The 288358-nt window shown below is 34.4% G+C and overlaps 3 protein-coding genes and 2 long non-coding RNA genes across 9 annotated transcripts; 4 read left to right on the plus strand and 1 right to left on the minus strand.

The window, feature by feature from the left end:
• The first annotated feature begins 24642 nt into the window (after positions 1-24642).
• On the plus strand, positions 24643-115996 carry pug (pug C-1-tetrahydrofolate synthase, cytoplasmic). 5 transcript variants are annotated; one of them, XM_069839690.1, is made up of 21 exons: positions 24643-24710; positions 31541-31616; positions 32654-32852; positions 36125-36261; positions 41641-41733; positions 42434-42575; positions 47798-47909; positions 51156-51381; positions 68814-68987; positions 74315-74451; positions 75608-75822; positions 80144-80261; positions 82827-83044; positions 95044-95254; positions 102539-102687; positions 103546-103649; positions 103763-103921; positions 105944-106070; positions 106181-106333; positions 108170-108236; positions 113184-115993. In XM_069839690.1, the coding sequence occupies exons 2-21, from the start codon at positions 31555-31557 to the stop codon at positions 113258-113260; spliced, it is 2880 nt and encodes a 959-aa protein (XP_069695791.1). In that variant the 5' UTR covers positions 24643-24710; positions 31541-31554; the 3' UTR covers positions 113261-115993. The 5 variants fall into 5 exon arrangements, with proteins under 5 accessions (XP_069695791.1, XP_069695794.1, XP_069695790.1 ...); XM_069839689.1 differs by lacking the exon at positions 24643-24710 and adding an exon at positions 24799-24939; XM_069839693.1 differs by lacking the exon at positions 32654-32852 and having other exon boundaries at positions 24661-24710; positions 113184-115996.
• A 9493-nt stretch (positions 115997-125489) lies between these two features.
• Positions 125490-135648, plus strand: RpL17 (ribosomal protein L17). Its single transcript, XM_069839694.1, has 5 exons — positions 125490-125633; positions 125867-125954; positions 126229-126363; positions 133653-133848; positions 135437-135648. The coding sequence occupies exons 2-5, from the start codon at positions 125874-125876 to the stop codon at positions 135580-135582; spliced, it is 558 nt and encodes a 185-aa protein (XP_069695795.1). The 5' UTR covers positions 125490-125633; positions 125867-125873; the 3' UTR covers positions 135583-135648.
• An 11233-nt stretch (positions 135649-146881) lies between these two features.
• Positions 146882-162461, plus strand: LOC138709152 (uncharacterized). Its single transcript, XM_069839695.1, has 3 exons — positions 146882-148066; positions 158553-158669; positions 160941-162461. Exons 1-3 carry the CDS (start codon positions 148047-148049, stop codon positions 161176-161178), a joined length of 375 nt encoding a protein of 124 aa, XP_069695796.1. The 5' UTR covers positions 146882-148046; the 3' UTR covers positions 161179-162461.
• LOC138709154 (uncharacterized) lies at positions 153763-199557 on the minus strand. Its single transcript, XR_011334850.1, has 3 exons — positions 199191-199557; positions 194964-195018; positions 153763-155816 (listed from the first exon to the last, which is right to left on the minus strand). It is a non-coding gene; the product is annotated as an uncharacterized lncRNA (long non-coding RNA).
• LOC138709153 (uncharacterized) lies at positions 192945-223739 on the plus strand. The gene is made up of 5 exons (XR_011334849.1): positions 192945-193301; positions 195698-195886; positions 201305-201449; positions 207409-207586; positions 219403-223739. It is a non-coding gene; the product is annotated as an uncharacterized lncRNA (long non-coding RNA).
• Positions 223740-288358: the final 64619 nt, after the last annotated feature.

Below are 288358 nucleotides of genomic sequence, written 5' to 3' on the forward strand. Positions count from 1 at the left end.
AACTCTTCATTTTTTGAGTTCCGACACACTTTCTGTATTTCTTAAACAAGACTGTTAGCAAAAAAAATAATGATTTATAAATTCACTCATATCTGAAATGAACAGGAATGAACACGTATCATAGTCTATAGTTTTCAAGAAGAAAAGGCTGATACATCCGCAACACTCTGTATATATAGCAGAATTCTGATACACCACAAACCACAAGTAAAACTATAAAAATGTAGTTTATACAGGGACATCATTTTGTTTTTACTAACATTTTTAATATTAACCTGGCTATACCTTTCTATTAACGATTGAAACAGGAAACTCCGTTTGCTACCCCTTCCACGACTGGAGTTCGATGATACTGGCGTAAAATACAAATCACTTTACTGGATATAGGAGGGAAGAAAAGTAGTTCATATATGTAAACTAGGAAATATCGCAATTTTGAGTTTGATAATTTTCATTAGGTTTTTGTTTAATCAAAATACAGTACTGTATTAACACTTAGTGTTTTACACACGAATTGAGCTATCCATTCGACGTATTAATTATTGTTGTTATTATTATTATATTGTACTGTTACAGCACATTAGCGTACAATATAGAGAATGAAGTTAAATTGAAAAATAATCATAATATGGATATTTAAACACATTTTTGAAAATGGTGCCCGTTTATTTCGATACAGGCTTCAGTTCTTTTGTGCATATTATCGCACTATAAACTATTGTACCTAATTCCAATTACCAGTTTCGTCCTTCGTACGAGTAACTCATGTTGAAATAATTCTGTGTCTGCTCTATAAAAGAGTACCTTACGTACTGGAAATTTAGTCTTCACTTCTGCCCGATCCGAAAAGATAAAATTACTCAGAAATGCTATCTACTGTCCGTTCAAGTGGTTTTGTCGTAGAAAGGGAGGGGGAAATCATGTGACAGTTAATTACTTAACGAGGCCCTTTTATTTAAGTTATTTTAAACACTTGTATAATATTACGTAGACGTCCAATTCCGAACAGAAATTAATGTTTTCAGAAAAGAGCTAAGATAGCCCAGCTACTAGACTTAACAGAGGAGCGAACAGAAGCAGGTGGGGGAAACCGGGATGCGACGTAGGCAAACGGACGACAGTACCTGTACGAAAATATGATTCAATATTGAAAGCTCTTTCGTCACTGGAAAACGCGAACATATTTCTGGAACGTACTATACTCACTCAGTACTGCTTACGCGCCCTCGGCTCTGTGTCGTGAACGGTTGGAAGTTTACTAGTAGAAGGGGTGGGAGTGAAGTACATTCCAAAGCTCAGGTACAATAAAAATTGAAGTAAAAATAAAATGATGTCCCTGTATAATATTTAACATCTAGAAGAATTGTCAATGACTTTGTCATCATTAACCTAAAAATTGCCAAAGACTGCAACCATTTTATTTTCATTTTTGTCTTGCTTTTATCGCCAATACGCACTTAGTTTATAATACATAAACAATGAACGTTTGATACAACCGCGAACATAATTTCATTGACACACTATGTTACTAGTATAACATTAATTTACATTGAAAATCGACATTAACACAAACACGTGCTTGTGTATCATAAGCTTCCGCTTGACAGTTAATTACAGTGTTGTCGATCCATGGTCCGGCTTTGTATATGGATGGCTCTGGCATTGAATAAAATCTTGAATTTATTAATAAAAGCTGTAATTCTATTGTGCACAAACTTGTCTATAACTTTTGAAAATACCGATAATAATGCAATCGAATATGATATCTGTTTTCACGGAACTCAATTCGAATTGAATACGATCCGATCCTTCGAACATTACTTGAATGCTCGAAAATCCGATCCCACTTTTTAGGTGTATCGACCTTGAGACCCAGATCGAATTGAGTCCAGTTTTCATGAAGATTTCAATACAGTAATAGTAATATGCGTTACAAGAGCGGTATGTTGAAGTTTTCATGTTCGAGGAAAAGTTTGAAAAAGCGAAACGTAGTTGAGCTTTTTTAATTTCCGAGAATTGAAAGAAAACATTATTTTGTGCGAAGATCGTTTATTACATACCTGAAAGAGGAATTTCTAATTAGTTGCAATGAAGTCTCCATCTTGGTTTCTGTTCAATTACGGCAAATTTGCAAAACAAAAATATATATCTTCAACATTGTTGCTTTAAAATGTTTTCTGTGTTTACTATACTCCAGCAGGCCGTGATATACGTCTGTCTTTTTTTTTCCCCAGTCTATAAATGCGAACTTAAAACAAACTATAAGGTTATGTAATGATTTATTTTTCATTTTAATATTTTAACAATATTATTTATATAAGTTAACATATTGCAGTAATAACATCGGCATCTGGAATCGTGTTGATTTTTTCACGGCTTCCTTAATGTTACTTGCATCACGAGTGCAGTAACTTTAGTGGAGTTGTAGAGTTTACTTAATTTTTGCAAATATTTAAAAACAATCATTAACAGTGCAATTTAGGTGAAATTGCAGTGGTAAGTTTCCAATTTATAATTATTACTATATTGAACGTCTCTAAAAATAATATGTTAAAAGCCTAAAGCAGTAAAATCAATATGTCACTTAAGCGGTAAAAAGAGGGAAATTGTTATGTGTGTTAGGTTGGGAATACTGAATGTGGAATTTTACACTTTCCGCGGATTGGTTTTGTTGTCACTGCCATCGTGATCTAGACCAGGCCGTAATGCAGGATGTGTGACGTCACTCGATGGGGCGGGCTTTTCTATTTGAGTATACGGAGCTGAGTGAAATATATTACTTTAATGCGTGTCGGTGCTCAATTTTATTTAGTGTAATGTGTGTATAAGATACGTTCACTTCTTACTGCATAATATGTTGCAGAAATAATTACAAAACTGTGTTATTTTAATGTGAACGGAGTTTTACATGTTAACATAACCTGTTTGCATCAACATTTTAAGTTTGGAATGGAAGCTATTTTGAGATTTAATAAAGAAGAATTATTTATATTGTGATTTTAATTTAGCACATCTATCTTCCTTACTTGTAGGTAGAAAATTTACCACAGTCCCTCCTATGAAATAAGTGTAGGTACGTACGGTTGTGTGTTACTTCATCTGGTAGGTTAGATAAATAGAATTCAATACGACCCAGTATAGTAGGGAACAAATAAATAACACAATTAAATTGTTATTCAATGCAATGTGTGCATAAGTTCCGGCTAGTTCCATTTATTTGTTGCATAATGTGGCAGGAATAATTATAAAACTGTGTTATTTTTATGTGAAGAGAATTCACCATGTTAACATAACCTATTTGCGCCAAAATTTTAAGTTGAGAATGAAAGCTATTTTGAGATTTAATAAGGAAGAATATATTTAGGATAAACTTCAGAACACGGTTATGTTCCTTATAGGTAGAAAATTCACCACAGTCCCTCCTATGAAATGTACATACGGTTATATTACTTAACTATGGTTAAACGAGCGCTGAGGTATAATTCCGGTAACTTCTGAACTGAAAACAGTTGAATTTATTTTTTGTGGAGATGCATTTCATCCTCTAAGCAAGGCATAATAAAAGCCTGAACTAATCGAACTAATTAGTATATGCAAGGTGTATGAATACGAAGGGAACTACCTCAGCGCTAGTATAGCCCTGGTAACATATTAAACTAATCAGACTGGAGTACCGTATGAAACAAATAAATACAATTGAAGTGTAGACAAATTGCATTTACAAGTTATACGTAGCGTTATGCTTAATTATGAAGCATAATTGCGAATATAGAAATAAGGCAAGTACTGATAGAGTAAACATAACCTATATTGTCAACACATCAAAATATGCGTGCGATGCAACTGAAAATTGTTGAAACGTGCTTAAATGAATGTGCAAGAATTTCGTAATGAAGCGAGCGTGCTTTATTTCAATTAATTACAATACTAGATACTGTAACAGTAATGAAAACTATAAGGTAAGTATAATTTTTCATAATATACTATATGTATCTCGCTTTTAGTTCAAATTGTTTACATTATCAAACGTCGTATTATTTATAATGTAGATTATTCACACATAAGAAGGGCGCAATAATTTAAATTTAATAAAACAAATACGGTAAACTAACAATAATGGATTAGACAAGAGTAACATCAGTAACGCTGCACTTAGGCCTAGTCAATGTTTCGCTTTCACGTGTATATTATTACACATATTTACTGTTTATAACACCAAAAGTTCACTTAACCACATAAGGGCGCAATATTTAATCGAAATAAAGGCAGGTATTACACATACGAACTTTGCCTGCAAAAACGTAATTTTCACACCAAAAATAATATTATACCTTACGTTGCATGTGAATTGTGTCTCAAGTGTCTCACAATCACTGTTTAAAATTTTACTGACGCGATTACACTGCATTTCAGAGAAATATATGTTATTTTTCATGTACTGCAACTAATTGATATGGTTGAAAGACCGCCCTTCGCGATCAGCCGTTAAGCGAGTCACGTGGTCTGCCTTACGTCTGTATTAGATCACGATGGCAGTGGTTTTGTGCGGAAACCAAGCAAATACGCACGATCTCGCACAAATATATTTAAATCGATCTGAATACTCCATGAAAACGTAGTTGTGACCAGTGGCGGCTCGTGGGTATTGAATTAAGGGGGGCTGCATACAAAAATAAACCAAGCAACTTACTTTATTTAAAGATTAGTTCCATGCGCCTTATCTTGTAAGTTGTGTTTAAATGAGACAGGCTCATGTTAGTAGATTTACTGGCATTTAAAAGAATCCTGCGGGACAAAATTCCGGCACACCGGCGACGCTGATATAATCCCTGCAGTTGCGAGTATCGTTAAATAAACCATAATTTAATTTTTTATATGCAGATTTGAACCTTAGAAATATCTAACTGGCGATATTGTAGTTGGTTGTATAACACACGTACATGATACATCAATAAATGAAAAAAATAACTGAGCCAGAAATTGAATTCAGGATATTCAAGAGTACGCACCAGGGCGCTTGCCTCATTTATTGTGATGTTGTTAGATGTTTCAGATTCCATTATGGTTTGAAAACATTCTAGCAATGGCTCCTTCTTCTCATGAACAACATTTACTGTTCTTATTTTAAATCCATCTTGTTGCCCCAGCTGATGGAATTGTCTTTGAAACACATTAATCTAATACAGATGGAGAGAAGAAAGCAGGGATACTGGATAAATTATCAAAAAATATGCGAAGCTTTGTATTTTGTTCAGCGGCTCTTTCCATTATGAGATTCAACTGATGGGCACTTAATTTCACATTTCTTCTGAATTGTTAAGATACTGAACTGAATAGATGGTAAATATTGTACAGAATTAAACATTGTTGCACTTGTTATACTCACAACATTGAAGAAAATGTATTTAAAACTGCGCGCTACTGACAAACTGCTGCAAATTCTGCAGCAGCGCCTGGAAACTCTGTATTCATGGCAAGGGGCAGCAGGGAGGAGGGGTAAAACTAACGCGCAAAGCATCCGAGCACTGCCATCGTGATCTAATACAGGCCGTAAGGCAGACCACGTGACTCGCTTAACAGCTGATCGCGAAGGGCGGACTTTCAACTATATCAATTAGTTGCAGTACAAGAAAAATAACATATATTTCTCTGAAATGCAGTGTAATCGCGTCAGTAAAATTTTAAACAGTGATTTTGAGACTCTTAAGACACAATTCACTTGCAACGTAAGGTACAATATTATTTTTGGTGTGAAAATTACGTTGTTGCAGGCAAAATTCGTATGTGTAATACCTGTCTTTATTTCGATTAAATATTGCGCCCTTATGTGGTTAAGTGAATTTTTGGTCTTATAAACAGTAGGCTAAATATGTGTAATAATATATACGTGAAAGTGAAACATTGACTGGCATGTAAAGTAAGTTGTGATTAGGCCTAAGTGCAGCGTTACCGATGTTACTCTTGTCTAATCCATTATTGTTAGTTTACCGTACTTGTCTTATTAAATTTAAATTATTGCGTCCTTTTTATTTGTGAATAACCTACATTATACGAGTAAATAATACGACGTTTGATAATATACACAATTTGAACTAAAAAGAGATACATATAGTATATTACGAAAAATTATACCCTATAGTTTTCATTACTGTTACAGTATCTAGCGGATTTCGCCGATTTTGGAATAGACACCAACGCACTTAGGTTAGGTTAGGTTAGTTTAGGCTTTTATTATCCCGTCAAGATGAAGGGGAAAGCGATTGAGTGTGATTTTTTGTTTTCTATGTTGGCAATTCAAGTACGTCGGTGTCTATTCCAAAATCGGCGGAATCGGCTCAACGCTCGTTTCACCTAAGTTTGGAATGGAAGCTATTTTGAGATTTAATAAAGAACAATTATTTATATTGTGATTTTAATTTAGCACATCCACCTTCCTTACTTGTAGGTACAAAATTTACCACAGTCCCTCCTATGAAATCAGTGTATGTATAGTTGTGTGTTAATCTGGTAGGTTAGATAAATACAATTCATTACAACCTAGTATAGTAGGGAACAAATAAATAATACAATTAAATTTTATTCAATGTAATATGTGCATAAGTTCCATTTATGTGTTGCATAATGTGGCAGGAATAATAAATAAAACTGTGTTATTTTTATGTTAACATAACTTACCTGCGTCAACATTTTTAGGCTTAAGTTGAGAACGAAAACTGTTTTGAGATTTAATAAAGAATATATTTTTAGGATAAACTTCAGAACACGGTTACCGTCCTTACTTGTAGCCTAGATCATATATAAAACAGATCAGACAAGCTTATATTAAATGTGGACGCAACTGGAAAATAACGGACGCTATGCGTCGCTAGTGCCGAGAAATGAGCTTGCAATAACCAACACTAGATGGCAGAGTACCTGAAAAGTACATAGAGTAATACGAATGTGGGATGACTTTTTTACGTCATGCCACTTCCAAATTTCTTTCTCATTGTAATGTGAGGTTATGTTACTCTGATGTGTCGCTAAATTATAGTATACAGAAGCTTGTTTTACCCAAATTCATCAACACACATAGATGACATTTTGGTACATGGCTGATATAATGTTGTTTGCGTTCAATATATAATCTGTCATCATTTGATGTACGATATCTAATTGTTTTTAATTTTCAGTATACAATACCTCACTAGCAACAATTAACACAAAATACTAAAAAGAGCAGATTTGTCTGCGTTTGTTGAATGCACATCATCATGCTCACGAAAAGGCACTAATTTATTTTGTGTGCACAAGATTACAATTTTTTAATATGAAGGAAAAGCAGGTATTCCTCTTCTCAAATTTATCCGATAGGGGAAGAATTACAACTCCCTCCCCCCCAAACATGTTTCCTCTTTGCTAGGCCTACATGTTTTCATTTTACAGGTGTATTATATGATGCGATATGGAAGCAGATAAATAATTACTGTACGTTTCTCGTTCACATTAAATTCAACGTGTTCATAACGTAGGCCTGATATATTGCTTCATGTAGGCTACACAGCTGGCAGTGTTCGTTTTACGAATAAGCGGTCGTACTAATAATTTTCTTTTCATCTGAACTATTGCTAGAATATGCGTTTGTGTTTTTATTTGCTCTGTATGTTGTTAAATAACTACTGAACATCGTCTTTGGTTACCAAATTGTTCTAGTATTCGTTTTATATCAGTCTTACGGTATTGAATTATGTCCATAACGTGGGCGAGATGATATCAGGCTGGAAAATTCGCTCTGAATGCATTCTTTTTTACACAATTTTCTAATTTTCAGCAGAATTACGATACCCTGTGCGGTTTCTCTGCCAATGCAGAGTTAATTGCAATATACGGTAATTCTGTTATTTTCCTGACACTTTTATATCCGTTCTCATAAACGTACTGATTTAGATTCTTTACCCTGCTGTAGGTATTTTGCTCTCTACAAATCATCGTTAGTCAAATGAAATAGTCTATAATAGTTGTTTGTAACGAATTAGTAGACAACCTCAATCCCTCCTGATCGCCTCCCTTACGAATTTCTTTCTCACTTTAATCAAATTTCATTTATACTGGTCCTTAAATTACATAAACAAGTGCTGAGGTAGTTACGGTGCTTTCTGAAGTGAAAATCGTTCAATTTATAAGGGTGAAATCAAAAATATTTTTTGTAGCCTTTCCTTGCCCTTAATTGAAAATTTGAGTAACTTCATATTACGACAATATTTCTTCCTTCTTCTGCAGTTAACATAATCGCAGATAGACATTTCTAAATGAAGTTTGTTACACAGAAACCTCAGAGACAATATTGACACTTGAAGTTCTTTATATATATATATATATATATATATATATATATATATATATATATATATATATATATATATATATAGTTCATCTATAAGAGTTAAACTAGCGCTGCACCATGCCATGCACCTCACCCCTTGTTTTCTCCATTGAAATATATCGGTGCCGGGTAGAATTCCCGGGTAGCTCAGTTGGTAGAGCGTTGGTATGTTAAACCAAAGGTCCCAGGCTCGATGCCCGGCCCCGGAACAATTTTTCCCTAGAAATTATTCAAATCAACTTTGCAGGGAGTTATACATGAAAATCTTGATTAGCGCTGAGGTAGTTTCCTTCATACTCAGCTTCTTCACTTTGCATACATGAGTCTGTAACAGGTTAGGTTTGGTCAGTGCTGTCATGGTAATTTTTTTCTTGGCCATGCACCCCACCTCTTGTTTTCTCCCTTGAAATTTATTTTACTCTCCTCTCTCTATCTCTCCAATTGTAATTTAATTATTTTTTTTAATATTAAAGAAGAAGTAAAATTGTTTTGCTTTACAATTTAATTGTACAAGTTTGATTTAAAGAATACACCATGTAGCACCACCATTGATGCACACTTGTCTCGATGAATCCTGGAGTATATATTTGCAGCACTTCTCGTTTTTCAATCATTATTTTATATAATTCTGGATTCCAGTGCTGAAAAGAGGTGGATAATTTTTTGTTTATGAACATCAAACAAAATACCGGTAGGTACAGTAGGAACAGCAAGAGATGATCTAAGATCTGTATAGATCTCCATTTACAAAACTTAGGCACCCATATGCCGTATGGCTCCTTACAGACAAAATTTTCATTTCCCCATACGATTAATTAAAAAAAAATTGTAGGTTCCATACGATATATGGCCTCGTGTGGCCTCCATGACAGCACTGGGGTCAGTTAGTTTAGGCACTTTTACACATTGCATATACAATCAACTGCATCTCCACAAAAAAAATCCTTATAAATTGAAGGGTTTTCACTTCAGAAATCACAGGAACCGCTTCAGTGCTACTTTCACCCAGGTAGTAGTTAGCAGTTAATCATTTGAAAGCTCTTGTTATATTATGAAATAGCATCACACAATGCTACCAAAATAAATGTTCCCAGTATTAAAATTACAGAGTGTAAATTTCGCTTAGGACAGTTTTTGCTCTGGAAAATTAAAGGAAACAAACAGTATATCAAACCAGCAGCTGAGACACAAAGCACCTGAAATTCGAAAGTGGTTAAAAATTTTTATATTTCGTTCTTTCTTATTTACCAGCAACAGAAGTACCGGTATCAGATTTTTTGCAGAGCTAATATCAGAGGACCCTCCTATTAGAGAATATTTTGAATATTATTATATTCTGGAAAACTACATTGGCACATCAACCTCCCCTCCCCCCGCCTGAATTCTGAGCTGAAGCATGAAAATTTCAAAATGTACAAACTACAGATGCGGCAGAATGTTACCACAGTGGTCTTCAGCAAGAATTTTGCAAGACATATCCAAATATCTTCATGGTCATTATATGTATTAAAGTAAAACATATACTACATGTGAAGTACCTACTAAAAATGAGAGAAATAGAAATGGGAAGGACAATAAAAAAAAAGTGGAATGGACAAACAATAAGAAACTATTCACCTTGAATCAGTATGAACAATAGGACACTTTTTTTTTGGTGCCAGTGGCATAGAATATGAAATTAAGTTGCATCAATAAGTTTTTCGAGTTTAGCATTACTTTAAGTATTTATTGTCCCCCTGTTGGAAAGATGGAATTACTTTGTTTGAAACTTGATGAAATTTTATTGTACCTCAACTCAATTTATTAAGGTACAATATAATTCAAAATAATAACTGTAGGCCATTTTAAAATAAATCTGTTAGATGTACATTATTTCTTAATTTATTAGGACAATAAAGGTATTTTTACAAGCGATAGATTGAATCATTTTTATGTTAATAATTTAATGTAGGATGATTATTTTGGGAATTGTTATGCTCTAAATTGAGAGGATATTTTAATACTTTTTAAAAATATAAATTTGGAATATGTTTCCAGTTAGTACAGAGTAATTCAGAGAGACAGAGGTCTCAAGCATATTTATTGACACATGCCAGAATTATTAAATATGAAAAAAAAAGAGTTCTTGCACTAACATACTGTTTATAAAGTAACCAAATCTTAAGAAATACAATATATGTACTGGCATTCTATATAAAGGCATAGGAGTGAATATAAATCTGTTTTAAGGAATTCCTATTTAATATTCCTGCTATAGGAACATGACAAAATAAATACAACGCAGCATGGAAGCTAATTCAACTCTTATCGAGTATTGTTGATGAGATGTGTTATGAAGGTAGACCGAATCATTCAATATAAATGTATAAATAGGACGAATAATAATAGATTAATTTCAATGTATTTAGTATCAAAACTGAAAGTGGTAACTAGTCTATGAATGATGTCTTAACAAGTATAAATAAAATGGACTCTTGACAAGAGACACACATTTGGCTTCAGTAATAACTAGGACTTCAAGGAATTTATGGTAGCTCACCTGTCAGGCAAAACTCTGAATAGTCAGCATTGTCAAACTATAGAAGCGCGATTAAAAAGTATTTTTTCCCCACCCATTACATATGATTGCTTTTTTCAAGTCCTGGTAATAACATTATTAAATTAATTATCCCACATATTTGGGTGGTGCCTTTCTTTGTTTCTGACATAATTTATGAGAGTTTCTCTTTTACACTTCAATAGAGAAATACAACTTTCAGTGGACAATGAACGTGTAACTCTAATGGAACTCTAAGAACCACAGCATTAATGTTTTCTTCTTCACTTTCTTGCCCTTTAGTTTTTGTTGCAGATAACATCATGCTATTGGATAATTATACATGCACCTTTCTAATAAAATTGGCATATATTTCACTGGTCTCAGAAGTAAAATTAAATGTATAATAGCTTCTCGGTGAAAAATATTTACTGAAAATTATTGTAGGATTTGAATAGAAATGCCACTTCTCAGGCAAGATTATTCGTGGATGACTGTATGATATATAGAAAAAATTAGTGATAAATCTTATATCACCACCTTGCAAAACTAGCTTGACGGTATTGAAAACTGAACTACAACAAATAAAATTAAAATCAATGTGAGCAAAAGTAAATCAATATGTATCCTTCTGTAAAATACAAAATTAAATTCGTCTCACATACCAATTAAATGTATCACCAGTGCCACAAGTAAACACTTAGATACTGTATATATTTTAGTAACAAACTGGTTGAAATAAGTCACTAATATTACAAGGATAGCCTGGAAAGCACTACATTTCTTTATGCGTATTCTTAAGAAAGCTAACCGAAAGTCAAAAGAATTAATGTACAGTTTCCCTGGAAAAGGATGAGGCGATTGAATATTCCCAAGTCTCAGATGTAAGACACTGCGCATGATCGGAGACCAGAGCACTGATACACAAGATAACGAATATTGAGTTACTTAAATGCAGGCTATTTGGTTTGTTACTACCATCGTTCTGAAATTCACTTCAAATACTGCAAAACATATGATAATATTACGTAAATAAAATATAAATATATACGTAAATCGTGTAGTAAAATCGACAATGGACCTTCATGACTAGATCGACACTCCACACAGAAAGGAAAGCTTTCGTGTCGTTTCAATAGCTCAGACGCTAAGACTTCTGCCTGTTGTGTAGAAAAGAGCGAGTTCGATTCTTAGTCTACGTCAACGATTTGTTTTTTGTCTAAATATTGTTGAAATAGTTAAGTAACGTTAAAATAGAATTTTACAAAGTCCTGAAATTAAAACTGATCACAGACTATACAAAATTACAAGTTATAATATTATAAACGTTAATCTAGTGAATGCATTTACATACACACACATATACAACGTAAATGCATATATGTATTAAAAACTAACAATTAAAATGAAATTTAAAAATATTCCTAAGCCACACAGACAAACTTTTACAAAGGTTTAGAGTCCTAGGCTATGTCATTTGCTGAGTAATTATTACAATATTTTATTAGTAGCTTTCCCATATGTGTAAGAAATGTACTCGCACAAAACACTTTTTGTTAAAAGTGTGGCTTTGGATTATTTCACTCTCACCTCTTCAGTTGATTTTAACTATTTCATCTACGTGTTTCCAATAGTGTTTAATTTAATGTGCATTCAATTTTATTCATGTTATGATTGAATGAAAAAGCAATGTTGCAGTTATTGACTAATTACATATATTAATACTAATTATTAAATGCAACTGTTAAGTAACCAATTGCAGTATCTTTTGCAAAATCTTTAATGTTTAAGTTGTCAATAATATTTCTGTACCATATACTATAAGACGTTAAAAGAATTTGCAATCCTCTACTTTATAATCACTTGTTTTAATGAAAAAAATATATTCTTTCTTAGAATATCTACAAGTTTAACTTTAATAATATTCCGAATAGCTTTAATTGCATTATCTGAATGTTGTACTTTTCTATTCAAATGTATTCTATTTCCCTCTTTCATTATTTTTGATAAATTACACTGTACTTCTTGTAGTATTTAAGAATATGAGGATCATTACATTTCAGCTCATTACATAGAGATTCTTCTTTTTAATACACTAGATTTTTAAGTCCCTGCGTTATCTACATTTTTTACTTTTGAATTTTTTCACAACATTCAGTGGAGAACATCCACTGAAGTGATTCTGAAATTAAATGAAAGATACAATACATTTACCCTTAATACCAGTAGTACCAGTATCATATACGTTTTTCCAAGATTCATATTGTAGACATAAATGTAAATAATCACTAGATACTTGAAATTGCTCAGTGACATTGGAAACACTTAGGATTTGTTTATCACTTTCAGAAAAGCCATTGATTATAGATTCTGTCGAATACAAATTCAGTCTAATTCTGTGTACAAAACTTTTATCAATGGCTGTGCTATTCCAGCTTGTATGCTGGTAGGAAAATTACGCTACAACTAAGGTTGTCAGTTTCGAGGAGTGAATTTAATTTACTTTTACGGAAAAGTTCCGAGAGATAATCTATGTTTATGTCACTACAGAGTAGCCACATATGCCCACCGACGTCCTCGAAATCGATACGAATTGTGGAATCAAGTTGTTGACACCTGGGAAGATCTCGCCGAGAATCAGAACCTGTTCCACAATCTCGTGACATCCATGCCGGATTGACTTAGAGCTGTAATAGAAGCTGATGGCATGTGGACAAGATTTTAACTTAACAGGTCTCGTTTTGTTTCTTATGTTTATTGTTTCAGGAAGAATACTTTTAACTTCCAAGTAAGATTTTTTTTGACGAGGTTCAGCCCACTTGTAAGACCCAGAATTTGGACATAAATTATTCCATATTTTTCGACAAATTAGACAGTCGAGGAACTGTGAAGAAATTAATTACACCTCAATAAAAAAAAGTTTTACCCGGGATCGAACACGTGACGTTTCGGTTATATAGTAGAACCGACAGAATGTAGATGCCATAGCAGGCATTTGCCATTCGGTACAGTGAAGCAATGATATTTTGTGACTCGGGCTATGTTGTGAAATCGTGGCCTTAAATCGCTATCTTCTTCGTGATTCTTATTCTGGTCCTTGTCCTTGTTGTGGTCCTTGTAACAATTCTTGTTATATGTGTCATGGTATTTATTGTTACGTCGATATCGAGTGAACCGCGCTGTAGAACTTTAACTTCCGACGACCAAGAGTCGTCTCATTCCTTTTAAGGGTAACTGTACATAACCCATGTTCAGTCCACTGCTGTAGAGTAGTGGTAGGCACATCTGACCGTGAAATGAGTGGGCCCGGGTTCAAATCCTGATTGGGACAAGTTACCTGGTTGAGCTTTTTTCCGAGGTTTTCCCCAATTGTAAGGCGAATGTCATGTAATCTATGGCGAATCCTCAACCTCATCTCGCCAAATATCATTTCACTATCACCAATCCCATCGAGGCTAAATAACCTAGTAGTTGATACAACATCGTTAAATAATCAATTTAAAAAAGACGTCAGATAAGCAGAGGAAGTTACAAAAGCTTGTGGTGGCGAAGAATTTAAAGTTTCCGTGATGTTCAAGAAAGGAAAGTACTACAAATCACATGATATTACACAGGAGATATCACCACATATGGTTGTAAATAACCAAGGACATTTTAAATCTGAACGTGTATTTTAGTGTAATCAAGTATTGCTTTGTATAATAAGAACTGTAGGCACTGTGTATAAATCTCGATATGCATCTGAAAAAAATAGTAATCAACTTGGCAGAAATGTTCGTGTGTCACAATATAATTCGTAATATTTTATTTGTTAATGGCACTGTTATTTTTATTAAAGTACGTCAGCAGTTACATGTACTACACAAGTGTCTTAATTCTTTGGAAAACAACTATTTATGTCATTTGGCACAATAATATGAACATTTTCCATTTTGGTAATAAATTAAGTGGCAAGAAAATGTTCATATGACGCACCAAATAATATTTCATATTTTTTACATTATTAATTATTCCTTTTCATTAAGATTTTCTGTTTATATTTTGGAATGCTTACGTTAAAAGACAGTGATGTCTCTTTCATAAACTCTTAAGTATTTAATTAAATATTCTGTCCTCAGGTTGCGGATAGAGGAGACGGCCTCCAGATATGGAGGGTAGCTGCGAATATATTGAATAAGCAATCGTGGACAGCCGATAAGGGGTGGTCCTCCAGCTTGGGGGTTGGGCGAAGGGCTAACAACCCATCACCGTAAAAAACAGCTTGTTACGTATCCCTATAATAAGCCTCGGAATAGGACTGATTCTCTGGCACGACCACAGCAAAGGAATAAGGATTTGAGATTTGGCACTTGGAACGTAACTAGTCTTTATAGAACAGGAGGGGTAACATTAGTAGCAAAAGAACTAGCTAGATATAGAATAGACTTCGTAGGAGTACAAGAGGTTAGGTTAGATGGGAATGGCATATCACAAATAGGAGATTACTTGTTGTATTATGGGGAAGGAAACAATAATCACCAATTAGGAACAGGATTCTTTGTTCATAAAAGAATAAAATCAGCAGTAAAAAAGGTCGAATTTATCAGTGACAGGTTATCATATTTAGTACTTAAGGGTAGATGGTGCGACATCATAGTTATAAATGCTCACGCCCCTACAGAAGAGAAAGACGACCATATAAAGAATAGCTTCTATGAGGAATTGGAACATACTTTTGATCAGTTCCCTAGATATCACATGAAAATTTTATTGGGGGATTTCAATGCTAAAGTAGGACGGGAGGATATTTTTAGACCAACTATTGGAAAAGAGAGCCTACACGCAATTAGTAGTGACAATGGAGTTAGATTAGTCAACTTTGCCACATCGAAAAATTTAATTGTCAAAAGTACAACATTCCCCCATAAGGATATACATAAATATACTTGGACTTCTCCAGATGGATTGACACACAACCAAATAGATCACATCTTGATAGATAAACGGAGACATACTAGTATAGTAGATATTCGAACTTTCAGGGGTGCAGACTGTAATTCTGACCATTATTTGGTGATTGGAGAATTAAGAGAAAGATTATCAGTAGCCAAGCGAGTAGAGCAACAAGTTAATATTACTAAATTCAATATTTTGAAATTAAAGGACGAGGAAGCTAAGCAAAATTATCAGGTCGAAATTTCGAATAGGTTTGCCACTTTAGAAAGTTCCGACGAAGTTGAGAAAGAATTAGATGTTAATAGCGTGTGGGAAAATATCAGAGATAGTATCAAAATTGCAGCTGAGCAGAGCATAGGTTATTATGAAACTAAGAAAAAGAAACCGTGGTTTGATGAAGATTGTTGCATGGTAGTAGAAAGAAGGAAACAGGCAAAATTGAAATTCTTACAGGATCCAGTTGAGGAGAAGAGAGATAATTATTTCAATGAAAGACGGGAAGCAAGTCGTACACTTAGGAATAAAAAGAGAGGTTACTTGAAGGAAAAACTGAATGAGGTAGAAACAAATAGTAAGAATAAAAACATTCGAGATTTATATAAGGGTATAAAGGAATTTAAGAACGGATATCAGCCAAGGGTAAACGTGATCAAGGATGAGAATGGTGACTTGCTTGCAGACTCTCCATCAATCCTAAACAGATGGAAAAACTATTTTGCGCAACTACTAAATGTACATAGGCCAAATAGAAATGATCGGGACGAAATTGAAATACTAACTGCTGAGCCATTTATACCCGAACCCACGCTTTCAGAAGTCGAAATTGAGATAGAAAATCTGAAAAAGTACAAGTCTCCAGGTATCGATCAAATTCCAGCAGAATTAATACAAGAGGGTGGGAGTGCATTATATAGCGAAATTTATAAACTTGTACTTGCTATTTGGGAAAAGGAAATTGTACCAGAACAATGGAAGGAGTCCATAATTGTACCTATTTTTAAAAAGGAGGACAAAACCAACTGTGGTAACTTTCGGGGAATATCACTTTTGTTGACGTCGTACAAAATTTTGTCCAATATTCTTTTGAGAAGATTAACTCCGTACGTAGATGAAATTATTGGGGATCATCAGTGCGGTTTTCGGCGTAATAGATCGACTATTGATCAGATTTTTTGTATTCGACAGATAATGGAGAAAAAATGGGAGTATAAGGGTACAGTACATCAGTTATTCATAGATTTCAAAAAGGCTTATGACTCGGTTAAGAGGGAAGTATTATATGATATTCTTATTGAATTTGGTATTCCCAAGAAACTAGTTCGATTAATTAAAATGTGTCTCAGTGAAACATACAGCAGAGTCCGTATAGGTCAGTTTCTATCTGATGCTTTTCCAATTCACTGCGGGCTAAAGCAGGGAGATGCACTATCACCTTTACTTTTTAACTTTGCTCTAGAATATGCCATTAGGAAAGTTCAGGATAACAGGCAGGGTTTGGAATTGAACGGGTTACATCAGCTTCTTGTCTATGCGGATGACGTGAATATGTTAGGAGAAAATACACAAACGATTAGGGAAAACACGGAAATTTTACTTGAAGCAAGTAGAGCGATCGGTTTGGAAGTAAATGCCGAAAAGACAAAGTATATGATTATGTCTCGTGACCAGAATATTGTACGAAATGGAAATATAAAAATTGGAGATTTATCCTTCGAAGAGGTGGAAAAATTCAAATATCTTGGAGCAACAGTAACAAATATAAATGACACTCGGGAGGAAATTAAACGCAGAATAAATATGGGAAATGCGTGTTATTATTCGGTTGAGAAGCTCTTATCATCCAGTCTGCTGTCCAAAAATCTGAAAGTTAGAATTTATAAAACAGTTATATTACCGGTTCTTCTGTATGGTTGTGAAACTTGGACTCTCACTCTGAGAGAGGAACATAGGTTCAGGGTGTTTGAGAATAAGGTGCTAAGGAAAATATTTGGGGCTAAGCGGGATGAAGTTACAGGAGAATGGAGAAAGTTACACAACACAGAACTGCACGCATTGTATTCTTCACCTGACATAATTAGGAACATTAAATCCAGACGTTTGAGATGGGCAGGGCATGTAGCACGTATGGGCGAATCCAGAAATGCATATAGAGTGTTAGTTGGGAGACCGGAGGGAAAAAGACCTTTAGGGAGGCCGAGACGTAGATGGGAGGATAATATTAAAATGGATTTGAGGGAGGTGGGGTATGATGATAGAGACTGGATTAATCTTGCACAGGATAGGGACCGCTGGCGGGCTTATGTGAGGGCGGCAATGAACCTTCGGGTTCCTTAAAAGCCATTTGTAAGTAAGTAAGTAATTCTGTGACGATCATAGTTACTTCGAAAATGTTATGTGTGTCACTATGGAATGACCCATCAGTATTGATAGTATTGTTACAAATTACAAAACCTGAAACTGTTAGATTGGGATCAGGAGTAGTGACAAAAAAATGTAATGTTGTAGGCCTACATCAACATGACTATTTTAATCCAGTGTCTAATAAGGTGTGAAGGCCTTTTGAGGTAAACAGTATTGAAAATGTGAGGGAAGGGGTATTCCTTGGTAATGGATTAGGCCTGTATATTTTATAATATTATTAACTATATATTGTTAAAGTACCTAGTAAATATCGTAATATGTATATTATATAATACTGTAAACGAGACATCACAGGATGCAAACTAGATTATTCTTGTGTTTGTATAATTATACGAACATGTATGAAATAAACAAGACTACTACTGCTTAGGTTAGGATAATATTATTTATATATTGTAATCAGGCTATGTGCACAAATTTTCCAATATACTACTATCATAACTAAATAGGTAATGTTAACATTAATTTTCATACGCTTTTGTGGTACAAGTTAAAATAATTCAAAGTAAAGTATAACAAAACTCCGACAACATTATAATCATGAACGTCAAATTCTCTTATTTTATTTATTTTTCAGTGTTTAGTCCCTTATTTCCCATTGTTCTTTGGATTTATCATTAATAAAATATGAATTAACTGATAAATTATGTTATACACTCAGTTGATAATATAAATAATATTCACGACAAATATATAAAAACAGAAGAGATAACGAATCATATTATTGCCGCCCGATACGGTACCATTACAACATGGTCTACATATTCTGTTTACCGGTACATTGGCTTTGCCTGGAAGACTGGCAGAGATTCTGAATTATATTCAATACAAAGGCGTACTTTATCTTATCTCTTCGCTTCGCCCATGTGACAACTATAAATAGCTGCCTCGTTCTGAACTTGCCAAGTTGCCAAGGTCATATACGCCAATAATATTTATCCATGGTCATCAGTTGTCGACAGTACATACCGAGATTATCTCGTAAGCAAGAAATAATCGATTTAGAGTTCGTGTCTCGTGATGGTGTTGGTCATTGTGCCATCTGTTGACGATTATTGAATTACATCAAGCCGGCCTCGACTGCAAACCCTAAAGCCTATATAAAAGAGCTATCTGTTAGTATATATGATCTAGGCTTGTAGGTAGAAAATTTACCAGTCCCTCCTATGAAATGTACATATGTTATATTACTTAGTAGCGCTGAGGTAAAGTTTTGGTAATTTCTGAACTGAAAACAGTTGAATTTATGTTTTGTGGAGATGCATTTGATCCTATAAGCAAGACATATTAAAATCCTTAACGAACCGAACTAATTTGTATATGCAAGATGTATGAATACGAAGGGAACTACCTCAGCGCTAGAGTAGCCCAGACTTAAAATGTTGATGCAACCAGGTTATGTTAACATATAAAACTCCGTTCACATTAAAATAACACAGTTTTGTAATTATTTCTGCAACACATTATGCAATAAGAAGTGAACGGGTCTTATACACACATTACACTAAATAAAATTGAGCGCCGACACGCTATAAAGTAATATATTTCACTCAGCTCCGTATACTCAAATAGAAAAGCCCGACTCATCGAGTGACGTCACACAACCTGCATTACGGCCTGGTCTAGATCACGATGGCAGTGATCCGAGACGAGACTGGCAGCTCCAGGGGAGGAAGTGGCTTCACCTGATAGTCCTTGTCTCTGGTTTCGCTCTGGCAGCACCAGGGGAGGAAGTGACTTTACTAACGATTGCGTGCCATGTCATTGAGAGCGAATTTTTTTTTAATTCGAGCCGCTAAATAGAGACTGTATAATAAATGTTTTTCACAACATAAAACGAGACAAGAGCCACAAATGTCTAGGGGTACTGCAGCTCCGCAGCCCCTCTTCGAAAGCCGCCCCTGGTTGTGACACTTTCTTTGTGCAGTATTTCAGATTGCAAATTTCTTTACACAAATGAGAAACATAATTTCTCAAAATAAACTTGCACTTCAGAATGTCCAATGATTTTAGTTTAAAATTGATATATGACACAATGCTTAAAATTTATTTTTGAAAAATTCAAGTACTGTACTTGGGTCACTTGGCATGGAATGGCCCTGAGGTTGTGAGATGTTGAAAAGTCAAAATTTTACAATATTACAATTTTTTGGCGAGATGAAGTGAAGTGAGGCCGAGAATTCGCCATAGATTACCTGGCATTTGCCTTTTTTTTCCTTTATTGTGCTAAAACAGCATGTTCCATTGCATACAATATTTGCAATACTACATGCTATGTTTATGTTACATATTTCATAGTTCATAGTTGATATTCATATAGCAGTACATTATTGCAATACACAGAGTCGGTTAAAATAGATATTACAATCCAAAAATTAAAATAAATAAAAATTATCTACTCTACACAATATATGATCAACTAGCAATTATAAATCTTATGCTTAAGTACATTACAAATCCACGATTAATTAATACATTACAAATACACATTACACATCCACAATTAAATTATCTATGTACTATATAGAATCAATCCGCTCGCCAGTTACAAAGCTTATGCCTAAATGCATTATCAGAAAAATTTTGTACAAGTGTTGCAATATTACATACTATGTTTATATCATTAATCGAATTTGATATATGTAGAATAGTTCATAGTTATCTAGCAATACACTATTGTAATATACAGAGTCAATTTTAAATTATACCTTACAAATTCAAAATTTAACATATGTATTACAAATCCACAATTTAAATTGTACCTTACAATTTCACAATTTAAAATATTATACTTTACAAATCCACCAATTTAAAATATGCATTACAAATCCACAATTTAATTTATACATTACAAATCCACAAATTTAAAATATGTATTACAAATCCACAATTTAAATTGTACTTTACAATTTCACAATTTAAAATATTATACATTACAAATTCACAATTAAATTGTACCCTACAAATTCATAATTTAAAATATTATACATTACAAATCCAAAATTAAAAAATATATATATATATTTGCATTACAATCCACAATTTAAATTGTACCTTACAAATTCACAATTTAAAATATACATTACAAATCCACAATTCAAATTGCACCTTACAAATTCACGATTAAAATATTATACATTACAAATCCACAAATTTAAATAAAATTTTCTACTCTATACAATGGATGATAAGCTAGCTTATGCTTAAATATATTACAAGAAAACGTTGTACAAGTGTTTTAATATATTTATATGCTATTTTTACGTTACATACATGTTCACAGTATTTAACAATACACTATTGCAATAGACGGAGTCATATTTGAATTGTACTTCACAGATCCACAATTTAAAATCTTATAATTGTATGCTTATTTGGATTCATGTTTACAAAGTGTTGTACTTAATACTTATTTGTGTTCATGTTTATAATGTGTTAAAGTCTATTGATTGTATGAATGTTTTGAATTGTTTGTAGTGTTTCAAAATGAGTTGATCTTGAGTAACTGGCCAATTTCCATGATTCATTACTATTTGTTGTCTGAAGATGTCCCTCTGCTGCTGAAGTTTTCTACACCTGGATATTAGATGATCCACAGTTTGGGCCTCTTGAAGACAGGAGCATGTGGCATCATTTATTATTCTAAATCTTTGGAGATAGGATTTTAGTATGCCGTGTCCAGTTACCATAGCTGCAATTGAAGGCGTCATTATTATCCTATTCTGTCTTAATCTCTGTCGAACCGATGGAAAGAAGGTCCTGTAGACAGCCCCTTTGGTCGCACTAGTCCATTCTTCCTGCCATTTTGCTAATCCTTCTTCTTTGATCTTTCCAATAATAGCAGTTTTGGGTTTTTTAGTGTATATTAATTCTCTATATTCTTCTGCAGCTGCTTTCTTGGCTAGCTTGTCTGCCGTCTCGTTCCCAGGAATTCCCATATGGGCTTTAATCCATCCAAAATGAATTTGCCAATGGAGATCCTGGAGTCTCTTAACTTGGTTTCTGATTAGTTCTATTATATAGCTATGGTTGCGGCTGTTCCTGAGTAGAGCTATAGTGATTTGGCTATCTGTGAAAACTGCCACTGTTCTTTCCTCTGGTAAGATGTTTAGTCTATTAAGTTCTTCTATAGCTTTTAAGATGGCCATCTGTTCCGCCTGATTATTTGAACAGTCATTGTGAAGTCTGTTCTTCATGGTGTGAATTAATGTGCCCTGTTTGTAAAATGCGGCTGCTGCTCCCACTTTCTCTTGAATTTTGCTTCCATCTGTGTATATTTCCACAGCATATGTGAAAGAATTCTTCACTTCACCTATTGTTATCCTGTCAGCTGGATGTGGCCAGTATATTACTTGAAGTGGCCTATCGTAATCTTCAGGGTCTTCATTGCTTTCGTGCGTTGCTTGATAGATTTTCACAGATTCTGCTATGCTTATACCTATAGGTCTAACTCCGGCAACGACACAAGATGCTTCAAAGGACAGTCACAGTCTAATAGATACAGTCACGCAACTCATACGTATAAAATATGCCAACATTTGACAGCTGGCGCGACAGTAGTCCTCTAGCGGCAGGCAAGTTAAAAGTGTGCACACGACATATGATAACACATCAGGAAACGGGTTTTGCGTAATTTATTTTATATGTTTATGCTATACAATAAGTGTATATGGTTCTAATTAATTCTACTTTAGAATCCTGGAAGAATTTCACACGCAGTTAATCTACAAGTTTCAGAAGCTGGGAATAAACGTAATTCTTTCTGCTCCTTACAACTAAATCATGGCCCTGATCGCGTATCATGGTTTGAAATAATATAATTGTTCGTGCGTGGTCGGTTAATTCAATTCATTCCTAAATATATTTATGAATCATTGGAACTTTGTATTTCCTGTCAGAAGAGTAAAAATTAGTATCTTCAAAATTGTAGGGCATATCTCGTAGGGTACATCGCGAGGTGAACGCCTCTCCCTATTTCCTGAGAAATTATCGATTTTGCATACCGCAAATTGGGGTAAACTCGGCCGCTGAGGTAAACTTGAAAATAAAGAAAAGGGGAGGATTTAAATATTAATATGAAGTTCATTATTTTTCAATTTCTTAAGAACCGGTATTTTCTTTATTATTTTGAGTCACAAATAGTGCTGATATTATGGTTTAAATTTTTATGGTAATTTTACCGATTTTTACATATCATTTCTAGTTTTCACACATAATGCCTAATTTTAACTTATCCTACCTATATAATACGTAATTTACATGCACTTACTGTTAATATGACGTAGGTGAGAACAAATAAATGAACACACAATTTTGTTGAAAAAATTGTAACTTCAATTAACTCAGAAAATGTAGACCTAATTCTATTTTCAGAGCAGAAGTGGTGTAAGTCAAAAATGGGTAATGAGAGGTTAAAGTAAACATTCTGTAAAATAGAGCGCAAAGTGGCAGTTAATATTGAATGTATTTAAACTATTAATTGTCAGTGAATAGCACGAAGGATATATTAATTGCTACTTTGCGCTGTATTTTACAGAATTTTTACTTTAAACCTCATTACGTGATTTTTACTTACATCACTTCTGCACTGAACGGCTCAAATAATCACTGGGAATGTAAAATCAACACCAATAACAGTCATGAAAATTATTACAGAAAAGATTGCTTTTTATATTAAATTTAAAAAGGCTCTTTTATTTCTTGAGAACTTAATAAGTCTGGCACATGAAACTACACCAACACATCAGAAATTTATCGACACAGTCTGGATTTATTCAAGAAGTGAATATTTTGCAAAAGGATTACTATACTCCATGAATTCTTGCAAAATTATCACCATGATACCTACTTGAATGCTATATAACATTCTTGAAAAATATAAAGAAAAAACACGAATACAAAAATTATGAAATTACTTGCATTAAAAACTGTAGATATATTATCCAAAATCGGAATGGTTACACATTTACACATATGATGTCTGCAAAAAAATAATATACTGTAACAGGTATTTACTTTGTTTTTATTTAAACTGTCCTTCCTGACATACAAATAGGTAATAAATGTTTTATAGAACACAATACGTAGGCTACCTACAACGTGGATTATTGGTTATGACTGAGTTATGATTTTCTCTTGGTCTTTAGGGAATCTGAAGAACGACAAATTCGGAGATTTAAACTTGTTGTTACTGCAATTTTCGTCATTGCACACATTGCCTTTATTCCGACGCATGATTAAAACGTTATTATAACATCTCGCATCCCTTTAAAGCACGTGCTGGCTGTATCAACTCTTTGACCAGTGCCTTGCCTGCCGCTTGGCGCTAGTGTCGCGAATGTTGGCAAAAAGTGTTGAAGTTGCGCGACTGTAAGTATTAGACTGTGGGACAGTGTTCTATGAGCTTTGGCTATTTTGCCTTATGGTTGGGGAAAACTTCGGAAAAAAACCAACCAGGTAATCAGTCCAAACAGGGATCTAAGCGAAGAAATTATTGAAAGTTTATTTAATATTGTGTAAAGTTTCGATAGTATGACAATATTATTAATATTGTATGTTTGCGATAATTTTGAGGAAAATCCGATAATTTTTATACTAAAATTCCATAATTTTGTGTTTGGACGTTGGTGAGACTGATTTGTATGTGTTGATATTTGTATGGTTGACCTTCAGAAGTGAATACTGCGTAAGTGTTGTGGCATTTATGTTCACTTGTAATGGAATATTGTATATTGAAGTGCATAATGTCGCATAGTTTTAAGATCATATTCGTTACTCTTTATCTTCGTTTAATTTTTTTTTTATCAAAACTCACATCATGAGACAATAGATGAGGTTAGGTTAAGGTTAGAGTATTTTTCTCACAGGTGGGCATCATATTATAGCGATCGTTGGTTGCTTCAAATTTTGTTTTATTACACAATGTTTTCTAGGTGTTAACTGCTACCTGTTCAGGAGAGTGAATTTCTTTCATCGGCAGTTTAAAAAAAATCTAACGCATTTAACCAAATTAAAAATCCTGGTCCACACCTGTGGAGTAACGGTTAGCGCGTCTGGCCGTGAAACCAGGTGACCCGGGTTCGAATCCCGGTTGGGGCAAGTTACTTGGTTGAGGTTTTTTCCGGGGTTTTCCCTCAAACCAATATGACCAAATGCTGGGTAACTTTCGGTGCTGGACCCCGGACTCATTTCATCGGCATTATCACTTTCATTTCATTCAGACGCTAAATAACCTGAGATGTTGATACAGCGTCGTAAAATAACCTACTAAAAATCCGGTTCAGAGAGTAACTGGAATAACAGCCATTAAATTCCAAGAATTCAGAAAAATAGCATAACCTGTAAGGTCTTTGTCCAAACTACGTAGATTATTTCCTTGGGCATTACATTTTTAAGGGCGATAATAGTACTTATAATTGCTTCATTCGGAAGAGAAGTAAAGTTGAGCGTCATGTTGTAGATTAACACCATGTAAAAAAAAAAATTGAAAGAACAGATCGTAGAAGCTGTTGTGTGTCGTGTTATGCTAAATGGATGAGTGTCGAATGCACATTAGTGCACATTTCATTATGGTGGGCTTGGGAGTGAGACACCAGAGCGGAGGGTAGACAGCAAACAGAAAGCAGCTGCTGTGCAGCTAGACTAGGGAAAACGTCCCCTCCTGGCGATATATTCTTTCAGATTTAACCAAAAAAATAATTTTTGGACCGTATAAAAATTTCAACTGGGGAAATAGCCTGCAATGTTCCCTTATGGGTGGTGTAAGTACACATGGATTTCTGTCACTCTCTACCTGTGATCCATCCATCCATCTCACTAGGTACTTACATCCAGTAAAGGTGCATCTACAGTATACAGTTCAACTTTTCTTTCAACTTTTACGCATTCAAGCATTGCATGCAAGTGTGAAAGAAACTCATTCAGTTGTGCATGCCTTTAGCTACCCATCGCCATTTGATATCTTGTGCCGTTGTGCGTTATTTCGTTCAACAGTAACATGTAGCGAGGACCTGATTGGTTTAGGCTACCGTGAATAAACTAAAAATTGTTTTTATTGGTGATGGTGGACTTTTAAGCTGAAAATAGTGGCAAGTGCAATTAGCTTTAATGAAGGTTATCGCAAACACGAGTGCCTGTGGAATGTTTCACCACAATAATTTTGAGAATCAAGTAAGCGTAAATATTGGATTGATTATAATATTTATTAATTAATATTATATACTTAGTGAAGATGACGTTCAACACGGCACACCATGTAGACACAAAATCCGCATGCATCTTAATTATATATTCGTTTTCAACTTGATTCTTTTAATATTCTCCCCAGATTGCATATGTAAATGCTTGGAAAATGTTTACTGTGTATCCTTGCTGTTACATTAGTCACAATCACATGCATTAATCACTGTAAAGGTGCATCTACATGGTTCAGTTTTCCACGTGTGTAAACATGCTGTCTGGGGGGAATATTGAAAGAATCAAGTTGAAAACGAATGTTCAATTAGGATGCATGCAGATTTTGTGTCTACATGGTGCTCCGTGTTGAATGTCAGCTTTACTACGTATATATATATATATATATATATATATATATATATATATATATATATATATATAAAATATCAATCCGATACTTAGACCTACTTGATTTTCAAAATTGTGGTTGAATAGGCATTCCTATTTGCGATAATCTTCAATGAAGGTAATCATACTTGTCGCCATCTTCAGGTGAAGAAGTCCGCCATCATCAATCAAAATAATTTTAAATTTATTCACAGCCACCTAAAACAATCAGCTGCTCATTACATGGTACTGTTGAACGAAAAATGCACAAAATACCCACCAGCTACAGTTGCTACATGCGCTATCATTTTTAGTGGAAAAGGGCATTCACAATTGAATGTGTTTTGTTCACTATTGCATGCATTGCTTGAATGTTTTAAATTGAAAGAAAAGTTGAACCGTGTAGATGGACCTTCAACTTTTCTTTTAATTTCGATATTCTTTCCAGATTGCATGCGTATGTGGATGGAAAATTGAATGATGTAGATGCAGCTTAAGGGTGGTTGCTAATAGTAAAAAGAAGTCGCGTTATGGCCTCCCACTTTTCTAAATCAGGAATTTCAAACGTCGAAGTAAATTATTTTAAGGTCCCTTTGGAATATTCAATTCTTCTTTCATGCTGTGGTCTCCATCTCCTGCATTTTGTGGCCCTACGTTTTATTCAATTTCAGATTTTATGCGTTCGAATAAATATTTAGTAATATTTCAAATATATTTTCTTAAGTAGGCCTAGAAGTAATACAAATGTTCATAATTAAAAATGCTTTGTGAAAATATTTTCGTATTGGAGTCAGGGCAGTACATTCATTCATACACAGTTTTCTACCTGAGAACAGGTCCTTCACTGCAAATCCAGCATTCTCCAATCTTCCCTCTTTTTTTCCTTCCTCTTAGCCTCCATGTATGATACGTTATAGGCTAATGTCTGTCATCTGATTTCTGCTGCCCCGAACGTTTTCCCCATTCAGCATTCCTTCCAGTGCATTCTTCATTAGGCAGATTCTTCTTAGTCAGTGACTCAACCAATTTTTTTTTCTTTTTTTCATAGTTTCGGCGTTATGATTTCTTCATCCACTCTTTCTAGCACAGCTTCATTTCTTATTTTGTCTGTCCATTTTATATGCTCCGTTCTTCATATCGACATTTCAAATGTTTCCAATCGCTTCTCTTCATGCTTCCTAAAGTCCATGTTTCTGCCCCATACAATGCCACTTTCCACACTAAGCACTTCACTAATCTCTTCCTCAGTTCTTTTTCCAGAGGTTCACAGAAGATGCTCCTCTTCTTGTTAAAAGCTTCCTTAACCATTACTATCCTTTTGATATCCTGGTAGCAACTCATGTTACTACTTACAGTACGCCTCAAATATTTGAAGCTGTCCACTTTTTCTACTGCCTCATTTCGAATTCGTATGTTTACATTCTTTATTTTTCTTCCGATAACCATGGTATTTGTCTTGTTAGTGTTTATCTTCATCCCATTGTGCTCACAGCTGTCATTTAGCTCCAGTAGCCATAGTATCATCTCCTCTTCTGGTAACTACGCCCTATCAGCAGCAAATCTTATACATTTTATTCTTCTTCCTCCTACCAGGGTGTGAATTAAGATTTCTGATGAGTCGGGGATAGAATCCTAGAAAGTGAATACCATACATAAAATTATTATTATCCTCATTCGATACAGCTCAATGCTTGGTCGTACTGAGTTGCTTGTCTTGCATCTTGATCATCATCATCATCATTCATCACGAATTAGACCTGTGTAGACCTGTTTCGGCCCCATCTAGCAGTCTTCTAACCGTCGATGTCCTCTGGGTTGATATTGCATCGTAATTTTGGGGATTCTTGAATAGTCCATTCGTTTTACATGGTGTAGCCAATTTAGTTTGTATCTGTTTATTTTTTCTTCTACTGACTCTACTTCTAATTGTTCCAATATTTCTTCATTCCTTTTTCGATCTAAAAGAGTATATCATGCTGTCCATCTGAGAAATTTTATTTCTGTTGCTTTGATTCTGCTCAAATCTCTTTTCCTTAATGTCAAAATTTCACTTCCATATAAAAGGGAGGGTAATGCTAGAGTATTATATATTTTTATTTTTGTGGATTTTTGTACTAATTTAGCTTTTAATGTATTATTTATTATTCCTAAAATTTGTGTAAATTTGGTGATTTTCTTGTTCACATCTTTTTCATTTTGATAAGATATTTCACAACCCAGATAATTGAAATTTTGTACTTGTTCTAGGCATTGGTTATTGTGTATTATCTTACTTCTGATTGGATTTTGTCCCAAAAATGCCATTACGTTTGATTTTTGTGCTGAAATCTCCATCCCAAAACCTGATAATATTTTATTTAATGTATATAGTCCTCTTTGTAAGTTATCCTCTGAATTGGAAATTATAACTTGATCATCTGCAAAGAGCAGGGTATTTAATGTTAAGGTACTGGTTATTATGATTCCTGATGTAGCCTATAGATTTGGTTCCATTTGGAAATGATTTCATTCATGTAAATATTAAATAGTGTTGGAGATAATGCGCAACCTTGTCTAACTCCATTATTAACATATTTTTTTTCAGATATACGATTATTTATTTTGACACTTATTTTATTGTCAGTGTAGATTTCTATTATGTTTTGAAATAGCAGGTTTGGTATATTTTTTTCTTGTAAAATGTCAAATAAAAGGTCTCTTTGAACCTTGTCAAAAGCTTTCTCAAAATCGATAAATGCTATGTGGGTTTCTAAATTAAATTTTCTTCTTTTTCCTAATAGTAATTTGATACTGAATAATGGATCTATACATGATCTTCCTTTTCTAAAGCCATTTTGGCATTCTAGAAGGAAGGTTTCAGCATGTTTTTTTTAATTTTTCATTTAAAATTCTGCTAAATATCTTATAACATGTGTTGAGAACACTGATCCCTCTATAATTCTCAACATTCTGTTTATCACCTTTTTTATATAAGGGAATAATTATACTATTTTTCCATTCTTCCGGTAAAGTGGCGGTTCGATATATTCTATTTAGGAATCTTAATAGTTTTTCTTGAAATAGATCTCCTGCATATTTATACAATTCTGAATTTAGGTTGTCTTTGCCAGGTGATTTACTATTTTTCGTCTTCTTTAATGCTTCTTGTAGTTCTTCAGATGTAATGCATTGTTCCTCTGCGTTTTTTGTGTCCCAGAATTTTGACTCAAGAGTAGGGTTGTTTCATAGGTTTTTGTAAAAATCTAAAAATGTTTTTATTTTGGGACAGGTGTTTATCTTGGCCGATTCTTTTATTTCTTTGTTCGTATATTTTAGAATTTTATAAGTGTTGGGTTTTGTTTTATAGATGTCTGCTTCTAAAAAAGATATAGGCCTAAACTCTTTCCAAGATTGTCTGTGATGTTTTCTAATTTCTCTGTTAGCTATCGCCCTCTTATGCTTATAATCTATTTCATCATTTACGGATTTTGTTTGGAGGTATTTTCTATAAGCTTTGTTTTTGTTCTTAATGATCTCCTTAATTTCTTCATTCCATGATCTTAATTTCTTTTTTTTTTTTTGTGTGAAAGCTTTATATTTTCCAATGCTCTCCGTGGCTGCTTGCGATATTAGCTATAGTTTTAATATTTTACCGTTCTTTGTGAATGTCTTCATCTTCAGGTGTTTCTAATATATTGTTCAAGTCTTTTTTGATAAAGCTAGCGTACACTGCCATCCTGGATTAATCTTATTTTGTAACACATTAATTCTTCTTTGGGCGAATTTATTTTTTTTTAGATGTAGCCAACTTGGTATATATCTCACTTTTGCTAAAACTAGGTGATGATCGGATCCAATGTCACTTCCTCTGAAGACCTTGACATCTAAAAACAATTCCGATAATTTTTTATTTGCGATAAAATAGTCTATGATAGATTTTGAGTCGCGTGCTGAACCTCGGAAAAAACCGAACTAGATAACTGTTTTAAGTAAAACCATAAATCTGTGCTAAACATAAATAACCATCTGAGTCATGATTTTTATATTCTGTCAAATCTGAACATTGTCTATTTTCATAGGTATATCATTAATTATAATATAAGTCTATTTTCATAGGTATATCATTAATTATAATATAAGTGAAAAAGTAATAAAATCGTCTGTTTCACATTTTCAATATACATTAAAAAGAAACTTAAGTATATTGCTTTCTCTTCGCTTAACCTATCATAGTTGTAGAGTGTTGGCTGAGGGGATAGTTTAAATTTGAAGTAAAGACAGGAAATCTTTTGTCATTTTATGTAAATAACCTTCCTGTAGAATGGCTGCTGCAGACGAAGAGGGAGCAAATTTGGCTCCACACATACTTTAATTTTCTTATAGGCCTAATTTGAGTTTAGGCATAGTACTGTTGTAAGTGGTTTCTTACAAGACTAATTGTTATGACTTTGGTTAATAGAGATCAAGAAAGCAATTTTTATTTTATTTTTAGAGGAAACATATATTCCTTTTCTACTGTTCAGAAGCGAAGAAGATAGGATCTCTTTAGCAACTTATTTGTCACAATGGACCTTGAGGCAGTTGTTTTTACTTTATACTGTAGTACCGTAAGAGTTTCCCCCTTCTTTATTTCCCCTCTTATGTTTCTCCCACTCTATGGCTATAGAACAAAGTGTACTCTGTAAATTAACTTCAGTTGGAGTGATAGCTTGTCTGGGTACAGACTTTCTTGCTCTGCTTTATAGGATAAAACAGCAACATGAGTTCATCAGGAGACATACAAGAAACTGGAAAGATTCTGTCTGGGACAGAAGTTGCAAAGTATGTATAAATGTAATTATTTAAGGTTTTATATAGCCTAAAACTGATTAAATTATTTTATGATTATTACTATTTAAAGTATTTAAAGTTTATAAATGCGACACTTATGGGAGAAAGGTAGTCTATACATTTCTATGTTCTATTTTAAATTTAGTTTACATAGCCTATATAATAGACACACAAACAGCATCTTCGAATTAAATTTTCACAACTTGCTCGACAGCAAATTTATTTTATGAAGCTAGCTTCTTTGAATAAAGCTGGGTGGAGTTATATTATAATTTGTCAAGATATAATTTGCTTACATGCTAATACATGAAATTTAAAAGATTATTTTCTTGTGACTCGAAAAAGAGCAGAATTGTATAGTTATTATGAATATAGATAAACCAGCTTATTTGAGACTTTTTAGATCGGATCGAAATTTAGTTTAATTTATCAACACATGCTCTGGAGTATTTCAGTATCAGTATAGAAGATTTGTAGTAAAACATTTAACTGAGTAAATCATGTTCTGTGATGTGTTAAAATTGTGTTAAATTGTTTGTGGAGTATGGTGTACTACGTACAGTAAATATTACATAATACTTGCGTTGTCTTGAAGATAATTTTATTAATATTAATGAATAAGATTCCATTAGATATGCCACTGATAATAGTGGCTTATTTTGAGATAAACCGAATCTGAAAATCAGGACTGTAGGCTATAGGCCTATATAGTTTCAAGAAAATAATGGATTTCTTTGTATAGTAGTTGATTCATACATTGTTGTAATTCAGCATGGAATGCGATACAGTACAAATCCTACCTATGACTTTCTATTTAATGTGAAAAAACATTTCTTGGCATAATTTAATTAATCATTGATGAGCTCTTAACTGAAACCATATTTGTACTATGAGATTTAGTTACCTCTCTCAGTATTTATTTTCTACTAAATATTTTGTGTTATTAATATTAGGTGATATAGAGTAACATGAAAAAAATTATTAGTAGTTACTAAATGTATATTTATAGTTCATAAATATTTTTACAGTGAAATGCGCAGTGTTTTAACTGAAGAGGTAAAGAAAATGTGTGAAGAACTTCCTGGCTTTAAACCAGGTCTGGCCATTGTACAGGTTGGAGGACGAGAAGACTCAAATGTTTACATTCGTATGAAAATTAAAGCTGCCAGTCAGATTGGAATAGAAGCTACTCATATAAAATTACCAAGGACAATCACTGAAGCAGAGGTAATACTTGGCTTCCTACATCTATTGTGCAACAAGTCTGGAAAAACATGACAGTTTTTTATTTTGTTGAAATACGTAATATTTCACTTTTTCGTAAAATGCGTATATTGCAGTGTAATCCCTGCCATGGCTGAGTGATCAAATCTTCAGCCTGTCAAACGGGTGGTTCGATTTCCAGTTAGGCTTGGAATTTTTCATTGAAAAATGCATAATGACACTTGTGGCGGACAAGGTCGCAGTTGGGGTTTTTCTCGGGGTTCTCCCATTTCCCCATATTCTGTCAACATCTCTCCATTCTGTCATCATTCCATAGTAGCCTATTCCCTAAATGCCAGCTGGGGATGCATGGAGGATGCTGGCCTAGGAACATGTGCTGTTGCCTGTTCAAAACTTGGATATGAGGTATGTGTGGGGTTGTCTGCTACGAACCTGGGTATGCAGCAAACCTTAGTATGGTCAGCCAGTGTGGGTTGGGAATGCACCTAGCTTGAGGGTCAGCACATTAGATCTAATAAGGTCGCAGTGCTGGGTTGTAGTGCTGTCCTCCCTTAAATTTAATTCAAGCCCATTTAGTAAAGCAGTGGACTGTAAACTGAAAGACCCTGGCTTTGCGCCCGGGTGATGACTGAGTTTTTCTCGTTATAACTTCTAGGCGAGGGTAAAAAGACGATTGGAATTCGGCCTGGCCAAAAAGCAAATGAGCTTTATCTCTATGACCCCATATGCCATACAGCATCATAGGATACTTATACTTTTTTATAATGTATCAACTTTAAGCTAGTGTGGCTACAGCACTTTTTTATGTGAAACAGTATTATGAGACTAAACGAAAATAATATAAAGGGTGTTAAAAAAGTATCCAGTATTTTAGGAGGTGATAGTATGCATCAAAACAAGAAAATAATGTCTAATAAACATGGGTCCTACAACACATATTTTCTGATTTCTGAACACTTGTTCGTAGGAGGTGCTAAATGTGATGTCCATTCATGACAATGCATTTCTCTGCCCTGCAATTCAGCAGACTACCAGATAATCATACTGTAATTGACACCCCTTGCATGGAATAATGATATGTCGCAAGGAATACTGAAAACAAAAGTCTAGTTGTGGATATGAGTGGAGTTCAGCAGAGATGGTGTTGTGAATTTTCGTAATCAGCATGTGTGGGCTAATGAAAATCCCCATGCATTTAAAGAAACAAGGCATAAGCACCGATTTTCAATCAACTCATGGGCAGCCGTTCTTGGTGATAGATTGATAGGGCCATACATGCTACCACAGAGATTAACTGGGGATCGTTATCAGGACTTTCTTATTAAAGTATTAAAACAAATTTCAAAGAGTGTGTGATTTCTTATGCCGAAGGGCAGAGGAATGCATTGCCATGAATGGACGTCACATTGAGCACCTCCTATGAATAAGTTTCAGATCTCAGAACGTATGTGTTGTAGGACCCATGTTTATTAGACATTATTTTCTTGTTTTGATGCATACTAGCACCTCCTAAAATATTGGATACTTTTTTCTTAATACTCTGTATAACTGCAAATTCTTAACCTGAAAGGGAAAGTCGAAGATATGGCACATTCCAGCTGTAGTTTTTAAAAGAAAGTGTAGTATTCTTCATTTTTCATGCATATTATCACTGTAATACTGTGTACTGTACATATCATACATTTTCTTTTGGTGTAGCTTTCTTTAATTTGAGTTGTGGCAACTTCTAATGAACGGATTGACAAATTGATTTTTCTCGTAAATTTTACTTCTTTTTGTTTAATCATTCACAACTTAGGAATTTCTCACAATCTCTACTTCTTTTAACTTATTCTTCCATTTTGAAATACTCTTTGTCAACAATTTCACTAAGAAAATAAAGCTTCAAACAGAAAAGAAACACACTATAATTATTTATAAAATTCTAATTTTCTTTATTTAGGGTTAGGTACAAGAAAGTTATCCCTATTACAGGCCATGGAAGCACACAGGTAGCAGGAGGTTAGAATACCCACCTTTGCAGACAATTGACATTATTGGTAGTAGAGATGTCAATCCTGCATGCTTGCTGTCTTTATCCGTGAAGAAAACTCCTGGTACTCGTGTTAGTGGCTGAGTCGACTCAGGTTCATAGTGAAGCTAAAATGATTGAATAAATTGGAAAATTGTATTGAGAATTGAATCCACAATCTTTGACCCTGTAGCATAGCACGATAACTACTGTACCCCACATGCCCCTCCTTTTAAAGGATGTACTTGAGTGAAATTTGAAATATTTTTAAAGCAACTATGGAACTCTTTTTACATTTCAAAATATACGTCAGTCTCTAGTTCGATATGAAGTGTCATCATAAGATATTGTTGTTTCCATCTCTTGTGTCCAGGTACACATATTGTTATAAAACCTCTTTAATGAAACATTTCTTATATTTTTATTGACTGTTATGTAAGGATGGAAAACTTGAACGAATTTCAAATCTTGGCATGGAGCTTCCATACAAATTGGTGTATAAATGTATGCCAAAAAACATATGTGGCAGATAGCAATAATTTTTTAAAACTAAAATTATCGATACCTGGTCCCGGAACAATTTTTCCCTCGAAATTATTCAAATCAACTTTATAGGGAGTTATACCTGAAAGCTTGATTTGTGTAAAATCATCGTAGTCTGTCATCTCCTTCTATAGATGAGAAGAATAAATCTCAATGGAGAATTTCTTTAAGAAACCAAACTATTAATTCCAGTAATTCTCTTTAATCTTTCCAAGGCTGCTGCTCTTCGTAAAACAAAATGAACCATTTTGGATATGTTTTCATTTTGCTTCAAACACGTCTTCAACTACAGGTTTTTAACTTCGATTTCTATTAGTCTACATAGTCTACGTTCCCTTACTTCCACTGATATGCAACAGTGATATGCCACTCTTGCAATTGTTTTCAGAGATCTATAATTTTACGATCATTTCTGTTTCACCAACTGTCATAAATCTGAAAAATGTCTCAGAAAGTTATAAATTCGATAAACAGGTTCCAGTTTAAGAAAATATTAACTTGTTGAAATTATGCTTTTTCATAATATAGGCTATTTAAAGATACTCTTGTAATATATACATGAAAGTCGTGAGTTCCGTTCTTTATCTGAAACTGGAGTATGAAAATAGTTCGGAAATATTACAGACAGATTCCTCCTTGAAGAAGATTTGAATACAGAAGTCGTCAATGAAATCTCATTAATTTCTTTCTTTCTTTCTTTTTTTTTTTGTATGTGTTGCAGCTTCTAATGAAATTAAAGAAATTAAATGGAGATCCAAACATTCATGGAATAATAGTACAGATGCCATTAGATACAGATAATCCCATAGACTCACACCTCATCACAGACTCTGTCTCTCCGGAAAAAGATGTTGATGGGTAAGAAGTTGATTTTTAAGAAAGATAGTTAATATATTATTTTACTTCCATAATATTATCATAGTTAATATATTAATTTACTTCCATAATATTATCTTATATACTTTGTTTATGATGTATAATGTTACCTTATAACTTCTGTAATTCATAAAACTAATACGTAGTGCATTTGCATGGACTTATTTTTAAAACTTAACAGTAAACAGACAGTGAGACTCCCATGTCTTGAAGTTAGGAGGACACCAAACCGTCATCCTTGCTTGTACAGTGATTATTATGCTGGTTATTAAATTAGAAGTTCCCAAGTAAAACTAGGCCAAAGGTCTTGGTGAAATCGTTATTGTGGTTTCTTTCAGTAGGGGAGTAAAACTAATGGTTTTGTGTAGTATATTTACATCATCTGAAGAACCTATCCCTCATAGAGGGCCCCTGGCAAAATCTGTCGGCCATTTCTCACTCAAGCTGAATAACCATTGGAGTTGTAATCATTGTTAAATAAAACACTACTACTATTACGACTCCGCTGAAGGCAACATACATCACATTAAAGAAAACCATGGTCTCAATGGGATCCGAACCCAAGGTAGTAGTGTCCACATAATATTAAAGCTGCATATTTTAGCAGTTGCGACTGCAATTGAATCATTTGTTTCAGAAACAGCACTTCTCCCTCCAGTAACATTTTTCAGGAAATTGAAAAAACGTTCTGTAAGGCATATTTTATTGTTCACACTTGTGGTATTTTTTTCATTTGATCATTTACTAAATACAAACATCCTGACATCTTGCTTATTTGAATGAGTTCAATACCCACAACTACAGAATTTGTTTAATTTGGAGGAGATGTGCTGTTTCTGAAACAAACAGTAGGAATAACAAGAACAACAAGTAGATTCTCAATGTTAATAAACTTAAATTAATATAGAAATGCTAATATAAGTTAGAGAACATGTTTTAAACCCATTCATTCAAACTTCACAGCATAACCTGCCTAATAATCACAACTTAAAATGCAGAAAATGTTACTTGCAAAGAAAAAGAAGTTCACTAAGTTTCTGTCAAACAGTACATTTTTAATTATGTCAATAATAAATTCATGATGGCATCAAAGCATACACACAACATTACTCTTCCTTAGTATGTTTTCTTGCATCACCATGATTAGTCATCAGTTGATGTCGTTGGCCAAGTGTATAGTTCATTATAAAAATCATGATATTCTTCTGTTGGAATGTATGGTTCCAATTTCTTAATGTCTGATAATAGCCATGTGGATAAGCAGGAACACTGGGCAGCATAGGAAGCACACTTCTAGAAAGGAACAACTTGAAAGTATGAACAGTCAGTCCATCAATAAAGTTCCTTCCTGAGATATGATCCACTTCATATTGGAACTCCATAAAGTCATTCACATGAAACGTTACTTTCTGATCTCTTTTCACTCCTCTTCCCATGGACTCAATGGACAGAACAGACTTCTTGAAATAGGTCTTCCACCAATGGTTAAAGTCCAAAATGCCTGCAGTTTGTATCATTTGAACAGAGAATCTGTTGTTCTTATTTGATGCAACTATTAACTCTATGTATTCTTTTATTGAATAGATTTTGTCTGATATGCGAATCTTCCTCTTTATAACACCAAAATCTCGATCACAGGGCATGAAGGAATGCCCACGAATCAGAAAATAATGGTATATTTTTTTTTAATCTGCCAGTAGTAACAAGAGTTTGGAGAAATCGAACAACTGTGTTATTCCTATTCTGACCTGGGCAGCTATCAGAGAAGATGTGTAGGTACTTTGTTGTGTTTGGTAACTCGTTGCTTATGTAACCTAAGATAAATGAACAGACTTCATCTGGACCTTTTTTAACCAGTCCCTCGTGATATATGTACAATTTTGCTGTATTATCCCTCAAGTTATGTATATTAAATACATTAACATTAAGTTGCCTGAGATAGAATGCTTCCTGCACAGGTATCTCTGGCAGATGCAAATTCTGCTTATAATCTATACATATTGAAGAAGTTTCATTGTCTTCTTTGCAGAGATTAGAACAGTATTCCATTTTTTTGGTGAACTTGTTGGCTCTTCTTTTATGGACAATAAACTCTGCTCCTGCTACACGTTTGGCGTTATCATTCAGCGATGGACTTTTCATCCTTACCGATAGTTGTTCGCATATACAGTAGGTATCCATTTGTGGCTTCCCAAATGATAGACTGAATCGCTCCTTAAAAATTTTGCGGTATAACCAGTAGGATACCTGTTGGTCAGGATACTTCTCCATAAAGGAGGCATGCATTAATGTGATATTAATTTAACCTCTCGCTCATATATTCTATTTCTCTTGATGAGTAGTGAGATTTTTTGGTTGGATATGAGCGTATGTGATCTTCCACTAATATACACACTTCCCCAGAAGTTTCATTTCCAGAAGTGTTTTTACTCCTCAAATCCTTTGGAGATCTTCTAAGCAGTAACAAAGATGTTAGACGACACGAATGCGACCCTTTGTCACACCATGCAAGTTTAGAAATGCTTTGGCACACACTTGTTGTCGTCCAGAACTATATGTCACATAATACTTGAAATTACGCGAACGTGGCTTCTTTGGTTCATCTCCCTGCGGACGTCTCCTTTTAACTTGCACTACTTCCACTAATGCTTGTAAATACGAATCCTGTTCGTCTTTAGTTTCTTTGGCATAAAAGTTTGTAAATATTTCTTCTCGATCCCCCTCCAATAATCTTCCAAAGCACTTCAATTTACACCTGAAGGAAAGAGAGATTATGTTATGTGACGAAAAGTATAACAGGAGTAAATATGGATTCAACATAATATGAATCATGTTACATTGCAACGTATGATTTTCATACCAACAGCAACGCTATTGAACAGGTAAACATTAATACTGTGGCATACTCACTTGCAATCATTTCCAATTTTCTTCTTTGTGACCACCTTAGAAGCATAGTTGATATGTTTTAACCCCTTTACTCTTCCTCTTTTCACATGTCCTCGTTTGTATTCAACACTTCTAAATCCTCTCTTTCGTTTTTTCATTACGGACAAAACAGCTCCCTCATCACTACTAGACGCCATGTTGGAATAGTACTATTGGAGGAAACTAGCAGTTCTCCTTGTGGAGAACAGAAACAGCACCTCTCCAGGATAAGTGTTGTTACTGCACAAAACGGAAACTTTCGATTAAGTTTGCAAGCAGCAGTTATGTGATGGAAGTGTTGTTTCTGCACAAAACTGTAGCATTTCAGTCGGTAATTGCGATTGTGCTAACAACTCATATACCGTCAAACAGTGGAGAAGTGTTGTTTCTGAAACAAACGATTCAATATTAAACTACCTATAAAAGGTAAAGGTATCCCCGTAACATGCCATGAAGGCACTTAGGGGGCATGGAGGTAGAGCCCCATGCTTTCCATGACCTCGGCACTAGAATGAGGTGGTGTGGTTGGCACCACGCTCTGACCGCCTTTTACCCCCGGGAAGGACCCGGTACTCAATTTTATAGAAGGCTGAGTGAACCTCGGGGCCATTCTGAAAGTTTGGCAACGAGAAAAAATCCTGTCACCACCTGGGATCGAACCCCGGACCTTCCAGTCCGTAGCCAGCTGCTCTACCAACTGAGCTACCCGGCCACCAATTAAACTACCTATATTGCAAGTATGTCAAAGATTTTGCCTATTTGCATTCTGTCATCATATGTATCACTTTTTCCTGTTTATCATTAAATACCATTAAGAATATATAGATTATAAACTACATATTATCTAATACAATGTGTTTGATAGATTGAACATTGTCTTAGAATATTACATTGCGACGAGAGTGGCCAGACTGCTTAACACCTGCTGTTTGATTGCCCCATTTTCGGAAGAGCCACCTACCATTACAATCACATATTATCTTATGTTCTGGGCAATTTGAGTAACTCCTGTGCTTTATGTTCCATAAGAAATGCTATTCAAGAGAATTTCGGAAATTTATATCACACATTTATAATTCACTGTAAATAGCTAGTTTACTAATTTCTGCCACAGACAAGTAACAGAAGTTGTAGTTAGTGTAATTAGTAGGATATATGAATGTGTAAATGATAATGTAGTATCTCTGCATGTGTGTGCGTGCTTGTTTTTTTATTATTATTATGTCTTGTGTGTGTATTTTATGTAATATATCTGTGTTTTATATCTAGTGTATATATTTGTATGTAATATATCTATTTTATATCATCATATCTACGTATTTGTATGTAATATAAGCTTTTATCATGTATGTCTTTAATGTATGTCTGTTTTCATGTCATATGCATGTATTGTATGTACTATGTCTGTTTTTATGTTATATGTAGGTATTTTATGTAAGAATGTATGCATTCTTTTTCTCTATGTTCTGCATATGTATTGTGTATAATATAACATGTGTTATGTCTTAGGTACGGTATGTATTTCTATGTAATGTATATATTTTAGGGAGAAAGGAACTAGCCACCCTATCCCATTGTCTCCTAGCCTAGTTGTCTCAAAAGTGGTGCCATATTGGTATCACTTGAGAGGTTCAGATCTGTCTTCAGACAGTTGACTAAACAACAGCAATATCTATTTTATATCATATCTGTGTATAATATATCTATGTTTTTTATGTAATGTTTTTCTTTAATGTAGCCTATTATATTTCATTTTATGTCACATGTATGTATTGTATGTAATATATCTGTGTTTTTATGTCCTGCATATGCATTTTATGTAATGCGTCTGTTTTATTAAGTATGTATTTCTACGTAAGTTTTATGTATTTGATTTCTACATAAGTTTTATGTATTTGATCTAATATATATGTTTTAACTACAATCCTAATATACCTAACAGTCAGGGTTCATTGCTTGTGGCGCTTAAACCTGTTTTATATTCTGCCACACAGTTAGCCTACATTTTAAAAACAAGTTGCTACTAATTTCCTAATGCTTTTTAATAATGATCACTCTGAAAGTATACTCATTTTGTTTATGGCTAGCCATCTTTCTTTTCATTTCATACTTTGTTTCGAAATATTTGATAAGTAAGACGTGAAACTCTATCAGGACCTAGAAACTTTAAGATAAAATAATGTTCTGTAAGATTATGACGTTTGCTTGACCTCTGTATGTCAATGGATTTTGATCTCCTCGTGACCTTGGTATTGAATAACAACTTTTATCTTGTTACGTCAAAAGGGTGTGATAGCTGTCTTTATCTTGTTGATATTTTTGCTTCAGAAAGAAACCATGATAATAGACATTTATAATGCTCACTTTTTGTTAGGATGAATTTTAATTTTTATATGTTCCTTTTCCAAAATAAAAAAAAATCCATATTTACAGGTTAAACACAATTAATGAAGGGAGAGTAGCAGTTGGAGATCTATCTGGATTTCTGCCGTGTACACCAAATGGTGTCATAGAGCTTATAAAAAGGTAAAACTGAATTTTATTATATGGCTCCTGGTGCTAAAAATTTTAATTGCCTCATTATTTAGAAATGGATGATCATACTATAGAGCTTTGTATATCTGCTTATACTCTTCACATCTGTACAACACTTAAAAATCATTTCATTTGCATCTCAGGAAGCATGTTCTATTTTTCTCACAGCTTCAAATTAATGGTTCCTTAAGTTTGACAACTCTATATTATAGACAACTCAGCTTATAGCTGCTGATCTGTACATTACTGTTTTGTGACGAACTTTATAAACTTCGTAATTTTGTTAGGAAAGATATGTGTTGTAAAAAGATATCCTAACAATGATGGAAATGAAATTAAAATTATTGGAGTACTGTATTAAAACTCCCAGCAGATGACTGAGAAACTGAACAGCTAATACTGTATTTCTGTTTTAGAAGTAATAATTCTAAATGAGACAGCTAATACTGTATTTCTATTTTAGAAGTAATAGTTCTGGTTTATTATCCTGAAATCCACATGAGCCTTAAGTTTTCAAAAATATATTTGGTATTCTTTTATAATAAATAATAGCATTATCTTGAATATTTTATAATTTCTTTATGTTGTGCCTAAAATCTAAATGCTCTATGCTCTACTAATTGTAATAGATTGCTGAAAATTAATTTACATAATTCATTTACTACAACATGGGTAATTCTTCCTCTTCCAGAAGTGGAGTTCCAATTGCAGGAAGCCAAGCAGTTGTCCTTGGAAGGAGTAAGATAGTTGGAACTCCTTGTTCAGAATTGCTGAAATGGCATCATGCAACTGTAACTGTTTGTCATTCAAAAACCAAAAATCTAGATAAAGAGGTATACACGACATTGTAATGTGCAATGATAAAATAAGCAAATTGTGTTATATAGAAATATGGTCATTAGCATGGTCTAGGAATTAGTTCGAGCAGCACTTGTGCTCTGAGGCTGTGCTAAGGTTTGGGCTCAATGTCTGATTGGATTTTCTCCTACTATAAGACGGCTTTTAGGTAATTCTATACCGAATTCTCGGACTTATCTTGCCAAAATACAGTCTCGCTGTCACTAATTCCATCAAAAACTGCACAGTTGATACATAATTTTTGTATAGTCAATTAAATAAATTATAGAAATATGTAAGTGTGGGATATAATAATATGTTTTTTTTTTCTGTCCCGAAAGTGTATTGCTTGTTTCATCCTGGAGTCATGTCACTTAGTCTTGTTTTTGGTCTTTTTTATAGGATGGGCTGATAATATACTATAGTCTATTGTAATATCAGGGTTATTGTTACATTGGGAGTCTGCGATTTATCACATAGGATAAAAAGTGCAAGCAGAGTGACATTTAACCTAGAGGATAATACTAGGAGATAACATGTAAAGGAACTAAATATAATAAATCACACATTTATGTACTTACTTAGTGCAAAAGCAGATTTAATACAGTGTAGTATTACTGCATACATCTATTTTTGAAAGAAATCTGAAATTTTTCTTTGCTTTTTGCTCTGTAAGATGCTTCTTCAGTTGCTTTCCTCTCTTGCATTTTTCACACCCTTATAAGCCATTGTTTTTTTCTGGCATTATTCTGGAAAACAATCCCGTTTTGTTGGCATTAAAGATGTGTTCAGGGCTATACTTTTCGAGGACGATTTTCATTTGACTTTCGGGCCACGAATCAGCTTCACTAGTGGGAGCAGACTTCTCTTCCCCGGCCACCACTTTGTAGACAATGCTATGCCTGTTCTTGAAGTTCTGTAGCCAGTCATTGCTAGCTTTGAAGTTTGATTTGCCGAGTAGACTGGAGAAATGAAGGCCTTTTTGGCAGATCATAAGACCGCTTATAGGAACACTTTGAGCCCTCATTTCATTAAACCATTTTATTGTAGCACTGTCCACATCAACTGAAACTGAAAAAAATGAAAGGCTTAAAAACATGCCCACATTAGGCAACTTTTGAATCATCATCATCATCATCATAGCCGAATATCTCTGTGACTATAGACAAAATTGGTTGGAGCATATCAATTGAATGCATTGTTCCGGTATATCAAAATAGATGCTATGGTAGGCCTATTACTTGACAGGCAGATGATGATGATGATGACTGTAGAAAAAGATGTTACAAATTCTTGTAAATGATTATATTTGAAAGTATTCACACTATCCCTTTATCATCGAACATATATAGAGTAGTCCACACCTGTGGAGTAACAGTTAGCGTGTCTGGCCGCAAAACCAGATGGTCTGGGTTCGAATCACATTAGGGGCAAGTTACTTGGTTGAGGTTTTTCCGGGGTTTTCCCTCAACCCAATTTGACTAAATGGTGGGTAACTTTTAGTGCTGGACCTCAGACTCATTTCACTGGCATTAACACCTTCATCTCGTTCAGACGATAAATAACCTAAGATGTTGATACAGCATTGTAAAATAACTTATATAGAGTAACATTATAGATCACTTTGTGAAATCTGTACTGTCTAAACATTTCTCTTCAGTTATATTAGATTACTTTTAATTAATATTTCTTTAATTTACAATACTATAATTGCTGTAATATAATGAGGTCAGTTGCAAATGAAACACATGAGAAATATGTGAAATCGCAATAGATTTTCTGTAGTTGTCAGAAAAAGTGATACAAAAGGAGATGCACACATGTAGAAGCATTATAACTTTTTTTTTGAACTTATGGTTCGTGTATGTACAAATATTACATAGAGATTGTAGTGGTTGATAATGGACTGGCTAGACTTGTGTCCCAGGACACTGCAAACACTCCAAAAGTCGTTCAAGTACCTGGCTATGTGACAGCACTAATCAGAACCTCCTCTTGAATATGATTCACAATTAATACAGGAGTTTTCTGGATATGATTTTAAACTGTGCCGACCCAAATATTCCTTTCAAAGACACTGTAGTACTTCACATTTTTTACACTCAAATTTTGAATTTATTTACAGATTAAAAAGAAAGTTTCAAACCAACAAATAAATATTATGTGTAGTTATGAATTGCTCTCTCTCTGTTGTCTGAGATACTGAGACATAATTAAGTGTGTCTCGTTTGTTCTGGTGCTTGTTTAGAAGCTAGCAGATCATTATTTGTTTCTGGCTACATCTATATTCAGGATAATGCAACTACAGAGATAAAATAGTTTACACAACCACTTTTTTTAGTTTTGTATTTGTGGGAGATTGAAAAGATTTAAGTTTACTTATAATCTACTTATCTCCTTTGTTTAATAAATTGTTCTGCTGTTCCCTCGAAGTTCGAATTTTTAAATTGAAGTACAATTGTTAATTTTTTTTAGCAAATTTAAATGAACGCCAAATTTCTTATATAGCATTTACATGTAAGAAATTGTTGTGATAGAGAAAGTAGGCTAACTGCATACCTTACGGTACCTAGCTGCTTGGCTTACGGGTTGTTGTTATGGCAACCAAGGTTAACCTTGGAAGTAGCCAATCATCATTTGGACCCCCTGCTTTCTTTTCTCAAGCTTGTGGGAATATTGCCACATTATTGAGTATATCACTGACTGACTGACCAGCTCCTAGCAGCAAGTTGGCAATGTTGCCATGACAGCAGAGCCGTAAGTCACGTCTATTATAAACATTTTTTATACCTTTGTTATAACTGGTACAGCAATGGAAGAAAAGTTAGTCAGCTTGCAGTATTTTTCTGTAAAAATAGGATTATGTACATTTCGTGGCAAAACGAATGAGCTTCCGACAAGTTCCACATATACAATACTGCGCATGCTTGTCTCATCAAAGTCGTAGTTCACTACGTGACACATAATTGAAAGGTTCAGAGCCATAGGGGCCAAGTGCCATTTATTAAAAACGGAGAAAGCAAGGGTTAAAGTTAGGTGAATATCACAGTTTAATTAAGATTGACATATCATTTAGTTTTAATGTGTATACTTTATATTACTTGCTACATGTTTCCATTGAATTATGGTAATAACTTCATTTTTACCCTTGTTTTCTACGGTTTTATTCATTCATTCATTTATTATATTCCATAGATCTTACATGAGCAATGAAGCTTTAAGATGTGGAACAAGTCAAAATTTTACAATATTACAATTACAATTTTTATAAAATTTTTACAGTATTTTACAATTTTTACAGTTTTACAATTTAGTAATTTTCTACAATGATGAGGTGAGGTCTGAGGATTCGCCAAAAGATTACCCGGCATTTGCCTTTAGGTTGGGCAAAACCTCGGAAAAGCCCAACCAGGTAAATGGCGCTTGGCCCACTATGGTTCTGAACCCTTCAATTAAACCATTTAAATTTGCTGCATTTTTGTCTAAGAGTCTGAACTATGTTATAAAATCAAATGGAGCAATGATTTTAGATACATAGTATTTTCCTGTAAAAATAGGATTATGTACATTTCGTGGCAAAACGAATGAGCTTCTGACAATTTGTACGTTCCACATATACAATACTACGCATGCTTGTCTCATCAAAGTCGTAGTTCACTACATGACACATAATTGAAGGGTTCAGAGCCATAGAGGCCAAGCGCCATTTATTAAAAACTGAGAAAGCAAGGTTTAAAGTTAGGTGAATATCATAGTTTAATTAAGATTGACATATCATGTAGTTTTAATGTGTATACTTTATATTACTTGCTATATGGTTCCATTGAATTATGGTAATAACTTCATTTTAACCCTTGTTTTCTACGGTTTTAGTAAATGGCGCTTGTCCCGCTATGGTTCTAAACCCTTCAATTAAACATTTAAATTTGCTGCATTTTTGTTTAAGAGTCTGAAATATGTTATAAAATCAAATGGAGGATTGATTTTAGATACATCAGTGCCTCTGAAGAGTGAAATAATAATAAAATTGATAAGTACAAAATCACTCGAAGCGAATGTGAACAGGAAACCCATGTATTATGCTGATTTGTTACTATCAGTTTCGGTGGCATAAATCATTACGGCACAGTTCTGCAAAGCAAATGAATAGTACTAGTTCAAGGTTCGAGTCTCCAACAATCTCCATTTTTTAAATTACAAATTTCCCATCGTATGTCTCACAAAGCTAGATTTATGTCGCAACATCTTTTACATAAATATGCTCGAACTCTAGTAAATAACAAACCCCACCCATCTGTAAATAAAAGTCTATCTCATCATTACTCTTGAAGTTAGCAACTGACAGACAACTCCGTCAATAAGTAATTTCTCTGGTTCATTAGGTTATTTTGCATTGAAGGCAACCAGAGTAATTTATTGGAGCTTTGTAAAAATATTATTGTTCCAGCGATTTTTACAAAACAGGCATAACGAAATTTCTTAACAAAATAATGTCATGTAACATTTAAAATAAATTGGTTAAAAAAAAACCAATAATAATAATAATAATTTTACTCTACCAGGAGGCGAACTTTCAACCTATGGAACAGAACGCAGACAGACATGTTACCACTATGTCACATGCACTCAGAAGGTTGACTATATTATAGACGGACGACTTTCAATAAACAAACATACAGTAACAGCAATACCTTCAAGTGCAGTTCATTTACATGTGTGAACCATGTGGTAGAACTTTACATTCTTAATGACCAAGAATCAGCCCATTCTTTTTGCCATGAAATGTACATATAATTTTTGTTAAAACTAGATAGTTGTGAATTTTATGTCTGTGTTCATGTATATGTAATCTTCCAAAATGTTTGATATTCATATTGGCAAATTTTCTGTTGTGTGAAACTGCATTCTCTTAAATTCCTTAGCTGGTATGTGACTATATGTATAGGCATGAAGGGAAGAAACAATACAAAGAGAAATAATATATCTAATTAGTGCTGATAATATTGTTTCAATTTTATTTTTAAGTCTTATAAAGGCATCAATTTAATTCATAAATAATGTAATGAAGTTTATAGGGTATACAGTACTGAAAATTGTATGACTACAAGAGACTAATAGATTATATGCATTGCATCTCTGTGCTGGAGGTATTTGTTATCTATGCATCCACATTCGTATCACATGTTTTGTTATAACTTAGCAATATATATTTTTACAGGCAGCTAAAGCAGACATCCTGGTTGTTGCTATTGGCCGGGCTGAAATGGTAAAAAGTAGCTGGATAAAGCCAGGCGCTGTTGTAATTGACTGTGGAATAAATGCAATTCCAGGTATGTAAAAAAATTTAACACAAGGGGAAACCATTGGTAGTTTTCTCAGTGTGTTTGGCCAAACACCTGCATAGAATTGGAATATATCAGTCCCCAACTGCCCATTGTGCAACTCAAACCAAGAAATGGATTCAGAACACCTCAGAATCTGTGCTTCAGTGGCTGACCATGAAATATCTTTGAAAAATATTGGAGTGCAAGAGGTCAAATTACTTTATTGTCAAACACCTGGCATTAGAAACAACAACAGTTTTCTTAGTGTAAATAAGTTTCATATAAAATTTCTAAGTAAAGTTTGTTACTTTATGACTGGATTTGAATAATCTAAAAAAATAAAAAAAAAATAAATAAAAAAAACCTGTAAAATAGTTTCATTCCAAATTTGAACACCAGACTCAAGCATTGTTTTGCAGTCAAAACAGAGAACAGTTGCAGTATTAGTTGTTAACCTACTAGATTAATTTTAATCTGGGTAAAGCTATTAGGGCTTTATATTTATGTGTGTACTAGCATCATGCATTATAGGTGCTATGTTCGGTTCAAGTTTGTAGAATATGAAGAAGTTCGATATTCACTGATGTGTTCACTCTGCAGAAGGAGGCCTGTCTCGTGTTTGTTCCACCTTGTTATAAAAATATTCGCTATTCTTCACTCATGTTTTAATTACTGAAGAATTTTAACACATATCTTGCGATTAGCTCTTCATATGAAATAAGACGAAGTTTTTAATATCTTTATTGCCTCTCTCATGTTCGAACATTGCAGAACACTAGTGTGCACTATGTTGCAGTTTTCTTCTTACAGTTATAATCTTATTGAATTTGGTATTCCCAAGAAACTAGTTCGATTAATTTTAATGTGTCTCAGTGAAACATACAGCAGAGTCCATATAGGCCAGTTTCTGTCTAATGCTTTTCCAATTCACTGTGGGCTAAAGTAAGGAGATGGACTATCACATTTACTTTTTAATTTTGCTCTAGAATATGCCATTAGCAAGGTCCAGGAAAACAGAGAGGTTTGCAATTGAACGAGTTACATCAGCTGCTTGTGTATGCAGATGACGCCAATATGTTAGGAGAAAATCCAGGAATGATTGAGGAAAACACGGGAATTTTACTTGAATCGAATAAAGAGATAGGTTTGAAAGTAAATCTCAAAAAGCAGAATATATGATTATGTCTCGTGACCAGAACGTAGTATGAAATGGAAATATAAAAATTGGAAATGTATCCTTTGAAGAGGTGGAAAAATTCAAATATCTTGGAGCAACAGTAACAAATATAAATGGCACACGAGAGGAAATTAAATGCAGAATAAATGTGGGAAATGCTTGCTATTATTCAGTTGAGAATGTTTTATCATCCATTCTACTTCAAAAAATTTTAAGTTAGAATTTATAAAACATTTATATTACTATGATGTATCGAAGTGCATATGATATTTTCATGCAGGAAAGGGGAACAGAGAGGTAGAACTTAAACTGAGGAGGATTTAATCCGGCATTGGAATTTGAATCTGGTGTGGCTTAGTGGATAAAGCGTCAGCATGTAGAGCTGAAAACCCGGGTTCGAATCCCGGTTCGGAGAGAATTTTTGTCTGTCTATCCATTCTTCACCATTTATATTACCGGTTGTTCTGTCTAGTTGTGAAACTAGGACTCTCACTTTGAGAGAGGAACAGAGGCTAATAGTGTTTGAGAATAAGGTGTGTAGGAAAATATTTGGGGCTAAGATGGATGAAGTTACAGGAGAATGGAGAAGTTACACAATGCAAAACTGCACGCACTGTATTCTTCACCTGACATAATTAGGAACATTAAATCCAGACGTTTGAGATGAATAGGGCATTTAGCACATATGAACGAATCTAGAAATGCATATAGTGTGTCAGTTAGAAGCCAAGAGGAAAAAGACCTTTGGGGAGGCTGAGACGTAGATGGGAGTATAATATTAAAATGGATTTGAGGGAAGTGGGATATGATAGTAGGAACTGGATTAATCTTGCTCAGGATAGGGATTGTAGTGGGCTTATGTGAGGGTGGCAATGAACGTCTCGGTTCTCTAAAAGCAATTTGTAATTAAGTAAGTAAAGTGCAAAAGTTAACATAATAAAGGTACCATAAAGTTATTCTGTGATTAGAAGTGTTAGAAGAGTGTATTGAACAATGAATAATAACAAAGAAATTTTAAATCCAATTGTAAAAAATAACGCATTAAACATAAATTTTTGTTATCAGTCTCATGATCAGAATTTATAAATCAATACATCTTGATTACACAACTTTTAATACTGTATCACTTCGGAATATGTATGATAAGAACTTTCTTGTGTTCAATTTTAACATACCTTGTTAACATGTTTCGACCTATTTTGGGTCATCTTCAGAACTGGTCGTTGTTGGTCTTGGTGCCTCTTGTTTCCTGTGAGGGTGCGTTTGTAGTGTAGAGTCAAAGAGTGTATGTACACATAAAATTACAACCTCATTCAAGAAATTAAATTACAACATCGCATACAGAACAAATAACATTCTACAAAAACATCTCAACACACAAACAACACAAACAAACAAATATAACCACACAGGCGTATACAAACTCAAATGTAATACCTGCAACAACTTCTACACAGGACAGACAGGCAGATCATTTCAAACACGTTACAAAGAACACATCACAGCCATAACAAAATTACAAAACACCTCCACATATGCAGAACACATCACAAATGCCAACCACACCTACAGGGACATAAACACAGACATGGAAATACTGCACATCCAACCAAAAAGCCAGAAACTCAACACACTAGAACAATATGAAATATACAGACACACGAAAACACACCCCAATGATATTCTCAACACACAACTCAATTTCAAAACACACACACTCTTTGACTCTACACTACGAACGCACCCTCACAGGAAACAGAACAAGAGGCGCCAAGACCAACAATGACCAGTTCTGAAGATGACCCAAAATAGGTCGAAACATGTTAACAAGGTATGTTAAAATTTAACACAAGAAAGTTCTTATCATACATATTCCGAAGTTATAAATCAATTTAATATTTCTTGTAAAGCAAAAAATGTCACTGTTAGTGTATGACACTTGTTACAGAAGTGAGTACTTGGCCTAGTCTTTGAAAGTAAATGGTGCTGACATTTATTTTCATCAAAATCAAAGAATTTGTGTTGTTACTTTCATGAAACTTCCTTTCCTCTATTTTCCGTCTTGGTTTTCACAGATGCTACCAAAAAGTCTGGTCAGCGACTGGTTGGAGATGTTGCTTTTGAAGAGGCAAAGCATGTTTCTTCATACATAACCCCAGTGCCTGGTGGTGTGGGTCCAATGACTGTGGCTATGTTAATGAAGAATACAGTTCAGTCAGCTCAGAGGGCAGCTGCTAGAATCAAGAATGTTATGTGGAACTTGAGAACACTACCTCTTTCACCAGCAACACCAGTACCCAGGTATGTAACTTATTATATTGGAAATCATTTGAGGGTAAACTTGTCGCATCAGTTTTGCTAGATTGAGTCTAAGTTTTTAAATAATGAATAACTCATTGGAAAAAAAAATATGTGGTATAAGCTATTCATAAATCATATGAAAATTATATGAACTTATGCAAAACTGAATTAAACTTGTAAAAAAAATAATATATGGAATAACTATCATCATTGTTTTCAGTACATTTACAAAAATAATCACAGTGATTGCATTCGAAAGGTCGTTTGTATAATTTTCCTTTATGTGCTTCATCAGGACAGTCACATTGAAGGCTCCAGCAGTATTCTATCATCATATGTTTGTCCCATCAGACTTGATACCTTTCCTCCATCACCTTTATATCCTAATAGAACTCATCCTCTTGTTTCTCACTAAAATCATCAAGATTTTCTGAAAATCTGTGCAAATAGCTATGGAAATAGTATACCTTTATGCTCACAGTAGCACCAAAATTTTTAAATTCTGAGAACATGTTTTGTACCAGTTTTTCATAATTGAAGGGTATAGGGAAAGAACGAACTTTGTTAATTTTAGCAAATTGTTCGGGAGAGCAGTTTAAAATCTCTCTTTAGCATATTCTTTCTTTGTATGCCCAATCTAAAATCTGTCACAGTATTAAATCATTGACATTATCACAGTGTTTCATTCGTAGGATTAAACTACATGGAATTCTACACAACACAATGTGCATAACTTATTTTTGTAGAAAAGTGGACAAAGCTCGTTCTTTCCTTGTACACTTCTGTTGTGTGCTTTATGGTTACACAAGAAGTTCTTGACAGCCATGACTAAGCTGCGTCAGGCAAAAGCTTCAACATAGGTCATGAAATTTGTGAAATTTGAATCATTGATAAGTTAACGAATTTCAGGGCCATCAAAGATTCCTGTTTTTAGTTTTTCAGTACTCAATGCAGGGAAGAATCTATAAATGAATTTGAAACATTCGCCATCTTTGTTCAGGGTACTAACAGATCGCTTTTTCGGTCCCAGCTTTATATGAAGTCGACTAATGACCTTCGGTTATTGTGATTATGTCACTTTTCCAATGATCTTGTTTCGTCCTACCATCCCTCAAGCAGATGAAACAGGGCTACTTCATGTATTCATATCGCTGACCAAGTAAGTTCACCATCTTTAAATCAACATATATAAACCATTGGTGCTCATGATAACCATTTTGGTATTTTCATATTTCTTCTATAAGTTTTGTTGAGTGACCACTAAACCAGTGACCAATGAAACACATTGCAAACTTCTGGTGGAACTGACTATAAAAACCTGCTAGTCTTCTGGTCAATATTCCAGTACTCCCATTTGGAGGAGAAGTCCAAAGGTGTTTTATGTATACACAATTCCAGAATTTTAACTGAAATAAGGTAGGAGTTGTTCCTCTCTTGTGTGATAAGCTGTTACTTTAACTTCTGATTTTGGATCGTGCTTTTCTTTTCACATCAATTCTAAGAGTTCAGATGTTTGCTTTGGGAGACGCAGGTTTCATATCATATCATTGAGCTATTCTTAGGTGAACTGCTGGATTGTTGAAGTACTTCTTTCATATTTACTTCTACTGCTAACACCTGTGTTAACACTTCAAGTCCTGCATATTTTCAACATTGGACGCAGGAAAGTCAGGGAGTGTAGTGAACACTGGTGTGGAAACTTGTTGGTTTTTCTTTGTTTCTATCTCGTTCTCAACATTACTGTGCACATTACTGTAAATTAGACGCACTGTCAGTGACAAGGTTAGATAGAGTTTGATGAGGAGACATATTAGTGTAAATTAGATACATTGTCAGTGATAAGGTTAGATTGGTTTGACGAGGAGATATATTAGTGTCAAGATAAATAAATGAAAAGTCCTTCGCACAAAATAACACATTATCCCATGAATATAATATTTTCATTTTCTAAATTTGCTTTCGTCGATTTCAGCAATATTCCCTGAGTAAAAATATATTATTTTCTCCTTCATTTTGCTGTGATAATGCGCTATGATATCTTCGAAAACGTATATTTTCTTTTAGTGCATTCAAAAAGCCGCCATTGTGCTCTGTAAATCTTGTACTTGACTACTGCAGTGAATTTTTAAATGTAGTCACTTTTATTAATGTCGTACTGAATTTTGTCCAATATTCTTTTGGGAAGATTAACTCCATATGTAGATGATATACTTAGGGATCATCAATTTGTTTTCAGGCGTAATAGATTGACTGTTGATCAGATTTTTTTGTATTCGACAGATACTGGAGAAAAAATAGGAGTATAAGTGCACAGTACATAACTTATTCATATATTTCAAAAAGGCATAAGACTAGGTTAAGAGAGAAGTTTCATATATTATTCTTATTGAATTTGGTATTCTCAAGAAACTAGTTCGATTTATTAACATGTGTCTCAGTGAAACATATAGCAGAGTCAGTAAGGACAGTTTCTGTCTAACACTTTCCAAGTTCATTGCGGGCTAGAACAAGGAGATGTGCTATCACCATTACCTTTTAACTTTAATCTAGTATATGCCACTAGGAAAGTCCCCGAAAACGGAAAGGGTTTGGAATTGAATGGGTTACATCAACTGCATTTTTATGCGGTTCACATCAATATGTTAGGAGAAAATCCACAAACTATTAGGCAAAACATGGCAATTTTACTTGAAGCAAGTAATGAGATAGGTTTGAGAGTAAATCCCGAAAAGCAAAGTATATGATTATGTCTCATGACCAGAACATAGTATGAAATGTCAGCCTCGGTAGTGTAGTCGATATAGCGCTGGCCTTCTGTGCTCGAGGTTGCGGGTTCAATCCCGACCCAGGTCGATGGCATTTAAATATGTTTAAATGCGACAGGTTCATGTCAGTAGATTTACTGGCATGTAAAAGAACTTCTGCGGGACAAAATTCCGGCACACTGGTGATGCTGATACAACTTCTGCAGTTACTCTTTCACTGTAAGCATTCTCCATTCTTCTCTATTTTCTGCCTTCCTCATCATCTTCACTTACGATCCATATACCTTAATGTTACCTGTCACCTGATATCTTCTTCTGCCCCGGACTTTTCTCTTGTTCACCATTCCTTCCAGTGCATCCTACATTATGCAGTTTCTTCTTAGCCAATGACGCAACCAATTTCTTTTCCTTTTCCTAATCAGTTACAGCATTATTCTTTCTTCACCCACTCTTTCCAGCACACTTTCATTTCATATTCTATCTGTCCATTTCACATGCTCTGTTCTTCTCTATATCCACATTTCAAATTTTAATATATATGCCAATAATTGTATTATCATTTGGTAAACAGATCATTTTGTCATGTAATTTCATGGTTGCTACATCATCTATCTCTTTCTGCAAACAATCAGATACTATAATGAACGGAGAACATCTACTACAGTTTCAAGCATTAACCAAAATCCAAGGAGATATATCAACCCAACTAATGAAGTACTATTGAGATGCTAGATGGAAAATGGAAGAAATCCAAAATCCAGAACATTAGCAAACAACAACGTCATCTATCTCTGTTAGAAGGTTCATGTTGTTGATTAATGCTAACGATTTGGTTGTTTCTGTTCTTAGCTTTAGTGCTTGGGTTCTCTACTTTTTTAAGTTTTTGTGAATGTTGAATATGGGCTACTGCTGGTGTGATATACCCCTAAGACAAAAAAAAAAAAAAAAAAGAGCAGACTCCTGAAGCTGAAATATGGAAAAGTTTATTTTGGCATGATGCTTGGTTCACATGAGGAAACCTACTGCAGTTTTATACACCAATGTGTATTGGATTGTAGAGCATGAAATACAGGTGAAGTTACTTATGTTGTCTTAACTCAAAGATAGAATGAAAAGCTGAATATTCGTAGTATGTTGCTTGTTCACATCTCGTGCAATCTATCATAATATTGATTTTTTTTTTTATTTTCTTTTAGTGCGTGCAAATTAATCCGAACAACGTAATTACTTATGCAAAAACACTCAAACGGGATAAAAAAAGGATATAAGACATACCTCAGTAATCTATGTGGCCTCCCTTGTTCCTAATAACAGCTCTGAGATGATTTGACATGGATTCCACTAATTTCCCACAAATATTCTTCATTTCTTCATCGCGAAATCATACACCATTGAGGGCAGAAATCATCTTCTCTTTTGTAGAACAATCCATTTTTTGCATTCTTCTTTTGCAAATTGACCACAAGTTCTCAATGGGATTGATGTCGGGTGAGTTGCCTGGCCAGGGGAGTACCTGAATATTCTTCTTGTTGAAGAATTCTGTAGTTTTTCGAGACATATGGCATGGTGCCATGTCTTGTTGGAACACACCTCTGCTATCCAGAAATGATTTTTGCAGCTGGGGTACGATTCTGGTTTCCAATAAGTGAATATATTTGTCAGAATTCATCATTCCCTTGATAGGTATTAATGCTCCAGGCCCTTCATATGTAAAACAACCCCAAAACATTACTTTAGGGGGGTATTTGGGTGCTTGTTGGAGATGAGCTGCTGTTACTTTTTTGGATCCTTTCCGTACGTAAGAAACACGGTGACCGTGGATCTCGAAATGAGACTCATCGGAAAAAAGTACATTCTTTCAGTCATTCACTGTCCAGTGTTGATGTAATTTTGCCCACATTAAGCGTTTTTTGCACATAACAGGTATTAGCAGTTGCTTCTTAATAGGCTTACGAGCCCTTCGTCCAGCTTCCAAAAGCCTACACTGCACTGTTGTGACGTGAATATTCGCCCCAGTGGTAGCCATTAACTCGCAGGTTAAGTCGACACAGTTAGTCTAGGATTTAATTTACTTTTCCTGACAATTAAACGATCATCTGCACGTGAAGTCTTCCTTTTCCGACCACAGTTTCCTTTTTTCTGGGGTGTGATGGATCCAGTCTCCCTGTATCGTTTTATGATCGAATTAATAGTAGTCAAACTGATGTGACATTCTGCAGCAATTTGCCTCTGTGTCATAGAAGAGTGCTCTGCTAATGTTATAATTTTAGACCGTTTTCGTGGAGTTGTATCCATTTGTGAAGACGACAGAATGTACACTGGATTGCAGTATTAAGTCTTCAACATAACTGAAATGCTTATAAGTACAAAACGACAGGCAAAATGTCACATATTATAAAAAAAAAATAATAACGACAGACCTTCAACAATGGAATTACACGTACTACAGATGTCAATTAAAGCGATATGAGCAACTGTGAGGCCAACAATGACAGAAAATGTAAAAATATGTCGTGTTCGGATTAATTTGCATGCTACTGTAACTCATATGTAGGGGCTATACAAGAACACATACATATATTGTGCAATGTAATTTAAAAAGTCATGAAATTACAGTCTATGGAAGCAAACAATATCTCAAGAATTTATTAAAGAAAGAAAGCAAAATAAGAAGAAATAGTAAGATAACATAAAATTTTGGGCAGAAAGAAGAAAAAGTTTGAAACCATGAAATAAATAAATCAACTGAGAATTAAAAATAAATAATCTTCCCAAAAACGTATTTTTAAACAATTCTTAAAACACCTGCAATTTAGTAAAATTCTATATTCTAAAGGAAGTTGGTTAAAAGTTATTAAATGCTTCATTCCTTTCGTTCCATAAGTTACTGAGCTATGCTGAGAAAAAAAAATATATTTTTTTTATCTTGTTAAATGAGTGTGTATATCTTTATTAAACTGAAATATAATAATACTATGTATTAAATTATTAATAACTTTGTACATGAAAATAGCAGCACCTAATTTTATAATTGATTCAGCTGGTAGAACGAAAGAAAGTTGATATAGATATATAACTGGAGTCAAATAATGAAAACCCAATAAATTTCTTAAAGCTCTATTTTCAATAATTTGTAAAGGTCTCAAAGCAGTTTTCTTATTATGTCCCCAAATAAATGACATATACATTAAATGAGAATGAATAAAAGCATAATATATATTCAAGAGACAAGATATAGACAAAGATCTCTTAAGCCTTTTCAAATACCAGACATTGGAGCAATTTTGTTACAGAGAGCCAAAATGTGTTTATCCCATGTTAAATGTTTATCAACAATCAAACCTAAAAATTTAACTGATGCAGCTTTTTATATGATAGAATCATTAAACTTTAATTCTTTTGCAATAATATAATATAAAGGTTTAGTGAAAATAGTATACACAGTTTTTTTCAAATTCAAAGAAAGCCTATTTGCGCTTAACCAGTTTCCAAGAGTATAATAATGTCTGCCTCAAACTTTTCAAAAGTTCTTAAATGGAGTCAGTAATATAAAATACATTTTAACCTAATAAATTGCTTTAATTCTGAGTGCTGTGTTCATGTCGAATGCCTTGTCTTCATAGCTCTAAAAATATATAAGATAGACATTAACTTTTTCAAATTCATTTTGTTATGTGTGTTACAATTTGTTACATATGTGCACGCACAATCTGGTATATGCAAGAGAGTGAGTGGGACAGTGTCTACTCACAAAGTTATTTTACTGGGACAGCCGCCTGTACTCAGAAAGTTATTTTATTTATAGTCTGGCATGATGGCTGAACATACACATAGGGACAGGACAGACATTCACTGTTCACTTTCGTCAGCAACACAGGATTTTCGGCTACTGCAGCAGCTCAAAAGACTAGGAATCCCTGAGTCTATAGGCAGACAGTGGCTGAAGTTATTCTGGACAGGAATGGGCATTGTCGACACCCAGGGTCTGGGCGGTAGCATGTATCTACTGCAAAGAGAATGCAGCTGTAACTGCAGAGCAGAATGCGATCCTTTCTGACCTACACCTGAAATTAGGGCAGCTTTACATTTTTACATTTTTCTGGATCTTCTTGCATGGCCCTAAGGCACCTAAAAGATGCAAGATACTCTTAGAATTAGTGGCTACTTTGAAAGAATACATTAGTGACGATCACATGATATTTTGCCTGGCATTTGCAGAAGTAAATGTTGACTGCAACTGAAATAAAGGAATATTTTCGGATGAGGTCGCGTTTTCGATTACAAAACCAGGATCGTTAATAGTCTACTGCCCATCTGGAACCCAATTCATTTCAAGATACGTAGCTCTGTGGTGGCGCAGTAGTCGCATATCAGTATCATGCCAGGGATGGATGTCACATGATTGTCTGGGTGTGTTGTGGTGAGTAGAGAGCTGATTGGATGATGCTTAGTGTGAATAAATACTTGAACATATCATGGTTCCCTCTGTGTGGATGAGGTATCCTCAAAGAAGCATTTAATTCCAACAGGATAATCATCAGGGTTGTGAAGTTCATGCACTATAGGGTAGTATTACTGTATATTTAACTGTACCCCCCATACACGTCTGGATATGATAAACTGTATTTTGGTAGCCGTGGCATACATTAAGATTGAGAAAGCTTGGTTTACAATGTTACGAAGTTTAAATCTTCCAGTCTTTATCTAATATTACCTGTGCATTTCGAACTGACAGATCAAGGTAACGTACAAAAGTACAAGCCACACACGAATCATTGAACTGAAAGCTGTGAACTGAAGCACTGGTAATTCCGGCTGTCCCAGCTGACTTTAGTTGAGGAGAATGGTTCAGGATTGGGGTAAGCACACGAAGCAAATGCAGTCTATTGTTTGACCTTGAGCAGCCAGTTCGAAATGCACAGATAATAATACTAAAGGAGGTAAGTAGTCACCTACTGAACCGCGTGTTGAGGGTATTAAGGTACGGTTACACGTCGCTATTTTTGCAGCGCTGCAGTACAATAAACTGCACAACTCTCGTACTATGACGTGTGAACAATGGTGTAATCCGAAAAGTAGCGGCTGCCGAACCTGCTGCCCACTACTTTTTCATGCTGCGCGCAGCTTAAAAGTAGTGACGTGTGAACAGGGTTCTCAGGATTGCAGTCGCAGCATTTTTGATATCAGTTTTGTTGAAACTTTTGCTGCGGTTGCGACCAGTGTTGCCACCCAAATGTGCTAATGATACTTTTATTATTTGGATATATTTTAATGTTAGATGTGATGAAAATAAATTATTTGTAACAATTATTAAATGCACAACACAGTCTGAGCATATTTGCTGACGATATAATTCATTTTTTTTTAATTTTCCGTAGCATAGTTTCAAACAGGAGGGTTGCCAACATTGATTACGTGAATATGCTGTTGGTTATCATTTAAGTATATAGCGTTTTTAAAAGCTTTATAGTAAAAATAATGCCAATTTCTGAATACTAGTTAGGACAGAAAAGCAAATAATAGATAAGTAAGCTTTCGCTTGAGTTTCTTAATAATGCGAACATAACCACAAAATGTATATTGAGAAGTCAACACGGAGATGGAAACCTGCAGCATGACTGTGGCTGCAAAAGTAGTGCCTTGTGTGTGAACAGACTCGCAACCTCCAGTTGCAACTTTTGCTGCACTCAGGTTGCGCAGCACGAAAAGTAGCGTGCAGTGTGCTACTTTTGGCTTACGTGTGAACACGACACGCAACTTCTGCAGCTGCAGTACAAAAGTTGTGCAGCAAAAGTAGTGACGTGTGACCGTACCTTTACATATTCAAGTTACTATTACAGCAGTTATCAAGAGACGCTGCGCTTAAATTTGTTTTGTCTTTTTTAAAGGCTTCTGTGATTGCGCATAATATGACTTGCTTCCCACACCATGGCTAAGTATCTAGAAACATCTGATATCACTGATATCGAATGTGTATGAGAGCATGGTTAAGTATATACGAAGTAGCAGTACTACTCTGTAGCGCTTGAACTTCACAATCCTGATAATCATCCTGTTCACACATGTGCAAGGATTTGAAACTGGTTACTCCAAAAGCAGCAGGAGGTTAATGTGATAGACTAGCCTCCTTGGTCTTCAAATTTGAATGCTTTGGAAAATATGTGGATGGAAGTCGGGCGAGATATGAAATCACATTGGCCTTTGGAAGAACCACGGACAAAAGATGCCCTATATACATTAGATGTTTGATTTTATATATGCCCTGAAGAAAGAGGATACAGTGTTTAAACACCAATATTGAGTTTTTGTGTGTATGTGTATGTCTGTGTAAGTGTGTGCGTGTGTGTGTGTGTGTGTGTGTGTGTGCATGCGTGTGCGCGTGCGCGATAAAATTTCGTTATTCACATTAAAATATTGAACGAAGAGCAGATATAGACCATTCAAAGAAAGAAAAAAAAAAAACAAAAATAAGGTGGATGCTTGGAACTTTTGATATTACGATTACTATCTATATATACATAGAAACCTCATATACAGCAATTATTGAAAAACATAGCACTCAGTGGGACATGAACAAGGTCTGAATGTTCAACAAACTAGAATCAAGATTGTGTATTTGAATGTGTGTGTCAGTGCAGTGTTACACGAAGTTCTTGAAGTATCTGGAGACTGCTCACTTTTTTTTTTTTTTTTTTTTTTTGTCTTAGGTTATGCATTTTATAGGTGCAAGAGAGGGTAGTGAATCTTTGAGCCAGTACTTTGATGTTTTGTTTTTTTATTGATACCATAGTATACTGGATAACTAGGTCATCTGCATACATTAACGTCTTTACCCCATTACTTTATTAATTGTTGTTGTGATGTCATTCTTCGTAAATATTGAAAGGTATGCTACTAAGAATGATACCCTATGGCACTTTTGTTTGAAGTTGTTTATATTTTGCTAGATGCACTCTGATTGACTTTATAATATCGATTTGCAGCATGTTTTTCAGTACACCATAATTTATTTTCAGAAAAAAAAATTCCTTCTATACAGAGTCGAAAGCACTCTCGAAATCAACAGATATTGCAGTCATTGTATCTCCCTTGTTCAGTCCATTTCCTTGCATAGTTTTGTAACCTCTTCATTTGTGGAATGGTTTTGTCAGAAGCCTGCTCTTTATGGTGAAATTGGTCTCATTTTACGAGGAAACTAGATTACAGCTGTTCAACCTATATTTAATTTTCCAATTGTTTACTTAATATACAAGCAATAGTCACACACACCTTCCAGTACAGTTCTCAGAAGCAACTAACTGCTGGGATGTTTTGTAGAACTGGCTTCCCACATTGCGGTCGGAAGAGTAGGAAGTCGGCCGGTGGCAGAATGATGTAAAGTTTCCTCGTAAAATGAGAGCCCTATTTTGTGATTCTGTGTTGTTTGTTACAGACCTACTTGAGAATTATTTCTAGTGAAATTCAATACTACATTAGAAATAAAAAAACTTTTGACATGCTTTGTTATATGCAAGGGAAATTCCACAAAAGCATATAGCATATATTTTTCTTCAGTGATCTTAGTTCAGACTACTGCCAGTCACTTAACAAGTAATATGCTTAGAATCTGATGATGTGTAAATCACAAATACCTCTTAATGCTCCATCACTTTTAAATACTAATTTTTGCAGGTAGAAAAATAATATTAGAAGTGATTATTACAATATACAAATAGCTGTCTTATGTGATTTTGTTTAAAAATTAACAACATATAAGCTACATTTAAACAGTACAATAAATTTATAGATTGAGTATATCACAATATGAAAATACCTTTCGTAGGCAATCCAGAAACCAAAAGCATACCTTCAGATTCGGATACATACTAAATTATTTCATGTGTACCCATCTTTTGAATGATAGTTCTAGAAAACAAACTATAATTGGCAGGAGCAGATATTTATGGGGATTAATTTTATCATTTGTGTTTTTTAATATTGTGTCTGCAGAGATTGTTGGAGATTGATTTGTATTCTTAGCTGAGATTAAGGGAAATTTTGGAAAATACAATTGTTTTGGTATTGGAGTATTAACTCAGTATGAATATAACTTTCCAAATAATTAACATTAAAGGTTTGTTGGATTCTGGTAAAGGTGCGGTATGGCCAATAGACAATATTTGTTGGATTGAGACTGTATTTAACACACATTCATTAAAAACGAAAAAAACTTTCAGCCCTCAAATTAACACATTCAAATTATAGTGAAATGTTGAATTTTCCGTCTTTTGAGTTCACTAATTTAATCAGAACACCTGGAATACTATGTAATGTAGCCTACTTGTATATATAACAAATTCAAGTGAAAAAAAAAAACCTCAGAATATGAATTCGCTATAAAATGACGCAATAGTACTAATTCGCGAATGTGTTTATATTTTGCTATTAAAATTATATTTCGCGATTTGTCGCATTCACGTATTATTAATCGGAATCACTTAATTCGTAAAGATTAGTGAAAATCTATTGTATATCTATTATGTTGTGATTTTTGTGATCTCCATAAATACCTGGCCCTATAATTATTGGATATCATTCACAGCATTCGCAGAATGCATAAAATGTATAACGAGAAAGTATGTGCCACCTTTGAGATGCTAATTTTTACTTTTTATTAGCAATAGTTGGTTCATCAAAGTGTCAAAATACAGAAATCTAGAAAAATTATAGATCATTTGATCAATTTAGAAAAGATCATTAATATACCATGGCTCCCCTGACATTGTAATTTACATAGAAATAAAATAACGGAGACCTGGCAAAATAGAGCTACAACAATAATACAGAAAAGAAGCCAGGCATATTCTTTTCATTCCATAAAATGAATCATCCATAACAAATTTCATTTAATCCAGAAAAAGAAAGAGGACAAAATTAAAGGCAAAACATGGGAAATAATATTAAGAAATCCTGAAGAAATTCTACAAGTACCACGAAAATCTGCTGTTGCTTTGTTTAGTTTGATGACAGGCCATGACTGTTCACCAAGCCATCTACAGAGAATAAGAGTATTCTGTAGGTACACTTTCCTGTAGCGAATGCAACACCATTGAGGAAATGAATGTGAAGTATCTTGAAAGATGTGCAACTGTAGAGAAAAAAGATATCTTGGTGCAAAATATTGGAGTGCAACAAGACTAATGGCTTAGCTTTGTTATTAAACATTTAGGCATTGGACACACACATACTTTGTCATTATATGAAGAATAACAAAAATGTGATGCTACAAAAATCGATTTTGAAATTTTCAGGAAATACTGGTTTTCAGATCTTTGGCACTGAAAGAGTGATATCTGTCTGTCTATGGTGAGTGATTTCTCCTAAACACTGGACGGACTTTGTTCATATTTAATATCTGCAAGTCAGTTTATTTCGGAATGATTCACATGAAATCAGTAAAAAATTAAAGGGGCTTTAATTGAAATAATCGATTAGGAGAAAAAAATATAGCCTATATTTTTTTCAAATCAGAAACGCACAATAATGCTCCTTAAGGCAAAGCATACAATTTTAGTGTTTTGTATTAGTAGAATAAACTGACAAAAAAAGTTTTGCTAAAGGAACGTAATTGCTGTGTATAAAATAATTTCTACTTTTCGTTATGAATTACAAATTACTTTCAAATTCTTCAGTCTGTTACAAAATAAGGTGACAGTTCCTTATTGTTAAGAAGATCGTTACTCTTGGCTTGTAAAAGCATTTGTTATGCATAGGTGAACCACTGAAGCAAGATTTTAAAGTTTGGGATGGAAAGGAAAGTTTTTCTTCAGAGTGTCATATTAAGCAACTAAGATATTTTCAGTATATAGGCCTACATCAGTTTTAAATGCCAACTGAATAATACTAAAAATTATTACAGTCTGTGTATCTTTTGTACATTTGTGAAATCTAATTACACAGATTTACTTTTATAATACAGTTTATAAATTAAGTGAAATGTCTAACTTTTGGGATTATAAAGACTGCCTTTCTGTTTGCAATTGGTGTATTATAAACGATTTAATTTATGTCTTGAATTATACCATTCTTCAAGAAAATAATATGAATAATACTGTGTGATAAAATGAACTGAAATGTCACATAATGTGTAATGAGAAAGCAAGTGTCAGTTTTCATAATGCCCATCTCTTACTCCTATTGCAAGGATCATTTTTTTAATACATGATTTGTCTCTTCCTTTACATTTTTACTACTGAATATTCTTATACCATATATTTACTTATTTTGCAGGCATCAATTACTAGTTTGATAAAACATTCAGGATCTAATATTGCAACTTTGTCTTAAAAATATGAGAATTTATACTCGGAAATCGTTTTTGGATCCCTGCTTCAATAGAGAAGTTAAAATTGTTTTCACTATTTTTTAATGTAATGTATTTCACTATTAAAATTATTATTTGAAAGATTCATTGTTTGTAAATAATAATTTTAAGCTACAATTTCTATTGAAGTCTATGCTCTAAATCAGTGGTCCATCAGCACAGTGCACCCACAGTCTAGCATCTCTTACCCACAAGCATGCTAGTGCATCCGTGACTGGTGGCGGGTGGCGGGTATTCCAGTGGTGGGGTTTCGTTCATGCCAGAAATTACCGTATTGGTCCGAATATAAGCCGCACTTTTTATTCAAATTTCAAACTCGAAAAGTTGGGGTGCGGCTTATTTGCGCGGCCGATAAATTTAAACTTGAAATGTGGTGCATGTTGCTACCGGTAATTTTATCATTTTGAAATGGAGCAACAATGCCACGCGCTCGTGTTTGAAATTGTCAGCAGTCGTGTGGTATATGACGCAACAATGTACCAGTCTTCATATTACAGTGATCGTACTCTTTTGTATGATAGGACAGATTAAAACAGTTTGTACATAGCTACGGGTTCAGCCATGAGCGGAAACGTAGAAAGAAAAGCTTTAACAAGCTTGTGGATGAGTCTAATGTGCGGCGCTGGATCGCCTCGGAGGATAAACTGAAAAATGCCAATACAACCAGAAAATCTTTCAGAGGACCCAAGGCTGGGAAATACCCTGAACTAGAACGTAGGGTCCTTTCCTTTGTACAAGACAAAAGGAAAGAAGGGATGCCTATCTCTCGACAAGTAATCAGGTAAAATCGTTGGAAATAGCGAAGACCCTAAACATTCCACAGACAGAATTCCATGGGAGTATAGGTTGGTGCAGCAGGTTTATGCGTAGAAGTGGCCCTGTTCTCCGACGAAGCACTTCATTAGCACAGAGACTGCCAGAGGATTTTACTGAGAAACTCGTCAACTTCCAGAGGCACGTCATTGAATTGCGTCAGCGCCACTCTTACCCATTACACCAGATCGGCAATGCCGACGAGATGCCCATATTTTGGGACATGCCAAGCAATATGACAGTTGACAATAAAGGGGCGAAAAGCATATCATTGAGAACAACTGGAAATGAAAAACAAAGAATCACTGTGATGCTGGCGGTTACGGCAGATGGAGGAAAACTGCCTCCTTACGTTATTCTGAAGCGTAAAACTATGCCCAAGGAGAATTTACCTAAGGGATTAGTGATTTGTTGCCAAGAGAAAGGATGGATGACAACCGAACTAATGGTGGACTAGCTAGCTACGGTTTGGAATCGCAGACAAGGTGCGCTGCTCTGTAAGAGGGCTATGTTAGTATTGGATGCCTTTAAAGGTCACCTCACACCCGAAGTAAAGAAGAAAATTACTGCATTGAAGACAGACCTAGTCGTCATACCTGGAAGTATGACATCAAAATTGCAGGTGCTTGATGTCGTCGTGAACAAGCCTTTTAAAGACCATATCCGAAAACAGTATTCGGATTGGCTTCTAGAAGGGGGGTCATGCATTCACTCCATCTGGGAAGATCAAGAAGCCATCTGTCAGCCTTATGTGTGAGTGGATTCTCTCTTCATGGCACACGATATCACCAGATTCAATCATCAAAGACTTCAAGAAATGCTGCGTGTCTAATGCTCTGGATGGCAGTGAGGACGACGTACTTTGGGCGGAGAGTGATGAACAAAGTGACAGTGATGAAACAAATACCGGTACCGGTAGTAGTGAAGTCAGCAGTGACATTGGAGAAGACGGTGATTAGTTGTACCGGTATTTTTGGTGATTTACCCACGTAATACCGTAATTGAAGAAAAAGTGTTTAAATAGTGTAAACAGTTTTGTAACTGGATAATGTGACAGGTAAATTTCACTGCACTCAATTTTCCTTTTTTTCTCATTTTGCACTTCCCCCCCCCCCCCTAAAATTAAGGATGCGGCTTATACTCGGGTGCGGCTTACACTTGGGCCAATACGGTACGTCAACAATAATAGTTTAATGAAGCACATAATGTTCACGTATGCATTCAAATAAGCATATTTTATATAATAATTAATAAATACTCAGCATGTTCGTTTATAAACTCAATAACCTAAAAATATAAGTCTCTTCTGAAATTATTGAGGAGTCCAGTGAAAGAAGTGGACAAGCCACAAATCCTGATATGTAGAATATCTCATTATTTCACTGGAATTTTCACCTTTCATCTGAGCCCAAGACTAAATAATATGAATGATTAGAACCGGAGATAGGTAGATCCGAGGAATTGGTACAAACGGTTTTTGGAAAATTGCGTAATTTAATATCTGTCGAAATTAGATTTCTAGATAAAAATGTACATGGATCAATTTATTTTAGAGTTAAAAGTGCTCGAAATATTAAAAAAAAATTGGAGATAAGTAATATGAAATCTTGATAGGCTTGAAATTGAATGTCTCTTGTGCTAGGGCAGGAAAATGAAACAAGACAGCTTCAGTCCACATAATAATATTAATAATAATGACAATAATACCAGTAAAAAATATAAAAACTATTGTGATATTCTTTTAATTTTTCTGAATTTCAAAGTATGTCATACTAGTGTTTAATCAGCATAAATGTTACTTTTGTAATAGAACTATTTTTATCAAATTTCAAAACTCATGATTAACTCGAAAACTTTAAGCAATTGAAACATTTCGAAAACAAATTTGAAATCACTGCTATGATTTCTATGAGAATCCACAGTTCTAACAGACAAAAGTTTAGTCACTCTACATAAGGAAGTCTACCAGGCGAAAATACTCCTTTGTTTAACTCGCCGTAATACAGAAACCAGTAAAGATTTTGAATAGCAACTACTTTCAAAACTAATTTTAACACTTTTTTAAACATTTCTCTCGTGTTGACCCCCCCTCCCCTCTAAAGTGAAAAATAAAAAAGTTTGCCACTTACCAACTTCTGAGGGTGTCAATGTTTATTTTGAACAGATCACTTCGAAGTTGATACTTTTTTTCTAGCTTTCCAAAAAAAAAAAAAGTTTTGATTTCGAAATTTTTTCTATGCTTTTCTTAGGCATTTGTCTAAAAATTACAGTGTGATTGATTGACTATCATAGGAACTACGACATGATAATGTTTAACGGTGCTGCAAATGGCATCCTCGTCTACAGCTACTGACATTCTCCACTGATCTTCTGCATCAGCTACGGCAGCTTTCTCCCTCTCCCTTCTGCACCACGGAGCATTTTCTGATATACAATACACTCCTTACCCAATAGCCATTTCAGAGAGTACTGACAACCACTGCTGTAAATAGTACATACAATATATGCTGATATGCAACATTGGTAAATTTTTTTCCTTTGTAATAGCACTTTCTTAACTTAATTAAGCATACAAATTGATTCTTTTTATGGATTATTTCATGTAGACATTGTGTTTTTTTTTAATTTGGTTATTTAATGACGCTGTATTAACTACGAGGTTATTTAACGTCGATGGAATTGGTGATAGCAAAATTATATTTGGCCATAGATTACCTGACATTTGCCTTACAGTTGGGAAAACCTCGGAAAAAATCCAACCAGGTAATCAACCCCAGCGGGAATCGAAGCTGCACCCAAGGGCAACTCTGAATCGGCAGGCAAACGTGCCTTAGCCGACTGAGCTACGCCAGTGGCTTATGTTGCATTTAATAAGGGCTGTTACTAATGTGACTTGAAATATGTGTCAAAACTAAGTGAATTTCATTTTGAGGATAAATTGATAATTTATAAATATTTATATAAACATAAGAAATTTGGAGGGAACGTGTTTAAACTAAGAAAGGTATATGTGCGTGTGTGTGCATGTGTGTTTTTTTTTGCTCAACAATTAAGTTATCTTTCTTGTTTTACAATATTTCAACGTAAGATCCACAGAAGTCTCGACAGATTTGCGATTTGTCAAGTGTTCTATGTCCATATTCTCTTCCTTTACACATAATAAGCATTTAGGAGAAGTCAATAAACCGCTTTGGTGAAGGTGTTTAGTGAGGTAGTCATGACTAGTAACCAATCTGAACATGGCCACAGCAGATTTTCGACATAGATGAGGAATTAATTTTAAATCTTTTAATAAATTTTTTCCATCTTGAATTTTGGTGTTTCAGTACTGAATTGTAATGGTTTGAGTTAATTCTCCTTTTTATAATCCTACTAAGACTAAGAAAGGAAAAATTTGTATGTTATTCCTTTGTCAATACACATCATGTAAACTTGCTGCTTCCTGTATAACCGTAATGTATATATAATTCAAATGTGAGTGTGTTTTTCAGTGATATACAAATTGCCGGGAGTCAAGAACCGAAAGATATAAATCAACTGGCAGAAGAAATTGGCTTGTATCCCATTGAAGTGTTCCAGTATGGCCATAAGAAAGCCAAGATTGATCTTTCTGTATTAAAACGACTTGAACATCAGAAGTCTGGAAAATACATAGTAGTTGCAGGGTATGTACTGTGAATTTATATACAGACTTGTTTGTTTCTATGTACAAAATATGTTACTAACGTTAGATCATGTCATTTGCTCATTGATAGTAAAAAGCAAAAGTCAGGGGTATTCAGCTTTGAAGAGAAAAACAGTTATGGCTATTTTTTTATTAAGAATGGGTCTTGTATTATATATTTTCACTGCTGCAAAAGATTTGATTAATGTGTATGGATAATTGGACAGTATATTCCTTTGTTTGGTTAATATTTCTTAAAACAAGGATGTCTAACCTATTTTTAATTTTTGTTTTAAGGAAATGATCAATTTGACAATTTCAAAATATCTGTTTGAAGGGAAGATCATCAGGTAAAGAGACAGCAATTTACAATTTGGTGCTGTTATAACTAGTTGTTACTATTAATTCTGCAGTGCTTGGGAAAAGTGACATAAGTCAGTTTTCACAAACCTTTTTTGATAATTTATTGACAACTTACATTAGTTTATGTCGATTTGATTTTTTTCTCTATGAATTATTGTAATGGGAGGAATACCTATGTATTTTTTTCCAGGCGAACAGATGTTCCGTAAGTTGTCAATAAATTATCAAAAAAGGTGGAAACTGACTTGTGTCACTTTTCCCGAGCACTACAGAATTGGACATTCTATATTTATTAATATGAAAGTATTAAATTTTTAGACCGAGAATGACTCGCTGAGACCGTAACAGGCCTCGGGCCTTATACTTGTTTGAATGATGATGATGATGATGATGATGATGATGATGATGATGATGATGATGATGATGATGATGATGATGATGATGATGATGATGATGACGACGACGACGACGACGACGACGACGACGACGACGACGACGATGGTGATGGAAAGAAAAAAAACTAACAATTGTCATACTTGCTTTGTGTTCCTTCTATAACTTTTTATTGTACTTAGGAAAGATATTGTTTTTCAGAATGATTCATTAAAAGTGGTATGATATTCAATACCGATGTTATATTGGGACGATTGTTTAAGACTTTGACCTTCAATAATCTGCTTGTATGATGATGAACCAAAACACAACAAGGGACTTTCTTTGATGTAACTTTTTTTTACAATGTCTGGCAGTAAAAGAACCACAGCTTTGTCCTGCTGCTTGAGTGAATGATACAAGAAATTAAATACCCCACCATTGGATTAAAACAACAAATTAAAATTTGAATAGGGTGGTCAATTAAAACAGACTGCTTTTGCTGAATAGACCTTTTATATTGGCTCAAACGAAGTTTAGTATGATGAAATCAGCATTCTAAATTGAAACAAGTTATGACTTATAATGGAAACTCAGAACCTTACTTCTTTGTCAATTTTCTCAATACAAACAGGAAAATTATATACAGTATTAATCATGTTAAACAGGGCTGTCTGCTGTTCTACAGCTTCTCAGAGTGTATGACAACTGATTATGGCACTTAAAGAAGGTCCATTGTTTTATTATTTTTTTCTTCCAGTTCTATAATTTTGGTTGTAGGATAGTATAGATTCACTGTTACTTCTTTTTAGAGGAATATACTTTCATTCCATTGTGATGTAACAATTCTTTTCATCAACTTCATTTTGAGCGTTAGTAATTGAGTCATCTACTTTTCATATTGTCCATGCTTCACTATTGCAAGTCAAAACTGGTCAATATTTTATATTCATCTTACATAATTGCTGTAAAATCTATATATGATGAATAGAATTTTAATTACATTTTTTTTCTGTTCTAAATTTAAGCTCTTTATTTAAAATTAGTGAATTAAATTTTCTTGTTACAATTTCTGTCAGTCTTTGAAGAAACCTTGATACAAATGTAGAAGAATTGAAAATGATTGAAGGTAATTATGTAATTGAATTTGCAGTACATTTATATAACATTATTTATTTTTGTCTCTTGTTCCATATGTTTCCTGCTTAGGAATGTTAGAGGTAATGTTTGATTTCAAGGTATTTTTGTACATTTTGCAATCATACGATTAAATTTGCATGCAGAGTTTATTGAAATATATTGTGTATGCTTCGTTCATATTATTTCTAGAAGTTTGAACACAAGACAAAAATTCCACATTTTTAGGCCAAAACTGATAATGTTAGTTGCAATGAAATATATTAAGGCAATGTTAGTATTTACGTTTTTACAATCCGTGTAGGGGAAGTGGCACATTTTCTCAAAATTGTATTTGAACTTGAACTAATTAGAAGGATTCATATTTCACATTAACTTTGACTGCATTTTCCTAAATGGCAAATTACGTTACGTTTTTAAAGTTTGGTGATTATATGTTGATTAACTAATCAATTTGAATTACACCCAATAATGCAATTGCTAGTAAAATTATGATTACCAGTTGTTCTAAACTTCCAAAGCTCTGTTGGAATGCAAGATAAATAGGATAACATCCAAAGTCAGAACTACTGGAACAACTGTATTTACAAATTACAACTAGCAGAGATTAATTTTGAGGTGGTTGAGGAAGACCAATGAAGTTTACCTTCATTCAGAGATAGAATTCTTCTACATGCTATGAACCTCATCTTTCTTTCTCCTGTGAAGAAAGCCATATTATAGTTTTAAAACCCTGTAAAACTCCATCGCTATTGCACATTTCTGATGATAAACATGGTAACCACTGTGCTATTGTTCCTGCAAGTTATGTTTTTTGGCAGCTGTAAAAGAGATGTGTGTGGAGGAGAGGTCATTCCTAGTAGTAACAACTGCCACCCCTATTATGAATCAGATAAAATACATTTGCTTTGTGTGACTGAAAAGTTAGTTATATCTACTATTGTCTTATGTGAAAATTAAGCAGTGTCTGTTAGCAATACGAGATTCACCAAGAAGTAAGTATAGGAAAATTTTTTAGTCTGTTGTGCCTATTTTGATGAAGAGGGAAAAACAAATGCGCAACTATAAATATTAATAAGGTGAATGATATAGTCTAAAGTTTCTCAAACATGAAGGTGGTCAGAGTTTTGAGTAGTTTCATTTGCAGCCTATATGGCAAACTGATTTACAGGATTATTCTGTAATCTTCAGTAGTTCCTCTATGAATTGTACCGGTAATTAACGGTTTAATATCCATGTCTTAATGTTACTTTTTTTTTGTTAGAAAACTAAGATGTAGATTGTTTCTCAGCATTACACACATACTGGCACATATATTATGTAGAGCCTTCAAATAGACATTTATCTTTGAGTGTGCATGCGTGGTGGCTGGAAGGACACTATTTATCAGCAGATTCGGATATTCATAGCCCCTTAAGTCAAATGCGTATATTGCTCATGCAGATTATCATAACCTCCTGTGTCTTTGAGATGGATGTTGGAAATGCTGTTGTTATGCTGCCACACAGCTGTCACACCTTTTAAGAAATTTTGCATTAACATGCATTATTTCTTTTGAAATTGCTGCAGTTTCCTTCCTTACATTGTCTTTAATTTTTTCCAATATATATATATATATATATATATATATATATATATATATATATATATATATATATATATATATATATATTTTTTTTATTTTAGTAGGTTATTTTACGATGCTTTATCAACAACTTAGGTTATTTAGCGTCTGAATGAGATGAAGGTGATAATGCTGGTGAAATGAGTCCGGAGTCCAACACTGAAAGTTACCCAGTATGTGCTCATATTGAGTTCAGGGAAAACCCCGGAAAAAACCTCAACCAGGTAACTTGCCCCAACCGGGAATCGAACTTGGGCCACCTGGTTTTACAGCTAGACGTGCTAACTGTTACTCCACAGGTGTGGACCTATATATATGTAAGGGTTATTAACTTATTCCTCTACATTTTATTTTTTTTTAGTTTTTAAGTTCCCCCATATCCATTGTAAGATCTCGAAATTAATGTATCTAACAAAAAGTAGCCATGTACTACTATATTTGTTCAGGAATAATTGTAGCCATGTGATAATGTGAGTAGAGTAAATTTCTGCAATGGCTCTGTTGATCTACATTTAATTTTTTGCACACAGGAAGCATGGTTTTATTTACATGATCATGTGGCATCACAGAACAACAGGCACTGAAGTGCAAAAAAACCTGATCTTGTACACAAAATGCCATTGCATGACCAAAAAATTGGTATATGGTGCACAGTGAATGCTTACAGAATTATAGGAGAAAGTTTTTTTTTTTTAATACTGTGAATGTGCAGAGGTTATGGATAACATAGTACACAATTCCTGGAAGAATTATTTGACATTGACTGTACACAGGTATTTTTTCAACAAGACTCTACTAGAGCGCATTCAGCTGGTCTCTCATTAGTATTAATTGTGGAAGTTTTTTTAAGATAGGGTCATCAGTAAGGGAAAATGGCGAGTGCAATTCCCAGATCTCAATGTATGCAATTTCTATTTACGAGGGAACTTAAAAAGTATAGTTATCAGAATAATCCACATATGTTGGAAGAATTGGAAGATAATATAAGAAGGAAATGGCAGCAATTACAGAAGAAGAAGTAATGTGTGTTAATACAAATTCTTTTAAAAGGCGTGAGAGATGTGTGGTAATATAAGAACATAATTTCCAAGACTTTTTATCATAAATGCAGGTGGTTATGGTAATCTGCATGAGCAATCTATGTGCTTGACTCTGCTGGCAAACGCGTGCTTCCAGCCACACACTCACAGTTGTACGTCTATTTCAAGGCTCTGTATTATACATACATGGACAAAACACAATGTGTAACAGAATCGTATGATGGAGCTTCTGGTAAAAGCTGCTTGTCACAATCTGTTAGTATACCTAATCAATCAGTTAGCCTCTGAAAGATGAACAGACAGACATGCAGACAGAAAGACCGTCATTAATGGTCACTTCTCTCACTGAAGGAAATGCGAATATGCTTAAAATAAGTACTTAACGATGTTATTGCAACAGTTAGTACAACTACTTAAGAAGCTTTAGGTATGAAACAGATAGCTATAGGGGAGGCAGAAAGAACTAGGGAACCCAGCTACCAAGGTAACTTGCACGAACGATATTGAACACTGCTGATGTGCAGTGTGTATATTTTTACTATATGCATGTAACTTCATCTTATATATAGACAGGATGATGATGGCATTGTTTCATTACATTTTAGTTCAGAAAGAAATATGCTGTAGTATAAAGTAGGTAGTAAATCCATAATGATTGTGTTAATTAAAATAATCACACAATTTGGATTGGGATATTTCATTTCACTTACTGGCAGTAACATATGTTTGTTACGTGGGATAGTTTTAATTAATTTTAGCAAATTATTAATTGGAGATTCGTATTGTTTGTAGAATTACACCCACACCACTTGGAGAAGGTAAAAGCACAACAACAATTGGTCTTGTGCAAGCTCTCAGTGCACACAAGAATAAAAATTCTTTTGCATGTGTGCGACAGCCTTCTCAAGGACCAACATTCGGAATCAAAGGTAGTTATCTTAAGATGCTTTATGTAAGGATTTTGAACACAACTGGAGAAATTAAGTTTTTATAGAATTAATTTTTTACTTTTTAAATAAATTTTGTTATATATTAAATCATAATATTACAAATAAAAGTGTAATAAAAGTATTTAGTTAATTCTAATTATCATTCTCAAAATTCATTAGTGTGTTATAAATTGAGTTTTGTTTATTTCAGTTATTTTTAACGAAAACACGTTAAGTTTTAGTGTACTATGAAATGTAACATATTCTATATATATTTGTAAATATAGCCAACGGCTGGTGGTGCAGTAATTGAAAAAATAATTAATACAAATAAATTTCATATCATATTGTAAACTATAACAAACACGTTTATTTTTTTTCTCCTTTGGATATTGAAGTTCTATCAAGAAATATAGATTTTCTAATTTAGTTTAAGAGGTAGGAAGGGTGGAGGACTACAGTGATTGATTTATATGCTGTGATTTTCAATCTCTGTTATGTGTTCTTTTATCTTAATTCATGAAGAGCTTAGCTTCTGTAGTAAAAAGTTACTTTGCTGTTAATTGGAACTTTTGTGTTTTCCCTTAGTTCTAAAATAGCTTCCAAAGATTTGAGCACCTGGTAAGGCTTCACATTCATATAATAACTGCCTAATATTATATATCTTGATTACACAACTTTTAACACTATATCACTTCGGAATATGTATTATATACATATATAAACATGTTAGCCAGGTACGCTAGAATTTAACACGAGAAAGACATATAATACATATGCCTAATATTGTTGTTTTCCTTTAATCGTCTAAAACAGAAGTGAACCAACCTTTACTAAACTTCTACAGATGACCAAAGTATAAAAGTTATCAGATTAACAAACTTTCTGCTTTATTTGAGAGAATCTCAAACTTTGTTTTTTAATGGGGACCTTTGTTCAGTACTTGCATTATTCAGTATTTTTCCAGTCATGGTTTTAAAGTACCAGTAACTCCTAAAATAATTGTATATACTGTAGCTAAATGTTGTGTTTTGATCATAAAATGATGGCAAGAGATTGAAGGTCAAGTTGTGGAGACTGGTGGTAGTCGTTTTTATTTTTAACTTTATTATTCTTCATTGTGAAAAGTAGCAAATCATTTATGATTTTTGTCTAGGTGGTGCAGCTGGTGGTGGTTATTCACAAGTGATTCCAATGGAGGAATTCAATCTTCATTTGACTGGAGATATTCATGCTGTCACAGCAGCTAATAATCTCCTGGCAGCTCAACTTGATGCTAGAATATTTCATGAAAATACTCAAAAAGATGAATCTCTTTATGATAGATTAGTGCCTGTTGTGAAAGGAAATAGGTGTTTCTCAAAAATTCAGGTGAAGATAGCAAGTACATAATATAGAAAAAATAATAATCTTTAAAAATGTTTCAATTTCATTATATATTTTCAGCTCAAATAATTGATAATTTTGAAGTCTATGCAAATAGTCAGGAGGGTATGTTTTACTGCTGTTTAAAAAGACTTGGCAGTTAATAATTTTTTCTGTCTCGTTATAATTTTGTTTGTGAACATCAAATGGCTTGTTACTTTTTCCATAAAAATGTTTCTTTCTAAATACAAAATTTGATGTGTCTGAGCTTCTTGTCCAAAAGCCCCTCATTCACTTTTAATTACACCTTGCATAAATGCTCTTTGAAGCAAAATATCTTGTTGAACAAACACAATAGAAAAGGAAAGGTAGTCCTGTAACGAATCCCTTAGCAGCATTAAGAACTTACTCTTGCATATTCATCACATGAACAATATACGCTTCTTTTAAATCTCTCAAATGGAATGCTTGTTGCTGTTGTTCTGGACTGAAATTTCATTGTATTATGCCTGGAGTAGTTTGAAACTTGCATCTCTCAGAATTTTACTTCTTTAATGATTTGCTGAAAATGTTTGGAAGAAAGCTAAATCGTAAATGAAGAAGCACACATTCTTAATTGTTTTTGAGCCGTATAAGAGCACCAAATTGAGTTAGTATGCTAACAATAAATTAACATTGTATAAGGACACTCTTGCTTTGTGATGCATTCTACACCTACTTGAGAACCTGCCATTATGAATACTTCATCATAGGTTTGGCATCCACTCTCTAAAAACACTGAAACTACCTATTAACAACACTACAAAACTTTTATCTTTAAGGATCTCAAAGAATCTACAATTTCTCCTGAATAGTATAAGCAGCACCATAGCGAAATACGATGTTCACCTGTATGGGACCTGTCCAATGTTTCATCTACGAATTTACAAGTAGAAAGTTCTTTTCGAATTTTTTCATTTGCACCTGAAAACATAAAATTTAAAAGTACAAAAGCAACTGGCTCTACCATGTTTCAAGAATAGATAATACAAGGCTATCTCTTATCCTAATAAAGTGCAAGTCACATGTATACACGTTCTTCTATGGAAATTTGTAAAAGAAACTTACAATGCTCATGCCATTCACTATCATCTCCAAATAAAAGTTATTTGCTTTTTTATATATAAGAAAGAGAAGAGAATGGAATTTTAATTTCAATACATAGATTACTAAACCATTGCTTTTATTCATACTAAACGACAAGAACACTCGAGAGGAAACAAAGCAAAAATCATTTGTTGTCTTTGGAATGCAATCTCAACCTAACAAGAGTCTAAATTTCAGACTGCTTGCTTACTGTTGCCAGCACAAATCAAATAGATTTACTGAACAGCTATTAAGTTATTTAGATTAAATGTATAACGAATTCACTGTGTTAACATTTTAAATTATAGTGTTACAATACTTAATTGACTAGTTTCGATTTATTTCCATCTTCTCAATCCTAGTGAGGTACAGCTCTATCTTCTGATTTTTTGTTATGGTGGGGATGTGTTCATGATTATATCGAAAAGGATGGGTGTTCTGAAATTCATATGTGTTGTGGGTGTGTTCCCTGATCACATATATAACAAAGTGGCCATCCCCATGCTAAAAACGGTAACATGTGAAAGAGAACAACCACCAGGATTGCCACTGTAACGACCGCTAGATGGAAGTACGGTTACTTCATGCAATTCAAATGAGAGTTCTAATGTGACTTCTTTGGCAGTTGCTAGATGGCAGCATAGTGAAATTGATAGAAGTTGTCTTCAAAGTCCATAAGGATGATCTATCTGTTATATGTGATCTGGGGTGTTTTTTTGTGTATCTATAAATTTCGTATTGTTCTAGAGTATCGAGTTTCTGATTTTTTTATTGAATGTGCAGTATTTTCATGTCATTGTCTATGTTGCTGTAGTTATGGTTGGAGCTTGTGATGTGTTCTGATTAAGTTGAATTGATGTGTGGTTTGGTTATGGCTGTGATGTGTTTCCTGTAACGTATTTGAAAAGATCTTCCAGTCTGTCCAATGTAGAAATCATTACAACTATTGCATGACATGCAAATCTAGTCTTTCAGGTGAAGCTCCCTGTAAAGCAGATTTGAATAATTTCAGGGGAAAAATTGTTCCAGGGTCGGGTATCGATCCCGGGACCTCTGGTTGAACATACCAGCGCTCTTACCAACTGAGCTACCCGGGAACTCCACCCGACACGTCTCAACTTTTCCCTTTTATATCCACACAACTCGCGTGGGCTGACAAAACGCCAGAGACCCACATCAAGTGCACACAATCTCTGTGTGACTTGGAATTGTGGTTTCTGTTAACGTACACAGTGCAGTGACGTATATATTATGCAAATCTAGTCTTTCAGGTGAAGCTCCCTGTAAGGCAGATTTGAATAATTTCAGGGGAAAAATTGTTCCGGGGCTGGGTATCGATCCCGGGACCTCTGGTTGAACGTACCAGCGCTCTTACCAACTGAGCTACCCGGGAACTCCACCCAACACCGTCTCAACTTTTCCCTTTTATATCCACACAACTCACGTGGGCTGACAAAACGCCAGAGACCCACATCGAGTGCACACAATCTCTGTGTGACTTAATTGTGGTTTCTGTTAACGTACACAGTGACGTATATATTATGCAAATCTAGTTTTTCAGGTAAAGCTCCCTGTAAAGCAGATTTGAATAATTTCAGGGGAAAAATTGTTCCGTGGCCGGGTATCAATCCAAGTCACACAGAGATTGTGTGCACTCGATGTGGGTCTCTGGCGTTTCGTCAGCCCATGCGTGTTGTGTGGATATAAAAGCGAAAAGTTGAGATGGTGTCGGGTGGAGTTCCCGGGTAGCTCAGTTGGTAAGAGCGCTGGTACGTTCAACCAGAGGTCCCAGGATCGATATCCGGCCCCGGAACAATTTTTCCCCTGAAATTATTGCATGACAGTTTGTATACACCTGTTAGGTTGTATTTGTTTGTGTGCCTTGTCTGTGCGTTAGGTGTTTTTGTAGGGTGTTCTGTATGCAATATTATATTTTAATTTCTTGAAAGATTGTGAAATCTTGTATGTGTTTTTATTTTCATATGTTAGTGTGAAGTATTTATTGTGTTTGTGTTGTGTTCCTTTGTTTGTGTTTTAGTCTTTTTTATGATGATGTCTGTTATATTGGGGTTGTATCCATTTTCCTGTGCTTTGTATTTGATAGTGTGTATGTCTTTCTTATAATCTTGTTGGCTCATAGCAGTGTTGATTAGTCTGTGTACCATGGATGGAAATGCTGCGTGCTTGTGTTGTGTGAGGTGATTAGAGGTGTTGTGTATGTGTATTACCATGGTAGTGGGTTTCCTGTATATTTTGAACTTATGTTTGTTTTTGTTATTGTGATATCTAAGAAATTTATGAATTTGTTGTTTTCTGTTTATAGTGTGTAGTGTAGTTTTGGGTGTATTGTTTGTGTCTGTGTAGGTTTTCAATCTATCTTTTGTTTCCTTAATATTAGTATGTCGTCTAAATATCTGAGCGAGTAAATGATGATGTCTGCGTGTTTATTGTTATTCTTTAAGATGACACTATGATTTTATGTAACTTTGCCTAGTACTAACGTCACATCCTATTTAGCCGTGGCTAACGAGAAAGACAGGCTACAGCACGACGTCACATTCTTAGTCATAACATGACCAACATTGAACAAGTTTATATATAAATTCAAGTTTAACATGAGTTTAATATAGCAATTCCTTTGTTTTTTTTAGAACTTTGAATATGTATTTATATTAGGCCATTGTCAAGATGGCCATGACTGGACCGTGATAATCACGTGACTCCGATTCGTGCCGAAACCTGTCTTTCTCATTAGCCACACTATTTAGCAAGCAGACGTGAAAGTAAGAACTGGCATTTGACAGGCTCAGCCACTGAAGTGAACACTACTCAGTCACGGAAAAGCTATAAGAACGAGATTTTGAACTTATAAGCAACACTGTCTTTCCATTTTTATCCCACGTGTAATATATTTTATCCTTCTATAGTCTGTGCATCAGACACTCCTTCAGCATTACCACTGGTATACACAGGACAGAAATTTATCATAACTTACCATGTTTTATGTGTATACAAAAATGTTGCCATCTTAATCATATTATGTTTTCGGAAGTTAGAAGTAACAAATTTTATGAATGAAGGTTTAGTTTTGATGGAATAAGTGATAATAATACACAATACAAGTTCAGTGCGTATTTGAGGCAAGTTTCCATACATGAAGTGGTCTGAACTGAAATATATGGAATTTTTTATTGTATTGCAGTTAAGAAGATTAGAGAAACTTGGTATAAATAAGACTGATCCTGATTCTCTTACTGCTGAAGAACGGAGAGCTTTTGCAAGACTGAATGTTGATGTTAGTACTATTAGCTGGAAGCGTGGTGAGTTTGTGTGAAGACCATTCTTTTATTACATATGGCCAAAGTGTAATGAAAATAATAGTATTCAACATGCTTTAAGAATAAAAAGAATTTCTAGAATAATATTAGACTATATAAGGAGAAAGATAATAGACGAAAAATAAAAATCATTGGAAAAACAACTCAAGACTGAAACAGGATTCATGATTAGCGACGATGCAGTTTTTTTTTTATCTATTTCGTTTCGTTAACTGTAACTGCCAATTTTCTTTTTCCTTTTTCATAGTACGAAGTATAAATAGTAAGTATTGTATTGCTGCAAAAGATTATCATTGTTGGCATATTTAGCAACAAATTTACTTGTGACGCTCCCAGAGTGTATAAATATTATTTTTTTGTTTGTTGATACAGTTCAATGTATCTAATTTCAATTGTCTGTAAAAAGTTGGTAGTTCAAAATATAATGAAACATCAGGCACCAATTGAAGCAAAAACTTAGATTTTCAGATTTCGTAATGTTTTAAATTCCCACCAAAGGATGGAGTAGTGGTTACATTGTGAGCATTTTTGTCAGTCATGGTATTGCCACAAGAAAAGGTGCGTGTGGTGCTTTTGTTTGCTGAGTTAAGATAGATTGTTAAGGTGCAGTGAAAATTTAGGCAAGTGTTCAACAGAGGGATAACAACTATTAAAAGGATCAAGAAATGGCAGGATACATTTTTAGCAACTGAAAGTGTTATAAAGAAACATGGTGGGAGTTGGAAAATACTGGAGGTGATGTTCAATTACCCATCATAATGGATGGGAAAAAGTTGACGATTAACTGAAGTGATTGCTACTGTGTTACTTATTATGTATCATTCTGGTTTCATCATAAATAATTTGCAATAGAGTTGGAAAAGAAATTACTAGTACAAAGGAAGTGGTGGTGACAGTGGTGGTAGCGGTGACGATGGTGGTGGTGGCGGTGGTTGTTCGCACGAGAAATAAAGTGGCTGGAGAAAATCCCTATGTTGTCTGGCCAATGAGTGTACCTAATGCAAGTTATAAATTCAGTTTGGATTCACTAGGATTTGAGCCTGGATTCCCTGGCTAATAAGCGCAGCACTCTCATGCTGGGCTACCATTACAGTTTATTTTTAAATAAGAGTACTATTGTATATAATATGCATTGATTCTCTGCTTGTTACTACATAAATTATTTGAGAATTTTATCATTGTATAATATACAGTAACATTATTCAGTACGTGAATTTTCAGACTTCTTAAGTGATTATATTCATCTTTGTTGTTTAGTCAACTATCTGAAGACTGGTTTGAACCCCACATGTAACACCAATAAGGCATCGCTCATGAGGCAACTAAGTCAGGAGATAATGGGGTAGGATGGCGAGATTCTTTTCCCCTCCATTTCATACTCGCTGACTAGTTACATACTATACTAACCAGACTTCAGATATATACAAGCAATTGTTCTTTCTCTGACACATATCGTAAAGTGAGATGTACTGCCTGATAATAGATGTACCATCAGAAAAAAGTTTTATAAGTCCCAGGCAGTGCGCATGATAGATATACAGTGAAACAAAACTAATTTTATTACCTCAACTAGTCCTTCTCTTATGAACCAGACCACTCGTCTGATAATGTGCACTGCCTTCTTTCTGGGACTTACAAAGTATCTGTGTGACATAACTTTTTTTTAAGACTGTACATATCAGGTAGAACCTCAATTCACTGTAATTCATCTTTAGCACATGAAATAAAATGTGTTGAAAAGTGAAACCTCTACAAGAATATGCTGATTAGCAGATGGTAAAGAGAAATAAATATTACCTTCACATCAATGGTGCAGACTAGAAATTTAAAATTATTTGGATATAATTATTGTAAGTGAAAATTGTTTTAGAGACATTGAAAGTAACATTTTTAAATCTAAATTTATATGAATCTTGAATATACAAAAAGACATCACATTATGATTGTCATTAAAGAAATATCACTAAGATTATAGAACACCAAGTAAAATGAACCAGAGTCATTGGTGTAGCTCAGACGGCGCTTGCCTGCCAATCCAGAGTTGCTCTCGAGCATGTATTCGATTCTCGCTTGGGCTGATTACCTTACCTGGTTGAGTCTTTTCCTACATTTTCCCCAACTGTAAGGCAAGTGTCTGGTAATCCTCGGCCTCATTTCGCCAAATACCGTCTTGCTATCACCAATCCCATCGACGTTGAATAACCTAGTAGTTGATACAGCATCATTAAATAACCAAGTAAATAAAAAATTAACCAGACATATTGAAAGAATGTAGACAGGTTTCTGAAGTATTTTTATAAAGACTGACCTGAAGGAAAACTTGATAAGAGAAGACACAAAAAAAATCTATAGCCAGACCAGTTTCAAATTAGTGAAAACTGAACAGGCCATTGAATTCAAAGTCATGAACTCAGTGATGATGGTATTAAAATTTGTAAGCTATCTTTCACAAGATAATAGGTTTCAATACTGTTCATTGCATTGAAGTATTTCCATACAATAAATATATCTATTTTAATACTTTCTTTGATTTTACTCTGTTAACAGTTGTTGATACAAATGACAGATTCCTGAGAAAAATTACTATTGGTCAGTCGCCTACTGAGAAAGGTTATACCAGAGAGAGTGGATTCATAATGTCAGTAGCAAGTGAAATCATGGCAATTCTTGCTCTATCAAAAGATATGGAAGATATGAAGCAACGACTTGGTAAAATTGTTGTGGCTCAAGACAAAGAAGGCAGGCCTGTAACTGCAGATGATTTGGTAAGTTTGTCTTTTATAATTTTTTTCACAGTTTCTTAATCTCAATGTATAACTCAATTTGTGACCTTCAATCATTATTTAAAGACACTGTATTAACTACATTGTTACCTAGTGTTGTGGAATTGATGATAGTGAGGTTATACTTTGTAAGGTGAGTCTGGGAATTTGCCAAAATATTCTCAAACATTTGACTTAAAGTTGGGTAAATATTGAAAAAAATCTGACCTAATAATCAGATGAAACATTTTTTAAAGCTCCGGAATAACTTTGTTTATATACTGGTGTGTGCGTGCGTGCGCGTTCGTGCGCGTGCGCATGCGTGTTGATTTTTTTTATACCGTGTGATTCAGGTGTTGATGACAGCTATAGGGCTTCCTTGTGTTTATTATACTTTCCTTTTGGGAAATTTTTCTGTTAGAATTACATGGAATTATTCTTGGCAACCTAAAATTATCCATAGTGCACTCCATCCCCACGGATTAAACATAAAAATTGGGGACAAATTTGCATAAATTTACGGTTTAATTTCCTTTAAAAGTTGTTGTTGTTCAAATGCCTAGACATTTGGCAACAAAGTCATTAGTCCTCTTGCACTCCAGTTCCCTTTAAAAGTTCAGGCACTGAAGCACAATTTCATAGGTATTTATGTATGGCTATTCAATTCAGGATATTTGAGAAGGATATTTGATGCTGTTTTTTCTTTCTTCTCACATTACCTACACATTAGATCATCACTGATGTACATATTGTCTAAGGCATCCTGCCAAGGCCTCGCATTATGGAATGTTTGATGGTTCGAGTCCTCATGGAGGAGAAATTTTCTCATGAAATTTCGACCAGTGTATGGGATCGGTGCCTACCCAGCATCATGATATACTTAGGGAGCTACGATAGGTAGCAAAATCCCATTATGAAAGCCAGCTGTAACAGCTGGGGGAATCATTGTGCTAACCACATGATATCTCCATTATTTATCATCATTATCATTATTACAAATTGTGTATGATTGCACACTAAAAAAAACCTTGGTTGATAGAAATGATAATAAATTGGAGAGAAGTGACGAATGATGATAGGAATTAAATATTCCGAAAGATTTGCCTAAACACTGCCTTTATCCACTACAAAAAGTTGCATTTTGACTTGCTCGGACTTCAGTGAGGATCCTAAATGTATGAAGCTGATACATATTGATACTTGTCTGGTGTAGTATCAATAATTGAAGACTTCCCCAGAAAAAGGATGTAACATCAAAATCTTGAAATATGAGTCATTCCACGTCAAATCGCACAGCAATAAAACACGACCATTTTCAGAAATGGTCGAATTTTTTTTTCATGAATTTCAGACATCAAATAAGGAGACCCGTATTGTTTTATTTTCACAACTATTAATTATTTGTGCAGTTATGACTATCTGAAATTACGCAAATTATGCGCGCATTATTACATAAACTCACTTGGAACTCTGTGTCTACAAATATTTGAGATTTGCGGTTTGGCGCATTTTAAAGACTAAATACAACACTTTTTATTACTTTAGGCCTATCACATATAAATTTAAAATTTGGCCTATTTGTTTAATCATTTCTTTTTCAAAGCAAACTTACTATATTAAATAGCCAAGTTAAAACTCTGAAAAAATTATAGATTTGTTCCTTGATGTATTATCTGCAAACTACTGCATTTAAATGTTAATTGTTATGTTTTATTTAACGACGCTCGCAACTGCAGAGGTTATATCAGCGTCGCCGGATGTGCTGGAATTTTGTCCCACAGGAGTTCTTTTACATGCCAGTAAATCTACTGACATGAGCCTGTCGCATTTAAGCACACTTAAATGCCATCGACCTGGCCCGGGATCGAACCCGCAACCTTGGGCATAGAAGGCCAGCGCTATACCAACTTGCCAACCAGGTCGACTGCATTTAAAAATGTGGGATCTGCATACATATATTTGTAACAATTTATTTTCCGGAGGCATGCACGCGCTCACGATTCCTAGCTAATGAACTACTTGCAGCCATAGGCTAGAAGGCTGCCCGTGGAAAGTTTTACGAAATCCCCCGTTGCATATAATAACTGATCTCGCCACACTACAAAAGAACATCAAATGATTAATACCTTAAGAAACAGTAAATATCTAAAGTTATTTTATTATTGTCAGCACAGCTAAGAGGGAGAGCCCTTCACAATGCTGTATGTTTATATTGTAATACAGCCAAGTGTTTAACGATAGCAAGGCTGGATAAGGCAATAAACTTTATGGCGGTAAACAGATGGCAGGAGACAAAATATAGAAGAGAAAAATAATCAGTCAGGGTTTGAATTTCACTGAGTGAAGTGACTTCTATACAACATGATGAAGGTAAAGATCACGTAATATATAACAAGTGTTTAAATCCATTTGACCTTCCTAATCACACTTTTAAAAAGAAAAGAACACTAAGTCGCGATTTATTGATAAAGCTCAATTTAAAGGAGTCTTTGAATATGCGAATATGTGATTTGTTCCGTAAAAAATCTATCAACTTCCGGATAAGTCAGGTGAAATTATATGTGAAGCCGGTAGTTCTTGTGATATTAATAAACATTAATCAAATGGAACTGCGGACAGAGAAAGTGATTATCCCAGTTCTTATTCTAGCAGTTCTATAGATACAGCGCTAGAAATCACCAATATTGAGAAATTAAACAAGAGTTTGATGCCAATAGAATCCCCTATCAAGAAAAGAAAGTTACAACAAAAACGATACCTCCGTGAAAAGTTTCAAAAAGTAAAAGGCTCCCTAGCAAGTAAAGTTTTTCATGTAGAAGATGCATTGTCATCCCTTCAAAAGTCAGACATATTCTATTTTTGACAGAATGCAAAGAAAATGTACAACCTGAAAATAACATAGTTATTGCAGGCTTTTCTGAAAATTATCCATTTTTAATACAAGGTTCAGTACAAGGTGTGCATTGGAACAAATGCCAAGACACAATACATCCTTTCATAGTATATTTCAAAGGAAATACAGAAATTAGTCACAAAAGTATTGTTGTCATCTCAGAAAGCATGAAACATGACACTGATTCCTTTCACTTTTTTCAATCCGAAGCAATCAATTTCTTAAAGCAAGAATTTAACGATATGAAAATAATCATTTACTTTTCCGATAGATCAAGTTAACAATACAAAAACAAAAAGAATTTTAAAAATAATTGCTTAGGCCTACATGAAGACGATTATGGAATTAGTGCTGAATGACACTTCTTTGCAACGTTGCATGGTAAAGGTCCATATGGTGGCATTGGAGGAACTGTTAAAAGACTTGCCACGAGAGCAGCCTATACAAGATCCTATAACACCAAAAAAAAAAAAAAACTGTTTGATTGGTCACAAAAAAACATTTCTAAATTGTCATTTATATTTTGTGCATTGAATAAGCACAAAAACCACACTGAAAATTTGCAGGCCAGATACCACAATCTAAAACAATAACTGGTAGTCTACATTAAAATTACATTCTTTCATTCCGTTGTCAAAAACTGAAGATTTAGTAAAACAATTTTCTTTGAAGAAAGAAGGTAGGCGAATGAAAATTTAAAGTGTAGTGTGAATGAAAACAAACATTTAAAAAGCATAATGTACAAATATTTGAAGATATCATAACAAGTAAATTAGCAGTGTTTCCTCGAGTGATTTAATCCGTATTGGGTGTAATCTTGCAACATTCAGTCGATCATCCAGCGCCGATAAACCTCCCAGTGCTCTTCAACGCTTCCCATCCACTGCTGCTGCACCGACTGCTACACATTGTGTCGTAAGTAATTAAATTTCCATTAAACTATTGGAGATCCCATTGTGATTTTTTCTGGAATTATTAAGAATACTTCAGTGCACCTAGTAGGTTTTTTAATACGGCTATTTCACATTGATATCTAACTTTTAAAAATTGAATCATAAAAAATATTTGTAATAATTATATTAAAATTAGTTAGTAAATATTTAACAAAAGACAGTACTTTAACCTTTTAAACGCATTTTTTTTTTCAAAAAATTCTTATTATCAATATCCTCGGAAATATGACGCTTTAAATGTTGCATTGTGCGACATTTTTAACGAAATTTAACATGTAATATTTTAAAAACATGTGGACTTAGGAGGAAATAAAAATACACTTGTTGGTTTATTAGACCCATAGAGTTGGTAAAAAAAATATAAACGCAATCAGAAATATGAAGGTCAAAATTTGTATAATTTTGTGCAATTTGTCGTGGAATGACTCATATGTGACATAGGTAGAAAAAGTAATTTTGAAGCAAATTGTTGGCTGAATAAAAGTTTATCCTTGTTTAATCAGATGGTTGTGATAGTAAATATAGACCTAGTCCACCGCTGTGGAGTAATGGAGTAATGGCCATGAAATGAGCTGGCCTGGTTTCAGATCCTGTTCGGGACAAGTTACTTGGTTGGGGTTTTTTCTTAGGTTTTTCCTCAACCACTCGAAGCAGAATTGCTAGGTAACTTTTGGTGTTGGACCTTGGACTCATTTTGCCTTCATTTCCATTAATCATCTCAGTAGTTTACAGGTCGACCAAGACCCAGGAGAACACGGCGGACATGGTTCCAGGATCTGCCTATAGGCAGCATCTGTCTGCAGGAGCTGCACATATCCAGTGAAGCTGCAGAGGCTTTAATAAGCGGACTGTAGGTGACTGGGGAAATGTAGCTCCCTTGGATAGATGGCGCCTTGGTGAGTCGTGGAATCGATGGTGACATGTTCTTCTGGTTGAGGATGCAGCAGATTCAGGCATATGAATTGCGAACAGGTGCCATTGATCTGAGGATGCCACAGAATAACATTACAGACAGGCGGAGGATCAGATCTCCAGTCAGAACTGGATGCTGTAGCTGAATCAATATGATGACATTGTGCAGTGAATTATACACTTAAAAGAAGCGATCCTAAGGACTTCAACAATCATTCCAACATAAGAAGATTGCACAATAAGTCTAAGGCTACGGTTCTTGCCTGCGGGCCCTCCTTCAAAAAGAACAAAAAAAGAATAGACCTAATGAAATATGTCCCTGAAATAATCTTCCTTTCTTTTGAAACATGAATTTCAGTTTTCTTGGTTATGTTGGTTACATCCTCATTCTGGGGAGGTGTTCAATTATATATACTGGGTTCAGAAAGTTCCCGGAATTTTACTACCATTTTTCGTATTAATATATAACAAGGGATATTATACATTTGTTTTGTTGGTAACATTCATGATGTCATTTCCTTAAAGTTTGTTGATAATGGCGATTGTTGGTTTTGAGTTGTAAGCAATTGTTTATCATAGTGTTTTGTTTGTTCGTCGCATTTTGTAATTATGTCCACAGAGCAACGTACAAACATCAAGTTCTGTGTTTTGTTACACAAAACTCCTGCAGAGACATTAAAATTGTTGGAAGAAGCATATGGCGAAGCAGCAATGAAAAAAACTCAAGTGTATGCCTGGCATAAACGCTTTGCTGATGGCTGCGACAGCATGAAAGATGATGTATGCAGCGGCCGACCAACAACTGCAACAAATGTAGCAATCGCTCAGCGTGTGCATAATGTTGTGAGGGACAACCGACGTAAAACCATAAAAGAGATAGCAGCAGAGGTCGGAATATCAGTCGGAAGTGTACACAATGTTCTTCACAAGCATCTCAACATGCATTACGTGTCTCAGAAGTTAGTTCCGAAAATGTTGTCAGCAGAACAGAAAGAAACAAGAATGACTCTTGCTGGGCACATGATCAGTATGGCTGATGAAGATGGTGATTTCTTAAACAACATTATTGCTGGTGATGAAACTTGGTGCTACTTGTACGACCCAGTCCCTAAACGACAGTCATCTGAGTGGAAATCGAAAACATCTCCTCGGAAGCAAAAATTTCCTAGGGACACTTCCAAAGGCAAAGTTATGTTGGAAGTTTTCTTCGACTCTCAGGGTCTCATCCACCATGAGTTCATTCCAGAAGGTCGTACTGTAACGAAAGAATTGTACGTAGAAATCCTCCGTCGCCTCCGGAATGCAGTGAGAAGGAAACGTCCAGAAAAGTGGGTAGAAAACAACTGGTTCCTTATGCATGACAATGCACCTGCTCATCGCGCAATTATTGTAAAGAATTTTCTTGCCAGGCACAATATAACTGCTTTGGATCACCCACCATACTCTCCTGATCTCTCACCACCTGATTACTTTCTGTTTCCCCGTCTGAAAAGTCATCTGAAAGGACGGAGATTCAATGCTGAAGAGGTTATTGCGACGAGAGCACTAAGACGGGTTTCATAAAATGGCTTCCAGGAACTCTACACGCGTTGGCAAAAGTGTGTTGTTGCGGAAGGCAACTATTTTGAAGGGAATGCTGTAAAAATAGTGTTTAAGGTACGTTGTTTCTATGATACTAGCAAATTCTGGGAACTTTTTGAACCTAGTATGTAAGATGACTGCTGCACATGTACTTAGGCAGTTATAATCTGATGCTATTTGGTGTTGGAAGTTTGTTAAGAATGCCAAACATCTTTACACATGCTGTGTATGGTGATCTGGTGTGTTCGTTGACTGTGTTTATAATGGAAGTTCTGTTGCTGTTACTTGATAGAGAATAGTATTGACAGTTTCCAAACTGCAGAATTCTGAATTCAAGAGTATTTACTAGTGTCAACAACAAAGTGCGTAAGACTAATATTGTTCCCAGCAGTCATAGTGTGTCTGTAAGTGCATATGAACAAACTGTGGATGAAGTAGAATACATTCTTCAGTTGATAGAACATGATCTTATTACAAGCACATGGAGAATTTGTACATGTATCGGTATTCTGCATGTAAGAGTGTGACAAAAACAGTGAGCAAGGCTTATATCTGTTTCATATAGAGCTACTGCTACACCTTAAACCAGGAGGTTAAGCTAGTTCATTGGAATTTTGTAGATGAGTAAATGCTAATTGCTGAGTAATTCCATTAAAGCTATCTTCGCTCCTGATGGTATCAACAACACCTATAACTTGCATCAGTGATTTGACAAAAATCCATATGCCACTATATGAGCAAATTTCCAACATCAGCTGTCTGTAAACATGTGATGCAGTATGATCGACAATAACTATATTGGACCTACCGTGTTACAAAATCGTCTTACACAGTCCATTTAAGTACAATTTCTGTAAAACGAACTTCCACTATTATTGGAGAGGTTTTCTTGGCTGCAAAGAATTGTATGTTTTTTAAGCATGACATAACTCCGGCACATTATAACATTAGGTGACACAATACTGTATCTAAATCGCACTTTTCTTGAATGATGGATCTGTTGTGGTAGTCCCGTTCATTGGCCACCAAGGTTTCCAGACCTCACTCCCTTAAATTTTGGTCTATGGAAGTGGATGTTTGCAAATACATTAGACAATGTGATCAGTCACATTATTGACAGTGCTGATCTCAGAAGAACAACATGTACTATGGTGTTTAACTCGCAATTTTCTTTAACCGAAAATACGTGGCAAAAATTTGGGTGCATGGATTTGTATGGGAAACTGTTTATTTGTGGGCTAAGCATTCATTTAAAGATACATTATGTAAAATATTCATATAAATTTTTAACATGACGACTGGCATTCTCCATCACAGAGACAATCCCTTCTGTTACATGAATCTGCAAATCCAACCCCGACTTACTTTCAGATCTGAACAGCTAATGCCCTGCCTCTTTGCTAGTTCCTGTGCTTTAAAATATAGCATCTCGTGTGAGATACTGAAGCCATTGTTATGTATTGGTAACTCTTGTCACATAGCAAAGAAGCTTGTCTTCCATTTCAGGAAACTTTTCGTCACCTTGCATGTTTTTGTGGTTTATTTGTTTTCCTAGCCCATCTTTCTGTTTATGCCAATAGTGAACAATAAATTCCGTCATATTAAATTCACGACTAGCAGCTCTATTGCCATGTTCTTCTATATATTGTATAACTTACATGTTTTTCCATAACTCATCCAAATATCAAACGAATTACAGAAAATCACTCCATATGAAAGCAAGTGCTATCACTAGACTGACAAAACTAGCAGTGTTAACAATCAATGCAAAATTGAAGGCCATCATACACAGAAAACTAAGCTAAGCTACGCAAGCTAAGGAAAAAAGTAACTTTCCATTTATAGCAATTCCTCTCACTCCTGCTGCATCACACGGAAATTCAAACATAATTTACTATGATCACATTTATGTGAGTGTTAGAAATTAATTATATTTGCAGTTTTTTTCCTGCTGTAATTTCACAGTGAGAAAATAGAGTGTGAATAAATAAAAGGGTGAGTTATATGCGAGTAAATGTGGTTATTTCCACTAGAGTTGCAAACTGCGTTGAGGTCGGCAGTGGAATTTTTGTTTAGTTACTATGAAGTGTCAGTATTTGTGTTTTGTCAATTAATAAATGGAGACTTAAAGTAAATAAGTGCTATTTTCAAACATTCGAGGAAAACAAGTTGCAAGTAAGTTGAAGCTATAAGTATATTCACGTCCTAGAATCTATGAACACCTAATAAAACGATAAAGGAACTAGTCTGGACTTACATACTTATTTATGTTATAGTTCCAGGTACATAAATTGTTATTTCAGTAAAAACACAATTTTTGGATAAATGGCACTTAAGACTCTTATTTACTAAAAGTCTTCAAATATTAAGAATAATGCACTTATCGTTCTTTAAAGCCTTTAACTATGAACTGTCAGTGTCCAGCGCTGTGATGTCGTGGTCTAAGGCATCCTGCCTAGGACTCACGTTACAGAATGTGCACTGGTTCGAGTCCTCATGGGGAAGAAATTTTCTCATGAAATTTCGACCAGTGTATGGGACTGGTGTCCACCCAGCATTGTGATGCACTTGGGGAGCTATGATAGGTAGTGAAATCCAGTTACGCAAATCAGCTGTAATGGCTGGGGGGCTCATCGTGCTAACCACACAATATCTCCATTCTGATTGGATGATCGTCGACCTCTGCTTCAGCATGTGGCCATGAGGCCAGCAGCCGGCTGGTCGGTCTTGGCCCTTCATGGGCTGTAGCGCCACACAGATTATTATTATTATTATTATTATTATTATTATTATTATTATTATTATGAACTGTCAGTTATTTGTGTTTTGTCAGTAAATACAAATGTTATCGCTTGCTTTTTAATACCTGTAACTGTGAACTATAATAATAATAATAATAATAATAATGATAATGAAAAAGCTAGCGAAAACAAATCTTGATGGGAAATTTTAAATAATAAAAATTTAATTCCTAATCCTCCAAGAAGAACAGCAGTGGCTATCTGCAGACTAGCAACTGGACGTAACTGTTTGGCAGTGCATCTCTTCAGAATTAGAATTTATACATCACCAAAATATGTTCTCTGCAGAGAAGAAGGTTCACTATTATAAATCTGTAACAGTAAGGGGAGTAGATTTATTGTGAACATGGATTGTCTAGAAAAAATCACTTCTGATTTGTATATGGATTATACTGGTAAGTTTGAATAATAATGAAGTGCTACGAAACTCATTGTTAGTTGTGCAGAAGTACTTAACCCATTAGTGCATAGTGTCTGAAAAATCGGACACAAAAGAATTTTGTTGTACAGGTTACACTGTTCGAGCTAATTTGTTTAAAATATGCTATATTACTTCCTCAATGTTGTAGCTATATTGATTTTAGCAGTTTCTGCTTTTCAGCTTGAATTTTCAGTGTAAGATAACAGACATTGTTATGATAGCAACCAAGTAGTATGATGTTGTGCGCAAGGGTTAACTAAATTTATAAATTAATGTATTTTATAACAATGTAATTTTTTGATACTAGGCTTATATTATTGTTAATGCTTCCATTATTCAACCAGCACATAAAAATCTCCATTCTTGTTAAAAGGTTTGTTGTTAACGAATTGTAAATGTTAACGTCCGAAAAAACGGACGCTATGCTCTGGATACAGTTACAATGGAAATTGTAATACGAATGCTGCTATGATATTTTCGTTACTCTTTTTTAACCTAAATGTGAACGAGATATTGAAATAATTGAAAATAAAGATAAAATTGCATAAGAGGGACTCTTTTATTATGTTATCACACCAGACGATGGTTGGAAACATAGGCCTACAGACAGCCAACATATCTTATGAACACGAAACCAATCTCAATCACCTTGGTAGAAAAATGCTTATTAGTGCTTGTGAATTACAGACTGCTTGCAAGGACAGTGATGGTGTTTCTGCAATATGAGGCACGTCCAGAAAGTAAGTTTCCCTGCGGCCGCTTAGAGATAAAAACAATTTCTTTCACTGAAGGATTTATTGGAACAGACAAAGCAACTTTTGAGCCATTTTTCAACATATTTCCTGCTGGAATTCAGACATTTGTCATACCGTGGGATCAACTTTTATATGCCTGTGTCGTAGAAGCTTGTCGCCTGGGATCGGAACCAGGGTGTGACAGCTGCCAGCATCTCTCTCCTCCCAGACGCTGTCAAAATACTGACAGGACAGAGTTTGTTGAGATGTAAGAAAGATGGTAATCGCTCAACCTCTTACGGCTCTGTGCATAACAACTCTTCTGCCGGGAGGTGTTTCAACATCCACCCTACAGTCCAGATCTCGCTCCCTGATCAATAAGGTTGGAATTTCCGAGCATGGAAGATATAAAGTGTCTTTTTGATAACTACTTTACATCTGTGAAGTTGTTTATGCATCTCGTTGAAAAAAGGGATTGCGCTACGGGATCGGAACCAGTGTGTGACAGTCGCCTGCACCACTCTCCTCTCTGACGCTGTGAAAATAATGATCAGACAGGAATTTGTTGAGGTGTAAGAAAGATGGTAATCGCTCAACCTCTTACAGCTCAGTGCATAACAGCTCTTCTGCTGGGAGGTGTTTCAACATTCACCCTACAGCCCAGATCTCGCTCCCTAATCAATGCCGTTGGAATTTCCGAGCATGGAGGATATAAAGTACCTTTTTGATAACTATTTTACATCTGTGAAATTGTTTATGCATCTCGCTGAAAAAGGGGATTTTCGCTACGGGAACTGACAGGAAAATAGAACGGAAAACTGTCCTCCGAGAATTCAAGGAAAAAATGTGACAGATTCACATGACTTCAGAACCTGTCATAACGGCCTTATTGTTCGAAGGAATGATAACAACGTTGTTACAGCAGCCACTAACTTTGAAAACATGTCTATATCTACTATATCTAGATGATGAAGTGAAAAATAATTTAAAGTTTCCATTTCTCAGCCTATACTATTTTCTTCGAACAACAAAGGAATGGAAGGAGTATATAAGATCGATCGGTATGTGACTTCATACAGATCCAGAATGGTCAGAAGAAATGATGCTAGCCAATATTCGCATACATCTCGGACGACAGTGTAGTAAATGCGTAGTTACTCTACAGGAAACAAAATACTGCAATTTCGACTTTTTTTTTTTTTTTTTGGAATTAGCACTGCTAATGACGTACGGACAAACAACATAACAAGGAAAAAGACGAATATTAAGGATGTGTGGTTATGTGGATTGAACCGCTGGTTCAAATAGAAGATTTAGTAAGTGCAAGGACAAACCCAAATTTATATGTTGCAAATGTAAAATATGTCTTCACTGTAAATGTTTCACAGAATATCACAGCCAGTAGTAAATATATGACAATTGTTACCTAAAGTAAAATAAATACGTGACAATAAGTGATTTTGAGTGATTAGAGGGATCTTATTATTATAAAATACCTAAAATAAGAAACAGTAATGTAACTGATGAGTGTGCATAGCGTCCGATTTTTCGGACGGCCTGTATTTCTCAAACAAGAAAAAAATAAAACGTTTTATTGCTTAATACGTGTTCAACTGATGCTAAACAGCAAATTTTTACGAAAAAAATTCTTTTAAATACAAAATCCAACTTTCTGCACTAATGGGTTAATATGAAATACGATTTCAGGGTGCAACAGGAGCCATGTCCATTCTCCTGAAGGATGCTATCCAGCCAACACTTATGCAGACTCTTGAAGGAACTCCAGTCTTAGTCCATGCTGGTCCATTTGCTAATATTGCACATGGTTGCTCTTCAATTGTAGCAGATGATATTGCCCTCAAACTTGTTGGACCAGATGGATATGTTGTAACTGAAGCAGGTTTTGGTTCTGACATAGGTATGGTTATGTGAACAACTGAATATTTTGTAGAGGAAGAAAATTACTTTTTCAGCTAAAAGTTGTTGTTGTTTTCTAATGCCAGGCGTTTGACAATAAAGTCATTTGACCTCTTGCACTCCAATATTTTTCAAAGATATTATCATGACTAGCCACTGAAGCACAGATTTTGAGGTGTTCCGAATCCATTTCTTGGTTTGAGTTGCACAATGGGCAGTTAGGGGACTGATATATTCCAATTCTATGCAGGTGTTTGGCCAAACAATCATGGCCTGTTGCCAATCTAAATGCAGCTACAGACGATTTTCGTGGTAAATCGGGAATTAACTGTGGATTTTGATGCAGAGAGTTCCATTTTTTTCCTTGGGATTGAGTTATCAAATTTTGTTTGTTGAAGTCTTAAGTATGTAGATTTAATAAATATCTTCAAAGAGTAATAAGTAGATTTAGTAACAGGTCTGTAAGTAGCTAAAAGTAATAACAATGCTACCTGTTATTTCATAAAGGACGATGATATAACCTAAAATTGCAGTAATGTATGTTCATTTGAATGTTTTAAATTATGGATTATTATTCATAATGATTTTTCACCTATGGATAGATTTGATATTCCCAATTGTAAAAGTTATAGCTTTGTCAACAGTTATCGTAATTTTAACTACCAGTACTCTCTTAGCAATGAAATCAATAATTGAAGACCAAGGTGGAAGATCTCTAGGAGAAGGTTGGGATGGTTGATGTTGCGAAGTTTGGCCCAATTGTAGATACTCTTTAAGTCGCAAGTCAACTCAACATTAAATATACTTCTACTGTATATTTATTCTTCAAGAAGATTAGAGCAGAAAATGTATTCTTACACTAGTATACTGATTGCAAGACAATAAGTGTTAGATTGTAATTCAGGAAACATTGGGATATTTGGGTGATGCACATAACCAATTTTGTAACAGACATTATAGGAAACATGATTTCTAAGCCCTCTTCTTGAAATTGGTTCCCAAATCTTTTCATCTCACTTGATTCCAAAAACAATGCATGTCAAGGGTCATAATTTTTCCCAATTACATATTTTTAATAACTTAATTATTTTACATAATTTCACTTTGTTGCCAATTACTTGATTACATACTTCAAAAGATGAAGGCAATATTGTGTCTAATGACCTGCAGGTATGACAACACATCGTCGTCTTCTTTATAAGTTTGATATTTTCCAACCACCCTGCCTATGCGTGCTTCTATGAACACTACTTTTTTTTTTTTTTTGTGGGTGAATGGCCTCTCTCTGCCCTGTCAATTTTAATGTCGATTTTTGCGACTTCTTCCTGAAGGTGGCTGAGGAAAGTGAAGGATATGAGGGATGGGGAAAGGGTGAAAAATGCAATGAACACTGGTTTTAAACTTCCCTCTCAATATCTGAATTAACTTTTTTATCTACAACATTCAACATTGCTTCTTCAAATACATTGTTTCTATGTATCCGATCCAAATATGAAGCCTGGACCAAACAGAATTTAAGTTACCGAATAGTCTGAGCACAAATTTATTATGAGACCGAATTGTCCGGGAACAAATTTGTTTTGGGACCGAGTTAGTTGTGGGATGGATTTTTGGGGACGAATTGTTCGGATCCCATTACTATATCTTGCATTAATCACAGTTTCCAGCCTCTCAGGCATGCTCCTAATTAATGCTTCAATCTCTTCCTGATGAATCAGATTCCATTCTTCTTGGATGGCTTCCCTCAGAATCTGTATAATAATAATGCTAGTGAACCCTTATTCTCAGCTTGTCAAACAGATGCTCAATGGGATTCAAATCTGGACTTCGAAGAGGCCATACCATGATATGAATTCGCGAAATTTTAGTTTCTAGCTCGAATTTATTCGAAATTCAGATTATATTGCACACATCACACCTCATGTGGGCATGCGTTGTTATTAGTCTAGCACCAATTAATTGAGCAAAAGGTGCCATGTGCTGCAAAGGTCCCTGCTCCAAGAAGAGTAACTAGTTCCACCCTTCTTGCCATTATGCTTATACTCATTGACAGTATTACAGAACTGCCTGAAAAGCGGCCCTGAACAAATATGTGGAGGAGGAACACTGTCCAGCTATGATATTTTGTCACATAATGCAGTCGAGCTACACGATTTTGTTGGGTGAGTTCTGGACAGGTCTTCTGCAGACAAGATTGGTTTCTTGCAACCTCCTTCATATAGTTGTCTTGTTGATGTTAGCCCCTCGAACATGGTGGGGTCAATTTGGACCTTCAATTGAAGGGGTCAGTAGAAAAAGGGACCTATCCCTCTTTTAAGAAGTTTTGAGATATTGAGAGCTTACTTAAGTTACGTGGTACCCGAAAAAAAATATATGACAGTTTTTACCACAAATTGAAGTAGCTTTCTGCAAATAAAGAGAAAATTTCATTGAAAACTTAATTAATTATTCTTTAATAATAAGAAGAAAATGTGTCACATCTGAGTATAATCGCATATGCACATCAATGTTCTCAACATAATCATCTGGTGAGCTTCCTGATTTGAAATTAAGATAAAATTCTTGTTACACAACAGGTATAAATATCATTAATGTCATAACATGATTATATTTTGCGGTCATAATAGGTTTGCCTTGAGGGTACTTCACTGTCAGAGTCGTTTGTAATTTTGCAGGTTTCTCTTTTTCCTTTTTGAAAACTAAGTTTCGTATACATCCACATCACATTATGAATATTTTACATAAACTTTATGTCCCCCTTAAAATCTGAAACCTAGTGCTTTTCTGAAATTAATACAAAATACCAGATTGTGATCTGTTTTTTTTACACAGCTTACTCGTAAGTGGAGATAAATTTACAAAGTCTTTAGACTGTATTTCTACAACACAAAATGGGTTTTGTTTTCTAGCCTTAAGTTCTGCCCACTGGTGTGGTGTGTCGATGTACTGAGTCTTTCTTTTTACACCATTCTGTTTTGCAACAGTTCACATCCAATCGCAGTTTGGCTGGTACACACTTTCCATTTTTAGAGATATATATATATATATATATATATATATATATATATATATATATATATATATATATATTCTTTTCCACTACTCTTTGCCCTCTTTCTAATGTTCTCTTTTCATGTGTCTGGACATTTTTTCTTTTCTTCGGTGTTTTTATCACAGACTCTGTATTTTCATCACCTCACCTCAATATACTCAACAGCCATCTTGATTTTCCATAATGATATAAAACATTCTTTCCTATTGGCCAGTTGGCAAAGGAGCTAACCAATAAGATTAAAAGGATAGCTATCTTTTTCAACTGAACCTGTTGCTGAAGCTGAAGTTTCTAAATATTGAACGACTTTATACTTCAGAATAGGTCTGTCCTACACTGAAATAACATACTGAATTAATAGAATAATAGTTGAACTTTGACCTTATGCAAGTAACTCTATTTCATAAAAAATGAAGGATAGGTTCCTTTTTCTACTGACCCCTTCAATTGTAGTGGTGAGCGTTGCAGAGAATTTAAAGCCACAGGAACTGATGATCATCCCTACAGATGTTGCTCTTCTCAGGCCTGGTGCTGGTCTCCTTGAATAGAATCCAGTTTCCATGTGTGTACCTTTATGCATTTATGGAAATAGTGGAAGCAATAGCTTCCAACATTCCTATAACGTAATTGTGCTTTCAACTTCCATCAATACAACAGCTCATGCAGCATCTTCAGGACGTAAACAGCATATTTACTATTGAAAAGTAATTTTAAAATTGAAAGAAATGTCTCGGAAATCAATTTCATTGAAAGAAAAACACCACCAAGTGGTTGAAGAGTGGAGGAACAGGGCTATAAACTTTACTGCATAACACTTTTTGGGCCAACTGTGGTATCATGTAATGGAAATGGCAGAAACATTGCCATAAACCACTCTCTAATGCACTATCCACTCATAAATCATAGCCAACAACCTTCTACATAAAAAAATCATCATCATCATCATCCTTGCATGTATTGGGCCTAGTGGCCCGTTATGGTCTCTTGCCAATGCCCAAGGATCTCTTGCCCACAGGATGGTAATTTAAAATTTGGCGTGGAATTCTAGAATGAGGATTCTGATGACATGTGATCTCCAGTTTTGTCTATATTTGCAGGTATTCCGTAATGGTTCAATCTGCAGTTTTTTCATAATGTCAAAATTTTTAATGTGATCCATTCTCGTGTATCCCGCTGTACGATGCATAAATCTCATTTCTGCCGCCGTTAATCTTTGTGAATCAATATTCTGAATCGTCCAAGCTTCACTACCAAAACAGAGTATAGGTCTGGCCAATGTTTTATTCTGGGGCGCATGTGTTTTTGTACTAAGGTTGATTTGAATATCTGATTAATTATCCCCATTGCTCTGTTGAATTTAATAATTTTCTCATTCAAATCCTTTTCTTCTTCATATGAAATTTGGTAACCGAGATAACTAAAATTTTTGACTTGTTCAATGATCTTATTATTGATGCATATTTTGCTATGGACCGGTTCCTTTCCTAAAAAAGCCATCACTTTAGATTTGTCAGTTGAAATTTCTATATTGAAACTTTCTGCCATTTGATTAAAAAAATAAAGTAACATAAAGTTGCTGAACCTTGGTTAAATGAGCAGTTAAATAGATATCATTTTTAATCTTTTATTTTGTTTCGTTTTTTGCTCTGGTCAATGTATGCAGTATATTAAGCCTATATTAATGTCAAGTTATATGTTGCTATGTTGTGTTATATGTTTACATTATATTTGTGTTATGTTGTATTATTACTTGAAATTACAAACTAGATTATACAGGATACTTATGACTGCCATAGCACAGGATCAGGCTTGTTGGCGGCGACAGGTCGAACATCAACCGGTAAACTTCATATTGCGAGAATATGTTATCACTCACTCATCTAAATTCAGCTGAATTCTTCTTATTTCATGCCCAGTATTAACTTGGAGTTCTTCTGACTCGTGCAGATTCGTGCAAAAAACTCTGTCTTTCCTGTGGTAAAACTGTTCGTGTTCAGAAATGTTTTTTGTCCAACACAACCTGTGGTTTCAAATTTCATCACTATTCTTTGTACAGCAGAGTCAGTATAGATCAGTTTCTATCAGATGCGTTTCCAATTCACTGTGGGCTAAAGCAAGGAGATGCACTATCACCTTTACTTTTTAACTTCACTCTGGAGTATGCCATTAGGAAAGTCCAGGATAACAGAGGGGGTTTGGAATTGATTGAGTTACATCAGCTGCTTGTCTTCGCGGATGATGTGAATATGTTAGGAGAAAATCCACAAACGATTAGGGAAAATACGGGAATTTGACTTGAAGCAATAAAGAGATAGGTTTGGAAGTAAATCCCGAAAAGACAAAGTATATGATTATGTCTCGTGACCAGAATATTGTACGAAATGGAAATATAAAAATTGGAAATTTATCCTTTCAAGAGGTGGAAAAATTCAAATACCTGGGAGCAACAGTAACAAATACAAATGATATTCGGGAGGAAATTAAACACAGAATAAATATGGGAAATGCCTGTTATTAATTGGTTGAGAAGCTTTTATCATCCAGTCTGCTGTCAAAAAATCTGAAAGTTAGAATTTATAAAACAGTTATATTACTGGTTTTTCTGTATGGTTGTGAAACTTGGATTCTCACTTTGAGAGAGGAACATAGGTTAAGGGTGTTTGAGAATAAGGTGCTTAGGAAAATATTTGGGGCTAAGAGGGATGAAGTTACAGGAGAATGGAGAAAGTTACACAACACAGAACTGCACGCATTGTATTCTTCACCTGACATAATTAGGAATATTAAATCCAGACGTTTGGGATGGGCAGGGCATGTAGCATGTATGGGCGAATCCAGAAATGCATATAGAGTGTTAGTTGGGAGACCGGACGGGAAAAAGACGTTTGGGAAGGTCGAGACGTAGATGGGAGGATAATATTAAAATGGATTTGAGGAAGGTGGGATACGATGGTAGAGACTGGATTAATCTTGCTCAGGATAGGGACCAATGGCGGGCTTATGTGAGGGCAGCAGTGAACCTCCGGGTTCCTTAAATGCCAGTAAGTAAGTATTCTTTGTATAGCACTTCTTGAAGTATTGCATTGGGATAAGTTTCAATAAACTCTCTTCGAGCAGAACGAACAAAACTGTTTTTAAAGTAACTTTACAAAAGAAATAAAACATAAACAGTTTTAATGGAATAAGGACAAAGTGTTTCACACGAATCCACACACATTAGAGGAACTCCAGGCTAGTACTGAGCTTGAAATAAGAAGAATTTCAGTTGATGAACTTAAATGAGTGAGTGACAATATGTTTTCACAATATCAAGCTTGTATGTGAGTTGAAGTACGACACTTTGAACATTACTGTAAGATAAGTTTCATAACCCATTTCTGCTTCCGCCATTGTAGGCAACATTTACCGGTTGATGCTCGGCCTGTCGCCTGGGAACCAGATCCCATGCTATAGCAGCCATAGACATGGTGCAAACGATATAAACTGTTAAAAAATACTAGTGATAGAGCATAAATTACTGAACAAAAAGGTTTAATACAACTTTTCTGTAACTTTTGTGATCTTCTTAGGAAAAAATGTTATCTGTAATTCTAATGTTTTTGAAAATGATAGTAGAACGTCATTATTTACTTAGGTTCGCCATGTACATTGCAACTGTGGTGATATCCGTGTTTACAAATCAGAGTACTCTGTTGTCTCTCTATTGTGGCGTTAGCGTATGTTGGATGAAAGGTCAGTGGAAATTATGTTCAATTTACTTGAACAGTAAATATTAGACTACTATTAATCCTAAAAACATGATATTTTAGGAATTAAGAACAAAATTTCACTACACATCATGTTTAGTAGACCAAGATGTACAGTCTGTATAATTTAATTTTGACTGTTTATATCGGTTACACCCTGTATATTAAGGACTCTGCATCTAAAGAAAGTGATCATTTTTCATTTATTTTATATTTATAAGTTTATAGCATTTCCTTGTTAGATAATAACTGAAGCTGATTAAATATAAATAAACTACGAACTAATTATTGTCTTTAACAGACATGCTACTTCAGAGTGATTCAATTGCACTAATTTTACACTTTTACTATTCCACCTTCTAAAATTCAGTCATCCAGTGACTAGTCACTGGTCAGTAAGACAAGTACATGTGATTATTCCAGGAATCTAGATATGCACGTGGTATTTTCCCTTGCCTGATTACTTATTTTGTTAATATGTTTTCAGGAATGGAGAAGTTCTTCAACATTAAGTGTAGGTATTCAGGAGCAATACCCAATGCTGTAGTACTAGTAACATCAGTGAGAGCTCTGAAGATGCATGGAGGAGGACCCACTGTAACTCCAGGCATACCTCTGAAGAAAGAATATGTGGAGGTAATCATAATATAAGGCTTTTATAACAGTCTGCATGTGTGTCTAATTGTGGTTGCTGTACACTTACAAGTAGAGATACAATATTAATAATACACCACCACCACCACCACCACCACTGACCTAAACGTTACTTTGGCGCAGAGACTGCAACATGTATTTAAGTCTGCTTAAATGTGACATGCTCATGTCAATAGATTTACTGGCATGTAAAAGAACTCCAGAACAAAAATTCTGGCACATCGGCAATGCTGATATAACCTTGGCAGTTGTGAGCATTGTTAAATAAACTATAATTTAAAATTTTAATATGTGCATTTGTTTTGTCTGTAATATTTTCCGGGCTGATCACGTAACATCTTTCCTCGAAATGTTGTCCTGGCTCCATCTATAAAATCGTAGAAAAATTCATTGTCTTTTCCTCCTCTTTCTATATTGCATTTCTCCACTCCTATCTATCTTGCGTCCTGTTTTCAAAATTTATCCACCCACCATAATGTAGACACACGATCACAGCACTCCTCACTCAGTATTATCCATTCCCTCACACCGACCATCCTCATACTCATTTTCTTTCACAGCGGCTGTTTCTCGACTCTGGAATTCTCTACCGAGTAATGTCAGAGACTGTCAGACATCAAACGAATTTAAGAATAGACTGAGAAAGTGTTTTTGAGATAATTCTTGTTAACAATAATAGTTGTTTCGATTTTCTGAATTTTTAATGGTTGTGTATATTACAGGATAAATATGTAATTTACCTCATTATTATTATTATTATTATTATTATTATTATTATTATTATTATTATTATTATTATTATTATTATTATTATGCTGTATGCATGTATCTTTGCATTAGGAAAATCTTGAATTGCTTGGAAAAGGAATACCAAACCTGCAGAAACACATCAGCAATGGCACAAAATTTGGAGTTCCAGTGGTGGTTGCTATCAATACATTCTCGTAAGTAAATTTTAATTCTGTTGTGAGGAATCTCGAAAATATGTGTATTGATGGTTGCTACTATCTTGAATTTTTGTGGTGTTGTAATTGTAGTTATGGTGAAATTCTTTCAGTACTGACACACAAGCTGAATGGGAGCTGCTGAAAAAAGCCAGCTTAGAGAGTGGAGCATTCAGAGCTGTTGTTTGCCATCATTGGGCAAAGGGTGGGGCTGGAGCCACAGAACTAGCTGATGCCGTTATTGAAGCGTGTAACCAGCCTTCACAATTCCGGTGAGTTGTTATGTGAAACATAATTTAGAAGCATTTGAAGTATCAGAGCTTAATTTATTTATGAGTTCCTACTTAATTATATTAGTGAAAGGTACGGAACTAACACTGATTAAAAGGTTAAAAAAATTAGAACCAATTCAGAAATAGGGGATATTGTTGAAATGCTGGAAAAATTTTAAACATAGAAACAGACTTCTTAGTGCTGTAAAAACTGGCTCAGTCAATACAAAATTTCCACAGGAAGAATGAATTCATATTTATGCTGATGGATTGCTACTCAATGAAGAATCTTAATGCAAAAGCAGGAATTTATAGTAAAATTCTCATCTTACATCAGTCTAGAACCAAACAATACATTTTGAAGGAGAACTAATGGCCATAAACACGTCAGTGAAACAACTTTTTACTCGTATAGTCTCAATGAGGCTGTATTATTATGTGATTCAAAAGCAGCAATCAAAGCAGTAGTGAAACCTTTACAGCAAAGCTGGAGAATAAATTAAATAATTCAATCTGTAAAGCGCCTTCAAAATTTTGGAAAAACAATTTTCTTCCAAAGGATTTCTTCACTTTATGGGATAACTGACTATGAGCATGCTGACTTTTCTACCAAAAATGGTATTAATATTTTGCAAACTACCAGGTCTGCAGTGTCATTTGAAGCAGCAAAATTATAAATCTAAAGAACAATGAAAGCAAAATTAGAACACTTCAAAATCGAAAGCTATAGAAACAGTGGAATGAAATTTTGAAGAATAACTAATCTCAGATTTCCCCAGAACAGCGTCAATGGCCTTATTCTGGCTCCACACAGGACATTAATGTTTGGCATTATCCCCTATTTCTCAGCTAGAAAAGTACTGATGGGATGCATGACAGCAAATGGAAGTGATCCAAAGCCCAGGTAAAGTGTATCCTATGTAAAGAATGCAGAATATTTTTCCAGGCTAAAAGGATGAGGTTCATTTTTCCACAAATCCTCTAAATGAACTCAGGGACCAAATGCATTTATAACAAAGAGAATACCAAGAAATGTCCCTACATATTGGAATTTTTCATCTCATCTGGTCCACACTGTGAAAGAGCATCACACCTCATTTATTGGATTCTGTCAACATATATTGGATGAAAGTTTTGAACATTTAGCTATTCTGTGCTGCTCTCAAAAGATTCAGGAGACCAGAAGGGAAATATTAAACCTCAGGAATTAGGGTGAATTAATCTGGAGTGAGACTAGGCATATCATGATGTTGAAGACTATCATCCTGCTAAACAACATTGTAATGGTGAAGTTTCCACAGTGTTAAGGATGCAATTTACACCCCTGCTGGATCCCTAAAAGTATGAAGTATACAAAACAAATTTTCCTCTCTTTATTTGAAAAACTAAAAGAAACCCTCAAGGACGTATTTGACATTGTCAGATTAAAGAATGAACTAGCTGTACTGTACTCATTCGAAGACTTCATTAACAAACATTCACTTCAGCTTCCCTAGTTCACTGAAGAGTAGGCAACTAGATACAGCATTGCCTGTGATGTATAAACTAGAATTACTCATTGTTACCGTCCCAATCACAACAGCAATCTGTAGAAAGATTGTTCTCTGGTATTGATGAGGAGTTCCACATTTCATAATTATAATTGTAAAAACTTAGAAACATTGATACTCATTATAGAATAAACTAATGACATTTGTTTTGTTTTGGTTCAAGTTTCGATAATTTTATATTTTCTAAGTTTAATTTGTTAATCTATTTTTTCTCAATTTTATGTTTATTCTCAATTATTTAATTTATCTTTCTTATGCCTGAGGTTGCTAAGTGATATTTTCGTCCCCTTTCCTGTCTCTATCTTCTTTCATCTGAGTGTACTTCAGATGTTCCTAATATTTCTCTCGTTTCTGCTTTTAAATCTTCTTTCCTGTCTTAAGATTCCACATTTCATTCTGAAAATTGTTTTACACCTGTTTTTTTTAAGTTCTGTTTTCTTTTTAAATGAAAATATTATGTTCTTGCCTTTAGATTTTTGTATGATCTTGATTTTCCTTTGGAAAACAAGATAAGGAAAATAGCACAAGAAATGTATGGTGCTGCTGACATCGACCTTCCTGCAGATGTACAGAACATGCTTGAAAATTATAATAAGCAGGTATGCGATTATATCGACTAAAACCTCATAATATGAAATTGTGTGTCCATATGTACATTAATAATGAAAAATGTATGGCAGGCTTTATTGTTTAATAACATTTTTTGCAGGGCTACAGCAGATTGCCAGTATGCATGGCAAAGACATCCCTCTCTCTCAGTGGAGATCCCACAATAAAGGGAGCACCAACTGGTTATACATTACCCATTAAAGATGTGACCGTTTCAGTAGGAGCTGGTTTCGTGGTTCCTATAGTTGGAGAGGTAAGCTTGAAATTATTAGTGTTTTGGATATTCATCTCTTCACATTTCACTTTCAAGAATTGTAGTTGGAATGAGGGATGCAGTTGTGCCGGAGTATGCCAGGACTCCACCCCAGTACTTTTTTCTGCAACCTGGGAGCACCCTGCTTCTTAATTTTTACTTTTTAAAATAATAATTGCCTTACTTGTGTCTTACTCAACTTTATATTTTATAAGTCTGGATTAGTGGTATGTATAATAGCAGCAGCATTACTAATAACTAGAACCAGGGATGCAGAACTGACAGAGAGAGGGGTGGAAGCATGTGAAAACCATTGGTTCCCCTTCCACAGTCGACAAGCGTTGAATGACATACCCGTATTCTGTCAACAACCATGTTGCAGATTATAATAAACTGGTGCTCACGACCAAAATGACGAAAGTATTTCTGACCACAATAATTATAACACTAAACTTAACCAACAAATTCAGATTACATGCATTACGTATCTAATGGTATGTAAACGAATACAGTACATTTAAATATAAGAAAAAAGATCTGGAAATACTTAAAGGCACAGTTTCTTATTTAAATTCAATTAGTTAAATTGAACTGATGATCTAAATGATATTCTTGTTGTAGTCTTCAGATTAGAGGAACTTTAGTCATGAATGAAAATACCTTCTTTCAAAACATATTACTATAAACAGGCAGATTAAATACCTTATCCCTTTATTGATATTTAGGCCTGTAGGCCTATAATACGATTGTATGTAAAAATTAAAGCATTGAAAAGATTTTTAAAAGTATAAAAGTGCATAATTTCTAGTTTAAGTGAAATTTATTATGTTGATCTCATAATAAGAGCTAATTTTTGTGAATATAAAGAAAAATCATGCCTATAATTAGGTTTAATTACAACGTGCGCCAGATCTCTGCATTCTTTTTTTGTTCACTAGTTTCGTTGTATTAGGCTATACTGCCTGAGGAGGAATATTAGATTGCATCTGTCAATTTAGAGCAATCGTCGCTCTTATTGAAATTCATTTTCAATAGTGTTTGTTCACATACGTATGTAGAACCAAACACAGAATTCATACGTGCTTTGTGATTATTTTGAATACAGAAGTATTCATTTTCCCATTGCTTAAAAACTGGTATTGAATTTCACTACTGGCCAGTGAATGCAAGGCCGCTCTACCTTATCATGTGAATGACCTGTGGTATTGAGGGAAGGGATAAATGACTGACACTCAGTTTTGCATCTCTGAACTAGACTAATAATAATACAATATTTACCTGCACATTTAAGCCTACATTTATTATTACAATACCCCACCCTCTCTTTCGAACCTTAAGCCTACTTACAGTTACAATATCCTGTCCTTTTCCTACAACCTCTTTCTCAAACAACTTTCCTCAGTCAGCCTAAATTCTGGAAATTTTTGCTGGTCAATTTGTTTTCTTTGGTGCATTGAAGTGTCTGTGACTGTGATTCTGATTACAATAAAATTATTGTTAAAGTGTTAATCAGAAAGCTCTTGTTCTAATGGTATGTCATTGAGTGTAAGTTCATATTTAAATCATCTTGAAAATATGAATATTACTTTAAGATTTAGGTAAACCAAATTCTTTCCTAAATGTATTGAAGAATTTTGGAATAACACCATGGGCCCCGATAAAAAGACCAATCATGTCTATGTGTTTAAGACGGTATTTTTCTTTAAAGTACTCAATGGTACATAATTCATTCGCCTTGCTCATCAGTGCAACTTGTAACTCATAATTCTCTGTGATGTGAAATTTGAAAGTGATGGTTAAAATAAATAATTTGTAACTTCTTTTTTTTTTTTATAGATAGCTATGTTGCCAGGTCTCGGGACAAGACCCAGCATTTATGACATGGATATTGATGCAGACACAGGTGAAATTCATGGTCTCTTTTAATGCAGCAGAATGAAACATACTTGCATAGCTTCAAACTGAACATTCCAATAGTACTGTCAGAATTATCTCCATTTAAAACGATTTCGATTGTTTGAAATTGTGTGAGTAGGTAAATGGAGAACTAGAAGTTTAGTGACTTTGTTCATTTAGCACAAAATTTAGTTTAGGATTCAGCATTCCAATTAAGTTTTATTCCATAGAAGAGATCACTGTTGTTAATGTTGGATAAACGTTTAGGAAAGAAGCTGTTACTGGTCGGTTTTAACTAGATGTTCTTTGGATTATGGATTTGGAAATATTTGAGACACTTGATCATATAATATGGTAACTGACAAAAAGCAGTTTGTTGGGAAATGGCATATGAAGTTTTCGAAAAATCGTGTAGGAGCCATACCAAATAAGTGTGGTCAATATACAGCTGTAATACCATTTTATGAATATGTATTTTAATATACTATATATAGGGTGACCAGATTCACATAAATAAAAAAGAGGGCATAAAGCTTCAAAAAGGAGGACATTGTTCGAAAAAAAGAGGACAAAAAATATGTATACTTAGATTTAGGCTTAGGCCTACATTATACTTTAAATTATGTCAGTATCTATTTATTACAAAATATTTGCAGTACAGATTTAGGCTTATATCGTACTTAAAAATATGTTAACATCTATTTTATTACAAAATAATTATGAAAAAACTTAATAATAATGATTTTACAGTTAGCTACATATGAGAGCCAAGGCAACTATAATATTATTAAAGAGGACAAAAAATATCTACAGTATTTAGATTCACATTAGCTTAAATGTGCAGGTAAATATTGTATTATTATTAGTCTAGTAACAAGAAAGAGCAAAAGAGTTATGATCGTTGGAAAAGAGTATATTCCGTCGATGCTGCTGCCACCTACTTGGCAAATTACTTGAAAAAGGCGTCAAATCAGATAATTTCAAAATATCAGGCATACAAGTTACGAAAGGTAGGACATGTCTTAATTTTTTTTAAATCTGCCAAACAAAGTTCTAAAAAGAAGGACATGTCCGGACAAAAGAGGACGTCTGGTCATCCTAACTATATAGAAATACAGTAATTGCTGTGAATACTTCTTTCCTCAAAGCAGTATCATTAGATATAAAGAGGTCTGCATGCAGATACTATATTTTACTTGTATACTACTTGGTTATAAAATTGCATGGTAAGTTATTGTTACTGTGCAATGTACTCCAGTAAACGAAAGTTAAGTTTTGTTTATTACCAACTTAAATAAGTACAACATTTATACGAGGGGGCAGGGGGAGGGAAGTCAAAATTACTGAGAGTGTTGTTTTTCGGTACTTGTCTTTTTTTGCTTATCATCTGCATCAGGTTACGGTTTCAGTCTTTTATAGTACTTGTGATGCATTTCTGGAATGTAATATATCTTGCAATTTCTCTTTGTTTAAAAAAAATGGGCGTGGACTATTGTGTAAGGCTTCGGGGCCCTAATAGAGCAAACAGTTTTAAATAGATACCATAGTATAATATCTGACGACCTTATTTATGTATAGAAAATATTTTGCCTTCATCACAATATGATTTTCTGTGAATAAAAACTCTAGAGTTCTTCACATCCAATTTTAATCTCATAGAAGAACTTACAATTCTACTGGGTTGGCTGAAATATGTACTTCACAGAACCTATGTTGAGAAAATGTTGTGTCTCCATTTGATATACAAAGAAAGGATTCTTGGATTAACACTTCTTCAGAATCTCACTACTATCATTTAGAGTGCTGGATATGGTGTGTTACATACTACTCCACATACCTAAAATCTCATATCAGAAAGCTGCATAGTATGGTCAGCAATAGAAAAGATATGTTGCACTTGTATTCTATTAGTTAACATCATCCTTAGCTTCAAACCAACAACTGTCCAGCTTTTATTTTACCTGTCACAATTGTCTGAAATGATGGGTTGTTCACACTTTGTAGAACAAGTCATGTAACATTAACATTAGCCTTACTTTTATTAATTAGATTTATATCATTTGGATGAATTTATAATACGCAACGTATATTTTCCCATCTTGTTCCACAAGGAACTCGACCAATTTTAATACCATGCAAAATAAAGTGCTTTAAAATGTAACTATTTCATCAGATCCCTTCCAGCTGTACTTTGATCTTAATATTAGAAGTACCCTTTGTTTGCAGAATAATCATGGATACTTGGATTAAACTATAACAAAAGTATTTTTTTTTATGTAAAAAAGGCTGGGTCATAAGACAATTTGGTGGTTGGTGAAACTTGCTGTAAATCAAAAGTAAAAGCATCAGAGTATTCTCGTGTTGGGTGCTTCTTGTATAGATTGTTGTCCTTCTGTAACCCACAAATGATTGAAGTGCAGAGTTGTTCATAGTTCCTCTAATTTCTCTTCATCTCTTTCTATTTTTGCTTGTGTTATTCGTACATTTAGAACATCATATTCCATGCATGTGTCTGGTTTAGGATTCTTAAAACCAATATAGAAGTATTTACAGGATATTCTTCTCATTTTTTTTTTCATGGAAACTGGGTTTTCTTTAAGCTCAGAGCAATAATCCACATATTGTGAGTAAATTGGCTTTATTCCATGTAGTATTAAAAGAGATTATATTAAAATACCTAAGGCATATTCAGGTCATTGTATAAAAAGATGCTTGGATTAGTAACATGGTAACTTAAGGAGTTACCTTGTTTTACATCCAAAGTACACACATTTAAAAAAAAAAAAAAAAAAAAAAGGGATTGCAGATTGTAGCCTTAGTATTGCCCTTCATGATTTGTATATCATGATCTTCAAACACTTCTTAAATCATTACACATTATTCTGAACAGCTTCTTTCTAGTCTCCATCTTGAGTATATACCTAGTTCTTCATGAAACAAAAGATAGCCAACTTTTCCTATTTTGAAACAAGATTCTGCCCCTCTCCTCAAAGAACAGTAAAGAGTTTTTCGTTGATAATAGAATGTACTAGTAGCAGTAACTAATTTTTGTCAAAATTGTCAGTTACCATGTTATATAACCGAACACCTCATTTTCTACAGTAAAATTGCGTGTACTACACATTCTTAATGTATTATACACTCTGCTTTTCAAAAGTTTTGCAGTATCAGAGTCATTATTGCCACCCAAACTCATAAAGCTTTCGGTTGGCTAATAAATACTTGTAAGATAGAGAACTTTTTTATTGTTATAAACAACCCGTTAGTGCCATATTATAATTCTTTTGTAAGTCATTTTGACACAACCATGTATCTGATGGATTGTAGAATTAAATGTAGTAGTAATAATAATAATAATAATAATAATAATAATAATAATAATAATAATAACAACTAGTTATCATACATCACATGCATTGTGTTTTTGTCTGCATGAAAATTGCGCAGGAGATGTATTGGAATTTCTCTCTTCCTATATTCTTGATCATTCAACTCGAGAATATTCCTCAGGGAATTTATAGAGCTCTTTGCTGTCTTGATACTCTTAATGCACTGTATTAAATCTTAGTTTGTGATGCTGGTGGTAGTGATGATGACGATGATGATGATGAAGATAATTAATGGAGCACTTAGTGGAATGCTAGAAAGAAAATGGGAAACAGGAGTGCTCTATAAAAGTCTGTTTCATCTTTGTTCACGTCAAATTCTATTTCGACTCATTGGGATTTTAATCTTGATCCCTGATATAGAAAACTGACACTCTAGTAATTTGGCTAACAATGCATCTATGTACTATAATATGAATAAATTTAAATTAAATGCAGTAACTGAAGTATCATTACACAGTTTATATGCTGACTGAATACATTAAGTAACATAACTATCTCAGCAATATGAGAGAAATTCAGCTAACAGATTGTTTTATTGAAATACAAAATAAATTATCATATATGCATTGTGGAACATTATATTCTATATTTTATTGATGTTATTTGTTTAAAATTAGATTTATATTTTTATATGTTGTCGGTTTGTAAAATAAATCCAAATATGTAACTGATCACACATTTAATAAATATAAGCTTTTACTTCATTGTGTATGAATAGATACTATATTGTTTTTCACTATGTGTTAGGGCATGTATTGAGTTGTCCTAAAAAGAACAACTAAACTGTGACATTGATCCTCTGGTTTATTGGTTATTGTTGTATTTGCTGACATTGATTATCTGTCTGTCTATATTGCTGGACATTTTCAGCTGAGCATTTTCAAATCAAAATATAAACCCATTCATTTATAGTTTGATTTTATCAACTGACAACCTTCTTTACACCTTTGGGTTCCATTATTTCCTTAGCATTATATCTCCCACATATGAACCGGTACATGATCAAATTTGTCTTCCAATTCAATAATTTACAAGAAGACTTGCCAAAAATTGTCAAAGATTGTTTCAGATTCTTTCATAGTGCTAAAGACTTGACAAGATTTCAAAACATGTGCCTCAAGTTCATTGTAATGTATTTAGGCCTACCTACAACCAATATAAGTATGTAAATCCTTTGGAGAATAACTAGGCTAAACAAAATAATGTTTATATTAACTGTATGGTACCTTAAAATGAAGAATATTACAATTGTGTGTTGTTTTAAAACAAAATATTTACGATTAAGTTAATATTCGCCTAGATTATACACGGTGATTCGAAATTTCCATTATAAACTCGTAGGGCTTATAGAGGAGACTGAGTAGACAACATTTTGAATAGGAACATGCTACAAGTAAAACAAATTGAAATCAAGTGTTTAAATCTTTTGCTTTGACATAGATTTGAATGCTATTCCTTCTCTGAACAGGCCTATTCCAGAAGAGCAATTCATGTGCAGAGGTTCTGAATTGAGATAGTATTCCTGTTCCCTCTGAGGCCTGAGCCTAGCCCATTACCTGTTCCAGTGTTTGCAGACATAGCAGTTCCATCTACATGGAAGGACTTTCAAAAGATATGCGAGAAAATTCTCAATAGAGGATGAACCTAAGAGGAAACTCACAACCAGAGGAAGAAGAGGAGAATGAAGCGAAGTGCTTATTTACACACCTTACAAAACAGCAATACATTAAAAATATTCCAGAATCTATCACAAGATCACAAAGAATGCTGACTTTTGAGAATGTTGATAGTGATAGTAAAGTAGAGAGGGATCTTCGAAACCAAAATGAAGATCCCACAGGTAAAACAGAATGTGTGATATGCAGTCAGTGGCTGATTCAAAACTCCTTAGGGAAGGGGGAGCTAACTTTTTTTTCTACTATTGTTGCCACTTGCTAGTCCTGGCCACTGATAGAATGAGTCCATTAGTACTTTACAAGGCATGTATGCTCACCCTATCATATGATTTGGTGACATACATGTGTAAGAAATAAAAATGTTTGGTTTAATTTCATGAAAGTAAAAAACTTCGTAAACTTAAATATAACTGCTTTTATATCGGTTCAAGGGTGGGGGGCTAAAGCCCCTCTTAGCACCTCCCTGAATCCGCCTATGTATGCATTGAAACATTGTAGGAGGGCTGGGTTGTGGTGACTATGGAAACGAAAAATGCACAGACAGCGAAAATATTTATTTTAGCTGTGACCATTGTGTTTGCAGTTATCATATTTCTTTCTCAGTCATTCGGAGACCTGAAGGAGTTTGGACTCCATGATGGCATATGTCATCCTGTCTATATTATTCTTTCTTTGTCCTAGCACCTTCTGTTTTTTTGTAGTTTAATGTTTTGTTCTTAATTTTATAATTAAAAGAGCTGATAAGTAATCTACCACATGAGTTTCATAATCTGAAACTCTAATGCGAACATAACCATAAAATGTATTAAAGAATCAACACGGAAACGGAAAGCTGCAGCTGCAAAAGTAGCGTCTTATATGTGTGAACAGACTCACAACCTCTAGTCGCAACTTTTGCAGCGCTCGGGTTGCACAGCATGAAAAGCAATATGCAGCACTCTACTTTTGGAAGTTTGCCAACCTTCAAGTTTCTGTTCCCGTTCCGAGCCTTTGGCAAGCTTCTTGTTAATTGTGAACGCTTACCTTTAAATGCATGTATTTTAACAATCTTTCTGTTTCCATTCCTGGTTTATTGTGGACCAGCCTTGGCAGCTTTTACATCCGTTCATGTGAAAATGACACACAACTTTTTCAGCTGCATCAACTTCTCCCTCTGATCGCCCTGTGAATACACCTTCTTATGCATCAGTTCTTAAGTCTGCCCCTAAGTTTAATAATAACAATAACAACACTTCTTCAATATTCCAAATCATTTCTGAACAGTTATCAGAGTTAATTACATCAGCTGTACAAAACATAAATTCACTAATACCTATTATAACGACTAATATTAGCACTTCGATTTCTAATATATGGAAAAACAATACCAACTCACCTTAATCTACTAACCTGGAATGCTAATGGCTTAACTAATCAAAGAAACGAGTTTATTCATTTACTGCAGATTCATCAAATTGACATAGCAGCAATCACTGAAACTCACTTCATTCTAAATAAAAAGTTAAAGATACCAGGTTATTATTTTTTTTTTCGTTCCATAATATTCTTACATTTGCTTTAAAGCATAGAATAAAGAACATGTCCAATTCTTACGTTTAACAATAAAATGCAATACATATAAAATGCAAATATGAAATATGTACAGAATTAATACCTTAATAACAATAATATTTTATACAATGTAATATGTTTACCATTTAATAGTATTATAATATTTACACAGTACTGTGAAATGTCAAGAATTCATCTACAGAATAGAAAGTGTGAGATATTAAGTAATTTTTTAGTTTTACCTTAAATAATGTAGGGTTTTGGCTATGATTCTTAATGTCTTCAGGAAGACTATTGAACATTTTTATCGCCATGTAACGTACTCCCCTTTGAAAGCATGATAAATTTGATGATGGTGTATGAAAATCATTCCTTCTGCGGGTATTTATACTATGTATGGATGAGTTAGTTGGAAAATTTTCTTTATTACATAAGAGGAAATTTATTGTAGAGTATATTATGTATTGATTTGTTAAAGTTAGAATCTCTAATTTTTTAAAAAATAATCTACATGATTCTCTAGCCTTTGCTCCAACTATTATTCTTATGGCTCTTTTTTGTAATAAGAATATATTTTTACTATCTACAGAATTTCCCCAAAATATTATTCCGTAGGACATAATGGAATGAAAATAGGCAAAATATATTTAAGATACTGCTGTTTAGAAATTTTGTAACGACCTAATTGCGAAGCATGCTGAGCTAAGTTTGGGGGTTATTTCTTTGATATGAGTTTTCCAATTTATTGTATTATTAATATGCAAACCAAGAAATTTGGTTGTTGATGCTTCTAGTAGAGGTATATTGTTGATAGTTGTGTCCAATGTTTCAGAGATTAAATTTGAAGTGGCTTTAAATTGAATTATGTTAGTTTTATTAATGTTTAATGCTAGTTTATTGGTTGTAAACCAGTCATAAATTTTAAGCAGAATTGTTTCTGTTTTATATTTGAATGTGGTAAAGTTCTTGTCCGTAATTATGATACTTGTGTCATCTGCAAATAGTATAGGATAACCTATTCCTTTTATTATGGGGCCAAGGTCATTTATAAAAATTAGAAAAAGAAGAGGCCCTAATATAGATCCTTGTGGGACCCCTGTATGAACATTTCCCATGTTGAAGTAGATTTAAAGGAGTTATTAAATGCGTTGATTTCCACTTTTTGTTTTCTGTTTAGGAGATATGACTCAAACCACTAATATGCTATGCCTTTAATACCATAGTATTCTAATTTTTGTAGTAGAATTTTATGGTTAATACAATCAAAAGCTTTGGAGAGATCACAGAATATTCCTCCTACTTGTAATTTTTTATTAATAGCTTCCAGAATTTTATCAGTTAAATTAAACGTCACTTGCTCAGTTGATTTATTCTTTCTGAATCCAAATTGTTCCGGAATGAGAATGTTACAGAACAGATAGACTAACATAATTATGATGCTGGTTTTGGAGGAGTAACTATATTTGTACGAACACATATTCAGCGAGTTATCCCATTCAAAGTTCACAGTTCATAGAAGCAATTGCCATACAATGTTCTTTAAAAAATGACACACTCACTATATACATGCATATAAACTCCAAACAAACTCTTTAATGGCAGAGAATTTATACTTGTTTTTTTTTTAAAATGGGACATGACAGGAGCGTTGTGATCGGAAAAACAACTGAATGTCACATAGCGTGGTAGGCCTGTTGCTATGGTAACAACGGTTGAGTTGCCAAACTTACCGTTCTCACGTGGCAAGTGCTTAATAGCTGCTTTGACGACATTTATTGTGCACACAATATTAGCATTGGTACATTTCGTGTTTGATTCTCTGTCGATTTTTGTATTGTTTTCTTACCTTCGCGTCAATTGTCAATGAATGTTTTAACGTCAACCATCTTCACGACAATTGCTAGCTTCCATCAGCTGGCAGGGTGGTAGTTCATATTGGCAACATGGCATTGTAGTTCCAAGCTCGGCCGCTTAACTTTCATGTCATCAAAAAAACAAGTATAGCTTATATTTACAGTCGTCGAATCCAATTATTATTTTGGGAGATCTCAATGCAAAAAACTCTGCTTGGGATTGCCGTACTACAAACCCAGCTGGAAAAATGTTACATTCTTTGTTTACTACAAATCAATTGTCTATAAATGCTTCTACTGTCCCTATGTATTATGCATATAATCCCAACATACTACCTGATATAGCTACTTGACGTTGCAGTACACACTGATCACCCTTTCAAAACTATTTCCTTTCGTTCTAGCTGAATTAGATTCTGATCATTGTCCTATTATATTCTCTACTTCTTCTGATATTAATGTTGAAACATTCACACCTCCACTTAATTACAGAGCCACCAATTGGCCCTTATTTCAGGCTTTTGTTGCAGCACATACACCTCCACCTCTAGATAAAGTTACTCCTAAAGTATTTGACAATTATTATACTCCAATTTTACAGAGAACCTTATTTTACCTGAGATAGGTATGTTAGGGTTATAAATACATAATAATAATAATAATAATAATAATAATAATAATTATATGATATTGATTAATGAAGTCTCCTATTGAATTAATCTTAAGTTTCAATTATGAAATTAATACAATTTTACAAATCTATAAATTCAGCAAATCTCTACAAAGTTTTATAATTTATATACATGAATGACTGAAATGCAATGAGATGAAATTAAACACTAAAATACAATCTTATATTTCAATTAACAAGTTTCATGAAATGTATACTATATTATAACCTAAGCAAATAACTAATTCTAATATTCACTAGAATGTGGTTTAAATTTCTGTGGGTTGAAATCTCTGAAGACGTTACACAGTTTTCCATTAAACAATGTTGTTACAAGCAGTTTCTAAATTTTATACAACACATTTATCGTGAATCTATTTTAGATTATTATCCTAATTTATTTTTATCAACTGTTAATTTAAATATTTATAGCAAAATATATAAAAAAAATATAGAAAAAATAATAATAATAATAATTCAATGGATATATATAAATTTTATCATGTGTTCAGATTACAACTTTTGTGAACGTAATTTACATATCTTATAAAATCTTGATAACAGCATTTATTTCGGAATACTTGTATTGGTGGGGAGTACTTGGTATCGCATCTGCATGGATATATATATATATATATATATATATATTATATATTCATCCATGTTCCTGCTTTGTAGAGTCCGATCAAGTGAAGTGGCTCTATACCAGCAATGTCTAACACCACATCTGTTGATATTGTGCGGTATGCTCTGCAGATTCGTAGAGCATAATCTCTTTGAATCTTTAAGAGTCTATTCTGGGCATATTTCTTATGCAGAACTTCCTGGAATACCTGTACATAATAACGAATTAATGGCTCTACTGCTCCTCGGTATATTATTTTGAGAATGTCGGAATTAAGCCCCCACGTGGGCCTGGTGGCAGTAGACAAACCTCGAAGAAGCTTGCTTGCTTTTGTTGCCATATACTCGAGATGCAGTCTAAATGTCAGCTTTTTGTCAAGGATAACTCCTAGGTAGTTCATTGTGTCAACGAATGGAATATTTTCTCCTTCCATTATGAGTGGAGATGCGGGTGCTACCTTATGTCTTCTAGTGGTTAGCATTGCTTTACTCTTAATTGGATTAAATTTCAGTTTGTTTTCTGCTCCCCATTTGGAGATTGTTTTTAAGGCAGTGTTTGCTGAGGTTATAAGACTGTTTATGCATTTAGATTTGACAAGCAGTAGGGCATCATCAATTTGACAATTAAGTAAATAATTTTTCTAATTGTTTAAATAGCGCATTGCATATCTCAACTCCCTCATCTTGCCTATACACCAAAAATTCTCATTAAATCTACCTTCAGAAATATTGGAATTTATTAAAGAAAAACAATGGTTAAGAAGGAAGTGGCACTCTTATCACTTTCATTGTGACCATCAAGCATTAAATCAACTGACAAGAGAAATTAAGTTCCTCTTGGATCAAGAATGTCTTAAGTCACATTCTTATTTGCAAAACCTTGATTCACGTGATCACTCTTTATGGAGGACAACTAAACGAATATATGTACTCCTATTCCGCCATTAAAACACAATTCTGAAACACTCCCAGACCCCTTTAACAAATGCGAAAGGATAGCTGACCACTTTGAGCTCACTTTCAAACCATCTTCTAATAAAAAGTTAATTTTTTAAAGATATCTGATTAAAAGGGCGAATGAATTAATCATAGAGGAACCACTTCCTATTGAATTCATATCCCCTCTAGAGGTTATAGGCATAATTAAGTCTCTTAAGATAGAAAATCTCCAGGTTATGATGGAATTACACCTCTCTGCTTAAGACACTACCAAAGGGATCAATAACTTTTCTTACTTCAATTTATAATGCTCTTTTAGGATGCTCGCATTTTCCTCTACAATGGAAACAATCCAAACATCCTGCCCAAGTGGATTCCTACTGCCCTATCAGTCTTCCCTCTGTTCTAAGTAAGATCTTTGAAAAGTTAATTGCTGAGAGGTCCTCAAATAGTCACAATCCAGTTCAATTTGGATTTCAACCAGGTCAATCTATAATCCATTATCAATTGCTTAGAATTTTATTACAGAAATTATATATAAAGGTTTCGAAGACAAGAAACGTCACTTCTAGTTTTTCTTGATTACAGTAAAGCTTTTGATTCTGTATGGCATTATGGCCTCATTTACAAACTATTGAAACTTGGCTTTCCCTCTTATCTAATTAAAATCATAACCAATTTCCTAAACAACAGACAATTCAGCGTTCGTCTTGATAAACCCTGTCCACTTCTCGAAATATAACTAATGATGTTCCCCCAAGGATCACCACTCTCCCTCCTTATTTTCACATTATATATCAACGATTTTCCCAATTTTACAGATACTTCTATAGCACTGTTTGCAGATGATGCTGCTCCAATTTCTCAACATGAAAATGCTTTCATCCTTGGTCAACAAATTCAAACTGCTCTTAATGTAATAGATAAATGGTCACAACAGTGGAAACTAGCTCTTAATTCTTTAAAGTGTTATGTGAAAATGTTTACATTGCGAAAATATCCCGATGATCCACAGCTTTCGTTAAACAGTACTGTTCTACCTTACCTCTCTCATAATGAACCATAAAATATCTAGGTATACGCTTCGATACTAAACTACTTTGGAAAAACAATATTGAACAAACATTACAAAAAGCCAAACAGCATTACGGTCGAGTACGATTCCTCATTAACAGAAGATCAACTGTACAGACAGACAAAAATTCTGCTGTTCAAGATATTAATCAAACGTATGATCAGATATGGCTACCCAATTTGGGGAGGTACAGCACATTTTCAACTAAATAAATTGTAAATTTTTTAAAACAAATTTTTAAGATCAGCTGTTAATGCACCTTGGTACGTAAGAAACAATCAGTTACACAATGATCTTCAGGTTCATCCAATAACAGAACACATTAAAAAACTTTCCCATGATTTTTCTTCAGTTTACCCTTTGCTCCTCCTACTGAAATCTTGGCCAAGACTTAACTTCTCCTTTTCGCATCTGTAACAATACCAGCACACACATTCATCATCAATTTTGCAAATTCATAATGAAACAGTTAATTTTGAACGGCTCATTCTTTTACACTTTTTGCTTCAAAATGTTCAATATTTTAGCAAAGTGTTCATAATTATGTAATCATTATTTAAGGTTTGTGTACACCGACAAAACGCAAAAAATGATGAAAAATTAGAATTTTCCCCTTTAATTTGATATAAGAATTTTCGATTTATGCCTTATGGTTTTTTCAGATAAATCCCATTTTCCAAAATTCTGCGACATGAGCCACGGTCACTTCTACAAAGATCACTCCAAAAGTAATGCACAACATTTTTTAAAATGTATTTTTTATTCTAAAGCTTTACAATTTATGGAGGTCATAGATACATCCTTCCCCCTTGTATTCAAATTTAATTTAAGTCGTTCCTGTGTGTGGCGCCATGATGGCACTTCAAGTTGGCTGCTGTACGTGACATTCGTCAGAAGTAACGTGCTGTTATCGAGTTCCTGTGCTGTGAGAAGAAGACAGTGGGAAACATTCACAAGAGGTTTAAAAAAGGTGTATGGAGATGCAGCTGTCGATCATAGTACAGTTAGTCGGTGGGCAAGCAGATTATCTTGTGAAAGAGGCCACGCCAATATTTGGGACACTCCTTGCAGAGGAAGACCCTGCACTGCACGAAGACCTGACAACATGCAGCGCTTTAACAACATGGCTGTGGCGGACAAACGCGTAAGAGTGAAAGAATTGTCACTCCAAGTTGGAATAGAAGAAGCAATTGTGTGCAGAATATTGAGACAGTTGGGGTTATAAAAGGTTTGTGCCAGGTGGGTTCCGAGGATATTAACAGAAGCCCACAAAGAAACCAGAAAAACAGTGTGCAGAGAAATTTTGGACCAATATGAGAATGGTGGAGATGAATTTCTTACAAGAATTGTGACAGGAGATGAAACATGGCTCCACGATTTTGGTCGGAGATAAAGAGACAGACAATGGAGTGGCATCATGCAAATTCACAGAAGAAAAGAAATTCAAAACTGCGCCTTTGACAGGAAATGTTATGGCTACTATTGTTTTTCGATTCAGAAGGACTCTTGCTTGTGGACATTTATGCCACACAGAACCACCATTAATTCTGATGCATATGTGACAACTCTCAAGAAACTTCAAGCTCGACTAAGTTGGTCATGTTCGACCACATTGGGAGAAGCAGAATGTTCTGCTATTGCACGACAACGCATGGCAACATGTCAGTCACAAGACCACAGATTAGATCAGAAAACTTGGATGGACAACACTGAAACATCAGCTTTACAGTCCTGATCTGACACCATGTAATTACCATCTCTTTGGTAAACTAAAGGAACGAGGTTTGAAGATGATGACTCCCTCGTGCATGCTACTGAAGAGTGGCTCAGACGTGTTGGTCCAAACTTTTATCATGCAGGTATACAGGCCCTCATTCCAAGGTGGCGTAAGGCAGTTGAAAGGTGCGGGGATTATGTGGATTATGTGGAAATGCGATACCCCGCTTTTTGTTCCTGAAGGATGTATCTACATCTATAGCAAAGCTGTAAGATAAAAATGTAATTTTTAAATAAATATTGTGGATTACTTTTGGAGTGATCCTCGTAGCTGTCAGTCCCCTCGTCCAGCATTGCTTGTAAAATAAACTTCTTTCTAGTCCCAAAATAGATGCATAGATATCAGGGCATGATCATTAGATTGAAAACACGTTTTTACATAATGAAGTAATTTATAATCGTTTGCTGTTAGTTATAAAGCTGTAAATTTGTGTCAGTGATGTAGGTCATTTTAATAAGAGTCCAAAAGTAGAAATTAAAATTCTGAGGAGGATGGGCATAAACCCTGGGACAAACACCATCGCAGGATTTGTTGCATCAATGGAAAATAAAAACAAAAATGCCAAAAAAACATTCAACACCTGAAGTTAAAACAAGGATGAGGTATTTGAGAGGCAGAAAGAAGCTGAAACTGGACCGAAATTAAGTTGCTTAAGGAGTGACTGCTATTGCACGATGGAGTCTTCTAGGCTCTGAAAGTTTGTGGCTCATTTCCTGCAAATAGTAATTTTAGAATATTTAATTCTTTTAAACATGATATCTCAGCCAAATATGGTGATACCAAGAAGATATTGGTGTCATTTTTAAAGCTTGAAATGTCCCCTAGTGCCTGACAATGAGTAAAATAACATTAATATAGTTAATAATTATCTATGGATTTTTTACTTGATTTATGGGTTATTTACAAGAAGTCGTCGCTGAACGATTCACGTTATTTCCAGGTTAGTTGAATCAACTCATCTAGTGAACGATATAAATCTTTAAAATACCAGGTGTCTCTCTCCCTTCTCCTCTTGTTACTTGTGAGCCATCCCAAACCCCGACCTCAACCACTAAGAGCGCCGGTCCTTATATACTCGTCAGTCAAGGCCTTCTGACAAATAAAAGCAATTGACAATAGATATCTCAGTCGTGACAACCTCATAAAATATCCTATCAATTGAATAATCGATCTTGCTACGTACAACATAATTATATTATATTATTACCCATTTCAGCGAGTACTGACGACCACTGCAAAATACGATAATTTGGTCCAGGAAGCATTGTCTTTTGGCACAAGGATGATTTATGTAAAATGTTTCTAAATTATTAGTCTTTTAAATACCGGTACATTCTTTAATAAATCACTGAAAAACAAATGTGAATATAGGAAGTGGAGTGAGTACGAAATTTTTATTTTTTGACGCATCATTTTTACGTAAATAACGATAAATAAAAAGGGATTATTAGCAAGTACATACACTGCGTTTGTCAAATGCGCATCACCATGCTTTCGAAAAGGCACTTTTCAGTGCCCGACACCCCGCTTTTTTTTTCGTCATGTGCTACACGTCGGATCATCATCTGGGCTTGCAGCCCCGATACCCCGCTTTTTGCATCATGTGCTACACGTCGGATCATCATCGGGGCTTGCAGCCCCGATACCCCGCTTTTTGCATCATGTGCTACACGTCGGATCATCATCGGGGCTTGCAGCCCCGATACCCCGCTTTTTGAATCATGTGCTACACGTCAGATCATCATCGGGGCTTGCAGCCCCAATACCCCGCTTGCTACGTGCAACACAATTATATTATATTATTACCCATTTCAGCGAGTACTGACGACCACTGCAAAATACGACAATTTGGTCCAGGGAGCATTCTCTTTTGGCACAAGGATGATTTATGTAACATGTTTCTAAATTATTAGTCTTTTAAATACCGGTACATTCTTTAATAAATCACTGAAAAACAAATGTGAATACATAGGATGTGGAGTGAGTACGAAATTATTATTATTTTTTACTTTTTGGCGCATCATTTTTACGTAAATAACGACAAATAAAAACTAACATGCCACATAACATTATTTTAAGAAATACAGGAAACAAGCATGAACAATATTCACCATTCTTAATGATCGGGGGATAGAAAAAAAAGTATGGAATAGAAATTACGTACAAATGTGCGTGTAATAAACAATAAGCAAACCATCTTCGATTAATAATTCCAAAACAACGTGAATATAGCGTGGATTGTGTAGGAAAATAATTTCTTATATGTTGCTTCCAATGTGCATCATTGTTAACTTATGAAAACAAATGAAAATTATCATGGCATATAAACACTATTTGAAGAAAGATAGGAGATATTAAGTAATATTCATCGTTCTTAATTATCTTTGGATGGAAAATAACAAAGAAATATGTATAAAATAGAAATTACATACAGGTGAGCATATAAAAAACAGTAAGTAGAATCATTTATTTGATTAATAAGGTTAAATTACTCCAGGTTTAGTGTAAGAGTGGCCTATATATCTGACGATGCCTCCCAGCAAATTACTTAATTTAAAAACAAAAAAATCGTGTTAGAAGATTGAATTTGTGTATTTTCTCTGAAACTTTCCAAATATTTGTAGGCAGTCTTTTACATTAGATTGCCGAAAATTGGTTTATAGCGCAACATTAGCATTAGCATCCATCTTGAAAATGTTGTGTAACAATAGACAATGGAATCGTTCACAGAAGTGAAGTATAAATGATGTGAATCGTTCAGTGCATCCATCTTGTTGTGTAACAATAGAAGTGAACTATAAACGATGTTAATCGTTCAGCGACGACTTCTTGGAAATAACCGATTTATGCAACATCAAAAGTATTAGTATAAGTTACATATATGGTAATATTTAATTAATGTAAATGAAAATAAAAAATAGCTATATGTCAGGCATTAAAGAATAGTTTTAGCTATAAAACAGTGAAGAAACTGTGGCTCTATCTTAAAAACTGCATGAGCTATCATGTTTCAAGTTGTATGTCAAAATTATGAACAAAATAATTTTTATAAACAATTTAGACATAATATCAAGGGATCTGTTGACTTTATCCTCTTTCTGGTACCATTTGCAATTGTATAAAAATTTTACAGAGCAAAAATGCAAAACAACATTTTTTGTATGTAAAGGTGTACCTTAAAATCTTTCAGTGCAATGCCTACATTACCATTATGCAGGATACAGGACAGGAGTCTCTCTCTCTGGGCTTTATTCTCTGAATTACTGTTCATTCAAACATAAGCTGTAAGCCTTTTAGAGCAGGAATCTGGAAAGCGTAACAAAGTGGAAAAGAAAAAAAAATTTGCAGCTGCAGTAGAAAAGCTGTGCAGCAAAAGTACCGATGTGTGACCATACCTTAAAATGGACTTGATTTTTCAATAATCTAAAGCATATGAATCAGAATTTGGACTTAAAAGATTCATGATCAGTGAAGTTGAAACCTAAAGACATGGATGAATACAAATTCATCCATGCTAAAAAAGATTCATGATCAACAAGGCTATGTTGCCTCCATTCGTTATCAGCATTTTGTCGTGGCTAGCGAGAAAGTAGCGACGCATTTTGTAATCTGACGTCATGTAAGTAGGTGTGAAAATAATTTGATGTCATTTTTTTTATTGTGTATTTTTTTAAATCTAGGGTAATTTAGGGTAAAATTTTGATAATGTTAGGGTAATTTCATTCGTGCTCCGTGGTGACACTGTTGTGAACAGTAGTACCACAGTCTAATACATATTTTAGACTGTGGTAGTACCAACCAAATAGTTAAATTAGGAACTTCCTTCCGGTTGGTGGTGTTCATATGAGAGGTAATGTAACATGTGATTGGAATTAAATCTAAATTCATCTGTGTAGTGTGCAAATATTTTCCGATTTCATTTGGAAATATTAAAACCCAATAAAATATGTTGAAATAATTACACATATTTTATGTTTAGTAGCATTATTTTTTTAATTATATTGGAAGAAGTGGGTGCTTATTGCTTCAGCTTGTCTATGTTTTCAAACTAAGGTTGTAACGCGTGTAATTACTTTTATTTAGGTTGAAGATGGGGCGATATTCCCGTGAACCCGATAATGCGACGAAATCTTGCAAGGCTCGTGGCTCTAACCTACGAGTACATTTTAAGGTAATTATTTTTTTACAACTATCTACATGGAGAACGATTGGGTAATCCAACGACTGTTACTTAACCTCAGCAAATTAAAATTGTCTATGTAACTATGGTAATTATCTGGGTGTAAGTACTGTACTGCTTTTGGTTTTTTATGAGGATAGAATTTTTTTTCTCTCTTCCTCTAATTTGAACCTTGTGTTTCCAAGCAGTAGTGTTCTGAAATTGTATGAAAGTTTCGTAGCCCTATTAGTTTAACACGTGTATTTTGTTTGAAACTTGTTTCTAGAATACAAGAGAAACGGCTATGACTTTACGCAGAATGGCTCTTAGACGAGCTGTGAGGTATCTGAAGAACGTTATTGAGCATAAGGAATGTGTTCCATTTCGACGATTCAATGGTGGTGTTGGAAGATGTGCACAGGTACCTATACATTTTATATTGTTTATCACCTTTCGAATTTGTCAGTAGGTCACTGAGCACTAATCTTTCATTAGTTGGAATGCTGCTGTAGTTCATAATCAATATGTAATAAAATCAATTACCGTAATCTTGTAATGTTATTTTTTTTATAGTTTCCGAGAAATCAGCTGTGATGGGTAGCCCTACTACCTACGTTAGTCGAAATATAGGCCTAATGTCCGAAATTGCACATGCGGACATTCTGATTCTAATTTTGGCTGAATTCCCATGGATTGTAGTGAACATGATATTTTTAGTTATTTTGTGAGTCACATTGATATTTAATATTTCCTTTTATCATTTAATGCGTTCTTAGCAGGAAGAATAGAATTTTTTTTTCTATCTCCCTCACCCTTCGTGTGAAGAAGTTCCATTGTCAGTGACAAAGTTAGGTAGTTTGAAGAGTAGGTTAGTAACAAGTGTTCATGTAAAAATGACACAATTGAATGTCAGGCCTATTATCCCGCAGATGTAACAATAATAAAGGAAAGTATTCAAATAAAACGATTGCAAAATCTCCTCTCCCTATTTTCTATTTTAACCAGTAAGAACTTGGTACTGGTATGTACAGTATTCGAATGTTTTTTTCCAACTGCTTGTGTGGGTTTGTTTGTCCTAATCCTACCACCTCCGATGGGAAGTTGGATTACCGCACTTTTAAGTTCGGAGATATTTAAATATTCAGCATACCCGTGCCCCGCACTTTTAAGTGCGCCCACTATGAAATATGTTATGAGATGGCAGCATAAGACAAAGATTTGATATAGGGACGTCTATTTTTCTTTTTACCATGAATATTAGATGAACTGGAGTGTTGAATGGTTAAGAATTCTCATTGATAATACAGTTGATTTTCTCGGTAAAAGTTGTAAATTGAAACATGCGCGTGAGGCGCAGGAGTACCAGTTTCTTGACAATTTAAATGCAGATGTAGACCTATTATTACTGCCACCCAATTTAAAGTGTTGAAATGAAATAGAAATATTGGTAATTTCATAGAAGACTGGACTTGGTTGAATATAGTACGTATTACCAACTTTTTTTATTTCAGAGTTAAATGTTGGTGATCTTTTAGTGACTTTTACATGTTAGTTCTAGGTTTTTTATACTAGGTGTCGCCGTGATTTTCTTTTAATTTGATTGGTTATAGTTGTCATTTGTTATAGAATTTTCGTTAATTTTTAATGGATAATGACGTTATCAGTTGTTCTTGGTTGTTTGACGTGAGTGGTGTTATGTTGTGTCTGATGGCTACGGCTATTGAAAGTTTGTCATTTTATGATTTTCTTTCGATTTGTTTGGTTATAGTTGTAATTTATTCTAGAATTTTCATTAATTTTGAATGGATAATGATGTTGTCAGTTGTTCCTGGTTGTTTGACGTGAGTGATGTTACATTGTAGATTTGTCTGCATTTGTCGAATGCGCATCATCATGCTTACGAAAAGGCACTTTTCAGTGCCAATGATTTATTTTGTGTGCACAAGGTTGGAACTTTGAAGTAAGAGGGAAAGGAAGGAATCCGTGTTCTGAAATTATTTATTAAATTTTGTGTCGATTTTGGTTTAGTTCTTTCGCTGGTGATTAAGGATTGTGTTGAATGTTGAGGAGAAAACTGTTTTTTCTGTGTACTGAATTTTCTGTAGATGTTATGGTGTAATAAGTGTTCGAAGAGAATTTCATTTAGTGTAAAGACGTGGTTTATTTATGCACAGTTGACTGTACGACGAAGTGTTGGTTTAGATCTGCATGGTTTAAGGTTAGATTGCCTTAAAGCCTGTGTCATTTATACTGGAAGTGAAGTGGTTGTCGATGAAGACGTCAATGAGAATTGAATTTTATTTGATAAGGTGATAAATTATTATGTTTTTTTTTTTGTGTTTTTTGGGGGTAAAGTGCGGACGAAAACTACCAGAAAAGTACTACTAACTACGAAGTTCGAATGCCACGAAACGCCAAAAAAAAATCAAAGGCGAAAAATTAAATATATTTTCATTTTTTGGAGGGCTTGTTCTTCTTTAAAAATACGAATATATATTTGATTTTTCATCTTTGATTTTGCGATGTTTGGTGACATTTGGACTTCATAGTGGCAGAAAGTTTTTGGTAGTTTTCGTCAGCCATGTTGGATTTTGCCCGTCTTCTAGGAAATTACCGAAATATTGTGTGTGACGTAGGATGTAATAATTAAGAGGACAATTCCATTCGTAACGGAATCACCTATTTGACAAAATGATCTACATGTTTAGAAATAGTGCAGGTGCAGATGATAAGTATAGTGGAGGTGGAAATACAGAAATGTTATGTTGCTCACGTGGCTACTTTTAGAATGGGAATATACGAGATTTTATTTTTCTGACATCTAGAAACATAACGGAATCACCCATATGTCAACTGGGCATGCGGGAATGGAAAAGAATATCCAGATTTCTGTGAAACGTGGAAAAACACACACAACTGTTATACAGTTTAGAATAGTGTACTTAAGACTGATTCTATTAGTGGAAGTTTTGAATATTTGCATCATCACCTATAAGAACTATGCTAAGAATCCTCAATGTAATGGAATCACCTGGGGCCGTATTCATAGACATTCTTAGCACGGGTTTCCGGTGGATGATTAGCGTTTTTCGTATTCATAAACCAGTGTTAGCGATAGGATATGATTTGAATTCTGTACAAGTAACCAGTCGAAAGCCGGGGCTAGCTTAGTATGCTCGTAGCGCGTGCTGTGAAATGTCTATGAATAGCACCCCTGATGTCTAATGGCATTAAATCATCAGTATTACAAATATTAATTACAATTTACTATATATTCATGAACTATGAGACAAAAATATACCAGAAAAACAAAATGTATCATAATGTTGAAATTGCAAAACTTAAACGCTTATAAATTGTACATCATTATTGGAACAGAACAGCTTCACAATTTATTATAATAGGCAGTCCATTAATCTATTGACCATCTACAATACTGAACACACAATGGATACGTTGTCAGCAGCTTGAATGTGAGGTTGTTCTGCAAGGGTTGTAATGTGATTGATATCCTCCCAACGACGGTCTTCCTCATGGGAAATATATAGGTTTCTGCTTTTTCATTATAATGATGGAGATCGAGAATTTCGTATTCTGTTCCAGATGATGTAGTTATTTGTGCAATATATAATTTTATTGACTTTTTTCCCACAGTATTTTACCAGCATAAATGGGCCCATAGCAAGTTTCCACTGAAAATTCTAATTGAGAATGTGACCACATTCTGTACTGCTACCAGTTTTGTAGAATCAACAAGCTCATCAACAAATGGATGTTCTTTTAGTTTGTAAACAATGACACTGGCAGTTGGATGACTCCATTGCACATTATTCTCCTTGGACCTGTTAATTTCTATGGTAGCAGATGGCAGAAATCTGGTATTAATTTTTGTATACTTGGCAGCGCAATATTGAAAAAAAGACTCATCATCAGTTACATATACAACACATGATAAAATTGCCAACCATGCTTCTTTTTGATCTCACCACCGATGCCCTCCACAGCACCTTTGCTTTGACTACTGGCAAAAAAAATTCCACCCTAGATATTTGAGAACAAATTCTTCATAAAAAATATTTTGAAACAAATATTGTTATTTAAAACAGCTCTTTGTACTATCAGAAAAGAATTTCAGACTTGTTGCATCATCTTGCAGTAGATATAGCTCTTGAAACAACAATTTAAGGAAATCATTCACTGAACGTTTGTCATGTGTCAGCTCTTCAGACACCAAGACAAAGAAAGAGAAGTTGCAGCAGCTTATACACATGCTGTAAAGATGGTCACTTGGTTGTGATTCCAATGAGCAGTCTATATTTCCTGCTGGTTCACAACTCTGAGACTTTTCATGTTTTAGTGTTTATCATATAGCTTGCAAAAATAAATTATGGAACTTTACTACTCATCAGATAGTGCTAGGTCCCAAAATCATTGTAATGATGATTGCTAATAGAGCTATATGTATTATTTTGCATCAGTATGACTTGCTACTAATACGATGATCCCGTTACGACAAGGTGATTCCATTACCAAGCTTTATTGCTAAGCTGCCATTAAAATGTCTGTTTTAAATTGACAGTAGTGTTTAGTTAGAAAACTTAGTTTTGTAGACAAATTTGGAGATTTACATTTGCAAAAACGGAACCTATACAATAAAAAAAGTAACGGAATCGCCCATACAATCACATGGTTTTTTAAGTGCATCTGTTTCTGATATCTATTACTTTACATGGATATTGATGCAATGGGTTTATTTCTCATACTCTATGGATACTTATGCTATAGTCAAGACCGATATTCTTACACAAATAATGGAGTTATTTGATCTACAAGATGAAAATACTGGCAGTACATATTACACTGACACCCATCTTCATGAACTTTGGGCTCCAATATAACAATCAATAAAGGAATTTGAGCTCTGCAGAGAGATTTATTTTTTTAGAGTGTAGGTTGACATTTTCATGGAATTGTCCCAGTCTCTTAAGGGAGGTGTCTGTCTGAATGCACATTATATTTAATTGAGGCTGGATCTGAAAGAACAGAACAGTGGTAGGGGAGCTTATCCCATTCTCACAGCTTCTTCTCGCACAGCATCAGCAGCTCTCTGTCTACTGTGTGCTGTCTCTCTACCCCCTGCTCTGGGGCTCACTCCCTAGCTCTAACTCTGCTACAACAAACCTAAGCCCGCCAAAATTCGATGTACATTTTACACTCATGTGGTCAAAATTCACGTATTAACTAGCTCACTTCTGCCAAAATTAGGTGTGCATTTGACTGCCTTCACATGGTAACAATTACACCAATAACACATTTAAAATGACCGTACTTCGCATAACACAACATTTACCTGTGACAGTAACACTGTTGGACGTCCACACTGTCGCATTCCTCTTATGTTAAACATAAGTAGATTAATTTTTCCTTCTTTGTCATGTGCTTTTGTAGCCATGTGGTCTAAAGCTTTACTTGTTACCAGTAGCATGTGTTCGGGAGGCAACTTCGACAGATTGAATCCCACTGTAAGTGTAGAAATAAAAGAGATAGAGGAGAGAAGAATGGAGACACAGAATGTAATTCTATTTTTGCTTTCTAGATGGTATTTTCAGTTCTACTTTTATCTGCTAGGTGTCCCTAAACACCTGTTTCCATGCTTTTCTGCTAGTGTGCCTGGTGAACTAGTGAAGTAGATAGTGGGCGGAACTTCTCTGTTCTGTTTTCAGATTTTCGCTTCATTGATCACAAAGCCCACAGTTTTTGAGCTAATGATCGGAAATTTGATATGGTTATTTAAAGTGAATGTATTTTGGACCTTGTTTACTATATGGTAGCTTTACAATAAGTCCAGTTCTTTCTAAATCGGCCTAACCTATTGCAGAAGATATGGAACATTTTTTCATGATGTGTTAGAAATATGGAGCTAAAATTTTGTACATATTTGTTCTGTGTTATATCTAAGGCCTATATTACACTATCAAATTTCTGTGTCACAGAATATGAGAACATTTTTGATCAAATATATATGATCAAATGTCTGATTTTGGGTATATTACACTATATCAAAGCTTTTATCACATCTTTCATCACAGTTCTAACAACCAATCCATGACAGTTCTATGCATGTTGCAACTGTAAGTGCAGTAATGGTTATTGCATTAATACTGGAGAAGAAATAAAAGAAAAAACATATTTGGGTTAGAGATTGGGCAGGGAGAAGAGATACAAAAGGAATCCTTCAAATTCTATTGAGAGAACTTAAGTGTGAAGATGTAAAATCCTATACTCAGTATTTAAGATTGGATGACGTAACATTTCATGTAACTCATAATGTGATGTTAAAAGTCGTGTGGTTTCACAGACCGTATATGATATGATATATATGATATATGATATGATATATAATCTATGATTTATTGTCATTAAGCACAGCATCCCAAGTGGCTGATGGCCCTTCACATTTCTGTTATACAGACCATATGTACTTAATGTCCGCCATTTTCTTTCTTTTTAGTCAAAGATTTTATCAAAGGTATGATGATGACCATAACTTTTATCACAGAACTATGTCACAACTAGATGTGATCAAAGATGCTATATTACACTGTAAAATATTTTATCAAACTTCTGTGACACAGAAATTTGATAGTGTAATATAGGCCTAACAAATTCCTGTGGATAGAATTCTAAAATATCAATTTTTTAATATCGATTTTAAAATATGTATTATGTTCACCCCTGTAACAGTATGTCTGGTTGTGGGACCTGGTTCAAATCCTGGTTGGGTTTTTTTCCGAAATTTTCCCCTTCAACCACTTTCAGCAAAGTGGCGCAATGATCGTTTATTGGTTCTCATCATATATACAGGAGATTTGAGAATAATTCTTGGCAGGATCAGATTTTCATGTAAAATTTCTATCTCGGGACTAGGAGAGATGGCAATGCACAACTTCTAATCACTAAATTGTGTACCAGTATGCCTGGGTTAAATCCCAAATCTCTCCACAGTGCATGTGAACAGAAGGTATATGTTGATAGTGATTTGTCCGTTGGATGGGGACGTTAAGCCTGGCGGCCCCCTTGGTGATATTCAACAGGAGTAGGCTATGTGGTGACACTGGTTTGCCCTTCTCCCTTCCTCGCCTTCATCCTCACCCATTCCCTACAATTCACTTACACATACACTCACCCTAGTACAAGACATAACTCTTCACAGATACTACACATGTACAGTGTGGCCTGCCAAAGTGGTGTGCAATTTGAAAAATGGGTTACAGTGCTGCCATCTATCAGCAGTATGCGGAATTTTTTAAAATTATTATTATTATTATTATTATTATTATATTTTTTCCTTTTGCCCTATTCTTTTCACTGCTATATTCCCTTAAGACAAGATCCATCTTCAGGGAAGGCAAAGGGAAAGGAAACCTGTTTATTGGATTGAAACAGTTTGATTTTACCCTTTTTATTTTTCTTGTTATGAGCTGGCATGTAGGTTCAAATCATACAATGTTTTAAGTCATTGTAAAGCATTTATATTTTGTTCTTTTCTGTGATTATTAAAAATTGTGTTTTATTAATATTTAGTGTTATCATTTCTTATTGATTTTAAGAATGTCATATAATTTCAATATTATTTTTTGTTCTATGTAAATATGTTACTTCACTGAAGTACTATTTCTGGCTCAAATCCGTAAATTTTATTTCTATTAGGCCAAGCAATGGAAAACAACTCAAGGCCGCTGGCCTAAGAAATCAGCTGAATTCTTGCTACAGCTATTGAAGAATGCAGAATCAAATGCAGATTATAAAGGTTTGGATGTTGATCGTTTGGTAATTGATCACATTCAAGTAAACAGAGCACCATGCCTGAGGAGGAGGACTTACAGAGCCCATGGAAGAATTAACCGTAAGTAGTTTAAGATAATATAAATACATTGTATACTTCTATTTTTAAGCAACACAAACATACAAGCCTCATGGTCTAGTGGTCAGAGCTATAGTTCATGAAGTCCCGGGTTCGATCCCCGGTTAGAGCACAGGAATTTTTCCTTAAAGGGGATTATTCCTGTGTTCGTCCATTGTCTGGAATTTAGGTTAAGTTTAGATTTAAGACCTCTCCTGGCACCACATTATCATAATCATCCTAACACATCATCGGGGTAATGTAACTCCGCCTTCCAGGCACCCCAACCTCAGAAGTGGGTTACAACTAAGCCACGGGCAGGAGAGAAGACCAGAAATGTCGAAAAGACAACCTGGTGGCATTCGATTAAAAAAAATATATGTAATTATGGAGTGATCCTCATTTCACCCACAAAACATTCAACATTGCTATCAGTAATAACTCATTTGTATCATACTTATAATACAAATAGTTGTATTGTTGAGTAGTGTACTTCATCCTGAGATATACATTTTGTGTCATGTTAGTGCAACAAACATATTGGGTTACTGATAATCATTTCTTGAGTATGATCATACCAAGAGTGTGATACATGATGGAATAATGTACATATATGGTATAAGAGTGTCCAACCTTTTTTTGACTGTGGTCACTACTGTCTGTACGATTAAATTTATAAATTGAACAAATTACAGCATATGTAATGTCAATTTTATTATAAGAACGAAGAAAAAAGAGAGAAGACCAAAATTGATAAGGACAAAAGGAATAATAATTATTAGAATATTGAGTCGACCTGGTTGGCAAGTTGGTATAGCGCTGGCCTTCTATGCCCAAGGTTGCAGGTTCGATCCCGGGCCAGGTCGATGGCATTTAAGTGTGCTTAAATGCGACAGGCTCATGTCAGTAGATTTACTGGCATGTAAAAGAACTCCTGCGGGACAAAATTCCGACACATCCGGCGACGCTGATATAACCTCTGCAGTTGCGAGCATCGTTAAATAAAACATAACATTTAACATTAGAATATTGAGGGAAAGGGGATTAGAAAATGGGCCATGAGAGAATAGAGAAGAATGAAGACTGGGTGTAGAATCCTGAAATTGGGTACAGGAAAATGTCTTAGGATGTTTGCATTTTACTGATTCTGTTCTTGCATTTTATTGATTCATTTCAAGAAATAGATCAGTTTCAGACTGAAAATAAAATTGTATATGATTAATCAATATAACTTATCGAAACATTAAACATGAATTGTGAAATTCCAGAAATATATTTGTTTTTTCATATCTGAAAGCATTAGAAACTATCTTCTTTTCCATGATAGAAATAAGGGGAAAAAGGGTGATGTAGGCTGTCCATGCAGTGTTTCCTGGACGTAGACTGAACAGCATGTAACCCCTCCATTCCAAAGGGTACATAATAGAAATGTGCAAAACTGAATATTTGTAGAACAAGTAGTATGTTGTCACTCTATTTGGCCATCTGTGAAATTTACTAGAGATTTTACATCAGTATATTAACTAAATTCATGTTTAATGCATGTGTTGTTAAATAATATGATATTCAGTATGATAATATGTTGTTATAGCTTACATGAGCTCCCCATGTCACATTGAAGTTGTCCTGACTGAGAAGGAAGAAGTGGTTGCCAAAGCTACTGAGGAGGAACCTACGAAGAAGAAGGTGTCAAAGAAGAAATTGGCTCGTCAGAAGGAAAAGATGATGAGAGATTAGAAATAACACTGAAAAATGTTGAAGACCTGAACTTCAAAGAAATTTCAATAAATCTATTGTATAAAACTTTTTGATTTTAATTTCTTTATAATATGTAAAAATAGCCTATGTCTGATTGAGGTTATGGTTGATACATCTATTTTATCAGGCAGTACACCTCTCACTTGATGATTGTGTCAGAGGAAGAACAAGTGTTTGTATACATCTGAAGTCTGACTAGTGTAATATATTACTAGTCAGTGATGTATGCAATGGAGGGGAAAGGAACTGACCACCCTATCCCATTATCTTCTGGCTTTGGACAGTTGACTAAACAACAACGATGTGTAAAATAACACTAATCATATTTGCTCTCACTATAGTACAGGCAGAATCAATAGGCAGGTTTTTGGTTTGGTATGGAAACAACTCACTCCACACTTTCTCTAGCGGTTTATGACCTGAACAAAGAGACCTTCCTGTCGTTTTGTTTGAATATTAGTTATTGACAAGTGCTCGTCTGTGTTACAACTGTGCTGCAGTTTGTTCGTAAATACAATATATCTCATAATAAACAGTATTTTTAAACAGCTACTAATCATCTAGAGTACTGTAATCGCCATCATGTCTCAGTTGGGCCCTGATATCAGAAACCGTACTAAAGGTTTTATTTATCAACTTCTCTGTTTCTTGCAAGAACTGTGAGGGCAGACAGTCACTGTCAAAGGCCTGTGGCGGTTTTTTTACAATCGGTCCAGAGAATTTGTGCAGAAGGGGGAGGAATAGCAAAAAAATCGATGATCATATGGAGCCATCTTTTTTGTATCCAAATAAGACAGTAGAATACAAGAAGCTTGTTACTGATAAAGATGATTTCCATCATATATCGCATTTCCTTAACTGTACACTTGTGCTGATATAAATAATAATTTATAAAATGTGTGTAGCAGCTAAAATTACAAATTTTGTAATTTACATTGGTAATTTTACATATATTTATTTAAAGAATACACGGACAGATGTAGATAATATGGAATTTTACACATAAATTAGTAATATATATTTTTTTCAGATATTATAACATTTTATTTTATACGAGAGATATTAAGTTGTTTATTTAAGACATTAACAATGGAAAATTGTTTCATTATCTAGATTGTTGAAGATTATTACTAAGTTAATTTAATTTTTTTAGAAATTGTTCACGGAATAAGGTAAATTTCTTAATTGGTATACTAATTATATCTTTGTCAAATGGAATATTATATTGCAGTCTACTACATATTCTTAACTGCTAAAATTTAGGAGCTCCAGTGTCAGTTATAATTGGGTAAATACATTACGTTTGGAAATAAAATATTATTAGGATCATAAGATGAAATATTATTTAATAATTTGTCAATAATACTTTAACTTGTGTAGATATAACTGTGACTGGCGACTATTTTATCGACTTTTTTTTTTCATTGAATATATGCTATTTCAACATTTTTTGTATTGAATGATTGATGGACTTCAATAATACAGATGCATAAACAAGATTGAATGAAACTCACTGCATAGAATCAGAATAGTGCTGAGTGCCCAATTTATAAAACGATTTTTTTTGTGCCATACTTATTGTGTTATTTATTTTATTAAGCTAAGCCATTCTGAGCGGGCTAGCGGCTTGGTAGAGGGTTGGCCTTGCATTCGGGAGGTCTGGTGTTCGATCCTAGGGGCCGACAATCCTAACTGAGATTTTTCATGGTTTCTTCAGTTATTTCCAAGCATATGCTGGGATTGTCTTGAGAGTCCGGCCATGGACAGCGATCCTTCGCTTAATCCTTTCATGTGTGAATGAATGCTGTGTACTGTCTTAAATGTTTGTGTTGTATCGGAGGTGGCCCTGGCATTGAGCTGATCCCTCATCCAGGGAGGCCCTCCATGTCCTTGTGTGGTCAAAAAAGTATGTATGTGATCCAATAGATTAATTCCTCCTCCGACAAGTCGTGGTCCTGTAAGGCCCGTGTGGCATGGGTCGTATAAATGAACCTAAAAGGGAGAGGTTAAACCAAGGTAAAGAAAGAAAGCTAAGCTATTCGTAAGTGTGCTTTCATTACGAAACTCGTTAATGTTATAATAATATACATATTCCACAAACAGTAAGCATGCATTAATTTTTTGTACTTTAATTTTTAATTTTATCGTGATTTATAAAGTTAGTAAGTATAGTGCATAAACCATTATTTAGTGTTTACTATTTCAACACAATATTCTGAAAATACATAAATACAAAATATTTGTGTAATGCTGAATATTTTATTTATATTAGGTTTACATTACACTTTATTACATTTGTGAAATGGCTTAACTTTCGATATATTGTAATGATAATATTGAGTAAAGAACGTAGGTCCTATTTGTAATTACTACAAATTAGGTTATTATTTTATTTATTTCCTAAGTTTTCCTGTAGTAAAAAACGTATGAATGCATTCGAATGGAGGAGAAAGTTATTTTGGACAGGACCATACACCAAGTAGGTTCTGAGGTGTGTAGGAGTCGGGGTAGAGAAATAGGGGTTTGCCAAACCCACCGATTTCTTCTGCTCCTAGTATAGTGAAATATGAGGAGCTGTACTTCGACAGGTAGTTATGTTCTTTATTTTTTATTTCACATTGAGTGATATTTATGTGCACATCTCAAATATTTATATACACTAAACTGTAGAATTTGCTATGGTAGTTTGAACTGTGCTAGTACGGTTACGACCAAATTGAACTAAGTACACAATGTTGCCATCATAAGTACATGACGTAGGTCTGTGACATTGTTAGAAGAAGAAATTCTCTCTCTACCTCCTCTGTTCTGAACTTCACTGAGAGATAGCACCACTGTTAGCGACAAGATGTATTTGCATAAATATTGAAAGTAGATTACATGGATTAGATGAGGGGCTACAACAGGAACAGTTTTGCTGTGGCGCATGTGCTGACTTCTCATGCAGTGGCAGCGTGATCCTTACTTGATTTATTTATTGTGTACAGTACATTCCAGATCAAATCAAGATGATTCCTTCTTGCTCTAGTTACACATCTTGCATATACGAAGGTTAGGTTCAGTTAGTTTAAGTTTTTATTAACCAAGTCTGCTCATGTGCAGACAGCCAAGATGATCCTGTCGGTCATGGCCCTTATGATAGTTTTTGTTTAGTAATATTGATAAACAATATTATGAAAGCAGTGAATAATTTCATGGCTGCTAAAAGATTTCATCGTAAAAGACTAAGTATTTTCTTTAGACCACAAATAAAACGGCAACGCCGTCATAATCAAGTACTTAATGCTTTGGCGAACATTAACCAGAAATTTACTTTCCTTGATTTGAATGATACTTCCTGAAACACACCTCCCCCCTCCACCCTTATTTCGTTGTGATAACCTATTTTAAGGGAATGAACAGGTGAAATATTCAAATTATGCATTTGTGATGCTAATGGACTGAAATTTTTACCACAGAGTGCTGATATGTATTTAAAACATCCCTATAAATTTCATCAATGTATCTTAATTAGTTTTGAAGAAATTAATTATTTACCAATTAATACTAATTAATATTTAAAAAATGCTGCATGATGAACGCTTAACATTATGAATTTAAAAAAAAAATATAGAACAGTTCCTCTAACAATAATAAAACATCTATCACATGATTTTTAGTTAGCACTTCTTAGTTTCTGAGAAAAAAATTCAAAACTGGGTGAGTGCCAATTTAAAGAAAAAAATTAATTTCATGCATCTTAATCAATTTATATCTTGGCAAATAATAAATATTTAAAAAATCCATGTGACAGTCTTTTTCCTTTAGGTAATGTGGGCTTGTGGTAAAAATTTCATCACAATTGGTTAAGAAATTCATCATATGGAGCAATTTGAACATGTTAAAATGTAATAAAATTTAAAAGGGAGAAAATCAAGTTTTAAAGTACAACACTATGTTTGAGTACTTACACGTTATGGAAATTGCTTAAAACCCTCCTGCTTGATATGTTGACCCCTCCTGCTGCTTTTTCCTACTTTCAGTGACACTTTTTGACAAACTTAGCTTCTTCCTGCTTGTTTTGAAGTTCTCACTGGTTAAAGTAGCCGCTTGCTGCAGTCGACACTTGTCTCTCCTATTGCCAATTTTGTATGCTGCAGGAGATAATTTTACTGTTGACACTAAATCTCTCATGGAAATGTTTGCTGTACAACCCATGTTAAATTCAGTCACAGCAGAAGTAACAGCCACTTCAAGTTTTTTTTTTTGATACAAAAATTTCTTTTGGGCACTTCCGCCATATCACACTATGAACACTTTCATTCACATTTTGAGTTTTTCCTGCAGTGCACTTGCTAAGAAGTTCATCACTAGCTAGTCTACAGTACACTGGCATGATTTTAGCCACAACATCAGGTCGCAACACTGTCTTCATGGTTTTCAAGTCATGCTTCGGAACAGCTTCTTGCTTCGCAATGGCCCGGTTGAAGAAGCACCATGACTTTTCACCACTAGGGCATCTTGAATGCAGGGGCTTGTCATCCGTGGACATTGCATGGTCAAGTGTTGCATAGATGGCTTTCTTCATCTTGTTTACATCGGGGATATTATCAATAATGGCCTTTCTGTAGTAATTTTGCAGTCGAGGTATCATTTCTGCAGTCAGACTTCCCTTTTTTTTTTTGCCTCCGATTGAGGAATCTGTCCCTCTCCATTCCCTAACAATATTCTGTAGACCTTTACCTACTCTCTTAGCAACGTGGTTCACACATTCTTCTTTTCTAATGTCAATGCCTTCACCATAAACTTGAAGCTGCTGAAGGTGATGGTGTGTTTTTGCATCCCCGTCAGACAATAAGGTTGTGTACCTCATATTACACAACCTAATGGACCGGGTCCAGAGAATTTTTGCAGCTTTCATCTCCATGGCATTTGAAGATCCATCAAAATTTTTCTCACAAACACCAGCATCTTTGTGACTTTGATACCACTGTTTATATTCGTCACTTGCAACATCCATTTTTTTTTCTGTCTTTTCACAAGTACTGCAATATTTTGACATTATTTCAAAATCTAACACTAGCCCTGTTAAAATATCTATGACTAAACCTAAACCATACTTTGATGTATGTCCACGCTTCATTCATGTGCCATCGTATGACACACCAATATTTATAACATCACTATCACTAATAGAACTGTCCACTTCCATGTGAGCTCGTCTAACTGCAGAGTGAGCATTTCTCAACACATGTTGTCTAACAAGTTTTTCTTCCGTCAGTTTTATCAGGTGCGAGTTGAAGGATGGTGAGCTCAAACCTGCCATACCCATAGCCATACAATGTTGTTCCATAGCAGAGTGTCCTTTTTCCATGGTAACAAAGGCGTTGACCATTCTCCTATTTACATCGAAGGGAGGTCGAGTTGACTCAGTGTTACCTACCTTAGGGCTTGTATACATTTCATTCAACACTGTGTTGCAATTATAACACTTCACTATCACTTTAAATGCAAAGCCTGATGGTTCAGTAAGCTCAGCTTTTGCACTATCCATTCCACATTCACCACATTTTACTCCTTTATACAGTTCACTCCACAAATTTACATGCACTAATGTGTAGTCTTCACTACACTGGGGGACACTTATATTTGAATTCTCCTGCAAGTTGCCATATTTTATCAACTTTATCTCACTAGCACTTTGTTTATTATTTGGTTCTTTTGACACTTGATCTTCATTATCACCAACTAGGCCTAACACATTTTCTTGTTGCACACATTCCACAATAGTTTTGGCATTCTTTCACCTTATATTTGCTAAATTTTTAGCCCTATTAGCATATTTTGATAGTTTCTTGCACTTATTATGAATGTCACTTAGTCTATTCATGTTTAGAAAACTAAAACTATGCCTAAAATGCTAAATGTGAGTTATACACGTGGTCTTGAATGTTATTGTGACGATTCCTAACCTAATGCACGTATACTAACTTATTCACACTAATATATACAACTAATTGAATACAAAATTAGTGTAAAACTTTAATAACATCCTAAATAACACGAAATCAGCAAAACAAGTATGAATATTCACGTACAAACGCACAAACTCGAGAAGAAACGATCCACAAACAATATTTTGCCGTTCACAGTTTCAAAACAAAGTATTTGGAGGGCTGACAGGCAAGCTGATAGTGTATTCAGGAGTGACAACAAACTTAATTTCACTAGATACACACCAGAAAAAAAACTAGCCCGCTTTATTCAAATTACAAAGCTCAACATAAACTTTAGAGCTGACAGCTCGTTTAAAGGGCAACGAAGCACGTGCAAGCAGACATTTAAACGTCATGTGACACGGTTTAAAGGGCTCCGAAATAAAAAATGAGGCCATATTATGAAAGTAGAAGGTTTAAATAAAATTATGAACATAAAAACAAAAATTTGTATTTTTTTCCACATTTTTCACCTGTTCGTTCCCTTAAGATCTGCATTTTCTTTTGGTGCATTCAAAATACTGCCATTGTTCTGCATAAACCTTGCACTTGACTAATGGAGTGAATTATTTAAGAATGTAGTCACGAATTTTACTACCACCATTTCGATTGTCTTTTGTTTGATGGCTCGGTATGGCCCGATGACTAGTGGCCGGTGAGCAATGTAGACTACCAATGTTGGTCTACTATGCGTATTATCCAGTTCCTTTGTGTGTATTCATTTCGAAACTAACTAGGCCCAACAACTAGTTAAAACAAGTTTATTTAAACAAAACACGTCGATTTAGCTATTGAAGGGAAAGTTTAAAACCAATAATTACATATTTGATTTCACTACTGACCACCACTTCGAAATTTCAGAAGATACCATCTACCTTGTGATATTTCATTTTAAAGGTGGGATAAGTCCTCATCTACCCACTGTAGGGCAAAAAATTGTAAGATAAAGCTACAAATAATTTTTCAGTAATATTGCAATAGCCTACTGGGGTGTTTTCTTGAGACAATCAGAGTTTGTAAGTTTGATTTATATTGTAGAATTTGATTGTTCTCATCTATTATTCTCATCATTCAGTGGCAACTGGAATTATTGTTAGAATAAAACTACAAATATTTTGAGTATTACAACCACTGCCTGCTGGATCGCATCTTATGGCTTTGTAAATGCTTGCTCATTCCTCTTTCTTAGGATTGAATTTCACGTGGAGCATTGCCCAGTTTAGACGCTAGAGCGCAGCAAATAACTGCTGTTGGTTTGGCTATGCAAAGTGTGTAGAGTGAATTATAATTTTTAATTTGAAATCTTAGAAGTAATTACAGTGTATGTAAGTAATCATTTATTAATTACGTGGTTTTTTTTCTTTAAAATGTATTGCAAGTAAGAAATATTCGAGTTAAAATATGTTTAATTTAATGTTGTTTTCTAAACAAGATTTTTTTGTAGGACATATAAAACTTGGTTTCCTAAACATAATAATAATTATAATATATTTACAATGATATAAGTGTTTTCTATTAAAATCTTAAGCTAATTTCTTGTCTTTTAAGTATAACTTATTTGTCGTCCATGATATTACAGCAATAAGAAGTGGATAGGATCAGAATACAATATCTCGTAAAACATATTGAATTGTAACTTAATATTTCCAAAAGTATGGGTAAATTATCTGTTTGCAGTATTTTACTCAGCATTTCTTTCTAGGATGGTGGGATTTTTTTGCATGAGCTCAAAATTTATCACACTTCGAATGGGTCTTTTTATATATGGGGAAGTTACTCTCTGGCAATACAGAACTTAATAAAACAGTAGGCCTAGTATCCGTATAACATTTCCATAGATTTGAAGAAACTGCTATTTTACAAGCAGGAAGTTACAGTAGGATTTTTCAAAGGATCCCCAGTCGGTCTCTTTTGATGCTAGAAGAACTTAGCCGCACGGTCTACCCCGGTTGTTAAGGGATGCATGCGGAAATTTGTAGGTGTGCAGTTGTCACATTTTACATTGACTTCGCCACATGGGTATGATACAATCGTATATTTATTTCTATGCAACAAATTGTACTTTCATTCAATCAATCCCGAATTAAAGAATGGATAATTTTGAGTTAAGGCTGATTCACAATAAACTGAGAATGGAAATAATGTTAAAATAAATGTATTTAAATGTGATCATTTACAATAGTTAATTGTGAATGTTCACATTTAAATACATTTATTTTAACATTATTTGCGTTCTCGGTTCCGTTCCTGGTTTATAGTGAACCAGCCTTTACTGTGTGTATAAAGATCCGTTACAGAAGCATTGTATGGTCAACTTCAAATTAATATATATTCATACTTTTATCAATAATAATAATAATAATAATAAAGTAACATCGAAAGATGTTAATTTGTATTTCGTGTCTAAATCCTCAGTGAAACCTAAAGTGGTATGTAATAAAATACGACAGCATTTTGCTTCTTTTACCTCTGTTCATCGTCACTCTCTCCTAAATGAATCACAACTCTCTTTTGGTTACCGTCCCTGTCGTGTTTCATGTAATTCTCTTACATGTTGAATACAGGAGGACCAATTATGGGGACCGATTGTTGCAATACCATCACGCAGAAGTTAACACACTAGACTCAAGTCGGGGTAATATTGTTTTTCCTAACATGGTGCCAGATCATTTCCAAATGATTTAGAATGCAGTGGTATGGAAGAAGTCGTAACACTTTGTGCCCATATGAGGCTGCGAGCTCCACTGCATATTTATTACTAATATTGGCTGATTTGATTTCCTGCAATATAACTGACTTGATGGGTATGGGATTGGGCACAGTAATATTAGACTATTGTGCCTCATAAAGTTAATATGTCTTTAATATTGCTGTTCATCTGTCATTGGTATCGTGGAGTTATAAAAAAACCAAGTAATTTACAATATACTCCACAAAACAATTGTAATAATAATAATAATAATAATAATAAAATTACAGAAGAATTTCAAACAGCGAATAAAAACACTTGTGAATAATTGTTCGAACATGTTAAGAAAGACTGCAGTTAGTGTTAGCATTCAGGGAAGAATAATGGCAACATATATGTTTGCCTCAGAAACCGGAAACAGCGATTACCCCCATAATCTGAGTGGACAGAAAAGGTTGGGGGACTGTCTTGCTTCAAAAAGCAACTGCTCAGCGTGCGATAGCCTCTGTCTTTAACTGGTGATGGATAAAACAATCCTACTATAACACCATATTCTTATTTCGAACTGTTATTTCCAATAAACACTTAGCTCGGTTACAGGAAGCATATATTTCTTCGTAAATATGTTTAAACTTGTTGAAATATTTTTATTACATTAATTGATTTCAGTAATTATTGTAATAAATGCCTAAAGCAAGCATAGGCCTACTTGTATAATTGTATTTATATGCTGCAAACCCGTTAAGCCAAAAAATCTTGGAATTGTTTATTTTTTCGTATTTTATTTATCTAGGAAGCTTTACATTTCAGATGAGCCATGATTTAAGTTTGTATCTGATTCCTAAGTATGGTTTTTTTTTTCGGTTTAAATGGACAGCGACATTTAAAGTGGGCGTGTCTCCTGTTCATCTGGCATACTACCAAAGTCTACTATATACAGTCACGAAGCTTGAGTTTTGAGGGGGCTAGAAACAATAGACTGTGACGGTACTATTTTGCATTGCCTGTAATGAGGCGATATTAGCGATCCTAATGGTGAGCAACTGTCTAATGTTTGCAGATGTACTACGTATTGACCTTCGCGACTGTATATACTAGACTGTGATACTACTATGTTAGTTTCAAATTTTGCGCCTTATATGCGAAATTTTTTCATTGTAGAGAATTTATATATATATATATATATATATATATATATATATATATATATATATATATTGGCACACCTGGTATAGCGTCCTGTGCTTTGTTTCGTAGCAACGGCTTTGTTTATAGTGCTTGCAGAGCCTTCTTTAGTTACAAGCCGGGGCCATACGTCGGCAACACTGTAATAAACTGTCACCCGGAGGCTGACCGCACAGAACACGTGTTTGTGCTAATGCCGATTTCCAATGTAAATTAATGTTACAATATAAGTGTGTGTCGATGGAATTATGTTTGCGGTCGTACCAAACGTTAATTGTTGATGTATTATAAACTAAATGCGTGTTGGTGATAAAAAAACAAGACAATAAATGAAAATAAAATGGTTGCAGTCTTTGGGAATTTTTACGGTTATGGATGACAAAGTAATTGACTATTCTATTAAATATGAAATATTGTATAACCACATTTTTATATTCTTATTTGTGGTTTGTGTGTATCAGAATTCTAGTCGAATTGTTGGGTCTCGCCTGCTATATCAATAAAGTTACGCCGTTGGTTTTCAAAGTCATTGTAAACAGCTGTTTTGTGATCCCATAAATGTTGCAGTGGTCAATGTTACTTATGTCCCGCCCACTATAGAGACATAGGCCAATTTTACACATATTTAGTATAACTTGTTGCTTCTTTGACAGGTTAGGTTTGGTTAGTTTAGGTTTTTGTTATAGCCTACCTTGCATATACGATTATAGCGCAACATTGGCAGTGATAAAAGTGAAATATTCGTTCAGAGGGCGTTGGATACTCTACATTCACCCACTTGGTATTTACAGGATTTAAAGTCCACTGAGTTTACGCTAATTGATACATACATGTACTTAATAGATAATGTTGCGTTTTGTTACGTATTATGTTGAAGAGATGTGTTTTCATTTTTTCATAGATTGTTTCACTTGGCTTAACTGTATTTACATCCTCATACTTTTATTATAATAGGAATCTCAATAGTTTCTTCTGTTTACATTTTATTTTAGGCCTATTTGCATAATTCACATTCTTAGCTTGTTTTCTGTAGTTATATTTATTTAAAATTATATTTTTAAAAGTTTGTAACAAATAATTTAGGATAACAGTATTGTTATGGTGACTGGCCAGGTTCAAACTAAAACTGGCTTCCTGGACATCTGAAATATTTATAGAAAAGCACGACATAATCACATGAAATTAAAATGCATATGATATCCTACACCTTTCATGTCAGAGGTGAAACAACATTAAGCGGCAAAACATTGTCAATTTACTAGCCACATGATGGTTAATTGATTGGAATAGGGTATTGCGAAAGTATGTCATTATTTTATTTATTTTTGGTACAAGTAACATTTCTTTAAGTATTTATTTATTTTCCCTTGTACCATCAATAAAAAAACAAGTGTTTTTATTTTTTTTAATTATAAGTGTAGTTGCTACGACACATAGGCACACAGCACTTTCTAGGCATCTGAAATATTTGTAGAAAAACACGATAGATAATCGCATAAGATAATATTAAAATATATCCTGAACCTTTCACAGATGAAACACCATTAAGTCGCAAAACATTGTCAATTTGCTAGCCACAAATTTGTTAACTGAATGGAACTTAAGAATACTGCGTAGGAACTTACGTCTTTATTGCATTATTGATTTTATTATTTTCGGTGCAAGGAATATCTTTTTTATTTATTTATTTACCTTCGTACTATCAATAAAAACATGTTTTTTTTTGTAATTATTTTAAGTGGCAGCCTTTATATGTAAGTAGCCTACTTACGCCGTATTCTGAAGTATAGCTAATTGATTGCAATAAAACACTATTTTCGAACCCGTAATAATTTACATCACTACTCTGAATCTTGATCTTACCTTTGTGCATGAAGTAATATTGAAAAAATACGCGTTACGTATAACGAAAGCAATGAGCAAACACAATATCACTCTAAAATCTCCCGCCTCCACTCTGCGTTGCCAAACCTACCCATGCCCCGGCTTATAACTAAAGAAGGCTCTGGTGCTTGTGAATACACGTGCTGTGCTGTACAGAGTTCTATTCTCGATTGTGTTACGATACAGTTGAGTTGCATTATATATGTGCATTTTGTGATATTTTCTTACAATATGGGTTAAAGAAGTAGTTTGAAAGTATTTAAGAAGAGAAGAAATGTTGGTAAACGTAAGAACACTGTTAGTAATGTGAATTCTAATCTACAAACCCAAGGTATATGGATTTACTATAAGGTAGAGCCACTCGGCAATTTCCGCTAGCAGACGAACTCGTGACGTCACTTCGGAAGCTCGTTAGCCACGGGATGCATTAAGGTTGACGCTCACTGGCACGAACCGACCGGAACGGAAATCTACAGCCGTCCGTCTTCCGCGGAAGCTCTGACGCTCACTGCTCGGAATATTCCGGTACAGTCGACAGGCAGTCTGGTTTAAACATGGAGTGGGATAGTAGTTCCGAAGATTATTTTATTTTACCGAGTCTTTAGCTGATGAGGAAGAAAAAAAAGAAAAGAAACAAGAAAATATGGGTCCATAACTAGAGCCCGGATTTTATGTAATGTGAAAATGAGAACTATGTAGACTACATAAATATGGAGCTAAAAATGACGAAGTATGTAGATAAATATGTAATAAATAAAAAAACTTTGGTAATTTAAAATCTAAGCTTTATTAGATGTATTTTTGCACATTAATAAAACATTACAGATGCACATGTGATTGAACCTCATTGTTTGGAGGTGCAATTAATAATTAAATATTTTTACATATTTTCTGCGGTTATTGATCGTCTCGTCAACGGCAACCCATACGTAGGAATCATCAAGTCCATCTCTAATCGTTTCCATTGTGTCAGTGTAGCAGGAGTTCAAATATTTTTTCCGGAGTGTTGATTCATGCGAAATATTGAAGTTGCAGTATTTGCATAGGAATGCTTGGAACTTTGGAACTCCTAGTTTATACCACTGTATATGTTTGCAGCAACCATTGCCATGCACAAATTTTTATTAAATTCACTTGTAGAAGACGAATGTTTCAGCACCACTCGTGTAAGAAGAACTTTTTCTTTTCGACGGAGCACGTTTTTTATTTCTCACATGAAGTCTAATTTTTAAATGCTATTCTAATTGTGACTTCATGGAGCACCCAATGCGTTTGTCACACACTTAGGACTGCACGATTTTACCATTTTAGTAAAGGAATCGTCAATTGAAATCCAGTCTTTTAACTTGGATGCGAATGGCAGTAGGCTTGCTACTTGTATTACCTGATGTCAAAATAAGTTTCTTAAAAAAAAACAGAAAAAACTATTGTTTTCTTTTAGAGCAACTGATTGGGGGTGTTTGTGCGAAACGGTCATACCCACAGGGTAATTTTCATTCTTTCCTTCACTACTACCATTCGCATTGGTATTTGTACCTACTTTACCGTTACTTCTCAAGGGATATAGCCTACAAACTATTAGCATTGCAAAGAGATGTCCATTTTTTGACAGAATACGTTATTATTTTCAATTATCAAATTATATTTATGCACTAGAGACGAAGGGCTAAGCTTTATAAACAATTTTAAAAAATAACTTAAGCACTACGTAGAGAGAAAATTAGTGAAAAAATGTATATATTCTTTCAAAATATACAATATCCTTCAAAATATTTAAATATATATAATATATGCCAAAATATTTGTTATGCACCAAAATATGTAAAAACATTTAAAACTTCGGAATAATGATCCCTTTCGCTAATCTTCGATGCTGCTTACCCATTAGAGTTCTACGAAATGTTTATTTGGCCATTATTCAGTCTACCATTCAATATGGTATAATTGTTTGGGGTGGAAGTACAAACATTAATCTTAGTTCGTTAAATTTACTACAAAAACGAATAATTAAAATTTGTTTGAAGAAACGTTTCGATTATCCAACTAAATTAATTTATTCTGAATTTAATGTATTTAACATTGAACAAATTTATAAGTATACGCTGTTAAAATTTTGTCATAAAAATCTTAATAAGTTTGTATTACAGACACACAATTATGACACAAGACGAAATATTAATTCAACATTAATAGAAACTAAATTTCTCACATCTGCTGGTCTAAAGCATAGCATTAATTTTGGCCCTCGGTTGTACAATGCTGTAATTTAAATTTTAGTTCCTATTTTATTTTACTTATTTATTTTTATTATTTTTTTTCTATATTTCTCTTATATTAATATTGTATTATATAATTTCTGTAACTGTAATTTTTATTTTATTTCCTATTTTATTTTATTTTATATTCTCTTATAGGCCTATTAATATTATATCTGAACTGCGACCGAGCACGAGCGCTGCTCATTCGGTCTCAAATTTTGTTAATACTACTGTATCTCCTTTTTTATATTGATTGTATTATTTTATTTCTATTTGTCTTGTTTGTTTGTAATTATATTCTTTATTCTGTATATTTAAATTTAAATTTAATACGATTCGCGGATTTTTAGCTTTCCTTATAGCTACATATGTAGGAACGGAATATGTAATTACTAGGGAACGGAATTTGGAGCAGTAAAAGCTAGTATTGGCATCTACACAGCCATTTGTTTACAACCCTTTATACCAAGTCCTCCCCTCCATGACATACTCGCAGATCTCTGCACGTCAACAACAGGTGAACGGGACAGTTGTCGCATAAGAACCTCAACATGCAGGTTTGCAGTTCAGAATAGTGAAGTGCAGGTACAATGCCGAAAGTGAAACCAGATCGAGTATCGAGTATCAAAATTCAGGAAACAGTTCCCTAAATTGTCGCTTCCCCCATGTCCAATTCTTAAGAAATGGGAGTCATGGTTAGAAGCTTGCAATTATTACGCACATCACCTCCAATCCGTGAAGAAAGTGGTCCAGTCTTTCGATCCCGATGACGCGGCTGCGATTCAAATACGCCAGGAACTGCTAAATGATAGAACAATCGAAAATGAAGTCATTGCCAAATTTTTTATATTTACCGAATGCCATTATTCGATTAGAGGAGTCAGGAGTAGAACTAGTTGAGCAAATAAATATTATGAGTACTATTGTAAATAAACTGAATACAGTAGAAGGTGAAGTAGGAAAACGTGTTGGTGAAAAAATGAACAGAGTTTTGATTAAAAATGGTGGGTACAGTATTCTTAGTCGGATTCCAGATGTACTAACAAATACGTGTCCCAATGATGTGAGTCAACATGTGAATTTAATTGACGTATCTTGTTTCAAGTACTCTCCCATTGTCTTTGCAGATGTTAAAAAATTCCCTTCCTTGCAACAGAGCAAAGTTGTATTTTGAAAATTTGAAAATATTTACAATTTATTATAACAAGGCACAGCAGGAATAATTGTTTCATCAACAAAACATAGCATTAAATGAAAATGTCATTTCGTTTGCTTCTACATTTTGTTCAAGATTTAATGATAGGCCTACTGTATTAGGCTATGTTGTAAACATTGTAGTATATTGAATATATTGTAAATACTGTAATATACGTTGTATACATATTATTATATTTCATGATATTGTAAGTAAAGGTTTTAATTTAACACGCTCCTGACAGAAAAAAATACATATTCAGAGGCGAATTCCGTGCAGAAGACAACTGTCTATCAGGCATCAATGTTTCCACTGACACGCGAGGATGCAGAGATTAATATTTAATTATGTATATGTGTAATGTTTTTTATTGGTGTCTTATGCGTTGCCAAGAAAAACACATGTAGACCTAGTTCAAAATGAAATGCAGATTATGTATATAGGCCACTATAATGTCATTAAACTATAACAATTGTTTATTCTGAAATACGTTTACAGCACGTTGCTTGTAAGTTTGTATGAAGTGAACTGTACTCGTCCATGCCCTGTGACGCAGCTCGCTTGACGGTCACTGAGCTATGAATATCTATACTACGTTTCACCATTCTTTATAATACTCCAAATCCCTTTCCCTGGTAATTACATACAATCCGGGCTCTAGTCATAACAATATAAAAAAGTGTTTTGATTAATTTAACCATCTTTGCCCACATTTGTGTAAAGATCGAGTAATGGTTTTTTTTAGTACTTTCGTATGAGCGAAGAAAAATGTTTAAAACTTCATCTGTTATTAGCACCTGAAATAATGAAGGGAAACATCACATTTCGAAGGCCAATCAGCACAGAAGCACGATTAGCACTGTTAAAATTAACTTTTCATCACCCATTTTAAGAATAATCTGTCTGGAGAACGCACCAGCACATGTTGAGTGGGAAAGTACTGAGAACAGCCAACACACTTTTCTCCGAAGACCAGCGAAGACATACGAATGCTGACGATCGTCATCGGAAATTCCGCTAGGGTCGTGTCGCGAGAACCCTGTCCGTCAGGACCTGCAGCCGGTTGCTTCCGTTCGGACAAGTGAGCGTTTGCCGTTTAAAATACATGCATACGTCTCTCACAGAATATTTCCGGTTCGTTCCGTTCCGGTCGGTTCGTGCCAGTGAGCGTCAACCTTTATGGCCTCCTAGCACTGAAGTATTTGTAACAAGTTATCGCACAAAATTCTTTTAAACGACAATTTGTTTTTTGTTTAACTTTTATTTGTGAGGAAAAATGTACCACTCACAAAAGGAAACTATATTAAGCGTGTCTTATCCCTATGTGTTACAAGTAATTTCATCTTCTAAACTGGAGAAGAGTTTGTACGAAATAATATTTTTGTATCAGAAAATATAGTTACCCTTCATAAGAAATGTTCGTTATTAAATAGAACAATTACATAGTGAATGCTAATAATTTCCTAACATAATAACAATGACAGAAAACATAACACATTAATAAATATTATTAGAACATGCAGAAATAATAAAGCCATGGGTAGGCCTAATTATTTCTGATAGTAGGCCTATGTATTTTAATTAATATAGGCATATAATTTTTCCATATATATTACTATATCATTAGTCCTATATTTTCAAATACTCGTTATAATACACATTAAGCTGATTATTAACATAACTCACTTAAAGCTATAAACTATATTAAATGTTACAAACATATTATGCTTGACATCTTTGGACCTAGATTGGCTCTAGAGCCCTTTCAGCCTCATTTAAAATTACCATGACTCCACGGGGTGAAGTCGGTTGGAGAATAAAGCTAGCCACCTCATGTCATTCATTGACTATGAATATGTGAAGTTGTGAACACTTTATTATGTTTGAAAATAGGCTGCATATTTTCAAACACAATAATCATTAAGTAGGTATTTATATCACATACCTTTTTCCTCCTCCCTGAAGATTGGAATGAATTCTTCTCTCTTGTCAGCGCCTAGCAGAAGCTTGCCATTTACGTGCCTTCTTTCTTTGTAGTTCCGCTGCTCTTGCAGTCTTTGCTGCCGTATTCAGTGAACGAATGCGGATAAATGTCCTTGTTCTTGTATATATTTTAATTATTAATGGATGTACATGTGGAAACTTCTGTGCGAGAATGTTACACATGCCCTTAATGACGTTGCAGCAGTTTAATTTATCACCATGCACTCCTACAAACACTACTTCAAACTGTTTCACTGTGCATAGCCATTCATCTGATGGTTTGAGCAGACCTCCTCGAGACAGTTTTTCAATCCAGCCCTGATGTACCGGCAATGCATCTGGTGTAACACTAATTAATTGGCCTGTAGGATCCCCTAATGATCTATCTACTTCACGACAGCGAAAAGCAATATAGCCAGCCAAATATCGTAGACCTTCGCTGGAAAATTCAGAAACATTTTGTATGACTCTTGCTTCAGGAAGGTTTTCAACAGTAATTTCTGAAATTTCAGAATCATTTTCTATCATTGCCAATGCCTCTGTCATGTCTGGTAGAAGTCCTGCAAAAAGGTTAGAAGTAAGATAATCAATTGTATCTGCTTCTAGTTCAACAGCTGAGGAATTGAACGAAATGTCTGAAATGTTGCAACTCATTATAAGCAGCCTCAAACGGTTTTTAAATTCTACTGGAAGGGGATGGTCGTAAGTGCATCCCAATGCTCTTATTTGAGAGAAAAGATTTTCAAGGCAGTCTTGGTTCAGTCTAGCAGTTAAGATGTAGCTTAGCCCATACAATTTTCTGAGGTCAGAAAAACAACCTAATAAAGATCTAATGGACATTATAAAACCTTTGTGAAAAGGAAGCAGTGAAGTGTTCTTGCCAACTCTCATTTTTTCACACATGGTATGAAATGTCCTTAGGATATTCTCTTGGTCTTTAAAATGTATGCCAAAACCACTTGCAATGGAAATTTGTTCACTGTCCGGAATCCTAGAATTGAAAATATCAAAAACATCATTAACAAGTTTGAAATATTCTGATGCTTCATGTTCATTTGGCAAGAGGTAACTAATGGCTTTTGCAACGTGATTTGAAAATAATTCACATGCAGGACGGACACACTGTCGGTCTCTACCTGATACCATTAGATGGTTATATTTCAGTTTCGGGCAGATTTTTATTTCACCTCCATCCATAGATAAAATATTCTCGATAATGGTTTTGTTAATTATCTTCCCACTGGGTAAAGTAAAACCATCGTCAATGAAGTGGTTTCTCAATAATTTTATCATGTGTGGCACATCTTGGAAAACCCATATGCGCTTGGTGTCATCACTGGGGTTATCAAAACAACTTTTCTTGTGATCTACTTCCAAATCCTTCCAGACTCTCTTGTTTTTCCCACCCATGTCACTTACAACTCCCACAATAACAACACCCACCTTTTGCACTTCTAAAATGATTTCTTTTAGCAGTGAACCTGTCATTGTAACGTCAAAATCAAAAAATATTGGCTGCTTCCAATTACTGCATAGCGCTCGAACCATTACGACTTGTGCCTGGCTGTGGGGCCCATAAACTTTATCCTCATCTTGGTCATAGCACACTCTTGCATCCACATTCATTTCATCAAAACTCAGGATACATAAAAGTTCATTTTTTGTTAAATTCTTGCATTGAGTTTGCATCATAAATAAAACATCACTTAATATGCCAGGCCTGCACTTAAAGGAATTGGAAACCCAGCGCCTTAGAGTTGACAGTGATGGTAAGGGGATTCCTACACTTTGCCTTAAATATATGTAGCATTTCCTCGATATTGAGCGGAGTGTCAAGGCTCTGCTTATATCTTCTCTTGTCCATTTTGGCTTCTTTTTTGTCACCAACAAGTTCTTGATCTGGTTTTCTGTAAAAATTTTTCTCAAAACAATGGAAACTCTCTCTTTTACCTTTGCATTAATTCTGTTCTCAAGTTGCTGTATATGTTTACTTTTCCTGCTCAGAGCCAAGGTCAGTGACTTATTTTTAAGTTTTAACTTATTCATTTCAGTCTGCATTTGTTTATTATCTTTCTCTAATTTGTCTAACCGTGCTTTCAAATGTCTTTCTGAGTCACTAGTGCTATCTGTAATTGTACCAACATCAAACTTCTTCTTCTTGGGTGATAGTGTCTTCAATCTCTCAAGCCCTCGCTTTCTTGAATGTCGATTAATCTGCCTTGTCTGTCTGTCACTTACCGTAATTTGTGGTGACTCTGGCTGGTGTGAAGATGAAGCCTCTATATTCATCTTGTTTGGCCTTGAATCGATGTCCAGATGCAATGAAGGAACTGCAGAAATTTTAAGCATCTTTTTAGGTTTAATGTTCAAGAGCTCGGCTTTCAGGTCCCTCTCATAATCTTCTGGTAGAAAATGAACACTACACACGGTGGCATTTTTAATGTTGATTTTGTCTTTCCTTCTGCAAGCATGAATCCATTGCTTACAAACACTGCCATCCTTGGGAAAGGTGTGATAAATCAAATCTGAACCTTTAGTCTTACGATTATAATTTTTACACGAAAACACTGCGCAACCGGGCATGGTAAATAATGCAATATGTTTTTAGGCACAAAATATTTACAATAAACTAATTAACTTAATACCACGTGGGCTAACTTAAATACATAACCTATATACTACGATTATAAAACATGTGAAAGCCCGAATTAACAACAGTAACTGCTATAAATATAATTCAGTTCATTATAACACATTTTTATTTGGAAATATTCCACTATGAGTGCAAATTTGTCACATTTAGGGCACACGTAACCAGAATCACTGCTAGAAAACAACTTATAGCTTGCTTTTAATTCATACTGCCAATTGTTTAGCTTCCTCGGTGACGTCATGCATCAACTGTCTAAAATTTACGTGTCTGCGCATAGCCGTATGAGCACCCCCTGCTACAAACCTCTAGCACATCTGGTCATAGTGAATCTGTAAATAGTGGCTGTGCATCAGGAAAGAAACTTGAAGATTCTAAAATCAAATATGAAACCCTGAAACAAGAACACAGTGTTAGTGATACAATACGGTTATAGATGTTGGCATATTATCTAGTGTACTGCAAAATAATGTACTCTGTAAAGGGTGTGGCAAAGGTGGGATATTTCTTGAGGTAAAAAAGCACATTGGTCTTGCTGCAGAATTAGTTTTAAAATGTAAATACTGTGAGTATGATGTAAATTTTTACAACTCTTTATCTATTGATATTAGACAAAGATAAACCCAATAACAGTGTAAAACTCTACACAGTAAATGTTAGACTAGTGTCTGGCCTTAGGGCTATAGGAAAAGGTAAGACAGGTGGAGAGACTTTATGTGGCATTTTAAATTTGCCACCTCCTCCAACCAGGTTTACTAGATATAACATAATAATTGAATCTGCGATTGAAGATGTTCCATTACATAACATGAAGGTTGCTGTGGAAGAAGCAGTTGCAGAAAATGATAACGTCAGAGACATATCAGTTGCCTTTAATGGAACGTGACAGAAATGGGGCCACACTTCACTAAATGGCGTTGTGACGGCAACTAGTGTGGACACTGGCAAGGTAATTGATGTTGCTATATTATCAAAACATTGTAGGTGTGAAGGTAGAACAACAAATAAACATGAAACCGATTGTGAATCTAATTACAGTGGGTCAAGTGGTGGAATGGAGGTTGTAGGTGTGACGAAAATTTTCAATCAGTCACTCAGTTCATATAATGTGAGATATGTGAAATATTTAGGAGACGGTGACTTTAAGTCATTCAGTGCTGTTGAGGAATTGAAACCACATGAGAATGACGTACAACGTAGAAAACTAGAGTGCATAGGCCACATATAGAAGAGAATGGGCACTAGATTGAGGAGACTGAAAACCAGTATGAAAGGACAAAAATTATCAGATGGTAAGGGTTTATTAGGAAAGGGGAGGCTAACTGACTCAGTTATAGACAAAATTCAAAACTATTACGGCATGGCCATAAGACAAAACACAGAGAATGTGGAAGCAATGAGGAAAGCTGTATGGGCTCTATTTCTCCACACCTCATCAAGCGACAGTGATCCTCAGCATTTTCTGTTCCTTCGGGTCGTGAAAGCTAGTGTAAGTTCAACAGGGCTAAGCTCACTGGAGAACATCATGAACGTAAACATAGTTTACACCAGCTGTTATGGAAGTGATCAAGCCAGTATTCAGGGACCTAGAAAAACGTGAACTTTTGGAAAAGTGTGTGCATGGCTGTACTCAGAACCCGAATGAGAGTTTGAACAGTGTCATATGGTGTAGACTCCCCAAAACCGTGTTTGTAGGAATAAAAACTTTACATTTTGGAGTATATGAAGCTGTTGCCACATTCAACCAGGGGAACTTAGCTAGATGTGATGCATTAGTAAAACTTGGGATGAAGCCTGGACTTCACATGATAAATTCTGCTTATGCGCATGGCAAGGAACATTTAAGAAATGCAGAAAAAACTCAGAATGAACTTGAGAAGAGTGCCAGGAAGCAGAGAAGAGCAACAAAAAGAAGATTAGAAGATGAGATGGAGGAGGACCAAGATGAGCCAGCCTATGGAGCAGGAATGTACTGACAGGTGACCAGCAACTTCGTTTCTGTAAGTTTGTTTTTTTTTTCTTACAAAATGAAGCTTTTCTCAGCTTCTATTACACATAGGACTTTCAAAATTTTCAGAGCAAGTTGCCCCAAGTCTTGTCCTTAATTTAACATGAGATTTTCAAGAAATCTAAATTATGAAAAAAATTATGTACTGATATATATATATATATATATATATTGAAAAATGTAGTTAAATTTTGGACTGGAACAAAAAAAAAATTATATTTAATGTAGGTCTACTATGCACTTTTCCTTCAAAAGGCCGTGTTAAATTCAAGTCAGTATATGTAATAAAGTCCCTACCCCTAGCACTTAAAGAGAGAAGCTTCATGAAAAATCATGATTTTAACATAGCCGAGATAGGATGTACCGGATCCCCTTTATTAGAACTTGCATTTGGATGCAGTATTGCTTAGAAAAAAATTAAGTTTTAAGTTCAGTATTAATATTACTACATATTAAGCACTGTGGAAGGATCTGGACTATTGTTTCTCTAAGCCCTTGTCTCTTCTCTGACTTAAGGACGTCGTAACCATAGTTATTTCAGGGTACTTCGCATATATTGATAATGTTAATAGCAGTGGGCACTACCTGCAAAATAACTTTTTTAATTACTCGCACGTAAGTGCTGATTGAGCAGGCAGTGTAAGCAGCCATAAGGGTACGGCCACACGAGCTACATTTGTAGCAAGTTTTCAACTACAAATGAAGCTGCCGTAATTGTCGCAAAATGGGTGGCCACACGGGCGCTACAATTACTGCTAGTTTCTGCGTTAAATGTCACTACGTGTGGCCACATGACATGCCACACGTAGCGACATTTGTAGCAACTTTCTGCGACAAATGTAGCTGGAATTATAGACCGCATTGAGTTAAATGGAAGCGGCCACACGGAGCAGTAAGTGTAGCAAGTTTGGCGCCGTCAGGAGTAGTATAGTGGCAGCTTCCTTCCGAGATGGAGTATGAAGCCAAAGTGGCGTTGTGTGTGTTGTTAGCTCGACGTAGACGGCGCAGACAAAGACGATGGTGGATTCATCCAATCATAAGTGACAGAACATCTCATGGAAAATTTATACTCATTCATGAGAAATTAAAACTTTATCCAAACAAATTCTTTGAATATTACAGAATGTCTCTGGATTCATTCAACAATCTCTTGTCTTCTGTGAACGAAAACCTGATGAAACAGGACACTGTAATGCGAGACTGTATCGGAGTTGAAGAAAAACTAGCCATAACATTAAGGTAAGTTTATTACAATATAAATTACAGAGTAAATTTTAAGAAAATAAATGAAAAAGGTTGAATGACATTGCATTTCCAGTAACACAGCTAACGAAACAAACCGAAAATACAACATAAAATTAGTAAGAAATGTGAATACGAGTATAGTGCATTGGTCATTAAGTTCAGCAATCATAGAAATTAAAGTTTGTTGTTGGATTGAATACTGTATGAATGTTATTTACAGTTATGAATTAGCGTAATTCTCACTCTTTTAACAAAACATGAAAATGCTTGTAATATCAAGGTGACAATTAAATTAATTTTTATGTCAACATACGTAAATACTGACAAAATGAAACAAACAGAAAATACAACATAAAATTAGTAAGAAATGTGAATACGAGAATAGTGCATTGGTCATTAAGTTCAGCAATCATAGAAATTAAAGTTTGTTGTTGGTTTGAATACTGTATGAATGTTATTTACAGTTATGAATTAGCGTAATTCTCACTCTTTTAACAAAACATGAAAATGCTTGTAATATCAAGGTGACAATGAAATTAATTTTTACGTCATAGTAAGAAATGTGAATACGAGAATAGTGCATTGGTCATTAAGTTCAGCAATCATATAAATTAAAGTTTGTTGTTGGATTGAATACTGTATGAATGTTATTTACAGTTATGAATTAGCGTAATTCTCACTCTTTTAACAAAACATGAAAATACTTGTAACATCAAGGTGACAATTAAATTAATTTTTATGTCAACATACGTACAACATAAAATTAATAAGAAATGTGAATACGAGAATAGTGTATTGGTCATTAAGTTCAGCAATCGTAGAAATTAAAGTTTGTTGTGGGATTGAATACTGTATGAATTTTATTTACAGTTATGAATTAGCGTAATTCTCACTCTTTTAACAAAACATGAAAATGCTTGTAACATCAAGGTGACAATTAAATTAATTTTTATGTCAACATACGTAAATACTGGCAAAATGACAAAAGTTATGATTAATTATAATAGTAATAGTAATAATAATAATAATAATAATAATAATAATAATAATAATAATAATAATAAATTCCAATACAAAAGAGCTCTCACAATCATAGTGAAAGTGTTAGATTGAAAAATATTATATTAGTAAAGATATACATACTAAATACAACTGTATTACACTGATGCTCAGAGCTCATAAAGAGAGAACACTGATTCCTCGGAGTCAACTGATATGGGAAATTGGGGTGAGGATGTCTGTATAGGACGGAAAGTTCCTGTAGAAGTGCTTCGAAATATGGTAGAACCTACTGGTGATAATGGAAAATGCGGGGAAGGTGCTTGTATAGGATGGGAAGGTTCCGCGGAAGTACTTGGTAATGTGGTAGAATTCCGGATTATTGCTTGATCAGATGAAAAGGACTTTACAACCTGTAGTATTTGTATATGTGCATCCAGCGTATGTTCAGGTCTTATTTTCCTCAAACTTGGCAATAGCGATAAAACAAACATATAATGTGAATCTTTTTCTTGTTGTGGTTTGCTAGATTTGTTAGACTTTTCTAATATTGCCAGCAAATCACGTTCGAATCCATCTGCCGACCTCCTTCTCTTCTGGGGGGATCGACATATCTTTCTTTTTCCAGGTGTCGGAACTTCCTCCCCTTGACCTGGCTCTGTTTGTCCTACAGAAGCAGGAACAATAGTCTCATCATTATCATCATCAGCATCCATGTTTCCAACAGTACTGTAATAATAATAATAATAATAATAATAATAATAATAATAATAATAATAATAATAATAATAATAATAATGGTAGTTATAGCATTAATAACGGTAATAATATGAATAATAATATTAATAATAATAACAATTTCCTTCTATCCATTTTATCGATTATGGTAATTACTAAACAGACTTGCCATATCTAATATTTGTGAAGACATTGACACTTACGGCCTTGATTGAAATACAGGAGCAAGAAAGCTCATCTGCTTGTGATAGACATAAAGTTTTGTTACTGATGCTGCACCACTCCCACTACGTGTTTCCTGACTTTTCAATGATCTTGAAAAAGCATCCTTCAAAGATTTCCATCGTTTTTGGATCATTTTCCCTGAAGACAAAATTTAAATATATGCAGTATATATATACACACACACACACGAGTATAATACACATGACTGTTTTATAATTCATTAGATTGATAAGATAAGACTATACCAAAATGAAACAATTTAACTTTTGCGGTAATTAGTAATTTGTGTATTTCGTTTTTCAGATATCTCGGTACTGGTTGTTCATTCCGTTCTCTGCACTTCGAATACTTAATTGGCCGGGCAACAGCTGCAGATCTTGTGAAAGATACGTGTGAGGTTTTATGGGACACACTCAACCCCGAGTTTATGAAACCCAAAGCGAGAGAAGACTGGATATGTACTAGTGAAAAGTTTGGTGCTAGAGCTAATTTTCCACATTGTGTGGGAGCCATAGACGGCAAACATGTGCGCATTACCTAGCCATCACATAGTGGTAGTGATTTTTTTAATTATAAGAAGTTTTTTTCTATAGTTCTAATGGCTATAGCCGATGCTGACTACTACTTCACTCATGTAGATGTTGGTGCTTTTGGAAAAGAAAGTGACTCAAATGTACTAAAAAATACAAACATTGAACGTGCAATTTATTCTGATTCGCTAGACTTGCCAGAACCAAAACCACTTACAAATGGAGGCCAATCTTTTCCATATGTGTTTGTTGCTGATGAAGCGTTTGCTCTTTGCACAAATTTAATGAGGCCATACCCCAACAAAAATCTGTCCATTGAGAAGAGAATATTTAATTATAGACTCTCCAGGGCGAGATATTATGTTGAATGTGCGTTTGGTATACTTGCCAATAAATGGAGAATATTTCATCGTCCTTTAGATGTTAATCCTGAATTTGCTGACATCATCATTAGAGCATGTTGTGTGCTTCACAATTTTGTCCGAAAACATGATGGTTACAATTTTGAAGACACATTGTCTTGTACTCTAGGAAGTGTCCCTACTTATGGAACTAGAGGGAATCAAAATGGCATCAAAGTTAGAGATAACTTTACTAGTTATTTCTCCAGCAATGATGGTTCTGTTCCCTGGCAAAATAACCAGGTTATCAACCTAACTTAAGGTGAGAAAATCCTGACAACAAAAGTAACATGCGACAAATTAGGAGTGTTTATGAAAAACGGTATAAGTGCCAAATGATAGAGGTTTGAGGAAATTAAAAAAAAAAAAAAAAAAAAAAAAACTTATGGAGCTTATACCAAGTGCATTCTTTGGACAACTATTTCAACTGAGCGTGGATGCTTGACACTTGTATTTTTTTCTACATTATTAGCAACAGTACATAACATGTTTTCGGTGAAAAACCGAAATGACACTTAGTGGCACTTACATCGTTTCCCACAAACACTCCTCAAATATTATCCGAACACTGGGCAATGTGGAAAGTGAATCTGTGAATTTGTCCGATCAGAACATTTTTATTATTATCATTTTTTTTTTATTTTTATGAACGTATTTGACCACATCCATCTTATTTGTAAAGATAATGATGTGATTATAATGGGAGATTGTTTTATCCCCATTGTTGCAATTGTTCATCAATTTCACGCGGTTGTCAAAAGTGAAACTTAGACTGTAAAAAGAACAAACATGAAATAATACTGATTAACTTTCAATGACATGCGTTGAGATAAAAAAAATGCCGATAAGTGTATTATGTGTATTGTGTTTAGAATAAATAAACTTTAAATTTGCTCACCAAAGTTGTTTTTTTCTTCATTTGACATTTCTTCCCATTTTTCTCCCGCAACACTCCTCGATACGTTCATCCAAGCTTCAAGTTTTAAATTTCTGTTTTTATAGTCTTCAGCCCTTGTGTCATACAAACAAGAGAATTTCTGTACCTCCAAAATGAGATGTTCGCTGTCAACAAAATTACCTTCTGTACCACTCATGATCTGTGGGAATAGTTATAACACCTTAATAACACACGAAGTTTCCCTCGCACACACAAAGTCGGAATGTTATAACACTTATTACACACAGTTTATTCCGCACATACGAAGTCTCTTTCGAAGCTAAGCTACAGCCGGGATTTTATAACACCTTAATAACACACGAAGTTTCCCCCGCACACACAAAGTCGGAATGTTATAACACCTATTACACACAGTTTATTCCGCGCATACGAAGTCTCTTTCGAAGCTAAGCTACAGCCGGGATTTTATAACACCTTAATAACACACGAAGTTTCCCCCGCACACACAAAGTCGGAATGTTATAACACCTATTACACACAGTTTATTCCGCAATACGAAGTCTCTTTCGAAGCTAAGCTACAGCCGGGATTTTATAACACCTTAATAACACACGAAGTTTCCTCCGCACACACAAAGTCGGAATGTTATAACACCTATTACACACAGTTTATTCCGCAATACGAAGTCTCTTTCGAAGCTAAGCTACAGCCGGGATTTTATAACACCTTAATAACACACGAAGTTTCCCCCGCACACACAAAGTCGGAATGTTATAACACCTATTACACACAGTTTCTTCCGCACATACGAAGTCTCTTTCGAAGCTAAGCTACAGCCGGGATTTTATAACACCTTAATAACACACGAAGTTTCCCCCGCACACACAAAGTCGGAATGTTATAACACCTATTACACACAGTTTCTTCCGCACATACGAAGTCTCTTTCGAAACTAAGTTACAAACGGGATTTTATAACGACTTAATAACGCTCGAAGTTACTTCCGCAGCTAAGCTACAACCGTGATGTGAGTAAAATCGTGTGTCACTGCGTATGACTGGGGTGTCAGAAGACATCAAATGCGGAGCACTCCGTGCAGTTAGCATTGTCTTCCCGTATGCCACGTGTATGTCCGTGAACACGTGTGTTGTATCTTCTGTTTCTTTATTTCGCAGTGTGCATTACTCTTTAAAAGATCTCCTTCACGTCACCCTACTTCCATTTTTATGACATATCTTAGGACTGTACATTATTACGGTCACACACAATTGTAATGCGCATGAGAAGAAAATTTATAGCAGTGCCATAAAGTTAACTTTTATTCCTGCGTCGATTTTACAACAGGCCATATTGTTCGACAGTAACAATCGGAAGTACGGTGTGGGTGAAGGGTTTGCTGAAAGGCTGTATGAAGACTTAATTTCTCGTGGTTCTGTAGAAGGGTCATTGGGATTGTACGACAGATTAGACATGCTCTTCCCTTGTCAATACACGAATTTCTGAAGCATCTCCAAGTAAAAAGGAGTTTTAAACATGACCCAAAACACAACTCAAAGAGGCAATTTGTTTGTAACATATTTCAGAGATCTGTCTTGTAAAATAATTGTGTTTCTTTTTTTACCAAATGAAGTTGCTGTGAAGGGTTTACTGGAACGCTATTGTATAGATTTTATTATTGAAGGAAACCTTTGGTCTAAAATGAAAGAAAAATAATGTGTACTCTCAAAGAACGGTATTTTGAAAAGAGTATAAGTAAACACAGCTATCATAAAAGTTCTTTTTTTCTTGGTTTTTCAGAATGCTTATTGGACGTTACGGCAATTTAAACTTGACCCTTATATCCCAAAATACAACTCAAAGTGGAAATGTCTTTATAAACAATACTGATTTGTGAGGTCTGTCCTGCAAAAGAATTGTACGTTTTTTTACCAAACAAAATTGCTGTGAAGGGTTTGCTAGAACGCTGTTGTATACATTTTATTATTGAAGAATTCTTTAGGTCGAAACTGAAAGAAGAAAAATGTATGTACTTTTAAAGAAAGATATTTTGAAGAGAGTTAAAAAAATGATCAACTCAGCTGGACTATACATAAGCAAAGCAATATTTATTGGCACCGTATTGTTTCTAACAAAATATGTCATATATATATATATATATATATATATATATATATATATTGGCATCGTATTGTTATAAATCTGTCATGATAATAATTTCCCATCTAAAAGTCAATCTCCTTCTGTACTTCACTCCCTCATAAGCACAAGTTAATTCTGTTGTTATGATTACATATACATACTGAGAATTTCAACCATTAGAAAAACGGGTTTTCCTTCAAATTTGAGAATGCCTTTCTCCCATTGTAGGCCTAAATCTTATCCAATAGAAAACAGAGTTTACGTTCTCCTAAACATGATAGATCACGTTTCTCAGATTATTAAATTTCGGGGGACGGGGGAAACTGAAAGGTGAATCTTAGGGTATGTTACAGTTTCATGTCTCAAAGTTTTTTTTTACCAACAAAAGAAAATTTTAACGCTAAAAGATAAGCGGTGTGGTACAAATTGCGATATCTTATAGCTAATTCGAGAGAAAAATTTCACTGCACTCATCATTGTCACTTGTTTTATTTTTAAATACATTAGATGCCTGGCTGCAAATTCAATTACCAGAAAGGAACTTAGTGGCGATATTTACTTTTTCTTCTGGTGAAGTAACAAAAAACAGGAGTAAGATTAAGACAATAGTATTTAAAATTAGCTTACGCATGTATCCATACGCATATGTAAATTTACATTGCGCTAAATTATTGTAATTCTCTACTGTAAAATGAATAACTTTGATTTGTTATTTCACTCTTTTTAAAGTCTTAATCTGTGTGTCCTTTACATGACATTTGATTTTCGCTTTTTATCTCATTCCTAAAAAATTAAAGCATAACCATTCATTTTACACGATTGTTTGTACTTTTACTATTTTATTTTTTGTTTTCTTTTGCATGATACTTATTCTTTATTTATTGTCAATTAGTAGATAAAAGTCTTTTGACATGTATATTCTTTGACTCACTGAGTCTCCTCTGGGAATTAGTAAAGCGGAAATAAATATTAATATAAATTTAAAGTTGAAAAAATATGGATTTCATAATAAGAAATTCCCAGTAACTAACAACAATGTTAATTCGTTTAGGCTGGAAAATTATTGGTCATGAATAGACCTCATGTCAGACGGCGCCAAACTTGCTACACTTACTGCTCTGTGTGGCCGCTTCCATTTAACTCAATGTGGTCTATAATTCCAGCTACATTTGTCGCAGAAAGTTGCTACAAATGTAGCTGCACGTGTAGCCACCCATGTCGCTACGTGTGGCCACCCAACAGCAGTAAATGTCACAGAAAAAATGGACCCGGACCCATTCGAGTTGCGACACGACCTTGGGATGCGCCAAACTTGCTACATTTACTGCTTCGTGTGGCTGCTTCCATTTAACTCAATGCTGCCTATAATTCCAGCTTCATTTGTCGCAGAAAACTTGCTACAAATGTAGCTCATGTGGCCGTACCCTAAGATGTGATCCAGCAGGCTGAGGATATTCAGGCAGTAAAAATTTTGTTCTATACAGCCTAAATAGGCTCTAAAAATTGAAACTATCGAAATTTGTATTAGCTTGTATTAACTGCTTAATTTAAATTTTATATACCGGTACTGTAGTTATCTCCTAATTCAGGGATCTTAATGTTAAATATGGGTGGTTTACTGTATTGCCAGTTTGTTCTTGATCTCAGTTCTGTCAAGATAAAATGAAACCATATTGAAACTGTTTAAAATGAAACCGTACTGAAAACTACTGAAACAACTTACTCTCCAGCTACATTACAGTTACTACTGTGTATTTCAAGGTTTTCTGGTGAAAATTTATGCCTCATTTCAGTCAGGATATTTCTAATTGAGAAAATGTCCTTTCAACTTCATAGTTAGCCTAATATTTTTACCCTTTTTAACTATGTTATCTTCATACTTCTATGCTGCACATATGTTCTTTTAGCCTCCTATTTTATACATGGATTCTGTATTTTAACATTTAGACTCTCACTACAACCACTATGCCTTTAAGTGATTATTATCACATTACTTTGTGATTGTACAGTTATTCATGTAATACTGTTTTTATTTTTTATTTTTTATTTTTTTTTTAATTGGGTTATTTTACGACGCTGTATCAACATCTAGGTTATTTAGCATCTGAATGATATGAAGGTGATAATGCCGGTGAAATGAGTCCAGGGTCCAGCACCGAAAGTTACCCAGCATTTGCTCATATTGGGTTGGGGGAAAACCCCGGAAAAAACCTGAACCCGGTAACTTGCCCCGACCGGGATTCGAACCCGGGCCACCTGGTTTCGCAGCCAGATGCGCTGACTGTTACTCCACAGGTGTGGACGTTTTTATTTTAATCTTCTTCAATTTCACATCATGCAGTTCATTATGTTTTGTTGTTTTGCCTTTTACCTATGTCTGTGCTCAAAGCATTACTATATACTAATAGACCTGAAGATGCCATTTATTGGCGAAAGCGCTAGTCATGTTTGATTGTGTAATGACCTAATGTAATTTTTGTATTATTTCTTAGATATATTGATGTACCGAAGTACATATGATATTTCCATGCAGATATTCTGCATCATCACATGATGACGCAGAATATCTGCATGGAAATATCATATGTACTTCGGTACATCAATATATATATGATATGCGTAATAAATCACTTTGTGATATAAGACGGCGCCCATACCGTCGGATCCCGGCCAATCAGTCACTCATCTGAGTGCACCTCAACACATGTATGGACTTCGGTCCTGTGTTCATAGACATCTATGACGTAGTGCAGAGGGCGGCCACCAGAGGGAACCCCAGAGATGGAGCTTAATCTGAGACGATTCTAAACGGCGTCGGGATTGTATCCGGCGTGGCTTAGTGGATAAAGCATCAGCACGTAGAGCTGAAAACCCGGGTTCAAATCCCGGCGCCGGAGAGAATTTTTCTCCGCTCCATCACTCTTTCATCATTATTTCTTAGGTTAATAAGACAGTTATTGAAGGATTATTATACTTATCTCATTTACTCTGCATGATTAGCAGTTACAGAAACGAATCGGCATTTTAGGAAATATCCTCTGTTTAATTATATTTTTATAATTATAACGTAACTTTATGAAAGAGAACAGAAATCATCTTTATTTATGGGGCTGAAAATCGTTGTGCTTGTACAACTGCTACAGTTTTCAATGAAATGCAACAACCTGACAAAAACTTTGGCCAACAGTATGTAATAGATCTAGTACGAAAAAAAAATTAACAGGCTTTGTATGCAACAAAATAATTTTGGATGAAGCTTTGCAGATTGTAGTACTAGATCATTTCGTTATGGATCACACCATTTCTATTCCAGAGTAGCTAAATTAACAAACATTTCAGTTGATTCCATAAGTAAAAATCTAAGAATGAATCTTTTTTTCCCCCACAAAGTACAAATTCACCAACAGCTCAGTGAAAACTATTAAGACAGAAGAATAGAATTTTGTTAACAGAGAATTAAAGATGAACCAAATTTGACAAAAAAAAATATTTGTTTTAGAGTCGAATAAACTTCTTTTCTTGAATGAATTTGCCAACATAATTGTAGGTACTGAGACAGTAAAAATCTAGCCCATATGTTTTTCAGAATGATCATACCTACTCGGTTTCCTCAGATCAATGTGTGACCTGTTATTCTTGGAGATGACATTATTGGATCGATTTTTAGTGAAGAAAACTTGACTGGATAATTGTATCTTAACATGTTAGGGAATGAAGTTCATCCACTTACAACACAGTGCTAGAAAGTGAAGGAAATATTGTGTTGGACGAACAAAATTTGCATTTCTAACAGAACAGAGCCCCCTCCTGTCACACTACCCATATTATGCATTACCTGTTTCTTTGAAATTAGATTGGTAGGAAGAGTGCTCTGTAATGATTGGCAAGATCTCCAGATCTGATGCCACTTGATTTCTTCCTATGGGGTAATTTGGAAATGGTTGTTTATAGAACTCCAACCGAAAATATTCAAGAACTCAGAAATGGGATGAGCAAGGAATGTAGGCATATTAGTCAAACATTCCATAAAGTCTGCAAAGAGTTTCAAAAATGCTGTATCATTGTCTAGTCAATAATGGAGCACATTTTGTAAATTTAATTTAAAGTGAATTTTTAAAAATTGTAATATTACTGAAAATAGATAGGTAATTATTTGTGACTTTATCTTAGTTATTTTACTTTACTTGTATCAGATCGACGAAATTCAATTTTTTTTATTGTGGGTAGATGAGGACTTACCCCACCTTTACAATGAAATGCAAGTTAGGAAGTGTCAGTTGAAATTTCAAAGTGTGTGAAACGTAATATGTAATGTTGTTTTTGAACTTCTCCATGTCTAAATCGGCGTGTTTTTTTAGTTGAAATCAGATTTACTTTAGGCCTAAATAAATAGTTATTGGGAGACACACACACACAGAGTGATTAGACAAACGTATTGGATTTTTGTTCAAAACCGTGTAGAATTGATTACCATTTTAGCATGTAGTGGAACAATATTGTACAAAGTATTCAAGTAAATGAAATAACTTTTTTCATATTTAAAGAAAAAACACACATGTTAGGTCAATTATACAGTGTTCATAGATTTGATAAGATACATTAAAGGTGATATATTACAGTTATATGAACACTAATATTATTATCACCTTTAATGTATCTTATAAATGAAATAACATATAGGCTACAGTAGAACCCTGATTATCCGTCACCCTATTAACCGATTGGTGGATTATCCGACCGTCTTTCTCTTGCTTCTTTTTTTTTTTTCGCTACAGAAACATATTATGAAGTAGATACTGTCGTATGTTATATTAGTATACTTATTTTTTCTAGAGAGTGTTATTACAAGCATTTACACTTACACAGTTTTGGTCTACTGTTCGAGTTGCCGTACTCTACAACTTCTACATAAAATATATTCCATGAGTGTCAAAAGAAAACGTGTTGTGCTAAGTATCGAACAAATTGCAAACAATTAAGTGGTTTGGGGAAAGAGAAATTGTGGGTCATCTCGCAATACAATACGAGACTGATGTTACAACTATGCGCTATTTAATAAAAATCAAGAGTAAAGTGTATATGGTATGTAAATCTACAATATGAGACCTCTACTATTCCTATCCTTCCGCTGACAGCCATTAAAAGGAGTTTTTTTTACCCCTTAAAAACACATCGTTGAAAACCGAACTTAAATTAGTGAACTTCTGATTCACTACCAAGCGTATTAAACATAAGACCACGGAGAAAAGGACGAAAGTTCAGTGTTATTCACTTAATTTACGAAAATATTTATGGTACGGATTATCCAATTTTTTCGGTTAACTGTTCAGTCAACCCCCTTCATTACTAATAGGAGTTCTACTGTATGATTAAATGTAAGAAATTAGAGGTCTCTCTTTACACTTTTTAAATCCAAAGGATAGTTCATTCTTGGTTACATGTAATAAAACTTCATTTTCATGGAAAAATGCCTCCCATAACATTAGTCATACTTTTAATGTTCGTTCTTGCCACATTCATACAGATTAGACTTAGATGGACCAGGTTGTCATTACAACATATGTTCAAAATACAGTAAGAGCCTGATATAGCGCGGTCTGATTTACCGCGAATTCATACAGATTAGACTTAAATGGACCAGGTTGTCATTACAACATATGTTCAAAATACAGAGTAAGAGCCTGATATAGTGCGTTCTGATTTACCGCGAATTCATATTTAATGCGGAGAAAGTATGTCCTCCAGTAAAGAATATAAAATACATTCAGTGAAAATCAATTTAAAAAATCAATGTACAAGATAATACTGCATAGAGCGTTTCTGCAGAATAATGTGCTGCAGAACATCGCTTAGAACCGGTTTAGCTATATTCGACCGGTCGCAGATCAACCAGCAAGGTTGGACATTCGTTCGAATATCTGGCCTTGAAGCGGTTGCACCTGGCTAGACAGAACCAAACGCATTTCATCGTACAGGAACTCTGACATTTTGTAACTACACAAATGGAGTAACAATTGAAGGAAATTTACTTTTCCTAATTAAAAAAAAAATGTTAGCTTGAAATTCTTAGGAAAATATTTGGGACTAAAAGGGATGAAGTTACAGGAGAATGGAGGAAGTACACACTGCAGAACTGCATGCGTTGTATTCTTCACCTGACGTAATTAGGAACATTAAATCCAGGGCAAATAGCACATATGGGTAAATCCAGAAATGCATATGAAGTGTTAGTTGGGAGGCCGGAGGGAAAAAGACCTTTGAGGAGGCCAAGACATAGACGGGAGAATAATATTAAAATGGATTTGAGGGAAGTGGGATATAATGATAGAGACTGAGACTGGGTTAATCTTGCACAGGATAGGTGACCGATGGTGGGTTTATGTGGGGGCGGCAGTAAGTTAGCTTGAAATAGGATTATGATTGATTGGACACTTTGGTAAATTCATCTTCATAACTAGTGTATAAATCAACTAATGGACACCAGTAACAACAAAGGAAATAAGCGTAATGCATAGATGAAATCTGACATGTAAACAAATACAAGAATAAAATAAATTACAATTACTTACAAAATAGAAGAGCAAATATGTACACACTTACTATTGTAACGTTCATACTTTAAGCTCAAAATACATAGACTATCTCTGAAAGATAGGTGTTAATTTAGCCTATGTATTTTAATTATTCTAAGTGGATGTATTATTATTTCTCTAATAAGTTATTTTAGGGAGATAAAAAGTTATTAACAAAAATAAAGGCACTCTCAAGTCTAATGATTGTAGCTTCATGATGCATGCTTCAATCAATGATGAGAGAGGAGGAAATATCAACTGAAAGATACACGATGATAATCGCGTCCTTGCAACGATTCTTAGAACTCCTGGATGGCTCAATATGATAATCTTTTATGAGCCATCCATCCGAGTGAGACTCGGACATTCGTTAAACCAAGCACATGGACCACTCCATGAGACACAAGAGCTTCACATACTGTCTATATATCGCCAGGCGTTCAGTAGCAATATATCTTTTCTATCTTTTGTAACCGGTTATGCAGAACTCTAATGTGCTGCATCAGCAGTTATATATACACAATGCATAGCCCTTAGTGGACAATGACCTTTTCTTCAGGGTTGTAAAACTGCATTCCAAGGGATTTTGCAAGGATAACAAGTTGTGAACGCATTTTTATTTTAGTTTTCTCAAATCTTGTAAAGTAAAAGTTCTACCACAGTGTAGTATATACAGTCACGAAGCTCAATATGCAGGGAATATGCATCTATAGATAGCTGCTAACCACTAGGATTGTTACTATCGCCTCACCACAGACAATGCAAAATAGTACCGGCACCGTCTATTGTTCCTAGTACCCTCAACAACTCAAGCTTCCTGACTGTATATACTAGACTGTGGTTCTACTGTACAATACTAGTCTGTGTCACATGTTCTGAGTGTTAAGTTGTTCAGTTTTAGTCTTGTCACACGTTCTGAGTTTTAATTTAATTAAACGTAAAGTGCAGTAATGTCGCAAAAACGAAAAGCATATTCACTGAGTGAAAAGCTTAAAATAACTGACTGTGTAAAAAGCGGAGAAACAAAGGCGAAATTGTCGCGGTAATGCGACATTCCAGAAAGTTCAATTAGAAGGTGAAAATATCATAATTGTTACAGGAATGAAAATGGTGGTGAAAATGAAGAAAACGATGATGAAGATGTTGGTGAAACTGATGTAGAAGAGAAAGACAATATTCCAAGTATTACTGAAGTGATATCTCATTTAAATAATGTAATGTCTTGGTTGGAAAGGCAAAATGAACCAAACAGTGTTCGTCTCCTCCATCTTACTAATATAAAACAATACGCATAGAAGAAACGCAGTGATTTAGTCCGCCAAACAAAACTTATGGACTTTTTTTAAGTCAGTGTAAAATCAGAATAGTTTATAAACAATGAAATGAACTGTTGCTGAAAACAATATAATAAGTTTTATGGAATAAACTGCAAAACTGGTGAGTGTTTAGTTTTATTAAATTATTTAAATTCACGTATAGAGTTATAGTGCATTAAATTACCGCCTTTACCCATCTCCATGTGACTTCTCACTTCCTTAACACATGGACTATAATCCAATATATCGCGGTTCAGCTATAACGCAGGGGTTAAATATGTCCCCCAACAACCACGCTATATTGGGCTTTTACTGTATGTTCATACCATTCTGCAATATCTTATTCGCGTGATAAAAGAATGACGAGCCAGTCAGAGCATCTGGGGTTTAATTGATGCATGCACTTCCCTTATGCTTCTCCTTTTCTGGTTGCATCTGTCCCACTCATACCGTTACACGGATTCTATAACAATGTAGTAAATGGACCATTTCAACAACATGAATGGCTTGATTTCATTAAAATACATGCAGTGTAATATTCTGAACATTAGTAGGGAGATTTTTGTACTTAACGAATATCAAATGATGATTGTCAAATACAAGACAAACTCAAGAAAACATAGAACATATACACAACACAATGAACTGTAACTCTCAATGGCTGTGCACAGGATGAGTTCACAATACAACTGGTGACTGCACCGGTCCTGTACACACCAAACATCATACCATTGACAAAGCATAAAAACTCGTTGTGTTTCCAAATAAAAGAAACGTGCTTCACTACTGCATCATAAAGTCGCAAGTATTGATATCTTAAAATGTACAATGGGGATAATGAGTATTTCGTACTAATTGATGAGTAAATCCTAGAAATGTATTAAATTATCAGTAACTCAATTCCTCAATAAAACTTGACTCGTGCCCTTTTTTTCGACCGTACCATTGAATATTGTTATATGTAATCCAAAGGTCTGCTATTAATGATTGTTGAATATTAGACTATTTTTTTATATATTGGTTAATATCTTTTTTCATGGAGGAAGTTACACAATGCAGAACTGCACGCATTGTATTCTTCACCTGACATAATTAGGAACATTAAATCCAGACATTTGAGATGGGCAGGGCATGTAGCACGTATGGGCGAATCCAGAAATACATATAGAGTGTTAGTTGGGAGGCTGGAGGGAAAAAGACCTTTGGGGAGGCTGAGACGTAGATGGGAGGATAATATTAAAATGGATTTGAGGGAGGTGGGATATGATGATGGAGACTGGATTAATCTTGCACAGGATAGGGACCATTGGCAGGCTTATGTGAGGGCGGCAGTGAACCTGCGGGTTCCTTAAAAGCCATTTGTAAGTAAGTTGTTGTAAGTAAATTCTTAAATGAGTAGTTGACAGTGAAATGTTTGTGCTGATGGTGTATTACTGGCAATGATTAAGAGGCTTAAGAAAAAAAGACGTGAAAGTAATATTTTGTCCTTTGTCTCTATGACTCATGCAGTGTATGTGATTTTTCAAACAACCACTGGTTTTCACTCTTGAGTTAAACCATAAGTAGATTTAGGAGACATGACAAGTAGCTTCCATCCTCGTCTGAGATGCTTGAGAGGGTGGGTAGGCCATTGTCCGTCATTTGGCCACTATGTAGTTCCTGCATATCCAGAGAACAGTGCATAAACAGTGCAAGCCACCAAGTTTTCCTGCGCAAATGTGACGTCACGTGCATGGGGATTGAAGACAAAATCTTTCTCACTTGGCACACCCACCTGAGGCGACTATAACAAGCTCGAAGTGACCAAAAGTATTCCGACTCTTGAACAGAGTCATTTTGACTCACTACATTTTACCTCAACTTTCCACTATTCACTCCATATCACTTTTTTGATTTCACTTCCCAACATTCATCTCAGCTCTTCCTTCAAGTACCTCTTAAGTCTAAAAGTCGCGAGCTGGACCTGTTGATCCCTTGTTAGCAGGGTTTACCAGTTTCCCCACTCCTGACATCGAAAATTCGTGAGCTAGACTCGATCCCTTGATGCCCAGACACTTGTTTTCACTTTTGAAAGTCACGAGCTATGTTCGTTTTATCCTATGATTGTTATAACTAACCTCGAACTCAGAGTCCATCTCTCTCTTTTGTCCACACATTGTACCTTCAGGACAAGCCTCTCTCTCTCTCTCCTACTGAGGCACTCTCGTTACCTCTGTTTTCCTGTAGCCTCAGCTCTACCTCATTATCTAACCCTCCCCACATCAAAGTCCAAGGGCGAATTTCTGAATTACAAATTTATATCTCACCATTCTTGTTTCCCCTATTCTGAGAACCAAGACAAAACTTCAATTTTTTGTTTTTGTTTTAATGAATAAATTTTTATCTCTTACAACAGAATTATCTTTCTTATCACAATCTCACATCCCCCTTCCACAAAGCTTCGGCCCTCTTGTTCGTCATCCTGTTTCCACTTTGATGCCAGAGAGACAGAATGAAGATCGGAATATGACAATATTCTAGTAAAAGAGTAAATGATGTTTTTATGATACATAAGTTATTTAGTCATACAAGTATGTTTTGTGGATTTCACAAGAATTTAGTTCATGTTAGCTTGTTTTGTACTTAGTTCTCGCTTTGAACTATTAATTACAAGACATACAGAAATGAAACAATTTATTATGCATCTAAATAAGATAAGCTTTCACTTTATGCGTTACAATTACACCATTTTTTGTAACCACATTAGTATGCAACTTGTTATAAATTGTATGGTTTGTGTAAGGGTTCCCAATGTCCTGATTTTCCTGGGACATTCTCGTTTTCTTAAGTTTTTCAGACTTCTGTTCAAGTGTCCCAACAAATGGTCTTTGGGATAGGAAATGTCTCATTTTGTTATTATGATTATTTCCTCAGTTCCGATTATATTTCATAATGAGCTCTGTGTTTCAGCAGAAGCCAATCATATGATAGGCTATTTTAGAAGAAAATTTTCACTCTGGCACTGGGGACCGAACCCAGAACTTCAGCTCAATGCTCTGAATGCTCTTACCAACTGAACTATTCTGGAGACTGTCCACAGCACTGGCTCGTACTCTTCTTATTCTCCTTTGGCTTTATTCCATGTTTTTATGAGATGTCATAGTACATCTTCAGATATCACTACACAGTCGTACTGCAGTGTAAATTGATAAGCAGTATGTAAATTGTTGGAATACCCCAGACACCAAAGTAACTTAATATATAAATGCACTCCTGTATAGTGATGTCTGAAGACGTACTATGACATAATGTCATAAAAACATGGAGTAAGGCCAAAGACGAATAAAGAGAGTTTGAACCAGTACTGTGGATGGTCAGCTCAGTTGGTAAGAGCATTCAGTACATACAGCTGAAGACCTGGATTCGACTCCCAGTGCTGGAACAAAAATGTTCTCCTAAAATATCATATGATATGTTAACAGATAAAAATTGTATGAAATAAAATGTCATAATATAATTAATAGAAGCCATCCAGTTAAAACTGTCTTCTATTTTTTTTAAGTAAGCAACTTGATATTTTGCTACCGCGACAGCTGCAGAGCAAAGCAGCTGTTTCCTGAGTGTTGTCTGTGGCATGGGTATACCCAGGATATGCCATATCTAGGTGCATGTATGAGATACTGATCTTGACTCATGCCATCCATAATGTTGTCATTATAACGACTTTGTCACTAGGTTTGGCTACTTTAAACAATTTCCCAGGAGTGAAATAAATGAAACTTTTTATATTGTTTAATAGTAATTTATAGCATAAGAGAATAAAATTATATTTTATCTGCGTGAAAAGTTTAACGACCAAGATGAAGCTGAAGATGATGATTTCTACAAGCACATAAAATCTGTTTACTTTCGTGTGGTGTACATTATTTTTCTTATTACTAGTTTCTAAACCAGAGTATATAAGAAAATTGTAATTTTAAATTGTAGGCCTATTGTTGTTAATATGTTGGTTGTCAAGAAAAGAGTGATTTAAAACTTTTAACAATGAATTAAAATTTTTAATTTTCTGCTACAAAGAAACCTAATGTTTAGATTGCCAAGGATGACGAAACAAAAACCAGTTTAAATGCTAGTAATGGAAAAATAAAATACAAATTTTCTGCATTTATAACATGGTATTTTAGCGACTTGTCACTGCTGTTTAACAACTTTTTCACAAATGTGGGTGGTAATATTGGCAACTTTCATGTTGATGGACACCTCGTGGTTTTGTGCTGTCACTTTGCTATGTACTGGTGAACAAAACCACGTGTTTACAGTTTGTTTCATGTGTATTTAGCTAGCGCAGACTGCTCGAGAGGATATGTGTTTTCAGTGCCACTTTAAAGGAAAAATTTATTTTCAAAAATAAGTGTTATTGATGGTGATGATGTTAAAAAATGAAGTGTACAATGTATAAGGCTGTGTAAGTTACGGGGGAAAGTCCCATACAGATGACCATATGAGGAGTTTAAGTGAAACACTGACATCTTTTTTTAGAAAGAAAAGTTTGGAAGACAAGAAGAGCTAGCTGCACAAGAGGCCACTTTCATGCATTATACTGTAAAAAACAGTCTGAGCTTCCAGTAAGTGGACTGCACTTTTTTACAGGAATTCAATGATACGAGATTTATATGTAAGAAAACCAAATGCCAAGCTATTGTAGTGAAAGTCTGGGCTCCACAAGTGATTAACGAAATCAAAGAAGATCTTAAAAACACAAAATTCTGTTGTTTAGGTATAGATGCTTCCAGTACTGTCACGGTAATTTTTCGCTTGGTCATATGCCCCACCCCTTGTCTTCTCCCTTGAAATATATTTTACTCTGTGTTGAATCTTTCGTACACTACTTTTAACACTTGAATATAAATAATTGATTAAATAGCGATCTTACTCACACACAACAACAAATACTACACCCAAACAGAAGGATTGCCAATGGGATCTCCCATATCTAGCATACTAGCAGAGATATTTTTACACAACATAGAACAAACATACATACTCAACAATGAACACAACAAATATGCAGACAACATAATATACTGGCACAGATACGTAGACGACATACTCATACTATACAAAGGAAACAAACGACAAATACACAAACTACACCAATACTTAAACAAAATACATCCAAAACTCCAATACACACTGGAACTTGAAAACAATAACTCCATAAATTTCCTAGACATCACCATAACAAAAGTTGACAATAAATACACCTTCAAAATATACAGAAAACCAACCACCACCACACACATACACAATACATCTAATCACCCCACACAACACAAACATGCTGCATTCAGGACATAGATTACTCAACATACCCATGAGCCAGCAACACTACAATGAAGAAGTGAACACAATCAAATACATAGCACAAGAAAATGGTTACAACCCAAACATAATAGACAACATCATAAGGAAGACAAAACAAAAACTCAACAAACACAAAAACACACAAGAACACAAGAAATACATCACACTAACATACGAAAACAAAAACACACACTAGATCGCATCCTCATTCAGAAAACAGAAATGCAACATAGCATACAGAACAGAAAACACACTACAAAGACATCTCAACACACAAACAACACAAACAAATAAATACTACCACGCAGGCATATACAAACTCACATGCAATAGTTGCGACAGTTTCTACATTGGACAGGCAGGCAGATTATTTCAAACTCGATACAAAGAACACATTAAAGCAATAACCAGAGGACACAATACATCTACATATGCAGAACACATAACCAGTGCTAACCACACATACAATAACATAAATACAGACATGGAAATCCTACACATACAACCCAAAAACCAAAAACTCAACACACTAGAACAATATAAAATATACAGACACACTAAAACACATCCCAGTCAAATTCTCAACACACAGATCAATTTCAGAACACACACACTATTTGACACGACTCTTCATCACACGAACGCACCCACACAACAGGCAGCGAAGTTGAAATGGCGCCGAGACACAGAAGGCTCTGAGGTTGGTATCAAGTAGCACCAAAACAGCTGTAAGCCGCACATGCTTACATAATTAACACGAGTAAGATCACTGTTTAATCTGTTATTTATATATTTTACTCTCCTGTCTCTATCTCTCCAACTGTCATTTAATGATTTTTGTAATATTAAAGAAGAAGTAAAGAAATTGTTTTGCTTTACATTTTAATTGTACAACAAGTTTGATTTAAAGAATACACCAAGTAGCACTACTGTAGATGCACACTTGTGTGGATGAATCTTGGAGTGTGTATTTGCAATACTTCTTGTTTTTCAACCATTATTTTATGTAATTCTGGATCCCAGTGCTGCAGAGGTGGACAATTTTTGTTTATGAACATCAAACAAAATACATTAGGAACAGCAACAGATGATCTAAAATTTGTACAGATCTCTGTGTACTAAACTTAGGCACCCATATGCCGTATGGCTCCGTACAGACAAAATTTTCTTTTCTCCATACGATTAATTATTTTTAGAAGTAATGTAAAAGCTGTTCTTTTTTATGGATCAGAGACTTGGTTCTCAAATAAAACTATCAATGCAAAATTGCAAACCTTTGTCAACAGATGCCTGTGAAGAATTTTGAACATTCTTTGGCCAGTAATAATAATAAGTGATAAAAATCTATGGCGATTAGCAGATGAAGATCCAATTGAAGTACAAATCAGAAGGCACAAGTGGAGGTGGATAGAATATTCGTTAAGGGAACCGAGGGAGGCTATTGAAAGACAGGCATTAGAGTGGAATCGCCAAGGAGCCCGAACAGTGGGACGCATAAGAGGTACCTGGAGGAGATCTGTGAGAAGAGGTTGAGAGCACTGGAAAAGTGTGAAATGGGGTCAAGGCTATTTATTGCTGCCAATTGTGTCCGACGGAGATCTCTCATTGATGCCCTATGCTCCACTACTACTATACGATTAATTAAAAAAATTGTAGGTTCCCATACAATGTATGGCCTCCATGACAGCACTGGATGCTTCTAATCAAATAGGCCTACCTGTGAAAGTTGTGTTTGTTGTAAGGTATTTTATGCCAGAGAGTGGCATTGCCACAGAAATTCTTTAAGTTCTGAGCCTTTCTGGCGAAATATCAGACCTACTTACAAAACCTTCTTCAAAGCAGCTGAAATGTAAAGTAATAGGTATATCAGCAGATAACACCTAAAGACGACCTTGAAAGGAGAGGCAAAAACAAAATGTTTTCTAAACTTAAAGAAAGATTGGGAAAAAAAGGTAATAGATGTCGAATGCACTGCACACATTGTGCATAATGCTGTTTAAAACTGTTGCACACCGATATTCAAGCAATTTTAGGAAAAACATCCAGTATTTTCACCACTTCACAATTCGAGTAGAAGAACTCTAGATATTTTGTAATTTTGTGGGAATTGGATACAAAATGTATTGGGTTATAGTAAGACAAGCTGGTTGTCATTAGGACCAGCTTTAAGTCTTTTCCTTGAAATGTACCATAAACTCAAGTCTTATTTCTTGAGTCAACACAAATGTCTTAATATCTTGCTTGAGCTTTTCAGTAATGAAATTTCTTTTTGAATAGTCTTGGTTTAATTACTTTAGATTCTTTCTAAGACACTGTTTCCAATTTGTATTCTACTGCAATAGACTACATCAAAGAAAGTTCCTTTGAACAATTTAACATACATATGAAAATGAAAGGAATGGGTTTCCTTGCATATCTCTGTGTCATGAGAGAAAATCTGACAATGTGCTGAAGAAATTAAGTTTTTTTTTCTTTTTTTTTGGCTTGTGCATGCAGGAACAAAGTCCCTTTGTTGGATATTGTTATGTTAGAACATATGCATCTGAAACCAAAGTAATAGTATGGAATAGTACTACTGTAATTGTAAAGTGACAGACAGAGGGAAAGAAATTTTCACTAATTTTAAGAAGGAACACAGCCATTATAGTGATGTGATATAGAGTTGCTTGTCAACTTATGTCTATTATTCTTGGGTCTAATGCTTCAATAAAGCAAGTGTTGTTGTGGACTAGTGAGAGGAACAGCCTTCATAGACACAGTAGGAGCAATGTTAACCATTAAAACACATAATAATGTATTGTGTTGTGGTTTTTTTTAACATTTTTTTCAGTTGTAGGCAACCTGTGGACCATATGTGACCCTTAGACTATTTTATGGCAGTCCCTGAGAGTTTGACAAAATATATAAAAATGTGGCTGCATTAGAGTTACCATTATTGTTTTCATCTTGCAGTTGTCGAGTTGTCGACATAAACTTCGCATTCACACTTTAAAAATTAACTGCATAAAATTTAAAAATGTATGTGAAGGAATGTTTAGATGTCCAATTTTACAACAACTGAGTTTTATAGTTGGTATAAAACATCAACCCACTTTTGATACCAGGTGGGGCCAAGTGTTTGCATGACAACATCCCTTAAATTAAATAAATAACGACTTCCCTGTGTTCACAATTTAAATTATGGTAACAATTAATATTAGAGGAGAAAAATTCGCTCCAGCACTGGGGATCGAACCCGGATCCTTGGTTCTACGTACCAAGTGCTCTCACCATTGAGCTATGCTGAAGTCCAATCCACAGCACCGGATCGAACTCCCCTCCTCTAGTGTTTTTCCCTTCATGGCCTGACTCCAAGTTGGGCATGTATGTTGACATTTTATATTAAGTCAACTGCTATTATACAAGGAGCGCACTCAGTTGAGTGACTTGCTGGCCAGTGTTATATCTGATTAGTAGTAGTAGTTATATCTGATTAGTAGTAGTAGTTATATCTGATTAGTAGTTTCTCATTGTTGAAGATGTATTTATTTATTTAAAATGCTACTGTACTCTCTACTTTTGATATAGGTTTTGGCTGATATATATAGTCTTTGAAAAAAGTTTTGTCGTGTCTCTTGGTGGTGGAAATGTTGGAGAATTGAATCGGTTATTTCGAAAACGTAACATATGACTTTTTCGCGCATGCTACTTTTTTTCAAGCAGAGTGCTTTTTACCCATTCCTTTAACATATTGTTAAAAATCAGAAAATCAGTCACATATTTCATATATATAAATAAATGAGAAACTGATTGCTGCTGAAGTAGTTTGCACAGAACTGATCATGATTCGTTTTCCTGCCTTTCTAACGTCCTCTCTGGTGGAGCAGTCAATAGCGTGCTGGGTTGCGTTCTCCGGGGCTGCGTTCGATTCCCGACCAGGTCAATTTTTTTTATTAACGTAACTAATTTTTATACATGTTACCTGTCTTAATTTTTTTTATAGTGGAACAATATTTCCGAACTCTGGCTTGACTAGGAGAACAAAAAAACGCTTGGGAGATCAATTTTCTTCCCGAAATAAAACAAAGATAAACAAATAAATTAAAGGAAAATAAAAAAATACACATGTGAACCTAATACTTTGTCCATATGCCACATGTGTCTATCACCGCCTGGCGTCTTCGGGGCATAGTGTCCACCAGATCACGGAAATAGTTCTGTTCCTCAGTGAGATCTTTCCAGGTAGCCAGAATTTGATCCCACAACTGATCTGGATTTTGAGGTGGTTGGTCTCGATATTTGTCGATCCTCCTCTTTTTTCAACTCAGTCCATATGTGTTCGATAATATTCAAATCAGGTGTCTTGGGAGACCAAGGTGTGAGTTCGATCTTGGGTCTTCCCGTGAACCATCTTTGAACTTTATGGCAGATAAGTCGGTGCCCCAAATCAGCCATCACGCCAGTGCCATCACGAGACATCCAGCTCAGCATGACACGCTACATCTTTCTGATCTCTGCCGTCGTTGGATATAGTGTCGATCATATCTGGTGCCAGGCTCACGATAAACGTTGGCACGTGATTCGCCATTGGATGGGATGGTTGTTTCGTCAGAGAAAATTACTCTTTCCCAACTGAATTGAAACCTATGTAACTGGTTGCGAAAGCTAGGCAGTCGACAGCATGTTCCTATGTCAAGGCTTCTTTGGCCGCAGTTTTTCGCGAACGAATATTATTTACCAGGGAAGTTGGCTGCAGCCCTTAACTGATTTGCAGAGTGAAATGGGTTCTCTTCATGAGCTCTGCAAAGAACCTCATCCTCTTCGCCTGTTGAAATATGCGGACGCTCTGTAGAATGGCGCCTTCCAAACTCCCCATAATTAGATGTCTATATGTCCACCTCTGTGCTGTCCTCACGTGGACCCCACACAGTCAACTCACCTTCAACACAGAATAGCCATTTGCCACCAGCGCAATAACTTGCTGTCTCCTGTCGACCATGTTCCTAGAGAATGGCCTGCTGTAGCTTACATCCTTAGTCAACAGTGTGACTATCAAATATAATAAAATATTAATAAAGATTTCAGTTACATATGGTTAAGGAATAACGATTTTCACACCCTATTACTTTACACATTACTGGGCACAACAAGACAGTTTATTTCCACAACTAATGCGAATCGTGTCCAATTAATTTGAAATAAATCAAGTTAATGTCCAATTTTGTGATATAGTGATATCCTGGAATATTGCATTGGTTCATGCAGAACGTTTCTGTTATGGACGGTTTTAGTCTAATGGAGAGAGCACCTGCTTCCCATTCAGTCAGTCGCGTGTTCGAACCTGCTGTCATGCATTTCTCTTTTTTCTATATTTCTTAAATTAATTTACTTCTTTATTTGTTAACAGTCTTTACCACACTACTTATTTAGGCTGAATTCTTTCCCTGGCACTTGTTCTAACTACTCAGGGATGACATACAACAAAACAAAACTCATTTTATTATCTTAACTAGTCGTTCTCTTGTGAGCCAGGTCTCTCATCCTCTGATCATGTGCACTGCCTCCTTTCTGGGACTTTTAAAGTATCTGTGCGACAAAACTTTTTTCTAAGACAGTATAACATAGGTAGTAGCCTAATCTCACTTGAAATGTGTTGGAGGAAGAATAATTGTTTGTGTACATCTGAAGTCTGATTAGTATAATTTGTTACTAATCAGTGATGTGTGCAATGGAGGTGGAAAGAAACTGGCCATCCTACCCCATTATCTCCTGGCTTAGTTCCCTCATGAGTGATTCATTTTTGGTATCACTTATGAGGTTTAAATCTGTCTTCGGACAGTTGACTAAACAACTGTAGTCTCGTGTAAAACTATATGGACTGTAAAACATCGAAGCATCAAAATTGTTGTTTGGCAAGTCAAGCATATGGACTTCGGTACCGGTATGTTACACTTTTTTTTATAAATACGACCCAACAGTTGATGCTACAAATAATATGTGGCCCCTTGATGGTGAAGGTTGTTGACTCCTGCTTTAGGTCATAAACTGTTGAAGAAGGTTCATTCTTCAGAAAAATAAGTACATATTTGACGAGAAAAAGCGATGAAAGTGATGAAGCAACCTCATCCACTAGCCAACTACTGTGAATATTATTAATGAAGATTAGAGCATGATGCTGTATGGACTCCAAAAGACAGATTAATTGTATGGAACTGACTTATAGGCTAATTCACACAGGGATAGTTTACAGAGTCAAGTGCTTGGAGCAAGTCGACTTTCCTTCAACTTTCCCCGTGTGATATGGTCGAGACAGTCAAGTTGTGACTTGGTGGTCAAGCAGAATTTGAGTTGACAACCCATCAACTTTTGTGTCCACTTTCCTGTCACATGACCAACTTGACTCCACCACTTCCTGCATGTGAATGCGAACTTGTAGCAACTTGGCAAGTAGAAAGTTTGTAGTTTTAGGTCTATTGTCGAAGTAAATTAATAATTATTAATAATGAGCGCCCCTAAGTGGAATTCCAACGATATCATAAAGTTATTGGAAGTGTATGAGAAGTATGAACTTCTATGGAATATACGTGACAAAGAATACCTCAATAAAAACAAGCGGGAATTATTATTCCAGAAACTAGTCAGTGAACTCATGGAACAAGGTTTCGAAAACATAGACGTAGAAATGGTTCGAAAAACGTTAAAAACCCTTAAAACAGGACTCATTCTGAGATGTTTCCTTTATTCTGCAGAACCTTCTTCAGCCAATTCTTTCAAGAAGGTATTAGATGCACCATGCATAATTCTTCTACGAATCCATTTCTTAACCCATGTTCTCTTTTCCTTGTTTTTAAGAATATTTTGTAATTCATATAATAACAAGGCGAAATAAAGGCATGACGTTTTAGTTTGCAGCCAGGCTACCAACATTAACATTACCGTAAGACTTTAGCATGAAAGTTTGCAAACTCCAAACTTTCATGCTTATGCTTATTTGATTTGCAAACAGAACACCATCGTGGAGCGCAGAAGTATACGACAGAATATGAGGAAATGGCATCATTGTTATGTTTCCATGGTTACCAAGTATGTTTGCTGTTATGTTTATGTTCCCATAGTGAATGATGTATAAGACTTCTTGATTTTACTGTAACATTTACATTCTAAAGTTAACATGTTATATTTAATTTTCATTGTGAATGAGCCTGTGCTTTGATTTCGTTGTCACATGTACATTTTCGACATTAATTGATACAAAACTAAGTGCATATGGTCAAGATTCAGTGTCTTGATTACGTAATTTATTACGGAATCTGAAATGTATTTTATTTGAGTTTCAGAATAACGCGTAAGTACTTGCATACAACCACTTATAACTTAAAAAAATGAAAAGCATACATGTACTTTAAATTCTGTAAATACGAAGTGAAAAGCAATGTTGGGTCTATATGACTATAGGATATTGGTAGTGTGTTTATGAGAATATATGTTGGCTAGATTGGAGAATGGGGTGATGTCATGTGGTCAGCGTATGTGAGAAGGTTAGTGGGTTAGTTGAGGTGATATCTCAGTGACATGAGGTCAACTTATGTGAGAAGGTTAGTGGGTTAGATGAGGTGATATCTCAGTGACATGAGGTCGACGTATGTGAGAAGGGTAGTGGGTTAGTTGAAGTGATAGGCAGTGAGTTTTATTTACTCGTCGTGTTGGTTTACGTCGGCCATGTTGTGACGTCAGAGAAAATTAAGTGATATCATATAATGAAAGAATCCCGTTCAAGACTAATTTTAATTTATTACCATTTAAATATTTTAAATGCCTGCTGGTTGAATGTGCACACCATCCCCAGAACAGCTACACTCTGCTTGACGAAGTGGAATGAGGTCTGGTCTGGTTGTCCTGACCGTACAAAAGAACATCCTCGGTTGAGAGTTACTGCTATAATTCTCTGCGTGTGCATGGTGGAGTGGTGGGGATACTCACTTCTCTCAAGCGTGCAGGTCGTCCTGTATACAGGCAGGTCAACTTGTCAATTGTAGCCTTATAAAATATTGTGTTTGACTGCTTGTGTGAGTGAATTTACTGTCTTTAGGTTTTATTAGAGTTCATAGTTGTGTGCCAGCGCAGGTGAACAATTTAAATTACGGTACTTATTTAATGATAATAGTACTTGGAAATGTATACTGTAAAATATTTTTTGCAAAAATCATTCTCTTCTCGCCCACTAGAAGAGAAATAATTACATATTGAATAAGGGTAGACCTACCCCACCGCTTCCGAATTTAGTGCAACAATATAAAACAAAAAGCGGATAATACACTAGACATTTTTCTGTTTCACAATATGAAAATATAGAATGGTTAGCAGATTGTGAAATTTCAAACAGGTTATTTGGTGGCCATGCTTATTGTTTTCTAACAAAAATGCCCCATGGTCAATCACTATAAAGTGAATGTCCGCAAACTACAGTGATTGGTCATTTATCAATTTTTGTTAGAATAATGGCAAATTTGCTCTAATTCTATAACATAGCCTATTCAGTTAAATGATGGTGATTTTTACAGGATTGATACTGTATTATAATGCCTAAGCCATGTAAAGTGCAGTATACAAGGGAAGCTTTACGAAACGCTATAGAAGCTGTCTGCAGTGGAATTGGTTTAAATGAAGCTGCCAGGAAGTTTGGTGTCCCAAAAGCAACCATAGCATTCAGAAAAAAGTATCCCATTGAAGGAAAAGTGTTGCTTGATCTTCGCCCAATGCTGTGTGAAGAAGAAGATACTCTAATACGATGGATAATTGTTTGTCACTGGAAGGGATTTCTCCGTAGAAAAGACGTCTTGGACAGTGAGAGAATATGTTGAAGAGAAGGGTTTAAAACACTTTTTATTAACAATCACCCTGGAGATGGTTGGTACAGGGCATTTCTAAAGCGTCATCCAGAAATTTTAAATCGTACACCAGAGTCTATCACAGCAGCTAGCTCTTGTGTTTCAGAATCCAACATCAGAGGTTGGTTTGAGAATGTTGGTGTCACACTAAAAGAGGAAGGGGTTTTTGATATACTGAAAGACCCTCGTTGTGTGTTCAATGGAGATGAGAAAAATTTTTTGCATTGTCCCTCTTCCAAAATCGTTCTTGCACCAAAGGGCACTCGGAATGTTTATGAAAATGATGTTGGACAAGCTAAATCTGCCATTACATACATGTTCAGTTTTTCTGCCTTGGGTGACATGGTTCCACCAATGTTGTTTTACCCTTACCAGAGAATACCTGCCAATATTGTGAGAACTGTACCTAAGAAATGGGGAGTAGGTCGGAGTGAAAATGGATGAATGACTGCAGAGGTATTTTATGAGTACTTAGGTAATGTTTTGTGTCCTTATTTAGTTACAAATGAAATATCTTTTTCAATAATTTTGTTCGTAGATGGGTATAAGACTCATCTTACCCTTCATGACAGTGAATTGTGTAGAGAATTGCAAATTGTTCTGGTTTCTCTTTATTCATACACTACAAGAATATCACAGCCATCTGATATCTCTGCATTCCAACCTCTCAAACGAGGTTGGATAGGAGAAGTTCGTTGTTGGCGTCAAACACATGAACACCAGCCAGTTACAAGACAGCTGGTAGCACCACTGTTGCAGAAAGCTATTAGTAACTCCCTCACTAAACAAACCATCCAAAATGGATTCCATTCTACAGGACCTTTTCCATGGAATCCCGATGCTATTGACTTTCGCAAGTGTATTGGCAAAGACTGTGAGAAGACACAGTCATGTGAAACATCTAACAATTCAACAGAAAAAATCATAACATTCGAACTTTTCAGTGCCATTGTCGGTTCAGAAAAACTTGATGTATTTCATGCCATGAAAGCTGCAGGACATAATATACCAGGCAGAGATCCAACTTCTACAGATCACCTGTACGCTATTTTCTGTGAACTTAGACCTGAATCTAGTGCTGAAGAATAATTGTCGAATCATTCAGATCCTCTATCCAATGTTTGCATAGCTACTGAAGAATCTAGACCAAGTACTAGCAACACTGAGAGCCAAGACTCATCACTTGCACAAATCTTACAGTCGCCTAATACTCCGAAGAGAAAGGGAAAACGAAACTGTGAACGTACGCCATTTATAATAACATCAGAGAAATGGCACACATTTGCTTCTGATAAGGCACAAAAGAGAAAAATGGAAGAAGAGGCAAGAGAAGAAAGGAAGTGGACAAGAGAAGAAAGGAAACAAATAAATGAAAGAAAAAAAAACAGAGAGAAGAGTTGTTAATGAGAAAGACCAAAACAAGAGAAACGAAACAGACAAGGAAAAAGTGAAAACTGTGAAAATGTGTTGTTCAATCACTAATAAGCAAGTATTCAATAACCGTGCAGTAGACTGTCAAACACTAATAAGTGTGTGGTCAATAACCGTACAGTAGATGGTCAATCACTAGTAAGTGTGGTCAATAACTGTGCAGTAGAAGGTCAATAACTGTAAAAGTGGACTTGTGTTTATTTAAATTACATTTACATTAAAATTATATATTTTTTCTTTTATTTATTGATTCTGATTTGTTTCTGAATCTTCACTTGACCCAATGTCTTTAAAATTACCTCAATAAATTATCACTGTTTTGCACTATCTCATTATTTTATGATTCATTGGCTTAAATGGTCAACCACTATACAGTTTACCCTATATTTAAATTCTTTAACACATAAAACTCTGCTCTCTAGTTATCACTAGCTGTGTTAAATTAAATTCAAATTATAGGTGGCTTTTACAAATCTTTGAGAACTTTCGAAACAATTCCAGAAATCTACATGTAATTCACTGATTCGATTATACTGAAGAACAAAAAGGATTTTTTTTGTCTCAGAAAGAAAAATATAGTACTTTTTCTCCTGAATTCAAATATATTTCCCCCATCACGCAAGGTTTCCGAGAGACAGGCGTTAATAATTTCAAACACTTAAATATTTTCTACATTCTTAACTACACAATATTCAAACATTCTGACTCATCTACAAAGTAATAAATGACGATTTCTTTCTGCTATATTTCGCCTGTGGAGCTTCCTTTTTGATGGTCCAAAAATAATAATTGACCAGCATATTAGGATTCTATTTGCCTTGATATCTCTTTTCCATAGCTGAAATCTCCTGATGAAAGTGTTCCCCATGCTCATCGCTCACTGCACCGAGATTTTCTAGGAAGAAACCTAGGTGCGAGAGCAGGAAATGTACTTTTTGATATGTTACAATCCAAATGTTTATAAGAGCGTTGACAATATCCAGGTAATTTTCCATCTTTTGATTTCCTAAAAATCTGTGAGTAACTTTTTTGAATGCTTACCAAGCTGCTTTCTCCAGTGGATTCAATAGTTCCTCAAACTTTTCATCATGCATTAGTGATCGTATTTGTGCATCCAAAAATCTCTCTTCTTTAATTTTTGCTTCACTAATTTTAGGAAACTTCTGTTTTAAGTACATGAAACCACGAGTATTGTTTGTCCATGGCTTTGACGAAATTCTTCATTAATTCTAGTTTGATATGTAACGGAGGTAGATACATATTTTTAGGATTACACAATGCGTCATGTTTCACATTTTTCTGTCTAGGAATGAATGATTCGTCTTTAGGCCATTCTTTTCCAATGTAATGGTTCTTTCTGTCCCTACTATCCCAGTGACACAAAAAACGACAATAGGCCTACTGGTATTTTGTGTAACCAAGCTGCAGACCAAGAATAAGTGCAGTTACCTTCAAATCACCACAAATATTCTATTCATACACTGCATATTGAAGCTTTTCCAATATCAATTTTAAGTTTTCATATGTTTCTTTCATACTAGCAGAGTGAGCCACAAGTACTGATGGGAATTTATTACCATTATACAGACCACAGCTTTTAAACTAAGTTTAGAGGAATCAATGAACAAGCGCCATTCTGTTGGGTTATGTTCAATACCAGATGTCTCCACAAGAGAAGAAATATCATTACAAAACACTAAGCCATTTTCTTCAGAAAAGTAGTCTTTAAATTGAGAATGACGATTATGATACATACATATCTTTGTATTATTTTGAAGAAGATTCCATCCTTTTAGCTGGGAAGCAAGCATTTCAGACTGTGTTTTGGATGACTTTAAATCTCGTATGATATCGTTCAGATCTTCTTGATTCAATAAATGAGGCTCAGCTGAATAGCTTTGTTCAAAGTTGTATCACCAAACTCTGTTTCTTTTTCTTCTTTACTTCCATCAGAATCTGAGCTCTATTCATCTGATGTCACATGTTCTGGAGGCTTTGGTATGGGCAGTTCTTTGCAGTGTGGAACAGGTCTCAATGCAGATTGCAAGTTAGGGTACACCACTGTATGTTTTGATTTTGACGTAATCCCTTTAATGTTTGTTAAGCAGAAATAACAGTCAGAGGAGTGATCTTTGGGTTCCCTCCAAATCATAGGGATAGCAAATGGCATGTGATGTGTGCCATTCTTCCATACAATGAGAAGCCTAGAACGCGATAAACAACAGTTATGTGGGGCCCAGACCCTTGTTTGGTCCCCCACTTTATACCCAAAATAAAGTTCATAAAATTTTTTCACTAATGTAGTAAGATTTCGCATTGGGACTTGAGTGTCACTTCACCACATATATAACAAAAGTTGTTAGAATGATTTAAACAAACTCTAGGCATTTTGTAACTAACGACTAATTAAAAGAAATAAATTTGTAAATATGTAATACACAATAATTCAAACACACAAAACACTCACAATGACGTGTTTACTGGTTCACTGGTATCTCACAACTGGCATCGTTCTGATGAATGCATGCTACACTAGTTCACGTTTGTGCATGTACACGTCTGTGGATGTGTATTGAGCAGGCAGTGATCTGTACATGTCTCTATATGTCTGAACCTGTACAACAGTAGCAACGGTACCATTGGTTCCATCATATTTATAATGCCCTAGGAGCTTTTATTTGACAATGACAAATTGACGAAAAAACGTTTATTTTACAGAATTGAAGTTGAAATAAAAAAAACTGTGGGTGATGGAGAAATTCCTAATACATATTTGAAAACATGATAAAAAACTGCATTAAGTACAACTATTGGTACTCGTGAGACAGAAATCATGTTGACCAGTATCGAAGTTTCTTGCAGTATTGTAGGTTTGCAGAGAAATCTACTTGTGACAGAGAAAGTTTTCAGAAAAAGTGAACTCTAAATGTTTCATAGAATCCACTCATTTAGGAGTAACACTAATTTAATTGCGTCAGTCTACATCATGGGACACCCCACTTTATTTTTGTTCCAAAGTGAGCCAATTTACGGCATTTGTAGACCTTAAAACTTCACCATTGTCGATTAAAATTTTAGCATTTATTATTTCACATATCTGAAGTTTTCTAAGAATAACGAGCTTATGCAGTGGAAAGACATTGACGCCGAGAAAGACATGCAGTCCATGGAGTTGGACCTTTTAACTAACCCAGTGGAACATCTGGCTACATCAAGATACCAGATAATGGAATGGGATACCCCAATGGAATCAATGATGGTGGACTAAACGTTTCGCCAACAAGATAAGTCCTTGCAGCTTTGATCTTCTTTATTAGGTCAAATAATTATTGAATTGGCATGGACTAATACTCCAGCAGTATTCCAGGTCCGCATTGCAGTAGCAGAAACTAAGGGTTTAAGATTATTTACCTCTAGAAATATAAGGCTTTTGCGTTGAGAAATATTCATGGTTAAATTATTGCATTTTCATAATGTCTTGAGTGGACAATTCTCTTTAATTCTTGAAATTAGTTTGTAGAGATTTTTTGATAGCTTGCATGTTTGAATGTGTGGAAATATGTAGCTTTTAGCGACGATAAAATATTATGTTCTTCCATATAGAGTTTTGTGTCTTTTGGGGTTTAGGCAACACCAGCTGTTACAAACCACGTACAAAAGTATCAACCACAGATCTACGAGTATGTACAGATACGGAAAAAAAATTTGGAGCTCCCTTATTGTATGTTTTGCTTACAACACACTGCGCATGTTCATTAAACAAGAGCCCCTCTGTATATGCTACTTGTGGTCAGTCTTGCGAAATTGTTGTTTACATACAGGTGGACTCCCATCAAGACTCGTTTCATGAAAGAATTTCGATAAGAGTAAGTACTCAGTGCAAATGGGAATGCATAGCGTTTCTTTTTTATTACGATTTCGTTGAGGTGGGCAGTTCATTCTTTGTAGCAAGTTTTTGTGTAACTTTAATGGATCAGTCCTGGAAATGAAAACTGCTGTTACGGTACTTTAACTATGCTTTTTCTGGTGTGCACAATAAATACAGAAAGGCAAGAGAAAAATTATTCCAATATTCATGTTAAATAGTGTAACATACACAAATTTACAATATGAATAATGAATACTAACGTTGGGCAATTCTGCAAACCATAGCTTATGGAGAGAGTTGTCTGAGCGGTAGTTTTGTGGTGTGCTGACCATCATGGAGACTTGCAATGTGTAGGCCTATCTGTCTTAGTATCAGTCCAAAGATAAGTGCATAGCGCATAAAATAATCTCCACACACAATTTTTCATTCACGTCAAATGTGAACTCTGGTAGACATATTTTCACTCAGGGATATCAAGACTCTTTTTTCAGAATTCTGTCAATTCTATAATTATTACTTTTATAAATCATATTCAGTTCACGATTTTTCCTTTGTATTTGTTTCACAACTTCTCTTATTACTGCATAAATTAAAAATAATGAAGTGTTGGTTTGTTTAACTTCATCTTATTCCTGTTTCACATCTAAGTATTGCACAAACTAAAAATTAATTAATAGTATTTGTGAATTTAAAAATGGTGTTGTTCTAATAATCTTTTTATTAATGTAGACAGAACTTCACGTTTATTTCTTGGTAATAATGTTTATTTTACATATCTAGTATTTCAATGATATAACTTCAAGACTGACTTTCTTGGTGTCATGTTCGATAAGTATCTTAGTTATCTTTTCACATTGATGACCTTTATAATGCTTTAGACTCAACAAGGGGGGCAAAGACTAATTGGGATTTTCCAGTCTGTGATTGGATCAAAAACCCTGATGGAACTGATATTTAACCCTTGCGGTAAATTTCGGTGAAGTCCAGAGGGCCTAATTAGTCAAATCCACTCTCCTCACCTCCACGCTGGGGCCCCCTGGGATCTTTTAAGATGCGAAAGAGAGAGTGGTGTGCGGAAAGCAATGGGAAGCTACCGCATTTATCTGTCCCAAGAAGAATATGATAAAAATGGCATGATGAATCTTTCCCCGGTAAAAGATTCTGGACGTAAACTATCCCCCCATTCGGATGTCTGGGAGGGGGATACTGGGGAAGGTCACTTCATGACGCAATGCAGCAACAGAGAGAAGTAAAGAAGATCGACTACAACGTGGTATGTGAAGACTCCAGTTCTACCAGGTAAGTTGGAAAACTTGAAGGAAGCATTGATCAGAAACAGAATGGATGTGATGGGAATATCAGAAGTGAGGTGGGAAAATAGTGGTGAGTTGATGAGTGATAAATAGGGCTCGGAAGTTGATAAAATATCATATTTTTTCTTAGAATCACAGACAATGCAGGATACAATATAAACTCGTTTCACTTCGAAACGAACCAATATACTCTACTTTAATTTGCATTTATTTGCATTTTTGGTCATTTTTTTAGGAAATGTTCTACTTTTTGTTGCATTATTGCCCAATTATTTTGAACGGAAATTTTTTATGGTGTAATCATAGTCTACATTCCAGAACCTACTACAGATTACATCGTGCAGGAATTTGCCTTATAGTTGCAACAACCTTAACTTCTGATCACATGTGTAACATGATTGTCCCCCATTCATTGCAACAGAACAAGTACTACAGCCGCAGTGCTTGCAGTCAGCATAAATACAGTATTGATAGAGAAAGTGCTGCTTCTATAGCAGTTTCTCAAGACTTGCTGGCTGATCCTCAAATTAAGAGATGTCAATGTGAGGTTTTCTCTGCAGTTTTCTCTCAACCCATGTAGACCAAATGTTGTGTCTTTTTCGCACTTGTTCCTGGACTTATTTAGCTGGCATTATCACCGTCATTTCATTCAGACAGTAGATAATAATAGCAGTTGATAAAGAGTCGTAAATTAATGCATGAGAAAAGATTACTAGCACATGGGTTCAAAAGTGAAAAATTACTTCATCATTATTGATTTACTGCATTTGTTAAAAGATTTCAGTATTCTATTAGTGTATAAAGTTGACAGTTTCTAATAACACTGTAGGAAGAAGATGACTGTTTGTACAACAAAAATGCACTTATAATATATCACATAAGTATTTTGGCATAATACTTAATGTGTTTGAAATTTGTTCCAATAAACATAACAAGCATTTTTTGAATACTTCCTCCATTAAACATACAAATGTGACCAACATGCTGTCATTTTTAGCACTAAACATCATTACACCGTAATCATTATTGTGGAATAATTTACATATGGTACTTCAGAAGAATGGTCTCCAATTGGGACCACATTTCTAATTTCATGTTTGCACTTACCGACGCTGTGATGTAGTGAATATCATTTTGATTACTTTCACACAATTGCACTGATGAATTTTCATATATTTTAATACATCAATATATTTCTGACACAACCTCAAAATTAACCAACAGAAAGTACACAAACCTTGCATTGACATTAATGATTCACCTGTTATCTTTTTTAAAGTATCTATGTTACACGGTTCATCAAATGAATTAATTTCGTCTATTTTTAACCACTTAATTTCTTGCTGCTCAAATCTCTGAATATACTTCTGCCACCTATTAGCAGGGTCCATTCTTGTTGAGGAATAAGATTATCTAATCATTCCTGTAAACCTGGAAATATCCTTGTTTTAAGAGACATCTATTTTGGGGCTATTCTTGCACATTTCCTTCTCTGTCCCTAAAAACATGTACTATATACAAATCCTTTACTTAACACACAACTGAATGCTTTGTTGGCGTGAAGACATTTCGTGGTATACGAGTAGCTTCTAGCCACATAACATCCTTTTCAGTTGGAAATTTGAGAACTGTAACATAACACACTCACTTAAAGCACTCTGGTAATTGTTGGTATACACAGGAACACAACGTTTAGGAGTCATCTGTAAATAAAAGAATATGGTTAAATTAATTTCAATTTTTAATAAAAGTCTAAACTTCTTTATTTCAGTCCCTGAATTTATTTTTCTTAGGGGTTATACCTATATTAGAAATAACCGTTACTACATGCTTCATCTTTTGATTCCTTTTCAGATTTTACTTTTATGATTCACTTATTGTTAATAGTTTGGTGACGTACATGTTGTCATGCTACTGTCCATCCAAGTGGTTATGTCACACGGTCGTCAAAACAGGGGAAATCACATGACAGATACTTACTTAATGGTGTCCTTTTCTTTATATTATTTTAAACAGCTGTATCTATACCCCAACTCTGGCTACTAGCAACAGGCATCTATAATGAATGCCGATCAAAATACTCGTGAAAAACAACTGAATAGACTACAGTGGACTATAGTGGACTTTATGTTGTCAGCAAACAGCTGGATACATTAAGAAGATTGATTAAACAGTTGTATAATATTATGTAAACTTCCAATTCCATACAGCAAATGTTTGTAGAGAAGAACCTAACAGCTCAGCCACTATTCCTTACAGAGAGGACAGGAGAAACGAGTGGGGCTACATAACCATTCGGCTGGACAGTACCTAGTTATTCTCTTCATAGTTAACAATCAGTGTATTACGAAGATTTCAGTTCAGAATTACACTCTCTTTTAGCTCGACATTATACAACTGGCAAGCTGCCAAAGCCTATGATGGTAGATGCTGCCACCCAGACCTCGAGCAGTGACCACTTCGAAGAATGCAGCAGACTGTATGCCAAGTGGGAGGAGGAAGTCAGACAGGAGGAGCTGTGGCATCTGAGGATTTTGGAGGATCGTCTTGTCCAATACAATATGTGCACAGGTACAGTAACTGTTTACATCCTGAAGTAGTGGCACTTTCAGCTATGCACAAGCAGAATCCCAGAGTACCTCAATCAACTAGTCGCCCACCATTGTTATTCCATTTCAACATACTTGGGATAGGAACATTTAAAGTAAAACTCAATTTAGGCCATGGCTCTTAAAATTAAAAATATTTGATTCTGATTTAGGCTACACTCATTCCCTTTACAAATATATATATATATATATGGCAAATAGCAAGTGCTGTAATAAAAATGGCTGATTTGTTTGCATATCCAGCGCAAAAGGGTTGCGGTACTCTGGATATCCACGGACTCTGTGAACAAGTTCAGGAGACTTGAATTCTTACTGGTAGCGAATAATAATAATAATAATAATAATAATAATAATAATAATAATAATAATATTTGATCAGAAACCAGTGTACAAGGCCTGGATATGACATCGTCAGGTTCGATAGTATACACACGCACACATACACTCACACATGCACAAATAAACTTAGCACAAATAAATATAGACAAGTAAACAAATAATTATAAGCAAATAAACATACATAGTCAAATAAACAAACATTGAGAAATAAACAAAATAAACACTGAGAGATAAACAGAGTATGCTGTAGGTTAAAACATTTATATAGGGACAAAAGATATAATTAAAATACAAAGAGACAAATTAAAATATAAAGAAAGAGTTATATTTCTAAAATACAATATTTACATCACACTCCATGAATTCACTCACTGAATTGAAAGGTCTGTTCAGCAACCATCTATGTATGCAGGACTTAAACCTATTTATTGGTAACTTTCTCGCCTCCAATGGTAGCTTATTAAATATATTTATGCCATTAAAAAAGCAGGTATTTGAGCTCACACTCAATCTGCACCTTGTGTAATCTAATTTATCTTTATTTCTAGTATTGAAGGAATGTATATCTGATCTAGTCTGATAAAAATCAATGTTGGATCTAAGGAATATCAAGGTTCTGTAAATGAATAGGTTGTAAACTGACATTACCTTTAACTCTGGAAATAGTGGTCTACATGATTCCTTGGTATTTTTATTGAATATTACTCTCAGCGCTCTTTTTTGTAGTAATAAGATGCTATTGACTCCTGTTGCACTTCCCCATATATGAATTCCATAGTTAATGTGAGATTCAAACAGTGCAAAATATACCTGTCTGAGAGCTTCTGTTGAAACCAATGGTCTTAACTTCCTAAAAACAAAAATTACCTTCGACAATTTAGTACATATACTTTCTATGTGTTTGTGCCATCCTAATTTTGGATCCAAATAAAAACCTAACAGTTTAACATAAGATATTTCATTATCTAGTGTGTTGGGGAGGCCTAAGATTAGTTTCTGGGTTTTTTCTTCATTAAGCACTAACTTGTTTGAGTGAAACCATTGCTTAGCTATGTTAAGATTATTAATCTGTGACAACTTTAACTGGTTAAGATCTGAGTGAGATGTTATTAAGGTGGGATCATCTGCATACATGATTAGATCTTGAGGCAGACTGAATGGTAAATCATTTATTAATACAAGAAAGAGAAAAGGGCCTAATATGCTGCCTTGAGGAACTCCATTAGTGACATGTCTCACATCAGAGAGCTTATTTGATATATTAACAATTTGTCTTCTATTTTTTAAATAAGATCTGATAAGGTTTCAACTTTCTCCTCTAATACCATAGTGTTGCAACTTAGCTATTAAAAGATCGTGGGATATGCAATCAAATGCTTTAGTAAGATCACACAGTGTTAAAGAGACACATTTTTTGTTTTCAAATGCTGTAATGATTTATTTGACCAGGTATTCCAGGGCTAATACTGTAGATTTATTCTTTTGGAAACCGAACTGCCTAGGTGAGATAAGTTGTTGTTGGACGAACCATTCATTCGTTTGCTTGTATAGGAGAGATTCAATAATTTTTGAGAAACTTGGGACAAGGCTAATAGGTCTGTAGCTGGACACTGCATTTATATCACCTCGTTTGAATATGGGTATTACTTTAGAAAGTTTCAAGCAATCTGGAAAGGACTTTTCATGGATGCACATATTGATTAAAAGAGTTAATGGTATGACAATTAAATTCACTATTTTTTTAATGAAGAAGTTAGAGAAGCCGAAAATATCAGAGCTATGAGAGGAAGAGAGTTCAGCAGCTGCTTTCAAAACGTCATCTTCTGTCACACTACACCAAGTAAATTCTCCTTCAGGAGCAGTGCTGATAGGCTGATAGGGCATTTATCCAGTGGATTCACTTGTTGACTTTGTCTCAGTTTGTAGAACTTGTTCTTAAATATTTGAAGTTAAAACAAATTAGATTCTTGTCAGAAAGGAAGAACATTAATTCAACATTTTAACACGAAATTCTCTAGCTTTTTAGTATGACAGTAAATATAATCATATCATATCATATTATTAAATCATAGTTTCTTATCCAAGTGTGCAGGCAGTCAAAACAGGAATACAAAATCGACGGCCCAGCTTGAAAGGAAAACTACTCAAAATTTAAATTTTGAGAAATCTGCATTTTGAAGCTTTATGTTGCTGTGAAAAATCAAAGGATCGTTTAACTTACGTAATCCGAATTCAATTAATCATGTTTTATATGTGCATGAACTCTAAACTTCAGTTTTCTCAAAATTTTAAGTTTTGAATTGTTTCCCTTTTGAACTGGCCCATCGATATTACTATGTTTGCAGGCTTGAAACTGATCTGTAATTACTTTGGCAGTTATATACCAATATCCTTTTCCCTTTGAATGCTAATACCCCGTACACAATTATGAACCATACTCTTCAAAAACATAATTTAAATGAATACATTTTCAATTACAAAATACATTATTAAGCACATAAATAAGATAGCGTAAAGGTTGGTAATATCGTAATATGAGTAATATCTTGATAGTTTTTATGAGAATTTATTATAATTTTATTTATCGAGACAAAAATCGGTTTTTTGTGACAACATATTAAGGACAAGTTTGTGGACAAGTTGCTACATAATATCAGTCCTTTTCTTGCTCCGTAAAACTGTGATAAGCTATCAAACACAGTATCACGATATTACTCATATCAAAGTATTACCAACCTTTACCCTACTTCGCTTTCCTCCCTTAATACTCCTCCAAAAAATTTTTATTCCATTTGAATGAAATATATTATTTTTTTTTCATTGAAAGTATTGACAATTCATAGGGAATGGAATATTTGCGAACATGTATTTCGCGAATTTTGGAAAGAAATATTTGTCAACATATAATTACAGTTAAATATACCTACATCCTTCAGTCCATTTATATCTGATTTGAACTCGTGAAACATCGCGAAATCCGTATCAAGTCGCGAATTTCTTACGTTTTTGCGAAAAGACGCTATTTTTTTAAGCAATTAGCGGATTATGTGCGTGAATTTTCAATTTTTAATATTTTTGTACTACAATCGATATTCGATAGCTGTAACTTAGATAAGGTCGATACTTATGGTCGCTAGCACAGTCTAATATATACAGTCGCGCAACTCATACGTATAAAATATGCCAACATTTGACAGCTGGCGCGACAGTAGCCCTCTAACAGCAGGCAAGTTAGAAGTATGCACACGACGTATGATAACACATCAGAAAACGGTTTTTTCGTAATTTATTTTATGCTATACAGTAAGTGTATATGGTTCTTATTAATTTTACTTTAGAATTCTAGAATAATTTCACATGCAGTTAATCTACAAGTTTCAGAAGCTGGGAATAAAATTCTTTCTGCTCCTTACAACTGAATCATGACCCTGATCACGTATCATGGTTTGAAATAATATAATTGTTCCTACGTGGACGGTTAATTGAATTCATTCCTAAATATATTTATGAATCATTGGAACTCTACATTTCCTGTGAGAAGAGTCAAAATTAGTACCTTCAAAATTGTAGGGCATATCTCGTAGGGTACATCGTGTGGTGAACTCCTCTCCCTATTTTCTGAGAAATTAACTATTTTCCATACCGCAAATTGGGGTAAACTCGGCCGCTGAGGTAAACTTGAAAATAAAAAAGGGGAGGATTTAAACCTTAATATGACAGACATTGATTTATGAAGTTCATTATTTGTCCATTTCTTAAGAACCGATATTTCCTTTATTATTTTGAGTCACAAATAGTGCTGATATTATGGTTTAAATTTTTATGGCAAGTTTACCACATTTTACATTACATTTCCAGTTTTCACTCATAAGCTTAATTTTAACTTATCCTACCTATATAATACGTAATTTACATGCACTTACTGTTAATATGACGTAGGTGAGAACGAATAAATGAACACACAATTTTGTTGAAAAAATTGTAACTTCAATTAACTCAGAAAATGTAGGCCTAATTTTATTTTCAGTGCAGAAGTGGTGTAAGTAAAAAAATGGATAATGAGGGTTAAAGTAAACATTCTGTAAAATACAGCACAAAGTAGCAGTTAATATTGAATTTATTTAAACTATTAATAGTCAGTGAATAGCATGAAGGATATATTAATTGCTACTTTGCGCTGTATTTTACAGAATTGTTACTTTAAACCTCATTACCTAATTTTGACTTACATCACTTCTGCTCTGAACAGCTCAAATAATAATCACTGGGAATGTAAAATCAACACCAATAATAGTCATGCAAATTATTACAGAAAAGATTGCTTTTTATTTCTTGAGAACTTTATATGTCTGCCACATGAATCTACACCAACACATCAGAAATTTATTGACACAGTCTGGATTTATTCAAGAAGTGAATATTTTGCAAAAGGATTACAATGCTCCATGAATTCTTGAAAAATTAACACCATGCGCCCTACTTGAATGCAATATAACATTCAACTTTTTAAAAATATAAAGAAAAAAACACGAATACAAAAATTATGGAATTACTTGCATTAAAAACTGTAGATACATTATCCAAAATCGGAATGGTTACACATTTACACATATGATTTCTGCAAAAAAAATAATATACTATAACAGGTATTTACTTTGTTTTTATTTAAACTCTCCTTCCTGACATACAAATAGGTAACTGATAACTAATAAATGTTTTATAGAAAACAATACGTAGGCTACCTACAACATGGATTATTGTTTATGACTGAGTTATGATTTTCTCTTGGTCTTTAGGGAATCTGAAGAACGACAAATTCGGAGATTTAAACTTGTTGTTACTGCAATTTTCGTCATTGCACACATTGCCTTTATTCCGACGCATGATTAAAATGTTATTATAACATCTCGCATCCCTTTAAAGCATGTGCTGGCTGAACGAGACTATATCAACCCTATGACCAGCGCCTTGCCACTTGCGTCTAGAGCCTAACCTATCAAAAGCTTCCACTTGAGTAAGTAGTTAGAATTTCATTCGCCAGGTGACGCGACGTAGTTGCCTAAGCAACAAACAAACAAACATGGCATATGAAGAGTCAGCCCTGGAGTCCATTCACAACGTGTTTGAAGATAACAGTGATGCTGGCAAAGATTATCAACCCAATTATGGTGATCTGACTTCATCAGGTAAGTTATTTTTGTAATAAGTATATTTTAATGGATGATTTCTTATTTTTAATTGTATTTTTTTGCGAAGTTTATATAATGTGACGCTTAGGCAAGTTTGTCTCTTACATTTTTTCAAAACCCATAAGAAATGCAGAGGGTTAGGCACTATTTTTGATGGATATTTTCGTTTATATTTTCAATTAATATTTTATAATGTAAGCAAGTTTAGCTCTATTTGCATGCGTATGAAACATAATTAAAGGTAGTATTTTACGAAATCAAATCTATTAAAATCCCTTGATGAGGTTGGTTAGGCAAGTTTAGTGCTAAGTACGAATAATTGTTGTTGTTTGGCTAAAATTTACAGCTTATGTCACCACAGGTACCATTTTATTTTGTCATCTTTGATGATTATGGAGTTCGGAATGGCATGCCTTCTCAGTCATATCAACAATTTTCTCCCACAGACAACCAAAGTTCTTACACTCTATAGTGACAGCTGTGGAGGGCAGAATCGTAATATTAAAACAGCTCTCTTCTTATCTTACGCATTGCAAAACCATCCAACCCTTGAAATGATCTATCAAAAATTTTTCATTCCTGGCCACAGTTTTGTTATCTGTGACATAGACTTTGGAGTCATCGAGAGGTCTAAACACTATCACAAGAAGTATATGTTCCTGAAAAGTGGGAAAGAGTAATAGCTGATGTGAAGAAAATAAATCCAAAATTTCAGGTCCATCGTATGACTAGCGAACTATTCTATAGTTGAGATACTTTAGAAAATGAAATAACAAACAGAAAGATATCATCAGAAAATAAACAAAAAGTGGAATGGCTCAAGATTCGATGGTTACAGTTTCGGAAAGATGAACCCAAGAAACTTTTCTACAAAACATACAGTGTGTCTCACTGCATAGATTTTGATGTGGTCGATATAGCACGGAAAGGGATCTGAGGGCGCCCATCGCAAAACTTTTCTCAGAAATTGAACCTCCTGTATTCCAGAGGTCGGCCAATCACGAAAGAGAAGAAGAAAGATTTAATGTCACTACTCAAATATATCCCTCCAATTTACCACGATTATTACCGAAGTCTGAAAGTAGAAGGAGAAGGTTTCAACAATCCAGACATGGAAGCAACTGACGGGGATAATGAATAAAGAGTTCCATATTTTTCTTTGTGTTCCAAAGATTTATAGTTTGTAACTTTGTTAATTAGTCCAATAAATCGGTCATCATACCACTGACCTGCAATGATTTTAATGTCTTATACTTTTGAACCTAACTTGCATATCACACTTATTTGGGTTTCATATTCTTTTTATGAGGGCCAAACTTGCCTAACATAGCCTATGCCACATGTTTGGGCTTGAAATATAATTTGTTTTAGGGCTAAACTTGCCTATCATTCGTTTTACAGTTAACACATTTCTGGGTTAATGATATGTTTCAACTTACTTTTTTACATGGACTAGATACATATTAGATTACGGTAAAAGAGAAATAATTTTCTTTTGACATGTGATTATTTAAAAAAAATGACGTCCAAATTTAGACTTGAATAACTCTTTTCAGTGTAATTGTGATTTAGGCAAGTCTGGCACTGAGCCACTCAATTGTTGTTAAATTTAACTTGTGTTAGGTGATTAGCATAAGTATTAAATGTTGTATATCTGTATATATTGTATCATTATATTACAGAACAACTATTTAATTACTTGTTAACATATTTATTATGAGGCTTATAATTTATTGTGTCAATTTCTCCAGGAATTTTTGAGGCAAACATAAATAACAAAAAATATGAAGACTTACCTAGTTAATACTGCTTCATCCATGATTTTAAACATGTGAGTACATTCACATGCTCCGAATTAAGTGCCGCTCTATGTTTAGTAACAATGTTTCCTGCATCACTAAACACGAAAAAACTTTTTTTCTGTCAAGCACTTCTCCACGATCGTTTAATTTAAATCCTAACATTTCACCAAGTTTACCTCTCAAATTCTCATATGACATAATGGAGTTTACACTTTTCACAAACCACAGAAAACTGATTTTTTTTTCTTTATCAAACTAAACACACAACCTTCATATACCAACTCAGTACAGAAACTGCAACTGCAAAAGTACAGCGGTCGAAACAGAAGACTGGCCTCTGTTGTAATCGAATTACCAGATTTTAAAAAGAGAAGAAGGTAGTTATGCTGTCACTTGCACACAGTGTAGACATGGCTATTTTGAAATGGATGAGAGAGACGAAGCCCAGAAAAGTATGTATTTCATATGCTAGGAAGATGAGCTGACAACAAGTTGGAAGTTTTCTTGGAAAACCATAAAACTTAATAAGGGTTTCGCATTGTGTTTCAACTTTCAATAGAGGTAGACTAGGTCACTGTCCTCATATTTCCATCTCTTTCTGAAGTGTTTGTGCAAAGATTTTCCCTACGCTACCTGCTTTGCAATAAAAAAATAACAGTATTATTGTGCTTTTTAAGTAAGCAATTTCCGAGAGAGGAATATCGATTAAATATTTTTGATTGATTAATCTTACAACAGAAATTGATCAATTAATCGATTAGATTAATCGATTAAATCCCACAACACTAATTTTAAACCCATATAGTGACTAAACAATGAACAAATGCATTTGCTGACTGAATTTGGAACATGTGGACAGTACAGCGAAGGCAAACCAGTCATTTGGTTTGCTTTGTATGTGATCCATTGCTTGTCAGTACATCAAAGGAAATTGGTATTCGCTGTGGATGGGATTTGTCACTTTTTCGTAATTTGTTGTAGCAGCAGACCGCAGTGGTTAATATACTTAATTTCACCAACCAGTACTAGTATATCAAAACTGGAATGGATTGAAGAAGATGCCATCAACAAAGGGCCGTATTTGCGCATGGATTAACATGAGCCATGGCTCTGGATGGCAAATTTTTGGGATTAGTACCATACTCAAGCTGTGAAAATTTAAGAAATTTTATATACATGTGCATTTATGACAAACATTTTACATTAATTTTTATATATCCGAACAATAGGTATTTTTATACTATATGCAAACAGGATGTAATTAATTAACTAATTAATAAGAGGTAGTAAGGTTATCTGATTATAATATACCAGTCAAGGCTTTATTTCACATGTGCATCACATAATTAAAGCTTGTAAGTCACTTAATTTTACATGGCAGCTCATAACATCTCAAAGCAAAATAATACCTGTTCTATGCAAAAATTGGCAACTTACTGGTTAACTACCTGAAATTTTATTATTATTATTATTATTATTATTATTATTATTATTATTATTATTATTATCAGTTGAAATGAACCAGTACACAAGTAATTTGGACTAACGAGAAGAACGAAAGAGGACAGTGGACATATTTCAACTTTGCAGAGGGAAGCGACGAGAAGGCAACAGAGAGTCGACATTAGCTACATAAACGGAGGGAAGGAGCAGAAGAAAATCATCCCAACTTCAAGGACGGAACACATGATTGTCGCAGATAAACACATGGTAACAGGAGTGTTTAGTAATGAGTTCAGGAACCCACATATTGACGTATGAGGAAGTGTAAAGATGGTGACACAGCAAGGAGAAGAAAACAGTAACGTGATCGTGCAGTGTAAGCGGATTCCTAATCTCCAAACGATGGCGGTAAGGTTAGCACACTCCAGAAGCAATGCTGACAATAACGGAACAAACAACACGGGCGCTAGAAAAAAGGCGAGGGGTGATAAAAAGAGAAACCAAGAGTCGGGAAGTGATAGGGAAGGAAATAGTGTAAAGAATAAGGGTGCAAGTGTAAGTGGAAATCTAGTATGTGAAAGTGAAAGTGTGGGGGGGGGGGAAATAAAAGAGGAATAGAAGAAGAAATAAATAGAAAGAAAGACAAAGACAGAAATAAGGCAGAGACGAACAGTAATGAAAGGTCAGAACTTGCGACAGTTGAGGATTTAGCAGAGATATTTGATATGTGTAAAAAAAAATTGGGGATGTGATCAAAAAGTGCAAATAAATTGAAAGTGGAAAGTGGAAAAAATCGAGAAGTATAGGGGAGAGAGAAAGTGTATAAGCAGATGTGCAGAATAAAATATAAGTATTTATAGGAAGTGAGAATAGTGACAATGGATTAGGTGTAAGCAGAATAGTGAGAAAGTGCAAGTGAGCACAAATAGGAATGAGTGAAAATAGTGAGAAAGTGTTAAGAGAAGTGGACAAGTGACAGCATAAAATTAATACTAACATTTGAACGTTGGAACAGTAAATGAATAAAAGGTCAAAGAACAAATAGGACAAATAATTCAATATGATAATTTATAGAGAAAAATTGAAATTGAGATTTTAGTGAATAGTAGTTAGAGGAAAAGGGGGGTGTGGAAGGAGTATACAATATTAGATATATTAGGATTAATGAACAAATAGAGAATATCAATTGAAATGTAGGGGAGATTGACCAAGGAACAAAAAAGGTACATAGTGTAATTGGGAATGTTTGTATAGACGTGTACTGCAAATAATGTGTTATTGTAATAATATGTTAATGGTGGCACCAGATACAGAAATGTGAGGTACACCATTACATGTAAAGAAGTGCTGTGAAGAAATATATATCATATATCATATAGTACACGAGTTATATGTTTAAAATAACTGTCTGCAGTTGTTAAATTATGAAGTTTTAAGTTATTAGTATTATTAAGTTCGGATATGAAAAGAATTGAGGCTGAATATAGAAAACAGTGAAAACTTAAAATAATTAGAAAAGAAACAAAAAGTGCTTATGTAGTAAGACACACAAAATCGAGTTGTTCAAAATGAAACTGAGGTATTCTTTCGAAAACTGATGTGACTACATCGTCACTGTTATGTAATACATCTTCTAAACTAACAATAAGTACGATAATGAAAATGAAATGAATGGCAGTATTGATCAGCACCCATGTAATTAAAATAATGACTGATGAGTATGGAAATGAAATAAGTAAAATTAGATCCAGCATTCTGAGCAATAAATGAAGTAACTAGAGACTATTTCACTAGTCAAGAAGTGAAACAATAGGCCCATCTAGAAGATTTCAGATCCAACAAAAAGCAGGGCGGTGATCACTGAATGTACTGTAATACATTATTGACATTTAAAGTTATATTCAATTTTATTTCTTTTGTATTATTTTCCCTTTTTTACTAATTAATTTCATTTGAATATTGATTATTCGATTCTCTGTCTTCATTTTGACTAATTTTCATATATTTTTATTTATGTAGAGGGGGCAACATTTCTTTAGTTGCCTGAGGTGGCAAAAATTATAAATACAGTCCCACATCAACCTCATTGAATTATATCGGGACCAGGAAATTTTTGGAAAAATCATGGAACTCGGCTGTTTGGAAACTTTGAATAAATACATAAAACTTGTATACGAATCCTCTGTTGCCAGATATTGAAGTGTTAGTGCCAATCTTTCATGAACAGGTATTGCTTCTCACTAGTCTGTCTTTCTTGCAAAGTGTTAGCCTATTTTGCATAGTAACATTTCAAAGTCTGTTGCTGAAATTCGACAGAAGTTTTAAAACTATCTCACTGAATTTAACGTAAGTAATTAAACAAGTCAATGCTTCTATTCTATACCAATTGCGACTTTTGTATAGTGGAATCTGTCACAATCACCCTTTATTTTTCAACTTTATTTTTGTTAGACAGCCCATAATAACTGCTGCACTTACTATAATAAATTGTCTACCATTATTGCGAATAACCAGCAAACACAAATGGTCCTGACCATTTGCTGATTATTTGTATCTTGCTCCAAACAGTGAAAGTGCACTTCATCACTTGTTCATTGTTTGTTCCTATGTGTGTACGCACCTTTATTGATGTCACTAATGAGGTTCAGACCTGTCTTCTGACAGTTGATAAACAAACAAATGTAAAGTAAAATATTGATGTTTGCATTAAGGAACGCACTCGGGACAATTCTAAAGAGGCAGAAAGCTTCCCTGAACAGTTCAATACTCGCAGTGCAGAATATGTGGAAGAAATCTTGTCACCTCACTTTGGTGGCATATTGCAATTTGTGAAGGAAGGTGAAGTGCTGGTTGACAAGGGACAAGCAGATGAACTGAAAAATCATGAAAGTGAGTATCTTTGTTGCATATCATTTAATTTTGTTACTGACACTACAGATATTAGATACTTTCAACATGTTGTTACGGCTGGTTCTACCGGTCATCAGTTTTGTTATGATCAGTTCTGACACCAAAATTATTGTGGCTCTACTTGGATAATCAGAAAGGTAATGGTTGAGCTATTATCTTAGATTGGTACTGCATTTACAAGTCAGGATCTTATAAAGTACCTGACAATGGCGCTGTCATCAACTATCTTGAATTTGAAAGGCATATTGGTCCGACAAGTTAACAAATTTAAAGAAACAAATATCAAAAGTCCTTCAATAACTGTCTATTCAAAAATACAAAATATTACATAGGTTACATGAACATATTTTGACTAGCGCTTTCGCTATTATAATAGCATCTTCAGGTCAGACTTGCGTGATATTAAGCTTTTCATATAAAAACATAGATGGACAAGTAAAGTCGAAATGTGTTAAGGTACATGACGTGAAGATATAAAAATACAATGGTAAGAAAAGTAAAATTTGACTTATGAACAGTCTTCACTAAAATTTATTATTGATTTTTGCAGATTTTACAATGTGCTGCCACGTCGTGATGACTGATGCAAAACAATATTTTAATTTGTTATTCTTTTAACTGTCTGTGTCTCTATTTTAAGCTGCATATATATCTTGCAGACCTCAATTTTTTAAACAAATTTTGATCTATAAGCTGCACACATGTCAAATACTTTTATGTATTAATTTTTAAGACCTCATGAAGGTTTTACTGTCATATATATATATATATATATATATATTAGACTGTTCATAAGTCAAATTTTACTTTTCTTACCATTGTATTTTTATATCTTCACGTCATGTACCTTAACACATTTCGACTTTACTTGTCCATCTATGTCTTTATATGAAAAGCTTAATATCACGCAAGTCTGACCTGAAGATGCTATTATAATAGCGAAAGCGCTAGTCAGAATATGTTCATGTAACCTATGTAATATTTTGTATTTTTGAATAGACAGTTATTGAAGGACTTTTGATATTTGTTTCTTTAAATTTTGTAACGCCATTCAGGCAAAAATGTTTCACTCTTGCTTGAATATAAAGACTAAATTATATAATACAATAGCAAATATTAAGTTTAATAAACAATGTTTAGCTCACAGAGTGATTCCTAAATATGCTACTATTCATATAAAAGCTAACAACTTTGCTTCTAAAAGAACAAAAGAGCAAGCACAAGTATTACGTATTAATAATGAAATTAAATTCTTATATCGTAAGAAAGAGTACTTGAATAGAAAGCTATATCAAACACACCTTGCAGCTGCACAATATTTTGGACCCATAAGGGACCTTATTCAATACCACCTTTCTGAAAAACTTGAGATCATTATGGCAAAAAAGCATGACGTTTTACGTAATAAGCTGGATTCGTTGTTAAAACAAAATGAAGTTGTTCACAATGTGAGTACCCATACGGCACAAAGAACCATTAATCTTTCGCAATGTAGCTATCTCTACTGATGAATTGGACATTCTTAACAAAGGTTACAAGTTTAATTACCCTCCACACAATTTGGACAATACTATTGATAATTTGATCATAGAGACTGAACATGTTATTCAAAATTGTGAACATAATTGTAAAGACTATCTGAGATACCATACTTCTAAGATTATTCAGAATTACCAAAATGATCCCAACACAAAACGACAATTTAAAGAAGCCAAATTAACCCATCAGAAAATTACTGCACTTAATAAAAAACTCAAACATAATAATTTGCTCCACACTAAAGCTGATAAGGGCAATGCCGTTGTGATCATGGAAAAACCTGATTACGTTAATAAAACATATGAATTCATCGCTAAAAATAATATCAAAGAAATTAATTCTAACCCCATTGATAAACTTCAGAAATCTATAAAATCAGCCATAAAATCTGCTCCGGATATCATAAATGAGAAAGATGCACACAAATATATTGCTAAAAATCCTAGTTTACCAACCCTTAAAGCTTTACCTAAAACCCATAAAAAGGATTTATCTATGCGTCCGGTTGTCAATAGCGTAAATTCACCTAACCACAAAATTAATAAATTTTTGTTGAAATATTTGAAACAAATACTTAAGATGGATAATAGATATTCTTATAATAATTCCCAACAATTTATTGAAAGATTACAACGCTTAAGTATTAATAAATCCACTAAACTTGTCTCTCTGGACATCGAAAATTTATATACCAACATTCCACTTGATGAAACTTTAAAGATAATTTCAGAGAAATTGCGCAAACTTAACACCGATGAAAAAATCATCAATCAACTAATGCAGTTGCTTTCTATTTGCACTAAACAAAATTACTTCCGTTTCGACAATAAATATTTCTTACAAACTCGAGGTGTAGCAATGGGTGACTCTCTTTCCGGTTTTTTAGCCGACGTATTTCTACAGAGCTTGGAAGACAAACATATCGAAAAACTTGCTGCTAAACATAACATCATTTCTTACAACAGATATGTTGATGACACCTTGTTAGTTTTTGAGAGTCATGCTGACACCCATGAAGGTATCTTGCAATCTTTCAATAGTTTACATCCTAACTTAAAATTTACCATAGAACTTGAATGTAACAAATCTATAAATTTCTTAGACTTGAAAATTATCAGAAAACATAAAAGTTTCGATTATGATATACCCACAAACACTACCCATACTATTCACTGTCAGTCCAGCCATCCCCAGTCTCATAAGCATTGTACTTTCGTTTTCTTAATTGATAGATTGCTGAATGTCCCCCTTTCCAAGAAAAACTATTTAAAAGAATATAAATATGTAGTAGGACTTGCAATAGAAAATGGATTCAGTAAAAAATTGATAGATAAACTTCTTTCTAAAAGAAAATCTCTTTTAAACAAGAGTTCAGATATTACGCTCACTCCCTTGACTGATACTAAAAAATCTAAATATTGGAACACAATGTCTTTTTATAATAATGTATCATACAAGTTGCATAATTTTTTCAAAGAAGAAAATGTAAAGGTCTCTTTTAGAACAGGTAATAAACTTAATAATGTTATTTCAAACAATATTTGTAACTTTGATAAATATGCCAGTGGTGGAGTGTACAGCTGTCAAAAAAAAAAGTGGCCGCACTCGTGAACAGCGAATATTTTCAAAGTCCACTTCGGGTCGCGGCGATGTTACACGATGCATGTGCTTGTACAAGCAGTTCCGGAACTATGAAAGTGTTCCATATCTGCTCCTCGCAGACCAGCGGTAGAGTGCTTGTTTAATGATTCAAAGGTTCTGGGTTCGCGCCTTCTTCAAGCTTTCATTTTATTTTTTAATCGTTCTTTAGCGATGTAAATGATATTCAAATTATCATTTATATCCAGTTATCGTTCTTGATGGATATCACGTTATTTATATTTTGTTATCGTTCTTTAGAGATATGAATAAAATTCAAGTCATCATTTGTATTCTGTTATCGTTTTATAACGATATGAATAATAATTTTTACTATTGTAGCTACAGTATCTCCAATGGGGGTTAGCCCTATTTTACACATGTATGTTAGGGCTGTAGTTTCATACACAAAAAAAGATAAGCATAAAGAGAGATGGAAAAGAAAATTAAATTAGCTTACGCGATGTAAACAAAACATAAACAATCCGTAAATTAGGCATTGCGATTGCAAAACAAATATCAGTTATCAATTTGAAACATACAAAAACATTAACAACACACATACGTAACACTTCTATAACACAAATATGCAGCTTTCCGTACCATATATCATAAATTAATACACAATAGTCACACAAACACAATCAAACTATAATTACGACATTGCGACGACATCAAGCATCCCATAACTGACTCACATACATAACAAATCAAGCATCCGTTGCAACACATACACTTCAATATAGTAACCACACTTTTAAAAGTTACCAATTTGGCTCCAAGAAGAATAAATAGGACATTGTTACTAATTACTATTCTTCTACAATTTCTTAAATACATCTGTAATAAATCTGTGAAATTCCGATATGAATAATATTCACGTTTTTTACATTGTTATCGTTCTTTAGCGATATAAATAATATTCAAGTTATCATTTATATTGTTTTCCTTCATTAGCATTATAAAATAATATTCAAGTTATTTGTATTGTTATTGTTCTTTTGCAATATAAATAATCTGTATTTTATGTAGGTAATTATTATAACACAAATAAACATCTTTCTTTGTAAAATAGGTTATTTTATTTAGATAATTAAATACATATTATATAATATCTTATATTAATTAAACAAACCGATATTTATCATTTATATTGTGTTATCGTTCTTTAGTGATACTGTATAAATAATATTCAAGTTATTCATATTGTAATCGTTCTTTAGCGATATAAATAACATAAATTTAATATTAGGTTCGGAAAAATCCAGTTGCATAATACTGCTATTAGTTTTTCTTTTTGTATTATTACATTATACTGTCTTGAACCACAATAAAATGAAAAGGAGTAACGAGGAATTGAACCTGAGACGTTGACATCTAAATTCCGACGTTCGTCCGCTGAGCTACGAGAGCAAAAGTGTGGAAACATTTTCGGAAAAATTGGCCCAATCACACTCTAAGATTTTCTGATGATTCGTAGAAGCTAGTCCAGGATACGGGGGACAAAGGCTAATTGAGATTTCCCGATCTCTGATAGGGTCAAACATCCTGATAGAATTAATATTTAACCCTTGCCGTGACTTTCGGTGAAGTCCGGAGGGCCCAATTAGTCAAATCCACTCTCCTCATCTCCACGCTTGGGCCCCCTGGAATTTAATAAGATGCGAAAGAGATAGTGGTGTGCGGAAAGCAACGGGATGTTACCGCATTTAGGCCTATCCTTCCCAAGAAAAACTGCAAACATGAACAAAGGAAGCTTTAAATAGAAGAAGAAGGATCTTCTGCGGACCTCTGGAAAAAGAACTAAGGAAGAGACTAGTGAAGTGCTTTGTGTGGAGTGTGGCATTGTATGGGGAAGGAACATGGACATTACGACGAAATGAAGAGAAACGAATTGAAGCATTTGAAATGTGGATGTAGAGAAGAACGGTGCGTGTGAAGTGGACAGATAGAATAAGAAATAAAATTGTGTTTGAAAAAGTGAGTGAAGAAAGAATGATGCTGAAACTGATTAGAAAGATAAAAAGTAACTGGTTGGGTCTCTGGTTGAAAAGAATAATAGACGACATTAGGATATGTGGATCATATGCGGAGACTAAGAGGAAGGCAGAAAATAGGAAAGATTGGAGATTGCTGGGTTTGCAATGAAAGACCTGCCCATGGACAGAACACTTATGTATCTATGTTCAGAATGCCTGGAATATCGTGTCTAAAAACAGTCGCTATTTGCAAAGACTAGTCAATTCCATGCCCACTCGACTGCAAGATGATCGAGATAAGAGGAAGATAGACTAAATATTGAATTGTGGCTTTTTGTTTTGTTTTTTGAACGCTTAATTGTTTGAATGTTTTAAGGCCGACGCCAGTAAATTTGATTTGTTTATGCCACGAAAGATATTTTTATTGAGAATAAAATCTTTTTTCTTTCCATTTGCAGCCACAATATTATAATGATAAAGTCATGGCATAATATATTAATGAACCTGATGTTAATTACTAAAATAATCGTAAAAGAGAAAGGAGCCATTATGTATAGTTTGTCTCTCTCAAAAACAGAACAAAAAAGAACATAAAAAGCACGTGGTTGTAGTCGAACGCAGGACCTCATGAATAAGAGGCCTGAACGCTACCATTATGCTATCGATAACACACAAAATACTTCAATTATAACTGTAGATATCAGGCAACGTGGTCCAACAACATGTAACATCGCCTGTCTCCGAATTGTAGCGAAGATACCCGAAGGGAACTTTGTTCCAGGAGAGCGGCCACTTTTTCTTTTGACAGCTGTACATGCTGCATTGTAAGAATTGCCCAAAAAAGTATATTGGCCAAACCAAAAGGAATTTTAGGACTAGATATTCTGAACATAAAGCAGATTTTCGTCACAATCGTAATAAATCCAAATTCGCAACCCATTTGATTGAGAACAACCATGAACTTCAAAAAATGTCCGACGCTTTACAGATTTTAAAACCCATCAGTAATGGAACCTTTAATTTAGTTGCTGAAGAATTTTACATAGCTAAATCGCTTAATAATACTGTTTCATTAATTAATGAAGAATTACCTAGTTCCGGTAACCCCTTATTTAAATTAGCCAATGGAAACTCTTCTCACTGCGGCACGTACCCCCCTCCACTTACGTCATGACTTGTTTTTTCATACTGTGTTATTGCACCAGTCACTACTACGCCACAGACCAGGCAACATCACTTTCTTTTATTATGCCAAGACCAAAGACCTTGTAAGTAGTTTATCGTCACTTCATTTCTCTTTCTGGTTCTATACAGGTCCCTTCACTAAAATTTATTGTTGATTTTTGCAGATTTTACAATGTGCTGCCACGTCGTGATGACTGATGCAAAACAATATTTTAATTTGTTATTCTTTTAACTGTCTGTGTCTCTATTTTAAGCTGCATATATATCTTGCAGACCTCAATTTTTTAAACAAATTTTGATCTATAAGCTGCACACATGTCAAATACTTTTATGTATTAATTTTTGAGACCTCATGAAGGTTTTACTGTCATATATATATATATATATATATATATATATATATATGTATATATTAGACTGTTCATAAGTCAAATTTTACTTTTCTTACCATTATATTTTTATATCTTCACGTCATGTACCTTAACACATTTCGACTTTACTTGTCCATCTATGTCTTTATATGAAAAGCTTAATATCACGCAAGTCTGACCTGAAGATGCTATTATAATAGCGAAAGCGCTAGTCAGAATATGTTCATGTAACCTATGTAATATTTTGTATTTTTGAATAGACAGTTATTGAAGGACTTTTGATATTTGTTTCTTTAAAAACTATCTTGAAACTCATTCTCGGAAGTCTTATTAAATAACATGCAAAATTATGATAAACAATCATGCAGGTCATACAAACGCTTCATAAGTTGATCTGGAGCTGTCGAGATTTCCTAGTACGAATCTGTTGACCACTGATGATGGGTCCTTCAACAAATTCCAACTTTTCTTCCTCTCGATGGATAAAATTGCTAGATTACAAAGCCTTGTGCTTGACATGGCTGTCCTAGTGTAAGTTTTTATTCGTCATGATGCAGAAAAATTCCTTTCTGCGGATGCAATCTTGATGGGACAGATCAGTAGGCATATAATTTGTAAAACTTGGAGTAGTTCCTGGAATGCCGAACCCATGCTTATGTTCTGTAGTTTAGAATATTGGTCACACACATGTTTTGATTTAATATTCACAGGGAATACTGTTTCTCTAGAAGTTCCTTGTTTATGTTCATGGTCTAAATAAACCAAATAAAATAAGGTGTCAATGAACGCATTTTTTACTTCTTATCTTAATTATTGTTCTGGATCTATGGTTTATTTTTGATGTTGAGTGTTTTCCTTAAAAAAGAAACTAAAAATTCACAAATTTTTTTGGGCCCAGGCCCACCTGTTGGCTGTGCCACTGACGACAATTTCATTACTTTTCACTGTTGAGTAAGAATGCAATGATTATTTTTTGCACTAAAGTAAGCAAGGTCTTATTTGCAGCTTGTTTCATGGACATTCTTTCAGGCTTGTGTTAGTTCTTCCAGATGTTGTCTTAAAATTAAGTCATAAGTGAAATGGAGATATCAGAAATAACAGAGAATGTAGTTATGCGGAATGCTAGTACAAAGAAAATAACATTTTTTGATGTACTTCTAACTCATTGAAAAGAATACAGATCATGAGTCAAATAAATTACAGAAGACGCTTGTTTAAGTGTTGAGGATTGAGATGTTCTCAGAATATTTTACCAATTTATCTCAACTTGAATTAGAAATAAACAACGATAAAGATGCAACTCAGATACACAATTTGAATAGGCAAAAACCACAGCGACTCAAAATGAACTACATAAGATGAAAAGAGATACTTTGTATGAGGTAAAGTGTTCTGAATGTTTGGATACCTTTCAAATCCAGAAAGTCTATGATTAAAGAAGCATTCAATTGCGTTGATCACAACTTAATTTTATCAAAATTGGAATTTTATGGTATTCGAGGGAATACACTAAATATTTTTAGAACCTATCTTCATGGCAGAAGGCAATTAGTCTCAATAGGTGAAAATTGGTCAAGTCTCTCCAGTATACATTATGGTATTCCACAAGGCTCAATAATTGGTCCACTGCTATTCATAGTAGCAATAAATGATGTTCCTAAATTCATTAAAGCTATAACAATTATGTATGCTGATGACACTACATTCTTATGTTCTAGCTCTACTCTGAATGAATTACATGCTCTAACCAATGATATTCTATCACAAATGGCTTTATGGTTTGAATCTAATGGTTTTTTGCTTAATCAAGAAAATACTATCAACATGACTTTTACCCTAAATCATGTAATAAAAAAGGACAACATACAAAACTATACCAAATTTCTAGGACTTTTTATAGACTCCAGTTTAACATGCGAAAAACATATCGAATATATGTATATGCACAAAATTATCAAGAGTTATATATTTATTAAAGAAATTAGTGATTTGTGTTTCTCAAAATTATTTAAGATGTGCCTACTTTTCGTTCTTTCAGCCGATAATTAGGTATGCCTTAATTTTCTGGAGAAATGGTAGCAAATTGGGAGTGCCTTGATTTTGCAAAAGAAAGCCATTAGAATTCTATGTTAATCAAACTATCTTGAATATTGTCGACCTCTTTTCAAACAATCACAGATATTAACTGTCATAAATTTATACAGTAGCGTGCAAATTAATCCGAACAACGAAATTACTTATGCAAAAACACTCAAACGGGATAAAAAAAGGATCTAAGACATACCTCAGTAGTCTATGTGGCCTCCCTTGTTCCTAATAACAGCTCTGAGACGATTTGGCATGGATTCCACTAATTTCCCACAAATATTCTTCATTTCTTCATCGCGAAACCATACACCAATGAGGGCAGAAATCATCTTCTGCTTTGTAGAACAATCCATTTTTTGCATTCTTCTTTTGCAAATTGACCACAAGTTCTTAATGGGGTTGATGTCGGGTGAGTTGCCTGGCCAGGGGAGTACCTGAATATTCTTCTTGTTGAAGAATTCTGTAGTTTTTCGAGATGTATGGCATGGTGCCATGTCTTGTTGGAACACACTCTGCCATCCGGAAATGATTTTTGCAGCTGGGGTACGATTCTGGTTTCCAATAAGTGAATATATTTGTCAGAATTCATCATTCCCTTGTTAGGTATTAATGCTCCAGGCCCTTCATTTGTAAAACAACCCCAAAACATTACTTTAGGGGGGTATTTGGGTGCTTGTTGGAGATGAGCTGCTGTTACTTTTTCGGATCCTTTCCGTACGTAAGAAACACGATGGCCGTGGACCTCGAAATGAGACTCATCGGAAAAAAGTACATTCTTCCAGTCATTCACTGGCCAGTGTTGATGTAATTTTGCCCACATTAAGCGTTTTTTGCACATAACAGGGGTTAGCAGTTGCTTCTTAATAGGCTTACGAGCCCTTCGTCCAGCTTCCAAAAGCCTACGCCGCACTGTTGTGACGTGAATATTCGCCCCAGTGGTAGCCATTAACTCGCGGGTTAAGTCGACAGCAGTTAGTCTAGGATTTAATTTACTTTTCCTGACAATTAAACGATCATCTGCAGGTGAAGTCTATCTTTTCCAGTCACAGTTTCCTTTTTTCTGGGGTGTGATGGATCCAGTCTCCCTGTATCATTTTATGATCGAATTAACAGTAGCCAAACCGATGTGACATTCTGCAGCAATTTGCCTCTATGTCATAGAAGAATGCTCTGCTAATGTTATAATTTTAGACCGTTTTCGTGGAGTTGTATCCATTTGTGAAGATGACAGAATGTACACAGGATTGCAGTATTAAGTCTTCAACACAACTGAAATGCTTATAAGTACAAAACGACAGGCAAAATGTCACATATTATAAAAAAAAAATAATAACGACAGACCTTCAACAATGGAATTACACGTACTACAGATGTCAATTAAAGTGGTATGAGCAGCTGTGAGGCCAACAATGACAGAAAATGTAAAAATATGTCGTGTTCGGATTAATTTGCACGCTACTGTATATATACGACTTAGTCCTTTACATTCGACAAAATATAGACAATTACTCATTAATAGCCAATATACATGATAATGAAATTAGAAATAGTGAACAAATTAATATTCCATACTGTAGATTACATAAAACTAGTACAAATTTTTCTGCCATGGGGATGAAATTATATAATAAGCTTCCCAGTCAGTATTATGAGTTACCAACCAATAGTTTCAAAGCTAGATTTTATAATTGGCTTTTAATTAATCCGGGGTTTTCCCTCAACCCAATACAAGCAAATGCTGGGCTCTGGACTCATTTCACCGGCATTATCACCTTCATTTCATTCAGACACTACATAACCTGAGATGTTGATACAGCATCGTAAAATAACTCGATAAAAAGAAGAAGTATTTTATGGATGGGGAGAATTTCTGAATAGCTACTGCAAAAAGAAAGCTCTTTCGCCTAGAGGTCCATTGCAATCTACAATGTAAAATAAGATACTGTACTAAAAATATAATCCTGATTATCATCAAGCGGACAATATGAAAGCTATATAGGGAGTTTCTATTTTATTTGTCAAATTTATTTTATCTTTCTAAGACTCGCGCTACGGAATGCGTGCTGGTTCGAGTCCTCATGGGGGAAGATATTTTCTCATGAAATTTCAGCCAGTGTATGGGACCGGTGCCCACCCAGCATCGTGATGCACTCGGGGAGCTACGATACGTAGCGAAATCCGGTTGTGAAAGCCAGCTATAATGGTTGGGTGGATCATCGTGCTAACCACACAGTACCTCCATTCTGGTTAGATGATCGTTCACCTCTACTTCGACATGTGGACGTGAGGCCAGCAGCCAGCTGGTCGGTCTGGACCCTTCATGGGCTGTAGCGCCAAGGATTATTATATTTCAAAACGGCAACATTCAATGACTTTCAAATAAAGAAGCAGTTCTGTAGTCCTGCAGTACAAGACCAATGAAAGGAAAACGAGAATTATATTTTGGAATTATATATAAAATGGTCAAAAGCAAATTAAATGTCTGAGGCAGAAGTGATGTTCCACTATAATGCACGCTGTATCCCATGTATCTTGATCGTTCTTATTTTGGAAGTTTACACATTATTTGTTTATATTGCATTTTCCATTGTTACCATCCAAATTTAGAACAAAATGGCATTGTATAATTAATAAGAAATTATCGTTCTTTACATTCCACTATGTCAATTTCTATTAAATACACACATAACTAAGTACTAAGTGCTTAAACTTTAAAATTCGTTTTTCTCGAAATATTCTAAAATGGACCTTGATCGTTATTCCTGTGTACCCTTCAAATGTTAACAGAAAATGAGAGAATTTAAATTCTGATGGTGACAGAAAGCATAGACCTATACAACAAGAGGTATGCCACCTATTTCTGAATTCTCTCATTTTTCCTGATGAGGGATGACTGGAACTTGAGAGCTCAAAATTTAGTAAACATAGCCAGTCCTAATGACTGTATATTTTGCAAAATGTTCTGAAAGGTTAAAAGTTTATACCTTCTTTCCAGAAAAAGCATTGGCGCTTGTTCAGTCTTTCTCTGTGGGATGGAAACGATCTTTGGAGGAGTTGAATCGAGAGATCCTGTCTTCATTTCCCAATTTGGTGACTGGTTCCTCACTTCTGCAGTTGGCTTTCACCCAGTTGGTACAGTACTATCACCATTTCCAAAAATTATTAACACGAAATGCTCGTGCGCAGCTGACGAATATTCATCACATCAAGGTGGAGCTAAAGTAATTCAAGACAAATTTCTGAAGATATATTGTGGGCTGCTGTGATAGGTAAATAAGGGAATAGTTTGATGAAGAGCTTAATATGTTTAAGTTAGGAATATTTGACTTTTTTAAATTAATATATTTAAATATTTGTTAGATCTGAATTGTAGGAGAATTGTGTATATATAGTCACTGTTTAATTAATCATATATGAACAATTAATGTGTTGATAATTTTTGTTTTAGTGTTTGAATGCTAGATAGTCATTCGCAGTAATGTGGTTCAGGTATTATTTATGAATTATTTACAAAAATGTGAACAAGATTTAAAATTGGAATCATATCATAGTTGAGCATTGTTCTCAAATCACGTGTGACAATCATACTGCTTTTGTGGTGCTTCAGTTTGTGGAAGTTGTACCAGTTAGTGTCTGCAATGTTTGAACATAAGAGAGACAATAAGACATTAAAAATTTCGCCTTATTTCATATGAAAAACTAATCGCAAGATCTGTGCTAAAATGCTTAAGCTGTTAAAACATGAATGGGTGGTAGGGGAGAACAGAGAATATTTTTTTAACAAGATGGAACAAGCACGACAGCCTCCTCCTGTAGAGCAAACATTGGCAAATATCGAACTTCGTTGTACTTGACAAACTTGAACCAAACATAGCGCCTGTAATGCACAATGCTAATACCAGCTGTATTAAATAAATGTAGTGTAGCAAATTTTTAACAACATGTACAGGATGTAAAAAAAAAGTTACAAACCTCGGTGGTAGGTAGATGAGTACCATGTGATCATATTTTGTTAAATAAACCCATGTCCAGAAACACTTTGTTTACATGCTAGGATCTCTGAAATGTGGAGGAAGACATAGGCAGTACAGATGACAAAAACTAGGGAAGAAGTTGAAAAGACAATTGAAATACTGTAAGTAAACATTATTTACAGAAGATGCTCCAAATGGCTGCCACCAACTTCGATACATTTTGTGCATCGCCTGGTTATGTCATGTCGAACTCTTGGAAATACTCTTAGCATATCTCGGATGACTCCATCTGCTACCTGAATTCATGCCGCAAGATCTTGTTGTGTCTCATGGGAGTCTCGTACACCAGGGTTTTCATGTACAAAGAAATCCAATGGTGTCAGGTCAGGTGAACGAGGGGGCCAGACTATTGGGCATGGGTCTCTGGACATGGGTGCAATTTCATTTTCAATTGTCTTTTTTACTGTACTTCTTTCCTAGTTTTTGTGATCCATACTGCCTATATTCTCTTCCACATTTCAGAGACGCTAGCATGTAAACAAAGTGTTTCCGGACATGAGTTTATTAACAAAATATGATCACGTAGTACGCACCTACCTACCACCGAGCCTTGTAGCATATATTTTTTTACACCCAGTATAGTGGAGGGGTATACGTTCATATATCCTAGTCCGTAAAATTTTAAATGAAGGAATAGCATGACTACTGAGCATGTACAGCTTATGAGTGAGAGGTGTTTTGTCTGAATCTGTGGCAGAGAGCCTGTGTGAAGTCGCCATTTCAAGATGGAAGACGTAACAGACACTTATCTCTTTTCTTCTCTGTAACTTGTCTCAGGTCGGTTCTACAACAATTGTCCTAATAAACTTTTTTGTTCGTAATAAGATAAAGAATAAAAAAGAGTAAGGGTATATTTTTTATACCTTTCATAATTTCTGCGATATTGCTGAATGTGTGGAAACTAATTTAATTATCATCATCCTCGTCATTCAGGGATTAAGCCTTGCAAGGCCAGTTCCAAATTTCATGAATTAGAATTGTTGTACCCATCTCTTCTTCAGTCTGCCAACATATCTTATGTCCTTATAATTTAATGTTAATTTCATAATGCGGTGTTCCTGTATCTGACCTCCATATTCCTTCCGGCATTTCTGTATTGGTGTATATATTTTTTTTGTTGATTTGCAGATATTGAGTTCTCTTCTGATATCCTTGTTCCTGTTCTTGTCTAGTAGAGTATATCCAGCAACATTTCTTAAAAATCTAATTTCTTCGGCCTCAGTTTTTCTTTCCTTATTTTTGCTTAATTCCATAATTCTGAACTTCACTTTAACTGCCATTAGTTCATACAGTTTTAGTTTAGTTTCCTTTCCAGTATTCTTAAGTTATCTTTTTATTGTGCCACACACATAATTAAATGTAATTTCTCGAATACCCCACAAACTTTTCTTTCCGAAATATACAAGTAAAAAATACGGGAACATGCCTTATTCTAAGTAAAGTTGGCAACATTGCCCAATTTTCCTCCTGCGCAACTCCTAAGGTGATAGTACATACCTCTAACTTTCCAAGTGAGTATGTCAGTATTGTTAACATTGTTAATTGGCATTTGAATTAGCAGTACATGTGTCAGAATCAAGTTCAAGTGTGATAAATGTATAATTTGTGCGTCTTATATTTTCAATTCTCAAAATCAGTACCATCTTAACCAAACTCTTCAACCAGATCATAGAGGGTAATACTATTCCACAAGAATGGACCTTATCATATATAAGTACAATATACAAAGAGGAACCCAATGAATTATCGAGGTATCAATGTCTTGGCATCAGTCAGTAGGATACTCAGAAAAATAATCAAGATACGATTGGAGTCTTTAATACAAAATAAGATATCCGAAGAGCAAGCTGGATTTACAACAGACAAATCCTGTGTAGACCATATATTTACAATTAGACAGATGATGGAAAGAATGTTAACCAAAGCAAAAGAGATACATTTTATCTTCATTGATCTAGAAAAGGCGTATGACACAGTACCAGTTAATCGACTTTGGACTGCCCTACAAAAAACTGGAGTACCAAATCCTCTCATAGACCTCATAAGGAGAATGTATAAGTGTATAGCATGTGTCAAAATGGGGGAAAATCTATCAGCAGAATTTTGTACTACAAAAGGCTTGAGGCAAAGGCGTGGAATGTTACCAACTTTATTTAAAATCTTCCTAGAGAATGCCTTGAAGAAATGGAATGACTCATGCAGAGGTATGGGCATAAAATTAATAACCATATGTTGCATACCTTGCTATTTGCCGACGACCAGGTAATAGTAGGACAAGATCAGTAAGATATTGAGTATATGTTCCGCAAGCTTGTAAGTGAGTATAGTCTACACGGATTGAAAGTGAATTTTATGAAGACAGAATATATGGTTGTTGGAGGGAAAGGAGAGGACTTGGTTGTAAATGGTGTAACAATTTAGAATGTCAGCCAGTTTAAATATTCAGGGTCAATTATAGATAGTTCTGGTACTTGTGAAAAGGACAATAACTAGAAAAGAGAAAAATAACTAGATCCTTGAATGGTAACCTTTGGAACAGAGAAATGACAAAAGCAACTAAAAAAATGTATCTTGAAAACAGCGGTAGAGAGTGTCCTTATATATGGGTCAGAGTGTTGGACTTGGAATGACAGATGGAGGAAAAAGTTAGAGATCACTGAGATGGATGGGTTACATCGAAGTATGAGAGTGTCTCGGTTGCAGCATGTAAGAAATTATTTTTTTAGAGCAGGGATGGAAGCAGAAGAAATTGTAGTAAACAGGAATGAAAAATGGATACTGCAGTGGTATGGACATGTACAAAGAATGGAGGAGGGGAGATGGCCCAGACGGATAATTCATTGGTCCCCCACAAGGACAGAAGGAAAAGAGGAAGGACTCGTTTAAGTTGGTGTGGTAATGTGGAAAAAGTTATGATTAAATTCGACTTAGAAGATGGACAGTGGAATGATAGATCCTTATGGTGGACAGGAATTAGAAGCAACCGCTGAAAAGTGGATAGCTGAATTAAGAAGAAAATCAGTACCACTAAAGTATGAGATTGTGATCCTTTACTTACAGCAAAAATCTTAAAATGATCAAAGATGCGGAGGAACATGGAAATCGTAATGCATGCTAATAATGTTTCAGGATATCATGTAAAAGGCCAATTAAGACGACAGCTGACATGTGTACAGTGTGTGTGCATAAGATGGGTTTGAAATGCGTCTTATTCCAGTATAAAATATACTTATTTATTTATTAACTGAACTGTATTTGTGTTTTAATTTGTCGTGAATACATTTTTTCCGAAGTTTCATTTTTGTAATTTTGTTTGTTTTATTTATATTTTTTGCCTTTCAAAAGTGGGGTGTGCAGCTTATGCGAGGACTTGAAGTATTTGAGAAAATACGATAAATGTATTTATAATGTCTTCCTTGTATGGTTCTTATGGTGGTGGAAATGACACCTTTATCTTACAGTACAATTATTTAGTCCTGACAGTACCAGCAGTGTGTGCCTGGGTCAGGCGAGTCCATTTAGTTATGCCAAGGGTTGTTTGGGTTAGTTGCTTGCGGTAGAGTTGTATGTTTCTAGTACAGTTAAGCTGTACTGCATTCCTTTACTGACCACTTACTCTTATCTCTACTCCAGAGCTCTCCCCACTACTCATATTACTTCCTCTCTTTCGCGTCGTCGAGCTGTCAGGACTAAATAATCGGTCTGTACATCTTGTCTTCTTTCTCACTCTTTTTAATCTGTCGTCAATTAAATTTTTACAAATTTATTATTATTATTATTATTATTATTATTATTATTATTATTATTATTATTATTATTATTATTATTATCACTACTATTAAATGTTGCGTTATACCTTTTTGTTTTATTATAATCCATAATGTGGTTTTAATAAAATTATCAAAAGATTCTTTAAAATTCATAAAAACCGTACATGTTATGTTAAACTCTGATTTTAATTAGCCTACTTTATTGTGAATATGCATTCTGCATAAACTCTGCATTTTCAGAATCCGTCTTGAACTTCTAAACTAGTATATTAATATCTATTATTATTATTATTATTTCGAACTAGTTTATTTTATTATTGTCGCATATGTTTTATAATACAACATATTATATACAAAATGCTGATTCCTCTGTAGTTGTTACATTTATTTCTGTGCCTTTTTTTCAGTTAGGTATATGACCGAATTTTAAGATATGTTTAATAGATTTAATGTGCGTTAGGCCTACTTTAATTAGTTGCAAGCATATTTAATTAGATCATTATTAATATTATCGGCACCAGAGAAGTCTTATAAAGTATAAACTATTTGACGGATTTTGTTCATATTCAGTATTTACAAATCAGTTTATCTTAGAATGATGCACGTGAATTACAATCATTTTAGCAAAGAAATTAATAGATATTTATTTGAAATAAATAATTAAAAAAAAAAAAGGCAGTCAACACGAAATTGACTCCATTTTTATTTTCTTCTTGCATGAGATGAAATAAATTAAATAGTTGCCATGTTTGCCCCCAGACATTTTTTAAATGAAATATTGGCTCTGAGTAAACTAGTTTTACACACAACAGCACTCATGGGCATTCTCATTGACAGCAGTAGGAGATGACTTACAATATCAAAGGAAAGAGATCTATACCCCATTTCTAGTAGTCAACAAGTCACAGGTATTGATATGCATTTCAAAATTATACACTTCTCAGAGGTTACAATCACAGTTCAATGATGTGGTGTCCACTTTGGTTACGGAGTCCATGTAGTTTCCTATAACATGGTCGAAATTCTCCTATCTGAGGAGATTGTAACCCTCCAAGTCTGTGAAGATGCCTGATAATGAGCGAAAAAGGTGTTGGTACTTCTACAATTGTCTGGACATATCTTTTAGTTTGCTGTTCTCCTACAGTACAGTCTCAACTGTGTTTCCAGTTGCTCACCTTGCATCCGCAAATCTTGATGATTCTTCCCAGTTCTTTTTATTTTTGTTGAAGTTATTGCATCCTTAGCTTATTAACCTATGTTGGCCTTCACTTTCACGCCTTCTGTCGAAAATTATTAGTCATTTTTAAGACCAGTAAAATATATTTAGTAACAATTTGTATCACCATGGTAGATGCCCTTGATTTGGGACAATGCTCAGCTATTATCTGTGTGTGTGTGTGTGTGTGTTTGTGTGTGCGAGCGAGTGTGCATGCATTTCAAAATTTTAACAGAGCTGCTGCTGTTTCAACAAAGCTAAAATACAGTACTTAAGGAGTTGGGTACAGCTTACAGGAGTAAAAATGTTTGGAAATATTAATTTTTTTTTCCTCCATTACTGTATCTTGTACAATAATGAAAATTGGTATATGTAAAACACTGTCCTTCTGCTATATGAAAAAAAAAAAAAATATATATATATATATTTTTACGATTTAAAAAAATTATTTTTTTTCTTCAAAATTCAAAATGGTGGCAGTTCACTGTACAGTGATGAAGCATTTTCCTCATAACTCATAAACTTGTTAACTTTTTCATGTTATCTCCCTTTTATTTTATTGCTGAAACTCATGTTTACAATATCATGCTCTTTCAACTACATTCCTTAATAAATAATATTTTTTTTATTTTGTGTTAGAAGAAAATACTGATATTTGACCATATTTTAAATGAATTTATTTTTTATCACACAATCTATCAAAAGTAGAGAAGTGATTCTGCATCATATTGTAGATATGACATGCATAAATACATACAAAACATTTCATCACAGAATGTTGGATAGTTTTTGAGTTATGAGGGAAACACTTCATCATTGCACAGTGAACTGCCACCATTTTGAATTTTGAAGAAAAAAATGTAAATATTTTTTTAAATTGTAAAAGTATTTTTTTCATATAGCAGAAGGACAGTGCTTTACATATACTAATTTTCATTATTGTACAAGATACAGTAATGGAGGAAAAACATGTTAAATATTTCCAAAATTTTATTGCTGTAAGCTGTACCTAACCCTTAACCAAAGAAGTGAGCTGGAAGTATCCCTCAGTGCACAGATACATAATATTAATAAAGAATGACTGGTAGAATGCTAGTGTAATTAGGTAAACATTCCAGTTTAAATAATTTTACATGCAGTGTAAAAATGAAATATGAACATGAACAAACAAATAAAGAAACCTCAATAAAAAGTAGTTTACATTTTCTTCTAAGTTTTCATGTAAAATTTCACCCTCAGATCTAGGAGAGATGATGGTGCGTAATTTCTAATCACTAAATTGTGCATCAATATACCTGGGTTAAATCCCAAATCTCTCCGCAGTGCATATGTCACTATTGATAGTAATTCGTCTGTAGGGGGGGGATGTTAAGACTGGCAGTCCCCTTGATGCTATTCGATAGGAGTGGGCTATGTACTGGCACTGGGTTTCCCCTTCTCCTTTCCTCACCATCATCGTCATCATCATCACCCATACCATACACTACACTTACACATACACTCACCCTAGTACACAACATAACTCTTCACAGATACACATCATGCACAATGTGGCCCGCCGAAGTGGTGTGCAACTTGAAAATGGGTCACAGTCCTGCCATCTATCCGCAATATGCCGAACTCGAATCACGCAAGTGAAGTGGGTAGGCATTACATACACATACATTTTCTGAAAATGTTGTATACATTGTGTGTACGTGTGTGTCTAATGCCTACCCTCTTCACTTAACTTGATTTGGGTTCCAGATACTGCGGATAGATGGCAGGACTGTGACCCATTTTTTTTCAAGTTGCACACCACTTCAGCAGACCATGTAATGCATGATGTGTATCTGTGAAGAGTTATGTCGTGTTTTTAGGTGAGTGTGTGTGTAAGTGTTCGTGTAAGTGTGTTGTAGAGAATGGGTGAGGAAGGGAGAAGGGGAAACCTTGTGCTGGCTTGTAGCCTACTTCTGTTGAATAACATCAAGGGGGCTGCCAGGCTTAACGTCCCAATCCAATGGATGAATCACTATCAACAGTGACATATGCCATCTCTTCATATGCATTGCAGAGAGATTTGGGATTTAACCCAGGCATATTGGTGCTCAATGTAGTGATTAGGACACAGTATATTTTATTGTAACAAAGGGTTGGTTTTATGTAGAATAAAAAAATAATTTCAGTACGGAAAAACGAATATAATGTCTAGTAGTTCAGTTGGGAATGGCTACAGACTCAATTGGGTCGTGAGTGGTGATGGGATTTTGCTCGTTGCCAAAACTTTCAGAATGGCCCCAAGGTGTACTCAACCTCCTATCAAACTGAGTAACAGATCCTTCCTGGGGATAAAAGGAGGTTGGAGCATGGTGCCAACCACACAACTTCGTTATAGTGCCGACGTCATGAAGGCATGGAGCTTTAGCTCTATGCCCCCTCTAAACTATTATCTTTTATATGAAGAAATGAATTGTTTATTTGAATATTCTGGTACACTATCTATTCACATGGAAGTAATAACTTGGACAAATTTTAATTGATTTTATTCATTACTCATATCTAACCTGACCTTTATTTCACCGTCCTTAGCAACCTAAACAATTACTTCATTCACAGCAGTGAATTAAAAGTTTTTAAATCACTCTGTCCTTGACAACATTAGCACAGAAATAAAATCTATACATTCATGCATTTATAGACATCTCTGTAATTTTAAAATGGAGCTTTAACAAATTTTCAAGTTGGTACGTTCACAGATTCTCCCTAAAACAAATAAATGTACTATAAGTGATAAACAAATGCTAGGACGTTAATATCAGTTGTGTGCAGACTCGGAGGATGTCGTTAAATAAACTGGAGTGAAGTTAACTTCTTCACAAACAACACATTACAAAGAAAAGGGCTACAATTTAAAATTAAACTTAGACACTAATAATGGATAAAACCTGTGGTGTTCAGGTAAAGGGGAATATGTCAAAATTTTGCCAAAATGAGTTATATATACTGTTATAATCCAGAAAGTGCGTTCTTTAGTTGGATAAAGGGAAACAAGAGATATCTCTATTAAAAATTGTTAAATCCACGTGTGTAAAAGGACACAGAACTTTAATGTATTAATTTGATTTGGGTAAAAGGAAATATGTAAACTTATTTCCTTAAGCACAGTTTGGTGGCATTAAATTGTAATTTCTAAATTAGAGCTCATAAGTATGTTGTGTTGGCACTTTCTAAATAGTAGTAAAATTTTTAAGAGTTGTGAATTAAGATTTCGCAAAGGACTTGTAATATCACAGCACTCTGTTCTATGCGTCTTGCCAATTCTTCATCAAGAGGTAAGTGATAGTATACCTATTGTAAGCAATATTGAACTGAAATAAATAAGAAAATATAGATTTTAAAATCAGATCAAGCTCGGACAGAAAAAAGAAAGAAAATAAGTGGAATGTCCATCGATCATCCACATGATTGGATGCAACTTGTCAGAGGAACAGGGAGAAAGAAACCAATTAAAATGATAAAAATCAAGCAAATTTTTACCAGTGTTCTGATTTCTTCAAAGATGCCTTGCAAATGAAGAAGAAGAAGAATGGTAACGGCGAAAAGTTTATGTGGAAAAATGTGAAATGGCTTCGATTTATTCAAGAAAATGGGATTATGATGTATAGAGTCTTTGGACGCAGCAGCACCTTTCAAAATCATGACTCTTGGACAAAGAGGACAGGCAAGAAATTTATTTAATTCAATTGTATTCAGAACCATTAGCTGTTTTTTGCAGCTAGAATGACAAGTTGTTTCAAAGCCAATTATCAGAGAAGATGATAGGGAATCCCAACCTGAGACACCGTAAGATAAGCTGTCTAAGCACTCTAGTGCTGCTTCGCCGTGAGAAGCTGCATGTATGCACACGTATTTCCACTGAGTGTTAATGACGTTGTACGAATCTATTTGGCTAAAGTAAAGACATATTAACATACGTCATCGCATGATCAAGTCTTGTTTGTAACTCTTAAGACAGTTTTCCTTTCAAAGTGTCCATTTGCACACTATTGTCAGAAAGATTTCTGAGACCTTTTAATAGAGCAAGACTGGCTTAACGTCATCTTTGCTGGTTTCGTAACACTGTCATCAATTTGTGTGTGTTCATTCACAGCTAAGTGTTGCGTCACCCCGAGTTAGATAGTCAGTAGTCAGTCAGTAGTTGAACCATTGCTAGCAAGACATCATGAAGTCGACAAGAAGGCTTTATCCTTCTGCGAGGAAGAAATTTAGACTTTGCGTCTGATGTCACCACGGCATCAGAAGAGGAAGACCCATCACCAATACGTAGAGGCAACAAGCCAACAATATTGTATATATTACAGTCTTAATAAACCTTGTTTTGTTGTGAACTAGACTTCAGTTACTAGAAGTGCAAATTTCTAATAATTTAATTTAACCACAAGTTATTTCCAAGTAGGAATCCTGTATGAAGTTCCTTGTAGTCCTACTGTTCTACAATAGTGGTGTAAGAATCCTGATATTGTAACATAGTAGAATAATAAGGAGGTGATGAACGTAAATAATTCTCAACTCGAACCCATCTGCCATCCTTGTGGAATAATAGACAAGGAGAGCACGACAAAGTTGGTTTTCAGAAGTGGAATATAACCCGCTTTTTTCTTGGAGATAAATACATGATTTTTCCGAGGTCCTCACAAGTACATGAGTTATTCGTAAGTTATAAAGATTCTATACATTTAAAGTAAGGTAATGAAAATATTTTTAATTTAATAAGGAATAGGAAGAGTTGGATGTCTCTCAACAAAAAGTTTAGTTTTCTAGACATGTGAGGTTTCTCAATATTTCGGTTCAATTTATCCATGCCAGTAAACTATATCACGCATTTGGTTTAAGCTCAGACAAACGATAGATCTTAACGTACATGCTGGAGCGACAATAAATTATAAAAGAAGCAGTGATGCTATATCAGAGAGAATTGAACCATGCATTGTCATTGAGGTCTTTGCCACATCAAAAATTTTTATTGTTAAAAGTACCACATTCCCCCATAAGGATATACATAAATATACTTGGACTTCTTCAGATGGATTGACACATAACCAGATAGATCACATCTTGATAGATAAAAGAAGACATACTAGTATAGTAGACTTTCGAACCTTCAGGGGGGCAGACTGTAATTCTGACCATTATTTGGTAATTGGAGAACTAAGAGAAAGACTATCAGTAGCCAAGCAAGTAGAGCAACAAGTTAATATTAGAAGATTCAATATTCCGAAATTAAAGGACGAGGAAACTAAGCAACATTATCAGGTCGAAATTTCAAATAGGTTTGCTGTATTAGCAAGTTCCGACGAAGTTGAGGAAGAGTTAGATGTTAATAGCATGTGGGAAAATATCCGAGATAATATCAAAATTGCAGCTGAACAGAGCATAGGTTATTATGAAACTAAGAAAAAGAAACCGTGGTTTGATGAAGATTGTTGCATGGTAGTAGAAAGAAGGAAACAGGCAAAATTGAAATTCTTACAGGATTCAGTTGTGGTGAATAGAGATAATTATTTCAATAAAAGACGGGAAGCAAATCGTATGCTTAGGAATAAAAAGAGAGATTACTTGAAGGAAAAACTGAATGAGGTAGAAACAAATAGTAAAAATAAAAACATTAGAGATTTATATAAGGGCATAAAGGAATTCAAGAATGAATATCAGGCAAGGGTAAACGTGATCAAGGATGAGAATGGTGACTTGCTTGCAGACGCTCATTCAATCCTGAACAGATGGAAAAACTATTTTGGACAACTACTAAATATACATAGGCCAAATAGAAATGATCGGGACGAAATTGAAATACAAACTGCTGAGCCATTTATACCCGAACCCAGACTTTCTGAAGTCGAAATTGTGATAGAAAATGAAAAATTATAAGTCTCCAGGTATCGATCAAATTCCAGCAGAATTAATACAAGAGGGTGGAAGCGCATTATCTAACAAAATTTATAAGCTTGTACTTGCTATTTGGGAAAAGGAAATTGTACCAGAACAATGGAAGGAGTCCATAATCGTACCTATCTTTAAGAAGGAGGACAAGACTAACTGTAGTAACTTTCAAGGAATATCACTTTTGTTGACATTTACAAAATGTTGTCCAATATTATTTTGAGAAGATTAACTCCATATGTAGATGAAATTGTTGGGGATCATCAGTGTGGTTTTAGGCGTAATAGATCAACTATTGACCAGATATTTTTTATTCGACAGATAATGGAGAAAAAATGGGAGTATAAGGGTACAGTGCATCAGTTATTCATAGATTTCAAAAAGGCATATGACTCGGTTAAGAGAGAAGTTTTATATGATATTCTTATTGAATATGGTATTCCCAAGAAACTAGTTCGATTAATTAAAATGTGTTTCAGTGAAACGTACAGCAGAGTTCGTATAGGTCAGTTTCTGTCAGATGCGTTTCCAATTCACTGTGGGCTAAAGCAAGGAGATGCACTATCACCTTTACTTTTTAACTTTGCTCTAGAGTATGCCATTAGGAAAGTCCAGGATAACAGAGAGGGTTTGGAATTGAACGTGTTACATCAGCTGCTTGTCTATGTGGATGACGTGAATATGTTAGGAGAAAATCCACAAACGATTAGGGAAAACACGGGAATTTTACTGGAAGCAACTAAAGAGATAGGTTTGGGAGTAAATCCCGAAAAGACAAAGTATATGATTATGTCTCGTGATGAGAATATTGTACGAAATGGAAATATAAAAATTGGAAATTTATCTTTTGAAGGGGTGGAGAAATTCAAATATCTGGGAGCAACAGGAGGAAATTAAACACAGAATAAATATGGGAAATGCCTGTTATTATTCGGTTGAGAAACTTTTATCATCCAGTCTGCTGTCGAAAAATCTGAAAGTTAGAATTTATAAAACAGTTATATTACCGGTTGTTCTGTATGGTTGTGAAACTTGGACTCTCACTTTGAGAGAGGAACATAGGTTAAGGGTGTTTGAGAATAAGGTGTTTAGGAAAATATTTGGGGCTAAGAGGGATGAAGTTACAGGAGAATGGAGAAAGTTACACAACACAGAACTGCACGCATTGTATTCTTCACCTGACATAATTAGGAACATTAAATCCAGACGTTTAAGATGGGCAGGGCATGTAGCATGTATGGGTGAATCCAGAAATGCATATAGAGTGTTAGTTGGGAGGCCAGAGGGAAAAAGCCCTTTAGGGAGGCCGAGATGTAGATGGGAAGATAATATTAAAATGGATTTGAGGGAGGCGGGATATGATGTTAAAGAATGGATTAATCTTGCTCAGGATAGGGACCAATGACGGATTTATGTGAAGGCGGCAATGAATCTCCGGGTTCCTTAAAGGCCAGTACGTAAGTAAGTATTGTCATTGAGGTGTGCATACTGGAGTAATGATAAAAGCAAAGATAGGATGATAAAAGTGACGAAAAAGAAAAATTCCATTTTCTTTGCTCTTATCATTCATAATAGGATCTCTGACATGCGCGCGCGCGCGCGCACGCACGCACACACACACACACACACACACACTCACACTCACACATACCGAGATTCTATATATAAACAGGCAAACCTCCGGAAGTTGGAGAGGGTACAAAGGCTTATAATTAATATAAAGATGGCTAAGGCCTATAGAACTATCTCTTTGAAGCCTCCTGTGTGATGGTCGGTGTGCCACCGATAGGAGTGAATGGTAATAGAAGAATAAGTGCAGCTCTACAAAGAAAAACACCACATAGAGAGAAGATCTGATTATGATCTCCCACTACCTGTTGACTGGCCACACCCAGCACAGTGGACGAAAATATATGAAATAAATGGCTCAACATCATACCAGGTAGATATCTTCAGGGACAGCAGCAAAATTGAAGACAAAGTTGTGCAGGAGTAACAATATGTGTAAATAGAACTCTGACAAAGAAATTTAAGTACAGACTATATCAAAATTGCTCAAACAATCAAGCCGAGGCTATAGCCATTTTGAAGTCCCTGGAACAACTGCAATCTCTCCTCAACTGTACTAACAACAACAAAAGAGCAGCCATTCACACTGATAGCAAAGTGACTCTTGCCTCACTGAAAAACATTGTTATACATAGCCCAATAATAGAAGTAATTCGAAAGAATTCACCAACTTAAGGATCTCAACTGGACAATTCACTTTGGATGGGTAAAGGCACTTATTGGTATAGAAGGTAATGAATTGGCAGACAGACTTGCCAAAGAAGCAGCCAAAAATAGTGAACTAGCTATAATCTATAACAGGAAACCTGTAACATCAGTTGTCACTGAGCTGGGAAAAGAATGTCTTGAAAAGTGGCAGAGTCAATGGAAAAACACACAGAAAGGTGCCACATGCAAATTATTCTTTCCAACAATAGAACAACGATTAACTCAAAATCTCCATATCACCAGAGTTCACAGCACTTGTTACAGAGCACGGGAAAACAAGCTTACCTTCATAGGTTTAAACTAGATTAGAAGTTGTGTAATAACCATAATTGATTTTTATCGTCTATTTATTATGGAAATTTAAAGTTACATTATATATATATATATATATACTTACTTACTTACTGGCTTTTAAGGAACCCGGAGATTGATTGCCGCCCTCACATAAGCCCGCCATAGGTCCCTATCCTGAGCAAGATTAATCCATTCTTTAACATCATATCCCACCTCCCTCAAATCCATTTTAATATTATCTTCCCACCTACGTCTCGGCCTCCCCAAAGGTCTTTTTCCCTCCGGCCTCCCAACTAACACTCTATATGCATTTCTGGAATCTCCCGTACGTGCTACATGCCCTGCCCATCTCAAACGTCTGGATTTTATGTTCATAATTATGTCAGGTGAAGTATACAATGCGTGCAGCTCTGTGTTGTGTAACTTTCTCCATTCTCCTGTAACTTCATCCCTCTTAGCCCCAAATATTTTCCTAAGAACCTTATTCTTAAACACCTATATATATATATATATATATATATATATGTATATATATACATATGGTGTGAATGTTAAACATTTGATGGTACCACTGACAGCAGATTCAGATTTTTAAATACTGTTCAATTTGTACCTCCATGTATTTCTAAAAACAAAATTCAAAGTGGAGTTGTTTGCTCTAGCCTGCCTTCACAATTATACATAACTACAGATGTGGACAAATTATTAGACTAAATGTAATTATTTGCACACTTTGGTCTATTTATTTTTAAAATGGAATACATAATTCATGATCTGTGATAAAAAAATATTAATATTTTGTATGGATTTCTGTTGCCTTTGTGAGAATTTCAAGTCTCTTTCGAATAGTGTGTATAATATTTCTGCAAGATTTCTGAATTTAAGTATCTCAGTGGCAAATAGGTACCATATTATTATTCTATGATCCCGACTTGAGTGATAATATTGAATTTCTTTAATCTCTTCTTGACACAAAGTCGCACATTATCTAGTGAGATTACTGTTGATAAAAATCAAGTAGCCTAACAGTAATGTAATACATAACTGCTTCATAAAATGTACGTTATATCAATTTCTTCAGAAAAATTAAAAATGCTTTTTAAATATAAAATATGAAAATGACAATATTTAAATTTCCTTGCGGTCGGTTGACTACATTTTAAAATAAGATCGAAAGTTCTCAACCAAAGTACTATCAATTTTCTTATCTACAGTGACTGTGCTACAGCACAGTCTGGTATAGCTTCGTGACTGTATATAGTAGACTGTGGTATATACTAGACTGTGGCTACAGCTTCTACTCACTAATGCTTGATCCATTTTTTTCATTCTCTATGGAATTCGCGTTCATTGCTCAACACATAACAATGCAGTCTTCAACAATGCAGATGACATATTGAACTGCCATCATGATTTTTGATTTCAATTAAAGCAAGCAAAGATAGCGTTTTATGGAGAGTATGTGTATTGAGGAGCTCGGTTCGATACCCATGGGACAACCAGGATGAACTTCTTCCCACTGAGGTGAGCTTTTTAAGTTATTTTATGATTCTTGCTTGAAAACTACAACAATAAGTAGGGAATAAAAAAAATTTACGTTTTGTAGCATCAATGGCGATTCTAGGGATAAATGTATATATTGAGGGCTGATAATTACACCTCGATTGGACAGGCACATTTAAAAACACTACTGAACGTGCAAAGCAATTAAAAAATTACTGTGGACAATGAAGTTTGGTGGTTTTGATACATTACATTTTTTTATGACCATCCTTCCTTACCAATATATACAACAGAAATAGTATAATGCAACACTTCTGAAAGTTTGGAATTCTGTGAATCATAAATTGTATTTCATTTTTCATTCATTCATTTATTTTATTCCATAGATCTTACATGAGCAATGAAGCTTTAAGATGTGGAACATGTCAACATTTTACAATATTACAATTACAATTTTTACAAATTTTTATAGTTTTACAATTTAGTAATTTTCTACAATTTTTACAATTTTGTACAATTTTTTTACATTTCTTTTACATTTTGGCGAGATGTAGTGAGATGAGATGAGGTCCGAGGATTCGCCAAAATATTACCCGGCATTTGCCTTTTGGTGGGGGAAACCTCGGAAAAACCCAACCAGGTAATCAAATCAAAGGAGGTAATCAAATCAAAGGGGTTGATGCCAAGGACTCGCCATAGACCATCCGGCTTCAGTCCCACGGCTGGGGAAAACCTCCGAAGAAACCAAAGTCCAAAGGGGGATCCAACCCAAGCCCAAACGCAGCTCCGGATCAGCAGCCCAGCGAGTCTGTCGACTGACCAACATCGATGGCTCTACTAAAAGTATACAATACATAGCCAATCAGATTATTAAATTTACAAACGCAAACGATCATTCATAAGTTGAGCTATATTATAATACAAAACAATTTAATTAAATTTAAGGCATAAACAATTCAACCAGTTGTGATATACAGGAATTGATAATACATATCATGCAAACTACTTCAAATTACAAACACAAACAATTTATCAGTAGAGCTATATAGATTACTATTCAATTTAAGGCATATACAATTCATCGGCCAAATCTATACAAATATATACAATACAAAGTAGCATACTTTCATTAAGCTATACAAATTTATGCAATTAATATCAAGTAGATTAATTCAATTTATAATCATAAACAATTCATCAGTTGAGCTATACATATTACCATTCAATTTACAGTAGGCCTATATACAATTCATCAGTAGAGCTACACTGACTAGTAATCATTTTAAGAACATATACAATTCATCAGCCAAACTATACAAACATATACAATCAAATTAGTTCAATTTACAAACTTATTTTCGTTAAGCTATACAATTCATATGAAGTAGATTAATTCAATTTATAAGCTTAAACAATTCATCAGTTGACGTATACAGTACATACAATTCATCAGTTATGCTAAACAAAAAATACAATACATAGTAAACAGATTAAGTCAATATAAAAACATATTGTAGTTGACCTATATAAAATTGTACATGTCATTTAAGTAGAATAATTCAATTCACAAGCATAAACAATTCATCAATTGTGTAGAAGGTATGAGTATGTAGAAATTTGGTTAATTCTTTTCTGAACCTTTTCTCGTTGTTCTTCAAATCTTTAAGATAATTAGGCAGTGCATTGAAGACTGTTATACATGAATAGCGAACTCCTTTTTTAAAACAGCTTAGACTAACAGAGGGTAGATGAAGATCTGATTTATGTCTTGTATTAAAATGATGAATGTCTTGATTAGTACTGTATTTATCTTGGTTCTTAATATACAGCATCATTAGGGAAAGAATGTATTCACAAGGTAAAGTCAAGATTTCTAAGTTTCGGAAAATATTTTTACATGAGGTCCTTTTATGCACACCGGCCATTATTCTTATAGCTTTCTTTTGTAAAACAAAAACGTGTTTAGCTTCAGACGAGTTACCCCAGAATATTAATCCATATTTCATTACAGAGTGAAAATATGCAAAGTATGACATTTTAAGTAAGTTTATATCACCAATAGTAGATAAGGATCTTAATGCATAACAGGCAGAGCTCAATTTACGAGTAATACATTCTATATGCGTTTTCCAGTTCAAGTGATTATCCAATTCTAAACCAAGAAACTTTGTGCTTATAGATTCTTTGAGATGAGTTCCATTTAATCGAATACTGTAGGAAACCTGAGCACTATTGTGTGTACTAAATTTGACTGCACTGGTTCTATCAACATTAAGTGCTAGTTTATTTGCATGGAACCATTCATTCATTAGATTCAGCACTGTATTAGAAGTGTTTATAAAATGATCGTATTGTTTGCTTGAAATAATTACACTTGTATCATCTGCAAATAAAATTACATGGGATGAATTGTTTATGGTCAAGGCTAAATCATTAATATAAACTAGAAACAACAATGGACCTAAAATTGACCCCTGCGGAACACCATGTTTAATATTTCTAAATTCTGAATAAGTAACTTTATGACTATTTGGTACATTTATTTCTAAATGGTATTTTAAATTTGGAGAATACTGAAAAATGTGTACAAAGTCACGAAACTACGAATCGATAAAAATATGAAACATCGCCAATAATAATTATTATGATATAATCGTAATGTTACAAAATAAATATTAATTATTATATTTCATTATTATTAATACTATTAAAGATCTAAAAAGAAATATAACATTTATCAGTTTCATATCTGGATTCTGTGTGTATTTATCTATGAAAACAAATTACATTATTACTACTACTGCTGCTGCTACACATTTATTGAAGTGGGTTTAACTGTAGAATTGAAACTATGTTAATAATGCACATATATTGTCAAAAACTTGCATTTTCAATTTAGTGTACGTGTATATCTTAATATTTACATAAAATACATAAAATAATAATTTTAACAATAATGAAACTTGAAAATCCTCTCATACCACAATGAGACTGTTATCAGATTTTCCTTGCATTAGTTCATGATCAAATGAAAGTGAGAAATGTATTAATATTACACATGAATAGCACACTTTAGAAAGGAACACACATGAATAGCACACTTTAGAAAGGAACTAAGTCAAAATTTGATAGTTTTCAGGAGAGCAAAGAAACTTATTTTCATGAATAGGCTTAATGCGAGTGTACCAGTCCCGTACTATGGGTCTAAATATCAACTTGATGTTAGAGATACAGAGAAAGGTTCTAAGTTCCTTCTTTGCAAATCATTATTTGGACCATGCTAAAACAAACTTTATAAAATAATTACATAATAAAAATATGGTCATTTGGTCCAGGCAGCATCCGTTTTTGCACAAGAATAAATCCTTCAACATGTTTCTGAATTGAACTTGTATCTAAATAATAAAATACGATAATTTTAGTCAATGGAGCATATTCCTTTAACATGTTTCTAAATCAAACTTGGATACTATCCTTAATAAATCACTCCAAACCAATTTCAATAGCGTGGATTGTGTAACCTATTAAGATAATTTTTTTGTGTTGAACCAATTATGCATAATAATAATAATAATAATAATAATAATAATAATAATAATAATAATAATAATAAAGTAGACCTGGGTAGCGCAGTCCGTATAGCGCTGGCCTTCTGTGCTCGAGGTTGCGGATTCGATCCCGGTCCAGGTCGATGGCATTTAAGTGTGCTTAAATGCCAGGTCGATGGCATTTAAGTGTGCTTAAATGCGACACGCTCATGTCAGTAGATTTACTGGCATGTAAAAGAACTCCTGCAGGACACAATTCTGGCACACCAGCGACGCTGATATAACCTCAGCATTTGCGAGCGTCGTTAAATAAACCATAATTTAATAATAATAATAATAATAATAATAATAATAATAATACTTACTTACAAATGGCTTTTAAAGAACCCAAAGGTTCATTGCCGCCCTCACATAAGCCCATATAATAATAATAATAATAATAATAATAATAATAATAATAATAATATAATAATAATAATAATAATAATAATAATAATAATAATAATAATAATAATAATAATAATAATAAAAAGCAAAATAAAGATGGACTAAGTCTTCAGAATTCCAAGTTTGTAGAACTGCAATGGAAAAAGTTTGAGAAACACTAGCATAATGTATTACATTAGGTTTATAGTTATTATTAAGGCACTCCGGTGCACTATATATCGTCATTGCTCCGGACAGCTGAAAATGGTGAAATTAAAAATTTTTTTTTTATTTTATGGATTCATGTTCTTTAAACTCCTCTTTTGAATGATATATGCTGTATGTGTGTTTTCCCATTCTAAATAGTTTTAATAATCGTTTAAACAAAACGTTACATGGACGTGCCTATCTGGGTTTTGACATTTCACAGATTTGAACTGTTACATATTTGAATAGCCCGCTTATGCAGGGATTTCTTTAGAATATTTATAGTAATAACGAGGAATGCGCACAAATGTGCAGATTGTATAGTTATTGTGCGGTTATTCTTTGCTGTAGTCTTTCAGAGACCTTGTACTGTTGGGACATACAGTGAAATGGTAGCGGCTACAATGTTTCTCGCACAGATTGCACACACACTGTTCTGTTGGCTCTTGGAAAGCTGGCTTTGTGCATAGCTTGTGATGGAATCCGTGGACTGCTAGTCTTATCAGGGCACTGCGCAGCTCGCAGTTTGGTCCTGTCCAATTTCTATCTATCATGACTTCCTTGCGAAGAACTCCTGCGAGATCTCTTCTCTTTTCTTTCTTCGTTCGAGTAAGAGCTCTTCCGCTCGTTCTGAAGATGGCAGGAGCAGTTGTGTTCAAACATCCTCGATGAAGAAGGTTTCCCGGGCAAGGTCGTAAGCTAGTCGTGATGGTGTATATATTGATATTTCCAGAGCTGTCTTTAGAAATCTGGCTTTAACTGCTTCCAAGTTTTCCAGAGCTTTTTTGGATGAATATGGCCAAATTAGATTTATGCTGTATTGAGAATCGGGGATATTTTTGCTCTGAAAAGAGTCATTGCAGTATCCAGCGACAGTTTCTGTAGCTGTCTTATCTCGTAAAAAGCTTTCGTTACTGTTGTTGCCCTTTCCTTTGCATGTATGTTGAAGCATGTTCCGCTTGTCTGGAAAGTTACCCCAAGGTATTTGAAGGTGTTCACAAACTGCAATTTTTTCCCATTGAGTATAATAGATTCACTTCCTGCTATTTGCCCCCATTTTCTGAACACCATCTGCATGGTCTTTGTTTCGTTGACTTCCAGACTGTTGATGTATGCCCATTCACTCAGGGTGTCCAGTGTCGCTTGTAGTTCGTTTTTATCTCTTGATCCTAGTATCATGTTGTCGGTGTAGGTACATGTACAGTGAGGCTGGCGTGTCTTGCAGTGCTTTGGCTATATCAGATGTGAGTATGTTGAACAGGAGAGGGCTGAGGGGGTCCCCTTGTAGAACACCGTTCATCTGAGTTATTTCTCTTGATGTTGTTATAGAATCACTTATATGAACTTTGTTTTCTGTCAGAATATTTCTGATTAGGATCATACTGGGTTCGTCATTTCCTGTGAATTTTTCGAGTTTCCTTACAAGGATTTTCCTGTCGACAAAATCGAATGCCTTCTTGTAAGCTACGAACACAGCGTATAGTTTTCGTTTTGGTCTCCTTATGGCACTTGTTATGTCGTCTATAAGGTTCCCAATTGCGTGTAAAGTCGACCTGCCTTTGTGGAAGCCAAGTTGCTGGTCTGGAGTTTGATGGTCGATTTGTTTGGTCAGTCTTTCCGTTAGAATCTTTGTGAAGACCTTGAAGATGGTGTTCTCTAGGGCGATGCCTCGATATGAGTCGACGCTATCGGTGGGTCCTTTTCCCTTGTACAACAACTTTATTTGCGAGATCTTCCACTGGTCGGGGATGTCTCCTATTTCTAGGTTGAAGATTTTTGACCATAGTTCGTCATTAACATGCTGGTGTCCTGTATATGCTCATTGAATAATTTATCAAGGCTGGCAGCCTTGCATTTCTTTAAGGCTGTTATCGTTTTTGTTACTTCCTCTTCTGAGATTCTATTATACTCTTTGCTCGACTTGTTTAAGGCTCTTGTTAAGGGTGGAATTCGTCCAGTTTTGTTGAGGATGCTTTCAAAGTGCTCTTCCCATTTCTCCATTGGTATTGTATTCAGTATCTTTTCTTTTGTTTCAATGGGGTCCACCTTTGCCTCCTCGGCTTCTTTTCTTCCTTCTCTTTCTAAGTATTCATTTTTTCTCGGCGTGGTCATATTCTTGTATTCCTTTCGAACCTTGGAATATTCTTTCATGTGTTCAGATGTTTGACTTGTCTCCATGGTGTGGAGAAGTTCTAGTACTCTCTTGCACTTCTGGTAGCAGTCGTGGTCGAACCACATCTTCCCCTGTTTGATGTGTGCTGGCACAGTTACTTCTTTGTTGACGTTTATTAATATTTCTACTGCCTCGTTTATGTTACCATCTTGTATTAGAGTTTCGGCTGTTCCCATCCTTTCGGTAGTAAGCTTTTGCAGGTCTATTTTTCTCGAGTTGGTGGTCTTTTGCTCGTCTTTCCTGTTGTATCCCCTGCCTGCATTGAAGGGGAATTCCGTGGTAATGGGTAGTTGTTTTCTGAGTGGGGTTGTTCCAGATTTCCACTTCCCTGTCTGCTTTCCATGACTGATGTTTCCTTGGTAGAAAACGAGGTCGACTGTGTTACATCCACTTGGTGCAAAGTAGATTTTCGTTTTTGCCTCGTTTATAAGTATCAAACCTTCTTCTTCTAGGCATTTCAAGACTTCTTTTGTTTTGAGTTTCGGTTGGTCAAGTCTGCAGTTTAAATCGCCCATTATCAGCGCAGGCTTGTCATGGCACATTTTTTGATATTGCGGTTAATAATTTTGCTGTGATGTCTGCTGGGTCTTCTTGGGGCCTGCAGTACATTCCTGCTATGTATAAACTCGTTGTCTCTAGGAAGATCAGGTTTTTTTGTGTATGTAACTTATGTATTTACTATTCTACCAATGATTAGTTTGTAATAACACGATACACCATCTGAGGATCTTCCTGTTTCTTGTGTAGCCAAGGCATGTATACTATAGTAACCTGGTATTTCGGCAGGTTCTGTGGTGAAGGTTTCTGTGAGTGTGTTTACGTCAGAGTGCTTCATTGGAGTTAAATCGCTCACTTGCACTCGATCGAATGTCACACCCTCGAGTGAGATGAGATCAGTCGTGATACGCTCGTAATAAATAGAAGCACACTACAAGGTCATCTCACCGACATGTCTTATCTTGTAGGGAAGGCGACAGATAAGATATGCATATGTTTTGCTCACACTGTAAAAATAAGGCTTTATTTTCTGCGTTTATGACAAACATTCAATGGAATGGTCTAATGGAACGTACCAAAACAGTAACACAAAGTTATAAATAAAATAGTATGAAAAACTTTGATATACAGTTATTGCTAATTAAGAATTATTCACTATATGATTTACCACATATATAATATGATAGGTCCATACATAGTGTTCTGCCTATATACTGCGACAATGTAGAAACGTTTTACAAAATATTATTGATATAGCAGTAGATTAATAACAATATTAGTACAGAGATAACGTCACAGAAAATATAATAAAACGAATAATCATGCTGCACAACTGTTACAGACGCAAAGATTGATGCACTAATTATTAGAAATTATTATTATTACTAGAAAACTTGATACTGTTCTTGCATTATCGTGATTGTGTTCTATGTTTATAATACTTACACTTACATCCAATAACATCTATCAGATGTGACAAAAGTAAAATCACTCCTGTGTAGAAAAAAAAAACGTTTACCTACAACATTTATATTACATTTTAAAGCAAGTTCTGTAGTTGTACTATGGAGAGGTTAGTTAAACACTGCAAAGTTTTGAAATGATAACATCACAGTCTAGTATATACAGTCGCGAAGTTCAATACGTAGCAAATATGCAAACATTAGATAGTTGCTTACCACTAGGATCGCTAATATCGCCTCATTACAGGCAATGCAAAATAGTACCGTCACAGTCTATTGTTTCTAGCACCCTCAAAACTCAAGCTTCGTGACTGTATATAGTAGACTGTGATAACATCATAACATCTATGATGTTACTACACAGTTCATCACTGTAACAAGAACGAATGTCTAACGCTCGGCTTATACCGTTCGAGGATTTATCGCTCGCGACAATTTTACCCATCATGCATGTGCACTACCTATCGGATTATGCTATGAACTACTTGGTGCTCGAGCAAAAACATCCGATGCAGACCTCTGGTTTATGTCGTGTCTCCAGCAGGTTATCCAGTGCTAAGTTCAGTACCTACCTATACTATTAACCCTTCCACATTTCATAAGAGCATAGTCCAGAAGTCCTTTCCTGTTGTTTTTGTGAGGGTCTGTCTGATCGTTTTCTTTCTTTCTTTCTTCTTCTTCTTCTTCTTCTTCTTCTTCTTCTTCTTCTTCTTCTTCTTCTTCTTCCGGTTTCATGACTGCTGATGCCATCTTCCAGAAACCAAACGCCATCCTCCCTATCCATCCATTGCTCTGGAAATCGCACTGCTCTATCGAAATCGAAATGGTTTCACCATGCAGAAGGATCGAATATAGTGTATCTCTCTCTAAGGGGTACGCCCACTTTGAATGCTTTACTGGTGCCTCTTGTCTCAAATACAAAATTACTATGGTTTTGGCTATAAGGCAGAACACCCATAGTGTTGAGGCAATGAAAACTGCAGTGTGGTGTATTTTATTTCACATGCCTTCGAGTGACAAAAGTCCAAATCATGAACTATGCCCTAAAGGTGGTGACTCTTGGTGTAAATACCAAAAAGCCAAAGAATCTGGCCAACCTTTCAGTCACAAAAAACAGTTTATCTTGTGCAATAGTAGAAGAAATCAAGTCAATATCCTGTGAAGTGCCGCCCCACTGAAAGGTATATTGCTTAAAGACAAATATGTACATACATATATCAAGTCAATATTCAAAGATCTTACAAATACTGAGCTTTTGAAAAAATGCCTCCACGATCAGATACAGAATCCAAATGAGTGCGTCAACACTATCATATGGGCACAACTACCAAAGAGACAGTGTTTGTTTCAATCAGTGCACTTCACTTTCGAATGTACGATACTGTGATTACATTCAATGATGGCAACATGTGTAGATGTAAAGTATTACAGAGCCTGTTGAAAACCATCAGACTCTGTACAGTGAAAGCCATGTACAAGATGGACAAAGAAAGACTTGGAGCTGGTGATTAGTGTGCAAGGGACATTGAAATGAAGACTAGACAGCACAGAAGATCTGCATAAAGAAAACTAGTGGATGATCTGGAAGAGGAAGCTGACAATCCATCATATGGACCAGGAATGTATTGAGAAACTTCAGTGGCCATTTCTCGTAAGTTGTGTTTTTTTCTATAAATTGTACTTTTTTTCAGGTTGTATAGTAAAAATTAGTTCAGATTTTGAGGGCTTATTAATCATGAACACGTCAGTAATTTAACACGAGCTTTTTGTGATTTTCAATTTTTTATATGAATTATAGCTAAAAAATACGATGAAAAATGTTGTTGACAAGATGCCTGAAGAGAGAAAATAATTAATCATTATACTACAGGGTGATTCGTTTGGGTGTGGTTAAAATAAAACAACTGTAAAACATTTACTACTGAACTTTATTTGTTGAAACTTTGTGCACACAACACTGAAAGATGGGAGATTCCTCAGAGCTCAACATGACCCCCATTGCGCACCCTGCACAACTCATAACGGTGATGTAATTCAGCCCATGTCCATTGTAATATAAGAGGGGTGATTTGTTGAAAAGCTTGAGTAATTTTTACTCTCAGATCATCAATGTTCCTGGGTTTCTGTGAATAGACAATGTCTTTAACAAAACCCCACACGAAGAAGTCAAGAGGGGTTAGATCTGGGGAGTTTGGAGACCAAGCCAAGAGATAGCTGGTTCTCTTATTGGGTTTCGCCTGCGATCTCTTGCATGTTTTTTTGTAAAATATTCGATACAACAACATTATGGAATCATATTTAGGTACATTATGCACACCATACTCACGTCGAAATTCCCTTTGACCTCTTTTAACACACTCAAATTTAGCACACCAAAGAACACATTGTGCCCCCTGTTGATTCTTAGTAGCCATTTTAATCATCTACGATTTTCATTTGTCCTTTCAGATTATGCATTGTTGATTGTCATATATGGAAACTCCCATCTTTTAATCATAATATAACCAGGAAGAAATTTTTCCTACCATCATAATAGCTTTATAATGATAAATTAATATTATTCATATCCAAATGATCAGACTGTATATGACATAATTTGAAAAGCCCATGTTAAATTGCTCACAAGTGTCCCAAGAACAAGTTCACAAAATTTCATAGTTCTACTCCAAGCAAATCCTGAGAAAATATACACTTCAAATCAGTAATTTAACATTGGTAAGTAAATAGGGCGTGCCAGAGTGCCTTAAATCTAATTCAAATTCAAGTAACTGTTACGAAAATCTTAATATATCTGTAATTTAACAGAAATATATTGTACGAATGAAAAATTGCTTCGAAATGTTTGTAATTTTTCAGTCACTTTACGAACTCACAATATCAGAGGTCTTACAAGTAGCCACGAACTGATGACGGCCAAATTGACATGAACTCATCTTTCTTTTTTGCTGCTCCTATTATCGAAGCGGTCTCAGTGTTGACAGAAATTGAAATATATTGAATCCCATAATTGCTTGTGTCTGACTTGATCTGATCACTTGTTTGGGTCCCGTAGCTCATCATCGATTAATTTTGCCTTAATATCATCTCCATTTCACCATTTCATTTGACGCTGAGTGATCTCATTAAATAACAGACTTACAAGTTGCCAGAAAGGAAAAAAAAGTGCATACATTTTATCTTTCCACGTTTGAATGTGGAAAGATGCAATGTGTGTACTGCATTGTCGACATTGCCTCCAAGAGCATGGAGAGAAAAGATACATGCACATGTAATGTATCAACTGGAGTGTAATCAAACTCACATTCCCAGCACATGAGTCCCTTTCTCCATCTATACCATTTATCACTAAGGAGCAGATTCCTATGTAGCCTAATTAAATATATATATATTTTTTTTTGCGTGCGATAAAACACAATTAACAAAGTTAAAAATCCCGAATGTGAAGTTTCAAGTTTAAAACCCGAATTTTATTTCACATAAAAACACATATTTTCACAAAAAAATTATGTAAATACATATTTTCAGGAAATCTGTTATAAACACATTAATCTTGGAGTTTTTTTTTACTTAAATAATTTTTTACAAGAACTTACAAATATTTTAAAACTAAATCAATTATATCACTCAAAAGTACGTTATCTTTTTAAGAATTCATGGTTCTTCTTAATAATTCTTGCTTCGTGTTTCTATGCTCTGTGTGGCATATCCTTGATTCATTTTTGTAATAGTATCGCCTCAAGTTTTAGAACTGCTAGGCAGCATATGAATATTATTATTATTAGAGAATAAATTAACATGGACAAGAAGGAGAGATCTTGCAACATATAATTAGGAATGTTTATTGTTGCTGAAGATGACTTCATTCCCCGCTTTGTTTGTGAAACACAAACACAACAGATAAGAGCTGGCTTTGTGAAACACAAACAGATAAGAGCTCGGGTATAAACATTATTTTATTTAAACAAATCTCTCGCCTGTCACACATGCCTATCAAGTGAGGCAATACATCTTGTTGTGATTCCCTGTTATTGGACCATAAGCATAAGCTGTGTAGTGCAGGTGTAGTGGCTTCACTATAGGAAGCTTTTCTCCGACATTGTCAGTCAGTAACTAGAAATGTTTACGTTAAGACATGTGTCTATTAGTCCCTTAAGATGGCTAAAATCAAATCGAGTTTAAGATCGCGTCTTCAGCAATACGTAAATGAATTTAAAAACATTGTTACTACCGACAGAAAAGTGTTATTTGCCAACCATATGATAAATCAGCAAGTGAAGATCAGAGTTCTCAGGTAACCCAACATTTGTCTGGAAACAAGCACATTGCCGCTGCTTCACATGTGCATTCATGACAAGTGCTAATAGGTGGACCAGCTTCTTCCAACGTAGGACTGTCAAAGTGTTCCCAATATTATTTAGGTTTATGCAGAGCATTTGTTGCAGCCTATATTCCACTCCATAAATTAAATAATGTGGAACTTAAAAAAATCCTGACTAAATACATCAACATCGAACCTTCTGAGGAATCGACATTAAGGAAACATTACCTCCCAAAATGTTACAAGGAAACTTCACAGAAAATTCGGTCAGTGTGTGAAAGTGAAAAACTGGGGGTGAGCATTGACGAAACAACCAATTCAAGTGGTAGAAAAGTAGGAAACGTTGTTGTTGTTGTGTTAAAGAATGACAAAACTGCTTGTGAACATTCGTTTTTGTTAGCATGTAAAGAAATGCCTACAGCAAACCATGTCACAGTAGCTAGATTATTTAACGAAGCTATGCATTTACTATGGCCAAATGGGGTGAAGTGTATGACAATGTGTTACTCCTACTTACAGATGGTCCAGCGTATATGAAAAAAACAGCTGAAGGCTTTATAGTGAGCTTTCCAAAAATGATAAATGTAACGTGTGTGGTCCATGCTCTACACTATATGAAACTATGTGTCTCTGTACCCCAAAGTAGATAAGTTAGTGTCATATGGAAAAAAAGGTATTTGTTAAATCACCCTCAAAAATTGATGTGTTCAAACAGAAATATCCAGATCTTACACTTCCTCCTTTGCCTGTGTCACATGCTGGGGTACATGGCTAAGTGCCGTTGTATATTATGCAAACAATTTGAAAGTTTTGCGTCTGTTGTGAATGAGCTGGACAAAAACGATGCTTCGTCAATTGATATCCTTCAAGATTTACTGAAAAATGGTTGTTTAAAAAACTATTTGGCTTTCCTATCAGCAAATTTAAGCTTTTTGTGTGACACCATAAAAAACTTGACACATCCATGGATTAAACTAGACTCGCTACCAGGTTCAGAAGTACAAGTAAGCCTACTAAGTGACAAATTCCAGAATGTTATGTTATGTTTTATTTAACGACGCTCGCAACTGCAGAGGTTATATCAGCGTCGCCGGATGTGCCGGAATTTTGTCCCGGAGGAGTTCTTTTACATGCCAGTAAATCTACTGACATGAGCCTGTCACATTTAAGCACACTTAAATGCCATCGACCTAGCCCGGGATCGAACCCGCAACCTTGGGCATAGAAGGCCAGCGCTATACCAACTTGCCAACCAGGGCGACTTGGAATGTGTTTGGGAAAAAACAGTGGATATAAAAAATGTGTGAAGTTATTCAAGTATTGGAGGGTGTGCCTGTAGGTGAAATTGATGGTGTACTGTATGTGTTTGTGACATTCCTCCCTTTAAATATTCATGTCTGACATCCTGTGTTGTGGAAAGATCGTTTTCACAGTATAAGTCATTGTTCAGAGATAATCGGCATGCATTTATGATGGAGAATTTGGAGATGACCTTTGTTATCCACTGCAATTCTCGGCCAGCTACTAGCAACTGATACTCAAGTGTGATTGGTGAGTACCTAGTAACAATTTTTTCAAGCTAAGTAAGATATTTTTGTCATATTAAAAGAAATATACTTTTTTAGCAAATATTTTCGTATTTTTTTGCACATAAGAAATAAATATATTAAAAATGTTTAGCAGATAAAAATGTACTCCCTACTTATCACTAGCTGTGTTAAGAAATTTTAGTCGGTTTTTACAAGTCTTTCAGAAATTTCAAAACAATTCCAGGAATCTACATGTAATTCACTGATTCGATTATCGAAGTTTCTTGCAGTATTGTAGGTTTATAGAGAAATCTACCTGCGACAGAGAAAATTTTCAAAAAAAGTGAATTCTAAATGTTTCATAGAATCCACTCATTCAGGAATAACACTAATTTAATTGCGTCGATCTACATCATGGGACGCCCACTTTATTTTTGCTCTAAAGTGAGCCAATTTACGGCATTGTGGACGTTAAAACTTCACCCTTGTCGATTAAAATTTTAACATTTATTATTCCACATTTCTGAATTTTTTCTAAAAATAAAGGACCCCATGCAGTGGGAAGGCATCAATGCCGAGAATGACATGCAGCCCATGGAGTGAGACCCTTTAACTAACCCAGTCAAACATCTGGCTACATCAGGATACCAGATAATGAAGTGTATACCCAATAGAATTAATGATGGTGGATTAAACATTTCGCCAATAAGGTAAGACATTGCAGCTTTCATCTTCTTTATTAGGTCAAATAATTATTGAATTAGCATGGACTAATACTCCAGCAATATTCCAGGTCTGCATTGCAGTAGCAGGAAACTAAGGGATTAAGATTATTTACCTCTAGAAATATAAGGCTTTTGCTTTGAGAAATATTCATGGTTAAATTATTGCATTTTCATAATATCTTGAATGGGCAATTCTCCTTAATTCTTGAAATTAGTTTGTAGAGATTTTTTGATAGCTTGCATGTTTGAATGTGTGGAAATATGTAGCTTTTAACGACGACAAAATAGTATGTTCTTCCATATAGAGTTTTGTGTCTTTTGGGGTTTAGGCAACACCAGCTGTTACAAACCACGTACAAAAGTATCAACTACAGATCTACGAGTATGTACAGATATGGAAAAAAATTTGGAGCTCCCTTATTGTATGTTTCGCTTACAACACATTGCGCATGTGCAGTAAACAAGAGCCCCTGTTTATATGCTACTTGTAGACAGTTGTGCGAAATTGTTGCCTACATACAGGTAGATTCCCATCAAGACTCGCTCCATGAAAGAATTTCGATAAGAGTAAATACTCGGTGCATATGAGAATGCATAACATTTCTTTTTTTATTACTATTTTGTTGATATGAGCTGTTTGCTCTTTGTAGTGCATTTTCGTGTAACTTTAATGGATCAGTCCTGGAAATGAAAACTGCTGTAACTTTAACTACGCTTTTTCTTGTGTGTACAACAAATACAAAAAGGCGAGAGTAAGATTTTTCCAACATTCTGTTAAATAGTGTAAGATACACAAATTTACAATATTAATAATAATGAATACTAACACTGGGCAAATCTGCAAATCATAGCCTGTGGAAAGTGTTGTTTGAGCAGTAGTTGTGTGCTGTGCTGAACATCATGCAGACTTGCAATACGTATGTAGGCCTACCTGTCTTTAGTATCAGTCCAAAGATAAGTGCATAGTGCATAAAATCTTCACACGCAATTTTTCGTTCGAGTCAAATGTGAACTCTGGTAGACATATTTTCACTCAGAGACACCAAGACTCAAGGGGCTTTAGTAGCACAGTGAAAATTACCTCATGCATACCTGTGTGCCCTCCACTCCACAAAAATATAAAGATTGAAGTTAAAACTTTTTTTTTTTCAGAATTCTATCAATCATATAATTATTACTTTTATAAATTTTATTCAGTTCACGATTTTTCCTTTGTATTTGTTTTACAACTTCTCTTATCACTGCATAAATTAATAATATTGAAGTGTTAGTTTGTTTAATCTTCATAGAAGTTTAACTTCATCTTGTTCCTGTTTTGCATCTAGGTATTGCACAAACTAAAAATTAATGATTAGTATTTGTGAATTTAAAAATGGTGTCGTTCTAATAATCTTATTATTAATGTAGACAGAACTTCATGTTTATTTCTTAGTAATAATGTTAATTTTACATATCTATATTTCAATGACATAACTTTAATTTTAAATCATCCTGGAAGACCAACTTTCTTGGTGTCATGTTCGATAAGTATCTTAGTTATCTTTTCACATTGATAACCTTTGTAATGCTTTAGACTCAATAAGGGGGGCAAAGACTAATTGGGATTTCCCAGTCTCTGATTGGGCCAAAAACCCTGATGGAACTGATATTTAACCCTTGTGGTAGATTTCGGTGAAGTCCGGAGGGCCTAATTAGTCAAATCCACTCTCCTCACCTCCACGCTGGGGCCCCCTGGGATCTTTCAAGATGCGAAAGAGAGAGTGGTGTGCGGATAGCAATGGGAAACTACCGCATTTATATATCCCAATAATTTGCATTTATATCATGATGAGTTCGTCCCTGGTAAAAAATTCCGGACGTAAACTATCCCCCCAATTGGATGTCCGGGTGGGAGATACTGGGGAAGGGCACATCATGAGGCAATGCAATGAAGAGAAGAAAAGAAGATTGAAGAGTACAGTGCGGGATGTGAAGACTCCACAGTTACCAGGTAAGTTAGAAAACATGAAGGAAGCAATGAGAAGAAACAGAGTGGATGTGATGGGAATGTCAGAAGTGAGGTGGGAAAAAGTGATGAGTTGATGAGTGATGAATAGGGCTCGGAAGTTGATGAAATATATTTTTTCTTATACATCAGAAATAATGCAGGATACAATATAAACTCTTTACACTTCAATGTGAACCAATACAATCTACTTTTATTTTACATTTATTTGCATTATTTGGTCTTGTACTGTTTTTAGGAAATGTTCTACTTTTTGTTGCATTATTGCTCTATTCTTTTGAACGGACCTTTTTTACGGTGTAATCATAGTCTACATTTCAGAACCTACTGCAGATTGTGTCATGCAGAAATTTGCCTTATGGTTGCAACAACCTTAACTTCTGATAATGTGTGTGATGTGATTGTCCCCCATTCAATGCAACAGAACAAATACTGCAGCCGCAGTGCTCGCAGTTAGCATATTGTATTGTACAAGTAAAGACAGTATTGATAGAGAAAGTGCTGCTTCTATAGCAGTTTCTCAAGGCTTGCTGGCTGATCCTCAAATTAAGGGATGTCAATGTTGAGGTTTTCTCCGCAGTTTTCCTTCAACCCATATAGAGCAAATGTTATGTCTTTATCGCGCTTGTTCTTGCACTTATTTATTTTATTCAGATGCCAGATAATAATAGCATTTGATAAAGAGTAGTAAATTAACGCATGAGAAAAGATTACTAGCACACGGGTTCAAAAAAGTAAAAAATTACTTCATTATTATTGATTTACTGCATTTGTTAAAAGATTTCAGTATTCTATTAGCGTATAAAATGGAAAGTTTGTAATAACATTGTAGGAGGAAGATGACTGTTTGTTTGTACAACAAAGATGCACTTATAATACATCACATAAGTATTTTGGCATTATATTTAATGTGTTTGAAATTTGTTCCAATAAACATAACAAGCGTCTTTCGAATACTTCCTCCAATAAAGCATTATACTTAAGTAAACATACAAATGTGGCCAACATGCTGTCAGTGTTAACACTAAACATCATTACACCGTAATAATTATTATAATTTACATACTTCAGAAGAATGCTCTCCAATTGAGACCACATTTCTAATTTCATGTGTGCATTTACCAACTCTGTGATGCAATAAATATCATTTTGATTATTTACACACAATTGCACTGATAAATTTTCATATATTTTAATACATCAATATATTTGTGACACACCCTCAAAATTAACCGACAAAAAGTACAGAAACACTGCATTGAGATTAATGATCCACCTGCTATCTTTTTTAAAGTATCTGTGTTACACAGTTCATCAAACGAATTAATTTTGTCCATTTGCAACCACTTAATTTGTTGCTGCTCAAATCTCTGAATGTACTTCTGCCACTTGTTAGCAGGGTCTATTCTTGTTGAGGAATAAGATTATCTAATTGTTCCCGTAAACCTGGAAATAGTTATAAGAGACATCTGTTTTAGGACTATTCTTGCACATTTCCTTCTCTGTCTCTAGAAACATGTACTAGATACAAATCGTTTACTTCAAAGTGTTTAATACACACAACTGAATGCTTTGTTGGCGTGAAAATATTTCATAGTATACGAGTAGCTTCCAGCCACATAACTTATCTTTTCAGTTGGAAATTTGAGAACTGTAATGTAACACACTCACTTAAAGCACTCTAGTAATTGTTGGTACACACAGAAACATAACATTTAGGAGCCATCTGTAAATAAAAGAATATGGATGATTTAATTTCATTTTTTAATAAAAGTCTAAACTTCTTTATTTCAGTTCTCTGAATTTATTTTTCTTAGAGGTTATGCCTATATTAGAAGTAGCCATTACTACATGCTTCATCTTTTGATTCCTTTTCAGATTTTACTTTATGATTCACTTATTGTTAATAGTTTAATTTGGTGACGTACATGTTGTCATGCTACTGTCCATCCAAGTGGTTATGTCACACTGTCGTCAAAACAGGGGAAATCATATGACAGTTACTTACTTAACGGGGTCCTTTTCTTTAAATAATTTTAAACAGATGTATAATATTACGTAAACTTCCAATTCCGTACAGCAAATATTTGCAGAGAAGAACTTAACAGCTCAGCCACTAGCCCTTACAGAGAGGACAGGAGAAATGAGTGGGACAAACTGGGATGAGACATAACCATTCAGCTGGACAGTACCTATTTATTCTCTTCATAGTTAACAATCAGTGTATTACGAAGATTTCAGTTCAGAATTACACTGCCTTTTAGCTCGACATGATACAACTGGCAAGCTGGCAAAGCCAATGATGCTAGACGCTGCCACCCAATCGTCAAGCAGCGACCACTTTGAGGAATCCAGCAGACGGTACTCCGAGTGGGAGGAGGAAGTCAGGCTGGAGGAGCTGCGGCATCTGTGGAGAGTGGCGATTCGTCTTTTCGAATTCTCTTTGTACTTAGGTACAGTAACTGTTTACATCCTGAAGTAGATGCTCTTTCAGCTATGCACAAGCAGAATCCTAGAGTAGTGCAATCAACTAGTCGCCCACCATTGTTATTCCATTTCAACATGCTTGGGATAGGAACATTTAAAGTAAAACTCAATTTAGGCCATGGCCCTTAAAATTAAAAATATTTAATTCTGATTTAGGCTACATTCATTCACTTTACAAATGTGTACGGCAAATAGCAAGCTCTGTAATAAAAATGGCTGATTTGTCGGCATTTCCAGCGCAAAGGATTGCAGTACTCTGGATATTCACATACTCTGTGAACAAGTTCAGGAGACTTGGATTCTTACTGGTAGGGAATAGGGCATTTATCCAGTGGATTCACTTGTTCAATTTGCCTTAGTTCATAGAACCTGTTCTTAAATGTTTGTAGTTAAAACAAATTAGGTTCTTGACATAAAAGGAGGAATATTAATTTAACATTTTAACACGAAATTATCTAGTTTTTTAATTTGAATTAAATATAATCATATCATATTATTAAATTATTGTTTCTTATCCAAGTGTGCAGGCAGTCAAAACAGAAATACAAAATCGACGGCCCAGCTTGAAAGGGAAACAACTCAAAATTTAAACAATGTCAATTTTTTATTTTCCACCTTTGCTTATCTTAATGTTTTTGGATTTATATTAACGTTTTCGATACTCAGTGTGTATCATCTTCAGATATGTATGTCAATACGTGTTGTGAAGACCTAGCCTCTTATTGTGTAGTGGGTTATTCACGTGCGTGTGACCTATCATGATTTCTTAATTTAGCTAAAATTACTATAAATGTGCTTGATGCAGTGTGTGGTTGCTTGTTATGATTCTGTTAAAATTCTTTCTTTTGAAAGCACACATAGGTAAATAGGAAATTATGTTAAAACCAATATTATGACGCATAAATATAAACAAGTAAAATATATACTTTAATATATACTATAAAACACTGTAAACACTATAGCACTTTTATCATATTTATGATTGGCTGTGTTAGCCTGTTATGTCGTAAAATTGGGTTGTTATTACTGTTCTTGGTTAAAAACACTGTCTTTTTGACGCACTTTCACTGATTATCTGTAGTATGGTATTGTATGTTGTTGGAGTTTTTTGTAGGCTTATTGTTTTTTAAATTTTGTTGTTCATGTTGACTACTGTGAAAATCATTGATGCTGTAACTGTATGTAAGTGCTTAGGCGTATATGATACAAGATATTTTTGTTGAGTCCGTATATCTAGTTCAGCCGTGCGTGTCTGCAACAATTTACATTGTATTAATAGATTGAATTAAGACGAATTTGTTTTATTGTTAAGTTGAAATTTATCTCGTGTAAAACTGATGCATGGAAAATACTTACAATTATAGCTGATGTCGGAGTGTTCCTGTGTGGTGCATGGCTGAGACTAGAATGGCGGGCTCAATTACAGTATTTTCTTAATGTACGTCATCTGGGATAGGAAGTGGAGGGGGTATTGGTGGGACCTGTGTGGTTGTTGTGTATGTTTGTTTTGGCGAGAATAATTTAAATAAGTTAAAAAGTGGGTTATTTGTATTGGCTATTTGTTCGTTGAGAAGGGGTTTTCCTGAGTTAAATTCTTTTATAATGTGGAATTGTTCCGCAGTGTCTATTGTGGAGTTATTTATGATTTTTAATATTTTTAATGTGTCATTTATATTTGTTAATTCATGATTTTCCTCGATGAGGTGCTGTGCAAATTTGGATTTGTTCCTATTGTAAATGAAATCGGAGGTGTGTTCACGGTATCTAATTTTGAAGTTACGTCGAGTCCGACCTATGTATGTTTTGGGGCAATTTTTACATTTCAATTGATATATTCCGCTGTTTAGTAATGGTTCGTTGTTGTTGGTTTTGTTCGGGATTATATTGTTTAGTTTATTGTTGGTGCTGGGAGCTATATTGATGTTTTGTTTTTTGAAAAAAATACAGAGTTTGTTTGATATTTTCCCGTAGAAAGTAAAACTGTGCCATTGTTTTTTGTTTTTTATTTTTGCGGGTTGGAGTATAGTGGAGTCTTTTTTATTTAGTTTTAATTTTCTTTTTTGTATTAATTTATTGATTAATTGGTTTTCATATCCGTTTTCACTAGCTAGTTTTTGTATGTAATTTAGTTCTTTGTTATAATTATCTTTGTTTAGTGGAGTTGTAAGCAATCTGTCAATAAGAAAACGGAATTTACTGATACAAACAAATTTTCTTTATTGCCCTTCAAAAAAAAATAGTCGCCACCCGCTACAACACACTTTTGACAACGTTCGTACAGTTTCTGGAAACTATCAGCAAAGGCCTCCTGTGAAATCGATCGCAGAACGGCTGTCACACGATTTTTTATGGCATTCACGTCCGCAAAACGTTCACCTTCCATGGCCGCCTTCAAGCAGGGAAACAGGAAGAAGTCCGCAGGAGCCACATCAGGGGAGTACGGAGGTTGTTCAAGAATATGTATCATCTTCTGAGCCAGGAATTGGAAAAGGTCGGTGAATGCTATCAGAAAACAAACAAAACAAAGATACAAACAAAATTTCTTTATTGCCCTTCAAGAAAAAAAAGTCGCCACTCACTACAACACACTTTTGACAACATTCGTACAGGTTCTGGAAACTATCAGCAAAGACCTCCTGTGAAATCGATCGCAGAACGGCTGTCACACGATCTTTGATGGCATTCACGTCCGCAAAACATTCACCTTTCATGGCCGCCTTCAAGCAGGGAAACAGGAAGAAGGCCGCAGGAGCCAGATCAAGGGAGTACGGAGGGTGTTCAAGAACAGTTACCATCATCTGAGCCAGGAATTGGCGCACACAGATCGCGCAGTGTGCAGGGGCATTGTCATGGAGCAGCATCCATTTTCCAGTCCTGTGCAACTCTTGACGAACCCGCCGGATACGCTGTAGCAATTGGTTCAAAACGGACTGGTAAAATGCAGCATTAATGGTTTGACCTGCAGGAACAAATTCCTTGTGGATGATGCCGTTATTGTCGAATAAGGCGATCTATAGTGTTTTCACCTTGGATTTTTGCAGACGGCTTTTTATTTGGTCGCGGGGAAGTCGGTGAACACCATGACATCGATTGCCGTTTTGATTCCGGATCGAACTGGTAGCACCAGGTCTCATCTCCCGTGACGATGGTTTTCAGAAGCAATGGATCCAGGTCACACATGGAAATGAAATCACCAGAAGTTTCCATCAGTTTTGCTTTCTGCTCGTCTGTGAGCTTGTGCGGCACAAATCGGGAGCAGATCTCCCGCTTAACCAAATCATCGCGGACGATGGTGTGCACTGTGTCCTTGCTAATGTCCAATTCCTCCGCAATCGATCTTAGAGTCAGTCGCCGATCTTGTGCCAGCATTTGTCGCACTTTCTCGATCATTTCTGGGGTTCTGCTTGTCGATGGCCGACCTGAACGTGGCTCATCATCAATTGTTTCCTTCACTTCACGGAAGCGTTTAAACCATTCGTAAACACATTTTCTGCTCACGGCTTCCCTCCCGTACACCTGCACCAACATTCCATGTGTCTCCGTTGCAGTCTTCCCCAATTTGTAGGAGAACTTGATGTTTACACGTTGCTCCATTGCGCTGTGACACTACCTCTCACACTGACTACGTTCAACTGGAAGCAGTCTGTTTACACTGCCAGTCACATGCATTACATGCTGTGTATCTATTCTCCCCAAGTCTCTGAATAACCATGCGCATGCGCAAGCACATGCACCAAGATGCCGTTTAGCTATGAAACCATTCACCGAACTTTTTAGACACACCACGTATATGCGTTTGCCAGTGAATTGCGAAAAGTGGAAAAATCATCGTTTCTCGGGCTAGAAATGCGATTTTTCGTATATACATTAATAAAACCTACAAATTCCAACCGATTGTGCTAATTCTTTCTGAATGGGTTTAACATTCACAATGAAACCGAATTTTATCACTCGTTTCGATTTTCCACTCATATAAAATTTCTCTAAATATTTGTTTTTTTGCGAGATTTTAAGCTATATATTCATGAATAAAATCTACAAATCCCATCGGATTTCTCAAGATTCTTAAAAAAAAGTCAAATTCGTGTGTACACACGTATTTCTATCCAAAGATTATTGTTCGCGTCCAGATTTATATACGTTTGCTAGTGTATCTGAAAAAGTGGAAAAATTGTCGTTTCTCTGGCTAGAAATGCGGTTTTTTGGATATACATTAATAAAACCTACAAATTCCAACCGATTGTGCTAATTCTTGCTGAATGGGTTTAACATTCACAATGAAACCGCATTTTATCACTCGTTTCGATTTTCCACTGATACAAAATTTCTCTAAAAATTTGGTTTTTGCGAGACTTTAAGCTATATAATGAGGAATAAAATCTACAAATCCCATCGGATCTCACTGGTTTCTCAAAAAAATAACAAATTCGTGTATACACACGTATTTCTATCCAAAGATTCTTGTTCGCGTCCAGAAATATGTGCGTTTGCTAGAGTATGGTAATAAGTGGAAAAATCATCGTTTCTCCGGCTAGAATTGCGTTTTTTCGTATATACATTAATAAAATCTACAAATTCCAACCGATTGTGCTAATTTTTTCTGAATGGCTTTAACATTCACAAAGAAACCGCATTTCATCACTAGTTTCGATTTTCCACTCATACAAAATTTCTCTAAAAATTTGATATTTGCGAGATTTTAAGCTATATAATCATGAATAAAATCTACAAATCCCATCGGATTTCTCTAGTTTCTTAAAAAAATGTCAAATTCGTGTGTACACACGCATTTCTATCCAAAGATTCATGTTCGCGTCCAGAAATATATGCGTTTGCTAGTGTATTGTAAAAAGTGGAAAAATCTTCGTTTCTAGTGCTAGAAATGCGTATTTCGTATATACATTAATAAAACCTACAAATAGAAACCGATTGTGCTAATTCTTCCTGAATGGGTTTAACATTCACAATGAAACAGCATTTTATCACTCGTTTCAATTTTCCACTCATAAAAAATTTCTCTAAAAGTTTGGTTTTTGCGAGATTTTAAGCTATATAATCATGAATAAAATCTACAAATCCCATCGGATATCTCTGGTTTCTTAAATAATGTCAAATTAGTGTGTACAGACGTATTTCTGTCCAAAGTTTCTTGTTCGCGTCCAGAAATATTTGCGTTTGCTAGTGTATTGTAACAAGTGTAAAAATCGTCGTTTCTCGGGCTAGGATTGCGTTTTTTCGTATTACATTAATAAAACCTACAAATTCCAACCGATTGTGCTAATTCTTTCTGAATGGCTTTAATATTGACAATGAAACGGCATTTTATCACTCGTTACGATTTTCCACTGATACAAAATTTCTCAAAAAATTTGGTATTTGCGACATTTTAAGCTATTTAATCATGAATAAAATCTAAAAATCTCATTGGATTTCTCTATTTTCTTAACAAAATGTCAAATTCGTGTGTTGACGCGTATTTCTATCAAAAATTCATGTTCGCGTCTAGAATTATATGCGTTTGCTAGTGCATTGTATAAAGTGGAAAAATCGTCGTATCTCGGGCTTGAAATGCGTTTTTTCGTATATACACTAACAAAACCTACAAATTCCCACCGAATCTGCTAATTCTTTCTGAATGCTTTAACACTCACAATGAAACCGCATTTTATCACTCGTTTCATTTTTCCACTCATAACAAATTTCTCTAAAAATTTGGTGTTTGCGAGATTTAAAGCTATGTAATCATGAATAAAATCTAGAAATCCCATCGGATCTGTCTGGTTTCTTAAAAAATTGTTAAATTCGTGTGTACACAAGCATTTCTATCCAAAGATTCATGTTCGCGTCCAGATTTTTATACGTTTGCTGGTGTATCTAAAAAAGTAGAAAAATCGTCGTTTCTCTGGCTAGAAATGCGGTTTTTTTGGATATACATTAATAAAACCTACATTTACAAGCGATTGTGCTAATTCTTGCAGAATGGCTTGAACATTCACAATGAAACCGCAATTTACACTCGTTTCGATTTTCCACTGATACAAAATTTCTCTAAATATTTGGTTTTTGCGAGATTTTAAGCTATATAAGCATGAATAAAATCTAAAAATGCCATCGGATTTCTCTAGTTTCTCACAAAATGTCAAAATCGTGTGTAGACACGTATTACTATCCCAAGATTCATGTTCGCGTCCAGAAATATATGCGTTTGCTTGTGTATGGTAAGAAGTGGAAAAATCGTCGTTTCTCGGGCTAGGAATGGGTTTTTTCGTATATACATTAATGAAACCTACAAATTGAAACCGATTGTGCTAATTCTTTCTGAATGGGTTTATCATTCACAATGAAACAGCATATTATCAATCGTTTCGATTCTCCACTCATATAAAATTTCCCTATAAATTTGGTTTTTGAGAGATTTTAAGCTATGTAATCATGAATAAAATCTAGAAATCCCATCGGATCTGTCTGGTTTCTTAAAAAAAAATGTCAAATTCGTATGTACACACGCATTTATATCCAAAGATTTGTGTCCGGGACCAGATTTCTATACGTTTGCTAGTGTATCGTAAAATGTGGAAAAATCGTCGTTTCTGGGGCTATAAATGCGTTTACTCGGATATACATTAATAAAACCTACAAATTCCAACCGATTTTGCTAATTCTTTCTGAATGGCTTTAACATTCATAATGAAACCGCATTTTATCACTCCTTTCGATATTCCTCTCATACAAAATTACTCTAAATATTTGGTTTTTGCGAGATTTTAAGCTATATAATCACGAATAAAATCTACAAATCACATCGGATCTCTCTGGTTTCTTAAAAATATGTCAAGTTCGTGTGTACACACGCATTTCTATCCAAATATTCATGTTCGCGTCCAGAAATATATGCGTTTTCTTGTGTATGGTAATAAGTGGAAAAATCGTCGTTTCTCGGGCTAGAAACGCATTTTTTCGTATATATATATATAAATAAAAGCTACAAATTGAAACTGATTGTGCTAATTCTTTCTGAATCGGTTTAACATTCACAATGAAACATCATTTTATCACTCGTTTCGATTTTCCAGTCATATGAAATATCTCTAAAAATTTGGTTTTTTGCGAGATTTTAAGCTATATAATCATGAATAAAATCTACAAATCCCATCGGATTTCTCTGGTTTCTTAAAAAAATGTTAAATTCTCGTCCAGTAATGTATGCGTTTCCTAGTGTATGGTAATAATTGGAAAAATATTCGTTTTTCGGGCTAGAAATGGGTTTTTTTCGTATATACATTAAAAAACCTACAAATTGAAACCGATTGTGCTAATTCTTTCTGAATGGATTTAACATTCACAATGAAATAGCATTTTATCACTCGTTTCGATTTTGCACAGATATAAAATTACTCTAAAAATTTGTTTTTTTTGCGAGATTTTAAGCTATATAAACATGAATAAATCTACAAATCCCATCGAATTTCTCTAGTTTCTTTAAAAAAAAAATATCAAATTCGTGTGTACACACGTATTTCTATCCAAAGGTTCATGTTCGCGTCCAGAAATATATGCGTTTGCTTTTGTATGATAATAAGTGGAAAAATCTTCGTTTCTCGGGCTAGAAATGCGTTTTTTCGTATATACATTAATAAAACCTACAAATTGAAACCGATTGTGCTAATTCTTTGTGAATGGCTATAACATTCACAATGAAACCGTATTTTAACACTCGTTTCGATTTTCCACGCATACAAAATTTCTCTAAAAATTTGGTTTTTGCGAGATTTTAAGCTCTATAATCATAAATAAAATCAACAAATCCCATCGGATCTCTCCGGTTTCTTAAAAAATGTCAAATTCGTGTGTACACACGTATTTCTATCCAAAGATTCTTGTTCGCGTCCAGATTTTTATACGTTTGCTGGTGTATCTAAAAAAGTAGAAAAATCGTCGTTTCTCTGGCTAGAAATGCGGTTTTTTTGGATATACATTAATAAAACCTACATTTACAAGCGATTGTGCTAATTCTTGCAGAATGGCTTGAACATTCACAATGAAACCGCATTTTACACTCGTTTCGATTTTCCACTGATACAAAATTTCTCTAAATATTTGGTTTTTGCGAGATTTTAAGCTATATAAGCATGAATAAAATCTAAAAATGCCATCGGATTTCTCTAGTTTCTCACAAAATGTCAAAATCGTGTGTAGACACGTATTACTATCCCAAGATTTATGTTCGCGTCCAGAAATATATGCGTTTGCTAGTGTATTGTAAAAAGTGGAAAAATCACCGTTTCTCGGGCTAGAAATGAGATTTATCGTATATACATTAAAAAACCTACAAATTGAAACCGATTGTGCTAATTCTTGCTGAATGGGTTTAACATTCACAATGAAACAGCATTTTATAACTCGTTTCGATTTTCCTCTCATATAAAATTTCTCTAAAAATTTGGTTTTTGCGAGATTTTAAGCTATATAATCATGAATAAAATCTACAAATCCCATCGGATTTCTCTTGTTTCTTGAAAAAATATCAAATTCGTGTATATACACGTATATTCTATCCAAAGATTCATGTTCGCGTCCAGAAATATATGCGTTTGCTAGTGTATTGTAAAAAGTGGAAAAATCATTGTTTCTCGTGCTAGAAATTCGATTTTTCGTATATACATTAATAAAACCTACAATTTCCAACCGATTGTGCTAATTCATTCTGAACGGCTTTAACATTCACAATGAAACAGCATTTTATCACTCGTTCCGATTTTCCACTGATACAAAATCTCTCTAAAAATTTGGTTTTTGCGAGATTTTAAGCTATTTAATCATGGATAAAATCTAAAAATCCCATTGGATTTCTCTATTTTCTTAACAAAATGTCAAATTCGTGTGTAGAGACGTATTTCTATCCAAAAATTCATGTTCGCGTCTAGAATTATATGCGTTTGCTAGTGCATTATATAAAGTGGAAAAATCGTCGTTTCTCGGGCTTGAAATGCGTTTTTTCGAACATACATTAATAAAACCGACACATTGAAACCGATTGTGCTAATTCTTTCAGAATGGGTTTAATATTCACAATGAAACAGCATTTTATCAATCGTTTCGATTTTCCAATCATATAAAATTTCCCAAAAAATTTGGTTTTTGCGAGATTTTAAGCTATGTAATCGTGAATAAAATCTAGAAGTCCCTCGGATCTGTCTGGTTTCTTAAAAAAATGTCAAAATCGTGTATACACACGCATTTCTATCCAAAGATTCTTGTCCGCGACCAGATTTCTATACGTTTGCTAGTGTATCGTAAAATGTGGAAAAATCGTCGTTTCTCGGGCTAGAAATGCGTTTTCTCGGATATACATTAATTAAAGCTGCAATTTCCAACCGAATCTGCTAATTCTTTCTGAATGGCTTTAACATTCACAATGAAACCGCATTTTATCACTCGTTTCGATTTTTCATAACAAATTTCTCTAAAAGTTTGGTTTTTGCGAGATTTTAAGCTATATAATCATGAATAAAATCTACAAATCCCATCGGATATCTCTGGTTTCTTAAATAATGTCAAATTAGTGTGTACAGACGTATTTCTGTCCAAAGTTTCTTGTTCGCGTCCAGAAATATTTGCGTTTGCTAGTGTATTGTAACAAGTGTGAAAATCGTCGTTTCTCGGGCTAGGATTGCGTTTTTTCGTATTACATTAATAAAACCTACAAATTCCAACCGATTGTGCTAATTCTTTCTGAAAGGCTTTAATATTGACAATGAAACGGCATTTTATCACTCGTTACGATTTTCCACTGATACAAAATTTCTCAAAAAATTTGGTATTTGTGACATTTTAAGCTATTTAATCATGAATAAAATCTAAAAATCTCATTGGATTTCTCTATTTTCTTAACAAAATGTCAAATTCGTGTGTTGACGCGTATTTCTATCAAAAATTCATGTTCGCGTCTAGAATTATATGCGTTTGCTAGTGCATTGTATAAAGTGGAAAAATCGTCGTATCTCGGGCTTGAAATGCGTTTTTTCATATATACACTAACAAAACCTACAAATTCCAACCGAATCTGCTAATTCTTTCTGAATGCTTTAACACTCACAATGAAACCGCATTTTATCACTCGTTTCGATTTTCCACTCATAACAAATTTCTCTAAAAATTTGGTGTTTGCGAGATTTTAAGCTATGTAATCATGAATAAAATCTAGAAATCCCATCGGATCTGTCTGGTTTCTTAAAAAATTGTTAAATTCGTGTGTACACACGCATTTCTATCCCAAGATTCATGTTCGCGTCCAGAAATATATGCGTTTATTTGTGTATGGTAATAAGTGGAAAAATCGTCGTTTCTCGGGCTAGAAATGCGTTTTTTCGTATATACATAAATAAAAGCTACAAATTGAAACTGGTTGTGCTAATTCTTTCTGAATCGGTTTAACATTCACAATGAAGCATCATTTTATCACTCGTTTCGATTTTCCACTCATATAAAATTTCTCTAAAAATTTGTTTTTTTTTGCGAGATTTTAAGCTATATGAACATGAATAAAATCTACAATTCCAATCGTATTTCTCTGGTTTCTTAAAAAATTATCAAATTATCGTCCAGAAATTTATGCGTTTGTTAGTGTATGGTAATAATTGGAAAAATATTCGTTTTTCGGGCTAGAAATGGGTTTTTTTCGTATGTACATTATTAAAAACCTACAAATTGAAACACCGATTGTGCTAATTCTTTGTGAATGGATTTAACATTCACAATGAATCAGCATTTTATCACTCGTTTAGATTTTGCACAGATATAAAATTTCTCTAAAAACTTGGTTTTTGCGAGATTTTAAGCTATATAAACATGAATAAATCTACTAATCCCATTGGATGTCTCTAGTTTCTTTAAAAAAATGTCAAATTCGTGTGTACACACGTATTTCTATCCAAAGATTCATGTTCGCGTCGAGAAATATATGCGTTTGCTACTGTATTGTAGAAAGTGGAAAAATCGTCGTTTCTCGGGCTAGAAATGCGATTTTTCCTATATACATTAATAAAACCTACAAATTGAAGCCGATTGTGCTAATTCTTTGTGAATTGGTTTAACATTCACGATGAAACCGTATTATACCACTCGTTTCGATATTCCACTCACACAAAATTTCGCTAAATATTTGGTTTTTGCGAGATTTTAAGCTATATAATCATGAATAAAATCTACAAATCCCATCGGATCTATCTGGTTTCTTCAAAAATGTCACTTTCGTGTACACACGCATTTCTATCCAAAGATTTATGTTCGCGTCCAGAAATATATGCATTTACTTGTGTATGGTAATAAGTGGAAAAATCGTCGTTTCTCGGGCTTGGAATGCGTTTTTTCGTATATACATTAATAAAACCTACAAATTGATACCGATTGTGCTAATTCGTTCTGTATGGGTTTAACATTCACAATGAAACCGCATTTTATCACTCGTTTCCATTTTCCACTCATAAAAAATTTCTTTAAAAATTTGGTTTTTGCGAGATTTTAAGCTATTTAATCATGAATAATATCTACAAATCCCATTGGATTTCTCTATTTTCTTAAAAAAATGTCAAATTCGTGTGTAGAGACGTATTTCTATCCAAAAATTCATGTTCGCGTCTAGAATTATATGCGTTTGCTAGTGTATTGTAAAAAGTGCAAAATCATCTTTTCTCGGGCTTGAAATGCGTTTATTCGTATATACATTAATAAAACCTACAAATTGAAACCGATTGTGCTAATTCTTTCTGAATGGGTTTAACATCCACAATGAAACGGCATTTTATCAATCGTTTCGATTTTCCACTCATATAAAATTTCCCTAAGAAATGGTTTTTGCGAGATTTTAAGCTATGTAATCATGAATAAAATCTGGAAATCCAATCGGGTCTGTCTGGTTTCTTAAAAAAATTCCTAGATCGTGTGTTCACACGCATTTCTATCCAAAAAATTAAGTTCGCGTCCAGAAATATATGCGTTTGCTTGTGTATGGTAAGAAGTGGAAAAATCGTCGTTTCTCGGGCTAGGAATGGGTTTTTTCGTATATACATTAATGAAACCTACAAATTGAAACCGATTGTGCTAATTCTTTCTGAATGGGTTTATCATTCACAATGAAACAGCATATTATCAATCGTTTCGATTCTCCACTCATATAAAATTTCCCTATAAATTTGGTTTTTGAGAGATTTTAAGCTATGTAATCATGAATAAAATCTAGAAATCCCATCGGATCTGTCTGGTTTCTTAAAAAAAATGTCAAATTCGTATCTACACACGCATTTATATCCAAAGATTTGTGTCCGGGACCAGATTTCTATACGTTTGCTAGTGTATCGTAAAATGTGGAAAAATCGTCGTTTCTCGGGCTATAAATGCGTTTACTCGGATATACATTAATAAAACCTACAAATTCCAACCGATTTTGCTAATTCTTTCTGAATGGCTTTAACATTCATAATGAAACCGCATTTTATCACTCCTTTCGATTTTCCTCTCATACAAAATTTCTCTAAATATTTGGTTTTTGCGAGATTTTAAGCTATATAATCACGAATAAAATCTACAAATCACATCGGATCTCTCTGGTTTCTTAAAAATATGTCAAGTTCGTGTGTACACACGGATTTCTATCCAAATATTCATGTTCGCGTCCAGAAATATATGCGTTTTCTTGTGTACGGTAATAAGTGGAAAAATCGTCGTTTCTCGGGCTAGAAACGCATTTTTTCGTATATATATAAATAAAAGCTACAAATTGAAACTGATTGTGCTAATTCTTTCTGAATGGGTTTAACATTCACAATGAAACATCATTTTACCACTCGTTACGATTTTCCACTCATATGAAATATCTCTAAAATTTGTTTTTTTGCGAGATTTTAAGCTATATAATCATGAATAAAATCTACAAATCCCATCGGATTTCTCTGGTTTCTTAAAAAAATGTTAAATTCTCGTCCAGTAATGTATGCGTTTCCTAGTGTATGGTAATAATTGGAAAAATATTCGTTTTTCGGGCTAGAAATGGGTTTTTTTTCGTATATACATTAAAAAACCTACAAATTGAAACCGATTGTGCAAATTCTTTCTGAATGGATTTAACATTCACAATGAAATAGCATTTTATCACTCGTTTCGATTTTGCACAGATATAAAATTACTCTAAAAATTTGTTTTTTTTTGCGAGATTTTAAGCTATATAAACATGAATAAATCTACAAATCCCATCGAATTTATCTAGTTTCTTTAAAAAAAAATATCAAATTCGTGTGTACACACGTATTTCTATCCAAAGGTTCATGTTCGCGTCCAGAAATATATGCGTTGCTAGTGTATTGTAAAAAGCGGAAAAATCGTCGTTTCTCGGGCTAGAAATGCGATTTTTCGTATATGCATTAATAAAACCTACAAATTCCAACCGTTTGTGTTAATCCATTCTGAATGGCTTTAACATTCACAATGAAACCGCATTTTATCACTCGTTTCGATTTTCCACTCACAGAAAATTACTCTAAATATTTGGTTTTTGCGAGATTTTAAACTATATAATCATGAATAAAATCTACAAATCCCATCGGTTCTCTCTGGTTTCTTAAAAAAATGTCAAGTTCGTGTACACACGCATTTCTATCCAAAGATTCATGTTCGCGTCCAGAAATATATGCGTTTGCTTGTGTATGGTAATAAGTGGAAAAATCGTCGTTTCACGGGCTCGGAATGCGTTTTTTCGTATATACATTAATAAAACCTACTAATTGATAGCGATTGTGCTAATTCTTTCTGAATGGGTTTAACATTCACAATGAAACTGCATTTTATCACTTGTTTCCATTTTCCACTCATAAAAAATTTCTTAAAAAATTCGGTTTTTGCTATTTAATCAGGAATAAAATCCACAAATCCCATCGGATCTCTCTGGTTTCTTAAGAAAATGTATAAGTCGTGTGTACACGCGCATTTCTATCCCAAGATTCATGTTCGCGTCCAGAATTATATATGTTTGCTAGTGTATCTGAAAAGGTGGAAAAATCGTCGCTTCTCTGGCTAGAAATGCGGTGTCTTTGGATATACATGAATGAAATCTATAAATTCCAAGCGATTGTGCTAATTCTAGCTGAATGGCTTGAAAATTGACAATGAAACCGCATTTTGTCACTCGTTTCGATTTTCCAATGATACAAAATTTCTCTAATAATTTGGTTTTTGCGAGATTTTAAGCTATATAATCATGAATAAAATCTACAAATCCCATTGGATTTCTCTATTTTCTTAAAAAAATGTCAAATTCGTATGTAGGCAAATATTTCTATCCAAAAATTCATGTTGGCGTCTAGAATTATATGCGTTTGCTAGTGTAATGTAAAAAGTGGAAAAATCATCTTTTCTCGGGTTGGAAATGCGTTTTTTCGTATAGGCATTAATAAAACCTACAAATTGAAACCGATTGGGCTAATTCTTTCAGAATGGGTTTAACATCCACAATGAACCAGCATTTTATCACTCGTTTCGATTTTCCACTCATAAAAAATTTCCCTAAAAATTTGGTTTTTGCGAGATTTTAAGCTGTATAATCATGAATAAAATCTACAAATGCTATCGGATCTCTCTGGTTTCTTAAAAAAATGTCAAATTAGCATGTACACACGTATTTCTGTCCAAAGATTCTTGTTCGCGTCCAGAAATATTTGCGTTGCTAGTGTACTGTAACAAGTGTAAAAATCGTCGTTTCTCGGGCTTGAAATGCGTTTACTCGGATGTACACTCATAAAACCTACAATTTCCAACCGATTTTGCTAATTCTTTCAGAATGGTTTTAACATTCACAATGAAACCGCATTTTATCACTCGTTTCGATTTTCCACTCATACAATATTTCTCTAAAAATGTGGTTTTTGTGAGATTTTAAGCACGATAATCATGAATAAAATTTACAATTCCCATCGGATATCTCTGGATTCTTAAAAAATGTCAAATTCGTGTGTACACACGTATTTCTATCCAAAGAGGCATGTTCGCGTCCATAAATATATGCGTTTGCTAGTGTACGGTAATAAGTGGAAAAATCTTCGTTTCTCGGGCTAGAAACGTGTTTCTTGGTATATGCATTAATAAAACCTACAAATTGAAACCGATTGTGCTAAGTCTTTCTGAATGGGTTTTAAATTCAAATTCAAACAGCATTCTATTACTAGTTTCGATTTTTCACTGATATAATCTTTCCCTAAAATTTTTTTTTTGCGAGATTTTAGGCTATATGATCATGAATAAAATCTACATATCACATCGGATCTCTCTGGTTTCTTAAAAAAATGTCAAGTTCGTGTGTACACTCGCATTTCTATCCAAATATTCATGTTCGCGTCCAGAAATATATGCGTTTCCTGGTGTATGGTAATAAGTGAAAAGATCGACCTTTCTCGGGCTAGAAATTCGGCTTTTCGGATATACATTAATAAAACTTACAAATTCCAACCGATTGTGCTAATTATTTCTGAATGGGTTTATCATTCACAATGAAACAGCATTTTATCAATCTTTTCGATTTCCCACTCATATAAAATTTCCCTAAAAATTTGGTTTTTGCGAGATTTTAAGTTATGTAATCATGAATAAAATCTAGAAATCTCGTCGGATCTGTCTGGTTTTTTAATAACAATGCCAAATTCGTATGTACACACGCATTTATATCCAAAGATACGTGTCTGCGACCAGATTTCTATACGTTTGCTAGTGTATCGTAAAATGTGGAAAAATCGTCGTTCCTTGGGCTCTAAATGTGTTTATTCGGATATACATTAATGAAACCTACAATTTTCAACGGATTTTGCTAATTGTTTCTGAATGGCTTTAACATTCACAATGAAACCGCAGTTTATCACTCGTTTCGATTTTCAATTCATACAAAATTTCTCTAAAAATTTGGTTTTTGCGAGATTTTAAGCTATATAATCATGAATGAAACCTACATATCACATCGGATCTCTCTGGTTTCTTAAAAAAATGCCACGTTCGTGTGTACACACGCATTTCTATGCAAATATTCATGTTCGCGTCCAGAAATATATGCGTTTTCTTGTGTGGTAACAAGTGGAAAAATCGTCGTTTCTCGGGCTAGAAATGCATTTTTTCGTATATACATAAATAAGAGCTACAAATTGAAACTGATTGTGCTAATTCTTTCAGAATGGTTTTAACATCCACAATGAAACAGCATTTTATCAATCGTTTCGATTTTCCACTCATATAAAATTTCCCTAAAAAATGGTTTTTGTGAGATTTTAATCTATGTAATGATGAATAAAATTTGGAAATCCCATCGGGTCTGTCTGGTTTCTTAAAAAAAAATGACAAATTCTTGTGTACACACGCATTTCTTTCCAAAGATTCGTGTCCGCGACCAGATTTCTATACGTTTGCTAGTGTATCGTAAAATGTGGAAAAATCGTCGTTTCTTGGCTATAAATGCGTTTACTCGGATATACATTAATAAAACCTGCAATTCCAGCCGATTCTGCTAATTCTTTCTGAATGGGTTTAACATTCACGATGAAAAAGCATTTTTTCACTCATTTCGATTTACCACTCACATAAAAGTTCTCTAAAATTTAGGCTTTTGCGAGATTTTAAGCTATATAATCAAGAATAAAATCTAGAATTACCATCGGATGTCTCTGTTTTCTTAAGAAAATTACAAATTCTAGTGTACACACGTATTTCTATCAAAAGATTCATGTTCGCGTCCACAATTATGTGGGTTTTCTAGTGATTGTGCTAATTCTTTATGAATGGGTTTAGCATTCACCACGAACCAGCATTTTATCAGTCGTTTTGATTTTCCACTCATATAAATTTTCTCTAAAAATATGATTTTTGCGAGAATTAAACTATATAATCATGAATTAAAACCACAAATCCAATCGGATCTCACTGGTTTCTTAAAAAAATGTCAAATTCGTCTGTACACACGCATTTCTATCCAAAGATTCTCGTTCGCGAAGAGATTTCCATACGTTTGCTAGTGTAACGTAAAAAGTGGAGAAATGGTAGTTTCTCGGGCTAGAAATGCGTTTTTTCGTATATAAATTAATAAAACCTACAAATTGAAACCGATTGTGCTAATTCCTTTACAATGGGGTTAATATTCACAATGAAACAGCATTTTATCACTCGTTTCGATATTCCTCTCATATAAAATTTATTTAAAATTTGGTTTTGCGAGAATTGAAAGTATATAATCATGAATAAAATCTACAAATCCCATCGGATCTCTCTGGTTTCTTAAAAAAATGTCAAATTCGCGTGTGCACACGCATTTCCATTCAAAGTTTCTTGTTCGCGACCGGATTTAATTATGTTTGCTAGTGTATCTGAAAAAGTGGAAAAATCATCGGTTCTCTGCATCGAAATGTTTTTTTTTTTGGATATACATTAATAAAACCTACAAATTCCAACCGATTGTACTACTTCTCCCTGAATGGCTTTAACATTCACAATGAAACCGCATTTTATCACTCGTTTCGATTTTCCACTCACACAAAATTTCTCTGAAAATTTGGATTTTGCGAGATATTAAGCAATATAATCATGAATAAAATATGCAAATCCATCGGATTTCTCCAGTTTCTTAAAAAAATGTCAAATTGGTTTTTACATACGTATTTGTATCCAAAGATTCTTGTTCCCGTCCCGATTAATGTACGTTTGCTAGTGTATCTGAAAAACAGGAAAAATCGCCGTTTCTCTGGCTAGAACTGCGTTTTTTTGCACATACATTAACAAAAACCTACAAACGCCAACCGATTGTGCTAATTCTTGCCGAATGGCTTTAACATTCACAATCAAACCTCATTTTATCACTCGTTTTGATTTTCCACTCATACACAATTTCTCTAAAAATTTGGTTTTTGCGAGATTTTAAGCACTTTAATGATTAATATAATCTACAAATCCCATGGGATTTCTCTAGTTTCTTAAAAAAATGTCAAATTCGTGTGTAGACACGTATTTCTATCCAAAGATTCATGTTCGCGTCCAGAATTATGTGAGTTTGCTAGTGTATTGTATAAAGAGGAAAAATCGTCTTTTCTCGGGCGAGAAATGCGTTTTTACCTATATACATTAATAAAACCTGCAAATTGAAACCGATTGTGCTAATTCTTGCTGAATGGATTTAATATTCACAATGAAAAAGCATTTTTTCACTCATTTCGGTTTTCCACTCACACAAAATTTCCCTAAAAATTTGGATTTTGCGAGATTTTAAGCAATATAATCATGAATAAAAACTACAATTCCCGTCGGATCTCTCTAGTTTCTGAAAAAAAATGCAAAATTCGTGTGTACACACGTATTTCTATCCAGAGATTTATGTTGGGGTCCAGAAACATATGCGTTTGATAGTGTATTGTAAAAAGTGGAAAAATCGTCGTTTCTCGGGCTAGAAATTCGTTTTTTCGTATATACATTACTAAAACCTACAAATTGAAAATAATTTTTCCTAATTCTTTCTGAATGGGTTTAAATTTCACAATGAAACAGCCTTTTATGACTCGTTTTGATTTTCCACTCATATAACATTTGTCTAAAAATTTGGTTTTTGCGGGATTTGAAGCTATATAATCAAGAATAAAATCTACAAATCCCATCGGATCTCTCTGGTTTGTTAAAAAAATATCAAATTCGCGTGTACACACGCATTTCTAATCAAAGATTCTTGCTCGCGACCATTTTTATTTATGTCTGCTATTGTATCTGAAAAAGTGGAAAAATCGTCGTTTCTCTGCCTTGAAATGTGTTTTTTTGGATATACATTAATAAAACCTACAAATTCCAAACGATTGTGCTAATTCTCCCTGAATGACTTTAATATACACAATGAAACCGCATTTTATCACTCGTTTTCCACTCACACAAAATTTCTCTACAAATTTGGAATTTTGCGAGATTTTAAGCGATATAGTCATGAATAAAATATGCAAATCCCATCGGATTTCTCTAGTTTCTTACAAAAATGTTAAATTGGTGTGTACACACGTATTTGTATCCAAAGATTCTTGTCCCGTCCAGATATATATACGTTTGCTAGTGCATCTGAAAAACTGGAAAAATAGTCGTTTCTCTGCATAGAAATGCGTTTTTTGGACATATATTAACAAAAACCTACAAATTCCAACTGATTGTGCTAGTTATTGCTGAATGGCTTTAACTTTCACAATCAAACCTCACTTTATCACTCGTTTTGAATTTCCACTCATACACAATTTCTCTAAAAATTTGTCTTTTGCGAGATTGTAAGGACTTTATTCAAGAATAATATTTACAAATCCCATCGGATTTCTCTAGTTTATTAAAAAAAAATGTCAAATTCGTGTGTAGACACGTATTTCTATCCAAAGATTCATGTTCGCGTCCAGAATTGTGTGCGTTTGCTAGGGTATGGTAAAAAGTGGAAAAATCGTCTTTTCTCGAGGTAGAAATGCGATATTTCGTATATACGTTAATACATCCTACAAATTGAAAATGATTGTGCTAATTCTTTCTGAATGGCTTTAACATTCACTATGAAAGAGCATTTTATCACTTGTTTCGATTTTCCACTCATATAAAATTTCTCTAAAAATTTTGTGTTTGCGAGATTTTAAGATCTATAATCATGAACAAAATCTACAATTAGTATCGGATCTCTCTGGTTTGTAAAAAAAATGTCAAATTCGTGTTTCTAACGAAAGATTCATTTTCGCTTCCAGAAATATATGCGTTTTCTAGTGTATTGTAAAATGTGGAAAAATCGTCGTTTCTCGTTCTAAAAATGGGCTTTTTCTTATATACATTAATAAAACCTACCAATTGAAACCGACTGTGCTAATTCTTGCAGAATCGGTCTAACCTTCACAATGGAACAGGATTTTATCACCCGTTTCGATTTTCCACTCAGATAAAATTTCTCTAAAAATTTGGTTTTTGCGAGATTTTAAGCTATATAATCAGGAATAAAATCTACAAATCCCATCGGATTTCTCTAGTTTCTTAAAAATGTCAAATTCGTGTGAACTCTGGTATTTCTATCCAAAGATTCATGCTCGCGTCCAGAAATTTATGCGTTTGCTAGTGTATTGTAGAAAGAGGAAAAATCGTCGTTTCTCGTTCTAGAAATGGGCTTTTTCGTATATACATTCATAAAACCTACTAATTGAAACCGATTGTGTTAATTCTTTGTGAGTGGGTTTAACATTCACAATGCAACAGCATTTTATCACTCGTTTCGATTTTCCACTCAAAATATTTCTCTAAAAATTTGGTTTTTGCGAGATTTTAAGATCTATAACCACGAATAAAATCTACAAATCCAATCGGATCTCTCTATTTTCTTAAAGAAATGTCAATTTTGTGTGTACACACTTATTTCTATCCAAAGTTTGATGTTCGCGTCTAAAATTATATGGGTTTGGTTGTGTATTGTAAAAAGTGGAAAAATCGTCGTTTCTCGGGCTTGAAATGCTTTTTATTCGGATGTACATTAATGAAACCTACAAATTCCAACAGATTTTGCTAATTCGTTCTGAATGACTATAACATTCACAATGAAATCGCATTTTGTTACTCGTTTCGATTTTCCACTCATACAAAATTTCTCTAAAAATTTGGTTTTTGCGAGATTTTAATCTATATAATCATGAATAAAATCTACAAATCCCATCGGATTCATCTAGTTTTTTAAAAAAGTGTCAAATTCGTGTGTACACACGTATTTCTATCCAAAGGTTCTTGTTCGCGTCCAGATTTATATGTGTTTGCTAGTGTATCTGAAAAAGTGGAAAAATCGTTGTTTCTCTGGCTAGAAATGCGTTTTTTTGGATATACATTAATAAAACATACAAAGTCCAACCGAATGTGCTAATTTTTGCGGAGTGGCTTTAACATTCACAATGAAACAGCATTTTATCACTCGTTTCGATTTTCCACTCGTATAAAATATATCTTAATTTTGGTTTTGCGAGATTTTAAGCTATATAATCATGAATAAAATCTACAAATCCCATCGGATATCACTAGTTCCTTAAAAAAATGTCAAATTCGTGTGTAAGCACTTATTTCTATTAAAAGATTCATTTTCGCGTCCAGAAATATATGCGTTTGCTTGTGTATGGTAATAAGTGGAAATATCTTCGTTTCATGGGATAGAAATGCGTTTTTTTCGTGTATACGTTAATAAACACCTACAAATTCCAACCGATTGTGCTAATTCTTTCTGAATGGCTTTAACATTCACAATGAAACTGCATTTTAGCACTGGTTTCGATTATCCACTCTAATACTCTTTCTCTAATAATTAGGTTTTTGCGAGATTTTAGATGTATAATAATGAATAAAATCTACAAATCCCATCGTATTTCTCTATTGTCTTAAAAAAAAATCAAATTCGTGTATACACACGTTTTTCTGTCCGAAGATTGATGTTCGCGTCCAGAATTATATGCGTTTTCTAGTGTATTGTAAAAAGTGGAAACGTCGTCTTTTCGCGGGATAGAAATGCGATTTTTCGTATATACATTAATAAAACCTACAAATTGAAACGGATTCTGCTAATTCTTTGTGAATGGGTTTAACATTCAGAATGCAACAGCATTTTGTCTCTCGTTTCGATATTCCACTCATATAAAATTTCCCTAAAAATTTGGTTTTTGCGAGACTTGAAGCAATATAATCAAGAATAAAATCAACAAAACTCTTCGGATTCCTCTGGTTTCTTAAAAAATTATCAAATTCGTGTATACACACATATTTCTATCCAAATATTCACGTTCGCGTCCAGAATTATATGCGTTTGCTTGTGTATGGTAATAAGTGGGAAAATCGTCGTTTCTCTTTCTAAAAATGAGTTTTTTTGATATACATTAATAAAACCTACAAATTCCAACCGATTGTGCTAATTCTTGCCGAATGGCTTTAACATTCAGAATGAAACCGCATTTTATCCCACGTTTCGATTTTCCACTCTTTCAAAATTTGTCTAAAAATTTGGTTTTTGCGAGATTTTAAGGTTTTTAATCATGAATAAAATCTACAAATCCCATCGGATTTCACTAGTTTCTTAAAAAAATGTCAAATTCGTGTGTAGACGCGTATTTCTATCCAAAGATTCATGTTCGCGTCTAGAATTATGTGCGTCTGCCAGTGTATGGTAAGAAGTGGGAAAATCGTCGTTTCTCGGGCTAGAAATGCGATTATTCGTATATACATTAATAAAACCTGCGAATAGAAAACGATTGCGCTAATTCTTTGAGAATGGGTTTAACAATCACAATGAAACAGCATTTTATCACTTGTTTCTAATTTCCACTATTAAAAAATTTCCCTAAATTTTGGATTTTGCGAGACTTTAATATCTATAGTCATGAACAAAATCTACAATTCCTATCGGATCTCTCTGGTTTCTTAAAAAAATGTCAAATTCGCGAGTTCACACGCATTTCTATTCAAAGATTATTGCTCGCGACCAGATTTATTTATGTCTGCTATTGTATCTGAAAAAGTGGAAAAATCGTCGTTTCTCTGCCTAGAAATGTGTTTTTTTTGGATATACATGAATAAAACCTACAAATTCCAACCTATTGTGCTAATTCTCCCTGAATGGCTTTAACATTGACAATGAAACCGCATTTTATCACTCGTTTCGATTTTCCACTCACACAAATTTTTTTTTTTTAAATTTTAATTTTGCGAGATTTGAAGCGATATCATCATGAATAAAATATGCAAATCCCATCGGATTTCTCTAGTTTCTTAAAAAAAATGTCAAATTGGTGTGTAGACACGTATTTGTACCCAAAGATTCTTGTTCCCGTCCAGATTTATGTACGTTTGCTAGTGTATCTGAAAAACTGGAAAAATCGTTGTTTCTCTGGATAGAAATGCGTTTTTTGGACATACATTAACAAAAACATACAAATTCCAACCGATTGTGCTTCTTCTTGCCGAATGGCTTTAACATTCACAATCAAACCGCATTTTATCACTCGTTTTGATTTTCCACTCAAACACAATTTCTCTAAAAATTTGTTTTTTGCGAGATTTTAAGCTATTTAATCATGAGTAAAATCTACAAATCCCATCGGATTTCTCTAGTTTCTTAAAAAAATGTCAAATTCGTGTGTAGACACGTATTTTTATCCAAAGATTCATGTTCGCGTCCAGAATTCTGTGCGTTTGCTAGTGTATTGTAAAAAATGGAAAAATCGTCATTTCTCGGGCTAGAAATGAGTTTTTTCGTATGTACATTAATAAAACCCACAAATTCAAACCGATTGTGCTAATTCTTTCTGAATGGATTTAACATTCACAATGAAACAGCATTTTGTCACTCGTTTCGATTTTCAACTCATATAAAATATCTCTAAAAATTTGGTTTTGCGAGATTTTAAGCTACATAATCATGGATAAAATCCACAAATCCCATCGGATATCTCTAGTTCCTTAAAAAAATGCGTGCGTAGACACGTATTTCTATCCAAAGATTCATGTTCGAATCCAGAAATTTATACGTTTGCTAGTGTATTGTAAAATGTGGGAAAATCGTCATTTCTCGGGCTAGAAATGCGTCTTTGCGTATATACATTCATTAAACCAAAAATTGAAACCGACTGTGATAATTTTTGCTGTATATGTTTAACATTCACAATGAAATAGTATTTTATCACTCGTTTCGATTTACCAGTCACATAAAAGTTCTCTAAAATTTTGCCTTTTGCGAGATTTTAAGCTATATAATCAAGAATAAAATCTAGAATTGCCATCGGATCTCTCTGTTTTCTTAAGAAAATGTCAAATTCGTGTGTACACACGTATTTCTATCCAAAGATTCATGTTCGCGTCCAGAAGTATGTGCGTTTGCTAGTGTATTGTATAAAGTGGAAAAATCGTCGTTTCTCGGGCTAGAAATGCGTTTTTTCGTATATAAATTAATAAAACCTACAAATTGAAACCGATTGTGCTAATTCCTTTAGAATGGGTTTAATATTCAAAATGAAACAGCATTTTATCACTCGTTTCGATATTCCACTGATATAAAATTTCTATAAAAATTTGGTTTTGCGAGAATAGAAAGTATGTAATCATGAATAAAATCTACAAATCACATCGGATCTCTCTGGTTTCTTAAAAAAAAATGTCAAATTCGTGTGTACACACGTATTTCTTTCGAAAATTTCATGTTCGCGGCCAGAATTGTGTGCGTTTGCTAGTGTATGTTAAAAAGTGGAATAATCGTTTTTCTCGGGCTAGAAATGCGTTTTTTCGTATATACGTTAATAAAACTTACAAATTGAAAATGATTGTGCTAATTCTTTCTGAATGGGTTTAACATTCACAATGAAACAGCATTGTATCAGTCGTTTTGATTTTCCACTCATATAAAATTTCTCTAAAAATTTGGTTTTTGAGAGAATTAAGCTATATAATCATGATTTAAAACCACAAATCCCATCGGATCTCTCTGGTATCTTCAAAAAATGTCAAATTCGTCTGTACACACGCATTTCTATCCAAAGATTCTTTTTCGCTACCAGATTTCTATACGTTTGCTAGTGTAACATAAAAAGTGGGAAATTCGTCGTTTCTCGGGCTAGAAATGCGTTTTTTCGGATATACATTAATAAAACCTGTAAATTGCAACCGATTTTGCCAATTATTTCTGAATGACTTTAACATCCAAAATGAAACCGCATTTTATCACTCGTTTCGATTTTCACCTCGTACAAAATTTCTCTAAAAATTTGGTTTTAGCGAGATTTTAAGCTATTTAATCACGCACAAAATCCACAAATCCCATCGGATTTCACTAGTTTCTTAGAAAAATGTCAAATTCGTGTGTAGACACTTATTTCTATCCAAAGATTCATGTTAGCGTCCAGAATTATGTGCGTTAGCTAGTGTATTGTATAAAGTGGAAAAATCGTCGTTTCTTGGGCTAGGAATGCGTTTTTCCCTATACACATTAATAAAACCTGCTAATTGAACCCGATTGTGCTAATTCTTGCTGAATGGATTTAACATTCACAATGAAAAAGCATTTTTAACTCATTTCGGTTGTCCACTCATTTAAAATTTCCCTAAGAATTTGGTTTTTGTGAAATTTTCGGCTATATAATCATGAATAAAATCTACAAATCACATCGGATCTCTCCGGTTTCTTAAAAAAATGTCAAATTCGCTTGTACACACGCATTTCTATTCAAAGATTCTTGTTCGTACCGGTTTTATTTATGTTTGCTAGAGTATCTGAAAAGTGGAAAATTCGTCGTTTCTCTGCCTAGAAATGTGTTTTTTTGGATATACATTAATAAAACCTACAAATTCCAACCGATTGTACTAATTCTCCCTGAATGTCTTTAACATTCACAATGAAACCGCATTTTATCACTCGTTTCGGTTTTCCACTCACACAAAATTTCTCTAAAAATTTGGATTTTGCGAGATATTAAGCGATATAATCATGAATAAAATATGCAAATCCCATCGGATTTCTCTAGTTTCATTAAAAAAATGTCAAATTGGTGTGTATGCACGTATTTGTATCCAAAGATTCCTGTTTCCGTCCAGATTTATGTACGTTTGCTAGTGTATCTGAAAAACTCGAAAAATCATCATTACTCGGGCTAGAAATGCGTTTTTTCGTATATACATTCATTAAACATGCAAATTGAAACCGATTGTGATACTTTTTGCTGTAAGGGTTTAACATTCACAATGAAACAGCATTTTATCACTCCTTTCGATTTACCACTCACATAAAAGTTCTCTAAAATTTAGGCTTTTGCGAGATTTTAAGCTATATAATCAAGAATAAAATCTAGAATTACCATCGGATGTCTCTGTTTTCTTAAGAAAATGACAAATTCGAGTGTACACACGTATTTCTATCAAAAGATTCATGTTCGCGTCCACAATTATGTGCGTTTTCTAGTGTATGGTAAAAAGAGGAAAAATCTTCATTTCCCGGGCTAGAAATGCGTTTTTCCGTATATACATTAATAAAACCTAAAAATTGAAAAGATTGTGCTAATTCTTTATGAATGGGTTTAGCATTCACCACGAACCAGCATTTTATCAGTCCTTTTTGATTTTCCAATCATATAAATTTTCTCTAAAAATATGATTTTTGCGAGAATTAAACTATATAATCATGAATTAAAACCACAAATCCTATCGGATCTCACTGGTTTCTTAAAAAAAATGTCAAATTCGTGTGTAGACACGCATTTCTATCCAAAGATTCATGTTCACGTCCAGAATTATGTGCGTTTGCTAGTGTATTGTATAAAGTGGAAAAATCGTCGTTTCTCGGGCTAGTAATGCGTTTTTCCCTATATACATTAATAAAACCTGCAAATTGAAACCGAATGTGCTAATTATTGCTGAATGGATTTAATATTCACAATGAAAAAGCATTTTTTCACTCATTTCGGTTTTCCACTCACACAAAATTTCCCTAAAAATTTGGATTTTGCGAGATTTTAAGCAATATAATCATGAATAAAATCTACAATTCCCGTCGGATCTCTCTAGTTTCTGAAAAAAATGCAAAATTCGTGTGTACACTCGTATTCCTATACAAAGATTTATGTTGGCGTCCAGAAACATATGCGTTTGATAGTGTATTGTAAAAAGTGGAAAAATCGTCGTTTCTCGGGTTAGAAATTCGTTTTTTCCGTATATACATTAATAAAACCTACAAATTGAAAATGATTGTCCCTAATTCTTTCTGAATGGGTTTAAATTTCATAATGAAACAGCCTTTTATCACTTGTTTTGATTTTCCAGTCATATAAATTTGTCTAAAAATTTGGTTTTTGCGAGATTTGAAGCTATATAATCATGAATAAAATCTACAAATCACAACGGATCTCTCTGGCTTCTTAAAAAAATTTCAAATTCGCGTGTGCACACGCATTTTTATTCAAAGTTTCTTGTTCGAGACAGGATTTATTTATGTTTGCTAGAGTATCTGAAAAAGTGGAAAAATCGTCGTTTCTCTGGCCAAAAATTTGTTTTTTTGGATATACATTAATAAAACCTACAAATTCCAACCAATTGTACTAATTCTCCCTGAATGGCTTTAACATTCTGAATGAAACCGCATTTTATCACTCGTTTCGATTTTCCGCTCACACAAAATTTCTCTAAAAATTTGTATTTTGCGAGATATTAAGCGATATAATCATGAATAAAATATGCAAATACCATTGGATTTCTCTAGTTTCTTAAAAAAATGTCAAATAGGGGTGTACACACGTATTTGTATTCAAAGATTCTTGTTCCCGTCCAGATTTATGTACGTTTGCTAGTGTATCTGAAAATCTGGAAAAATCGTCGTTTCTCTGGCTAGAACTGTTTTTTTTGGACATACATTAACAAAAACCGACAAATTCCAACCGATTTTGCTAATTCTTGCCGAATGGCTTTAAAATTCACAATCAAACTGCATTTTATCATTGGTTTTGATTTTCCAAACATACACAATTTCTCTAAATATTTTGGTTTTTGCGAGATTTTAAGCATTTAATCATGAATAAAATCTACAAATACCATCGGATTTCTCTAGTTTCTTAAAAAATGTCAAATTCGTGTGTAGACAAGTACTTCTATCCAAAGATTCATGTTGGCGTCCTGAAATATATGCGTTTGCTAGTGTATTGTAAAATGTGGAAAAATCGTCATTTCTCGGGCTAGAAATGCGTTTTATCGTATATACATTAATAAAACCCACAAATTCAATCCGATTGTGCTAATTCTTTCTGAATGGGTTTAACATTCACAATGAAACAGTATTTTATCACTCGTTTCGATTTTCTACTCATATAAAATATCTCAAAAATTTGGATTTGCGAGAATTGAAAGTATATAATCATGAATAAAATCTTGAATTGCCATCGGATCTCTCCGTTTTCTTAAGAAAATGTCAAATTCGTGTGTACACACGTATTTCTTTCCAAAGATTCATGTTCGTGTCCAGAATTATGTGCGTTTGCTAGTGTATGTTAAAAAGTGGAAAAATCGACTTTTCTCGGGCTAGAAATACGATTTTTCGTATATACATTAAAAAACCTACAAATTGAAATGATTGTGCTAATTCTGTATGAATGGGTTTAACATTCACCACGAACCAGCATTTTATCAGTCGTTTTGATTTTCCACTCATAAATTTTCTCTAAAATATGACTTTTGCGAGAATTAAACTATATAATCATGAATTAAAACCAACAATCCTATCGGATCTGTCTGGTTTCTTAAAAAACGTCAAATTCGTCTTTACACACGCATTTCTATCCAAAGATTCTTGTTCGCGACCAGATTTCTATACGTTTGCTAGTGTAACGTAAAAAGTGGAAAAATCGTAGTTTCTCGGGCTAGAAATGCGTTTTTTCTTATATGAATTAATAACACCTACAAATTGAATCAGATTGTTCTAATTCCTTTAGAATGGGTTTAACATTCACAATGAACCAGCATTTTATCACTCGTTTCGATATTGCACTCATATAAAATTTGTCTAAAAATTTGGTTTTGCGAGAATTGAAGCTATATAATCAAGAATAAAATCTAGAATTGCCATCGGATGTCTCTGTTTTCTTAAGAAAATGTCAAATTCGTGTGGACACACGTATTTCTATCCAAAGATTCATGTTCGCGTCCAGAATCATGTGCGTTTGCTAGTGTATTGTATAAAGTGGAAAAATCGTCGTTTCTCGGGCTAGAAATGCGTTTTTCCCTATATACATTAATAAAACCTTCAAATTGAAACCGATTTTGCTAATTCTTGCTGAATGGATTTAACATTCACAATTAAAAAATCATTTTCTCATTAATTTCGTTTATCTACTCATATAAAATTTCCCTAAGAATTTGGTTTTTGTGACATTTTAAGCTATATAATCATGAATAAAATCTACAAATCCCATCGGATTTCTCTATTATGTTAAAAAAATTTCAAATTCGTGTGTAGACACGTATATCTATCCAAAGATTCAAGTTCGCGGCCAGAATTATTTGCGTTTGCTATTGTATTGTATAAAATGGAAAAATTGTCGTTTCTCGGGCTAGAAATGCGTTTTTTCCTATATACATTAATAAAACCTGCAAATTGAAATCGATTGTGCTAATTTTTGCTGAATGGATTTAACATTCACAATGAAAAAGCATTTTTTCACTCCTTTCGGTTTTCCACTCATATAAAATTTCCCTAAGTATTTGGTTTGTTAGAGATTTTAAGCTATATAATCAAGAATAAAATCTAGAATTGCCATCGGATCTCTCTGTTTTCTTAAGAAAATATCAAATTCGTGTGTACACACGTATTTCTATCCAAAGATTCATATTCGCGTCCAGAATCATGTGCGTTTGTTAGTGTATTGTATAAAGTGGAAAAATCGTCGTTTCTCGGGATAGAAAAGCGTTTTTCCTTATATACATTAATAAAACCTGCAAATTGAAACCGATTGTGCTAATTCTTGCTGAATGGATTCACAATTAAAAAATCATTTTCTCTTTCATTTCGTTTTTCCACTCATATAAAATTTCCCTAAGAATTTGGTTTTTGTGAGATTTTAAGCTATATAATCATGAATAAAATCTGCAATTCCCGTCGGATCTGTCTAGTTTGTGAAAAAAATGTAAAATTCGTGTGTACACACGTATTTCTATCCAAAGATTCATGTTCGCGTCCAGAAATATATTTGCGTTTGCTAGTGTAATGTATAAAGTGGAAAAACCGTCGTTTCTCGGGCTGGAAATTATTTTTTCGTATATAGCTTAATAAAACCTGCAAATTGAAACCGATAATGCTAATTCTTTCTGAATGCGTTTAACATTCACAATGAAACAGCATTTAACACAGGTTTCGATTTTCCACACATATTGAATTTCTCAATAAATTTGGTTTTTGCGATATTTTAAGCTATGTATACAGGAACAAAATCTACAATTCCCATCGGATCTCTCTGGTTTCTTAAAAAAATATCAATTTCGTGTGTACACACGTATTTCTATCCAAAGATTCATGTTCGCCTCCAGAAATATAAGCGTTTGCTTGTGTATGGTAATAAGTGGAAAAATCGTAGTTTCACGGGCTAGAAATGCGTTTTTCCGTACATGCATTAATGAAACCTGCAAATTCCAACCGATTGTGCTAATTCCTGCTGAATGGCTTTAGCATTCAAAATGAAACCGCATTTTTTCACTCGTTTCGATTTTCAACTCATGCAAATTTTCTCTAAAAATTTGGTTTTTGCGAGATTTTAAGCACTTTAATCATGAATAAAATCTACAAATACCATCGGATTTCTCTAGTTTCTTAAAAAAATTTCAAATTCGTGTGTAGACACGTATTTCTATCCGAAGATTCATGTTGGCGTCCAGAATTAATTGCGTTTGCTATTGTATTGTATAAAATGGAAAAATCGTCTTTTCTCGGGCTAGAAATGCGTTTTTCCCTATATACATTAATAAAACCTGCAAATTGAAACCGATTGTGCTAATTCTTGCTGAATGGATTTAATATTCACAATGAAAAAGCATTTTTTCACTCATTTCGGTTTTCCACTCACACAAAATTTCCCTAAAAATTTGGATTTTGCGAGATTTTAAGCAATATAATCATGAATAAAATCTACAATTCCCGTCGGATCTCTCTAGTTTCTGAAAAAAATGCAAAATTCGTGTGTACACACGTATTTCTATTCAAAGATTTATGTTGGCGTCCAGAAACATATGCGTTTGATAGTGTATTGTAAAAAGTGGAAAAATCGTCGTTTCTCGGGCTAGAAATTCGTTTTTTCGTATATACATTACTAAAACCTACAAATTGAAAATAATTTTTCCTAATTCTTTCTGAATGGGTTTAAATTTCACAATGAAACAGCCTTTTATGACTCGTTTTGATTTTCCACTCATATAACATGTATCTAAAAATTTGGTTTTTGCGGGATTTGAAGCTATATAATCAAGAATAAAATCTACAAATCCCATCGGATCTCTCTGGTTTGTTAAAAAAATATCAAATTCGCGTGTACACACGCATTTCTAATCAAAGATTCTTGCTCGCGACCATTTTTATTTATGTCTGCTATTGTATCTGAAAAAGTGGAAAAATCGTCGTTTCTCTGCCTTGAAATGTGTTTTTTTGGATATACATTAATAAAACCTACAAATTCCAAACGATTGTGCTAATTCTCCCTGAATGACTTTAATATACACAATGAAACCGCATTTTATCACTCGTTTTCCACTCACACAAAATTTCTCTACAAATTTGGAATTTTGCGAGATTTTAAGCGATATAGTCATGAATAAAATATGCAAATCCCATCGGATTTCTCTAGTTTCTTACAAAAATGTTAAATTGGTGTGTACACACGTATTTGTATCCAAAGATTCTTGTCCCGTCCAGATATATATACGTTTGCTAGTGCATCTGAAAAACTGGAAAAATAGTCGTTTCTCTGCATAGAAATGCGTTTTTTGGACATATATTAACAAAAACCTACAAATTCCAACTGATTGTGCTAGTTATTGCTGAATGGCTTTAACTTTCACAATCAAACCTCACTTTATCACTCTTTTTGAATTTCCACTCATACACAATTTCTCTAAAAATTTGTCTTTTGCGAGATTGTAAGGACTTTATTCAAGAATAATATTTACAAATCCCATCGGATTTCTCTAGTTTATTAAAAAAAAATGTCAAATTCGTGTGTAGACACGTATTTCTATCCAAAGATTCATGTTCGCGTCCAGAATTGTGTGCGTTTGCTAGGGTATGGTAAAAAGTGGAAAAATCGTCTTTTCTCGAGGTAGAAATGCGATATTTCGTATATACGTTAATACATCCTACAAATTGAAAATGATTGTGCTAATTCTTTCTGAATGGCTTTAACATTCACTATGAAAGAGCATTTTATCACTTGTTTCGATTTTCCACTCATATAAAATTTCTCTAAAAATTTTGTGTTTGCGAGATTTTAAGATCTATAATCATGAACAAAATCTACAATTAGTATCGGATCTCTCTGGTTTGTAAAAAAAATGTCAAATTCGTGTTTCTAACGAAAGATTCATTTTCGCTTCCAGAAATATATGCGTTTTCTAGTGTATTGTAAAATGTGGAAAAATCGTCGTTTCTCGTTCTAAAAATGGGCTTTTTCTTATATACATTAATAAAACCTACCAATTGAAACCGACTGTGCTAATTCTTGCAGAATCGGTCTAACCTTCACAATGGAACAGGATTTTATCACCCGTTTCGATTTTCCACTCAGATAAAATTTCTCTAAAAATTTGGTTTTTGCGAGATTTTAAGCTATATAATCAGGAATAAAATCTACAAATCCCATCGGATTTCTCTAGTTTCTTAAAAATGTCAAATTCGTGTGAACTCTGGTATTTCTATCCAAAGATTCCTGCTCGCGTCCAGAAATTTATGCGTTTGCTAGTGTATTGTAGAAAGAGGAAAAATCGTCGTTTCTCGTTCTAGAAATGGGCTTTTTCGTATATACATTCATAAAACCTACTAATTGAAACAGATTGTGTTAATTCTTTGTGAGTGGGTTTAACATTCACAATGCAACAGCATTTTATCACTCGTTTCGATTTTCCACTCAAAATATTTCTCTAAAAATTTGGTTTTTGCGAGATTTTAAGATCTATAACCACGAATAAAATCTACAAATCCAATCGGATCTCTCTATTTTCTTAAAGAAATGTCAATTTTGTGTGTACACACTTATTTCTATCCAAAGTTTGATGTTCGCGTCTAAAATTATATGGGTTTGGTCGTGTATTGTAAAAAGTGGAAAAATCGTCGTTTCTCGGGCTTGAAATGCTTTTTATTCGGATGTACATTAATAAAACCTACAAATTCCAACAGATTTTTCTAATTCTTTCTGAATAACTATAACATTCACAATGAAATCGCATTTTTTTACTCGTTTCGATTTTCCACTCATACAAAATTTCTCTAAAAATTTGGTTTTTGCGAGATTTTAATCTTTATAATCATGAATAAAATCTACAAATCCCATCGGATTCATCTAGTTTTTTAAAAAACTGTCAAATTCGTGTGTACACACGTATTTCTATCCAAAGGTTCTTGTTCGCGTCCAGATTTATATGTGTTTGCTAGTGTATCTGAAAAAGTGGAAAAATCGTCGTTTCTCTGGCTAGAAATGCGTTTTTTGGATATACATTAATAAAACATACAAAGTGCAACCGAATGTGCTAATTTTTGCGGAGCGGCTTTAACATTCACAATGAAACAGAATTTTATCACTCGTTTCGATTTTCCACTCGTATAAAATAAATCTTAATTTTGGTTTTGCGAGATTTTAAGCTATATAATCATGAATAAAATTTACAAATCCCATCGGATATCACTAGTTCCTTAAAAAAATGTCAAATTCGTGTGTAAGCACTTATTTCTATTAAAAGATTCATTTTCGCGTCCAGAAATATATGCGTTTGCTTGTGTATGGTAATAAGTGGAAATATCTTCGTTTCATGGGATAGAAATGCGTTTTTTTCGTGTATACGTTAATATACACCTACAAATTCCAACCGATTGTGCTAATTCTTTCTGAATGGCTTTAACATTCACAATGAAACTGCATTTTAGCACTGGTTTCGATTTTCCACTCAAATACTCTTTCTCTAATAATTAGGTTTTTGCGAGATTTTAGATGTATAATAATGAATAAAATCTACAAATCCCATCGGATTTCTCTATTATCTTAAAAAAAATCAAATTCGTGTATACACACGTTTTTCTGTCCGAAGATTGATGTTCGCGTCCAGAATTATATGCGTTTTCTAGTGTATTGTAAAAAGTGGAAACGTCGTCTTTTCGCGGGATAGAAATGCGATTTTTCGTATATACATTAATAAAACCTACAAATTGAAACGGATTCTGCTAATTCTTTGTGAATGGGTTTAACATTCAGAATGCAACAGCATTATGTCTCTCGTTTCGATATTCCACTCATATAAAATTTCC

Source organism: Periplaneta americana, chromosome 11 (assembly GCF_040183065.1).
Source record: "Periplaneta americana isolate PAMFEO1 chromosome 11, P.americana_PAMFEO1_priV1, whole genome shotgun sequence".
In the NCBI taxonomy this organism is placed as follows: domain Eukaryota; kingdom Metazoa; phylum Arthropoda; class Insecta; order Blattodea; family Blattidae; genus Periplaneta; species Periplaneta americana.

What these genes read in the sequence shown, in the direction of transcription:
- pug (XM_069839690.1), top strand. Translation starts at nt 31,555, where the DNA reads ATGAGTTCATCAGGAGACATACAAGAAACTGGAAAGATTCTGTCTGGG. An exon ending in AGGTTTTGGTTCTGACATAG is followed by an intron (nt 95,255 to 102,538) that starts GTATGGTTATGT and finishes ATATGTTTTCAG; the next exon opens with GAATGGAGAAGTTCTTCAAC. An exon ending in GGATATTGATGCAGACACAG is followed by an intron (nt 108,237 to 113,183) that starts GTGAAATTCATG and finishes TACCTGTTCCAG; the next exon opens with TGTTTGCAGACATAGCAGTT.
- RpL17 (XM_069839694.1), top strand. Translation starts at nt 125,874, where the DNA reads ATGGGGCGATATTCCCGTGAACCCGATAATGCGACGAAATCTTGCAAG. An exon ending in GTGTTGGAAGATGTGCACAG is followed by an intron (nt 126,364 to 133,652) that starts GTACCTATACAT and finishes TATTTCTATTAG; the next exon opens with GCCAAGCAATGGAAAACAAC. An exon ending in AGCCCATGGAAGAATTAACC is followed by an intron (nt 133,849 to 135,436) that starts GTAAGTAGTTTA and finishes ATGTTGTTATAG; the next exon opens with CTTACATGAGCTCCCCATGT.
- LOC138709152 (XM_069839695.1), top strand. Translation starts at nt 148,047, where the DNA reads ATGGAGCTAAAAATGACGAA. An exon ending in ATGGAGCTAAAAATGACGAA is followed by an intron (nt 148,067 to 158,552) that starts GTATGTAGATAA and finishes TGAATATTACAG; the next exon opens with AATGTCTCTGGATTCATTCA. An exon ending in AAACTAGCCATAACATTAAG is followed by an intron (nt 158,670 to 160,940) that starts GTAAGTTTATTA and finishes TTCGTTTTTCAG; the next exon opens with ATATCTCGGTACTGGTTGTT.